This window comes from Myodes glareolus, chromosome 12 (genome assembly GCF_982192425.1).
Source record: "Myodes glareolus chromosome 12, mMyoGla1.1, whole genome shotgun sequence".
NCBI classification, from domain to species: Eukaryota; Metazoa; Chordata; class Mammalia; order Rodentia; family Cricetidae; genus Myodes; species Myodes glareolus.
Genome location: NC_142037.1, coordinates 41,164,589 through 41,413,456, shown reverse-complemented (window position 1 = coordinate 41,413,456; position 248,868 = coordinate 41,164,589). Strand labels below are relative to the sequence as shown.

The 248,868-nt window shown below is 43.1% G+C and overlaps 2 protein-coding genes, 1 long non-coding RNA gene and 1 pseudogene across 3 annotated transcripts; 1 reads left to right on the top strand and 3 right to left on the bottom strand.

The window, feature by feature from the left end:
* Nucleotides 1–42,240: 42,240 nt before the first annotated feature.
* On the bottom strand, nucleotides 42,241–64,530 carry LOC125392177 (uncharacterized). Its single transcript, XR_015734645.1, has 3 exons — nucleotides 64,477–64,530; nucleotides 64,219–64,329; nucleotides 42,241–42,429 (listed from the first exon to the last, which is right to left on the bottom strand). It is a non-coding gene; the product is annotated as an uncharacterized LOC125392177 (long non-coding RNA).
* Nucleotides 57,580–58,131, bottom strand: LOC125392175 (small ribosomal subunit protein eS25 pseudogene; annotated as a pseudogene).
* Nucleotides 64,531–84,444: 19,914 nt separating the features above from the next.
* Nucleotides 84,445–207,392, top strand: Gtf2f2 (general transcription factor IIF subunit 2). The gene is made up of 8 exons (XM_048421874.3): nucleotides 84,445–84,652; nucleotides 88,507–88,580; nucleotides 100,266–100,284; nucleotides 101,468–101,612; nucleotides 149,828–149,909; nucleotides 182,427–182,526; nucleotides 193,699–193,842; nucleotides 206,660–207,392. The coding sequence occupies exons 1-8, from the start codon at nucleotides 84,587–84,589 to the stop codon at nucleotides 206,777–206,779; spliced, it is 750 nt and encodes a 249-aa protein (XP_048277831.1). The 5' UTR covers nucleotides 84,445–84,586; the 3' UTR covers nucleotides 206,780–207,392.
* Nucleotides 136,392–145,646, bottom strand: Kctd4 (potassium channel tetramerization domain containing 4). The gene is made up of 2 exons (XM_048421873.3): nucleotides 145,464–145,646; nucleotides 136,392–138,009 (listed from the first exon to the last, which is right to left on the bottom strand). Exon 2 carries the CDS (start codon nucleotides 137,810–137,812, stop codon nucleotides 137,033–137,035), a length of 780 nt encoding a protein of 259 aa, XP_048277830.1. The 5' UTR covers nucleotides 137,813–138,009; nucleotides 145,464–145,646; the 3' UTR covers nucleotides 136,392–137,032.
* Nucleotides 207,393–248,868: the final 41,476 nt, after the last annotated feature.

Below are 248,868 nucleotides of genomic sequence, written 5' to 3'. Positions count from 1 at the left end.
ACTGCTCTTCCGGATGACCTGAGCTTAGTTCCCAGCACCCACACCAGTGGTCCACAGTCCCCGTAACCCCCCATTGTAGTGAGGAGCTGTGGGCAGGCCTGCTTTTCGTCCTGCCCAGCTCCCACACAGCTAGCTTAGCCCCAGAAATAACAACACACAAATTGTATTCATTTAACCACTGCCTGGCCCATTATCTCTAGAGAGTTAGTTACTGACTAACTCTTACATCTTGATTAACCCATTTCTAATAATCTGTGTAGCACCACGAAGTGGTGGCTTACTGGAAAAGATTCAGCATATCTGACCTGGTGGCTGGCTCCATGGCATCTGCCTCATTGCCCTCTTCCCAGCATTCTGTTCTGTTTACTCCACCTACCTAATTTTCTGTCCTATCAGAGGGCCAAGGCAGTCTCTTTATTAACCAATGAAAATAACAATAGATAGAAGACCCTTCCACATCACCCCATGGGCCTCTGCAGTCACCTGTACTCAGGTACACAAATCCACACACAGACACATACTTGTATAAAAAAACCTTAAAAGTAAAAAACAGTCCTATCTGACATTCACTGGCCTTGCCTTCTCAGTGGAAGTGGATAGGAATCTTTATAAGTGCTGGTGTCTCCTGTGACCCCAGCCTGAGGGACAGGCCACCAGATGTGCTGCCTCACGGGTACCCTGGAGCCAGGGCCCTTTTCTGTCACCCAGGTGGTGATGATCGCAACAACGTGTCAGCCATTTCCAGGGCAGTGTAGCCACATGGAGACACAAATCCCAACTTAATACTGTGTGACCGTTACAGAAAGGTGCTCCGCATGTCTTCCCCTCTCCTCCAAACTGCAGAAGGCCTGTTTGGACCCACTCTCCTGGCCGTTGGCGTTCTCTAATAAATGGACTTCTCTAATAAACACCCTACATGTTTTGGCCAAGTCTCATAGGGCCGTGGTGCCTTCTGCAATGCAAAGATGGAGAAAAGCACAGCACGAGGTGCAAGGGGGGGACACTGATGCTCACCCCTGGCGTGGCCGTCCAGCTCTCCAGCTTGTCAGCCTCAGACAGTGGCCACGTTGCTGGTGAGCAGATGGTGGCGCCGCTGGTTTGGGTAGTGGGGGAAGGAGAGTGAGGGAGAGTGGCCCAACCCAAGGTAAGACTTTGAGATGAGCCTCAGCACAGAAAACTCAGCCCTGGTTGGGGGCTGAGGGACACAGTCTATGTAGAGTTTTTAATGTTCACGTATGACAACACATTCACCGCTTTAATATTTAATCCTCCTTTGCTAATAGTGAGGTATGTGTGCAGCTGAGCCTCACTTGTTTCAGAGTTACATAAATCATTCAACGTTACCTTTTGGTTCTTGTGCAGGCCAGTAATGTTGATACTGTTCTGAGATGCATGATTGAGGGCGGGCACAGCTCCTCAGGCCCACATGCACCAGCACTGATCCACGGTATTGCAGGCATTTCCAGAAAAGCCTCTCCAATGAATTAGACCTAAGAGGGGGAATTACCATTGAGAGAAATGGCTCCCGAAACATCAACAGTATCCAGTTTTCTATCTCAGGATAGAAGTTTACTTGGCTTCTGGTACCATCCTGAGGCTACAGACTATAGTCACAGAGCCATATGCTGCTGTAGAGAGCTTTTTGTTTGTTTGGTTGTTGTTGTTTTTAACACAGCTTTAAAAACTTATTTAACAGGGCCTGGGGCTGTGGGTGAGTGTGAAGTCCTGGGCTCGATCCTCTGCACTCCCCACCACTGAAATACTGTTTATTGTGACCATGGTATGTACAAGGTTAAAAAACTGTAGCCTTTTCATTTGGAGGATTGCAATTAAAAGTTTGTTTTTAGAAAAGGAGAATTCTGAAGTGTAGTTTTATACAGCTATGAATAAAATGTTCTCTGTATCTGAGATACAGTCTCTTTTTTTCCTTGTTGCTTTAATATTCATAGCTTTCCTGAATATTACTGGCAGCAAGATCTGGTCAGCCAGTCATCGTGGGCTGTTATGAAGTGGGGGGAGGAGGAAGAACTCCAGGGGTAGATGGGTGAAGATGCTGGTGCACACACCTATAATCCTACAGAAGACTAAGGCAGGAGGATTACAAGTTCAAGGCCAGCTTGGACTGCGTTGTGAGTTCAAGTCCAGCTGAGATGGGAATGGAAATACTGCACACAGGGTGGAAATACTGCACACAAGATGGAAATACTGGAAATACTGCACACAGGGTGGAAATACTGCACACAAGATGGAAATACTGGAAATACTGCACACAGGGTGGAAATACTGCACACAAGATGGAAATACCGCACACATGCTAACCAGCTGCACAGGCAAAACCATGTGCTGTTTCTATGGCTTCCATCTTGCCTTTGATTCCCACCAGGGTTTTAATGAGAGTTCCAATATTTCTTGTGGTATTCCATCAACCCTGAGTTCACCCCCAGATTTGTAGTGTCTGTGTCCGGCTATCGTGACTCCCCTTTTCAGTGGGTCTCAGAATCTTTGTGTAGAACAGTAGCCAACGAGAAGCATGCTCTAGCTGATGGGGCTGGGGTGCTGTTGTCCAATGAGACGGACTGTTTCTAAAAAGCCTGCTCCTTCCCTCCTAATTCACTGCCCTCAAACCTCGAACATCAAGAAAGTACATTGACTGCAAATAAGGCAGATGAGAAATGAAGCTGTCCAGTTTCTCCACTGTAGTCTGCTATCCTTTGTAAAGCACAGTATAATTCAGAATGATATAGTTAGACTTTCCCTCTACAAATAAGGAAAAAGTGAAAAAAAAATAGAATTTCCAACCCAATTGAGGGCCAAAAAGCCCTTTTAACTGGCGGCTAGTCACGTCTCTCGGATAGAAGGCCAGTGGCTAAGGTGGCCCTGGTTAGAGGTTAGTCACAGTGGGAAAACAGATTGGGCCCTCACTCCTTCAATCCCACCTCAGCTAGCTGCCATCATGGGTCGGGGTGTCTGGACAGGGTGTTCTTGGGTTCCCTCAGTGCTGTGTGCATTTCTTTTTTGTTTATTTGTTTGTTTAAGATTTATTTATTATGTTTACAGTGTTCTGCCTGTATGTACACCTGCACACCAGAAGAGGGCACCAGATCTCTCTATAGATGGTTATGAACCACCTTGTAGTTACTGGGAATTGAACTCAGAACCTCTGGAAGAACAGCCCACTGTTCTGAGCCATTGCTCCAGCCCCAGCTGTGTGCATTTCTTAACTCTGAACCACAGGATCACACAGAGGAAGTTACCAAACAATGGCATACACACATACATGGCAAGCAAAATTTAGAGGAGGAGAAAGAAAACTACCATCGGCAAAAGGCCTAACATGGAGTAGTTAGATATGGCTTTTTAGCACATTTGAGTAGAGGTCATTTTTAATTAGCAGTTGTACATCCTTAGCAATTAAACGTGTTGCCATGGTGCTTCCAGCCTCTCATACAGAGCAATTAGATCATTTGTAAGTGAATGATCCCAGAGAAAAATAAGAGAGGGGGGATTTTTCTTGCACAGAAAACTGTTCCAAAGTGGGATTTGTTTATGCTCCTAGCAACCTACCAAGCTCCAATGTGGGCAGTATCCCAAGGTAATCTAAGTCTTAACGATACAAATTATGCTCGTTCTAGAATGAACTCTGAGTTCTCTGTTAGAGCGCAGGAGAAGGTTCTGGAGCCATTTCAACCAACTCAGTAATTAGCTACAGCCTAAAACCTAGCCAGATACTGAACAGAAGAGGGAAAACACATGGAGAAAGTGTCTTCTAATTAATCAGTTGAAGCCTCTACCTGGAAAACTGTTTTCTTCTCTGGACAAAAGTCCAAGAAGGAAAACTAAATCCGTTACTGTTGACATGTATTTATTGAGCCTACACAATGTGCAAAATTCTGATCTGAGAATACAAAAATAAATATGATCTTCAACGTCACCATCCGGTGGGGCAGATCATATGTAGAACCAGCCAGAGTGCTGTGTGGTAAGCACGCATCAGGGGCTTGTATGTGCACTGACTCATGCCCCCTGGGCACGAGCTGAGCAGAAAGGGCTACAATGGATCTCGGTGGCTGTGTGCTATTGGTGTCTGCACACTGACGAGTGGAAGAGACCAGCTAAAAAGGAAGGGCCACTGCAGGGGGACAGCCTGCAGAGCTGAGAGACGGCAGATAACCTGAATCAGCAATGATGCAGAAAAGGAACAGGAACGATGCCTGGAACAGGAAAATGAGGGCCAGGAAAGCTGATTCTGTAAGCAAAGTGCCCGTACATTAAGCCTTCAAATGTGAGTTTGAAATGTAGAGATACAGATCTGTAACTCAGCCCTGGGAGTAAGACGGAGACGGGCGGATCCTAGAGCTGTGGTTCTCAACCATTGGTCAGACCTCTTTGGGAGTCACATAGCAGACAGCCTGTGTATTAGGTATTTACATTATGATTCATAACAGAAAAATTACAGTTAGGAAGTAGCAACAAAGTAATCTTACGGTTGGAGGTCACCAGTAAGGAACTTTACTAAAGGAGTGCAGTGTTTGGGAGGTTGAGAATTACTGCTATGAGGTTTTCTGGGTAACCAACCAGCAAATGGTGAGCTCTAGGCTCAGCGAGAGACCCTGTCTTAAAAACATAAGACTGGTACTGGACAGATGACTTAGCAGTTAAGAGCACTTGCAGCTTTTGCAGAGGACTTGGCTTTGGCTCCCAGCACCAAAATTAGGGAGCTCACGACCACCTGTAACTTCGACTCCTGGGGTTCTGACACCCTCTTCTGGCAGCTGCACATACATGATGCGCAGACATGCACTTGGGCATTGACACATACACATGAGATAAGGTGTAGCGGTAGACACCCAGCATTAACCTCTGGCACACACAACATCTGAAATTGGAAACCGGGACAAAGATGGCGGCTAGTGTTGATAAGTCTGTCGGTATAGGGTTGCAAAGTTAAGGAGAAGCATTCCTGATATATAAGTAGAAATTTTGTAACCCGAAGTGTTGAGGAACTCTCATCAAATGCATGGATAAATTCTTCTCAGAAAGACACATTAGCCATGGCCATCGAGAAAGGTCAGTGGGTAAGGGTGCTTACCATCAAGCCAGTCTGTCCACCTGAGTTCAGTCACTAGAACCTACATAGTAGGAGAAGGCAGATACTCCTTGAATTTTATATGTCTATTTTTCATCTTTCTAATCTACCAAATCATTTGTTTGCTTGTTTTTGAAATTGTTTGTTTGTTTTTGAGACAGGGTTTCTCTGTGAAACAGCTCTGGCTGACCTGGAATTCACTTTGTAGACCAGGCTGGCCTCGAACTCACAAAGATTCTCCTCCCGAGTGCTGGGCTTAAAGACCTGTGCCTCCAGCACCCATCTGATTTGCCAAATCTTTAACCACAGACAGCACACAGGGAACTCTCGTTTTACCTAGGTAAGTGAGCTCACTTGCTGAGAGTGTAGGCTTGGCCTTCAAGGTTTGCAATAAGCACCGAAGGCCAGAGAGAGAAAATGAACAAAGACTAGCTTAAAGCTAGGCTGGGAGGCCTAAAATGGGTTAGAAACCACTAGTAACCACAATGGAGGATGGCTGTAGATATGACCATGCAAAGGCAAGGCTCTGCTGACACACACACACACACACACACACACACACACACACACACACACCCGAGGAGGGGGGTATTGGCAGAGGAAGAATGCCTGGGAGGGCTTGTGTAATGCAAATTCCAGACTAGGCTGAGGAGAGGAGGCCAAGAGGGGACTAACAACCTGGGAGAGACACTACCTATGAGAGCTAATCCTTTAAATTCTTTATCACATATTAATTATACACAGTAATGGGTTTCATTATGACATTTTCATACTTGTATATAGTACAATTTGATCACATTTACCCCATCACTGCCCCCCCCCCAGCCCTCTACTGTTGATCCATTTCCTCTCCCCAACCAGCCTCCTCTACTTTTATTTTTCTTTTTGGTGACCCAATATCTGATATCCGACGCCTCTGAAAGGTCATTCTACCTCCAAAGGGGTTGAGAACCACTGCATTAGTGGGTAACGGTATGAGATAGAAAGAAAGTAGGGCCTAGTTGGAGGAAGTAGGTCACTGGAGAGGTACCTTTGGGAGAGAGATGCTAAATCATACCCTAAGTTCTTCCTGTATTCCTCCCTCTCTGCTTCCTGTCCTTCATGAGGTGAGAAGTGTCCTTCATGAGGTGAGAAGTGCCTCTGTCGCAGGCTTTCCCCATGATGCTGAGGCCAAGGCACTTCTAAACTGGGTGTAAGAGGGTTATATGGCTGCCATAGGAGACCCAGATACATCTCCTGGGGCTTACCTACAGAGCTCCCTGACACATCAAGGAGAAGGGCCTTATGTTTTACAGGTAAACAGAAGACAAAAAAAAGTGTGTCTTTCTGGGAGCAAGGTGTGTGAGATTCTAGAAGACTCAACACGTGCCTGGATCCTTAGATGCTGGGCTCCAGCTGTACCCCTTCAGAGGGTCTATGGAACACTCTTTCCTTGAAGACAGAGCAAACAAAATATTCCCCTCCCCCACCCACAGACCACTATGTACCGAAATGAAGAGATTTCATCGCCCCAGAATATTAAGACTTAATCTCAAGGAAGTCTCAGGCTCTTCTTGGGTCAGCCGCCCACCCAAGGACACTCTCACTACCTGGAGTAGAGGAGGCATTTTAGTTCTTGTTGGTGTCTGGGTGCCAGCAGGCTGGTCTGAGGGAGGCTACCACTCATACCAGGGACTGGGTGATGCATAACAGATGTCCAGTAAAGTTATAGGAGGAAGGCTGGGAGGGATGATGGAGGAAGACCATTTTCCCTGCTGAGTCCTATCAGTTTCCAGGAGCCCTTTCCTAGATGAAGAAAAGCTGCAAGTATTAGAGTTACCACAAGGGGGCTCTTGGAGTCCATGTAAGGCAGGCTATCTGTGCCCAGAGACGCTACATCCAACTCTGAAGGTATCTGGGCTGGTCCCTTCAAACAGATGCTTGCTGGAGTGTGCCAAGGGAGGAGCGTTGAAAGGGAGATGATGGGAGAAATGAGTGCAAGCAGGTAGCCTCAATATCCAGTACAGAGATGGATGAAAGAAATTTGAAGGATATCTGATCTGAGAGTCCAGCTGCGGCCAGCATCCCAGCCCTGTCCCAGAGCCACACATCCAAACAATAATATATTGGTCCTTCACCGCAGACAGCCCTCTCCTCTAGTTCAGCAAAACGGCCAGGCTCATAACACTGAGCTATCAATCCACCTGCAGTATTGCTCCCCATTGAGTCTGCTGCTCATTCTAGGTAGATTCAGCTGTCATAAATATTATTACCGTCTCCCCCTCTCCCGCCAAGAGGTCACTAAAACTTTCATCCCAGACATTTGGACCCTAGAAATCTGTGTAGGCAGGCAAGGCAGGGGAAAAAAATACCTTTAAATTTCAAATATATATCTAACTCCTGTGAGGGACCAGAAAACGTAACCATGGAAACAGGAGCATGAGTGTAACCATGGAAACCCATTTAAACCAGCTGAGCCATTACCATCTAGAATCTCGTGGGCTCGGGAGGCTTTAAGGACAACTAGCCGTGGTTAAGATGGTCAAGTGATATCAATTGTTCATGTCAGAGCTTTGTAGGTACATATTATGAGTGCTGTCTGGATGCTGCCAATATTTTAACACGTTAGGAAGAAAACCTTTCAAGGAAATTCCTCTGCTACATTGATTTCTTCTTCTTCTTCTCTCTCTGTCTGTCTCTGTATCTCTCTCTCTGTCTCTCTCTCTCTCTCTCTCTCTCTCTCTCTCTCTCTCTCTCTGTCTTTCTTCATTCTTTCTATTTTTTGAGAGTCTCAAAACCCAGCCTGGCTTTGAACTTGCTGGGTAGCCCAGGATCTCCTACTGCCGATGCCTCCTGCAGCTGACATTGTTGGTGTGCGCCACCACACCACATCCAGTTTTCCTACACTGATTGTTTTATTTTATTGAGACAAAGGTCTCACTATGTATCCCTGACTGGACTGGAACTCACTCTATAGACCAGGCTGGCCTGGAACTCACAGATATCCTCCTGCCTCTGCCTACCAAGTACCAGGATTATATGTGGGCACCATCATTCCTGACTGAATTTTGGTTTTGTTTTAGACAGGGTCTCCTGGATCCCAGGCTGAACTGCAACTCAGTATCTCACTATGTAGCCCAGGATGACTTTTAACTTCTGATTCTTCTGCTTTTAGCTCCCGAGGGTTGGAATTACAGCCATGGGCAACCACACCCAGTTCCTATAGTGCTAGGGATCAGACTCAGGGCTTTGTAGTTGCGAGGCGAGCACTTAACCATCCCTGTACTCCAATTTCGATAAGATCCTTCAGTCGTTCTCCTCTGCCTTCTTACCATCACTTGGTCATTCACCATTCATTCGGAAAATGCAGGCTCCTCACTTTATGGTGCTAAACCCTCCACATCTGTGTCACAGACACCAAAGACAGTCTCACCAGGCTCAGTGCCGAGGCAGGTCTTTCAAGAAAGGATTCATTGAGCCAAAAGGCTTTGTTACCGAAATGACAGAACTTGGATTTGTTCTCCTAGAAAGTGAGGCAGGCTTTGAACAAGGCTTTCCCATGGTTTTGTTGATCTATACTTGATAATGTTTTATAGTGTCTGTGGGCATGTTGAACCCAGGGCTTTGCACATGGTAGGCACATGTTATGCGTCAGACATGTACCATGGAGCCACACCCCGAGCTGCTCCCCACACTCCGCCCCCCCCCCCCCCATTTTGTGGAGAAAGCTTCACAGCTGCACTTTGTTGGGTCCTCTATGCACCCCTTCTTCCCGTTTCTTTGTGTGTCACAATGCCCTTATCCCTGCTGCAGCTTCAAAGGCCTGGGGGACAGTTTGGCTTGAGAGCCGCTGCAGGGTGAGTTTTGTGCTTTAGTGGCGTTACAAAGCAGAGTACAGAGTCAAAACACTTGGGACTGCCACTTACCAGTGTGCCACTGAAGGCAGGTTATCGATGCTCTCTAAATCGTCCATTCCTTCCCTCCCTCTGCAAGGGGAACACAAACCCCATCTCTTTAGATTATCCTGTGCTAGCTTCACACAGCTGTGAAGATTCAGACCACCACAGTTTATCTCCACGCTTACCTGTACCTCAGCCACCCCCTTCCACATCCTCAGTCCTTTCTCCCCTTTCACTGAATACCTGGTCAAACCTTCAGCTATGCCGCTAGAGCCCTGCAGACCCACCAATAATGACTGAGACGGTTAATCTTGACCCAAATTGATAGTATTAGAATCACCATGGAAACAAGCCTTATCTGTGAGGGAGTTTCTAGATTGGGTTAATTGAGATGAGATCTACCTGTGGATGCTATTGCTCTATTAGGAAGGAGTCCAAACTGAACAGAAAGAAGGAAAAAACAAGCTAAGAGCAGCATTCGTCTGGCTCTGGTTCCTGACCAGATGTAATGTGGCCAGCAAAAGGAGAACTGCCTTTTGCCATGGACTGTGCTCTCAAACGTCAGACCAAACTAAACATTCCTTCTTTTAAGTTGCTCTCCTGAGGCATTTGTCTCAGCAATGAGGAAAGTCGGGGAGAGTGTGCCAACCGCACTTGTTGTATGGGGTTTGCTCTCTACCAGGCCATGGCCTAACCATCTCACAGAGTTCTCACAATCTGGTGAAGATTATTATCATCGCCACTGTATCCATGAGGAAAGCTCATCACCTGTGGGCAAACCTTCCAAGGCCATAAACTACAGAATGGAAGGAAGAGAACTTGAGCCCCGGCCATGTCTTCCGAGTCTACCACTGTGCGCTAGTTGCCTTCTTCCGAGTGACAATGCTCCTAGCTCACTGCAGATAACCACCCGACGGCATGAACTACTCCAGTGTCTCCTGCTGATCCCCTACATCCACAGGACAGGACTGGAGTCTATTGAGCTCTTGTACAGATCAGATTGGCCTGTGTAAATGACTGTGAAAGATTGCCTTGATTGCTAACTGATGCAGGAGGGACCAGCCCACTGTGGGCAGTACCATTCCCTAGGTCGCTGGTTCTGATCTGCATAAGGAAGCTAGCTGAGTGTAAGTTGGACTGTGTGGGCCAGGAAGCAGCCTTCCCCCATGATTTCTGCTCTCTAGCTGCTGCTTGGGTTCCTGCCTCAACTTCCATCAATGATGTACTATGACCTGGAAGTATAAGACTTTCATAACCTACATTGATTTTGGTGAGAGTGTTTTTTTTTTTTCACAGCAACTAAATGAAACTAGAACAGTGTCTCTGCACAGAGGCAGTGAGGTCCAACACCAATCCAGAGAGGTGAGGGAAAGGGCCAGGGAATGGCTCTGTCAAAAGAAGCACACAGACTTGAGTTCAATTCTCAGGACCCACGTGGAAAGCCGAGCAGTGTGCCTCTAGCTCTGGCATATAGTCCCAGTGTGGAGCCAGGTGGATCTATAGGGCTCTCCAGTCAACCAGCCTAACCTACTTGGCAAACTCCAGGCCAACAAAAGTCCTCGTCAGAAAAGTTAAGTGGATGACATTCCCAAGGAACAACACCCAAGCTTGTCCTCTGGCCTCCAGACACAGAAGGACGTCTCAGAAGGTCAAGGGAAGGGTGTGGGTGGCTTCTGCCTAGAGTGGGAGAGCAGAAGGGAGTGCACAGTTCAGTAAATTTCCCAGTGGCAATGTTTGGTCTGGCTTTTGAGAGGACTAATGGGCAATTCAAGAGAGTTCCACGGCGAGGCCGCAGCGTAAACAGAAGTGCACAAGGCTCGAAGCCCAGGTACCTAGGAAACGATTGATTTTCATTTCTCCCCAGGGTCACAGATATCAACAGCTGAGCCACAGCTCAGCCCTCCATCTGTGACTAAGGAATCCTGCTTCTGGCTAGTGATGAGGGGCCCTGGATGGCTAGGGCCTGAGGTGGGGGTTGGGAAGTGAAGCAGGCCGGTGGCAAATGTTAGCTAAAGTTGCTATTCAAATGAGAGAAGGAGAAAGCCAATTTAGCTTAGTCTATCACAGCCGGCCCTCTCTGCCCTGCCCACACCTCTCCCGGCAGCAGAAGTAGCTGTCAACTGCTACAGTCTCAACTGTCCACGTGGGTGATGGACGCTCCCACACCTCACTCAGGCAGCCCACCCTGCGCTCTGCTTCTCTTCCTGGGTTCATGGTGAGGATGATAATTTTGAGAAATTTCTCCCCTCCTCCCATGCAGGAGATCGAACCCAAGGCCTCAGACCTGTTAGAAAGTGGTCTATTGCTGGGCTGCATCCAAGTGAAGATGGTGATTTTTTTTATAACACCCATGATGAGTATGAAGAACTGAGACCCTTGTGAACCCGGGTTAGTTTCTTTCCCTCATCGTTAGACGCTGACCCTGCCTAGTGTCACTCTCTGGGTCCTGCATGGCTGGGGAGTTTGTGGCTCTGGATAAGCTGGTCTGAGGGCTCTTCACTGCGGAGACTCCCAGCACGGCCAGCTCTTCATCTAAGTGCTCATTTTCCTTTGTACCTCACTAGTACCGGGAAGGCTTTGAACCACTACACCTCAGAGACACCCTCTGTCAAGATGAAATCCTCAATCAAGATGAAATGACAGGAACTGGAGAGACTGAAAAGCTAGGAGGCCACAGGCACCAATTAACGCGGAGAGAAGCCGGTCCTGTGGAGCCCGGCGGGCAGCCAAGGGTGGCAGTGATGGCCCAGAGTGGCACCGAGCGCAGCCTGATCCAGTTTCCCTCACGTATTGACACACTGCCAGTTACAGCTCCCGGCTGGCTTCTTTCTTCTCTCCACAATTCTATGTTTGAGAGCACCTCCATGGCTCACTCACGGGTTCTAAACACAAAAGTGACTCTGTCGGAATTAAGGGGTAAAGAAATCCCTGAGAAGTGATGATGTGGTGGGGGACATAGTGGGGCCAGGGACCCAGCCAGTCCCTGAGGCCCTGCAGCCAGGAGTGACCCATGGCAAGCTCTTAGGAACACTACTGCTGCTATGGGTGCTGGACCCGAGATACTACTTCTGCTATGGGTACTGGACCCGGGATACTACTGTTACTATGGGTACTGGACCCGGGATACTACTGTTGCTATGGGTACTGGACTTGGGATACTACTGTTGCTATGGGTACTGGACCCATGATACTACTGTTGCTATGGGTACTGAACCTGGGATACTACTGTTGCTATTGGTACTGAACCCAGGATGCTACTGTTGCTATGGGTACTGGACCTGGGATACTACTGCTGCTATGGGTACTGGAACAGGGATACTACCGTTGCTATGGGTACTGGACTCAGGATACTGCTGTTGCTATGGGTACTGGACCCGGGATACCACTGTTGCTATGGGCATTGGACCCGAGTTCTATCATCTAGACTCTGAATGTGGCCCCAGACAATGTCACCCCAAACACCAGAATGGGCTCAGCATGGTCCTTGGTTCTTCCAATCACCTGTTTGCTTCTTACAGCCATGATGTGTATGTGAGGATCCTGTACGTCCTTGCTTTGGTTCAAAGGTGGCTGTGAGAGCAAGGATCTGGCACTTTGTGTCTCGATGATGGCAGCAGACTGTGCTCAGATAGAGAAGGTTCAAAGGTCGCGTGGTTAGTGTGATGCGCATGCTCTCCCCTGCCTGGTGCCTGGATTGTTATCTTGCTAGAGTTGTTCCTCTGTGTCAGACAGGCATTGGATCCAGGCTCCTCTGGGGTTCCCCAAATTGAGTGTTCATGTCATTTATATGAAATGGTGTGTTATTCCCCAGCAGCACGGACACTGAGAGAAACAATTAATAAATGGGACCTCCTGAAACTGAAAAGCTTCTATAAAGCAAGGGACACAGTCAACACGACAAAACGACAGCCTACAGAATGGGCAAGGCAAGGATCTTCATTAACCCCATATCAGACAGAGGTCTGATCTCCAAAATATACAAGGAACTTAAGAGATTGGTCATCAAAAGAACAAATAATCCAATAAAAAAAAAATGGAGTACAGACCTAAACAGAGAACTCTCAACAGAGGAATCTAAAATGGCTGAAAGACACTTAAAGAAATGTTCAATATCCTTAGTCATCAGAGAAATGCAAATCAAAACAACTCTGAGATTCCATCTTACACCTGTAAAAATGGCCAAGATCAAAAACACTGATGATAACTTATGCTGAAGAGGTTGTAGGTTAAAGGGAACACTCTTGCATTGCTGGTGGGAATGCAAGCTGGTACAGCCCCTTTGGATGTCAGTGTGGCGATTTCTCAGAAAATTAGGAAACAACCTTCCTCAAGACTCAGTAATACCACTTTTGGGTATATATCCAAAGGATGCTCAATCATGCCACGAAGACATGTGCTTAACTATATTCATAGCAGCTTTGTTTGTCATAGTCAGAAACTGGAAACAACGTAAATGCCCCTCAACTGAAGAATAGATAAGAAAAATGTGGTACATTTACACAATGGAGTACTACACAGAAGAAAAAAATGACATCTTGAATTTTGCAGGCAAATGGATGGAGCTAGAAAACATCATTTTGAGTGAGGCAACCAAGATACAGAAAGACAATTATCACATGTACTCACTCATAAGTGGTTTTTAAACATAAAACAAAGAAAACCAGTCCACAAATCACAATCCCAGAGAACCTAGACAACAATGAGGACCCTAAGAGAGATATACACAGATCTAATCTACATGGGAAATAGAAAAAGGCAAGATCTCCTGAGTAAATTTGGAGCATGGGGACCTTGGGAGAGGGCTGAAGGGGAGGGGAGCAGAGAAAAATGTAGAGCACAATAAAAATAATTAAAAACATACCAAAAAGAAAAAAAAATAAAAAATGGTGAGTTATATACATATAAACTACATACAGTTTCCCATATACCTGAAATGATCTTTATTTTATTTGTAATACCTAGTATCAGGTAAATACTATGTAAATAAATATATGTCATACTGTACTGTTCAGAGAAATTGACACCATAATTATCGTGTTTGGTACAGATGTGATTTTTTTCTAAGGTTTTTTGTGTATGTTTGTGTGTGTGCTTATTCATTTTTATTTGTTTTGTTTTGTCTCCTGTAGATCAGGCTGGCCTTGAACTCACTGTGTAGCAGAAGATGACCTTGAACGGATCTTTCTGCCTCCACAGGAGTTCTGGGGCCACAGGGGATCACAGTCACGCCTGGTTTATGTATTGCTGGAGATCAAACCTAGGGCTTGATGTATGCTAAGCAAGCACTCTCTACCAGTTGAGCTCCAACCCAGACTTTTTTTTTTTTATTTGGTTTTTCAAGACAGGGTTTCTCTGTAGCTTTTGGAGCCTGTCCTGAACTAGCTCTTGTAGACCAGGCTGGCCTCAAACTCACAGAGATCCGCCTGCCTCTGCCTCCCGAGCGCTGGGATTAAAGGCGTGCACCACCACTGCCTGGCTCTAAACCAGACTCTTAAGGACATTTTTCTATTCTGTACTTCGCCAGGATCCATTGTCGCAGGCCCCATTTCCAAGCGTGTTAGAGATGCTGGCATGCAAGTTCTGCATTCCTGATAGCGACTGGACACCCTGGTCCTGGGTTTGAGTGCCCTGCCCTGATGCCTATCAAGCCTTTCTCTCTGTTTTCTCCCACACCAAGTTTCCCATCCCCCACCTCTCAGGTACGTGCCTAGAGCCATTCGAGGTGAAGGTTGTGTCCTTGAAAAGCCAAGGAGAGCAGGGCATTAAAATTTAAAAACCGATTATCCAGATGTGATAGGAAAGGGGAGACTAAGCAGCGCCAAAAGAGTTGATGAATTTTTTATACCGGGCTCTCCAAATTCTAAGACCTCAGGTTTGCTATGACTCACACTTGCCAAGGGCCCTCACGGGAGGGGTGACACGCTAAAGTAATGAGACTGATTTTCATGTGTGTTGTATGGAAACGAGGCTCCGTGACTCAGAGGTTTCTGCTGCGGTCAGCTCCCACGTCCCAGGTCAGGCCCATTATCTAATTAATTGTTGGTCCTGCTCCATGCAAAACAGCGAACCGTGTGCAAAGCCACCCAAACCGTGTGCAAAGCCACCCATCTCGATGGATGATTGGCAAAAAGTGACAGGCCAGTTTCCTCGAGTCTTCTTAGGACCGCAAATGAGACAAAGGAGACACACAGTTTTGCCAAGTTCTCATTACGTGACACACACACAAAGACTTATTCACCCCAGTCTTATGTGAGGAATCATTAGGCCTTCCTAAACCAGACCCAGGTTTCTCTGGACTGCCAGAGACATCACAGTGGGATATTTCAAAGCCATAAAAAATAATTGGTGTCTTTCAGAGTTAGTGCACATGGCGGAAAGGATTTCATTAGTCAGCCCCAAGTCTTTGGGAAGATTATTGATTTATATTTCTGACTTTTAAGGAGATTCCCCAGGCATGTCTTTGTTCCTCCCTCTCGGGTACTTTCTGTGTTGCTTTCCTTCCTTGCCTTTGCTTCATCTTGTCAATTCCCTCTGCTCAAAACTGTGCCCGCTGGAAAAAGTTAACTCCGCGAACCTTGGTCTGGGCACACAACCAATCAGAGATCACATTTCTCAGCTTTCCTTGCAGCTAAATAATCCAGAGGAACCTGCACCCCTAGCCAGAAGGGAGGTCTCCTATGTTCTATGACCTTTGCTCTAACTTGAAGTAGTGAAGAGAGGCTCATGGTGTTGAAAAGCCATGGTTATGGTGGTTCAGAGCTGGGTAGTGAGGGTCCCATCTACATTCCTGAAATATTGACTTCTTTGCTCAGCACAGATTCAGCACAATGACTTAAACAAAAGTTGAATAATTTCTTTAGAAATGCTTGGTGTGGATAATGAATAAGGGCTAGTTTGGTGGTTGGATGGTGTTAGATACCCAAGTTCCCCTTTTCCCCTCAACTCTACCATCCATTCAGGAGTTTTGCCATGACGTTCACTTTCCAGGATGCTGGGGCGGGGGAAACAGAAAAGGAGAAGATACTTTCCTTTTGTGTGTGTGTGTGTGTGTGTGTGTGTGTGTGTGTGTGTGTGTGACAGAATTTATCCATGTAGCCCTGGCTTTCAGAGAAATCACTCTCTTGACTAGGCTGGCCTGAACTCACAAAGATCTGCCTGCTTCTACCTCCTGAGTGTTAGAATTAAAGGTGTGAGCTACCACTGCCAGGTTCCTTTTGGTTTAAGGATTACTCTCAGGGGTTAAATCCCATTGTCCAGATTCCAATCATATGGCATTATTTAGCTGCAAGGAAGGTTGAGGAATATGGTCTCTGATTGTCGTGCACCCAGGTTAAAATTGCACTGTTAGAAAACAAAGACAGATAGACATTGATAGACCATGACCGAGAACCTTGATTGATTTTAGAGATCAATATTGCTTAAGGCTGTTCCGAAATACTCCTGTCTTCTACCAAGAATATGTGTCTTATACCAAAACAGTATAAACAACAGAGCCTTGATCTGAAGAAGCAAGCCAGGTTTTGTTTTTTGGGGGATTATTTTCCATTTTAAAAATAATTTATTTTTATTTCAAAGTGTGTGTGTAATGTGGAATTGTGTGTGTGTGTGTGTGTGTGTGTGTGTGTGTGTGTGTGTGTGTATAAAATTCATGTGGAATGCCTGTGTTAGTAGAGACCAGAAGAGGGTATTGGATGCTCTGGAGCTAATGCTACCTGATATGAGTACAAAGAACCAAATTCTGGTCTTCTGCAAGAGCAGTATGCACCCTTAATCATGGCGTCATCTCTCCAGTCATTGTTTTTGCTTTTAACATAGCGTTTTAGCATTGTTTTGGGGGCTGAGTTATAGACCCCAGTAGACTCACGTCTTTATGCAATGGTGCAGAGGGAGCTCTGAGCTTCAGGCATGCTAGGCAAGCACTAACTAGCTGAGCAGCCTGGGATTGTGTCATTTTACCCGGGTGCATGCCTTCCACGCTTGCTGTTTGGGTGCAATGCTTCGCTTTCCCCTTTTCCTTTCTTCTTTCTCCTGCCAGCAGCAACCATCTCCCCACTGACACCCAAGGAGTGGCGCCAGCCCAGGGCTCTTTCTCTCATGTTTTTCTCCACGCTCATAAAGCTATGTAAGGGATTTGAAAGGTTATTTAGTGATTTTGGTCTTGGTTGGGTTTTTTTTTGGCCTTCACAATGGTGAAACATTGTACACATTTACATACATGTTCTCGTGTCTTGCCTTTCTCACTTAACAACACCTTATGGGATTCTCTCTAAGTCAATTGGTTTCGATTTAATCTGTTCTTTTAAATGGATGGGTAATAATTTATGGTGTTGATATATCATAAAGTATTCAGCCAGGGGCTTTGTTTCACAATGAATACTGTCTTAAAAGCATCTCTGTACATGTGCATATGCTAATTAATGGCTTTATTTCCTTGGGACAGACTCCCAAGAGTGAGCTTGCTGGGGCAAAAGCCACATGAATTTTTAATTTTAATAAATATTATCCCTGGAGTCATCCGTTTCTCTCTCTTTCCTACTACATCTTTTCCCTATTCCAGTTCCTATAATTAAAAGGCTAAAAAGTTTTAAGTAAAATTACATAAGCTTGTGTTGATCTGTAAAAGTATAATAAATGACAACATGAAGAAGTTGACGTTGTTTTCAAAGGCTCACCTGGAGGAAGCCCTTTCTGTGGCCCAAGGAAGGCAATGATTGCAGGTGTGACAGACAATCCCGACTTCCCCAGTTTCTGTATTTAATCAAGATGCATGTTCAGAAACACCCCAGCACTATGGCAACTGAATATTATCACCAGCAAATTACAGAACTCACTGCCAGTGCTTCCCAGGCAATTCATTACATGAGAACCAGCGCTCCTTGGGCATACTCTGTTCCCAAACCCCACGCCGAGGACCTTACTCATTTCACACTGTCTATAAGGCCACTGCCCTTGGTAGGTACTGGACTGGATGGTGACCAGAAGGGCAGTGAATACGATCTACAAGGTCCCTCTCACTGAGCTGACCTTCCGGATGAAGGGTAGAATATTAAAGAACCAATTACATGTGTGTTTGCATAGTTGTTTGTTTGTTGTGCTGAAAATCGAACTTGGGGTCTTGGGCACATGTTCTTCCATTATGGCACACCTCCATCCTCTATTTATATATTTTTTGTTGTGCTAAATTATGTATGACATAACAGTTGTTTTCGTTGCCATTTTGTGTACATAGCACTAATAAACCCCATGGGCACTTTGCTAAGTGAAGTAAGCTAGTTACAACAGCAAATGTAAGATTCCATTTATATGTTACCCAGAGGGTTTGGATTCAGAGATAGGAAGCAAAATGGTACTTGCCATGAGGTAACTGAGGAGGGGCATTAGAGGGCTATATTATGGGTCTAGATGTTCCCTTTTGTAGACCAGGAAAGTCTGGAGATGATTTCACATGTTGGTGGTTTCACAATGCACTGGGTAATTTTATTCAACTTGACATGAGCTAAAGTCATCAGAGAGGAAGGAACCTCAATTAAGAAAATACCTCCAAAAGACTGGGCTGTAGGCAAGCCTGTGGGGCATTTTCTTAATTCTTAACTGTTGTGAGAGGACCCAGACATTGGGGGAGGGCACCGCTAGGGTGATGGTCCTGGGTAAAACCAAGCTGAGCAATCCATGCTCACGAAGAAAGCAGGCTGAGCAAATGGAGCAATGAGAAGGAAGCCAGTAATCAGCACCCCTTTGTGGCCTCTGCATCAGCTCCTGCCTCCAGGTTCCTGCCCTGTCGGAGGTCCTGTTCCGACTTCCTTCACTGATGAGCAGTGATGTGGAAGTGCAGGCCGAATAAACCCTTTCCTCCCCAAGTTGCTTTTGGCCATGGTGTCTCATCCCAGCAATAGGAACCCTAAGACGCCCAATGATACGAATGTACCGAATGCCATTGAACTTTGCACATAAAGACGGTGAGAAGAAGTTGAGGAGATAGATCAGTGGTCAGGAGCACTTGTCGCCCTTCCAGAGGACCCGGGTTCAATTCTCAGAACCCAAGTGTCACCTCCAACCATCTGTAACTCCTGTTCCAGGATGTCTAAGGCTCTCACTGGACTCTGTGGGGGTCTCACAGATGTACGTGCATGCAAAACACCCATGCACTTAAAATAAAAATAAATAAATCTTTTTTCAGCCTTCTAAAAATATAAAGGAACAAAGCAGCATGTCTCATCTCTAGTATTTCTAGCCCCCGATAACTCCATGTCTTCCCCTCCCCAAATTTTTCTCATCATTGCTTCCCCACTTGAAACACTTGCCCATCCGATATTGTTGCAGGAAACCCAGGTTCCCAATTATTAGCATCGTTGAGATGCCCAAAGGTCCTGGCAGACATCACATTTTTCTTGGCACTTTGTCATGAGAATTCCTGGAGTGCTCTAAGAGATGATGTCTGCAGTCTATCTGCTAGCCCTCTGGACACTACACAGATGCATTGCATCGACTTAGAAGCCTTTATCTTTCTCCATGATCGTAATCAGCCCGAACCCTCCATCTTTCTCCGTGAAGATCTATCGTGTTTCAAAGAAAACAAAGGGAAAATGTTTCTCCATGGCACTGATCGCTCCAATTTAAAACACAACAAGCACTTTTCCTGCCCCCCCCCCCTTTGGACCAGCGACTCGCTTCCAGATGAGACTCCTGGGGGTTTGAGGAGCATTTGTTACCAGAATGGGCTTTGTGCTTTTACAAGAAAAATAAGTCTCAATTAAAGGCACACATTTCCACCAGTTACAACAGGCAAGAAACTTAGTGATTAATTTTTCAATTCCCACTAATGGTTTTTTTTAGTCATTGTAATTATAGTACATTTTTATTGAAGTATGAGTAAATTCTGATTTAACTATTTGGCATCTAGTTTCTGAGCCTCAGACTCATGTGTTTGAGCTCCTACTGATGTTGCCTGTAAAAAATCTTGTTATGAGTGTCTTAAAGTTGCCTAAAACTGAATTCTTGGTGCATATGTTCCTAGGAACAGAATCTCCTGGCCTTGGAAATTCTGGTATTGTTGTATGGAATACGGTCTTACTCTGTAGACCATGATAGCCTCAAACTCATGGCTCAGCCTCTGAAGTGCTGGGATTGTTGGCGTGAGGCATCTTACCAGGCTCCAAAACAGAATTCATGATCTTTCTCTTCAAACCTGCTTTACCACCTCCTATATACATAAAGATCCACCCAAACACATATGCCACACATGAAGACATATGTACACACACACACACACACACACACACAAAACTAACACAGAAAAGGAGAGGCCACCCTGACTCTCTTTCATCTTCTTTTCATTACAATTATTGTACTACCATTTGCGGATTATTGTCTCTCCTGTCATCATGGACAGAAAACGAACAATCATTCAACACTGCCAAATACTCAGTGTTCAGATTTTATCAACAGAATCTGAGTCATAAAAGTTTAGATTTTAAAATCTTTAAAAAGATCGACTCCCCATCACACTCTCCTTATTACTCAATGCTATTCATTGATTAAAAATCTGAATTATTTATCCGTTAACATTTCCCATATTATGCCTTTGCGTGATTGTATTCCTTTCTTAAAAACATGGTTTACCCTGTTGGAGCACACAACATGATCCTCAGATTCTGGTTATTTACATGGTATTTCAGGACCTTGGATCTGCAAATAACAAGAGCAAACAAACCAGCTGTCTTAGTTTGAGTTTCTATAAAAACAAATTACTATAGTCTGGGTGGTTTAAATAAGACACAACTATTCTCACAGTTTTGGAGTCTTAGAGCAGAATCACAGAGCTGGCAGATTCCCAGCTAGTGAGGACATGTCCTGGTTTGTAGAGGAGAGAAAGCCAGTCTTGCCTGGCCTCTTTTCATGAGGGGACTAATCCCAGTGCGCAACTGCACCCGATGACCCCTCCAAAGGCTCCTGCTAATACCATCACGTCTCCAAGTGCCCTCAACACATAAATCTAAGGGGCAGAAGTGTTCAGTACATAGCACCAGCCTCCCCAAGAAGATGGTCCTTTTGAAGGTGGTCTCATGGAGTGGACGCACTGTAACCTACATGATAGAGTACAGACACTCAGCGTGATCTCTCCATGCTAAGAGTGTATAAAACTGAGGCGTGTGAGGTTGTGACTGGCTGAATTATTTTGCAGCAAACATTTCATTCATTCATTTATTTATTTATTAAATATCTATCTATCTATTTATTTATTTATTTATTATGTATACAATGTTCTGTGAGGGCACCAGACCTCATTACAGATGGTTGTGAGCCACCGTGTGGATGCTGGGAATTGAACTCAGGACCTTTGGAAGAGCAGGCAATGCTCTTAACCATTGAGTCATCTCTCCAGCCCCCTGCAGCAAACATTTTAATATGTAAATAGAATTGTGAACTCTGAAATAATGACAGAGAATGTAATGGTATGATACTTAATCTTCATGGACAATGTAATAGGATTTAAAAGCATCGTGGGGACACATCTTTCTATGTGTGAATTTCCAAAAATGTTGAAGGTGAGAGTGAAGACCTACCTTGACTGTGACGAGCAACACCTGATGGAATGCATCCTGAATGAAAAGAGGAAGCAAGCTGAGCACCAGTATCCATCCTTCTCTGCTTTCTAATTATAGACAGTGAAACCTGCATCTGTCTCCCTCTCCACGCCGCAATGGAGTACTTATACCAACATCCTCACAGACATGTTCATAATATGCTTTGCCACACGATGATAGTTAGGGTGTAATTTGGCTTTTACTTTATTTTTTATTTATTTATTTATTTTTTGAGACAGGGTTCCTCTGTATAACAGTTCTGGTTGGTCTGGAACTTGCTTTGTAGACCAGGCTGGCCTTGAACTCACTGAGAGCCTCCTGCCTCTGCCTCCTGAGTGCTGGAATTAAATGTGTGTGCCACCACACCACCACAGGCTGACTGTAACTTGGTTTTAAATTCCATTATGGCAGTTAAAATGTCACTAGATTTTTCTATTCTGTTCCAGTTTTTATTTTTTGCTTTCTGAGACAGTTTCTAAGTAGCCCGGGCTTGCTTCGAATTCACTATTGTAGCCAAGGATGGCTTTGAGCTCCTGTCTTCCAACTGATAGGATTACAGTGGTGTGCCAGGACATCCAGTTTCAGTTTTATTATAATCTTATGGAGACGTGGTATAGGCAGTCCTTGTGCAGCACATATAGAAGGTTGCAAGATGAGTCAATTTCTGCATTGTGTGTTTGTGCTGTGTATGTGGGTAGTATGTGTGCTTTGTGTATGGTGTACATATGGTGTGTATGTGCTGTGTGTTTTGTGTGTGCATATGAGTGTGTTGTGTGTGGGGTATGTGCTGTTGTATGCATGGCATATGTGTTGTGTCTGTATGGTGTGCGTACTGTGTGTTGATGTGTGTATGTGTGTATGCTATGTATGTTGTGGATCTATGGTATATGTGTTGTTTGTGTATATATGTGTATATATGTGTATGTTGGGTGTGTATGGTTTGTGTTTTGTATGTGTGCTATGTGTATGGTGTACGTGTGCTGTGTCTATGTTTGTGTATAGTGTGTGCTGTATGTGTTGTGTGTGCTGTGTGTGTATGTGTGTGTATTGTGTGTGTGACTGTGTGTTGTGGAGTGGTGTGTGTGTGCGTGCTGTGTGTGCTGTGTGTGTTGTGTGCAGTAATTCAACCCAAACAAGCACACTACTGCTGAACAACTTTCCCAGCCCTATTTTTGGTTATTTTAAACATATCTCTAGAAACTGATAAAACACATAAGCAAAAAAAGTAAGATTATTTTAAAATGTATTGATTTCATGTTGTGTGTAGATCTTTCTAGACATTCAGCACATGGCAGTGAATGGAACAGTTAAGATCCCTAGTGGGAGCCAGGTGGTGGTGGCACACGCCTTTAATGTCAGCACTTAGGAGGCAGAGGCAGGCAGATCTCTGTGAGTTCAAGGTCAGCCTGGTCTACAAGAGCTAGTTCCAGAAACCCTGTCTCGAAAAACAAAAACCAACCAAACAAAAATCCCTAGTGGGAACTAAGGTTATACAGTGGCAAAATGCTCACTCTCACATATGAATTCTCAGGTTTGACTCCCAACCCTGGAAGAAGATCCCTTACTTTCCAAATGTGCAGAGACAGAAGCAGATTTGTGGTTTCATAGGAGTGGAGTATAACAGAAATTAATGGTGCAGAGGCACAGGGGAGTGTTCTAAATATGATCAAAATGGAACAATCCATCTCCTTTGCCAAAATTAAAGAACTCACATTTTAATAGGGGAAATAAGCAATTAGCATCAAGTAAAATGCATGCTATGTTTAATGGTGAAAAATGTTATAGAAGAAACAAATCAGGGAGGCGACACAGGAGAGGGTGTGGCAGGTTTTAGTGGAGCAGAAAGGAAAGCAGGGCTGAGTAGGTGTCGTTTAAAGGACATTTGGAAGCTGCAGAGTGAGCTTCATGGAGCTGTCTGGGGGAGAGCGTTCCGAGCAGAAAAATAGAAAACAAACAGGCTAAAGCCTAGCACTGGAAACAAATGAGCTTAGGAAATCACAAAACTAATAGGCCACACTCCGAGGACTAAAAGAAAGAAACCAATAAAAAATAAAGGCAGAAATTAAACAGAACACTGACAATAATTACACACTAGGGACTATCAGTGAAACCACAGCTTTTCAAAAAACTTTTCATTTTAAAGATCTGGCAAAACAAATCAAGAACACAATAGACCAAAAGGGATGAGGGGCAAGAAGCAAGGGAACTGCAGAGCAGAGGGAAAGCAAAGGGACAGCCCACAGCCGGGCTTCAAAGCATGAACTAAGCAATGGTTTGACAACCGACATAAACACATATGAATACACATGTGTGCACACATTCACACACACACACACACATACACTCACACCTGTGGGATATTTGTACACTGTGAAGATGTATTGCTGTGACTGGTTTAATAAAAGACTGAATGGCCAGTAGCTAGGCAGGAGAGGCAGACGGGACTTCCTGGCAGAGAATTCTGGGAAGGAGATGGGGTCACCAGCCAGCTGGAGAGGAAGCAGGATAGGCAGTACAGAGTAGAGGTAACTGAGTCACATGAAAGAATGTAGATGAATATGAAAACATAAGTTATAAGAACTAGTTAGGAACAAGCCTAAACTAAGGCCAAGGTCTCCATGTAGTTTTCTGTGAGCTGGCGGCCCAAAGGAAAATCTGTCTACACACACACACACACACACACACACACACACACACACACACTTCTGGGAAAGTATAAAAAACAAACAAAGTTAATACGAAAAAGAGAAGACACTTGAAACTGACGATCTTTTTTTTTTTTTTTTTTTGTAATTGATAGGATTAGCAACTCTGACACCAACAAAAATGGCTCCAAAGGATTTTGTTGTTGAGTTTTGACAAATTTCAGAGACTAACAGATAAATCCCAGAAAAAAAGGGGAAAATGGAATAGCCTCATTTTTTTTAAACCTTAATTTTCATTTTATGTTTATGTTTGCTTTGTCTGCTTGTATGTCTGTGCACTGTGTGAGTACAATGTCTGCACTGGGCAGAAGAGGGTGTTGGATCTCCTGGAACTGGAGTTAGCGATGGTCATGAACCATGTGGGTGCTGGGAATTGAACCTGGATCCTCTGGAAGAGCAGCCAATGCTCTTAACCACTGAGCCATCTCTACAACTCCTTCCCTTGTTTTTTGGAAGCTGGTACAACTTTGTTTTCAAATCCATTGTAAGGGTATGAAAAGAAAGCCATGGCCCTTTGCATTTATGAGTATTGATGCAAAAACTTAGATAAAATATCAACTGTCTGTTTGCATCTGATGATGAAATGTACCCCTCATGCTCACGTGTTGGGGACTCGGCTGCTGGCGGCTGAACTGTTGGTAAGAGAATGGATCCTAAGGATTCTGGCATAATAAACTGACTAATCCCTTGGTGGATTTATAATATGGTGGTCTTACCCAAACAGGGTGAAGGGTAGGAGCTGTTGGAGGAAGTGGGAGGCTGGGGGAGGGTCCTCAGGGGCTGTCGTTTATCATGGTTCCTCCCCATATCGTCTCTATTCTGCGTCCCCGCCACCATGAAGTAACTTATGACACACACTCCTGTCACCGTGGTGTTTTGCTTCAACGAAGGCTCAGAAACAACCAATGGAGCCACAGACCACAGACTACAGGCAGAGACCTCTAAAATCACAACAAACTGACTAACACCGTATCTGAATCCAAAAAAAAAAAAAAAAACCAAACCAAAAAAAAACCACATTGCAAATAAAGAGCATCTTGAGTAAGTAGTGTTTTCCCTAGACATCTAAGGAGCCGCCAGCATAAGACTCCACTGGTGGGCAGTGGCCTCGCTTGTTGTTAAGCGCTCAGTAAACACCGGCTGTTATTACTGATTACAAATGATGACCATAGTAAAACCACCGAAGACAGCTTTCACAAACAATATGACGCTAGCTCATTAAGTTGCACCTTGTATCATCTCCAAATCATCTGTGCTCCGAGAGGTGTGCCCTAAAATTATTTGTTTACATGTAATAACTGTAGACATAGACAAAGATGTTCTCAGCAGTTTTCCTTGAAAGATGAAAGCAAAGAAGTCCAAACATCCGTCTTCAAGAATGTGAATCTACGACTTGCGTTAGATCCATATAGTCAGATGCTTTGCAGTGGAGTGGCAGGTAAGAAAGCTGGGGCTGAAAAGCAAAGGAGAAAAATCATTAAAACCACGAGGTAATGTGTATGATCATATGAGCACGGTGTTCCGTAAACTGCAAAAAAAAAAAAAAATTAAAGTCGAAGATTTATCAGAAGGGTACGATATTTTATAGACTCCAAAGATAGAGATGTAATCAAAGAATTGAAATGGAGGCCCGGAAGCCCCATCTCTCATCTCAATTCTGCCGGGCTTTATTTGCTTATCCTCTCGCTGTGGGATTATTTCCTCTGCATCTCCTAGAGGTTCACAGCGAAAATGGATGCTTCACAGTTATTAAGTTTGTGAGCTGAAGTTCTAGCCATATAATGAGCATTACTTCGTCTTTTCCTAAGCCCCGACAGAATCCTTGCAAAGGGACCATCTCACTCAGGGATAGCCTCCAGAGTGTATGCCAGACGATAGAAGAACATCTGACAAACAGTCAATCCTGCAACCTGCGGATCTCACAGAAATTCCTCACAAAGGGCATCCCTGGAGCCGGACAGCCATCTTGGAAGCTTGGCAGGTATCAAACTGTGTGTGACCAATCCAGGCATCAGGCTAACATTCATGAAGAAGTGGCACAATTCTCTCCAAATCTGTGCTTCCAAGCACAGTCATTTTGTTACACTCCCAACAAAATAATGTGAAAAGATTCGTCAAAGATTAATGCCCTGGGCTGGGAGGATAGCTGCTCAAAAGGTTACTTGCTGCCAAAGCATGAGTGGTGTGGGAGAGCCTTCTGTGTGTGTGTCCCTTGGTTAATGAATAAAGAAGCTGCTATTGGCCAATGGCTTAACAGAACAAAGCCAGGCTGGAAGAGATATATATATAGAGAGAGAGTAGGCGGAGTTGGAAACACTATCTAGACACCACGGGGAACAGACATGCTGGAACCTTGCCACGTGGCGATACACAGGTTAATAGAAATAGGTTAAATTAAGATGTAAGAGATAGCCAATAAGAAGCTAGAGCTACTAGGCCAAGCAATGATTTAATTAATACAGCCTCAGTTTCTGTGCAGTTATTTCATGGTGTGAGCAGCTGGGAACGAATGAGCAACCCTCCTTACAATACATACAATACATGAGGACCTGAGTTCCATCTTGCAGAACATGCACACACACACACACACACACACACACACACACACACACACACACACACACCTGAGTTAAGATATATAAGAAATGACAGCTGAGGTTGCACGGCCTCCACACACATTTTTATGCACATCCATACGACTATTTGTCTACACACGTGTTCACACACAAAGACTCTGGGGTTATCCAGGTGCGTTGACAGGGCAGTCTACACAGGAACAGCGACAGGACTGGGAGAAACGATAACGAGCGTCGTAAATGAGGAGGCTGCAGCCTTGGTGTAGTCACTGCCCTGTGCAGATCCCAACCGGAGGGGCTGACAGGGTCAGAGTGGGAAAGGATTTATATGCCAGGCATCTGAACTTCGTTTTGAAAATGAGGTTTGAAAACTGAGCGTTCTGGAGCCAGGAAATGTCACAAAACCATGTATGGTTTAGACAGCTCAACCCTTCAGCAACGTGGAGAAAACTTTGGGGCTGTCAATCATGGCAAACTCCCGAACCAGCAGCCCTTGGTGATGGAAATTGTTTTTGATTTATTGTAGTCTCCGATTTCACTTGGATTTATTGACAAACAATTCTTGAAGAAATGAAAGAAGTTGTTGAGAAGTCATTGCCTCTGGCTGGTAAAGGTGCAGCTGATTCCCAGAATCCTCCACACCACCTGCAGCACAGATGGTAAACAGTACCCCTGTACCCCAGTGTATTTATAGAGCTCACAGAGAAGGCTCATTGCACCTCCCGGGTAAGTCAGCACATTGCCAGTCCAAAGGCATTGACTCACCCATTGTGAATAGATGTGAACAAGCCAAGCTCTATGTAAGAAGGTCTAAGGAAACTGTGCTTACTTGTGAATGCCAGGATTTCGTGCTGATCAGCTTATCAAAGTCTCTTGTTCGTCTTGCTGTGCTTACAGAATCTACCAACATCTGCTTTCAGGAACCAACTTCTGACCAGCCGCTACCACACACTCAGGATGACACACACTCAGGATGATAGTACTTACTAAGCTTCCCCAAGAACGCCTCTTAAGCCCTGATTCCACTCTAGCTACTGCAACAATGCACTGCAGACCGTGGTGGAAGCAGAATTTGGTAAGCAAATGGAGCACAGTGAAATGAAGCTCGCGAAGGAAAACATAGCCAGAGCAAGGAGAGCACATTCACGGTCGGTATTAAGAATTAAGTAATGCGGAAGAAAGTTCACAAGGCCTCAACCCTAGACAAAGAACTTCAGGCAACGAAGGAACACTGAGAGCAGGAAAAACAGTCTTCTCAAGGGAAGAGCACACCGATTTGGTTGTCCAACACAAAATGGTCAGACCTCAAAACATACATAGAAGTAACATTACAAAGACTGAACAGGTTGTATTTAGGAATATACATCTGGCAAAGAGATGTATTTTGAAATATATATAAATGTAATAAAACAAATATATATGCATATATATGTGTGTGTGTAAAAACAATTAATGAAAAAAGCCAGGAATTTGAAGGAAGGTACATGGGAAGGTTTGGAGGGAGAAAAGGGAAGAGGGAAATGACGTGATTACAATCTCAAAAACTAAAAACATTATTTTAAAACACAACTGGGCAGTTATCTGGCTGGGGGTGTAGCTCAGTGGTACAAAGCTTCCCAATGTGTTAGGGTTCGATCCCCAGTATCGTCCTCCTCCCTAATGAGGCAGCTAGGATCCATTGTGCTGGGCTTTGTCCCTCCTGCACGGCAGAAGACTAGAGCGCACTCTTCTGCTCTCTGCCCTCTGCTGTTCATCCTGTCATCGGAGGACAGGTCATGTCCCTTTATACAGTGATGAGGGAAGAAGACAGAACAATATAATAAGTCGCGCCTTCTCTGCTTTCCTGCCTGTTTGAAGATCCAATGAGAAGCATTCGGAATCCACTTCTAAACAGTAGAGAGAGGCTGCTTTTACCACAGCCTTGCCTAAAACCCAGTCTCCCTAGGTCTTAGGAGGAAGTCCAGACTTTATAGGAACCTTACAGATGTGTCCTGATGTGCTCCACCCTGAGATGCATCTGTCTCTCAGCCACTTCTCCTTGGGCTCCAGCAGCATCCCACATTCTGGATTACCCACAACCACCAGTTTTCGCTCACGCTTGTCCCTCCACTTGCCCCTGACTTCCCTAATTCTGTCACTCTCTTCTCACACAACATCCTCGAAGCCCCCTGGGGAACTCCCGCTTCACCTAGAACAGTATTCCTCATTAGCCGCATCGTGGACGTTCTGGAAAGGATAGTCCTGTCGTGACCAGCTGTTGTATTAGTTACATTTGCACCACTGGAGTAACTTCTGGAAAGCTGATGTCAGCTGGGAGCCTCAGAGGGAGTCCATCTTGTCAGGAAAGGCGGGCTGAGGACTAGGACCGGGGCGTGAGCAACCTTCAAAGCTTGTTCCTAGTGACCCAGTTCCTCTAACTAGACTGGTCCCACCTGCTGTAAGGGCTTCTCAGTCTTCCAAATAGTATCACAAACCCGAGGGACATTTCTAACTAAATCCATTGACAGTTGCCCTGGACATTGTATAGCTTCTACTGGCATTAGCTGCCACTGACCACTAGATACCAATAGCAGGGCTCAACTGTCTAAAGTATCTCCCATCATGGCCGGCTGTTCCCCAGGAAGCAAACCTGCTGCAGGAGTACCTTCCGCTCCTTCAGCCAATAGTCGCTGAAGTACGAGCCCACGGTGCTGCGGGAGCGCCTTCCGCTCCTTCAGCCAATAGCCGCTGAAATACCAGCCCACTGGGACGTGGTATATTTCTCTTTAAAAAAGAAAGGCAAGCCTCGGCTCGGCCTCTTGGTTCCAGCTCCTGCTCCAGCGACTAGGCTCCTTTCCTGACGGTTTATGTGTATGTAAGTTTTACCCTCCAAATAAATACCCCTTTAAAACCTAACTGGTGTGGGATTGATTCACCATTACAAACCTGTACCACCTGAGAGATGCTATTTAAGGTACCATTCCCAGTGGGGCCGGTTGTGTTCTATTGGTGGTCAGGCGCTCACAAAAGCACAGAGTAAAGTAAAGAACAGTTTGTATTTGCTAATATTGGGGCTGATCTTGCTTTCAACCCATCAATCACGTCACAAGAGAAAAGGCTTCATCTGGCCCCTTAGAAATATTCCACTCTCTGCTCTCAAGTCGTTCATTGCGTGAAATCTGAGGGATTCCCTCTAAAATTTGATGTTATGTTTGTTCCTGACTTGCACCGGCTCTCGAAAGCTGTCCCCTTTTGAGTAAAGGCAGGTTTGCTTCTGAGTGTGTACATATCCGCAAGGGCTATTCTGGTTTGCGTCTCAGGAGAAGTGGGGATGTAATAAACTGTATGTTTATAAGGTTACAGATTCAAATCTGGGCAGTGGGCCAGGAGGAGGACATATTTCTGACCATCTCAATTCTTTTGTAGTTTACTGTCAAAGTGGTGGGTATTGTCTGTGTATTGTTTTTTGATTTGATACCTTTCAAAGGGCATTTGAAATTTTCCCCAATGTTTATCCCAAGAACCCAGCAACAATAACATCCTGACAAGAGTTTTGCAAAAACTTTTCTGGCTTTTCTTTGGGGGTGAGGTTCAAGGTTCAGGGTTTCACTGTGCAGGCTTAGCCATCCTAAAACTCTCTCTAATGGCCAGGATGGCTTCGAATTTACAGAGATCTGTCTGCTTCTGCCTCCCAAGTGTTGGGATTAAAGGTGTGTGTCACTGCCACCACCCCTTTTCTGGCTTTTCAAATCACAGAAGAGGATGTCAAAAAATTTTAAAGAGTCTGAAGTTGTCCCACGCTATCCTCGCCAGCAAGAACCACGCGGAACACTAGGATCCTTCTGCAGGAATGGCTTTAATCCTCTTGGGAGCTAGAGCATAAGCCAACATGGCCGGGGGACCCAGATATGATGGAACCCATCCCTTATATAGGAAACAGACCCTGCTTCGGACGTGTCACTCTTGGATTGGTCAATTGTCCATAATCCCAGGTGAATGCCTCGGGAGTAGGCGGGGACACTAGTGGAAAAATACCAACATGTGTGAGCTTTCTAGCTCACCTGGCAGTGCAGCGCCATCTATGGTGGAGAGTGTGGTTGCGGCCTTCTACATCTCCCCCTAATTTTACTTCTTTGCAGAAAGGCAACTCCCTAGGAAGGTAAAGATAGAGGTCGCACTTCCCAAAGTGGAAACATTAAAATGGGCTTACACGGAATCTGCCCCTAGGTTCATGACACCTGGAACTTATCTGGCCTGCCCTCTGCCATTTTTCTGGGAAAGGGAATATACGGCAGGAAATCCTTATGCAGGACGACTTATCTCTCAGAGAGGGCCATTCTCTGTGCGATGCTCTTCAGCTCCACAACCTTTAGGGCTAGGTAAGCCAAGCACTCCACCCTGTGCCATGGACCATAGTCCTAGGGGTGCAGGAGCTGGTTGGCTTAAATCTTACTGCTTTAACAAGATAACCACATGTCAGTAGAGGCTCCCTGTTCTAGGGCAGCCAGCGCTGTATAATAACCACTTTGTCCCTAAGACTTTGGGATTTGAGTCAGCAGACCATCCAGAGGAGAAACACTATTCCATAGCAGGACCGTTCCAAACATTCCAACCCCCACCCAATCTTTGAAGTAGGGGATGAAGGACACAATCCAGGACTGGAATTCTTCGGCCAAGCTTATGTCCACTCGCGTGGAGTTGATTGTCATGATGGACCATCTCAAGGAGGACAGCAAGTCATCAAAATTCTCCTGCAAGATACAAAGACAATTCTCGGGACAAGTTAGCCACTTTTATAAAGTTCTCATATGGTACACTGGTCACACATAAGGCTGGAGTTTTCCATTCATAGCCCAATTGGGCAAGCTGCCATAAGATATCCACCTGTTCTTGTACTAGGTCAATTATTTGATTAAGAACCATTATTTTACCTCTAATAGATGTATCTATGGTAACCTGCTGATCCAGGGCTGTAGCCACTGTGGTAGATAACTGATTGAGGGTCTTTGTTTTTCATGATATAGGCCGTGCTGCCCCAGTGGCGCCTAGGAAAAACCCAGGCCCTGTTTGTTGATATTAGATTTAAGATTTATTGGCTCCCGTATTTCTTGCTGGTACGGTGGCCTCGGGCTCCAGAGCCTGCCCACCATCCAAGGGCTGTGTGCGGCCCTGGGCCTGCTCGCTGCGCGGATCCCCGTGTCCCAGGCCAGGAAGTGGCGGCTCCACCCCCAGGCGCCCCTGCCTTCCCTGCGGGGCCAGCCCAGTCCTCTGCGGCTGTGTTGGTGGGGGAGTGTGGCGGGAGCCGACACCCAGACTGAGGCAGCACAGGCAGCAACATCTCAAGGTCCACGCCAGAGCCGCTGCGGCTCAAGGGGCCGATGGGAGAGGCGGCGACCAGGGCCGCTTTCCTACTAGCCAACTCTCAACACCTGTGCCACAGCAAAAGCGGCTGTAAACTCTCACAGATCCAGCTAACGACCCAATCACCCCAAAATCCAAGGGCCCTTCGCATCCATCTCCCTGCGGATCCTGAAACACCAGACAAGCCAAGCGTATACACAGCAATCTTTCAGGAGGACTTGAGTTCTTAAAATGCTAAGCAGTTTTTAAAAACTTAAGTCGCACTATGTAGATGTAATACGGTACTGCCTGTTTACTGCATCTAAACCTTAATTGTGCTTTTATTATGATAATTACGACCAGCCCTGCCTGAAGTCAGCAAACTTTAGCATAGCCAAATGGAACCAGAGCCATTTAGCCTCAGAGACCCTCACAGTCCCAGGTACACTGTAAGCCCTCTGGCCCGGCCTGTGGCACCGCTCTCACTCTTGGCACCGCCGTGACACCCTCCAGGCCAGGCACCAACCGAGCCGGCCCAACGTGCCTCCCACCATAGCCACAGAGCAAAGCTCCGCTCCAGCTGCCCTCCAGCCCCAGCTGCACCCATTCCGCGCCCAAACCGGTGCACGGAGCAAAGCGGAACTCAGAGAAGCAGGCTTGCTGCTCTGCAATCACTGAAAGGACCTCATTTAATCTTTTAGGGAATTTGGGCGCCGTTAGTCTCTTTGGCTGCTTCCTGCTGTATTGGGCCGCTGTATTTTAGGGGTAAACACTATAACATTTCAGGAGGTCTCGGTGATTCAAACCACGTGGATCTCAAGCACATACTTAGGCTCCCATCCTCCGTGGAGGCGAAAACAGAACCTCTCCTCCAAAACATCATATTCTTAAGCCCATGTTTTAAATTTAAACTACCTTTTTTAGCAGTTCCTAAATTCAAATATCTTTCTCCTGTCCAGTACATAAGAGACAACACAAACAACATAACATAAAGCTTTTGACCTTGTAAATCAGCCTTCTCCCCCATTTTTACTTTCTTAGAATCACTGGGGGGTCCTTTTTAACTTATCTGGGTGTGCGCGCACAACCTCCCACTGCTGCTCAGTTTCTGATATGCTCTCTGGACTTTAGAGCGTACCTCTCTGAGCATGCATGCCTGCAGTTCTGAATCCTCCTTGTGTCCAAGGGGTCTCTGGCGGTGCAAAGTTCTTCTTCTTCCCGGGTATCGCACCAGATGCCCCACGCTATCCTCGCCAGCAAGAACCACGCGGAACACTAGGATCCTTCTGCAGGAATGGCTTTAATCCTCTTGGGAGCTAGAGCATAAGTCAACATGGCCGGGGGACCCAGATATGATGGAACCCATCCCTTATATAGGAAACAGACCCTGCTTCGGACGTGTCACTCTTGGATTGGTCAATTGTCCGTAATCCCAGGTGAGTGCCTTGGGAGTAGGCGGGGACACTAGTGGAAAAATACCAACACGTGTGAGCTTTCTAGCTCACCTGGCAGTGCAGCGCCATCTATGGTGGAGAGTGTGGTTGCGGCCTTCTACATGAAGTCAGGGAGGATTGGGGCAAAACAGTTTCTCCTCTTCTGGATGGGACAATGCACTCATGAACTGACAGCAGCTGTAGCTGCCTGCACAGACCCGCACGAGACCAACTTAGCCAGCATGGAAGGAGCACATCAGCCCTCACCCGTAGCTAAGGAGCTGTTCAGTTGGTGGCTGTTAGAGGAAAGAGCATGGATTTTCTTTAGGGATGTTTTCTGGTAGGTTGGCTGTATCCCACACCCATAAGTGTATGAATAGCACTGATTGGACTCAGGGTTTTTTTTTTTAAAAAAAAAGGACATAAAGTTGGGAAAGGGTTGGGTAGAATCCAGGAGAACTTGGAGGGGACAAGCAGGGAGTAAATGTGATCAAAATAAAACATTGTATGCATGTATAAAATGGCCGAAGAATAAATTAAAACATTGCATGCATGTATAAAATGATCAAAGAATAAATCAAGTCAAGCATTGTATGCATGTATAAAATGATCGAAGAATAATTAAAATACCCAGTCGTGCTTTGCTCAGTGATTTGATGAGAACCAGGATGAAAGTGATGCAGCTTGCGTGTCTCCACAGGGCCTCTGAGGCATAGGAGGTCTCGTTTTAATGAGCAGAGAGAGACATTCCATCTCAGAACAGAAAACAATTCGCCTTTGTTCAAAGAGATCGAGATTGTAGGGTGATGCGCCAGTTGGACTCCTCAGCCTTTTATCCAGGAAGATGCCCCTTCTTAGAACTCAGCCCACCATTCAGCCCGTAAGTACCCGGATAGTTTCTACCGCTCTGCTTCCCAGCCAGCCTACAGGCAGCTGTGAGATGGAGGAGCCCACAGCCTGTTCCCTTTCCATCCTTCCTTGGTGGGACTCCTGGGACCAGGCTTCTGAGCCCTGAACCTTGAGGGAGTGCAAGGATCAGAGTGCTTTGGCCAAGGGTTTTATATTACAGCCCACCCTAGAGCAGTTCCCTCCAAGGTGGAGAACCCAAAGTCAATGAATCATTACTTTCCTTTCTACTAAACTGGGCTTCCTGCTCTGGGTGGATTGTGTGGAAGGCAATGACAATAATTCACAAACATTAATAAAATGAAAATCCTGGGGTCTTAGTTAGGGCTTTTATTGCTGTGAAGAGACACCATGACCATGACTGCTGCTATAAAGAAAAGTTTTAATTACTGTGGTTTGATCCATTGTCATCACGACGGGGAGCATGACAGCATGCAGGCAGATACAGTGTGAGAGCTGAGAGTGCTACATCCGGCAGGCAACAGGAAGGTGACTGACAGTCACACTGAAGGAAGCTTGAACAAGAGAGACCTCAGAGCCCGCCCCACAGTGACACACTTCCAACAGAGGATATGGCCAGATTAAAGGTTTGACCATCTGGCCTCAAGGTCTTGATTAAAGGTGTGTGTCATCCAGCCTCTTCCAACAAGACCATGCTTCCTCCAGCAAGGCCATGTGTCCTGATAGTGCCACCTCCTGTGAGCTTATGGAGGCCAAATACATTCCAACTACCACCCCTGGTAATCCTTATGTGAGGTTTCAGGGTCCATTTAGACAGCAGTTTTACACATGTGAAAAAGGAATTTGGGGGAGGAAAAAAAAAAGCAACCGACTGGGCCTCTTCTGTCTGTTTTCCACCTTCTTTTCCCCAGGTCCCAGAAGTTATCCTTCATCGTCATTGTGTCTGGCACTCGATGGCTACTTTGGTCTCCCTGCCTCCTCATCTCTCCCAGTTAATCCTAATCTTTAAAAAACAACACTCCTTTCATCTGCCTTTGTGTTGGCACTTGAATATATTTTTTACATTTTTATTTTATTTTATTGGTGCTTTGCCTGTATGTATGTCTGTGTGAGACTGCTGGATCCTGGAGTTAACAGACCGTGTGAACTGCCATGTACTGGGAATCGAACCCGGGTCCTCTGGAAGAGCAGCCAGTGCTCTTAACCACTGAGCCATCACTCCAGCCCTGATGTTTCAATCCTTATCACTCCAAATTACCTATTAAAGTCCCCCTCCCTTGTAGCATAACATGCATAATGTCAGTCATATCCCCCACAACTTCACAGCAGGCCAGGCATAAATCCAAGGTGGGAGATATTTGTTTGTCTATGTTCATAATCCACTTCAGGCCTTAATTGCAGCGAAGCAATAAGAGGAAATTATGAAGTCATTCATCTTGCGGCAGGCGCCCTCGTCATCTGCGCCATGTCGACTTTCCCCATTGAAATGAAGTCATTTCTCTCATCCCCTGCTGTTCCTGTCTTCTGAGAGAATCCGAAATAAGTTATCTGGAACCTCATGAATATCCAGCCCATTCTGTCCCACTCCCATCTCCCGAACCATGAAACAACAAAATCATTGAGCTGCTTTTACACCAGAGACACAAACTTTAGGACCAACAACATGTCGTGAGTAAAGATGACATAAAATTTTCAGAGGAACCTTTGATACATCCTGCAAAGAAACATACCTGCTTCTAGCCTAAGATCAGGTAGAATAGCATAGTTCTCCAGGGTTTGTCTAAATTGCCCCCAAAGAAGCTTTTATTCACTGACTGAACATTTGGCAAAGGAACATGTGTTTTCAGTCACTAGCCCTCGCCTTGCCACCCCAACAATCCATGCATCCCATGACCCTCCCTTCCAGGACCTAACTTGATTGATACCGAAGGTGGGGAGGAGCCAGTGGAATGGATCAGTGGTTAAAGATGCTTGCAGCCAAGCCAAAAATCTGAGCTTGACTCCTGAGACCTAACTCCCACAAGCTGTCCTCTGACCTCCACGCTTGTGCTATTGTATGCATGTATCTGCTCCCCACATAAATAAATACGATAATATTGTTTAAAAATAATAAACCAAAAAGTACAACTAAAATCGTAATACCAGCCCTCACATTCAAATTTCTTTCCAGCCCCTGATTCTTTCTTACACGGTAATGTGAGGTTAAAAAAAGACTCAGGTTTGTTCCTTATGCGGGACCCAGAGCAGGACTTCGGATGCGTCTTCTTGCTCATCAATGGCAGCCCCTCCCCCTCCCTGGCTCACCCTCACCCTGTGGAAACAGCTGACTTTCTGGGAGGAAGGCCAGAACTCATCATCTCATGGACTCTCTAATAAGAGGTTAAGTTACATACACACGGGAGGCATAGCTGACACAAACAGAGTGTAATTCCACAGCCTGTAGAAAACAGCGCCTTCCCTTCCAGATCCTTTTCCTTTCCCCGCGACCTGGGTCCCCCTAGGCTCGGTGCTCCTAGAGCTTTCCTTCCGGTGTCCCCACGCCACCTGCCAACTCCTACTTTTCCCTTCTGCCGTTCTGTCCCAGGACTTACCCTGAAGTGTAAGTGCAGGGAAGTGAGAATCCTGTCTTCCTGGGCTGTTCTGGTTTGGATGATCACAAACACACTGGCTGGTCAGTGATCTCCCCAAGACTTGTGTGCTGAGGGCTTATTTCAGGTTTTGCTCTATTGGGAGGTGTTGGCCCTTTAAGGAGTGAGGACGACTTTGTGGGAAGTTATACATCAGTGGATGTCATGTCCTGGAAGGGAATAGGAGGATCCTGTCCATGTCCCCTTCTTCCCTTTGTTCCCAGCTAACCTCCTCCACCATATGGCACTCACTTCACTAAAGTCCCCAAAGCAACAGACCAAACTGACTCAGGACTGAAATTTCCCAAACTGCAATATGCCCCTAGACCTTAGCACAACTGATGCCACGATGGGGGTACCATTCAGACCCTAAAACTCAATGCATAAATAGCACCACCTGCCAAAACAAGAACAAAGACCTAATACAGCAAAGTCTGTGCTTCTGGAAAAGTCTCTAAACGTACTAACCTTGTTTTTCGGTTTTGTTCCTTTTCATGATATAGACTTTGGCTTAAAACTCAACCTGAGAAAGGTGTGGGACTACATTGGGATCCAGAAGGCTGGGTGTAGTCCCAGATCAGCTAATAAGGATTTTTTATTGGTTTAAACCCATGTCTGAGCAGTCTTTGGTGGATACTCCACAATAAAACTGTAAACCAAAAGAAACCTTTCCTGTTTTGTTTTGTTTGTAAACATATGAGTGTTCTCTCTGCACGAGATGCCTGCACACCAGAAGAGAGCATTAGATTCCATTATAGATGGTTGTGAGCCACTATGTGGTTGCTGGGAATTGAACTCCGGTCCTCTGGAAGAGCACCTAGCGCTCTTAACCACTGAGCCATCTCTCCAGGCCATGCTTTCCTGTTTTTAAGTTGCTTGACTCCAGTATTTTGTCCCAGCAACGACAGGCTAACATGTCTATCCCTTTCCAGGTGGTAATGACCCTGAGCCCAAGCTGCTCACCCATGCATTGCACTGAAAAAATAGTTCATGCCTTGATAAGCCAAGGGAAAACACTTCGTCTATCACCTGAAATAAATTAAAAATTTTATTTAAAAAGTTTAAATATATTTGTTCTTGTTTTTTGAGATAGAGTCTCTTTATCTAGCTCTGACAGGCCTGGAATTCACTCTATACAGACCAGGCTGTTTTGGATCTCACAGAGTTCTACCTACCTCTGCCTCCCAAGTGCTGAGACTAAAGGTGTGTGCTATCCTGCCCTGATATAAGCATTTTTAAAACCAGACAGAAATACTTGAGGCTGCGATGTTGCCTAACTACTGGTAAACATATGTAGCCGAATGATCTAGGAAGCAGGGTTTATGAGTTTCTGTCTGCATTTAAATAGGTTTTCTCTTAGACCTGGAAATCAGTCTAGGGAACCGGTTCCTAGAAAGATCTTTCCCAAGTGCTCGCAGATAAGCACACAAGGTGCTGCAGTGGTAAGAAAAGACCACGAGGTGACTGGCAACCAATCAGCAAAGGGTGAGCTTAAAGCACACAAGAAACAGTGCAGGCATTGCAAAGCCTGCTCAGAAAACACACTGCCTGGCTGGACAAATGCTTACGATAGACTCTTGAATCTTACCTGTATCAGAATTTTAAGTTCTCTCACCCCACAGTCAAACATATAAATAGCAGGGTACTCTACTGGATGCCAGTCGACCTGACCTGATGTACTCCCATCATTTGAGATGGCAAGGATAGACCTTTACCCCCAAACCACGATCTCAACAGAATCCAATGATCTCAATAACCATTTAAATTACTGAAGTAGAGTAAGAGAAAAGACCAACGATTAGCTACTGATTTATTGGTTTACTTAGTGATTTACTTATAGCATTGCTTGTACTGCGTGTAGCCAAGCATGACTTCACCTTACTCCCTGGAGCAGCAAGACCTGGAGAAATAGCTGAAACAGGAAGTTGTTGCCCATGGCAACCTGATAACAAAAGCTTCCACCTAACAACTGCGGTATATACCTCAAAAAACAACAGCCCCCAAGCTAACCGCCAGGTATGCTTCCGGAAAAATTTCTGCTTGCTTGTTGTTTACCCACCTAGTGGTTTTAAAGTCTAGAAGGAGAACGCAAAGTGGACGGAAATCTTTCAGGAGCTGACCTGGCTCGGGTCCATCTGGAATGTCTGTCACTGTCACTGGTGTTCGGGTAACTGGGAAGATATTCTAATCTCTCTCCAGAAAGGGTGTTGGATCCATGAGAAGGGGTGGGGTCTGGGAGACAGCTTGGTACTGGGGAAGAGGAGTTTGGCCTCCTGACGGCTGGAGAGTTTTGGAGTGTGGGGCATGCAGACCTAATCTCTGAGCCTCCGTTGTTATCAAGCCCTAACCCACCTCATACACACTGCACTCTGAATCCAGTCCAAGTGATCTTTCCAAAAGTGCAAATCTAAGCACATTTTTCCGTTTGTCTAGCAAACATCCAGAGTGCTTTGCATGTACCTCCCCCATCACATCTGTACAACTGCACCGCAGTCTGCGCTAGGTCCGTCCCCATCCCCGCTCCGCCCCGTTCCACTACCTTCCCACTTCCCTGTCACATCCTGTATAACTGTATCACAGTCAGTGCATGGTCGTCCCCCGCCACGCCCCCACTCTATCCTATCACATCCCAACACACACCTGTGTGCTCTTCCCTTTATTAATTTCTATTATCGCTTCAGATCCAGCCCCAGGGTCCCCTTGTCTTATGTTCCCGATGTTCTCAGGTCTCCCCATTGTGTACCACAATACTCTCTGCAAAGCCCTTACTCAGGGGTGGGCAAGATGGCTCAGGAGGTGAAGACTCTCAACACGAAGTCTCACAGCTTCCGTGTGATCCTCGGTACCCACATGGTTATCTGTGTTATCCTCAGATGTCATACGTGTTCCGGGGCACACACATGGGGGGCACACGATACAATCTAAAATAAACAAATGCGTGTAAAAAGGCTGGGAAGATGACTCGGTCATTGAAAGTCCTTGCCGCTATTGCAGAGAACCCAGGTTCCAGTCCCAGCACCCACAAGGCAGCTCACACTCACCTGCAGCTCCATTCCAGGGGATCCACGGCCCTCTTCTAACCTCCATGGGCTCCTACATGCATGTAATGCATAGTCATACATGCAGACACACACATATGTAAAATAAATTATATCAATTTAAATATAATAAATAATTTCAATTTTAATTATTTAAATCACTTAATTATAATTTAAATTATTTATAAATAAATATAAAATAATTTAAATATGCATTTGATAATTTATCAATAAAGCCCTTACCCAATTGTGGGTTTAAGTGTCTTTGTGACATATATAATAGGGAAATAGAGGTTTGGTAAATATTAGTTTTTTTCTCCTTTTTGGCTTACCATTTAAATCTAGATATCAGGCTAGTGCTCCCTCAGAGAATGCTTCTTATCTTGCCAGTTATTTTCCACAGTGCAGTAATAACAATAATTTAAAATTCAAGTTGATAAAGCAGTTAGAAAATGTTGGCTAAAATGAGTTAGCTCATTTTAGTCACATGAGGTAATGATGCCGTATTGGTTTCTGGGGGCTGCCAGAACAAATTGCCATGGTCAAAATAAATTATCGTATGGTCAAAATAAATTATTCTCTTCCAGTTTCAGAAGCCAGAAATCCTTAATCAGTGTGAGTGGGGCATACTCCTTCTGTCTTCCTAGCTGCCTCCGCCTCCTAACATCCGGGGACTGCTGGCAGTATTGGGTGTTCTGCTTGAAGACACAGTAATATAATCTACTTCAATATTTATGTCTAAGTTTCTTCTATTTATTTTTTTAAGACTTATTTGTTTAATAGGTATACAGTGTTCTGTCTGCATGTATTAGGCCAGAAGAGGGCACCAGATCTCATAATAGAGGGTTGTGAGCCACCATGTGGTTGCTGGGAATTGAACTCGGGACCTTTGGAACAGCAGTCAGTGCTCTTAACCTCTGAGCCATCTCTCCAGCCCAAGTTTCTTTCTTCTAAAGACACCGGTTTTGGGGGCCAGAGAGAAGGCTTAGCAATTAAAAGCATTGGCTTTCTTCCAGAGGACCCAAGTTCAATTCCCAGTACCTACATGGCAACTCACCACCATCTGTAACTCCAGTTCCAGGGGATCCAGTGCCCTCTTCTGGACTCCTCAGGTACCAGGCACATACATGTGACACACAGACATAAATGTAGGCAAAACACTCATATGCATAAAAATTTAAAAAATATTAAAAGACACCAGTCTTTGGTTGAGGGGTCTTCCTACCAGCATAATATTATTTTAGCCCAATTAATTATGTAAAGTTCTTATTTCTAAAATAAGGTAATATCCTGTCTGGTCCCACATGCTAAGGGCTCTGGCTCCCGTAATGAGAATGACCTCTGACCTATTGGAACCCCCATCAAATGTTTCTTCTGGACAGAATTCCAATGCCAGTGCTGGACTGTGAATCCGCAGACTAGTATACCATTCCTTTCCACTCATCACAGATGATTCTTTGGGATAAACAGGGTTTATGGCGCACAATGGCCAGCTGCAAATTTCAAATTCTATGTTAAACCCCGATGTGGAAAATTTAATTGTAAAAGTAAATATCTGGAACAATGGGAGAAACTGAATGTGGCCTGAGTTTGGATCTAGAATGTCCCCAGAGGCCCGTGTGTTAAAAGCTTGGTCCCTGTGGTGGCATTTCTTGGTTGTCAACTTGACTGCATCTGGAATTAACTAAAACAGTTTGAAACGGAAAGACCTAGTTTTAATCCGGATCGTTTGAGTTAGGAAGATCCATCTTTAATCTGGGTCACATCTTCTGGTGACAGACTATATGAAGGACATGGAAGAAGGAAACTCTCTCTCTGTCTCTCTCTCTCTCTGATTGCTCTCACTCTTTCTGGCAAGCCAGTTCCTTCTTGGCATTAGATACTACAGCTTTGGGATTCTGGCTTACACTGATGACCAGCTGAGACATTCAGTCCCATGGTCTAAACAACTATGGGATTCTTGGACCTTCTGTTAGTGGACAGCCATTGTTGGACTAGCTGGACCACCACCTGGAAGCCATTCTAATAAATTTCCTTACTATATCTATACATAGATTCATTCTATCGGTTCTGTTTCTCTTGAGACCCTGACTGATACAGTCCCTAAGGGTTGTCACTACCGTGAGGTGGTAAGACCTTGAGGAATGTTGCTTCCTGGGTGGTGTTCAGGTCACTGGGAACATGTCCTTGAGAGGGTTGTGAAACCCTGGTCCTCTCCACTTTTGTTTCTTGGCTCTTCAGAGAATGGCTTAGCTCCACCTTGTGCTCCCACCGCAGGCTCAAAGTCACACAGCCACCAACCACAGGCTGGAATCTCTAAAGCAATACACCCAAGTAAACATTTTCTCAGTATCAATTGACTGAGGTTATTTGTTATAATGACAGAAAACTAATGAATACAGCATCAGAAGAGAATGATTAACTTTTAGGTGATTATTTCAACCATGCAGGAAAAGGTTTAAAAGTTTAGCAGGGCAAATTAAAATAAAAACATGATTTTTGAAAAGTGTTTTGCAGTTCTAAAGATTCAAATTGTTAGTAATCTTTTCATGGTGAAGGGGGTTGTAAAACACAATATTTACCTGTTAGTATGCCAGCTTCTCTATTGGGATTCTTCACAAAAGAAGTGAAAGTCACATGCTTTAATTTAATTAAATTTTAAGTGAAAGTCACTTTAATTTAAGTGAAAGTCACATGTTTTTAATTTATCATGTTTTCATTTATATGTAAGTGTGTGCATGTATGCATGTATGTACATGTGCATACAGGTGTCAGTGGAGGCCAGAAATGGTGTCAGATCCCCAGGAGCTGGAATTACAGGTAGTTGTAAGCCTGGGCAATGGGAACTAAACCTGGGTCCTCTGCAAGAGTAGGAAGTGCTCTTAAACTCTGAGTCATCTCTCCAGCCTGAAACATGCTTCTTTTGTCCTATTTGATTTGATTATGTATCTACATATAAACATACTGTATATGTGTGTGTGTGTGTGTGTGTTTAAACTATATATATGCATGTGTGTATGTGTATTTACATAGGTGCTTGGATAGATTATTGTTAGATAATTATAGGTAGGTGGATTGATAGATACATAGAGAGAGAGAGAGAGATAATAGAGAAATAGATAAATGACAGAGAATAAAGTGTGGTAAGATGTTAGCATTTGGAAACTATGGGCAAATAGCACCTAATAGTTCCTTGTACTATTATTGTAACTTTCCATTTAAAAAGTAGTTTCCATCCTGGGTGGTGGTGGTACATGCCTTTAATTCCAGTAATTGGAGGCCAGAGACAGGTGGATCTCTGTGAGTTCTAGGCCAACTTGGTCTATAGAGTGAGTTTCAGGACAGACTTCAAAGCTACAGAGACCCTGTCTTGAAAAACAAAACAAAAAACCCAAAACAACACACACACACACACACACACACACACACACACACACACACGAAGAGCTGTGGAAAATGGCCTTTAATCTAACTCATAGTTTTATAGTAGTGAGACACAATCGCTCCTGGCATCACCGCTCTACTCCCGAGAGAACGTTGAGCACCAAAGACACTCCACATGGAGCTTGTCTTCTTCCTGGCAGAACTGGCCTTTGGGCAAAGAAAAAGCCCATACCTCAACCACTGACAGAATTACAGAATATCCGTAAATGGATAAAAGCAGGATTGTCTTATCTTGCCAAGACAGGGTGAGAGAGTCCTAAAAGGTTTCTTGCTTTTGAAAAATGGCATGTCAGTTACATCAGGCCTTAGCCAAAGTTGGTTGACTCAACATTGCATACAAGACTTTGGGTGATTGCCCAGGTATTCAGTTGTCTCTTCCATTCGTTGCACATTTCGGGAGTTTCCCGCTTGTACTTCCGGGCAGATACCCCAACAAGCAGGCCCCTCATGCTACACACACACACAAACCCCAGCAGTTTCTTCTGATCCCAGAGCTCTTCCCATCTTCTGAAGAGGTTATGAAAGTGGCTTCCTCAGTTTACTAAATGGAAATAAATAAAATGCCTGTCTCTGGGCCTTGCAGTGATTAAATCAAATAATGCAAGTAAAGGTTCACCATGTTACAAGATAAAAACTATATTGGTCAGGTTGTAAATAATTGAAAGTTGCTAGTTTAAATAGGAGGTCACCTATTAAAGACCCGTAAAGAATTTGCAGACGATCAGAGAGTGCCAAAGGCATGCAACAAAATCTAGACTCACAAACGAAACCAAACTGTGCCAGCTAAAGAAAGGGCCTGCAAAATAGCAGCTGTCTCTGCCTGGGCTGCTGTGGTCAGTCTGCTCTCCCCTCCCCTGCAGCCTCTTTGCGGAGACCTCATGTCAAATCAAAGTTCCGCATGAGTTCATCTAAGAAGGGAAGCTTAAGGCTCCTCTCACCCTAGTCAGGGGAAATAGGCTTTGGTAAGGGGAAGTCATGCCGGCGGGTGGTTGGATGGGGGCAGAGGGGCCCTACAGCTTCAGCTGTCATAGCCCAGCTTCTAAGCTGCTTCTCGGACTTAAATCCCAAACAGAAAAATCCCTTCTTGCAATAAAACAAACATCTTCTGTAGCAACAAAAACTTTCCCCCTCTCCCTAAAACGGAAAGCCCAAAGTCACAGCAATCCCTGGGTCCTTGCCCGCATCTGGTGGCTGGTCTACTCCTCTTCTAGATTAGTCATATCTTATCTTGACATCTTGAAACCTGTGGCCTAAATTAAAAATCTAACCAAAAAAGCACCACATAAAAAAAAATGTGGGGGTGGCAGTGGGAGGAAAGAGGAGGGGAGAGAGGGGAGAAATGTGTACCCAACAGATGGGCGCGACAGATGAAGACACTGGTGGAATGTTTATCGGCCAAGAGTTAAAACAACACTTTACAGGGGCAAGGTCAGAGCTAAACATTACCAGCATAGACTTTCGAGACTATAATGATGAATCAGAAGTGCTACAAAATGCTTCAATTATAATCAACTTTGGCTGTAGATTTAACAGTTACAGTTCTGAGCAGCCTTGCCCCCTGAGTTGCCCCTGTGGTCATCCGAACTGCAAGTTAATGTTACTAAATTACTCAACTGTCACCATTCCACATAAAGAAGCAACGAGGGCCAGTGCTGGGGCTGTCCCTACCGAAGCCCGGAGCTTTCCTCCCCCAGCTGCTGGGGACTGAAGGAAAGGCTTGTTTCCAGTTCCCGGTCTTGAAAGCCAGTAGATCATGATAATGCAGTTTCACCAAAGCAATCTCACTAATGGAAGCACTGTGAACTGCTTGTAAGTGTGTTCTGCATATTTCCAAGACGTCGACTCGGGGCTCCTACGGTGATTTGTGCTCCTCTGTTCCTAATGTCTTCCTAGGCACTGGCAGTTTCACATACTCAGTTCACAAAATGCTGTCCTTAAATCTGAGAAATATAAATCTTGGGGCAGTACAATCAGTCTTTTTGATTAGTAAGAGGGAAAATGTTTTTGGATATTTGTGTTTTTCCTCCCAAGTTCTGTTCCTCATATATTTCCTGTCCTTCATAACATATGGGTCATAAATGATGGCTGTGCTCCATGTGATTTGGGAGGGGGCCCCAACCTCCCCCTCTCTCTCTCATAAAGATTTGAGTATCCATGTGGGAAGCACAGTCTTCTGTGGGGTCTGCTGTGGCAGGGCAATATGACCTTGTAGCAAAGACTGGGGAGACAGAGAGAGAGAGAGAGAGAGAGAGAGAGAGAGAGAGAGAGAGAGAGCACACCTTGTGAGTTGGGGCTTCCTAGAGACTCAGGAATCTGCATAGAATGAACAGGAGCAGAAGTCAGGCCAAAGCCCCCTCCCCCCATACCATTTGCTCTTGAATTCTTCCCCCAGTTGCCTTTCATCCCGTCTCAAAATAGATCATTTTGTACAACTGCCAATGCTGTCATCATTTTCCAGCGTTCTTTCTTTTGAGTGTGTATGTCGGGGGCAGGGGTGGGGAAGGGAGGTGGGGGTGTCTCTATTTTCTGAGCCATGTTTTCCCCTTATTTGTGTGTTACTTGACAATTTTGGAGCAAATTCTCTAAAACCTTCTTGGGAAAGTGTGCGTATGCGGTTGATTATGACGATCTTATATGGTTGAAACATAATTTCATCACTAAATCTTTGTTGGTAGTTAGGGTGAGGCTAGATCTCCAGGTTGGAAGCTGTGTCTACAGAATGTCAAAAGCAATGGGCTGCTATCTCCTGCCTCCAATGGGTTGTTACAAACTAAAATAGCAGTTTTTCCCTCATCTTTTATTGATGACCTGTTCTTCGACCTTGTCCTTCCCCAGGATGTTAGCGTTTTCTCGAGGTAGATTTCTTTATTTATGGTGCTATGTAAACGGACGAGAGTAATAAAGGTACCCGGAGCTGTCTCTTGAATCCCCTCTGTTCTATTTATTTAGGTCTTTATCTCCATGCAGGAAGTTTGAGCAAACTGCACAGTGATCCTCAATTGTTCCTGTACATTACAGAGTGAGCCACTAAAAGTCTCTGTGGCTTCTTCCAATGGCATTTCAAAGATGGAACAGTGATCAGATTTTCCCGTCTACCAAAACAAACACAACCCAAAGAAACAAAACAAGGCAGTTCTGAAAGAATGCTGTGTAGACCTCCATTCAGCACGGAAGTGCTAGGCAACCATCCCTGAGCACAGGGACAAAGCAGAGATGATGAGATGATGTACTACCAATGGTCCAGCTTGCAGGGGTCAGCAGTGGCTGCAGGGTACACACTCAATGCTTTAAAAATTCTTTTATTCAGCTGTGACCAGAGTAAGACGTAAGTGTCAAAGTATAGTCAAGACTTTATATCAAAAACTGGAAAGAGAAAGACAGAAGTGAAAGGAACATTCTGTTCATTGGCTGGAAGGCTCGGTATTATCAGAAAAGCAATTTCTTAAAAATTAATGCACAGGGTCAATGTAACTCTAAAATCTAAGCAGGGTAGGTTTTTTTTTCTTGTTTGCAGAAATTAACAAGCTGCTTCTAAAAGTCATATGAACTACAAAGAAGCTAAAGTGCCCAAAACCAATTTTACAAAAGAACACAATTGAAAGACATTTTTGATCTTAAACCTTATACTAGTTATCATAAAGTGAAAAAAAATAAACATGTTTGTCCATGAGGCAGATATATATGTCATATTGGTGTTAAACAGTTCCTCTATCACTTGGTTTAAACACTCAACATTTTAAGCTTTTCCTGTAGGTGTGAAAGATATATCACTATTTTTTCTTTGTTATGTTAGGATTTTGCTCCACAGTCCAGGTTAGCTTTGAATTCCTGATCCTCCTGCTTCTGCCTCCCAAGTGCTGGGTTGAAAGGCGTGAACAACCACACCCCGGATCATAGAAAATCTTAAAGACCCTTGATAGACACACACTTAAGAGACAAAGTACAAGGTATAAGGTAAAGCTTGGGTAAAACTGACTTCACACAAATTAAAGACGCTTGGGTCTTCAGGGTTTTTTATTATATTTATTTATTTTGTATATGGAGATGCAGCTTCAGGAACTGAGTCTCACAGTGAATTCAGGAAGTCAAAGAATTCACACTCAGATTGCCAAGCATAGAAGCAAGCACCTCTACACACTGAGCCATCTCACTGAGCCAAGGCCTTTTGATTCTCAAAAAGATCCTGGTAAGAAAATGAAAAGCAAGCTACAGACAGAAATAATATTCTTAGAGCCCATATCTGATGAGGATTTATACCTAGACTATACAAGACAATCTAATGAAAAAGAAATCTGAGGCTATCCTGGGATACGTAGCAAGATCTTGTCATAACAAGTGACAGCAATAAATAAATAAAAACATTTATAGGAATACCTTAAAATGTTGAAGTCACCAGTGTTAGAAGAATTGCTTATTGTAAAACAGGGCTTGTCTTGTCTCGCTCAAAACATAAGCCTTTGGCCAAGTTCTTTCACCAAAACAAGAGTCCTTAAGACATAAAAATGACAGCGACCAACAGTGAGTCACCTGAATGTTCCCTTTCTCCCAGAAGGGAACCTTTCAGTCTCCTGTTTGAATGGTATGCATGACTACTGATGGGCTGAGGAATCCACACGGAGTACCACTGTTCCCACACGGGGTACCACTGTTCCCACACGGGGTACCACTGTTCCCACACGGAGTACCACTGTTCCCACACGGAGTACCACTGTTCCCACATGGGGTACCACTGTTCCCACACGGGGTACCACTGTTCCCACACGGGGTACCACTGTTCCCACATGGAATACCACTGCTCCATCACTGTTCTGTAAGCAAGCCCCTGCATTCCATTCTGGGTACTCGCTCCTGTCCTTTGTAGAATCTGATGTCCCTCTATAGAGGGAGACAAGGCTAAGCTGGCAGGGTGGATTAGGAGACAAGGTAGTTAGTTACGTTGTGTATTCACCAGGTGATTTGGTGACAGATGATATATATATATATATATATATATATATATATCTCCAACAGGCCTGTGGGGATGACTCTATTGGCAAATTGTTCACCTTGAAAGCATAAGAACTAGACTAGAATTCATTTTCCAGAACCCATGTTAAAAAATAAAACCAGACTTGTGTGTTTCTATTTCTAGCACTGGGAGGCAGACTCACCGACCAGTCTCTCTCCTACTTGGAAAGCTCCAAGTTCGATGAGAGACCCTGTCTCAAATAAGAAGAGGGGGCAGTGGCAGGATGGACAACACATAAGGACACACAAGGTTATCCTCTGGCCTCCATGACAATGCACACATACACCACAAACATGCAAACACGCACACTCTCTAGGCGATAACTAGTGAGCTGGGGTAGAGCTCAGTTAGTAGAGCGCTTGTCTAACACGCTGGGGATGGGTTTGCTCTCCAGCACTGCATGCATTGGACATAATAGTGCATGCTTGAAATCCCAGTACCTAAGAAGTGGAGACAGAAGGACTACAAGGTCAAGAACATGCTTGGCTAAATAGCGAGTTCATGGCTGGCTTAGAGTCCTAAGACCCTGTCTCAAAAAGGAGACAGCCATAAACTTCCATTTTACTTATTGTTTCCTCAATGCAGATGAAATGGATGGTCCACAGATCCACTTGTGACCACAAGACAGACAAAAGTCACTGCAGCAAAGGTTCTCCACCTTCCTAATGTTGTGTCCCTTTAATGTGTTTCCTCATGTCATGGTGACCCCCCCAACCATAAAATTGGTTCGTTGCTACTTCCTAACTGTAATTTTTCTACAGTTATGAATCATAATGTAAATATCCGATATATGGGATATCAGATATGGAACCCTAAAGGGGTTATGACTTCTGAGTAGAAAGGCAATCTTCTGCATATCTGAACTGATGTCAGCAATCATCCTCTACTTCAATCAAAGCAGTGCTTACTGAAGCCCCTCCTTGCTCCATTGCATTACTTACTGATGAAGACATCTCTACTTCATGCATGCCTCCTTCTGCATGCACTGAAACTGTCCCCAATCCTTTCCCCACTCTCTGCTTCCCATCCACCACGACAGCCTCTGCTGCAGACTTTTGCTACCATGGCCCAGGGTCTTGGAAGCCAGAAACTCTGGACTGAGAGTTCTGAACTGTGAAAAAAAAATCCCTCTAAGTTGGTTCTTGTTGGTTTTTCTTTCACTCCAGCCCCACATTGGAACACCAAAATGTTTGTGGTGGTTGTTTTCACTCTTCACTCTTTTAGGGGAGCCTGCCACCCAACTCCCAAATAAATCATACACAGAGAGACTTATTTTTACTTATAAATGCCCAGCCTTAGCTTGGCTTATTGCTAGCCTGCTTTTCTTAATTTAAATTATCCCATCCACCTTTTGCCTCCTGGTTTTTTCCTTTTCTTATTTCTGTACATCTTCCTTTCACTCCTACTCCATGGCTGGCCATGTGACTGGGTGGCTGGCACCTTGCATCCTCCTCTCCTTGTTCTCTCTGACTCCTTCCTCTATCTTGCCCTTTCCTCCCAGATTTCTCCTTATGTTTATACTCTGCCTGTCAGCCCGGTCTATCCTTTGTCCTGCCTCGCTATTGGCCATTCAGCTCTTTATTAGACCATCAGGTGTTTTAGGCAGGCAAAGAATCACACAGCTTCACAGAGTTAAACAAATACAACATTAAGGAAGGCAGCACACCTTTGCATCATTACAACAAATGTTCCACAGCATAAACAAATGTAACACACCTTAAAACAATATTCCAAAACAGTTATGTCAGATATCCTGTTCCAGTGATGAGAAAAGTCCAACAATATCCCAGGCAATACAGTGAGACCGGGTTTCAAAAGAAAAACAGCCACAGAGAGAAAGCAGAGGAATGGACTTGGACTCTGCAATTTTGGGTGCAATTTCAAAGGCATGACCCCTGTGACCTACTTCTTCCTGCTAAGCCTCCCTTCCTGATATTTCTACCACCTCACAAAATAGCATCAATAGGGAGCAAAGATTCAACTTAGTTGCCAAGGAGGGCATTTGTGTTCAAACCATAACACCCAGGATGGTCTCAAACTCGTGGCAAGATTATGACCCAAGACACCGGAGTTCTGAGAACTCTGGACATGTGCCCCCCTCACCACCACCACCAGGCGTCTGCTCTTTCATTACCAGATTCTAAAATGTCCCTGTGCTCTTTCTTCACGTACCACCTCCTCTGCTGTTGTCTTTGTGTTTCTCTGTATGTGTGGAATTCTTCCGGTGGGGATTTGGAAGAAGAGGAAATAAGGACGTAACAAATCTACCAGGCTTAACTGCCAATCCTTCCGTTGTCGCCCTGGGCTACACAGTCCCCTCTGAAGTGTATAAAATGCATAGCATCCTGGTGCTCCTCGCCTGAAATGTGGTTTTGCTACAAAAGGGAAACAGGGCTCTCTAGGACTTGAAAGGGATCATCTCTCCATGGAATGAATGTGATCGAGGAAGAGCCCATCATTACCTTACCCCTCACCGTTTCCCTGGGAACTCTGAGGGGCAGCGGTCAAGGCTGGTACAGCTGTACTATAGCTTTGTGCGTCTTACATGTGAAAAGAGAATTAACCATTGTTTGAGGCTGGAGAGAAGGCTCAGTAAGATCTGAGTTCAGATCCTTAGTAAAAGCTAGCCATGAAGGCATGGATCTACGACCCCAGCACTAGGCAGACGACAGAAACCCGATGGATCCCAGGAGCTTGCTGGCTGGGCAGCTTAGACCAAAAAGGGTTCAGTGAGACACTCTGTCTCAAAAAGTCAGATGAAGTTGTTGAGGAATCCATCCAGATGTCAACCTCTGGCCTCCCATGCATCTGTATGGGCACACACACACACACACACACACACACACACACACACACACACACCACAAGCAGGGAACTGTTTGTAGGGGTTTGTGCAAAGAAGTGGGAAGAGGGATGGAATAAGTCAATAATGAGTGTGTTGCATAAGATGGACAGTTTTGTTTTATTGTTTGAGCTGGCAAGGATTCTGATCAACCCTGTGATATGTTACCCACCCATTGCCTTCAACCTACCAAGCTTTCCTGAGATAAAGATCACGTCCCTTCCTAGAGCAATACACACCTATTATTGGTGGGAGTATTGTATCTTAGATCTGGGGCTGTGATAAAATACCACGAGGCCAGCTCTTTATACAACATTGATTTTCTCATCGTTCTAGAAGGTGAATTCCGAGGCCAGCATGCCAATGTGGTCAGCTTCTTTTCTTTAAAATGTTTCCTTTCAAACATTCATATCTGAGTGTTCGACCTTCACGTCTGTCTGTTTATCAATGTGTATGCAGCACCTGCGGAGGTCGGAAGAGTGATGGATCCCCTGGAACTGAATGTTGGTGTTACAGATGTTTGTGAGCCCTCGTGTGGGCGCTGGGAATAAAGCCCAGGTCCTCTGGAAGAGCAGCCGTCACTGCAGTGCACCGTCAGAGTTTCAGTGTGGTTCTCTAGGAAAAACCTAAAGGGTCCTTCCTCTCCTTGCGAGAACACTAGTATCGTCTCTCCTCATGGCCTCACCCTCATGACCTCATCATCTAAATCAACTTCCCAAAGTCTCATCTCCAAACACATTCTACTGGCATATAAGGAACCTCAACAGGTGAATTATGGACCCCAATATTCAGTTGTAACAGCTAGATAGGACTGACCCACTCAAGACAATAGAAGAGACATTCTGACTTCAGAGTTCATCAGGAGGTTGCTTGAGGTTCTTGTATCCATTCACAGATCCATCTTTCCCTCGACCACCCAGCTTCCTTCCAGGAGGGCTGATCCTTGGGGACCCTTTAACAAGTGTACCGGTTGCTATATTCTTTAAAGTCTGTCCCCTGGGGGAGCCAGATCAGAGACAATGCTGACCATCACCTTGCAGCTTAGAAGTTGCTTTTGACAGCTGTTTTCATGATTTTATTTAATCCCGTGAACAACACTGTGAGGCATGGTTAGTTTTCTGCTTTCAGGATAAGAGAACAGGATTTGAGAGAATGTTTGCCCAGGGCCACACAGCTTGTTAGATGCAGTGACATCAAGCTATAAAAGTATCTCTTGCGTTCAAAGAGACTGAAACTTTTGCTGGACCTCACAGCCAGTGTTATTAATACCTTGAGGTCACTTAAGACTTAAGACCGCTAGGGTACTGTGTACTCTGCCTATTTAATCTGCCTTTAAGAGGATAATGTAACAATGTTTCTTGCCTGGGTTTTCCCATGTAACCAACATCTATAATCTAAGCTAATGCATATTGTGAGGTATCCAACCGAGAAGCCTACTCAGACATGGGTTTAAGCCAATAGAAAGTCTTTATTAGTTGATTGGCGGTTACTTCTGATATTTGGGATCCCAATGTAACTCCGAGTTTTTCTCAGGGTGAGCTTTTATGAAGACAATATCCTGGGGTGACATATTTCAATTAGCAAGAACAGTTAGCCAAAATCAGAACTACAGAGGCCCCAGGGCAAGTTTAGTACATTTAGGGACTTTCCTAGAACTATGGACTTTGATGAATTAGGTCTTTGTTCTTGTTTTGGCAGGTGGTGTTGTCTACACGCTGACTTTTATGGCCAAAATGGTACTTCCATTATGGCATCATTTGTGCTAAGTTCTGGATCCTACTAGTTACCATGCACAGCAGTAATCTGAAGTCAAATACTTTTCTATGCCCCTGACCTATGAGCAACATATGTGTGTTTGTGTGTTGTGATAATCAATTATGGAAAACAGAACATCAGACAAAAGCAACCTTATAAAAAGAGCATCCTCTAGCTGTGTGATGGCACACCCCTTTAATCTATTCACTGGAGAGACAGAGATAGGCAGATCTCTGAGTTTGAGGCCACACTGCTGTACAGAGCAAGTTATAGGACAGCCAGGGCTACACAGAGAAATTCTGTCTCAAAAAAAATGTTGGATGCACCATATGGTTATTGCTTGATAGCATTATATTGTTTGTTATCTGGGTCAGTTGGAGTCAATGACTTCATCCCTTGTAAAGCACTATTCAAGATTCCTATAAAGTATTTCCCATTACTCCCCCCATGTGATGCTTCTGTGTTGTTCAGCGAAAGAGAGGGCAAAGCCCTTTGTTAGAGACACAGAGAGACACAGGCAGAGGGACACATTTCAGGCAGTCACAGGTTTAGAATCATACAACAGACAGGCATGGGGCAACAGAAGACAGAGGGGCAGAAGTAGAGAATTCAGATCCGGGCTCATTCTTCGTTAATGGCATTAAGGAAAAGTGCTTTTTAATTTATTTTTTTAACATGACCCCAGCACACCATTGGTGGCTCTGAAAGGGAGAAGGCTAAGGGTTGAATCTTGGTCTGGATTCTGGATGTTAGGAGGTAGGGTTCCCTGAACAAAATAAAATAAAAAGAAGCGAATAAGACAGCAGGCCTATGCCAAAAACTCCAGGTCAGAGAATCTGGTCCCCAGAGCTTGGTCCACTATGTTTTTCCTTTCTCTAACAAAGCTATGCTGTCAGTTCCAAAGGCACGCCAGCTTAGATGTCAGTACACTCTAGAGTTCCACCCCAAGGCCAGCAGCACTCGAAACATTAAAGAGACCAGCAGAATTTCAAAATGTTGGCTTCCCTAATGAGTTTTCAGGTTTTTCTCTCTGGGAGAGTAACAGGCGAAGCTGCTGCAAAGTCTTTCTAAGCAATAGGGCACACAGGACACAGAGATGCCAATAGTCTCCTTAGCAACCACCCGAAATCGAGTTGCTCTAAGATGAAATCCTGATCTCTATTCATGCAGCAGATCACATGGGGTCAGGTACTGTTTATCTCGCTGGCAGAAACCACCAGGCACTGGGATTTTAATTGCATCCTTATGATCAGAAAGGGGAGGGAAAAAAAAGGAGAGGGGAAAGGGGGAAGAGGAGACAAACAGGAGAAATGAGAGCAATTACTAATAAGCATGAGGAAACATAAAACATTTAGCTAGCTTCTTTGAAGCCTGTACTTTCGTATCATGGGCTTCAGAAGTCAACACACACACACACACACACACCCTTCACGGCTTCAGACGCTGGCTGCTCTTCATTATAATTCAAAATTTACTAACCGAGCTCATTATGTGAGCACTGGTTTGGTTCTGAAAGACTTTTAAGCCACGCAGTCATTTGACAATTATAGGTTTGCTGCCCGCAGCATTGCTCTTGGAGCGATCTTGTCTCCAAAAGACTAATACTGAGCAGTCCTGGAAGCAAACTGGAACGAAGGGCTGTAAACCAATGCTTGCCCTTTTCATTAAACAGCCTTGCCGGGAGAGCAGGTGGTGCCCGGTCATAGAACCAACTCCGGAGCCCTCAACAGATGGGGGTGGCTAGATGATGTTTTCTGAACATTATTTCATTTGTTAATTGGACAAACAGTTATTGATATGTTTGTGATATTTATTTATATCAGGCTTATTAGGGCTCAAAGGCACTGATACACAGAGGTGTATAATTCATTAATAAAATTTCTCTACCAATAAATAGTCTGACTATATTGTTGAGCCACATATATGGGCATTTACAAGATTACAGAGGTTACTGGTCGAATAGCACCCCCCCTTTTCTCATATGCACGAAGAGCAACACTTTTCTCAGTGGTCAATAAAGGAATGATTTTATAAAATTGACGAAGTTTCTTGTCTTACGAATCAATTTTTTCCTCCAGCCTTTGTAAAGAGTTGTTTTGAAAATCTGCCCTCTGAGAGAGGAAACATTTTGCCATTTTTAAGCAATAGCTTGGGCCGGGGAGATGACTTAGTGGATAAGGGTGCTTGCTCTGTAAGCATGAGGACCTGAGAGGGAATCCTCAACACCTTTGTAAAATTGGAGCCTGGTCATGTAAGTTTGTAACCCCAGCACTAGGGGGCAGAAGACAGAGGAATCTCCTGAGCTCACTAACCAGCCAGCCAGCCTGGACAAAATGGCAAACTTCTAGTTCAGTGAGAGACCCCGTCTCAAGGGAATACGGTGAAGAGCAATAGAGGAAGATGCTTGATAGCCTTTGCTGTGGTCTCCATAGAAGAAGATGCTTGATATCCTTTGCTGTGGTCTCCATAGAAGAAGATGCTTGATATCCTTTGCTGTGGTCTCCGTAGAGGAAGATGCTTGATATCCTTTGCTGTGGTCTCCGTAGAGGAAGATGCTTGATATCCTTTGCTGTGGTCTCCGTAGAGGAAGATGCTTGATATCCTTTGCTGTGGTCTCCATATTCACATATGCCCTTATTGGCCTGCACACCTGAACATTCGTAGGCGTGCATCACACATGTATAACACACACACACAATAACAAAAGCTTTAGCTTCTCCTTTCCTGCGTGCTAAATGAAGCTCTCCACCGAGACAGGCATCCAGAGGTAACGAGCCTCACCAACAAAGAACGGGGTTAGCCAGGATGGCAATGCGCTGTGTTTCGTCTTCCCTCTTGCCTTAGCCCCCTGTCATTTTCTTCTTCCCATTTTTCTCCCTTCATGCCCAAGGGCCTATTAGTGAAACTTAAAAAGATTAAAAGATTCTAGCTCCGTGGCTGGTGGCAATCGGCAGTGAATTTTGACTTCATCATCATTGCTGGACCGCTGCCATCTTCCCCAGCGTGCCCCAAGGGTTACTGTCAGAGACATAACTGGGAAGATGCACAGTCAGTTCTTGACAAGCTGTCATCAGAGCTCTCTGTTTCTAAAATGGTGTGAAATTTCCCGGTGCTTTGCGGAGTGGTTTGGAAAGAGAGCGGTGGCATCATCAGGAGGGGATGTGTGGCAGGCTGTCAGCGGCAGCAGTGGGGGCTTGAGAAATGTGGACATCCTGCTACTCCGGTTTTAAGTAAATAGACTCCTGATCAGGAGATAATGTTCCCCCCACTCTCTCTGGCATCTGTTTCTCTGTGCAAAGTTGCAGGATACCGTACTGGTGATTGTGAGAAGGTGCAGAAACTGTCCGTGGAAAACGGTTCTACCCACTCAGAAATTGGTTTAAAGAAACGTAAACCGTTAGAGTAGCGGAGAAGGTAAAACTTGGTTTGTTTGTTTCCCTGCTCTGCAACCAGGGCAGAGAATGTTGACTCAAAATGAACCGGGCAAATGAATGTGTGAACAAACTGTCCCGCTCTGTCCCCTGTTATAGATGGGAAACTGAACCCGAAGGACGAATGTCAACCTCAAGTGTCACAGAAGTTGAGTTAGGAGAGAGATTGACCTCTCCATGGGCAGAGGGTTCACCTGGAGATGGTGCTTAGGTGTCGACTCTGGTTCGGAAGCCAGGCTAGGCTCTAAATTCCACATTTCAAGCAGATCGCTGAGGTAACATTACCATGTTAGTACAACTCTGGTTTGTTTGGGGATTTATTATTTTTATCATTATTATTGTCATACTTTAATTCCTATTACTGTGACCATGACCAAGCGTAACTTGAAGGTGAAAGGGTTTCTTTGGCTTATATGTCCTAACGACAGTCCATCACTGAGAGAAATCACAGCAGGAACAGTGGCAAGACCTAATGGTGTGGGAGGTCCTTCGGTCTAGGTGTTGCTTTTATTGGTTAATAAATAAAGAAACTGCCTTGGTCTGTTGATAGGGCAGAACTTAGGTAGGTGTGGGGGAACTGGACTGAATGCTGGGAGAAAGAAGGTGGAGAGAGAGAGAGAGACGCCATGGAGCCGCCGCTGGAGACAGACGTGCTGAAACTTTGCTAGTAGGCCACAACTGCGTGGTGATGTACAGATTAATAGAAATGGGTTAAATTCAGATGTAAGAGTTAGCCAATAAGAAGCTAAAACTAATGGGCCAAGCAGTGATTTAATTAATACAGTTTCTGTGTGATTATTTCGGGGCTGAGCAGTCAGGAACTAAATAGTGCCCTCCTGCAACAACCTAAGGAAAACACTGTTTAATATCTTGCTCCTGTCAACTTTCTTAAATACAATTCAAGATCAACTGTCCAGGGTTAGTGCTGCCCCAGTTGACCGGGCCCTCCGATGTCATCAATAGAGACAAAGCCCCAAAGATACATCCAATGGCCAATCTAAGGGAGGCAATTTTTTTTTCTTTGATTTAATGAAGTTTTATTTTTCCAAATGTACAGCTGATTGAACCTGTTCATGCATCTTCACCAGCAGCTGGGGCATCACCACCCTTGTGTTTCTGGTGTAAATTACTTGGGCTTTGTGCTTTGAAACCAGCTCGATAAGCCCTTTCCTAAGGAGCTCCTGAAGGGCTGCCCTGGCCAGGGAACTGCGAATCTTCAGTCTCTCAGAGACCACAGCTGGAGTAATAAGTTTATAGTTGGGAACTTCCTTACAGAGTTTGTCGTATGTAGCCTTGTCAAACAGGACTAGGTTGTTGAGCTTGTCCCGAACTTTGCCTTTGGACCCCTTCTTCTTTTTGGCCTTGCCACCAGATTTATTTACTGGGTCTTTGCCTTTTTTTGGCCGACTTTCTGGCATCTTTCTTCTTCTTGTCATCCTTGGGCGGCATGATGAAGTTTGGAGAGTGGGAGGCAAATCTTCAATTAAGGTTCTCTCTTTCCAGGTACTTCAAGCTGACAACCAATTTTAGCCATCAAAACCAGTATTTATTCATCATACAAAGGTTTCATTATGACATCTACATGCATGTATACAGCATTCTGATTCTACTCACCCTGTCTGCCATCCCTTCTCTGATCTCCCTCTCACCTCAGCTGCTCCTCTTCTTCCCAAATAGTCTTCCTCATACTTTCCCTTCCTCCTCCTCTTCTTAAAAGCTCTTGTTTTGTTTTGTGTTTTTTTCAGGACAGGATTTCCCTGTGTAGCCCTGGCTGTCCTGAAACTCTCTCTGTAGACAAGGCTGGCCTCAAACACACAAGATTGGTCTACCTCTGCCTCCCATGTTCTGGGATTAAAGGTGCCACCATGACTGCCTGGAAATTTATTTTATTTGTGTGTGTGTGTGTGTGTGTGTGTGTGTGTGTGTGTCTGTCTGTCTGTCTGTCTGTCTGTCTGTTTCTGTGTGTGTCTGAGTGGGGTAAGTGCATCTGAGTACAATGCACACAGTGGCCAATAGAGGGCATCAGATGGTTGTGAGGATCTGCACTCTGGTCTTCATAGAGCATAGCAAATGCGTTTTCCTCTGAGTCAGCTCTCCAGCTCAGTTATGTTATGGTATGTTATGTTGTTTTGTTTTGTTTTGTTGAGACAGGGTTTCTCTGTCCTGGCTGTCCTGAAACTCACTCTGTAAACCAGGCTGGCCTCAAACTCACAGCGATCGGACTGCCTCTGCCTCCCGAGTGCTGGGATTAAAGATGTGTGCCACCCCAATTCTGTTCATTTCTAACATAGCCTCAGTGCCTGATAATGTATATAGGGACAGAAAATGTGACTTATATAGAAGATGGAGTTTTATTCAATCATAAAGACAAACAAAATTATACCTTTTTCAGGAAAATAGACGAAACTGGAGATCATCAGATAAACAAATATTTTATGTTTTCCCTCATGTGTGGGATCTTGATTCCAAAAGAAGAGGGCCAGAGGGGCAGCTAAGTGGTACGTGCTGCTCTCACAGAGAACCCAAATTCGGGAGTCAGTGCCATGTAACAAGCTGGGTGTTTTGCTCAACCCTGCAACCCCAGCCCTGAGGAGACTGGAGACAGGGGCATTATGGGGGATTATTGATTTCTATCTTAGCTGAAAAAAAAAATAAATCCTCTAGGTTCAAGGAGAGACCCTTCCATAAAGGAGGAAGTGGAGTGTGGGAGAGAACACTTGATACCCTTCTCTGGCCCCCACACAAATGTATACACTTACATACATGTGCACATGTATGTACACACACATTCACACACAAATTTTAAAATCAAATGTAACAGAATGTTCCTATGGTAATGGCATATTTCATTTTATTACAGCAGGGATTATTGCATTACAATGATTGTTTGAGGACTTTATACTAAATGATCTGACTTATTTAGCTACTAAAAGGCATTGTTAAAAGGAGTCTTAATCTGTTTTCATTTATCAATATGTCATTCTTTCCAAGCTCAGCCAAGCTTTGGCTGATTCAAGTCCCTCTGGCTAGATAATCCTAAGAGCGAGAACGTTTATTTTCTTAGATGCAGTTGTTTTGTTTTATGGGGACCCAGAATTTGAGAGGGAGGGGTAAAATTGTGGTACCAAATATTAAATATTTTTTTTTTAAAAAAAACCTTTAAAAAGAAATTTTTGCAGGCAGAGGTGACTATAGGGACTCATAGCTAGTCAAACACAGAGGAGGAGGGACTGATGAATGCCCAGCCACAAACAGGACATCTACATCACCACCTCCAAGGCTCAGGGGACATTGTGGTAAAAAGAGGAAGGAGCCAGGTGGTGGTGGCACACACCTTAATCCCAGCACTCAGGAGGCAGAGGCAGGCTGATTTCTGAGTTCTGAGCCAGCCTGGTCTGCATGAGAAGGAACGTAAGAGCCCAAGGAAGGTTCTGGGGGAGGGGGCACTGTGAAATGTTGACTTCCAGGCTGGGTGGATGTGACTGCCATTTTCTTGAACTCAAGTAGCTATAACTACCTGCACAAGAGCTCTACATGTTTGCACCTGCCAACACCTATGATAGATGTGAAAAGGGATCCTGAGGTCCTACTACTTACTCCCTTAGGATTTATTTATAGGCCATGGTTGGAAGAGGGAGATGTTTTCTTCACTGGGGTGGCCATTCGTGCCCCGTGCTTCTGTAAGTAACCTAGTGAAACACAGCGGACTCCACACTCACAAACAGACATGAGAGTAGAATGTCAAGGTGGGTAAAGGAAAGGGATCTTCAGGAGTTTCAGGGGGAACAAGAGAGGTGAAGGGGACCCTGCAGATCTCCAGGCAGGGAAGCAAACCTCAAAGAGGTGAGAATAAAAACTCAGAATGACTTTATCAACCTGGATCAGGTTTGGGGAGTCTGATGCCAGGTGGTTTCACTGTCAGTATTTTTAAAGCCCAGTACAACTTGGGGAAAAGTTACCAGGCAACCATCATTCTCAGTTCCAGGTTTCCAGGCAACAATCGTTCCAGTTCCAGGTTTCCAGGCAACAATTGGTCGGGCTCCAGGTGCCCAATAAAATCTAAAACACAGCTACTCAGAAGCTTCTCTACAAAGTACGTGTGATCACGAGGGTTCGCCGAAAGGCCTAGAATCTAGTGTGGTCTCTGAGATAGCAATAGAGAATTCAGCAAGCTATAAAGTATATGTAGCCCCCAACGATGGGTTCTGTTAAGTGGGAGCTGAAAATAACAGTCCAGGGAGGAAGAGTCTAAGATAAACAGCCTGGGGAATTGGGGTGAGGTCTGCCGTATAGATGGTAAAAAGGTCATCAGGCCGTTAGCAATATCCAGTCCCGGCCTTCTGGGAGGAAACCAGGTAATCCCTCATTTGAGGAGAGGACCCTGCCTGTTTTAACATTCCTGATTTCCTGGTGCTCTGCGGGCACAAGGACCTCTGTGCCCCCAACAGGGAAGGTTGGTGACTAGGGTAAAATACACACATAAATAAAATGGCATCATGATACCCAATTATTATCTTTGAGAAATGTAAAAAAACACTCAGGAGTAACATTCTTGATGTCATGATATTCTCGATACTCTGATATTCTGACAAGAGAAACTGTTTCTGATACGTTAAGTGAAAATGGCAAATTATAAAATGGTGCTAACCCAATTTTGGGAAAAAAAGAGAAAATGTATCTCTGTGGAAGATAGAAAAATGAAAAGCGATTCTGTGAGAGTACAAGAAGGTGTTTCTACACACAGCAGTGCAGCCGCCACACTCGCTGTGCGAGCTTACACAAGTGCAAGCAGGCTCCCAGGCGGCTAACTGGGCTAATGGTTCGAAATCGAGCCCGACAGCCCCTTGCTCAATGTCACATATATTCTTTGCACATACTAAACTTTGTGACGTCCCTATAAGCCTCGATTTGCTGCTTGGAATCTGATCACTGTGAACCATTTTCTACAGTCCCACGCCAATGTCAACCCATCAGGAATGGGCACGGTTGCATCTCACATTTGTACAGGAGACAGATGGTAGGAACATCCTCTATTACAGCTTTTAAAACTGTAGTTCATGATCCCATATGGCATCACATAACTCAATGTTCAGGTCACAAAAAAGCGGCAATAGCAAAGCTCCGAACTTGCAACCAATCACTAAACATTCAGAAACTCAAACATGCAATGGACCCAAGGCGCTTGTGCTCAGCAGTGCTGCACGGTTCAGCTTCACTGCAGCCTTGGTTCTGAGCACACAATGTACACACACTGCACTCACCGTCACACCACAGTGCTGGCAAACGCTGCTGAAACACTTCGGCTTGGGTTCAAGACTCTTGTGTGTTAAGAAGTCCAATGGTTTTTCATATTTCTTTTACCACCCATACAAGTTTCTGTTCTTAGAGAAATATAATGGTTTAATAACAAAAGCCAACCTCTTAATATTTCCCTACCATCATTCCTCAGGATGTAAATATCAAAGTAGTGTTGCTTTGGGTTGTATTTTGTTAGCATGTCTGGTTAGAAAAGTTGTTGTTTGAATTTCTGACTTGAGTTTCATTAAAAAAAAATAGAACCATTGAGTGAATTTGATCTTGGGGTTGGGACAGTTTCCATAAGCTTCAGAGATAGCCCTAAACATACTCCTGTTATTTCGCGCTATATATTTATGTGAAATTGTGTTCCTCTGGCTTGATGCTTACAAAAATCAAACATTGATCAACTCGGAAAAATTCTGAAGATATTCTACATCTTGCAGTACCAAATATTCAGCCAAGATGCAGTCCTTCATGTAAACATAAACATTTTCATTTACCTCAGTATGCAGATTCCTTTCCTCTTTGACACGTGGTAAAATCATTTGCATATCGAAGAATTGTCTCAAAATAAGCCTCTTACAATTTACTATCGGTGACCGCTTGCTCTGTGCACCTCTTATCATGTGGGGTCACAGGAAAATTTCTTAGGCTTAAAGGTGTTGAGAGGGCTGAAGAGATGGTTCAGTGATGAACACTTGCTGCTCTTTTAGGGGACCCCAGTTTGGTCCCCGTGGAAGCATTGCAGCTAGGATAGAAAAGGATCCTGGCAGTCGGGGGCCAAGGAATATCATAAAGTCACTGTAAACACAGCAGCATACACCCCTGCTTCAGGGAAAGGTCTCCCCAATGTCACACCTCTGCTGCACTAGGGGAAGGGATTCCTCAGCAAACTTGGCACAGTTCTGCTGGGCTCTGCTCTGGCTCCTCCAGTGAAAGTTGTTAATTTTCTGCCCCAACTCTGGTGAAAGAAGGTTGTTGTACAAGCCTCATCCAAGAGATTGGGAAGGAGAAATCCAGAAGGGTGACAGTCTCTATCAGAGTAGAAAAAAAACAGCACCCAACTGATTTTCAGAATGGGAATTGGTCGAATTTCAATCCCTGAGTTTGGACAAACTCAGAGATTGGCTGGATTTCATGCTCAGGGATTGGCTGGTTTTTCTGCTCAGGGATTGGTTGCTTTTTTGTACTGAGTTGATCAAGGGCAGAGTGTGTCTCTTTGGCTCTGGTTTCGGGGCCAGGATGTGTTTCTTTCACTGGTCCTTTTTAACCTTCTGACTCTGGTTTCAGGACCAGGATGTATTTTGTTGACTTTGGTTTCCAGACCAAAGTGTGTTTCTTTGGCTCTGGTTTTAGGGTCAGAGTGTGTTTCTTTCATTGGCCCTTTTATTCTACACCCTTGTGAGTTGTTCATAATGGCCCATAACTCCAGCTCTGGAGGATTTGACACTCTCTTCTGGCCTCCACAGATCCCCGAATACACAAACACACAACACACATGCCATACTTAGTAAAAATAAAAATACATTAAAACAAAAATATTGAGAATAAAAAAAGTTTAAGAAGGCACATCCTAAAGGCAGGATAGCTCACACTTGTAATTTCAGCACTGGGGGGGGGGCTGAGGTGAAAGGATTGCCATGAATTAAATGTCAACCTGGGCTACACGGTCAGTTCCAGGTTGGTCTGGGGTAAACAGTGAAACTCTGTCTCATGAAACCAAACCAAATCTCACAAAGCTTTGCTTTATCTGAGCTAGCCTTCCTCTTTGCTCCTACAAATGGCACATTTTTGCTCAGTACTGAAGGCTGTCTGCATTTCTCTGCTGCCGTACTGTACGTTTTATGGCTGTTTTTAAATAAAGGCTCCCTATGTCATACATTCTTTTCTGGTGAATTTTTGTTGACAGTTGCCGATTGCTGTTGGTTTCTGCTCTGGGCCTCATGGGAGGACACTAAGCCTGATGGTTGAAATCCGAGGGCTTGACCTGAGGTACAAGGAGCTGCTTCCAAAGCTGCTTACTCACCTAGCTGACTCCTGAGAGGTAAACAGTGGACTCCTTTCCGCTGGGTCTTTTTTTCCTTTTTGATTTTTCTAGACAGGGTTTCTCTATGTAGCCCTGGCCATTCTGGAACTTGCTCTATAAACCAGGCTGCCTTCAAACTCAGTTCTGCCTGCCTCTGCCTCCTGAGTGCTGGGATTAGAGGTGTGAGCCACAAGTGCCTGGCTGGCTTTCCATCTGGTTTCTTAAACAAGTAGAGTCCTAGTAAGGATGTGCCAGGCTGTGGGAGTGCTGGAATGAGGGTCGGCTTCTCTGATAAACAGACCTCTCTCCTTTACTCAAGCGGCTGACAGGGCAGACCTCACCAACAGAGTCCTCCAACTCCATGATTTTCATCTGGTGATTGATGAGTTACACGGTAGTACTGTCTGTCCTCCTGGAATAAGCCAACCACAGAGACAAACCTTTTATCCTCAGAGCTGACAAACACACATATAACCTCAAACCCTGAATCTTTCCATCTGCAATCTATTTATCCACCAAGAAAAGTTCCAAGATCAAATCACCGTACTGAGACACCCACCTTCAAAGCTGGGGTCTTCCTCCCACTGTAAGAGCCCAAAGAAAATGACCTGAGAGAGAATCTGGCAGAAAGCCACCCTTTTATGACCTAGTCATGGAAGTCACATTGACATCACTTTCGCTGCATTCTGTTTGACGGGAATCGCTAGGCAGAGGGAACCTGGCACCTTCATATTTTGAAGAAAGGGATTGAGACATAATTTGAAACTGCCCGATGGCCTGCAGCTGTAACTCAGTTGGCAGAGGGCTTGCTGAGCATGCACCACATGAAGCAGACTCAGGGGCATGCCCGTAATTGCAGCATCCAGGATGCAGGGACAGGGGAATCAGGGGAGTCCAAAGTCAACCTCAGTCCCACATTGAGTTGTTGGAGGTCAACCTGGGCTACTCTCTCAAAGAATAAAAGGTAAAATCAATCAATCAAGGCACCCAGCGCATCAGGAAATAACAGGAAGATCTGACTGTGGATGTCCCTTCATTCTCCCGGCACGAGTACAGTTTTGTAGTCTTCAGTTTTTCCTTGCTTGGTGGAATTAAAAATAACACCGAGAGAGGTTCATCTCATTCAAACCGTGCTACGGCAGGTGCAATCTATTCGCTCTGTCTGCCTCCTCCTCCAAAGAGAGCCTACATAAATCCGTCCGGATAGGAAAGGGAATTTTAATCTTCACAGCTGTCTCCCTAGCGCCTGCCAACCTCTGCACAGAAGTCGGGACCATCAGACCTCCTTGGAAAGGCCTCAGTGATTTACCCTGTATGTTAAAAGGTGGCAGGGATTTGTATTTTCACTTCTATGAGATTCCAGGAAGGACGCTTCAAGCCCACAGTGATAATGAATATGTTGCGCCAAGATATTCACAACACTTATTTCCTTTCAGGACATGTTAAGAGAGGAGGAAAAAAATCGATTGAAAACAAATTTGCATTAGAGTTAAATGTTTAAGAAGTTCAATTATACCTCTTGTAAGACCTGCTGTCAATTCTTCCTCTGGGCTTTCAGTGGCTCCTGGACTTGTGGTTTACAAGGAAGATGCTTGACCCCAGGGAAAGCAATTAGCATTGCTTTCACAGGTCTGTGTTGGCTGCTCAAGGTCTGGGGAGGCTGGGAAGGATTGTAAAAGACTCACTGAAACAAAATCGATTTTCAGATATAATGTATGTATGCTCTCTGGACTTAGGTAACTTCTGAGTATCTTAGAGAGGAGAACAGAAGAACAAAAGAATCTAAAAAAGTGGTAACTGCTAAGGGCTTTCGCTCCTGCCATAGTTGAATCTCAGCCTCAAAACCAGAAAAAAAATAAATTGCAGTGGAGCAGAAATATTGCTAATTGCTGTCTCTTCTTGGGAGTCCTTCCATCCTGATCACTCCAGTCCTCCCAAGTGTAATGTGCATGTCCTGGTTCTGAGAGATTGCAAGGATGCGTCCAGATGGGCAATGAACTAAAGAATAAAGACATTTTAGCCCAGCCCCATTAATGACTGGCCACCAGTAAGCTGTCTGTGTCCATGGAATTAAATGTATAGTCTGACTGCAAGAATCTGGCATTCAATGGTCTCTGTTTAACAACCCCAGAAGAAAGATGATTCCTTCCCACCAGAGACTTGCCAGGTGAACGCCACAGAAATCCATTGTCTCCCGGCATAGAGTTTGGCAATCAACCAAATGAAGTTTCTGGGGCTTTTCCTAGTGGATGATCAAGAGATATTTTAGGGGGAAATAAACTAAATAAAAGACTGACCTTGTGATGGAGAGAGAAAGAAGGTCCAGGGAGTCAGAGATTCAGACTGAACCTCTTGTGGTTCTCTCTAGCATTTAGTGTGTGTGTGTGTGTGTGTGTGTGTGTGTGTGTGTGTGTGTGGTGTGTATGATGTGTATAATGTGTATGTGGTGTGGTGTATGTATATATGTGTGTGTGTGTGTGGTGTGTGTGGTGTGGCATGCTTTAAACATGTTTTAGCATACATTAATCACTCACATTTATGGTTTTCATTATGCCATGCTCAAAGGTATTTCAATCAGTCGTTCCCATCCACATTACCCTTTCCTGACCCTTCCCACTCCCACTAATCAAGATGAATTGTAAAAATACTTGTTTGGGGCTGGAGAGATAGCAGTTAAGAGCACTGACTTTTCTTTCAGAAGACCCAGGTTCAAGTCCCAGCACCCACAGGGCGGCTCACAACTGTCTATAACTCCAGTTCTAGGGGACCCAATACCTTCACACAGACATCCATGAAGGCAAAACATTTATTTAAAAATTTTAATGTGTATAGGTGTTTTACATTGCATGTATGTATGTCTGTACACTAGAAAGGGTACTGGAACCAGCAGCCTACTTCCACCAGCTAAGCCTCACTCGCTAAAGATCCCACAGCATCCCAAACAGCGTTCAAAAGATGAGAGTGTAGAGGACATTTCTGATTTAAGCCATTACAGCTACCACATTGCAAAGGAATGAAACCCAGAGGTTATGTTCCTCGTGCTGGGGGTGCTGAAGACCATAAGGGAAGTGCATTGTCTTTGCACTCCCAGTCCATCAAAGTCAAAGCGGAACCTGAGCACACTTGGAAATCTAGCGATCATTTTCCCAAAAACACAAGAAACAGGATACCCTAGAGATAGAATTGAAAAAATCCAGAAAATAGAAAAATGTACGATACAAGTAAACCAGACAAGAGTAATGGGCATGAAGAAGATGGGGAATGGGGTAAAGGGGGTAAGGGAAGAAAGGGAAGAGGAATGGAGGTGAGGAAGATAGGAAAGGAAGAGATCCAATGCCTGGAATTTGTTTAAAACACAGTCAAAAAGACTGTAAAAATAATTGTTTTTAGGGATGGAGAGATTGCTTGGTGCTTAAGAGCATTTGCTGCGCAATCATGAAGGCTGAGTTCAGATCCCAGGATGCACACACCAGGCGTCCCATACACACCTACGTCCCCAGTCCCCAGGGCAGGAGGAGAAAGGAGGATTGCTGGAGCTTTCTGGCCTCCAGTCTAGCTCAGGAACTGTGAAGTCCAAGTTTAGGGACTTGGACTTAGATGCCGCCTCAAAGAAACAACAGAGTATGGGAAAGGGTGCTGGATGCCTCTCCTGGCTTCCCCAGGCGCATATGCATTCACATCTGTACTCACGTGAGGTGAGCGGGCACACATACACCAATACACAGATAAGGGAACATGTCTCTTAAAAATCTATTTTAAAGCCTTCACCAAGGTGACGAATGATCTCTTTCTCTTTTACCTTTCCCTGCTGGCTGGAAAATGCACACATCGGTGATCTACCATGCACCCACAAGAGTGCGTTGGGACTGGTATATCAAGAAGCTGGAAGTTCCCCAGGCCCCCAACAGCCTCTGGGGCAGTCACCGTGACAGCTCAGTTGTTTACACCAGAGAGGTGCGTATGCTATGCCTGTAGAGTGATGGCAAGGTCTCTTCCCACAAGGGCCGAGCGGACATCACTCGTTCACCTCTGCCCTTCACCTGGATGAGACACCCTCCTGCCCCGCCCCTGCACTGTTTGTGTATTCGGTAGGAAGTTGAATAGGAAGCCTGGGTTTTAAAGATGGGAAGCCCTAGTTTTTGCTCTCAGGGAAATGTGGAGATGATTCCTCATTGATATTCAGCACGCACGGCTTCCCTGGCTGGGAAAACTGAACGTCAAGGAGGCTCCATCTGTTTAATATGGTATTTTAGGACTTACTGTTATTTGTAATTTCTATCTGGGCACTTTGATCAAGTGTTTCAGTACTGTTTCCTAACTCTAATTTCATTTTACGTAGAAAGTATGATTTAAATGTTTTGATAAATTATATATAGAAATAAATCGTATTTTATTACAGCAGTGACAAATTAAATTTTCTCATGCTTTATTTAACACTGTATTCCCACAGTAATCCCTAGTGGACAATTAAATTGACTTGCTGAGAAGGAAGGCTTCTTGCAGGCCACAGTGGCCATATGTTACATCAGACACAAGGCATTTACCAGGAGTAATTCAAAGGACTCCTGTCATACATCAGGCAAAATACATGCAGGGTTTAATCTTCCAGAAGGAGTGAGTTTCAATTTCTTTTTTGTACTGAGTTATCACTTGGAAGATGGTCTTATTTTGCTACACAACTAAGAATCACAAAGACTTAATCCATTTTGCCCCTAATCTATCCCCGCTTTGTTTGGTACCCTTCTATTTCTCTTATTCTCCAATACTATTTTCTTAATCCAAGTTATTACCTTTTCCCACTTATGCCAGTACAGTAGTGTCCCTCGGGCTGGTCTGATAGCTTAGTGGGTAAAGACATTTGCTGTCATCTCTGAAGACCCGAGTTCAATCCCCAGAATCCACATGGTAGAAGGATAGAATCCACCTGCCTCTGACGTCCACATATGTTCCCTGGCACTAGTAACCATGCATGCACACACAGACACACACAGACACACAGACACACACACACACACACACACCACCACCACTCTATAGACAGATAGACAGACACACACCATGAACAGACGCACAAAACATAAACCCGGAACTAGGCATGGTGGCACATTCCCATAATATCAGTACAATGGAGGTTGAGGCAGGAAATCGTGAGTTTGAGGCCAGCTTAGGTAATACAGGAAGACCCTGTTTCAAAAACCAAAACTTAAAAAAATAATAAATCTAATTATTTTATACTCAAACTTTAAATTCTCCTGCCAGTTTACTGTTCTGTGAACAAGACCTCCCAGGGCTTGCCTGATTTGGCTGTCCCTTCCTCTCCTGCCAGTGGTCTGTTCTGACTTCACCTCCAGCTCTTCATGTCCTTCCAGTGACATCTGCTGTGTGCCACAGACACAAACACACAGGGACTTGCAGGATGCTCGTTTCCCCCAGAACACTCACCATTAAATAAATCATGTTAAACACAAACTCAACCCATCAGCTCCTAATTATTGTTCTCTATTTTACTATTATCTATGTACTGGATATCTCAAACATCTAAGTGTAAAAACACTATACTGTGTACTCCAATGTTGCAAATGTATACAGTGTATACACTCTCTGGTGCACAATGCGTCCCTCCCATCCCCACTTTCAGTAATGTCTTCAGGGAGCTTGACATCAAGTATACTAGAAGTGTTAGCGTCATGGATACTGGCAAGCACTAGAAATCAGTCTTTCTGTTTTGGAGGGGATGAGAAAGCCCTATTCTCATTGCCAAAAAAGGTATTAAATACAGAACACACACACACACGTATTAGTTTTATATCAGTAATACAGTTACCAAATAGTTTCTACGTCATACTATTAATTTTTTAAAGTTTTCTCATTTAATCATGCAATGATAATAGTCCTGGGTTGGTCTTTTTTGTTTTTGTTTTGTTTTGTTTTTGAGACAGGGTTTCTTTGTGTAGCTCTGGAACCTGTCCTGGAACTTGTTCTGTAGACCAGGCTGACCTTGAACTCATAAAGATCCACCTGTCCCTGCCTCCCAAGTGCTGGGATTAAAGGTGTGCATCGTCACCACTTGGCATCATGATGGTCCCACTTTATAAGCAAGGGAACACACGCCGAGGAGAATGCGGCAAAGCCATCACTTGAGAGTATGTTTGCTCCTAAGTTCATGCTCTGCACTCAGCAATACAGAACCGATGGAGAGAGCACATTCCTTGTTAGTGTACCACTGCAGAAAACACGAATGTGCCTTCCGGGACAGTGATCATTGTGCAAAAAGATGGTGGACTGTGAATGTGGCTTGTATTCATAAGTCACTGGGCTTCATACAGAAGAAGGGCTGGGGAAGAGAGATAAGGAGAGAAAGGAGAGAGAGAGAGAGAGAAAGAGAGAGGGAGGGAGGGAGGGAGGAAGGGAGGGAGGGAGGGAGAAAGAGAGAGAGAGAGAGAGAGAGAGAGAGAGAGAGAGAGAGAGAGAGAGAGAGAGGAAAACCTCTAGGGTTGAACAGAAGATGGGAATCATTCAGAGAACATGTTATGTGATGTGGAAGCAAAATTATCTATGACATCACTAATGTGGGGAAAATAGAATTATTATCTTTTTTTTTTTTTTAACCAGGCTGGCTTGAACTCCCTGTGTAGCTGAGGATGTCTTTCAATTTCTGATCATCCTGTCTCCACCTCCCAAGTGCTGAGATAATAGCTCTTTGCCTTATCCAGTTTTATGCAGAGCTGGGGATCAAAGCCAAGGCTTTGTGCATGCTGGGCTATCCCTTTACCACCAACCGAGCTACAGCTACATCCTCATATTCACTTATAATTTTTGTTTTGAGACACAATCTTGCTATATAGCCTTGGATGACCTGGTACTGCCTATGTAACCCAGGCTGCCCTTGAACTCCTGCCTCTGATTTATGACTGAAGAGATTATGTGTATGCACCTAAATAGCCAGTTTTAGTTGTTATTTTTGAATAGTATTTCTACCACTGGCCAACAAATAATAATTCTGCCTATTAAGAAGGATTTAGCAACACAGGCTTGCCTGGTGCTTTGTGGGTGGGCAAAAGACACCCGCGAGGCAGCCTAGGTCCTCACGGCCAAGCTTGCCTGATACACCCATGTGCTTGCCCAGCATCACAAGGTACCCGGCGGTTGGGTGTCAGTATAATGTGCAAGTACATGGTGGTAAAATCAGAGAGAAAGAGGCAGAACGGTTCAGGTGCTGTGGTCAGAGGCAGTTCTGCAGAAGCAAGGGCAGTGAGGAACGGTCCGATGTCAGTGGCCTGCTTGCCACCGAGGACCAGAGTGACATCCGGGCCTGGGATGCTGCCCACAGCCATTTCTGGGTCTGCAACAGTTGAGGTTCTGTTGACATCATTGACCCGTCTTGCCACCAAGGCCACAGGGATGTCCAGGGTGTGGGTCACCACCTGTGGCCATCGTGTTGTCCATGGGCTGTGCCGCCACTGGGGCCATGTGGTTGAGTGACCTGGGCTGCCACTCAGGGAACATGATGACATCAGGCCTGGGTTACTGCCAGGGCCACATCTAGGTCTGTGTCCCTGTAAAAAGTCCTGTAAAAAGTTGAGGCCCAAGATTTCAGTGACCACTAAGGCCTTGCTGATGACAGGGTTCAGGTCAAACACCTGAGTCCATGGTGGTCTCTGAGAGCCATACTTCCACTGGAGCTAGGTGAACCTGGATGTCCTGTGCTACTACCCAGGGTCACGATGACATCCAAGCCGTGGTCCCAGACATGGCCCTACCTACTGCAGCCAGGGTGGGTCTAAGTTGACGCCCATGGCTCCTGATACCATCGAAGGCCATGCTGAAGTCAGGGGACTGGTCTGCCACTCTGGGGCCATGTTGGTGTCCAACGACAAATCTGCTGTGGGGGCCATACTGATCTGGGTGGGCTGCACTGCCACCTGGAGCCATGGTGACATCTGAGCCTGGACTGCTGCCTGGGACCACGTCTGGGGTCCGTGATGCTATCACAGTCCAGGTCTGTGATGTCCGTGACCCGTGTTGCCACCAAAGGCCGCACAGATGCTCAGTGTCTAGACTGCAGCCTGTGGCCATGTTGTTGTGACTGCGCTGCCCCTGGGGCCATGGTGTTTTCTGGGCCAGGCACATCTGTTGCCGAGGGCCATGTCTGGGTTCATGGCCCTACTGCAGTTAAGACCTGTGTTGAAGTCTGTGGCTCCTGATAACATTGAAGGCGATGCCAATGCCAGGGATCTGGGTTGTCACCTGTGACCATCTTGGTGTCCAAGGGCTTCGCTACCACATGGGTCAGGCCAATCTGAGTGGCCTGTGTAGCTACATGGGGCTGGGCCCAGCCTGCTGTGCTGCGGGAGCTCCTTCCGCTCCTTCAGCCAATAGCCACTGATGTAACATGAGGTCCAGCTTGTTGGGGCTTCTGTCCCGCCCGGTACCCCAACAGCTGGCAAATCCCAAAGAGAAATTACACACAGGACTCCATAAGGTTATAAACTGATTGGCCCATTGGGTCAGGCTTCTTATTAGTCCTTGTAACTTATATTAATTCATTATCATTATCTATGTTAGCCATAATGGCTCAGTACCTTTTCCAGCGGGGGCAGCTTACATGTTGCTTCTTCAGTGATCTGCACAGGAGTGGCAGAGGAACCTCTCTGCTTCCCAGAATTCTCCTGTTCTCATTGCATCACCTCTACTTCCTGTCTGGTTTTCCCACCTATACTTCCTGCCTGGCCAATCAGCGTTTTATTAAAATATGATTGACAGAATACAGACAATTCTCCCGCATCACACTGAGATACCAGCCCATTGGGGCATGGTCTCTCTCTCTCTTTAAAAAAGCAGCGGGCTGTGCTCCTCTCTCTAGACTCCTTTCCTGATCGCGTAGAGGGGCTGTTGGTTGGGACGGTAATCTGTAAGTTTTTCCCCCTTTGAATAAATAACCATTCTATTAATCATAATTCCAAACTGGTGTGGAATCGTTTGTGACTTACTCCTTCAGTTGCTGCCTTAGGCCAAGTCTGGGTCCATGGTCCATCAGCAGTCAGGGAACGGGCTGATAATCACAGTTTGTGTTGCCACAGAGGGTCATAGGAACAAAGAATAGAAATCCAAGGACCATGCTGAGCCAATCCTGTACCTTACTGATTCCGGGGTAGCTGGCCACTCTAACAAGAGATTTGGCATTCCCTCCCGTACCATAGGAGAGCTGAACCCAGCACTCGGGAAAAATGGCCCCACCCTGCTCCACAGGCCTAGGAAAGTTGGCTCTGTACTCCCCTGAGGGGGTAATCCCAATAACCCAAACCCACCAGTTCAACTATCACCCAGACCCACATCCTGGACCTTGGGTTGGCTCACCATAACTGCTGCCCCATCTATGCATGACCTGCTGGAGTGTGCAAAGGAACTGGTCCTGCAGACTGATAATCACAGAATTTTCATGACTCCGATCAACAATAAGGTACCTGAGAGCAGTTTGGATGGGGGCCTGGCCCAGTGATGGTGGCGTACCAGAAACCAGAGCCCTGGAACCAGACTGATGACTAATTGCAATGAACATTTTACAAGGGGACAGATTGGACAAAAGGGGTACACTCTGTATGACACATGGCAGCTCCCGATGCCACCAGGATGAATGAAGAGATGATAGAAAGATGGAGGAACTAGGTGGGTTTTTTGAGGGGGGGTATTTAATTGGGGGGGGTGTACTGCAGGGAAGAAGAGCAGATATGGAAGTACTGGGAGGTGAACAGGATTGGGGTGCATGATGTGAAATTTCCAAAGAATCATTAAGAATTATGTTTAAAATTAGAGGGGGGGGGTTAGCAGGGCAAACCGTTAATCCCAGCCTTTAGGAGATAGAGCCAAGCAGATCTTTGTGAGTTTTAGGCCAGCCAGGGTTACATGGTAAGACTCTGTCTCAAAAAAGTCTAATTAAAAAAAAATACCTATAATGAACTTTGGAAAGGAGGGAGGGAAGGAGGAAGGGAAGGAAGGAGGCAGAGATGTGAATTTCTCTCTAAGTGATAGTCCTTCAGCTAGAGTATGCTTGAGCGAGTGTGAACAAAGAACACGTCCCTCCTGAAGAGGCATCAGGACTGTGGGTGACAGTCAAGCACATAATTTAAACTGGGCTCAGCCACCTGTTAATGGCATTCTGATTTCCTCAACTCACTCATAATGTCTTTATTCAAGGCTTTAGCGCATGCGCTGCAATGGCTACCTGCAGACCTGCACCGGTCTGAATTTACAAGGCATGGGGGATCTCCGGTTGTATGTCAGACAAGGAGAGAAAAGCTCCTGGTGGCTTTCTGTCACGCCTCAGACCTTGCACCCTGCCCCAGCTCTAATGAATCCTCGCCGTGTGGGATTAGAAGAAGCCTTCTCAGTAACACAAGCTTGCTAAAATGTCAGTTCCCAGACTCGTCCCCGGAATTTCGGGATTTGCTTGCCTCAGTTGTAGTCCAGCTGTTGGCTTGTTCAGAATGTGGTTCCTCGAGGACTCACTGCAGCAGTGTGTCCGAACACTGGATACTGAGAGCTCTCATCTAGAATGAAGCAGGTTTGGCAGTGGGTGTGGTAGTTGAGATTTTTTTTTTCCTGCTCCATCCAATCTGGAAGAACCTGGAAGACTGGAATTCCCCCTTGTAAGCAGGTAGGGTAGACTAAAGGTCTGAACCAGAATCTAAGCTCTATCAGGTATGTCCAGCACTCAGACCTTATTCACCTTATGAGCTATAAATCTGCTCCGGTACGAAATTGTAAATTTAAGTAAAACATCGTGAGGATTTGTGTGTGTGTGTGTGTGTGTGTGTGTGTGTGTGTGTGTGTGATTTTCCCCCTATAAATTGATTGTGAAGTCCTGAAGTGTGAAGTTTGTAGATGACAATGTCAGGTTGCAACGTCAAAGACTGGACATGCTCAACTGGGGTCACAGTTTAGTGGAAGTACTCTTAAGAGTTCTTGGAAGAAGTGCAGCCAGAGTGGGTCTTGGGCCTTCCCTCCTGTAATCATATTCCCATCTTAAAAGATTTGATAAGAATTTCACTGAACAATTATCTGGGGAAAGAAAGAATTTTGGAGTTACCTATTTTTGTTATTGACCTTTGTATTGGAATGCTTTTTTGGAGGGGGGCAGGTCACAACTGGGACACGCTCTCAGCTCTGAGAAGTTTAGACTTTAATGATTATGGAGTCATAGCGACGAGTAACAGCACTTACTGATGTAAATTCTCATGGGGTTTCAGCAGGACAATACACACACATCCCCAGCCTAGCATCTGGCACGGGATAGTGTAGCCTGGTGAAGGCTCTGGCTGCAATATCTGTCACTTTGTGGTCTCCAGGGAAAATCTGTAAGAAAGGGGTGCTGAATAATTTGTTCCATTTCTCCCTATATGATCATTTTCAAATATTTATTTTTTCCCTTTCTTCTGTAGCCTTTTCTTTAGCCATTTATCATCTCCTAATGTCTGTAACCTCTCTCTCTCTCTCTCTCCCTCCCTCCCTCCCCTCTCTCCAATAACTACCAATAAAAGCTAAGTTCCTAATTTTTTTTAACTTTTTTAAAAATTTTGATTTTTATTGAGTTTTACATTTTTCTCTTCTCCCCTCCCTGCCTCTCACCTCCCCTCTTTAATCCTCCCCCAAGGTCCTCATGCTCCCAAATTACTCAGGCGATCTTGTCTTTTTCTACTTCCCATGTAGATTAGATCCGTGTATGTCTCTATTAGGGTCCTCATTGTTGTCTAGGTTCTCTGGGATTGTGATTTGTAGGCTGGTTTTCCTTGTTTTACGTTTAAAAACCACTTATGAGTGAGTACATGTGATAATTGTCTTTCTGGGTCTGGGTTACCACACTCAAAATGATGTTTTCTAGTTCCATCCCTTTTCCTGCAAAATTCAAGATGTTGTTATTTTTTTCTGCTGTGTAGCACTCCATTGTGTAAATATACCACATTTTCCTCATCCATTCTTTGGTCGAGGGGCATTTAGGTTGTTTCCAGGTTCTGGCTATGACAAACAAAGCTGCTATAAACATAGTTGAGCACATGTCCTTGTGGCACAATTGAGCATCCTTTGAATATATACCCAAAAGTGGTATTGCTGGGTCTTGAGAAAAATTGTTTCCTAATTTTTCTGAGAAATTGCCACACTGTCATTCAAAGGGGTTGTACCAGCTTGCATTCCCACCAGCAATACAGAAGTGTTCCCTTTACCCCACAGCCTCTCAAGCATAAATTGTCATCAGTGTTTTTTTTTTTTATCTTGGCCATTTTTACAGGTGTAAGATGGAATCTCAGAGTTGTTTTGATTTGCATTTCTTTGATGACTAAGGATGTTGATCATTTCTTAAGTTTCTTTCTGTTGAGAGTTCTCTGTTTAGTTCTGTCCTTTATGTAGAGATCTTTGATCTATTTGGACTCGAGTTTTGTGCATGGTGATAGATATGGATCTATTTTCATTCTTCTACATGTTGATATCCAGTTATGCCAGCACCACTTGTCAAATATGCTTTATTTTTTCCATTTGATATTTTTTTGCTTCTTTATCAAAAACCAGGTGTTTGAAGGTATGTGGATTCATATCCATGTCTTCTATTCAGTTCCATTGGTCTTCCTGTCTGTTTTTATGCCAATACCAGGCTGTTTTCAGTACTGTAGCTCTGCAGTAGTTTGAAGTCAGGAATTGTGAATCCAGAAGTTCTTTTATTGTACAAGATTGTTTTGGCTATCCTGGGTTTTTTGCTTTTCCATATGAAGTTGAGTACCGTTCTTTTGAGGTCTGTGAAGAATTTTTCTGGGATTTTGATGGGCATTGCATTGAATCTGTAGATTGCTTTTGATAGATTGTCATTTTACTATGTTAATTCTATCTACTCAAGAGCATGGGAGATCTTTCTGCTTTCTTGTGTCTTCTTCAATTTCTTTCTTCAAAGATTTAATGTTCTTGTCATACAAGTCTTCCACTTGTTTGGTTAGAGTTACTCCGAGATATTTTATGCTATTTGTGGCTATTGTGAAGGGTGATGTTTCTCTGATTTCTTTTTTCTTTAATTAATTAATTAATTAATTAAAAATTTCCACCTCCTCCCTGCCTCCCTTTTCCCTCCCCCTCCCCACCTCCCTCTCCCTCTCTAGTCCTAAGAGCAGTCAGGGTTCCCTGCCCCGTGGGAAGTCCAAGGTCCTCCCCCTCCATCCAGGTCTAGGAAGGCGAGCATCCAAACAAACCAGGCTCCTACAAAGTCAGTCCATGCAGTAGAATAAAAATCCAGTGCCTTTGTCCTTGACTTCTTAGTCAGCCTTCATTGCCAGCCACATTCAGAGTGTCCAGTTTGATCACATGCTCCATCACTCCCAGTCCAGTTGGCCTTGGTGAGCTCCCATTAGATCAGTCCCACCATCTCAGTAGGTGGACGCACCCTCGTGGTCCTGACTTCCTTGCTCATGTTCTCACTCCTTCTGCTCCTCATTTGGACCTTGGGAGCTAAGTCCAGTGCTCCAATGTGGGTCTCTGTCTCTATCTCCATCCATCGCCAGATGAAGGTTCTATGGTGCTATGCAAGATATTCATCAGTGTGGCTATGGGACAAGGCCAGTTCAGGCACCCTCTCCTCTGCTGCCCAAGGAACAATCTGGGGACCTCTCCTTGGACCTGGGAACCCCTCTAGAATCAAGTCTCTTGCAAACCCTAAAATGGATCCCTTACTTAAGATATTTACTTCCCTGCTCCCATATCCACCCTTCCTCCATCCCACCCATTCCATTCCCCCAAGCTTTCCCGAATCCTCCCCTTCTCCCTTCTCTCTACCCATCTCCCCTTACATTTACCCACCACACCCCTGTGCACTCAAGTTTTGCCTTTCAATCTTGTCTATTTCCAATATCCAGGAGGATAACAATATGATTTTCTTTAGGTTCACCTTCTTATTTAGCTTCTCTACGATCACGAATTACAGGCTCAATGTCCTTTAATTATGGCTAGAATTCACTTATGAGTGAGTACACACCCTATTCCTCTTTTTGGGTCTGGGTTACCTCACTCAGTAAAGCGTTTTCTATTTCCATCCATTTGCATGCAAAATTCAAGATGTCATTGTGTTTTACCGCTGAGTAAAACTCCAATGTGTATATGTTCCACACCTTCTTTAACCATTCTTCTATTGAGGGGCACCTAGGTTGTTTCCAGGTTCTGGCTATTACAAATAATGCTGCTATGAACATAGTTGAACAAATGCTTTTGTAGTATGATAGGGCATCTCTTGGGTATATTCGAATGGCCAAAATACACTTAAGGTCATGCTCAACCTCCTTAGCGATCAGGAAAATGCAAATCAAAACAACTTTGAGATACCATCTTACACCTGTCAGAATAGCTAAAATCAAAAACATCAATGATAGCCTATGCTGGAGAGGATGTGGAATAAGGGGAACACTCATCCATTGTTGGTGGGAATGCAAACTTGTGCAGCCACTTTGGAAATCAGTGTGGCGGTTTCTCAGGAAACTGGGAGTCACCCTACCTCAGGACCCAGCAATTCCACTCTTGGGAATATACCCAAGAGATGCCCTATCATTCTCTGATTTCTTTCTCGGCCATTTATCATCTGTGTACAGGAGTACTACTGATTTTTTTTTGAGTTAATCTTGTATCCAGCTACATTACTGAAAGTGTTTTTGAGTTGTAGAAATTCCTTGGTAGTTTTTGGGGTCACTTACGTAAATTATCATATCATCAGCAAATAGTGAGAGTTCGGCTTCTTCTTTTCTGATTTGTATCCCCTTGATCTCCTTTCATTTCATCTAGCTAGGACCTCAAGAACTATATTGAATAGATATGGAAAGAGTGGACAACATTGTCTTGTTCCTGATTTCAGTGGAATCACTGGGATTTTCTCTCCATTTAGTTTGATGTTGGCTGTTGGCTTGCTGTGTATTGCATTTATTATGTTTAGGTATGTTCCTCGTATCCCTGCTCTCTTCAAGGCCTTTATCATGAAGGGATGTTACATTTTGTCAAAAGCTTTTTCAGTATCGAATGAGTGCATCATGTGTTTTTTATTTTTCAGTTTGTTTATATGATGGATTATGCTGACAGATTTTCATATGTTGAACCATCCCTGCATCTCTGGGATGAAGCCGACTTGACCATGGTGGATGATGGTTCTGCTGTGTTCTTGGATTCGATTTGCCAGTATTTTATTTAGTATTTTTGTATCAATGTTCATGAGTGAGATTGGTCTGGATTTCTGTTAGTAATTGTTGTGCCTAGAGCACGCTGCCCCCTCAGAGGGAGACCACCAGAAAGCAGAGCAAGATGAACTCTTATTGCAAGTACAAGCGAGTACAGGCAATTACTGGCTGGTCAGGAACTTCCTCTTCACTACCCCGGAACAACAAGGTAGAGAGAGAAGTTAAAAATTCCTTTGCAGGGTTAGTTTTTAAAAGGTGCAATCTACAAAGAGGCCTTTGGACGTGGCTTTTGGCACGGGTGCAAGGCCTTCTGTCCTCTCCCATCCTGCTAAGTCAGCTTTCTCCTTGTTTTGCTTGTTATCACCATGCGGCTGGCTGGCTAAGTGACCTTGTGCTTGGAATCTCCAGGGTGGGAGTGGGAAAGGAAAGCTCTGTGTTTCTAATTTTAAAACATTTTGCTAGGAAATTCTTGTCCCTTTGAAAATAAGGGGTGAGGATCTCTCAATAATGTCTTTATGTGGTTTGGGTATCAGGGTAATTGTAGCCTCACAAAAAGAGTTTGACAATGTTCTCTCTGTTTCTATTGTGTGGAACAACTTGAGGAGTATTGGTATTAGCTCTTTGAAAATCTTGTAGAATTCTGAACTGAAACCATCTGGTCCTGGGCTTTTTTTGATTGTGAGACTTTTGATGACTGTTTCTATTTCTTCAGCAGTTATAGGTCTATTTAATTTGCTGATCTGGTTTTTGTGCCCAGATTACAATCCCCAGAGAGAGACCACCAGAGAGGCCCAGACTGTAATAAGCAAGGTTTAGTCAGCATAATATGAACATGTTTGGAACCCCTGTTTCCAAATCCCATTGCAGCGAGGTAGAGAGAGGAATTGTGTCTCCTCTGTGGGGTAAGCTTTTAAAGGCATAACTAAAAGAGGCTTTTTGAAGCTGCTTTGGCATAGGTGAAAGGACTTTTGCTCCCTCCTGTCCTACTAAGTCAACTTTTTCCTTGTTCTTAGAGCAAGGCCACTGTTTCTGAGTTAGGCCATCTTTATCAGCCTGTACTAGGTGGCTGGTTGGGCTGAGCTAAGTGACCTATTGCTCAGAATCTCCTGGGTGAGATGGGAAGGCCAAAAACATTCTGCTAGGAAATTTCTTCTCGTCCCTTTGAGAATAAGGGGTGAGGGTCCTACATAGTATTGTTTTAATTTTGGTAAGAGATATTTATCCAGAATGTTGTCCATTTCCTTTAAGTTTTCTGATTTTGTGGAGTACAGGTTTTCGAAACATGACCTGATGATTTTCTGTATTTCCTCCGTGTCTGTCATTATGTCCCCTTTTCCATTTCTGATTTTGTTAATTTGGATATTCTCCAGCTGCCTTTTGGTTAGTTTGTATAAAGGTTTGTCTATTTTGTTGATTTTCTCGAAGAACCTACTCTTTGTCTCATTGATTCTTTGTATTGTTTTCTTTGTTCCTATTTTCTTGATTTCATCTCTCAATTTGATTGTTTCCTGACATCTAGTTCTCTTGGGTGAGTTTGCTTCTTTTTGTTCTAAAGATTCCAAATGTTTTGTTAATTCACGAGTATGAAATTTTTCCAGCTTCTTTATGTAGGCATTTAGTGCTATAAACTTTCTTAACACTGCTTTCATTGTGCCCCATAAATTTGGGTATGTTGTGTGGTCATTTTCATTGATTTTTAGAAAGACTTTAATTTCTCCCTTTATTTCTTCCTTGATTCATTGATGATTTAGGTGAGCATTAATTTCCATGTGTTTGTGGGCTTCCTGGAATTAGTATTGCTGTTGAATTCTAGTTTTAAATCATGGTGATATGATAAGATACATGGGGTTATTGAAATTTTTTTGTATTTGTTACCGAGTATATGATCATTTTTTGAGAAGGTTCCATGAGGTGCTGAGAAGAAGGTATATTCTTTTCTGTTTGTATGGAATATTCTATAGATGTCTGTTAAGTCTATTTGAGTCATAACATCTGTTAGTTCTCTTATTTCTCTGTTCATTTTTTGTCTGACTGACCTGTCCAGTGGTGAGAGTGGAGTGTTGAAGTCTTCCACTATTAGTGTGTGGGGTTTAATGTATGATTTAAGCTTTAGCAGTGTTTCTTTTACATATGAGGATGCCCTTGTATTTGAAGCGTAGATGCTCAGTATTGAGATTTCCTCTTGATGGATTTTTTCTGTGACTAATATGAAATGTCCTTACTTGTCTGATTTTAGTTTGAAGTCTATTTTGCTAGATATTAAGATAGCTACACCAGCTTGTTTCTTAGGTCCATTTGATTAAGATTTTTTCCCCCAACCCTTTACTCTGAGGCGATGTCTGTCTTTGAGGTTGAGATGTGTTTCTTGTAGGCAGCAGAAGGATGGATTCTGTTTTTGTAACAAGTCTGTTAGCTTGTGTCTTTTTATAGGTGAGTTGAGTCCATTTATATTAAGGGATATTAATAATTAGTGATTGCTATCTCCTGTTAATTTAGTTTTCATTGTTGATTATGTTAATTTGTGTGTTTTTCCCTCTTTGGAATTTGATGCCATGAGACCATCAATTGTCTGTGTTTTTGTTGATGTAGCCAACTTCCTTGGGTTGGAGTTTTCCTTCTAGTATTTTGTGTAGGGCTTGGTTTGTGGCTAGGTATTGGTTAAATCTCATGGAATATCTTGTTTTGTCCTTCTATGGTGATTGAAAGTTTTGCTGGGTATAATAGTCTGGGCTGGTATCTGTGGTCTCTTAATGTCTGCATAACACTTGACTACTACCTTCTGGCTTTTATTGTCTCCAATGAGAAGTCAGGTATGATTCTGACAGGTCTGCCTTTATATGTTACTTGGCCTTTTTCCTTTGCAGCTCTTAATATTCTTTCTTTATTCTATATGTTTAGTGTTTTGATTATGTGGCAAGGGGACTTTTCTTTTTGATCCAGTCTGTTTGGTGTTCTGTAATCTTCTTATATCTTCATAAACATATCTTTCTTTAGGTTGGGAAAGTTTTCTTCTAAGATTTTGCTAAATATATTTTCTGTGCTTTTGAGCTGAACTTCTTCTCCTTCTTCTATACCTATTATTCTTAGGTTTAGTCTTTTCCTGGTATCCCATATTTCCTTGATATTTTGGGTTAAGCTTTTGTTAGGTTTAATGTTTTCTTTAACTTATGAGTCTATTTCCTCTATTGTATCTTCAGCGCTTGAGATTCTCTCTTCCATCTCTTTTATTCTGCTGTTAATGTTTGTGTTTGTGACTCCTGATCATTTTCTCAAGATTTCTGTTTTTATAATCCCCTCGGCTTGTGTTTTATTTATTTTCTCTATTTCAGTTTTCAAGTCTTGAATAATATGTTTGATTGCTTTTTCTTGGTTTTCTTTAAGGGATTTGCTGATGTCTTCCAATTTTTTGTTTGTCTTTTCCTCCATTTCTTTGAGGAAATTTCTCATTTCCTCTTTAAGAGTTTCAAACATTCTCCTGAAGTTATTTTTTAGGTCATTTTCTTCTGCTTCATCTATATTTGACTTTACAGTTCTGGAAGGTTAGAATCCATAATGGTGGAAACAGCAGTTGGCAGACATTGTGACTGGAGCTGGCATTTGAGAGCTGGGGGCTCACAGCTCAAACTGCAAGCAGGAAGTTGAAAAGGTGCACTCAAAATGCTGTGAATCTTTTGAAACCGCAACATCTGTCCCAAATGACATACTTACTCCAGCAATGGCACTCTTCCCAAACCTCTCCAGACAGCCCCCAACTGGGGACCAAGCATTCAAGTGCCTGGTCTATGACTCCTTAGGCATCTCATTCAAAGCACCATATCTTGTCGTGAGCTCTGTATGTTGGGCAGTGCATCACAGGTGCTTCGTTTACCTGGTTCAGTACAAGTGCCTACACCCAATCTTTAAACTCATTCTGGGGGCATGCCAGACTCCCTTATTTTCTTTCTTTTACAGTCTCCCATTTGTATGTATTCCTTCTACTTGCACCAGGCCTAAAGCAGTTCTCATATGCTTGCCTTTTATACACTTTAGGCCTGTTCCCAAGCTGTTATAAGACAAGGCAACCTCCCTTTTCAGTGCGTGCCTGGTCTTTCCCATCACATTACTTTTGCCAGCAGATCTCAGAGAACTGACAGTTTTCCCGGACCTTATGCTGCACAGATATAGACTTTCTGCAATTTTGCGCATCACTCTGGTGTGTGATTCAATAAATCACTTGCCATTCTTCCAATACCTTACTGTTTGTTTCTCTTCAGCAAATGTTCAATCAACCAAAGCCTGCTGACATCCCACAGGATGTCAACACTGGATGTTGTGCATATAAAATGGATAAAGCACCATTTCGTATTCACCCATTATGCTTCAGTAAATCTGAGGGGAAAGCATATTTTTGTCTAGGAGCAGTTTTGTTAGCAGTCTAGAAAACAAAGGCAGGCATGTAAGCATGCATCTCATGGAACAGTGTTTAAGTATATCACACACTGCGAAATTGAGAAACAGAGCTTCCTCTGGGGGACTCTCTCAGGAAGTAACATTTCCATTAGTCTTTTTTCATAAGTAGAAGTTTGCCAGCTAAAGGACAGGGTCAGAGCAAAGTAAAGGGAAAATAGGATATCTAAGGCAACAGAATTGGTTTCAAAGGGGCTCTGAAATGGGACGGGGAAGGTCCTGGAGTCTTCAAGCAGGTAGACGGGATTGGTGTGATAGGTGTATGGAATACTGGGGGCAGAAGGATCAAAACTCAACTGGGAAAGACTCAGTTGAAGCAGACAGCAGAATTTCATTCCAAAGGCAAGCGGGAGAGGAAAACTGTGGAAACAGGGCAGTTACATAATCACATTTCTTTCTTACATGTTGGGTCTTACTGATCCACTTAGATGGTATTTTGGTTTTGGCGTCTGAAAGAGTGTATTCTGATTGCACAATCAGAAGATTTTGATCTTCAGGTCTCGACATGACATGTGTCCAGTATATTCATTTCTACTTTAGTGCCCACTTGTGCCAACGATGTTGGGCCAAGAATGTGACTTTATACCCCTGAGCCTGTCCTTAAAATCTGTTGCCTCTTCAGTTGGGTAAATACATACATCTTTTGTCTGTCTAAACCATAGTTTTTCCAATTCTGTACTTTTTCATCAGTTATTCGAGGTTCGTCGTTTAATGCCCTGGTCGGGGATTTAGCTCTTCCTTTCCCTCACTTCCATCACTGGGTTACACCCGGCCAGAAGTCACGCCCACCTAAGAAGTTGCCGAAACAGAAAATTTGTCTCTCGCGGCGCGCCGTCCTGACGTTGCCGTGCGCAGGCGCAGTTCCGGGCTCAGCGGTGTGCTCTTTTCCTCAAGTTCCTGGTTTCCCAGCCGGTGAGCCACGCCGGTTCTAGGCGGTCCTCCGGCTCCTGCAGTCGGCTCTGCTCCGTCGCTCTCCGCCCTGCAGCTCGGGGCCACCGCTCGTGCGCGCACGCCCCTGCACGCGACGAACTCATGGCGGAGCGCGGGGAACTCGATCTGACCGGTGCCAAACAGAACACCGGCGTGTGGCTGGTGAAGGTGAGCCGCGAGCCCCGCGGGGCGCATCCCCCCGCCGCTCCCCCGTGTTCGAAAGTTCTGGGTCCCCCTGCCCCGAGAAGACGGTCGCTGTCGCGTCCGTTTCCAGGTTAGAGAAGTTACTTTAGGGACGCGGGGCGTCTTTCAGCTAATCTCTTATTTCCCTTCGCCCGGCGCGGAACTCTCCTTACCGTCCTGATGCTCCCAGAGGGGGCGGTCCACTGGACCCCAGGCCGGAGGCGTCTTTTGGGTAAAGTTGACTTTAGTCACGGGTCTGTATAAATTAGTTGAGTACAGTTTCCTGGGTCACAAAGTGGAATTGGACCCTGTGTACTTTTGTTTTTTGAAACAGAATCCCACTATGTAGCCCTAGCTGGCCTGGAACTCGAGATGTAGACCCCTGCCCGTGTACACGGTTGTTGTGTTCCCTGGGCTGGTAATCCTGATGGAGCTCTTGTAAGTTCTGAGAAGCTCCAAATTTAGGAAGGAGGAGCTGTTGGACTTATTATTTTTTGTTTTTTGGTTTTTTGTTTGTTTGTTTTGGTTTTTCCAGACAGGGTTTCTCTGTGTAACAACAGCGTTGGCTGCCCTGGAACTCTATCTGTAGACTAGGCTGGCCCCGAACTCACAGAGATCCATCTGTCTCTGCCTCTGAGTGCTGGGATTAAAGGCGTGTGCCACCACTGCCCGTCAGACTTAGTATTTTTATTTTATTTTTTTGAGTCTTTTATTATTATAATTACTATTATTGACTTAGTATTTTTAAAGAGCAAGTTTAGGCCTCATGAAGTTAAACATCAGGAAATATTTGTTATGGTCACGATAGACTTTGTTTGCCCTAGTGGGCATCATTTCTTTGGGTTACCTTTGCAAACGGGGAGGGAGGTACTCTTTGGGGAATTTCATTTTAAAAAGCCGATTCTAAATAATCACGAAAGTTTCCCAAATTCAAAGGAACTTTTGGTTTGTAAATGTATCTCTATAATGAATGTCAATGTTTTAATTATATGGCTGAGTTCTCATTAAGTCAGTAGTGTTCCTTTCTGTCCACATCTCTGAAACAACTCATCATTTGCCAGCACGTCAGACTGTTAAATTCTTAAAAGCACTTAGCACAGTTTCTAGAGATTCTTTGTGCCTGTGTTCAATGTTGATTACCGCCTCCACCTCTAGAAAGTCACTTTCTTTGCACTCTGATTGGTGTTTGACTATTCCAATATGTCGTACCGAATACAAGATCTCTCATTCTTCAGCCTTCGTTTTCGCTCTGATTTGTTGTATGTTCCAGCTGTGTAGACATAACTTCAACACTTTGAGAAAATGGGCTTTTCTGTCTCCAACTGTTGGTTAAGACGAGAGACTGTCATTATGGAGATCTCCCTGGTACACAGAAGGGAAGAGCTTGCGAAGATGATGGGACTTGAGGTGATGCTTTTGTATCTGGAGTATGGCAAATACTCAGTAAATGTTTGCCTTACAGGGTTTGGGTGGGTGTGCAGTAGTGTGACAGCAGGAACAGAAATGGAGATTTGAAAATGCATGCCCTAGATCAGACGGTGGTATAAGTAAAGATTGAAGTCATAGTTTGAGATTGTCATTTCATGAAATGAAGATGTCCTGGTTTTAGTTTCAGGTAGGGTTGCAAAACTATCCAGAAAATAGTAGGTTTGACCTCCTGTAGAACAATTTGGAGGAAATGGTAACTGGAAACAAACTGGATGTTCTTGCACAATCATAGGTATGTGCTGATGGAGCCTGCAGAATTAGGGAAACCTGTTCTGTAAAAGTTGCCTGAATTTTGGTGACAGACACCTCTCTATCCCCGCCCACCACCTTCCTCTGTAAATGTGTGCCTGCTCTTTGTTAGAGGAGGTGGGAATTGTCCTCTGTGCATGGGTTGTCCTTCGTTCAGCTGCCACCAAGTGAGCCATGAGCAAGGACTTGGTCACTGATAGCCACAATATAAAAAATCAGAAAGACTTCAGAGAGACACACACTAAAATGGGTGGGTGGTAGTCTTGTCGGTTTCATTGGATTAAGAGCCTGAGAGGTTAGCAAAGCACACCTCTGGGTGTGTTTGTAGAGACAAGTAGGTCATGAGGGCTGTGATCTAATTAATGCATTAATTACTCCTTTGATGGATTCATAGTTTGACTCTTCTGTGAAGTGGTGAAACGTAGTGAAGTGGTGGCCTAGTTGGAAGAAGAAGATCCTGGCGGTCTGTCTGTTCTCTGGGCTGTTTTGTCCTGGCCCTTCCAAGATTCTCTGTATCTTGGCCATCATGGTGTGAGTGGCAGTGTTCTTCCTTGCTTTTCCCACCATGATAGCACAAAAAGTAACTTTAAAATTGTGTCTGTCAGGTATTTGGTCACAGGACCCAAAAGTCTGATTAATGCAGGTACTAGAGCACAGTCTTGTTAAGTAACAGGAGAAAAGAACCCATTCTTTTCCTTCCTCCTTTTCTCCTTCCCTCCCTCTCTTCCCTTTCTGTAGTCCATACTGACCTGGAACTCACTGTGTAGCCCAAGCTGGCCTTAAAGGCAGCTTCTTTTATATTTTTGCTATAACGCAAAGCTACCTTAATGCTGTGGTGGTGCACACCTTTAATCTGAGAGCTTGAGAGGCCAGCCTCATTTACATAATGAGTTCCAGGCTGGCCAGGAACATAGTAAGACCCAGAAAGAGGCCAGGCAAGGGCCTTGGATCCCCAGGGACTACAGTTGTAGTCGGTTGTGAGCCACCATGTAGGTGCTGGGAATAGAACCTAGGACATCTGGAAGAGCAGCCAGTGCTTTTAATGCTGAGCCATCTCTTCAGCCCCTTTCAAACTTTAAAAATTTAAAAATCCATATGGTTTTTGAGCTAACACTGTACACAGTCTCACCTACTTTTATTGTTGAGTTGTGTCTCTAGCCCTAGTGAATCATTTGGGTCAGTTTTTACGTCTGTAGACTAGGGAGAGTGCTTGTGAGTTTGCAGAGTGATTTAGAAGATGAATGGATGATAGGTGTAGAATTTCTTTCTTTTCTTTTCGGTTTTTCAAGACAGGGTTTATCTGTGGTGCTTTGAAAGATGTGCTAGAACTCTCTCTGTAGACCAGGCTGGCCTCAAACTCACAGAAATCTGCCTGCCTCTGTCACCAGAGTGCTGGGATTACAGAACTGTGCCCTCATTGCCAGCTGGCTGTAGAATTTCTAGCATGATGTCTTAGAGTTGTCTTCCTGCCTTCCTCTTTTCCAGCCTAGGCTTACTGTCTGGCGTAAGTTATTAATGTGATGACTATACGCAGAATTGAATAAGCACAGTCAGTCTTTTTGCCCCTTTGATTTTTAACTTTAACTGTAGTCAAGGTACTGTCCCCAGTAATGAAATCTTACTAGATTTTTTTCCTCCCTTTCTAGCCCTGACACCTATATCTTAGTTGTGTGTTCGTTCATGATGTTATTCCAAGATTGCTATGAGAAATAGTGATGGCAGCTGGTGCTCCTTGAGTGTTTACTCCACACAGCACATTAGCCTTTCCTTTGCTTCTCAGAACAGGAGAGCCTTAAAGGTGTGCACTGACTTCAGGCTCTAAACTGCTTTGAAGAAAAGAGTCAGATTATATAGATTATATAGTAGATAATTAATATATCATTCCACTTTTCCTTCTTAGAATTTAACCTCTGGTGACTTCTTTATCTAGTTTTAGATACAGTATTTGTATAGTTGAGAACATAGTACTTGACGTGTAGACTCTTGAAGTGGCTTGACCTTGAATCCTATCTCATCATTTCCTAAGTGTGTAACCTACGGGAAGGTATATGAGCTTTGGGTGTCCCTAATCATCATCTGTGAAATGTTTTGCTTTATTTCAGGTTCCTAAATATTTGTCCCAGCAATGGGCTAAAGCCCCTGGAAGAGGTGAAGTTGGGAAACTGAGGATTGCCAAGTAAGTTATTTATATTTATACATAGTGCATATACTGTAAAAGTTTAAAAGTCGTTGTTTTTGAAAATGTTTATAATTGCTTTTGAATATGATGACATTAGAGAATTTATTTAGAGGGTGAGAGTTACTGGGCTTGTTAAAGCAGGTCATGGAATAGTTATATCTTCTATGAGGATATAGGCTGTTTGTGTGAATATAAAGTCAAGCTTATTGGTGAAATTTGCTGGCAGTGAAGGAGCAGGTGGCGCTATCTCCCTGGCTCGTCTGTTCATGGTGTGCAGAGGTGTGCTCGTGTTAGGGATCCTTAGGAAGTACTTTGATGGGAGGACTTCACTATTGACATCGTGCCTGTGTATAGGGCTCTGGAAGGAGATAGAGAGTATCAAGTAAACTCCATCCCAGACAAGTCCCAGAAGCTGAGACTTTGTGTTCCATTTTCTCCATTCATTCATATTTGTCACCCTCTTCTGTGAGGTGGTTGAATCCAGGTCCTTCATGTTAGAAAACATTTTATCTCTGAGCTTCATCCCCAGCCTGTCCATCCACTTTATTTATCTGTCTGTCTGTCTGTCTATATCGGTTTTGGTTTTTTTGTTTTTAAAGACAGGGTTTCTCTGTGTAGCACTGGCTGTCCTGAACTCCCTCTATAGACCAAGTTGGCCCTGAACTTAAGAGATCTGCCTGTCTCTGCCTCCCGAGTGCTGGGATTAAAGGTGTGTGTGCCATAGTGCTTGACTTCATCCATTCATTAAATATATATTATTTATTAATGTGTGGGTTTTGCCTGTATGTATGTCTTTGTACTGCATTCTTGCCTGATGCTTGAAGAGGCCAGAAGAGGGCATCTGATCCCTTGGAACTTGGAGATATAGTCAGTTGTAAACCACCATGAGGATGCTGGGAGTTGAGTCCTTTTCCTCTGGAAGAGTAGACAGTGCTCTTGCTGGTTAAACCATCTCTCCAGCCGCTCTTCCATTCACTTTTAATCCAACTCCAGTGAGATCCAATGCCTACTGCTTCATCAAAACAAATTCCAGAAGAAAACTAATAAATCTAACCCCAGAGCAATGTGGCTTTCTTGAGGAAACTTTAAAATGGCCCCTGAAAAACTAAATTTTCACAAATACTGTGTATTTGGAAAATAGTTGACATAAACTCCATACTTCAGGAGAAGAAGCAGGGAGAATTTAAGCCCTAAAATGTTTATTCTTATTGACTAGCTATCAATTTGGGACTACCCGCTCTGGAGTCAGATTTGATACTTCATCTTACTTGTTTTGTCTCTTAGTTCCTTGTTTCTTGTGTGTGCTTGTGCACATGTATGTTTAAGTGTTCAGGTAAGAGTACATGTGCGTGCGTGTGTGTGTGCATGTGGTATGTGTGTAGAGGCCAGAAGTAGCAACGAAAATAATTAAATTTTATGATTTGGGGTCACCACAACAGGAACTGTATTAAAAGGTCACAGTATTAGGAAGATTGGGAACCACTGTTCTGTATGCTTCACTGACTTCTAGGGAATTCAACGATATACTAGCAATCTGAATCCTTCATTGCCTGAGGGAGTGTCTCAGTCTCTCCCTGAAACTGAAAGGCACTGAAAGGCACATAGTGCCCCAGGAGCCATGGACTCTACCTTGAAAGACCTATGATGCATGCTTCTCAGGACAGCGAGGCCATGCCAACTCCGTGATTCCCTGCACATCGGATGGAAATTTCAAGCTCCCTTTCCCCCTTATTGTAAAGCAGATGGCTTTCATAGTTGTATCTAGTAGTCGTAGGTCTATACTTACAGGCTTGCTTGGGTTTGTCCCAGTTGGTAGGTTTCCCTGAGTAGTTATTAAAGTGTCCAGTTTCATTCCCCTGAGTATCCTAGCTTTGACTATAAACTGTGGTTTCCCAAATGTTAATTATGTGCGTGTGTGTGTGGTGCATTTATAAAATGGTATCATAGACTCCTGATCACCCTAAGTCCCATAGAAATAATGTGTCTGTGTCTTTTCTTATATAAGGAATATAGTCCCTTTAAATTTTTTCTTTTTTTTTTAATCACCTTTATACAAATTAAAAAGTCATCTGTATTTCCCGTTCACTCCTTGGAGGTGATGACAGTTTGGTGTGTAAGCCTCTAGATTGTATCCTGATTATTTTGGATGTGTAACATATGGATGCAGTTTTAAAGCATCTTTGTTTATTCCACTGAATCTCAGACTCCTTTAGGCTCAGTGTTGCTAATTTCAGAACTTAGCACAGAACTCTGGTTGTGTTCTTGTCATTCACTGTTGTATGGGGCTTACGGGTTTGGTTTATATATTACTCTGTTTTCTTTTTTCTCCTTTGGGGGTGCATGGCTAGTACCCCCATTCCTTGGGCCTTTTTAGGAAGAAAATTTTTAGGAGAAGTGACTTGAAATTACTTTAATCAGTTGCAGTGAAGAAAAAGTAAACATGCCAGAATTCCCTTTAAAAGAATGTGATCTTATGGTTGGTGAGGAATAAGTAGTTTCTGTGTCAGTATACAATATAGTGAGCAGGTGTGTATGTGTGTGTGTGTGTGTGTGTGTGTGTGTGTGTGTCTACCCAAAATGACAGTCTTGCCTCTTTAATAATAGCACACCTTTAGTAATTAGTTCACTGAGACTGCAAGAGTTGCTTGAAAACAGCTTGTTCCTAGGAGGTCTTCGGCGGCATCTCCTAGTTGACTGGGTTTTTATGGCTGTGGCCGAAGTACTAAGCTCATTATTGGTAATGTAGAATGGGTGAGGAGTGGCTTAGCCGTGCCTGTGACTAAGTTATCAGAATCTGAATTGATACCTTACATAATAGAGTCATCAGATTTTTATGGCTGTAAACTGAAGTCTCCCTTAATAGATGTTAAGAATGAAATGCAATGATGGTCTCACTCCCTTTTTTTTTTTGCCAGTTAGGCACATGTTCCATTCTTAATGTTGCTCTTAGAGAGGAGTGGATGGGGACAAGGAATGGTGAGGAGAGCTTCAGTCGATGCCTTATGAGGAGCATGAAACATTTGAAGGATTTGGGACTGTTGAGAGAATTAGGGCACTACAAATAAACTACTCTTCAAATATTTTTGTGACTAGAAGATACATGATCACTGATTCTTAAGGAGAAAAGTAGCCAGTTTATAATTCGTTGTCTATGTGTATGTGTTGTAGTGGGGACTGTGGTGTTGAGTTTAAAAAAGAATAAAGAGTTTAGGAAGACAGTGTGGTACACTAATTAGATGCATGAACCCAGAAGTCACGTTGAAGCTATTACAAACTAGCTGTGTACTTGTGGTAAGTTATTTACCCTCTGTTTTCTCATCTGTTAAAAGGGCATGTATTAATGCCTCATGTTGACAATATGTGTATAAGTGCTTAGTTGATTAGTCATAGCACAAATCACATACAGCAGGCACCATGAGATGTAGGTAGACTTCCCTCCCTATACCAGATCTCCCAAGGTCAAGGAGTGTGCTGCATAGCTAGGAAGGTCTGCACAGTGTGCTGGTTCGTTTCTACATGGCGAGGGCTGTGGGCTGGAGAGACAGAGGGCAGGAAAGAACATGCAGCTGGGGAAGCAGCTCTCCTCACATTTTGGTTCCTATTTATTACCTGAGAAATGGAGAATCTGGCTGTGAGTGTGCTGAGAGTGACGCCTTATTTAGACAGTTGGAAATTTGGCCATTTATGTGACTCAGTTTATGAGATGTCCTGATCCTCTGTACTTTTTATTTTGTGCCTTTGGGCATCCAGCATGTATCCTACCTGAGTTTATACTGCTTTAACTTCTTTAATTTTATATGGCTGTTGAGTCTCAGAGCAGTTCAGTTTTCTGTTTGGTTTTTGCTGCATTTTGCCTACAATCTTGAGTACTATACTTATATGTCTTTTTCAGAGACACTTAATTTCTAGCTTTATTGCTTAATAGATTTAACATTCTAGGTCATTTGGGGTTCATCTGCAAATAAGAAATCAATGAAATAAAACTGAATGAATCCAGAACAAATTTACACTGCCAACAAGCATTTATATTAGCACAAGCTGTTTGAAAGACAGTGTATATGTGTATCTATACATTACATGCAGTATATGTGTATCTATACATTACATTATACAGTATTGCTGGCCACAACAAAATGGAGTTGAAAACCACTATTCCCTGCCAGGCACTTTGCATCTTGGGCATTGTTATTAGTTCTTGTTGCTGCCATCACAGACACAGGCACACAGAAAGAGACAGAGACAAACGCTGACTCTGCTGCGAGAGAATTGGGATGAGGAGAATGAAAGATAAATAATCCAATAGACTTGCCTTGTTCCCAATAGTCTCATTAGCTTTTAGGAATATTTACCATGGACCAACTTAGTGATGCAAAGATTGTTAAGCAAGGATAAGTTTCATTCCTTAGTAGGGATTACTTAAATATGCCAAGTGTAATTTTTAATTATTGGATGCCTTTATTTTAAAACAGTCTTAGGGTTGGGGGGTGTAGCTCAATTGTTAGAATGTTTGCCTAGCCTGTACAAATCCTTGGTTCAGTCTCCAGCACTAGATGTGGTGGTGTATGCCTGTCATCCTAGCACTCAGGAGGTAGAGGCCAGATGAGAAGTTCATGGTTGTTCTCAGCTATGTAGTGAATTCATGGCCAGCCTGGGCTACAGAAGACTGTCGTGAGTTTTCTTAAGCCACAGGATAGTTAGAAGAATTCTAAAAAGTACTTTTCCCTTGAACCATTTAAGACCACAGTGCTGAAATATGCCTGGTCACTCTGAAATACTCTTTGTGTGTGTTTCCTACAAAGATGTCCTGTACATAGTCACATAGACCTCCACATCAGGAGGTTACCGTGATGTGGGACGCCCTTCTGTATATAGTGAATGGGGGTCTTGCTTTTATTGGTTGATGAATAAAGTCGCTTTGGCCTATGGCAGGGCAGAATATACCTAGGTGGGAAAGCCAAACTGAATGCAGGGAGAAAGAAGGTGAGGTCAAGAGCTGCTGGAGGAACATCTATGATAAGCCATGGGCCTTGTGGCAATGCATAGGTTAATAGAAATGGGTTAATATATATGTAAGAGCTGTTTAGTGATAAGCCTGAGCCATCAGCCAAACAATTACAGTTAATATTAATCCTCTGAGTGATTATTTTATAAGCGACTACAGAACTGGGTGGGATGCAGAAAAGCCTCCAGGTTACAGTTCGGCACTAGGTTGGGCACCAGGTGAAGTGAGAACCCCCAAAAGTCTATTTAATAATTTCTTAAGAAGTGCAGTGGGAAAACAAACTCATGAATACAGAGCAAAGTAGCCTCCACTGCTGATCTAGCTGTCATCATCCTGCTGTTCTTCAGGACCAGCCGCAAGCTGCTTCTCTGCCGCCTGCTCTGGCTCTGATGACCCAAGGGAGAGAGCAAGAGACCTCGTCCTCAGTTTTATCTGGTCATATGTTTAGAGAAAACCACACCAATAGGGCTCATCACCCAAAATGCCATTGGCTAAGCAGGTTGAGCTCCCACAACATTACTGTCCATAGTACTGCCCGTTTTGCGTAGATTTCATTCAGGTTTTCCAGTCATGTCAGTATTATTTTATAACACAGTGATCCAGTTTAGAATCTCAGATTGCATTCTGTTGTGTATTTTTAAAACGTCCTTCATTTGCTCTAGAGCATTCTGAACTCTTCCTGGGCCTGTCTAATGTGTGCACTTTGATGTTGCTGATATTTACAAGGCAGGGGTTTTGCTGGATGCGCCTCTGGTGCTTCTTCATGATGATTAGATTTGAGTCATGGCTTTTTGGCAAGAATATAACAAATTACAGCCAGGTATTTTCTGACCCTCTAAAGGGATTTGCATGCTTGCATTTTGTCCTGTTTCATGTGGTAGTGACTTGACCATTTGATTACAGGCTATCATCTTTCTAGTTTCTTGATTCTAAAGTTACCCTTTAGTTTTTGTAGTAACATATCCTGTGGGCTGGTACTATGTAAATTATCTGTACTCATCAACATTTTAGTTGATTCATTTATTTTAGTATGAGCTTAGGGATTCTGGTTTGTGCACGGAGTCACAGCTGACTGCTCTGCCCTTATTCTGATGTGGGAATGCCTTCTCACCCTTTGTTGGCTCTGCTCACATGGATGCCATCCTCACTCTGCTAGGTTTTCTCCAGAGAGATGCTTTCTTGCACTGCTAGGAGTGTAGCAGAATGTTTCAGGTGCCTTCCTATATAGATGTCCTTACTTCTGCACACACTTCCTGCCAAGCTGTTCCTTAATGGAAAAAGCCCTTCTTTATCCAACTTCGCATTAACAACTTGTCCCAGGCTGTCGCTCAACCCTAAGCACGTCTTCGTCATTCCATTTGGACTATGACTCTAATATCCAGCCTATAGGCCCATGTGGGCTCCAACACCAGCCTACCTCATATTCTATCTTACTGGGTACTACCTAATGGCTTTTGAGCTTTAATTGTTCAGGCAGCAGAGACCCTCCAATGTAGTTAATGATTTTATATTATTTGGTTGGTTTTTCTTAGCTGGAAAAAGAAAGTTTATTGTCTATCAGTGATAATAAGAACTTGTGGTTTTTTGGTGTCAGATTCAAGAAATACTTAAAAAGTGAAGAACAGAGACTTGATTTTTATTTCTATTATAGAGAAGAGGAATGAGTGGAGCTTGAAGAAGTACTGTGGGTGTTGAGAAATGTCTCAGAGTAATGAGTGAGTGAGAAGATACATAACGTTTTGATGATCTCTGAAGGATGGGCCAGATACTTGCCTCATTGCTTTCTAGAGATATTGTTTAGAGAACTAATTGATGTTGGCCATTTTGGCTACAGATCATTAGGCAAAAGATATGTGATAATCTTAATGTGGAACAGTAAAGTCTTGTGTACTTCATACACTGATACACACCAAGGCAAAGGTAGATAGAGGGATCCGCATTTTTAAAAAGGTTACTATTTTTCAAAGACAAGCTTTTGTTTCCTATGAAGTTAACCTGTCAGAGCTCATTAATCTGCCCTCATTCCAGCTAAGTTGCTGCTGTAATTATGTAAAAAGGAAGCTATCCTCCCCTCCTGTGTTCCCTAATTGCATCTGGGTGATTTTCTAGTTATCCAGACTGGAAATGTCAATGTGATCTTTAATTCATCCTTTTTCGTTTGCTGCCCACTTGCAGCCATTTCCTCTTCTGTCGGTTCTGACAGCTCATCAGCCCACTATGAACTTCTTCCTGCATTGCACCACCACCTGGTTCAAACCTTCGTTCCTCTTCTGTGACTTGTGTTCACCTCTATTCAATCCATTAAACAGGGTGGTCTTCTGCAACTCTGCCCTTCTCTGTCTGCATCTCTGTAGCTGAACCTCACACCTCAAGAAGTAAGTTCAGAAGTGATGGAAAGGGACCATGGCCAGTTCAGTGTGGGTTGTTGTCAAGTAGAATTTTAGGCCGTTGATGCCGGATCTTCAGGTCTTGTAAAAGAAGATGGAAATTCTTGTACTTTTTGTGAAATCTAAAGTTTTTCCTGTTTTTCTGTAATATTTTCTCTATGTAAAGAGAGTAATTTTTACAGTAATATCAGTAAAATCAGTAATATTGGTAATTAGTTTTAAGGATTTAGACTACTGGGGACTGGAGAGATGGCTCAGCAGTTAAGAACACTGACTTGCTCTTCCATAGAACCCAGGTTCAATTCCCAGAACCTATATGGCAATTCACAACTGTCTGTAACTCCTGTTCCAGGTGATTCAACACCCTCTCTGGTTTCTAAGGGTTCTGCACACATGTGGTACATTTATATGCACATAAAATGTACATACACGTAAAATAAAATAATTTAAACTCCATACTTTGATCAAGTCCCTTTACTACTTAATTCTAGGCTGCTCTTCTTGTGTTAGAGGATGTGCTAGATACTTTCTCATTTTGATGTTTAATTGGGATAGTCTATTAGCCTGAAATTCTTCCATTTTTTTTTCATCTCCATCTTTTATCGATTTTCTCTTTTCCTGGCAGTCTAGTCTGCACTTCTTGACAATATATTGTATTGTGTGTGTGTGTGGGGGGTCTCTGTAAACACCAGGGCCAGCAGAGTAACAATCCACATGAGGCAAGAAGAAAATTTGGTTCAGCATAACTCGGTAGCTGGTGTTGGTTCAAACTTCTAGAGTCTGACACTGGGCAGTTTATTTTAGGCATTTTTAAGTCCAGCACAATTTTGGAAAAACAGTTTCCTGATAACAACTCAGTCCTGTGTGCATTAATAGCACTTAAAGTGTGACTGCATTGAAACCCTTTTTGCAAAGTACATGGACCTCTTTTATAACCTTGGGTTCTGTAGCTTAAGGGCCTAGGGAAGATCTGGTGTGGTCTCGGTCATACAGATAGTGCAGAGTGCACCAAGCACATGTGACATCTCCCATAAAGATGGTGTCTTTGTCAGTGTTCTATTGCTGTGAAGAGATACCGTGCATTGTAAAATGGCGGGAGAGAGATCTTGGTTGGCCAAGGGACCATGCGATGAGCAAGAGCCCATGGTAGGTGAGGTACAGGCACAGCATGCAGGCAGAGTTTATGTGGGAGTTTTATTGAGATAAAAGGAGTGGGGGAGAGAAGAGAGGAAGAGGAAGAAGAGGCAAGGACCAGCCTGTCTCTTCAGAAGAGCTGGGAGGAGCGGGGAGAAGAGCAGGAATGGGCAGAGCATGTCTCTTGAAGGGACCTTTTGCACTTGTGTACATGCATAGTGATGTAGCAGCCCTAGGCCTCTGGGCTGGCCAGGGTACTGATTGTGTTCTTCCTACCAGATGACAGGGGCCAGCATAATGCCTGAATTCTAATACTGTGACCATGGCAACTCTTAACAAAAGAAAACATTTAGTTGGAACTGTCTCACAGTTTCAGAGGTGTAGTCCATTGTCATCGTGGTGGGGAGCATGGTAGCATGATGTTGAAGAAGGAGCTGGGAGTTCTACATTTGTATCTGCAGGTATCAGGAGAGAGACTCTGGACTTAAGAATGGGTTTTTTGAAATCTCATAGTGGTGACAACTTCCTCCAAGGCCACACCTATTCATCCTTTCAAATAGTGCTACTGCTTGGTGACCCAGGTATTCAAATCTATGAACCTATGCGGGCCATGCTCATTCCAGTCCCCGCAGCTGGGTTCTAGTGACTGAGAAACAGTGCTCCGGGTAGAGGTCTAGGGAGGAACGACTGAGTCAGATGTGGTCTGGCCCTACAGATAGCACAGGACACCAGGCTGTTAATCCTTTCCCATCCTTCTGGATGGCAAACAGGTTGCACCTCTCTTCTCTTGAAGAAACATCCCTGCTTTCCCTAGTGCTTATCTGTGAGCACAGGGACCCGGTGCCTTCTGTATGTACCTCTGTTGGGTTGGTTTGACAAGACACCAATTACTTGTTGTATTTCTTTAAACTCTTCATTAGCCTGTGTCTTAAAAAAAACTTACTGAGTTTGTTCTTTGATAATTTCATATATGTATAACATGTATAACATGCATTCTGGTTATTGGCCCCTCACCTCTGCAATCACTCACTCGTAAAACCCCTCCTTTCCCACATTCATGATTTTGTTATTGTTTTGTTCTTTAAGAGCCACTGAGTTTAACCAGGATCATCTGTGTGACCATGGGTTTTAACTGTCTCCTGGAGCCTCGTAGCTCCTCAGTGAATATACAGCTCAAGAGTGCCCCTTCCCTAGAGTGCGTCAGGAGTGTTCATCAGGATGGGAGTGGCTCTGAGGGCATGACTGCATTGGTTCACCACCCTTCTCTCTGTCTTCCAGCTCTTAAATTCTTTCTACCTCCTCTTTCTCCCAGTTTCCTCAGTCTCAGAGGCAGTGATACAAATGTTCTTCTGTTCCAGGATTAGCACTCAGCCTTCACTTTTCTCAGCCTTCACTTTTCTCAGCCTCCTGCTCCCCAAGCCCCAGCCATGGTCCTCTGCCCTCACCACTGTTTACTACAAGGAGAAACTTCTTTGATTGAGGTTGGGAGTGTCTTTATGAATATAAACATATAAAAATATAAACACACCATAGCGTTTTAGCCAAATAATAGTATTAAGTTCACTACTCTGATATGGTTAATTTTTATTTTATGTGTGTGTGTGTGTGTGCGTGTGTGTGTGTACACATACATATTTGCCTGCATGTAATTTAAACAGAAGAGGGTTTGGGATCACAGGAACTAGAGACATTTGTGAGCCAGTGCTAGGATATAGACGTGAGTCCTCTGCAAGAACAAGTACTCTTTACCCCGGAGCCATCTCTCCAGCTCCCATCAGCCATGTTTTATGTTTTTGGTTTTTTAAGACAGGGTTTCTCTGTAGCTTTTGGAGCCTGTCCTGAAACTTGCTTTGTAGACCAGGCTAGCATCAAATTCAAAGAGATCTGCCTGTCTCTGCCTCCCAGGGGCTGGGATTAAAGGCGTCTACCACCACCACCCAATTTAGCCACAGGTTTTTGAGCAGGTTTACAGTATTAGGGTTGAACTCCACTCTTGTGGAGCAGGCCTCAATCCGATCAAAGAGCAGTTGCTATCCTCGAAACAGACAAGCCACTGTACACCAGTGGGCACATCTTTCCTGGCGGGTTGATGTTGTAGACTGCTCTGGGACTTTTTAGGACAAGGGCTTGTGCTTTTTCTCAATGCCTAATGGATATAGAAGACTTGTAATGAGAGAATGAATGAGGGATTTAATGATACAGGTTAAAACCAAGCTGAGTGTTGAGGAGAAACAGTGGTTTCTACTTGGTCTTTGCACCTCAATCCTCTAATACATTTATATAGTTTGTGGTACAAGTCAGGTGTTCTGGATCATCTTTGAACTTGTTTTATTTCTTTTGTTCAAATACTATCTGCAGATATTTCTCACCTAAAGAATAAAGTCTACACTTTGAGCTGTGATATTTGAGGTTTTCCACAGTTGAGCCTTAACTCTCTTTTTTATTTATTTCCTCTCTTCTTCCTTCCTACTCCCTCCCTCCATCTTTTCATTCTTCCCCTTTTTGTTTTGGAGGGGGAGGTCCTAAGATTAAACCCAGTGCTCTTACACTAGCTATACCCTAGCCTGACTCCTCCCGCTAGAGCTGATCACTCATTCGTGATGATTTTAAGATTTTCTTAGCTAGAAAGATGACTCAGCAGTCCAGAGTGCTTGACCCAGGTTTGGTTCCCAACACGCATATGGGGATTCACAATCATCTTTAACTCCATTTCCAAGGGATTTTTGACTACATGTTCTGATGTCTTTGGGCACTAGGTATATATGACAGTATACATAGTTACATGCAGGCAAGATACTCATCTACCTGAATTCAGTCTTTAAAAAACAAGACTTGGTTAGATAAATGAAATCTTTACAGACAGACAAAGGAAATAGTGAGATACCCATTCATTCTCTGCTAAAGGTTAAAAGTTCTTACTACTAATAATTAGAAGATCATTATTTAGTTAATATAGTTAGGAGAGGTTATAGTAGTGTTATAAAGTAGTGGGGTTTCTCTGACAATCTTTTCTTACAGGATTACAAATAAGAGAAAAAGATAAGCAGTTGAAATGAATTTAATGTTTTGTGCAACAAGAATGGACATGTCTTTAGATTTTTACTTATATCTGAAAGTAATATGCAATCTAAGTAATTTTAAATATTTTTTCTCTTTTAGGAATCAAGGAAGGACTGAGGTGAGATTATATGAAAATTTTATTGAAATTGTGAGCTGGACTTGGTGGTGCATTTCTGTAGTTCCAGCACTTGGGAGGAAGGGGTGGGTGGATCAGGAGTTCAGGGACATCCTTTGCTACTAAGTAAGCTCCAGGCCAGCCTGAACTACCTGGGATCTTTGTTTACAAAGAATCAGCAACAACAATAAACCACAGTGAAAATATTTAATCACCAGTAATAGTAGTTTGCATTCTGGAAAATTCTATTTGAAATGGATGTCTGCTGATCAGGAATACATAAAAGTATAAATGCTACTTGGATGAATGAATAGACTCTTCTAATTCAGTCTGAGCATTTTTCTTCTTTGATCTAACTATCCCTCTTAGCATTGTAAAACAGAATATGGTTTTACTAATACTTTAGGATTACTTCTGTGGGACAAAGACATTTGATGTGGATTTTTCAGGATGTTAGATTTGGAACTGTTGAGTCTAGTTTGTACTGTGTATATCACACCTATCATAATAGTAGCTTTATAGTTAATAATTCATGATCATCCTGTCTAGTTAAAAAATCAGTGATTTTATAAATATTTTTAGTATAAAATTTGTTCAGGAGAGATGGCATATGGTATAAATCATTTGGAAAGAATACTTACTTTTCTATACATACGACTGAATTATTCTTCAAAATAGTATATTTTAAGTATTTAAAAATAAGATAGTGCTATATATTCATGCAATTAGTTGTTAAGCCTATGAATGAAATTTATGCTGTGCATAGAGAGTTTAAGCTTTTTTGAGTAACTAGTTTGTTCTTTACCCTTTTAAGATACAGGTTTTTTTTTTCAGTATTAAAATACTCATTCAGTAAACGTTACTTTCCTTTTGTGTGCCAAGCACATGCTAGGTCTTAGGGAATGTGTCAGTTAAAAAGTAACTTCAGACTTGTTCTGAAAAGACTTCTTCAGCCACAAACCAGAGAAGACGTTGGTAGACAAACTTCATCATTCTGACACATGGGGATAAGTCTTTTGTTTATGACTTAAGAATTAAGGATTTCATGGTGACATTTAAGAAATAAATGTTTAAGAGACTCACATCTTTAAAAAGTTTTAAAAAATAATTTGCAATCAAAATGTTTGTATAGATACTTTGAATATGAATGTCTATTTTAATAAACTTTGGTTAATTTGTCCACTAGGTATCATTTACTTTGAATGAGGATCTTGCAAATATTCATGATATTGGTGGAAAACCAGCATCAGTCAGTGCTCCTAGAGAGCATCCATTTGTTTTGCAAAGTGTTGGAGGACAGACATTAACAGTGTTTACTGAGAGCTCCTCAGGTAAGGGGGAACAGAATTCTGTACAGTGATTCCAGTACATGTTGTGTGGGCTTTCTGTCTCATCCTGCACACGGTGGTTTTGTGTAAGGTCCATCACCACCTATTGTTGTGTCTACCTGTGTGTCTCATTCTGCTCTTGTATTTTTCTTGTGGTGAATGAAATTCTGGCCATTACCCAGGAAGAGTTTAATACCCATTTGGGTATGAACTTCTAGAACAAAACAGATGGAAGAGTGTGCTGTTGAGCTGCTCTCCAAGATTCTGAATCTTGCCGAGCTAAGGCAGCCCTGGCTTGCTTTGTTGAATTGATAAAGAGCAAATATAAATTATGCTTTATACAGTGCTTACAATTAGGAAATGGGTTAGTTTGCATTTCTGTGCTTGTGTGCTTTGTGTTTTGAGAAGCCTTTATATTTTATAAAGATTAACTTTTATTGTTATTAGCTTCCAGAATGAAGTATAGTTTTTAAATTGTGTGTGATAGCAATGTGACATTTAAGCATTTGTTTCAGTTTGTGAATTAAATGTGTGGGGGGGGGACTTGCTGGCTTGTTTTTTACCTTTCTCTTTCACTGAATTTAGAACATTGCTGTTAAAGCAGCGCTCGCTCTCCAGTCATTAGAATTTTATCCTAATTCAAAAAGTTACTGGTTATGTAAAAGAAGAAAATTAATTTAGTTGTATTTCAAGCATTTTAAAGCAAACTGTAAGATATGTATGTCAAGAACGTTGTTGCTTTAAAAAGCCTCATGAAGCTTTTTTGTCATAGCTTGGATTTTCGTAACTGTGAACTGATCTATTGGCTTTCTATAGCTGCATAAACTCGTCTGTTGAATTTCCAGTGGTTGTCTAAACTGATCTTGTCTTTTCTTTTTTCCTCCTTGACAGAGAATCTAAAACAATGATGAATATAACTTTAGGGATATGAAACCAGAGCTAAAGGATTGATTTTACTTTTTATTATTTTGATGCTGCATTAATTTGTTGTGTAGTGCTCAGGGAGGTAGAAGATGCACTGTTATGTTGGGGAAGGTTCAGCCAGTCAGTAGTCATTTATATGTGTTCATTGTTCAGAGCGCAGTGCATGTGCAAACAAGCAGTGTGCAGTTAGTCTTTGGAATGATAGGATTGAAGACTGTTGACCCTGTGAGACTTCTCTATTGAGCAAGACTGGCTTGGGAGAGGCTCAAACTTGCCTAGCAGAAAAAGTATCTTCTTTGTGTTTTTTAAATAACTATGTGACTAGTCTTTCCAAAGAGTGCTTCAGCTCTTACTGTGATTCAGAAAACTAGTATGTGTTATTCTCAAAAATTGTTCTTTAGTTTTCATCTTTTAAATTCTTCGGTGTACTCTTTGTGAACATTTTGTGTTCTCGTTTCTGGTAGCAAGTGTACTCCCAGTGATGTGGCTTCAGGCTTCTCTTGGCAGTTATGGGAAGGATGCAGATTGTCCTCATACTGTCGTGTCTACCCGTGTGTCTCATGTCATGCGGTCTTTCTGCTCTTGTGTTTTTCTTGTGGTGAATGAAAATTTGACCATTACCTGAGAAGAACGTAATTCCCATTTGGATATGAACTTACAGAACAAAAAGAGTGTTTGGACTAGAGTTGATACAGTGTGTTCTTGCCTTGTAGAATTGAAGGAACTTTTTGTAGCACATCAACTTACTTTGTACATGGGAATTTTTTTTTTTGCTTCCTCTTCTGATTATTTTCTTTTATAAGTCATTGCCCTTGACTTTTGTACGTTTCTGTACTTCTAGTTCTTACGTTGTGAAATCTGGATAATTATCTACATTTGCATTTTAAATTTGTTCAAAATAAATAGAATGGTGCTTGTCATCACTGGAAAGGAGAGACAGGTGGACCTTGGAGCTTGTTGGCCAGCCAGTTTAGCTGACTCTGAGCTCCAGGTTTGATGAGAGACCTGTCTCAAAAAACAAACTGTAGATGATTAAGGAAGATGCCTCACATCTACCTCTAGTCTCCACACATATGCATGCACTGTACATACAAATAAGGTGGAAAAGTAATTGTGGGAGATAACTGTGTTGACCTCTGCCTTCTAAACAACCTGCATGTATGCAAACACATGCACAGATAAAAGCTTAAAAATAAATAAATATTTAAACTGTTTTAGATAATATACCCCTCTATAAAATGTTGACATTTATAAAAGGAATTAGTGTTGTTTAAGTTCGATATGTATAGAGTTTTAGTTTTAATAACTTTACTCCTTCTTTTAATGTAATTTTGTTGGTTTTTGAGAGACTTTCTTTGAGCTCTACATATTTGAATGTCTGTGGGAGATGGAATTAGAGGGGACTAATAGTGTACTTTATAATGCTGTTCTCTAGTTAGTCAAAACTACCTTCATAGCATTAGCATTTTATCAACCAAAATAATTTGTTCCTGGTTGATTGTTTGACTTTTTTTGTGTTAGCTCCTCTACCTCTTAAATTCTTTGGGAACTTCTAGAAGGTTCATTTCCCAATTCAGTGTTTTGTGGGGATCTCTATCTTTTATCTATGCCTTTTTTTATCTCTCTCTGGAAATGCCTCGTATACTTTCCCTTTATAATTCTGTATTTTGGGTGTTCAGTTTACTAGTTTTCTATAAATTTTAAATTATGTTTATGTTTTGTATTAATGTGCGTAGGCATGCAAAAAATGCATGTACTATAGTGTGTGTGTGTGTGTGTCTGTCTGTCTGTCTGTCTAGGTCCGAGGACAGCTTGTGGGAGTTGACTTCTGTTTCTACCATGTGAGTCCCAGATTGAAGCTGGGGTGGCCATGATTGGGGCAAGTGCCCTCACCTACTGAGCCATCCTTTGCCTTTCTTTATAATTGCCAATTCTGGACCGAAAGTCTTCATTTCTCTGTTGCACAGATTTTCTAATGCCAGGTCCTGTGCTAGTACAGGACAAAATTCCTGTCCACTGGTACAGCTAATGTTTGGTAACAATTGCTACAGTTAGTCCTTGAACGGTTCAGTACCAAGAAAAGAGTGTGTACTTTGCCAGAAGGTATTGGGAAGGTCTTCAGAAGTGCAGAGATATGGACGAGACCTTGGAATATATGAGCAATTGCATGAATAGGAGAAAAAGAAACAAAGATAACATTCATTTTTTTTTTAATGTTGAATTGTTGCTGACTGGTCTTCATTTTGCCTTCATTTTACCTGTTTACAATTTTGCTCTACCTTAACAATCCAACTGAGCGTCCCAGTTAAAGTAAGCAGAAAAGCTCAGTTGTAAGATGTTTGAGTTGGGGTGCAGTGAGAATAGAAAGGGGGATTATGTTTTAGAAATAGCAGAGATCATGACAGCCTCTGGTGATGTGAAGGTTTGGAGGCTAAGAGGGTAAAGTGGTTTCCAGGTCTGGGGCGTGAACATCCGGATAGGTGAAAACTGAAGGAGATACTAAAAGTGACAGGCAGGACTTCTTTGCTCTGATTTACTTCTTCCTTCCTTCCTTCCTTCCTTCCTTCCTTCCTTCCTTCCTTCCTTCCTTCCTTTCTATCTCTTGGTAACAGTTCATTAATTCAGCAGGTTGATGTTTCTGCCTACTTTGTGCATGTCCTCTTTTAATCGTAGAAAACCTAAGTGAGCAAAGTCTCACCCTTTGTGTGCTTGCTCCTCCTGTAGAGGAGACAGCGATGAATAGTGAACAAGTGAACTATGTCTCAGACTGCAGGTTGTCTGGGGAAATGGAATGAGGTATATACACTGGTTGTTTTTTGTCAACTTGACATAAACTACAGTCCCCAGGCAAGGGGGAACTTCAAATGTGGGATTGTCTTCATCAGATTGGCCTCTGGGCGTGTCTGTGGGGGCATTTTTTCTTGATTAATGCTTAATGATGCAGGCTCAGTCTGCTGGGCGGTGCCAACCCTGGGCAGGTGTTCCTTGATTGCAGAAAGAAGCAAGCTGAGCAGAACTAGGAAGCCAGTATGGAGTATGCCTCCATGGATCCTTCCCTGACTTCTCAGTGATGAACTGGTGGTGTAGGAGGTCCTTCTTTCTATGTGTTGCTTGTATTGGTTAATGAATAAAGAAACTGCCTTGGCCTGATAGGGCAGAGTTTAGGTAGGCAGGGAAGACAGAACTGAATGCTGGAAGAAAGAAAAGCAGAGTCAGAGATACGCCATGGATCCTCCAGAGACAGACGCTGGGAATTTTACCTGGTAAGCCACTGCCACATGGCGCTACACAGATGAATAGAAATGGATTAAATTAAGATGTAAGAGTTAACCAATAAGAAGTTAGAACTTAATGGGCCAAGCAGTGATTTAATTAATACAGTTTCTGTGTGGTTATTTCAGGGCTAAGCTAGCCAGGCAGCCAGGACGAACAAGTGGCCCCTCCTTGCAACAGACTGGGATTGTGAAGTGTAAGCCAGATAAGCCCTTTCCTCCCTAACTTGCTTTCTGGTCATGGGCATAGAAACAAAGCAAACTAGAACCAGAGAGTTGGACTTTGCTGTGACGGACAAAAGCATATTTTTTTGGGGAGAATTGTGGAAGCGTTAAGAACTTTGGGCTAGAAAAGCTGTTGAGTGCTTAGACTTTAAAGCACAGTTTGGGGAGCCTTGAAGGAAGAATGTTGAGAGTAGTGCACATGATGGAGGCCTAGCTTGGGAAGTTTCAGAGGGAAGCAGTACTCTATCAGACAGACTCTTTTTGTGTGATATTTTGCAATAAGAATCTGGAATTGAAGCCTTTGCTTAACTGGGGCTGAAGAATTAGCTGTGATTAATAAGAGACTAACATCACTCATCACTGAGTAGAATCTTGTGGGATGTGTTTCCTCAGGCAGGGTCAGCATAGAGATACTGTGAGAGGGCCAAGCTGCCCATCAAACAGGCAGCAGAACTTGGTAATTAATGTGTGAGAGTTTTCCATGTGCTGGTTTTAGTGGCGTGAAAGCTGCAAGACTGAAGCAGTCATGAGAGAAGCTGAAGGCAGCTCTGCCAGTCTGCTGTTAGCCTGCCTAATGCCTCCAGGTCAGGGAAGAACATTTACCCCAAATGTCCTAGGGTGAGAGCAGTGGGAAGGAGGGTCAGAGTGGATGAGTCTAAAGGAAGAATCTGAGAGGGTTCTTCATCTGTTCAGAAGCCATTGTGAAGATTTGGGGTGTACTTGGTGGAGAGAGACGCTGTGGGATGCATCAGGTGAGCCTTGTAAAGGTTCATTCTGACTGGTGGCTTGAGAAGAGGCCCATGCAGGCAAGGCTAGAAGCAGGAGGCATGACAAGTATGGTCCAGAGGTCTAGTCTCCTACCTCATGTCCAGCCCTGTGTCAGTAAATCATGCAATCATGTAAATCACCTAAGATCCAGAAGGAATTGGATGAGTGAATGAATGAAATTTATGCCATGTGGATGCTGTGAATTGAACTCAGGACCTTTGGAAGAGCAGGCAGTGCTCTTAACTGCTGAGCCATATCTCCAGACAGGAAACAAATTCTCTTTTCCATTCCATATTCTCTATAAATTCAAGCTCTTTTTTCTCTTGGCTGTAATAGTTATTAGATTGTTTTCTCTTGTGCTTAGCCACAATCCTCACCTGGTCATTTCTTGTAGAAATCACATAGGAACGTTTGTGACAATTATTTAACTCACGCAGCCTCTGAAGACTTTGCTTTCTCTCCTCTCTGAACTAGTCCCAGTTGCTGCATCCCTTCTCTCTGTGACAGCTTTTTGCAGAGCAGTTTCTGCTTTTCACTCTTGCTCTTCTGTCAGGTCTGTAACTATAACCTTTATGCAAAGAGCTAGGTTTTTTATTTAACCTTAATGTCATGGTGTGACTGAGAATGACTCCCAGAGGCTCTTAGATTTGCATACTTGGTCTCCAGTTGATGGAATTGTTTGGGAAGAATTAGGTGTGGCTTTGTTGGACGAGTTGTGTCACTAAAGGTGGGATTTGAGGTTTCAAAAGAGTCTCAATATTTTTAGCATGCCTTTCTGCCATCTACTTGTAGATCAAGATGTGAGCTCTCAGCTTTTATGCCTCTGCTCCACCACCATGGACTCTAACCCTCTGAAATTGTAAGCCAAATTAAATTATAAATCATTTTGGTTGGGTGTTTTGTCAAAGCAATTGAAAAATAATTAAGATACTTACCTCACTTCGATTCACCTGGCAGTAAGATTTCTGTGATTTATTTTGTTTCTTAATTAAACATTTTGGTCTGAGGATAGGTCTCAGGGTTATGCCCACAATACCCAGAAGAAAAGAATTGAGCAGATTGAATGCTGTGAAATCTTTGTTACCTGCTAAGAATTACACATACTACAGAGATACTTTTCAGTACTTTAAAATGAAACAGCTTATTAGCAACTTGCATAGACAGCCTTTCTGCTCTGGAAGTTAATAGCTTGTCTGAAGATACTTGAGGTTCAGAATTGAATACAAAGTTCTCTTGTTCTATACTCTGCTTTTGCTTATTACAATTTTGGGTAGACTTTTTTCTTTGCTAATCAACCTAGTTCAGCAACATGTGCAGTGAGGCTTGGTTAGCTCTCTACACATTTTCAAAAACCTATTCCCCAGATAAAGTAGCAGCCAAGATAATTGGTTCTGGAACATTTACTTTGATACTGTACAGTCTAATATGACTTAGAATACAAGTTTGAAGAAAATATTTAGAATGAAAATTCTCCTCGAGGATGCTCGTTTGAAATTTGTACTGACCGGAATTTTGAATCTAGTGTGGCTGGTTCTGCCTTACAAGGTGGTGAGCAAAGCTTGAAGTAAGGTGTGCTTTCATTTTAAGTGGAGGTTTTGTGCTGTGAGGCAACATAACTGCTGCGTTTACCCTGTTGTGGGGAATGGAATATCTGATTGATTTTGAGAGATTTGAATTTCAGCTCTTCATGTGTGCCTATTAGCACTCAAAACACAATCTCATCAGATTGTTTTCCCACTGGTTGGGGACATGGTCTTTGCTGTTTACTGAAGTTCTAGATGTGTATTACTGACTGTCCTAGGGTCGGGCTCCTAGAGGTTTTTATTTAGCCTTGTCCTTAAAAGTTAGCAGAAGCTGGGAAACAAGTCATATTGTTGATCTAGTTTTGTTTGTGTGTGTGTTTTTGTTTTGTTTTGTATTTTGAGACAGGGTTTCTCTGTATAACAGTCCTGGCTGTCCTGGAACTCATTTTGTAGACCAGTCCCACCTCGAATTCAGAGATCCACCTGCCTGTCTCCTCCAGAGTCTTGGGATTTTGGTGTGTACCACCACTGCCCAGCTCTGGTCCGAATTTTTGACAGATAAAAATCCTTATCAAAGGCCAAGTGTGGTGGTCCATTCCTGTAATCCCAGCAGAAGGAGTAGGATCTCTGTGGGTTCGAGGCCAACCTGGTCTTCTTGGACAGCCAGCGCTACATCGAGACCCTGACTCACCTCTCTTCCCCTCACAAAACCACATCCACACATCCAGACAAACACATGCAGTGGTCTTCGTTCCTTGTGGGATGGATAGCGTATGTCCCTCAGCTGGAAACTTCATTCCTAGACTTGAACTGAACTGTTTTTTGCAGTGCTGCCTGTTTGGTTAGGTTTACGAGAATGTTTGTGTTAATTAGCAGCATTGTTGATTTTCTCAGATGAGAATTTTAGTATTGGAAACTGCTGAGCTTAAGACACTGGGCACAAGCTCTTCAGACTTAAAATTCTAGAGAAGCTGTTTGTGAAGTGTGGTTGAGGTGTCATCTTGAAAAGATGAGTGTTTCTCATTCTATTTTGAAGAAGAATACTGAATCTGAATAACCAGCTCTCTGTCAGTTGATGTTTTTTTCAAGTTAACGATTTTTCCCTGAAGAAAAGTAGGCAGACTTACTCACACCCAGTGTATCCATTTGCTTAGGCAGACATATCACCCAGTAGCAACAGCAGCGCTCTGTGTGTGTCTTTAGCCTTTACAGGATGCTCAAGTGTGTATACTTGAGGGAGGCATTCTGAAGTGAAATCAACTTTACAAAGGGCCTGTAGTATGAGGTAGTGAAGCAGCCGACGTTCAGTTTGTTGTCACGGTTTGACCTGTGGTGGCGCCACCGGTTTATCCATTGTTGCTTTAGAATCTCTTGATTGCAGAATCAAAAAGAGCAGTAAAAAGGCAATCACATATTTTAATAAAAGTAGTTTGTGCCTTGTGAATACCCAGAAGGTCTTGAGGATCCCCTAGAGGCCGTTGGTCCCAGTTCTGGGGAATGCTAGCTTAGTGTGCTTTGATAAGCAGACCTTATGAGTTACATTAACAGAGGTATTGCTCCTTCCTGCACTAGTGCAACTCATCTGCAGCAGTCTCATAGCAACAACATGCCTATTGCAGTGTGTGAGGTTGCTGCGGATGGTGGTAATACGCACCTTAATCCCAGCACTCAGGAGGCAGGGCCAGGTGGATCTCTGTAAATTTGAGGCCAGCGTGGTTTATAGAGTGAGTTCCAAGACAGCCAGGGCTACACAAAGAAACCTTGTCTCAATGAATGAATGAATGAATGAATGACAGTGCTTATGTTTAAACTGGACTTGATTCATACATAGTCTGTCTCTTTGAAGTGTTGTATTTCTTCTGACTATTGACTTGTTTTTCCATGTACTGTCGATTTAATTCTCCCTAAAACCCCTGTGGGGAGGGACCTCAGAGGACTCCACCATGCTGATGAAAAACTAAAGTTCTTAGGCATTCTTTGATTAGCCTTCTTAATTGCTTCTGTTGAAATATCATTTTTAAGTTTCCCCCACGATGAAGAGATGACTCATTTGGCAAATTGCTTTCCAATCATTAGGACCCGAGTTCAGATCCCCAGTGCTCCTGTAAAAAGTTAGTCATGGTGGCATGTCTGTAATCCCATCAATGGGTTGGCAGACCCAGGTGGATCCCTGAAGCTTGATGGCTGTCTTAGTGAGGGTTTCCTTTTTTCTTTTCTTTTCTCCTCCCCCACCCCAAGACAGGTAGGTCTCTCTGTAACCCTGACTGTTCTAGAACTTGCTCTGTAGACCAGGGTGGCCTTGAACTCACAGAGATGTACCTGCCTCCCAAGTGCTAGGATTAAAAGGCATGAGTCACCACCTGGCTTAATTTTTATTACCATGAAGAGACACCATGACCACAGCAACTCTTATAAAGGAAAACATTTAATTGGGGCTGACTTAGAATTTAGAGGTTAATCCATTATCATGGAGGGAAGCATGGCAGTGTGAGGCCATCGTGGTGCTGGAGAGGAGCTGAGAGTTGTGTCCTGATTGGCAGACAGCAGGAAGACTGGCTTGAGCTTTTGAGACCTCAGAGCTCACCCTTTAGTGACACACTTCCTCCAGTAAAGCCACACGTCCTAGTATTGCCACTGCCTATGGACCAAGTATTTACACATGAGTCTGTGGTGGTCATGCCCGTTCAAGTCATCACCGTGGCTAATCAGCTTAGCCTGTCAGGTGAGCTCCTGGTTTGGTGGAAGACCCTGACAAGTAAGATGGATCCTTTTGAAGTAGGTAATGGAAATGCTGCTCCAATGACCTATGTTCATGCTTGCTTCTAAGCTCCGTGGGCATTCTCGTTTGTCTCTTTGCTGTGTCCTTGCACAGCCCAGGGATTGACCAGCCTGGGGCAGTGAAAGAATGAAGAAAAGACAAACACAAAGTCACACAGAAAAACTGGGATTGGGTAGCCAGGCCTCTGATAGAGAGGCCTCAGCACCTAGGAAGCTCAGCATGCTTAATCTATAGTTGAACAGAGAGTCAGGGTTATTACATATAGGTGAATCAAGGATGCAGGGTTTATGGTATACAGCTGAATGAGGAGGAAGGTTTAGCTAATCTTGGTGGGATTGCACAGTCTTCATAGAGAAGTAGCCTTCGGGGGCTATGGTGGACATTTTCTACACACAGTATCATCATCTGCAATGGACCAGAGGGAGGCTTTGCCATCTCTCTGAGCCTCCTCGTGGTGAGGGTCTGTGGATCTAAGGCTTATGGTCCTTAACCTGGCTGTCCCCCCGTCAACAACACACACCACTCAGACCTTCCTCCGCCCCTACATCCCTTCTTCCTGCATGCCACTTCTCAGTCATCTCCCAGCCGTCTACCTTAGCAACTGTATTGGGCTTTCTCGTCTCCCAGGTGATGAAGTGACAAGGCTCCCACAGGAGGAGGGAAGCGCCCACTGCCTCCTTCAGCTGCTGACTCCTTCCCAGTCACAGCAGTCTCATGTGAGGAGAACAAAGTGGGATGGAAACGATGTGTTGGTGTTGTGTGCACTTCCTGAGCTGCCACCGAGGTTTGTGGTTGGCCTCACTGTCTGCTGTGGTTTTCAGCTGCCTGAACTGTCTGCTCTGGAACACTGAGCCTAATAGTAGAAACGTTCCTTTATTCAGTGGTTGGAAGAGAGTAAAAGGGTAAAAGGGGTGTCTGTGAAGTTTGTATTCAAGTTTGTGGTTGGAAATTCCAGAGCTGGGTTATGTGGTACCTGTTTACCAAGGGCAGGGTGAGAGGGATTAAAAGAAACTGGGGTATAAATAATGCTAAGAAATAATATTGGAAATGACAAATTCACTAAAATTTGATGACTCTTGTTTTTTATTTATTGAAAATAGTTTTGTCATGCAATATATTCTGTTACGGTTTCCCTCCCTCACCTCCCAGATCTTCCCACCTCCCTAGCCACCCAGCTCCATGCCTTCTTTCTTTCACTTTTTAGAAAACAAATAAGCAAAAAGAAAAAAAAAGAATAGACCAAAATAAACAAAAAACAAAACAACAGCAAAAAGCGCATACATATGCACACAGAAAACTCATAAAAACACAGATTGAAAAGCATAATATATAATACATGTCTTTACAGTTTAACAGAGAAAACCAATACAGTTTTTGGAGCTGCATTAAACAGTTCTCTATGTATCTAGCAATGATGGAAGTTCAGTGCTTAGATACTAGAGCTGTTTTAGAAGTGTAAAGTATATACTCACAAGATTAGTTTTTCTAGTTTTCTAATTGTATTTTTAGAACATAGTGTAATTTGGATAGGTGTTTGTGATATAAGTTACACCACTGAGAAACTTAACAGTCCAGTGCAGTGAAACCATGACTGCTCAGCAGAGTAGCGGGGAAGATGGCTTGCATTCTATTTAGCCAGGACACCCATGCATTTTTGTAATTTGGTAATGTAGCCTCCTCTTCATCATCTGTATTGTCATAATCATACTGACAATGTTTTCATTGTGAATCAGTTAACATTTAGAATATTGTTCCTCAGAAGGCTCCATCTATAATTTCTTGCCCATTTTTATTTTCCTAGTTAGATAAAAAGATTGCTTTTTTTATTTTTATGTGTATGGATGTTTTGCCTTCCTGTATGTCTTTGCACTGTGCATATGCCTGGTGCTGGAGGAGGACAGAGAGGGCATTGGATCCTCTGGAATTGTAGTTAGCTGGGAACTTAAACCTGGGCCTTCTGGAGAGCAGCCCGTGCGTGCTCTTAACCACTGAGCCATCTCTCCAGCCCCACTTTTCCTATTTTTTTTCACTGCTGTAAATTTGTTAATGTGCCTGAATGTCTCATTCTAATGTTGATGAATTTCGCTTATACGTGAACTAGTGTTTTCTGGATATGATTTTTATTAAATAAGTAACTTCATTATGGGTCTCTATTTTCTGTATGTCCTTGATATGTTTTTGTTAAAGTCAAATAGCATTAACACGTTTCTACCTTTTATTGTATGTCATACTTACCTATTTTTTTTAAATTTATTTTTATTATATTATGTATAGGTGGGTTCTGGTGCCCTTCAGGGGCTAGACACATTGGATTCCCCAGAGCTGGATAGTTGTGAGCCGTCCAGCAGGGTGCTAGGAACTGAACTTGGGTCCTCTGGAAGAGCAGCAAGTGCTCTTAAATGCTGAGTCATCTCTCCCACCTCACATTACCTTTTCTTGAAGTCTTTGATACCTACCTTTGACCAAACCTGGCTATTTCCAGTTTGGTAAAAGAGTTCTGAGAAACTTGAGAAGTTGCTGCACCCAGAGAGACCGGCAGGGGATACAGAGATGCTTGTCTTCTCTCCTGTCGTTTTGCTGTGGCTTCCAGTTCAAGGAGTGACTTCTCTGTTTAGACCCTGAATATTTAAGTTCTTAGGGAGAACGCAGCATCTTTACAAACCAAGTCATCATGGAAAAATTAGTTTCAAAATATAAGTTATTTCTTTGAGGTTTTGAAACTAAGTCATTGGCAGAATTTAATTTTAAAACATCTAATTTTTTTAAAACATAATTCTTTCTTGATTCTTTGAGAATTTCACACCATGCACCCCAATTCTGCTCACCTCCCAGTTCCTCCATAATCACCCCTCACCCCTACAACATGGCTCTCGAAAGAACCCCCCAAATTAATTAAAAACTCGTTTTTACAGCACCTCTTCATTCATCCTAGTTGCGTCAGGAACTGTAGTGTTTGAAACATTTAATTTTTCTTTTTTTACAGTTGTCTTTTTACTTTTTAGTTTTAATTTTACTTTATCTATATGGGTTTTGTTTTTGTTTTGGTGCATGTAAGTACAGTGTGTGTACAGTCCTGGAGGAAGCCAGGGAAGGCCTCAGATCTCCTGGGACTGGAGTACATGTGGCTGTGAGCTGCCAAATGGGTGTTGGGGATTCAATCCAGGTCCTCTGCAAAAAGCAGCCAGTGCTCTTAACCGTTGAGCCATCTCTCCAGCCCCCATTTATTTTTAAAGCCTCCCTTGGGGGTGGTATTAAAATGATTCTTCCCCAGTTCTTTGACTAGCTGTGGTCTCTTTTATTGCTTTTCTTCTACCTTTTGAGGCAGTGTCTCACTCCGTAACAGGCTGTTCTGGAACTCTCTACGTAGTTCAGGCTGGTCTCAGACTTGTGGCAATCTTCCTGCTTGAGCCCAGTTAGTGCTGCTATTACGGATATGAGCTAGTATACCTCACTTTCTGTGCCTCAGCATCTTTATTGTTTGTTGGAGAAGGGGTCTCGTGCAGTTCAGACTATTCCGGCTGTGTGGTCGAGAGTGGTCTTCATCTTCTGATGGCCTTCCTTTCCCTTCCATGAGCTGGGTTACAGGTCTGTGCTATCACCCCTACTTTCCCCATACATTCTTATATTAGAATCTAGACAGAAAAATACCACTTGCTAGCTTTCCTTGCTCTGTATTTCTATTACAGAAAGAAAAGATGATTTATTTGATTACGTTGTATTGTTGCCATTTAGAGCGGTCTTTTGATGGTGTTGGTATAGTAATTCCCTTGAAAGAGAAGTTTGACTTACATTTAGTTGAAAAATCTGCCTAAATGTGGAGAGCTTTCAAGTAGATAAAAAAAAAAAAAAAAGTAGCAGCCCTTTGTGCCCCAGCCACACTGGCCCCACGTTTGGGTGCCCAGTGCTGGTCAGAGGTGGTGTGGTTAAGAAAGTCACAGCACAGCAGGGTTGGAAAAGTTGCCCAGTGGACAGGAAGGCTGTGCTTCCCTGTACTTGACTGCAGTGGCTGTGCATTTCATCTTCTCTTAGCTGTTGGGTTTGAAAATAACAGAAGGGGTGGTGGTGTTTTATTTACTCTTTGCTCTTTTGAGGGGCCCATCACCCAGTTCCTAAATAAGTCACACACACACAGAGTCTTTACTTAAAAACACCTAATGCCTGGCCTTAACTTGGCTTGTTTCTAGCCATCTTTTCTTAAATTATTCAGTCTACCTTCTGCCTCTGGGCTTTCTCTTTTTCTTACTTCTGTATATCTCACTTTCACTCCTGCTCCATGGTGGCTGGGTGGCTGGCCCCTAGCCTCTTCCTAGTCTCCTTCTTCTCTTGCTTCTTCCCCATTTTCCAGATTTCTCCTGTTTATCCTCTCTGCCTGCCAGCCCCGCCAATCCTTTCTCCTGCCTCACTATTGGCCATTCAGCTCTTTATTAGACCATCAGGTGTTTTAGACAAAGAATCACAGCTTCACAGAGTTAAACAAATACAGCGTAAACAAAAGCAACACATCTTTACATCATTAAACAATGTTCTACAGCATAAAAGTAACATACTTTAAAATAATATTCTACAACAAAGGGGTTTTTATTGTGCCATATAATTAAGTACTTTATTTATTATTAAACAACCTTATGAATAGAAAAAAATGCATGACCTGTTAAGGCCTTATTTTGTTCACTGCAGTGGATATACATGAACTGCTTTATTTACTCTCTTCGGTAAACCTACCACCATGTAGTGTGGTAGTGTGTTATTTTATTGATGAGAGAGATGATTCTACACAGGCTATAAGTTGGTCCAAATCATGCAGTCTGTAGGCCTGAATGATGTAAGTAGATTTTAAGGTAGATGTAAAGTCAGTTTTGTGAAAAATAGGCAGCATTTTAAAAAAGAGAAATACATGGGAAGTATTTAACTTTTGTTTTAGACCCTTTTACATACATACTAAAGCAAACAGGCCAACCCTGGTATCCTTACCCAGCTCCACGATTTAATGGTAGATTTTTTTTTAATGTGGCATAGGTAATTATAAAGAAATTAATTTGGCTTGGTTTTCTTGTCTTTTTATTTTTTTCATAAATAGATTCTTACTCTATTGCCTTGCTATTCTTCTGCCTTGACTTTATTTTATTGGATTTTCTTTTTTTTATTTATATATTTTTTTATGTACTCTGCATGTACACATGCAGGCCAGAAGAGGTCATCAGATCCTAATACAGATGGTTGCAGCTACCATGTGGTTGCTGGGACTTGAACTCAGGAGCTCTGAAAGAGCAGCCAGTGCTCTTAATCTCTGAGCCATCTCTCCAGCCCTTGTTTTGGATTTTCGAGACAGGGTTTCTCTGTAGTTTTTGGTGCCTGTCCTGGAACTAGCTCTCATAGACCAGGCTGGCCTCGAATTCACAGAGAGATCCGCCTGCCTCTGCCTCCCGAGTGCTGGGATTAAAGGCGTGTGCCACCACCACCCGGCCTGCCTTGACTTTATAGGCATGTGCCACCATGTCCAGTTGAGCAAATCAATTTTGGAAAGACGTATAACTATACCTTTTATATTTTGTCATTTTCTCCTCATTTCTGGTAAATTGTACTGCCTAAGACCGTATGGGGCTGTATGTATCACTTTGATGTATAATATAGTTTCTTTTCTTACTATAAACTTCAGTACTTGTAAAAACTACCCATGTAGTTTGCAAGGAAGCAGACATGATGGATCTCACCATTGTCTGCAGATTATGAAACTTTCACTCTCTTGGTACAGATTATATTACATCAGTGCATTGGGTGACTTCTGGCAATGCCCGGAGCTGATTTTGACTGTCGCAGCTGGATGTCTACTACTGATGTCTAGAGCGCTCTCCTTGATGGCCGGGGGCTCTTAAACAACGCATACTATGTAGGACAGATCCATGATGAAGAACTATCCAGTTTAAATCATCATAGTGTTAAGGTAAAAAAAAAAATCCTTATCTAATGGAGGCACAGCAGGGTGTTTGGTGGATAAGCTATTGGTTGTAACACCTTGAGGGCATTAATAATATATATTAATAATAACATAGTGGGTAATGTGTTGAAGGAGCCAAGAGAAGTATTGAACCCATTCACTTTCTTGGCAGTTCTTTCTCCTAGTGTTTCTATTACTATGAAGAGACACCATGACTATGGCAACTTTTATAAAGGAAAAAATTTAATTATGGTGGCTTGCTTAACAGTTTGAGAGTTTTAGTCCTACATCTGGGTGGGCAGGTAGCAGGAACTGAATGTCACGCTGCATTTGAGACCTCAAAGCCTGCTCTTTAGTGATACACTTCTACCAACAGAGCCACACCCACTTCAACAAGGCCACTCCTCCTAATAGTGCCACTCTCTGTGGGCCGGTAGTGGCCATTTTCTTTCATACTCCCACAACCATGGTTTATGCTCTTGTTTCTCTATCCCAGCTCTCTGCAGGCTTTGTCTCATCTCTTTTGTTATAGAGAAGTTTTTCTGCTTTTGGAGGCTACTCTTGAGGTTTTATCCTTAAACTGATATTTTGAAGCATCTATTCTAAGTACCCTCTTTTTCAAAACTATTTTCCTGAGCTTATTCTTTTTTTTTTTTTTTTTGGTTTTTCGAGACAAGGTTTCTCTGCAGTTTTAGTGCCTGCCCTGGGATTAACGGCGTCTGCCGCCACTGCCCGGCTCTGAACTTATTCTTTTAAAACAATTTGGAGTACACATACCATGACCACAAAAGCATACTTTTGCTATAACAGCCTTCACTAAAGAAAACAATGCATAGGGTGTTTTAAATGTGACTTTTTACTGCTTTTGAAGGAAGTTCTTCCAACTGGAAAGATGTCTTCTGTGTTCTGTTTCATGTTCACCGCGCTTGGTACAGTGTGGCAGAGGGAGGCATACAAACACATTGAAATGTGGCTGTCTTCTCACTTGTGTATTTCAGAGGATTATTTTATAGGATTTTTCAAGAAAAGAAAATAACCTTGAATTTTTCCACCCTCTAACCGTCCTTTTTGAGTGCTTTGGGGAGCATCTGTCTCCTTCTCATGGAGCTTCAGGAGTGTCAGGTCCCAGTGGCCATGGTACCTGTTTAGTATACCAGGGTGTCTTCTTGGTCTCAGACTCTCAGTACCTGTGGTTCCTCTCAGCATTCTCACCCCACCCCAACCTAAACCTCTGCCTCCCTTCCCTCAGCTTCTGCTGCCTTCGTGATCCAGGCACTTCAGCCACGCGCTCTCTTGGTTCCCTCTCTCATTCTCCCCTTCCCACTCACCTCTCGTGGCCTGGTTCAGTCCGGACCCTTCCAGATGCCTCTGGCTGTTCTCACTCATAGCTACAATAAAAACTCTCTTCAACCGTACCACGCAGCGGTCATGTCCTTATTTCCATCCAAGGAGACTAGGTCTTGCTAGTATTGTGATGGTGTTAGCAAGGCCGCTACTCTTTCACCTGGCAGAATATGTTAATTGGCTTCAGCATATCATTCCCTTAAATTTCTCTGTATGGATTCCTTTTAAAAAAATACATAACCACCAGAAAGCGGTGGCACACACCTTTAATGCCATCACTTGGGAGGCAGAGCAGGTAAAGCTCTGTGAGTTTGAGGCCAACCTGGTTTACAGAGCAAGTTCCAGGACAGGCTTCAAAGCTACACAGAGAAATCCTGTCTTGAAATAAATAAATAAATAGATAGCTAGATAAAAATTTATGTGTAAATAATATAAATATATACTTAATGTATTATATGTGATGTTTATATTATAAATATTAATAATTTATATAAATATAGAAATAATATTTATGTATGAATGATATAATATAAATTATATATATATAAAACCACAAACCACTGTGATAGGTGCAAGAATACATAAATCCCAAAATGTCTTCATAAGTATAGTTAGTGGGAGCTGTTAATACTCAAATTCCAGTGGTTTCTTTAATCTAAAGAAATCTCTTTAAATACATTTCATTTTCTGTTTTTTGATACAACTTTATCTGAAGCAGCCTTGGTTCATATTGTGTCATCACTTTGGGAAGATGCAGTTCATGCTTTGGTGGCATGATCTTTTGACAGACTAAAGACTTTATGTGATGAAAACACTTAAGAGTAGAAAATTGTTTTCTAGAAAAACAGTTCCAAGGCACTGGTGTCACATTTGAGACCATGCTGAAGGGAGGTGCTGTTCACTGAACACTGGGTTATTTTACTTTGTTAGAGTAAAGTCAGCAACAGATATGTTTTGAAATGCTAAGTATTGCTAATCTACTATGACCACAATCTAAGAAGCAGAGGGCTTTCAAAGTAGAGGTTAACAACCAAATATTCTGTGAGACTTTATATAATGAGTAGAATAAAAAGTATTAATTTTCAAGTGTGTCTCAAGGAGGGACATTGTTCATAACTTATGCAAACTCCAGTTTACAATGTCAGTTTATTACTTGGGAAATGAAAGATATTGATCAAAAGAAGAGAAAGATCAGTTTTCCTAAGCTTAAATTTAAAATAAATTTCTTTGGTCATTTTATACATCATTATGCAAAATCATTCAGTAAGCAGCTTAAAGTTCTGAAAGGAAACCACAGTCTCGTGTTTCCCTACCATCTAGTAGGAGTGGAGAGCTGTGTGTGGCCTGGCTAGGGAGGAATGTTGATGGTGAGCTGTGTGTACGGAAAGACTGCTGTGTTTGAAGAGAAATGCAGCTGAGGTCTGCTCTGGTTGGTGTTTAAAAGCACATGTCTGTCAGTGCTGGGGTTGTTTCTTACAGATTTCTCATTAGCTGTTCCAAAGGTTCATGCTGGCGTGTATCCCCCCCCCCGTATCGCTCCCCCGCCCCCACCCTCACCCCTTTGTTCTGAAGAGCCTTTCTTGAGAATGTTTTACGTGTGGAAGTACAGTCGTCTCTCTTGATGGAGAAGAAAACCTTTCCTACCCAGGGTTGTTTACTGCTTCAGTATCTACATAGTAGAAGTCAATTACTGTAGTGATGTAATAGATTTTTTCCTTATTGTGTAACTTGTTACATACTGTAATTTGGACGTTTATTCAGATGAATACCTATACTGTTGAACAAAGGAAAAACGTGGTTTAAAGCAGTTCTCCTGCTTTCTCTGCTATGTCTTGGTGAACACTGAGTTTGTTGTATGTACAAATGAGACAGACTCCTGTTGTTTGGGACTGACATAAATGACGTCTGTGCCCACCCATGCATGTCCTTTGGTTCTAATATTTCTGTGTACCTAGGCCAACTGCTACAGTGTGGCATCTCTGTCTCTGTCTAAGAGCTGTTTCTTGTGCCAGCTAGAGCGCCCACAGGGAGGGACGAACAGAGTGCCAGACTAGTAACTTTTAATCCTCTGGACAGCCTGTCAGTCTAACCTGCCAAGTGCCATTCCATTAACATCTAGTTGGGATTCACTGAGTGAGGGTGTGTCCACTGCTGCCTTCCAGAGTTCTGTAGCTTGATTAAGCTACAGTTTCCCACAGTGGGTTAACTATCCCTGGTTTTCTAGACTAGTCTCTCCATTGACTTCTTTTGGTTCCTCCTCCCCAGTGTCTCCAGTGTTTCCTGACAGTCACCTTCCTCACAAGTACTATCTCACAGTTGGCTTCTGGAGGGAGGGACCAAGACTTGGAGCATGTGTGTATGCATTAGCTGGTGTATGCATTAGCTGATTCTCTCTCTCTCTCTCTCTCTCTCTCTCTCTCTCTCTCTCTCTCTCTCTCTCTCTCCCTCTCTCCCCTCCCTCTCTCCTTCCCTCTCTCCGTCTCTCCTCACTTCCCCCTTCTTCCCTTTGTGTCTGTGAAGGGGGGTGGGGTCAGAAGACAGCTCTCGAGAGAGCCATCTCTCTCCTTCTTCATGTGGGTCCTTGGGATGGAGCTTGGGTCACCACGTGGTGAGTGCCTTACTGGCTGAGCCATTTCCAGTACTATGTTGATGATATTTTGCTTATTTTTTGACACAGAGTCTTACTCTGTAGCCTTAACTGGCTTGGTACTTAATATATAGACCTGGCTGGCCTCAAGCCCACAGGGATATATCTGCTTCTGCCTTCCAACTGCTGGGATTAAAGGTGTAGGCCACCGCACCTAGCTCCTACTTTGATTTTTTAATTCATAGATCTACCATTGAATTTTCTAGACTAGTACTTTACACATATTCAGCAACTTTGTCTCCTTTCTAATATACATTACTTTTTACATTTTCAAGGATAAGTTTTACATGGATACAGGTGTTGTCTAGAATAGAAATAGTATAATACTTTAAAATAGCAAGCTTCAGAAGCACTGTGTGTTAAGGCAGACCAGAGTGTTGTGCTAGCAACGTATATTTTCCTTTTCTTGTTAAGGAAATAAAAAATGAGTTATCTCTTTGAGACACATAGACTAGTAAATTTATCATTTAATTTGAGGCTCCAATTAATGTTCCTTTCCCTAACTTATCAACTTTTAATTTCTTTCTTCTGACATGCATGATTTAGAAGCAAGTGAAAGCATTTGTGGAAAGTGAATGTCAGTTGAATCAGTGATGCAGGTAATTTATTTGAATACTTTTGAAGAGTTTTTTTTTTCTTGAAATGAAATCATTTCCACCAAATGACATTTTTCTAAACTAATGAGGTGCTTTGTACATGGAATATTTCCCCCTTGTAACTGCCTTTTTGCGTGAATTATATTCTAATAGATTCTGTAGCTTTGAAGTTGTTATTTCTGAAAGCAGGAGAAGATAGAGTCTAAGTACATGAAAGCCTGGGAGTTGGTATCCAAGAAGTCATCTAAGAGACTCATTGAGATTAGAGTGACAGCTTATGGAAGAAGAGTTAAGAGGGTGGGAATCAAAGGACGTGGCTAGCACTGAAAACTCAGTATTTTGAAGAGACATGGTTTCTGTTTTCCAGGGGGTTTGAATGTAGAAGATGGGTGGGAAAGGAAGGAGTTTTGTGGAAGCAAAAGTGAAGGGGGGGGGGGGAAACAAAAACCAAGCAGAATTATATTGGATGAGTGAGAAAAGTTTCCGTGAGCATCTAACATCTTAGTTAAGTACTGCACACCAGCAAGTAAAGCCTATGCACACTGAAGTGACATTTACAACGGGTGAGAGACAGTGAAGAACTTGGAACATGCCAGAGTGAAGGCTGGTGCATGGAGGATGAGGCCTAGGGCTAGAGATCATACAGGTCATACGCAGGAGTGAGTCCAGCTGCTCAGCTTCGTGCTCTCCCCTCTGATAAGGAAAACGGTGCTCATGAAAGTCTGTGAATTTCCTGAAAATGCATGGGAGTGTAGAATGTTGGCACTTCTCACAGATGGTGTTAGTGTCTTTAAATATGGGGAAGTGCTGCTGTAGTAAAGGTTTGCGGAAAAGAGAAATAGCATTCAGCACTTGATTCCACCATAGTTTAGGGCTACCACTTTCTTATAAAAGACCAGCCCAGTGTGATACACAGCTACAGATGCCCTCCTGTATGATATAGTTCCTTTTGTTGTTTCTTCTGAAGATCGAGGAATGTTTTTCACATTCGTGGGCATATTGTGCAAAAGTCAACCATTGTCTGGAAAGTGGATACTCTGTTTTACAAGATTATATCTTAGCTTCTATTCAGGCAATGCACAGTACCTCAGTTACGTTAGCTCTGGGATTTTATGATTCTAAAATTGCTTTAAATACTTTTGTAAGAACATTTGCATTTATGATAATTGTTCATAGTTATTCTTCAGGGGGAGTAATAGCTTTAAGTATTTATAATTTAGTTTAGGTCCTTTCAGTTATAATTGCTAGCTTTCATTTTAGTTGGTATGTTGGTATATTGTCTGACTGCTGTTTAGGGTTACTTGGCTATAGTGACATTTTGCAAGGAGTAACAGTCACGCTCAGTCAGCTTTATACATGAAGCAGATCATGTATAAGTGGTAAAACTTTCATTTTAAAGAACTCTGCTTTGTTTTGGTGTCTACTGAAATGCTGTGTAAGCTTTTTATTTGAAACTCATTGACTATATCATTTTTGTAGGAACACAGGTAGCTTTGTAAAACAAATTTCATAATACTATTAATATTTTGCAAGCTTGCTGTGAATGGCTTTATTTTTTTACATAGAAAATTTAAATATGGTATAGAGAATATTTATAAACTCCATATTCTGACTTTACTCGCTTTCACACACTAGTAATGAATGGCTCATTGTTTAACAACAGTTTACCTCTTTCATTCTGCCTTTCCTGGATTATGTGAAGAAAATCCGGATTCTGTCACCTTGTAGTAATCTCTTTAGTTTTGGGTTCTCCCTCAGGGATTCTCCTCCTCAAGCCATTCCAAATAGTGATATTTAGGGATAATAAGCTCTAGAGTGAAAGTGTCCTTGTTTTTGAATTTCTCAGTTCCTCATAATCCCAATCTTACCTATAAGTAAGTTTGACATTAGTGGATTTTTGTTGTTGTTGTTGTTGTTGTTTTTGCTTTTGTTTTTTGAGACAGTGTTTCTCTGTAGCTTTGGGAACCTGTCCTGGAGCTAGCTCTTGTAGACCAGGCTGGCCTTGAACTCACAGAGATCCGCCTGCCTCTGCCTCCTGAGTGCTGGGATTAAAGACCTGCACCACAACTGCCCAGCTGACATTAGTGGTTTTATAAAGAAAAGGTATATTTATTTTACATTACTTTTTATAGCATAGTTTTATTAGACTATAATTCACATTTTACTCTTTTACAGGGTACGATTACTAGTTTTAGTATATTTATAGTGTGATACATCTATCACAACATTTTGGACCATTTTCATTTTATTAAAAACAATCTTATTAGCAGTCACCCATTAATCCCATTCCAACCTCTACTGATGCTGTCTGTACTGTAGTTATCCATTCTGGAAGCTTCATATAGATAGAATCGAAGTGTTCGGTCTTTTGTTATTGACACTTGTCTTAGTTACTCTTCTGATTCTGTGATAGACCATGACCAAAAGCAACTTAAGGATGAGTTCATCCTTTTGGTTAAACGAGTTCTTCATCAGCTCCAGAATAGGGACAGTTCTTAACATAGAATACATTTTTTAAAAGAAGGCTTTTGGGATTTATCTTTGATACTTTGTGTGTGTGTGTGTGTGTGTGTGTGTGTGTGTGTGTGTGTGTGTGTGAGAGAGAGAGAGAGAGAGAGAGAGAGAGAGAGAGAGAGAATGTGTTTGTGTGGGTAGGTTATTCCTTTAAGTTGCTGCCCCACACATTGAGCTTCGTGTGTATTGATCGCTGTTTTTCTTCGATCATAGGACAGTTGCAGACATTCCTTCAAGTGTTGTCTCTGTTGTCTACTTTTTTCCTCCCTCTGAAATCCTGACTTTACAAGTGTTTTGAACATATGCTCAGTTGTTTCATTATGTCTTCTGCATATCTATTCTGCTTTTTTTCTTTCCCCCATGCCATGTACCTTGCAAAATTTATTTTTCCATATTCCAGTTTACTGATTTTTTTTACTTATGTCTAGTCAGATATTAAACATATCCAGTGACGTTTAAATTCTATCTATCGTATTTTTAGGGTTTCTAGATGTCCTGGATAATTATTCCTGTGTTCCTCACAGCATAGTTATTTCATCATCTATATTAGAGAATTCTGATCTCTGACATCGGAGTCCTTCCCTCCAGATAGGACCTGCCTTGTTCCACCAGGCAGTTGGGATCATTACCAGTTCTTGTCACCATTTCAGCAGTTTATTGCTGAATCAAAAACACAGCAAAATGGAGCTTAAAGTAAATGATGCTGCAGCATTCCTATGGATGTGTGGGCATCTGAGTTAGGCTGGGGAGGCCTTTTGTATAGCTAATAGCAGTGGGCTTTTCACACATCTACATTCAGCTGTGAGTTGGCTACCATGCTGCTTCTGACTTTCTCTCCTAGAGTTGGTTGCAGTGTTACAGGGGTACCTCGGTCCTCCTCCCTCCTGCCTGCAGTACTCTCTGTGTTTAGTGCGTAACTCAGCAGCAGTACCTGGCATTATAGGACAGGTAGGACTCTTCAGTTACAGCTGATTAGCCACATCTAGTCACAAGGCTAAATCAGTTCAAGAGGAAATAACCCCCCACTTCTCCCCCCCTTCTTCCTTTCTGTTTTTCCCATTTTTGTGTGTGGCTGCAGAATATTTATTGTAATCCCCTCTCATTTTTATTATTCAAAACTCAGCAATTAATTATCCTATTGTTTTAATGCCTGTGAATTTGGGGAGCGGAGCAGATCTGTTGTACTTCGAATTGGTAGGCAGCTTCTTGGAAAATTGAATCAGAAGTAGAATGTATTAAATTTAATCCACTACAATTTTGGTGCACGTAAGTGTTTATTATTCTCAGTGTTTTTCTGAAGTTTAAATTTTAAAACTAAAAGAGGGGGAAATGCTCAAGGGGATTCATTAAATTATTTTGTTTAGCAAATAATTATTTTCTAAATTCATGCCAAAATGATTTTTTTTTAATCCAGGCCCTGCAAGAAACAGACATTATTAAGCAAGATGAGATTCATTGTACAGGGAAATCCTGTGCAGTCCACTTTCTTAGGAAAGTGGATTGATCCCACTTTTTTTCTTGTCTATTTGGTGTATATGTGTGCTTGCATTCATGTGTTTGTTTGCATATAGAGGTGGAGCTGTGTATGTGTGCATGTGAAGACCAGAGGTCAGTACTGGCTGTCTTCCTTATATCTGTCCTCAGTTTTTGAAGACAAGAGCTCTCACAGAGCTACCCAGTCCACAGAATGTCTGCCTTGCCATCCCTGGCTTTACATTTGCATACTGCTGGGTGTGGCTTTGTACATGTGTCCTGCAGATTTGAACTTGGGTTCTACTGCTTGCTGTGCCCATTGAGCATCCGTCTAGCCCTGGAAGGCATTATTATTTTTGACCATAATCTTCAGAGACAGCCTACCACAGTCACCTGCACCACACACAAAGCTTAATGGTTTTTTTTGATAAGAGCCATAAAATTGAAGCTAGGTGATAATCATTCATATTACTGTGTAACTTGACATCCAGTCTGAAATATTTTAGTCTATACTTTAAGCTTGTTTCTGTTTTCTGCTGTATTAGATAAATAGTTAAACACACACACACACACACACCTTTTGCTGTGCAAGCAGAATTACGTCTGGTCACAAATGTTTATTTTTCCAAACTGTCAGTGTACTCTAGACACTTTGTTGAAGAATTGACTGACTTACTGAAAATTATACTGATCTTTTTCTTTTCTCATATTTAATGTTTTTATTTTCTTTGATTTTAAAATCCAATTTTTAATGTGTACATTTTTCTTAATTATGAGCTCTGTAATATTTGGTCTGTATTATTTAGAACATATGTAACGATTGTTTTTATTTTTTCAAGTTTTGTTTCAAATGTATTATGCTGTTAATTATCTCTACAGGGTCCTTATACTTGGTAACTGTCATATAAATTAATCTGTTGCATTAATTAATTTTTATCTGTCTTAGTACTTTCTTTAGGAGGTTATTTGAAGAAGCCATGTTTTTGTGGGGTTTTTTGCTATATACTACATTGAGAGAGAGAGAGAGAGAGAGAGAGAGAGAGAGAGAGAGAGAGAATATGAATGAATAAATGAGTGAGTAAATTAAGTTGCCAGACACCTTGTCATTGTCACACATAGCCTTCAGAGCCCAAAGTGATAGTCATAACCATGACATCAGCTGCCGTCACACACCTCCTTTCCTCCTCACTGACCGCCATAAGCGCAGGGCTTGGGTTACTTGTTTCGGCCTGTGGAGCTTGAGCTACTCAGCCTCTTCACAGTAGCTGTCTTGCTGTCTTTTCTTGTCTTTGTGACAAAATACTCTCAACAAAATTGACTTGAAGAAGAAAGGATTTGTTTTAGGTGATACACTGTGGATACTCCATCATGGTGAGGAAGTCAAGCCAGCATCAAATCTGCTATCAGGAACCAGAGAGTGATAAATGCATGCCGCTGTTCTGTTGCCTTTCTCCATTTACACAGTTCGGGATCCCAGCCAGGGAATGATGCCACCCACGGTGGGCAGTTCTTCCCACCTCAATATACTGAAAATAATGCTCTGCAAGGTTCAGCCAGGGGCCTGCCTCCCGGGTGACTTTAAATTCTGACCATCAGACAGTGAATCAGAGTGAAAAAAACTTTGTTAAGAATTTTTGACTTGGGGATTCTCTGAATGAATAATATGCTTTAAATGTGTCTACTACTCATGTGACCTCCTTTTCCTCTTAAAAACAATTATTAGGTGGACTGTTTTACTTCTGAATTATGTTACTGATAAATACTGCTTCAGAAGTGGAGTTGGGGTGGGGGTGAGAAACAACTTTCCACTTTTACAAGTGGGGGGAGAGACTGTAGGTGGGGAGAATGTATTGTAGTAGAGAGTGCACTTGAGCGCTGCTGCTGAGTCAGAGCTGCCTTACTCACGGATCTGCACTGGACCTTGAGTTTCACCATCTATAAACTAAAGGTAGAATTAGCAAGGGTTTACCAAAGTGCATGGTAGGAGTTCATGAAGAGTAGATGTCAGTGGCATTTTCTCCTGCTTTCAAAAATCCTTTTGTTTTCATATTTATCACCTTATATTCTTATGTTATTCTTCTACATATGTAATAGTAGCTCCATGGTGATGTGGGCTAGAATTTTGGACAGGCAAGAGTCTTGGGCTTTGAAAACAATTTTAAATAAGTGTCTGTTGTAACTGTTTTTAAAACATGGATCTAAAAATGAGTTTCTTTGGAATGTATTAAATGACAACAAAACATGGTAGTGATCTACTGTTATTTGTAAGGGAAGGCGGCGCTGGAGGCTTTGTGTGTGGTTAGTTGGTGCTCCCATTGTCCTAAGATTGATGAGTACTAGGCTGCTAAGCCTCTTCCTTGAGCCCTTCAGAATGACAGCATTGTTTAATTTTTATTGTGACTTGGTTATTTAAATAAACTCAAGGTGATTAGAAAATAAAGGTGTCTGGGTTCAAGGCCATACCCCAGTTTTTATTGGTCTTTGCTCACATCTTCTATTTCTTAGTTTCCCCAATTTCAAGAGACTTTCTGTTTCTAGTGGTCTCTTTTCATACATCTTTCTGTTTGGGCCTTCAGATGATTTTTTAGTTACTTGTCTTTTGGGTGGCTTTAAAATAAGATTTTTAAAATAGCAAGTTTTATATTTTATAAATAGTATATATTTAGAATTTAAAAGAGAATCTACTACCCTGTAGATGTGACTCCTTTTGTTGCATTGTGTTAAGTCCTAAACACATTCCAACCATTTTTTATACAGCCCCTCTGCTCCCACCCTCTGCCCCTTTCCCCTCACTCTCTTCCCTTTCCTCCCCAACTCCCTTTCTTTTCTTTGCCTACATTTTGAAAAACACTACCTGTTTCTTCTGTAAAATCAGAGTGCTGACTGTACTAGCCAGCATCTCAAGGCATCAGCGACTTAGATACATTCCCCACACTGATGGAGATTCTAAGATGGTAAGTGCTTTCTGTCCTGGTTCTGTCACCAGCCACCCCTTACCGTTGTTAGTGTGGAACTTCTGTCCTCATGGCTTCTAGTCTGAGCGCAGTACTTAACCATCATGTCTGCATCTTGTTAGTAAAATAAGGCGAGAGGCAAAGGACTCAGCTACCTTTCTCCTCTTTAAGGAGCATATTACAAGTCGCATATGCCTGTATGCCATTGGTTAAAAACATGAGACTGTGGCCATAACTCCCAGCCCTAGAACAGCAGGAAATACAGGTTTAAACTGTATTAGCAAAGGAGGAGAAAATGGTTCTAGGAAGTAATGAGCAGTCTCTTCCTCAGGAACTCCAGAGACTGTCATGTCAGTGCTTTGGAGAAGACAATGCTTTTGTGAAAAAATGGAAAAAGGAGTTTGGTTGTCTGGGACAGGAAGTTGCAGCATGTTTAATACACTTTAAAACCCTTTGTGCATGGTGACTCTGTTGGGAGTTTTAATTTTTGACAGTATGCATATTTTAGGAAGAATATTAACACATATTTATCAGTTTTTGTAAGTTATATGTATGTTTATGAGTGCTCTATTTGCATGACAGTAAAGGGTATCAAATTCCATAATAGGTTGTTGTGAGCCACCATGTGGGTGCTAAGAATTGAACTTTGGAAGAACTCCCCCTCCCTTCCTCCCCTATTCCTGCTTTCCCCTTACAATCCCCTCCACCCAACCCCCCCATCCACTCCTCTGAAAGCATAAGGCCTCCCTTGGGGAGTCAGCAAAGACTAAATCAACTTGAGAGAGGACCAAGCCCATCCTCCCTGTGTCAAGGCTAAGCAAGGTATCCCTCCATAGGGAATGGGCTCCAAAAAGCTATTTCATGCACTGGGGATAAATACTGGTCCCACTGCTGGTGACCCTCACTGACTACCCAAGCCACAGAATTGTCACCCACATTCAGAGGGCCTAGATTGGTCCTATACAGGTCCCACAGTTATCAGTTGAGAGTCAGTGACCTCCCACTAAGCTCTGGTAAACTGTCTCTGGGTTTTCCCACCAGGATCTTGATCCGTTGCTCGTATAATCCCTCCTTCCTCTCTTTGACTACAAGCTTGGCCCAGTACTTAGCTGTGGATCGCTGCATCTGCTTCCATCAGTTACTGGATGAAGGTTCTATGAGGACAATTAGGGTAGTCATCGGTCTGATTACAGGGGATGGCTAGTTCAAGCACCCTCTCCACTATTATTATTGTGGATTCCTGGGAGTTTCCATAGCACTAGATTTCTTCCTAATCCCACAACAGCTCCCTCTATCAAAATACCTCTTTTCCTTTCTCTCTTGCTCTCTCTCTCTGTCCCTCCCCCAACTCAATCATCCATTCCCTCTTGTTCTCTTCCTCCCTTCCCTTCCCTGCCAATTTACTCAGGAGATCTTATCTATTTCCCCCTCCCCAAGCAGCAGCCTACAGAATGGGAAAAGATCTTCACCATCCCCACATCTGACAGAGAGCTAATATCCAAAATATATAAAGAACTCAAGAAACTAGACGTCAAAATACCAAATAATCCAATGAAAAAATGGGGTACAGATCTAAACAGAGAAATCACTATGGTGATTTATTAGAAAATTGGGGAATCAATCTACACTCTTGGGCATATACCCAAAGGATGAACATTCATACCACAAGGGCATTTGCTCAACTATGTTCATAGCAGCACTATTCATAATAGCCAGAACCTGGAAACAACCTAGATGTCCCTTATGCAAAGAATGGATAAAGAAAATGGGGTAGGTTTACACAAGGGAGTATTACATAGCAGTAAAAAACAGTGACATCTTGAAATTTGTGGGCTAAAGGATGGAACTAGAAAAAAAAAAAAAACATCCCGAGTGAGGTAACCCAGACCTAGAAAGACAAACACGGTGTGTACTCACTCCTAAGTGGATGTTAGATGTAAAGAGAAGGACAACCAGGCTGCAATCCAGAACCCCTGAGAAGCTAGGTAACAAGGAGGACCCTAAGAGAGACATGCATGTCTTTTCATTCCTTCTTACTCCGTGTCTGGTTGTCTGACCCCTTCTCTTCTTTGATCTCCTGCTTTGCCACCCTCCTCCCATTTGTACTCTTTGCCTACTAGCCCCGCCTATTCTTTTTCTGCCCAGCTGTTGGCCGTTCAGTTCTTCATTAGACCAATCGGGTGTTTTAGACAGACAGAGTTATCACAGCTTCACAGAGTTAAACAAATAAAACATAAAAGAATGCAACACATTTTTGCATCATTAAAACAAATGTTCCATAGCAAAAAAAGTGTAACACATCTTAAAATAATATTCTACAACAAATACTTCTTGCTCTTCAGAGGATCCAAGTCAGAGAGTTCATAACCACCTGTGACTACAGTTCCAGAGGATTTGACACCCCTTTCTGACTTCTGTGCACACGTGTGCACGCATGTGCACACACAGACATGTAAAAATATAAACTACTTTTAAAAATAAAATGAATTAAAAGTAATTGTGCTTGAATTTTTACAGTATGGTACCAAACCATTAGTGTTGATGGTACAGTGTTGAATGTACATGTCTTCCAGAATGAACATTAGGAGTGGCTTTATTTCATATATAGATAGTCTTTGAGTTCACCAAACATCTCGTTGTCTACTGCCAAGCTGTCCACTGTTAGTGACTTTACTTCTCATATACATACTAATGCTTTTGTTCTGCAAAAGTTAGAACCTCCCTTTTCTTACTCATTAATGTACATTCTGCCAACAGTCAGGCCGTCTTATACTCGGAGACCAAGATGACGTTTTAAGTGTACCTCAGTTTTCAAAGTAACTGAATTTTATGTACTAATCTCAGCATGGTGTTTTCTGGTTGTATTATAATAGGCACATGTATGTCATAAATTCCTGTGGTTGTGTTTTTCTGATTTATAAACTAGCCCTACTGTTTTTAAACTATTTTGCAACTATGTTTACTATATTAACTGTAATTAATAATGTGCACTTTAAAATGTTTCACAGCAAACAGATTGGTGAGGTAATGCATACATTAATTAGTTCTGTTAGCCATTCCACAGTGCTCCCATACTCAAGGTGCTCAAAACACCGTGTCATATACCATGTATATTTTATCCACTAAAAATATAAGAATTTGTTTCAAAATAGTCACATGTATATGGAAAAATACACAAAAATCAAAATGTAAGATCACAGTATCTTCAGTCATACTTAATTTTTAAGAATTCATTAAATGGTATACCTAAAGTGAATGCAAAAATAATTTAGTTATTTGTAAAACTAAATTAAATGATGATTTAATTTAAAAGATTCAAATTTAAGGAAGTATTGAGATTAAAATTAGTTATTCAGCATTTCTTAAGAATTCTTAAAAAAGAGTTAATGAACATCTGTTATAAGGAAGTAAAATCAATGGGGTATAATTAAGACTAAATCAATAGGCTAGCTCAGTTTCCCATTTTCAGTTTCACACAGTGTAGAAGAATTTGTGCTTAGTGTCCTAGAGGAGATTAATCAAAATTACTTGTGTAAAGTTGAGCCTAGCATCAAAAAGGAATTTCTAAAAATCAAGTAGATCTTTGTAGATAATTATTAAAAACTGTTTTGAGATGTGACCAGATGCTGGGGTCCTGCACTTGGAAAAGCCTGTCATGGTGTTGTAAAGGAATATAGTAGAGTTGCCTCCTTCTTTGGTATCTAATAGACTTCTTTTTTTGCTTTTGTCTTAATTCAGTAATTTTTTAATGTCTTAATTCAGTATTTCACATACATAATGCCTAAGTCTGTCTGTCTGTCTGTCTGTCTGTCTGTCTCTCTCTCTCTCTCTCTCTCACACTCACACACACACACACACACACACACACACACACACACACACACACACGCACACACCTACCTTATGGCCAGTGCTAGAGGTCAAACCCAGGGCCTTGCCTATGCTAGGCTCCAGCCCTCTACCAGAGTCATCCTAAGCCAAGGATAAACATATTTAACTTTGGTAGAGGAGTTTAGTTAAATATAGATGACATAATAGTATGCAAGATACATTTAAATGACTTACTTGATAGGAACACTTTAACCAATTATGTGTTTTTGTCAAGAAAAGATGAATGTTGTTACCTCTTCACAAATTATCTCAGGTAAGGTTAGATCTTAGATATATCTGTGCCAGCAGGTGCTTATTTAATACCTCCCCTTCTGTTTGTTGACAGAGCAAATGAACTTTAATAGTAGCTTAAACAAAATATAATTAAGAAGCCAGCTATAGAAGAAGTCATGTGTTTCAGAGCTGTTCACACATTCTCTGAGTTACAAGCTGTTTTGGATGGTCCATGTTACATCTCTGCTTACGAGCAGTGATATGACTCAGACACTAATTTTAACCTCAATCAATACCTTTCCGTTGTGAGGTATTTACTCATAACTCATTAAATAGGCATAGCTTTTAGATTGCTTTATCATCTACATTGTTCCCACCGAATTTAAAGATGCTAGTAAGATACTTATATAGGGATAGAAAGTCAGTCTAAAGAAAAAAATTTTAATTCATTTTTTTTATATCCTGACCTTAGCCTCCCCGCCCCATCTTCCTCTCCCATTTCCCCCCATTACCCCTTTCCTCCAACTCCGTAGTCTTCTGTTTCCAAGAATCGTGTGTTTTTAATAATAAAATGAAGTTTCTTTTTCCTATGTTTTTGTCTTAAAATATTTCACTTCTTTGCGCAAGCAAGCATATGTTCATTGATAGTTCTGTGTTCTATTTATGTCTGAATAGAAAACCTAACTTAACGACCCTTCTCTCCGTGGCTGATATTTGTGATTAGGAAGACACTCCTGCACTGGCTAAGATTATAAATGCTTTGCCTGGAAGTCCGTGAAGTAGAGGTGTTTATACAACTCACAGTCGAAACTTCACTGTGAGGACATTAAAAGTTTGAAAGAATTAAGTGTTGACTTACTGTCCTCCAACGTTACTTTGTAGAAGTTAATACAGTATGATTCTAGAACTCAGGAGAATTTCATTTTAGCATATTTTTCTCATATATGAAAAATATTATCATAATACAGTTAATGTGGGTTCTAAAAGACTAACCTTTTCAGCAAACCTGATCTGTAAAACATTCAGATTCATAAATAGACAAATTTGGGATATTCTCTAGTCTTGTGAGATGGATGATTCACCTCACGTTCTTTAAACGACGTGAAATGACATTAAAAATGCTATTGCAAAATTCAATATTTCACTTAACATTTTTAGAATACTGGTATTGTGAACTTGTACAAGTAAGACAGACTGTATCTGATATTTTATATTCACATGGAGTTCATAAATCTGTTTTGTGCCGGGTTCTAGGTTAGGTCCTGGAAACCTGAGTGGCCTGGTTCACTTGTGCGTTCTCTGCTGCATCTGGAACCACTAACCCTGGGCTCTGGACCTCAGTTCTTGATGACTGTGTGAAGTAGGATGAGATTCTTAACCCTTCTTTTAAAATTCTTCAAGGCAACCCTGGTCACTCACACCTGTAACCCAGCTCTAACAAGCTTAATACAGGAGGGTCATCAAGAGTTTGAGGCCAGCCTAGGCTACAGGGTAAATCCCTGTCTCAAAACAAAAGACTGACAGCAAGAACTTAATGAATGTTACCTTTTTGTTAGTAGTTCTTCAAAAGCGGTGCTTAATACTACACCAGAAACGCGGGAACAGGTTTATTCGGTATTTTCATCTTTAGGCTGGGACAGTCAGTCAGCCTGTGTTTCGTTTGTTCTTCATGCTGCACAGGCACATTTTAAACACAGCAGAAAGCCGTAAGTCCAGTTTTGTTTACCATAATTTGAAGTTGGGTGCTAGAATCAATATGTGGGCTAGCTTCAAATATAGAAGAATGCTTGCTTGGGACCTGGCAATTGCAGTAAACACCCTTTACCACCTTTTTAAAAAGACATAGATGCTAATCAGTTCTGTATAGCTTTTGCTTTTGAGAGAGAAATTACACATTCACTGAAACAGAACTGTCAGAGAAGCTTTGCTCTTGGCATCAAAATTTTTAAGATACCTTGAGTGAAGATCCTTGTAAATGTTACTAGAAAACTAAAATATAAAACTAGATACTTTGTATACCCATAGTTCAACATTTAAGCACTTGGATCTGTAAATACAGTTGTTGGATTTGCAAAGGTACATTTCTAAAGAGGCGTACATCGTGTTCTCTTGTAGACTGTTGATTGATGCAATTACTGTTATGCCTTAAAGTTCGAGGAGTTGACTCCAGCTCTGTATATTCATTTAAAGAGCTACATAACTATGCACCTGATTCCTTTGGCGGTTCATAACAACAGCAGTAACGTCGTTGTGAAAGCTAAATTCTCTCGTGAAGTCATGGGAAGCCTTTGCATTTCTGAGATTTATTCAGCTGCATCTCCTATAACAGATTATGTCAGTGTCTTTATTATCTAGAGTGAGATCTTAATAGAGAAAACCTGACTCAGACATGAAATCACTACCAGTTTTTTCATTACCAATCCAAATGGCAAGGAAAAGTCAGCTCATATTCTGAGGAGGTAAAAAACAGCTGAGTAGCAACCGCTAACCAATCATACAGTTTTGGACTTTTTTTCTCCTTTACTGTTTTAATAGTCCCTTTATGTCCTGATTAAGCCATTTATAGTTCATTAAGAAAATTTGATACTTTAAGAAAAACATTTTTTCCTTAGTGTATCATCAGAGAAAATTGTGTAGTTTACATTGAGTATTTTAGTGTGAATCTTTGAAGGACTTTGTTTCCACAATATCTTTTAAAAGGTTTCTTTTATAGTCTGTAAGGCAACTTTATATTATCTTAGATCTTGTAAGTCAAAGTTAGTTATAGTTGCTAATGATAAATTAATATTGAGCTTTATTCTATACTGTATCAATAATCAAAATGTTGGGATGTATACTTAACTATTTGAGCTCAGCCAGGATAATCAGCAGTTTTTGTTGGTTTGTTATAATTAAGGCTGAATTATAGTTGTTACTTTAATGATTGCTTTCCCACCCCCTTTTTCTTTTTCTTTTTCTTTTTTTCCTTGGTCTTTTTTGAGAATCTTACCTAGTAACCCTGGCTGGCCTCAAACTTGTGGTAATTCTCCTGCCTCAGTTTCCCAACTACTGGGATTCAAGCATGAGTCATCACTCCCAACTTGTTTATTTTAAATTTAAGAGTTTATTCTTAGACACCATAGGAGTGGACCCACAGGAGTGATGAAGGTGCTCTGTAGAGTGAGTGGACAAGGCGTGCACTCACATCAGAGTTCAGCTGAAGGATTGGTCCTTAAACAGTCATTCATAAACTAAGGTTTAAAATTTCTTTAAAATTAGCATGAAATAGAAAAAATCAGCACAACTCTGTGACTTTGATTTTAGCATAGATTTTTTAATATAACAGAAATTGGGCAGTAGTTGGTGTTGACCTTGTTGGGTTTTATTTAGTATGAGTTTCTGAAGGACTTTTTACATAGTAGATTTTTAAAGGACCAGTAAAGTTGTTTTGTAAGAGTGTTGTTGTGTAATGAGCTTGAAAAATGAGCAGATAGAGTGATTGTGGAAATGGATTCCTCCATTCTAACACCGTGTACTCGGCTGGGACCAAGCTACCCATGCCGTGCTGGAGCTCAGTGTGCCAGGGAGTGCAGTTGTTAATTTCTGCTGCTTGCTGGACCTGTAAAGTGCTAGAGCCCGACAGTTGCTTGCTTTGGTGCAGAGTATCATGCACAATCATCAAGTAGCACTATTTATTTTTAAAGTGACATACGTAACTTTTATTACAATCATTAATACAAGCAAAGAGGCTAGCAGCGATTTTATTTATTTTTTATTGTTATCAAGCAGTTAGTTTCCTAGGAATTTTCAGCAAAATATCAGTTTATCCGTAATTCTGGTATGAAATACAGGAACTGTAATAAAGGTTTTGGTGCCTGCTATTTAAAGTCAAATCATTATTAGCTCGAATATGTTTTACAATCCCATTTTGATTCACTGTCACTTGGCTTAAGTAGCTTTGTACATTTATTTTGCTCTCCATGTTTATTTTACCAGTTCAGCGTCTTTGTAGATTTTTGCTATAAGTAGAAAGGATTTTTGAACCTTATGTTGTTAACATTTGCTATAGTGAATGATAGGTGCAAGTATCCAAGACATTCTCATTGAAAGACAGCTTACGGGAAAAAAAAATAAATAGCAAAAGCATTGTCTTTATTTACAGTGTAGAAGGACCACAGCTTCACCGTAGGTAGAAGTGTGATGGCAGAACACCCCAGAGAAGGACATCTTTACTGATAGATTTACATACCGTTAGCTCACAGTACTTGATTAGCAGCCGGGCTCTGGGACAAGCTAGCTGGGCACATTGTTTGGGACGCCTTTGATTCTGTGGCTTCCGAAGCTTGCTGGCTGCATGCTTGTTGCCTTTGTTCGTGAGACAGGTAATTACTTGATAAAATGAAGTGCATCACTGTGAACAATTGACCCTTTGGAGCAGTCCAGGCTGGTCAGCAGTCTAAAACCACACTTTAAAGCCATCATTATGGCCTCAAACTTAAGAGTTTCCAAGGTACAGACAAAGGTGTTGTCTTCCTTTAGTACGAGTCGAGTGCCGTTCTCAGACTTGATGAAGTATTTAAATTGGATGATGTTTGATGACACAGAAAACTCTTCCGGAAACCCATCCAGCCTGCTTTTGGACACCAGGACAATGCGAGATTTTATTTTTGATATGAAATCAGGAGCATTACAGAAGATTCTCAGTCCTTGAGAGCGATCGTGGTTGTCTGTTATTTCCAAGAAAGTAGTCTCTCGGGGTGTCAGCTGCTCTTTTTCCCACCTGGATTTCACTTCTTCTGCCAGCCCCTTGAGCTGGAAGAATTCTGCTTCTTGAGCAAGAAGTTGATTTTCTCGAAACCCTTCAGGCAATAGGAGTTCTCCATTTCGTAGGAAGTTTAGTACATGCCTGAAGAGGAGCCCGTCCCTGTCTATGAAGTAATGGCCATCAGCATCAAAAGGACAGAGGATTTTCCCGTTTACGATACCTTCAAGGAAAGTGTCTGGGTACTTGGTCAGGGTTTGCTTTTGAGTAATGTATAAATATCCACCAACGTTGAGGGTCATCAGTGTGGATTTGCAGTTCTTGCCTTGCTCCGCGTCTTCCAGGCTGTTGTGCCTCCCTTCATACTCCCTTTCTTTTTCTCTTCTGATTATTTTACGCTCCATTTTCAAGATGCTATTTCAGCTTGTTCTTCTTGGCTTGGAGATTTTTTTCTTTCCTTTTAAAAAAGAAACACTACCACACACAAGCACGCCTTTATTCCGTCCCAGCCTGGCGATGCAATGAAATGCTGGCAGCACCGCCTGCGCTGGCAGCTGGGTTTTGCAGTAGGTGGCGTGTCAGCTATGCATGCAGGAGCTTTCTGGAGTAAGAGGAAAAGAGAATTTGCATTTAACTGTATCAGGGAAGGGATTTGTTGCAAAAGGATTTTTGTGTCTGTTTTTAGAGGAAGTGAGACTTACTCAGGGTAAATTCTCTTTCCTTTGCCTGTTAAATTGCCTTTCTGCTGTAATTCCCAGGTAAATGAGATTTGCTGTCCATTTCTAAAGTTCTAAGTCATAATTTAGTCAGGAAAGCCTAATACTGAGTTATTTTCTCACCATTTGGAAAGTGCCATGTGTTGAAACCTAAGATGAAAGAAACTAGGCATATAGAATTGTCTTCTATCAAAGTCCTGTGTTGGCAGTGATGTAGACCAGACAAAAATATTTAAGCTTACTGTTGTGACATTTAGAATTTGCATTTGAATTTAGTTGAATTTGTATGTGTTTTAGATTTGGGTGTCTTTGTTGAATGAAAAGAAATTTGCATAGCTTCTTTTCACTAAAGGTTTTTTTTATTTTTTACTTCAAGGGTTAAAAAATCACATAGGCTGTCTTTGTAGTGTTTGTGCACATTTTGTTGGTTATGGTCTCCTATGGAAATCCATGAGCTTGCTTCACCCTAAGCCTGCTTCAGTGTTGGCCAGTCTTGGACTACTCCAGAAGATACTGTAGCCTTAGCATGTACATGTGCTGGGAAAAGGGGGAAGGTGGAGATTCTAAATGCCTGCTCAATAGTAGAGGTTTTGTGTGTTCTTTCACAAAGAGTGACAGGATGGTGTGAGTGCAATGCCTCCCTGTCCCGCTGCCCCTAAAATTGCCTTCCAAAGCATTTTAGGATTCTGAGCTTACACTACTAGAATTAAGGGCCTGGTGATAAGAAATCTAGATGCATTTCCCAGTGTGTATTGCATGAGCAGATTGTCTACTTAAAATTGCTCTGAGGAACTCTGTTCTTAGAGTTAAGACTTTGGCTTTTATATGAAAGTCACTTATTTTCATTGCATTGATGATTATTTTTAAATTATCTGTGTCTTGTTAAAGATATTAGAATAGGTTGTCATTTGAAAATGCTCAACTTTTACTTTCTATAAACAGGGTTAATTTTTATTAGATATGTTTGAAAATTATATATCCTTATAACAGGTAATGAATTTATTTAACACTTAATACTAAGGTTATCAAAAGCTAATTGAAATTGGACTAGAAATCTAAGGCATAATCATTTTTTGGCTGAATGTTGAAATTTAGCTTCTCTGCTTTACCAAAGATGAAATTGCTTTCCAGAGAGCTTTTAGTTTTTCCCTGGGATTTTGCATCTTGTTTTGTCGAAAGCTGTAAACTAACACGTCCTTCTTAGCTCTGCAACATTTAGAAAGAGTGCTCCTACTGTCTGACAGAGGAAGAGGGTGTGTGTGTGTGTGTGTGTGAGTGTGTGTGTGTGTGTGTGTGTTTTAGAACCAAATCTTTTCTATGGTATGACTTATTGTAAAAACTGAGTAGTTGGATGTGTACAAGTTTGGAAATCTTGGTTTTGTTATTATAAGTAAACAACGTCAGCAAGAGCGTACTAGTCTCATTAGATAGGTACAGTTCTTTTTTATGAACTAACAGAGCACCAGAATCGATACAGTATGGTCATACCTCAGGGATAGGTTTCCTGGTGTAGCTGTGTTTCCTTAGCCCGGCTATAGACGCCTTTACTGGGCAGGCTTGATGCTGTTGCTGCTAGGAAACGAGCTTCTGTGGTGTGAGCAGGTAGGAGCACAGGCAGGTCTGCTGTCTTCTGCCTGAAAGTTCACTTAATAGTTTCTGTTGCCATAATTTCAACAGCACTGATGAACACTGCTTCTTCATCTTGCCTCCTGTGTTGTGCTATTTTATTGGTTTGTTTTTTGAGATAGAATCTCACTTTAACCCACCCAGTCTTAGTAGTCCCCTTCTTCCACCTCTGCAGTGCTGGGGTTGCAAGTGTGAGGCACCGTACCTAGCTTACAGGTTTGATGTGATACCATAGTCCGAGGACTCATCCACCATGTGCCTCTTACCCTGAACACGTCCTCACTCTCAACTTCACTGTGGTGTGCTTTGCTTCTGCAAACCTGCCATGCATGATGTGTTTGCCAGCATGGCTGCCACTAGTATTGTGACTGAAGCCTTCTCCTGAGATATAAATCAACAGGACTTTGCTTTTGTGTCTTGTCTGCCATCTTGACATTTTAAAAAAAGGAAACTGATATCCAGTAGATGCCACCTCATTCATATTACCACCATTTCAGCCAGATGATTATATTCATGGAATTACAGTGTTCCTTTGATCATTACTGCCTGTGGTGGTACACTTGCCAGCTTGGCTTCTTGTAGACTCTTCTAACTGTATTATTTGTGATAGATGCTTGTAGTAGGTAGTCAGTCAGCAGTAAGACTATAAAATAGTACTTGTGTAACAGTAGCAGAGATAGCTCCTATTTATGTAGTTCTTTCTCTGCCTCACTACAGGTACAAAATAAAATTAGTCAGTCCAGCGATTCTAACACAAGAGCCTAAACTATACATCAAAGATTGGCTCCTAGGTGCCTTTGATGACCAACTTAGAGGATTTCATATAACTTTGTAGGCAGGAAGATATTGTTGTGAAGAGTAGAGGCCCGCCTGCCTTTTGTTACAACCTGAATTCTTTATAAGAGTTGGATTGGATCAATATGGTAGTACCTGCTCTTATTTATCCTTAGCACTCAGAAGTTCGAGGCTGGAAGATCCTGAGTTCAAGGCCAACCTGGGCTACATAGTAAGGTCCTACCTCAAAAGTAAAAAAGAAAGGAAGGAGGGAGGAAGGGAAGAAACAATTAGAGGTTAGAGAGATAACCTCTTAAACACTGTAATCACAAATCTTACAAAAAGAACCCTTCAGCAACTTCGAGACTGTAGATGGGTTGTTGGTTTTAGCATTTCCTATGGTTAAATAGGCCCAGTGCCTAACCAAACTCTGGCAAGACTTCTCATTTGAAGTAATACTCATCTACTGTCTATAGAAAGCAGAATTTATTCTAGGTTAATAATGGGAGGAATTCACATCTTTTCTTCTAACTTTTAATGGGAGTGATTAACACAGGACATGATTATAATATTTACATGCTTTATATGTATGTTCCTTGACAGATGCAAGGAGAGGCCAGTGTCCCCAGACTCAGCAGCTCCCTCTTCTGTGAGATCCAGACACTGCGTTTAAGGAAGCAGGATTGTCTTAGGAGCTTCTATTAATAGAAAGACACCCTGCCCCCACATTCTGCATCCCTGCCAGATCTTTTGGCTGTTTTTACACATTTGCTTGTATTCCTTATTCTTTGGAATGGTTGATTCCTGTGACCTTAGAAAGAAAAGTGAAAACAGCCGTAGCTGTCAGTTTGTACTTGATCTACTTGGTACCTCTCTGACTGTGACTCCCACTCTGTTTCCCGTTTATTGATCTGCGCTTTGACTTCACTGTGCTTTCACAAGCCGAGTTTCTCTTTCTGACATGTGCTTGTTTCTTCATAGCTTCCTGTTAAAGCATTGGCTATGAGAGGCATTCATATTGCTATTCCCTATGAATATTTTATGTTAGCCTCTCTTGTATTAAAAAATGAAATACCACTAAATCAAGGGTTATTTTTTTCATGTGAGTCTAGTTCTGTTTGCATGTCAAAGTTTAGCTGCATTTTGAAATAAAAAATTGATCTGCATTGTGTGTTTCTGGAATTCGACTCTTACTGACACAAGTACAGTGCCAACTAACTGGCCACAGCATCACACAAGCTATGCAGAAGACTAGAACCTTCCTCGAACTCGCTGGACATCACCTCTGGCCAGAAGAGCACATGAATGTGCCATGCATGTCGCTTGAACATGTGCACTTGCCTTTGCAGTGTTTCTTCTCCATGGAAGACAAGGGTGCCGTTACTTTGGCACTTTTTTTTAACTGCCTTTTAAGAGTACAGAAAACAAGTGTTTTATCAAAAGAACAAATAAAAATAGCTTACAGAAACAATCATGACAACTTTTAAATCCTATTTATTCCTACTGTGTATGCTTTGTAGATGAATAGTTTCATAAAATTTATGTTTTATAAGTAGAAGTTAAGCTTTAAAATTATTTTTAATGAAGATTTTGTTTGTTTGTTTGTTTGTTTGGTATGTGATGTGTGTGGGCATACTGGCCACAGCACTCTTACGGAGATCAGGGGACAATTGTGAAAGTTGGTTCTCTCCTTCTATCCTGCAGATCCTGGGAATTGAACTCAGCTCATCAAGCTTAGTGGCAAACACTGTTGCCGGTGAGCCAACTTAAGTGTGGCCACTTGAAATTTTGTTTTACCCAGAATAGCAAAGCATCTCTGTCAGCCATCAGGTCGGTCTAGAGTTAGAGTTGTACAAAACTCATCTTTGTGGTTCTCTGTGGCAAAGTCAAATCTCAGTGTGTCTTTGAAAAGTAGTTATTTTATGTTAATAACCACATCTACAATTTCTAAATGAATGGTGTGATTTTGAACACTTTCATAAAGTTTGTTTGTAGTGGATTAGGGATGGAGAAGTCTCACTTTTTTTCACACTTAACATTTCTAAAATTGTTCTAAAGTCATTGGCTTGCCAAAAATTAATGTCAACATTTTGTTTCCATAGTGGTATATTACATAATGATGACTGTTAAAATTTATGTCATTTTTAAGCAACTCTGAGACACTCCCTTCATATCTCAGGAAAATAAAGGAAGAGAATGTTTGGGGATGGGAATGAGAGTGAAAGAGGAGATGGATACTGGAAGATCAGGGAAGAGGCTGCTAAATACTAAACATGAACAGTGAGCTCTGTGAGAGTGTCCCCTCCTCCCACACACCACAGCCAGAGCACCCCTCCTTTCCACACACCACAGCCAGAGCGCCCCCTTCCTCCCACACACCACAGCCAGAGCGCCCCCTTCCTCCCACACACCACAACCAGAGCACCCCCTCCTTTCCATACACCACAGCCAGAGCGCCCCCTCCTTTCCACACACCACAGCCAGAGCGCCTCCTCCCTCCCACACACCACAGCCAAAGTAGTCACTTGGGAGTGAGTCCAGCAGGCTTTCAAAACTCTCCAGGGCAGAGACTGATGAGCCAGAAGAGCCAGCAGTTAAAGAATTATGCCCTGAGGACGGTCTTAAATTCAGGGGCTGCTGGGGTTAAAGGCATGTGCCACCACTCCCTGCCTAGGAAGGCTTCTAACTTAAAGGAGGTTTGCTTTTTGTTTGCATAGTTGTTTGAGAAAAGGGAGAAATCTTTTTGCTCATAGTTGCAGGGGTTTCAGGCTGTGTTTGGCTAGCTCTGCTATTTTGGGCCAATGTGAAGTGGAGAGCATGTGGTGGCATGGTGCTTACCTCATGGTAACCGAGAGCCAGGGCTCTCATGGGAGGTCTAACCCCTGTAGTTGAAAGAACTCTAAATACTATCTTGAAAAGCATAAAGAACTCAACTGCTATTGCTAATTGCACATGGTAAAGAGAACAGGAGTTATTTGGGGCTAGTGAGATGGCTCAGCAGTTAAGGGCTCTGGCTACTCTTTGAGAGGAACCAAGTTCGATTCCCAGCAACCACATGATGAGTAACAACTCCATATATAACTCCAGTCCCAGGAAATTCAGTGCCCTCTTTGGTCCTCTGAGGGCACCACATGTATGTGGTTCACAAATCTAGACACAGACTAAACACTCGTACATAAAGAAATACAATTTTTTAAAAAGAGAGGGAGCAAGAGTTTAAAAAGGTGAACTTAACAGGACATGAATCAGATTCTGCTGAGTTAATCTCTAACTTCAAATACAGTTGCTAAAGCTAGATAGCTTCCTTTAATCAGGGCCTAATACAAACCAGATGTTGAATGTTCATGAAACTTGGATCTGAAATCCAAAGTGGATTTTAAAGTTTTGCTTTATGGACTTTAAATTAGGAGCGCCAATTGGTAAAACCTGCATAAATATTTCAAGTCTGTAATAGTCCAAACTTCTGTCCCCAGGCATTTTTAGAGTAGATACTTGGCCTGTTCTATATACAGTGACTTTCCTGCCCCGTTGTTACGACAACACGGTATTCCTGTATATAAAAACAACATTTGTTTTTCTAATCTATTTTGTTCCTAGATTTTTATTTGTGTGTGTGTGTGTGTGTGTGTGTGTACACGAATGCCTGAGATTCGTGTTGGGTCTTTCTGCCTATCACTCTACTTTGTTTATTGAGGCATTGAACCTGAGCTTACCAGGTAGGCTAGGCTAGCTACTAGCTTGCCCCGAATTTCTCCTGTCTGTGCCTCTTGACTGCTGGAACTACAGGCAGGCTGCTGTGCCCATCTGGTTTGGATTCTTACTCTTGGGTGCGTGCACTTGTGTATGTGTGTAAGTGTACTTGTGCATGTGTGAGGGCTCACATACCATGAATCATGTGGAGCACAGAACCACCTCAGATGTCAGAGCCCTTGCTTTCTACCTTGTTTTAAATAGTTTTTGTTGTTGTTGGCGGCCACTGTGTACAGCAAGCCTGTGATGGGCTTCTCCTATCACTGCCTCCCGTCTCGCATGGGACCTCTAGGATCATAGACATGCACTACCTCATCTAGCTTTGCATAGGCCCTCTGGGTTCAAACTTGGCTCTTCATGCTCACATGGAGCAAGTACTTCCCCACTGAGCCATCTCTCCAGCCTGTTTTCTGTTCTTGAGAGCAGCTATGGGAGTGGAATTTGTCTCTTTGCAGCATTATGTCCACATCTGTGTTTAAGGGACTTTTGTGTTGATTTAATCATTTATTTTCTGAAGTCTAGTGGGACGATGACTTGCTTTATATTACTTAGCTGTATAGAAGAAGTGAAAATACTACAAATGTGGGAGCTTTACAACATTGGTGCACTGTTATTCTTTGACCAAAAAAAAAAGATCCGTTTAGTGTCTACAGAATGACAGGATTGTCCAAACTTCTTCACACATTTGATATCGTCTTTCATACCCTTAACCAGCCACTTTCCTTTCTGCTGCTAGACACCAGCTTGTCACCAGCAGGTGCTTTTAGGCAGGGTCCCAGCGTCTGTGTGCATGCCTGTGTCTCCTACCCCTCTTTCTTCCTGTCCGTGAAGTAAAAGAGCAGTACATAGGACTGAGGAAGTGAGTTCTTCTCTAGACCCTGAGCCTAGTTCTCAGTTACAGTTTTAGATTTTTATTTTAAATTGGGAATTCTCAAAACATGATTTGAATGGTATTATAAGAAAGCATGTATCATCTCAAATTCTGAAGGTCAAGTAAGATCAAAATACCAACTCACAAATTAATGATAATTACCTTTCACCTTTTAATAAAAAGGGAATACTGAATTCACTTAACTGATTTGTTAAGATGCCAAGTAGTCACATTCAGATATCTCCAGGGGGGAAATTGCTGGGAAACTGTACCAGATGAGGAGAAAGGAGACTACTGGGAATATTAAAAATCATTTACCTTTTGGATGAGCAGGATTGGTAGAAGTACTTCTGTTCTCTTCAAAGATGGCAGGCACAGCAGTGATTGGTGAGAGTCACTTCACAAGTCTAGAAGATCAGCTTGAAGTCTTAGTAACTCACTACTGGTCTGTGTAGCTGGAGTTGGAAGTGTTCTCAAGGATGTCCACATGCAGATGGATCCTGAGTAGTCTTGTTTGTGGAAATGAATAGCTAACTTCTGGATGCCTGAGGACTTCCTGACCTAGGTGATCTCATTGCTCACGTGCCAGTGCTAGCACAAACCCTTCCTGCTTACTTACTAATCTAACTTGCTGAAGCTCGAGGTGACTTTAACTATTATTCATTTCCTTTCCTCTCTTCAAAATGGCACTGGGAGCCTACAAATCTGTATTTAGGGTATGTTTTGTTTATTTACTGTTTATTTTTTTCTCTCTGCTCCCATTATACTTCTTAGAGGTTTTTTTTTTTTTGACTATAAAACAAGAACAAAAATGAGTAAAGCAATCTGACCAAGGATTGGGTAGGGTAGAAAAGATCTAAGTTTTGAGATATGATTTCTCTGTGTAAACCACCCTGGCTGTTCTTGAACTCACTTTGTAGACCAGGCTGGTCTTGAACTCATATCTCCACTTACTTCTGCCCCCCTGAGTTCGGGATTAAAGGTGTGCACCACCACACCAGTTAAGTGCTTTACTCCCATCAACCACAGAAAAGTTGAACAAATGCCCAGACCTAGCAAAGGGAAGGGAGGAACTGAGTGTCTAAAGACTCTCAGTAGAATGAGCTTGTGTGTCCTCTTTGCAGATTGCAGTCATAACCATATGGTCTTAGGTCTTGGTGATTGGAGTTCCTGAGCTGAAAATTCCCAGTACAAGAGAGTGTCTGGGCTGTTCCAGACACCTTCATTCAGTTCCCTTATCATCCCCACTCCTGCCTTTCCTAAATCTTCCCGGTTGTCAGGGTTTCTAGCGAAGCTCTTATTGACCCCCAGTTGGACATAACTTCTCTCTGGGTTTAACTCTGTGTGTCTGTGTGTCGGCTGGTATAGCACTTGTAGTCTTAGTACAGTAGAATCCCTTGGGTGATAGAGAAGGACCATGTTTAGTTCATTCGATGGTAGGAAATTATTTCATTAGCAAGTTTCAGGGTCTGCAAACAAACAAATGTGATACATATGTATTCCTGTGGTTCATCTTAGGACTTTAAAATGTCTAGCTGCTTATTAATAATGTAAGATAAAGCTTTGCTTTGAGTATAAGGTAGGTGTCATTTGATCATCTGCTTTCTCCTTCTTGTGGAAGCTAAACCTGTAATCAGTTTTCATTTCTTCAATCACAAAGAACTGCAGTAACATTAATCAAATCCGTGTAGATATACGCTTATCTTCTGTCTTCAGATTCACAACAAATTTTAAAGTGTGTTTTAAAAGCAATTTACATTCGCAAGTCTTTGATATAAGACTTACATAGAAATAGCCCCATGTGCCACACACCTTTTCTTAACTTAATAAGCTTATCTGATCCATAATCAAATTATATAATTACTTAAACTAGCATCAACAAGTTTGAACAGAAGTATGTGGGAGTGCTTGAGATTAACCTACTACCCACTAGTGTGTACAGCGTGCTGTAGGCATCTGTCACTGTATTTAATAGTGGGTAAATGAGCGCCTGTGTAAATCTGGAAATAAATTAAAGAGGTATGTCCAGTGCTTCCATTATATTGAATTTGCTTGTGTAACTTTTTCCCATCCTACTAGACCTGAATATGGGGAGAGTCATGTGAGTTCGGCTCTTTTCCCAAACATTGTCCAAAAATGTCTTGTTTCCAGTGCTTTAAGTCACATCAGGGCCTGGAGTGCTGGCCTGGCAGGACAGAGCACTGATGCTCTTTCAGAGGACTCAAGTTCATATCTCAGCACCATATCTAGTTCTCATTACCACCCAGAACTCCAGTTTGCAGGCATTAAATACCCTGTCCAACCTCCCTGGGCTGTCTGAGCACTTGCACACGTGTTTCATATACATATATATACACAGTTTTCTATTTAACTCTCCCAGAAGACCATCGTTCTGTTCCCACTATCAATGTCAGGAGGCTCACAACCACCTGTAGCTCCTGCCCTAGAGGATCTGAGGTCTCTGGAATCGCCAGCAATGGCGTGCATGTGAGTGCTATAAGCTAGGATTTCATGTTTCATTTCTTTCCCTTGAACTATAAGTAATGTAAGAAAAGATGCATGGTTCATTGGGGGAAAATACAAGAGCATGTTCCCATGAGACTTTGAGAAGTATGTTAGCTATAAACAAGGAGCGGGCAAATCATGCTTGAGGAGAGGGGAGGCATACCCAAAGTAAGTTGGTCATTTAAATTTAAGAGAGGGAATAAGTGAAGCAGAACACTCACTAACACCAGCCAGTTGATGGGAAAATTCATTATTATTATTAAGGCTTTTCCTTTAATTTGAGAAGCATTCGAGAACAGTTTTAGGTGTGAAAGGATGGTGTGGTAAGAAGAGAAGTACAGTCTAGGGGAGTGATTGTTACTGTTCTGCCTGAGTAACCTTGACCTAAGAATTGAAAGTATTGGTCAAGTTAAAAGCAGGGACCTTGAACTTGTTACCACCCTTTAAGAATTAAATGCAGTGTATCCTTTTGAAGTAGGTAGTGCTAAATAGGTGGGGAGCATTAACAAATGGTGGTAAAGGTAGCCTCTTTTTTTTTTAAGCATTCAGTGTTAGTAAGTACTTGATATGTGGTTGATATGTGATATATCAGGAGTCTCACCTAGGCTTACTTTGTTTAAGAAAAAGTATCTTTTACTGTGCAGTGTTGGACTTTCCGTCATATACTTAGGATACAAATACATCAGAATTTTCCAGATTTTATTACTATGAGACTGGAACACATTCTTGTTTTGAACTCTCAGTTTCATCCAAGAGATCAGCTGGGATATAAGATTTGTGTTTACTTTGAGAAAATTTAAAGTTTAATCTTACTAACTTCCCTTGCAACAGGGACTTCAGTTTTAAAATGTAAAGAATTGTGGATTGTATAGTATTCCTTTCCTTGCACACTGTAGTGTGATGTCAGTGTGGGTCTTGTCATTTTGCTTTCTAGGCGCCTCTTAGCCTCTGCTGAAGATTTTTTTGTATTGAGGTATTCTGGGAATATTTAATTCAAATGGTGTGTTTCATAATTAGTATTTAGGACTCCAGGATATAACTCCTTGAATTTTGGAGACAAAAATCTAAGAAAGTCACTAGAAGATTTTCTAGTATAAATAGTATAAATAAATTTGTATAAATGGGGTTCTATGTGAGTCTGCCCACACATACACGGCGTGTCACTCACTGTCCGTATAGCTGACGTGTGCTGCTTGAAGACAGTGCTGTGCTGTAATCACCTCTGATTCTACCTGCTGCCTTTACACGGTAGTCATTTACATTAGTGGAGTGAATGGAGTAAGTCATCCTTAAGAGACGAATCAGTGCATTTTTGCTTAGTCAGAGGATTTTCTTACTCTCTGCTCAGAGGTCAGGTGAATTCTCATGGAAATGACTGATCAGGAGCTGTTCCTAACCATAGTCTTAGATTTCCAGTCGTCATAAAGCCGCTGTCTGTGAGAGGCGCGCCTGTCAACTGCACTCAGCCACAGTGCCTGATGCCAGTGAGCTTGCAAGGCCCAGGTTTATTTGCTCTTTCTGTTCCTCTGGGTGTTAAGTCAGGGACACTATAAGAAAGAGAATCGCATTTCTGTTTAGACAAATATTCATAGTAGATTCACTGTTTACTTATAATAGTCTTGTTGTGTAGCCCAGACTGACCCTAAATGTGTATTCGTCCTTATCTTCCTCTCCAGTTTTATGACCGCAGATATGTATCTTCCTCAGTTTACAGATTCAGGTTGACGCACTCTTTATCATTTGTGATTCAGAGTACATAGTATGACCAGATAATGAGTTGCTGAATTTCACAGTGTTTTCTTAGCTCACTGTTCTCCCTACAGGGTGTTCTAGAACCTCATTCATGTTTATATATGGATCTTTGATTTAGTGCTTGAGACTTACTGTATTTTCAGAAGTTGCTTTTGTTACAGATGGAATCCACCTTTTTACTTGATTGTATGCCCTTTGGGCTGGTTTAGTCTGAGTGTGTTTTTAAAGCTGCTGTTGACAAGGGGCAGTGCAGCTCAAGAAACAAGCCAGAAAGTCTCCAGTTCTGATAAGTGATGTTGCTATCAACTTAATACTGTCCTTTTGTTTCCTTGGATTCTGTGAATCATGTTTTAGTTATGTGTCAAAATGCCATCTTGGAAATGATGAATGCTGTCTCTGAATACAGTTTTCCCTTTCCATTCAAGATAAACTGTCATTGGAAGGAATAGTGGTACAGAGAGCGGAATGCCGACCTGCTGCCAGTGAAAACTACATGAGATTAAAGAGGTTGGTGTTGTCTAACTTTAAACTGATTCTTGATATTTTTCTTGGAGCTTAAGATACTTACATTAGATTGCTTATTGTCTGCACGCAAACCATGGTTCTGTTTGTAATGTTTGCTTCTAGCTCTTCAAGTTTGAAACCAAGTAGTAAATTTGGTGTGATGGTACACACTTTTAATCCCAACAGATCTCTGTGAGTGAGGCTAGCTGGTCTACATAGTGAGTTCCAGGCCATCCAGGTCTACACAGTGAGACCCTGTCTCAAAAACAACAAAGAAGCAAGTAGTAAGAGTGTAGAGAACCGTCAGGACCTGGCTGTTGAAACTACCTTAACCTAGTGTACTAATGCATTCTGAAAGCAAACTTTTAAGATATTTTTTCCTACTTGTACTTAATTTGTAAGCTCGGGTCCATGCACTCATCCATGTGTGTGGACATTTGTTTATATGTTATATGAGTGTTATGTGGGTCAAAGGTCATCCTTGAATAGTGTTCTTGGGTACCTTCATTTGTCTATTTTTGTTGTTGTTGTTGGAGATGACTTGATTTGGATTGGTTTTACAGACCAAACCAAATCAAGGTTTTGTGACATGCTCTTACTTGCCATGGAGCTTGCTGCTTTAACCGGGTATCTGGGGGTTTATTTCCCCATTCCCACTCCCAGCACTACTTGGGTTCTAGAGAGCAAACTCAAGTCCTCATACTTGGCAGATGCTTTTCCAAGGAAGCCATCCTCCCCACCCATGAATCTTGATTCTCTAATGTGATGTTTCAAAGGTCTTTGTACTACTGTTTTATTTTCAAAGGCTTTAATTTTCCTTCAATGAATGTGTATCAGACTACTGTCTGAAGAAGCAAGTATAGCTGTCAAAGTATCATCTTGCTTTTGATCGTTTGAGAATTTTATAAGGTTGCGTATTACTAAAAGAGATTTTTGCTCCAGACCCCCCAGCTTTAATATGAATTAACATTTTGTAATTACTATTAAAGACAATGACTTTGAGTCAACAATTTTTTTCAAAACCCTTAAATGTTATATACCAGTTTCATGATTAGTATTTGATAGGTTTCAGCACTATGAGATGAGGAATGCTCATCCATCCATTCATCTGTCTACCCATTCATTCATTCTGTACTATCTACCAGGTGCATTTTAGGTCCCAGAGAAACCTTCGTACCTGGGGTAGACACTGTTGCTAAGCAACTTTCCCACGGGCTGGTTGTAACCATGCAGTGCTGCACCTTGTGAAAGTTCTGTAAAAGAAGTTGCCTCCTGGCTGTCCAGCATTCTTACCTGGGAGGCTGTAGTTGAACTTAGCATCTCTAAGTTTACATTGTATTATAATTGTAAACCCTTTTCTTGATTGCATTAGATGCTTTTTTCTGGTGCAGAAGGCTGGATGTGATTTTGTTCTTTTGTCTAATTATTCCCCTACTTCGCATACCTCCCTGGGGCAAGTAAAAGAATGTCAGTCAAAATGAAAATTACCTTTGTAAAATTGTCAGAAGATAGTTGACTCTTTTTTTGCAGCCTATAAAGTTTATACTATAATACAAGGCTTTTTGAAAGATGATCTTCAGATAACTGGAAATGTTGAAAAATACAAAATTAGGTTTGGACTACTTGTTGAGACCTCATTTCTGGCCTTATTTTTACTTAAAGGACTTAATCTATGGATGAGAGCAGACGGGCCACCTGCTGTGTTTGCAAAATGTCTGCCTTATTTTTACCAAAATGAAAATTATATAGCTTTAAAAATATGCTATATGGCCAAGTATTCATATTTCAGCCTTAAGTGACTGAAGGAAAGAAGCAGAGTGATTCAGGAAATGCTGATCATGTATGTCACAGAGTAGATGACATCAGTTTTGAAAGCTGAGATTATTTTGACTAAATAGCAAAAGATAAGGGTAGGAAGAACCTTCAGAATAGATGGCCTGACATAAAGACACAAGAATTGTATAGTCTATAAACCTAGATGTGGGACTTATGTAAAATGACAGCTACCTTTCTACCATGAACTCTGCACACACTCATATATTATCTACTATTTGTCCAATATGTCAGAAACAACTCCAGATCTTTCCCTTAGAACCTCAGAATCAGTAGGGTGCACACCTTTAATCCCAACACCCGGGAGGCAGAGGCAGGTGGATCTCTGTGAGTTCGAGACACCAGCCTGGTTTACAAGAGCTAGTTCCAGAACAGACTCCAGAGCTACAGAGAAACCTTATCTCGAAAAAACAAAAAAACAAGAAAATGAAAAGAACCTCAGAATCACCAGCGTTCCAAAAACCTTCTACCCCACAGCCAATGTCTCAGAAAGTCTTACAGATTGTATCTTCAGAATCCTTGTTTCTGTATTCCAGCCTTGCCTTCAGCAAGCTTGCCTTAAACAAACCACAAAAGCGGTCACATTTTCTCATCTCCATTGTTGCATTTGCTTGCCATCCACCAGAGTCCGGCTTTCCACCCTCGTCTCCTTGGCACAGTAGCCAGTTCTCTACAGGTTCCTTTGCTCCTGATGTCTCAACTACTTCTGTCTTACTCAGAATCAGATTCAAGTCTTTGTAATGGCCAGTAGAAGCCTCTGTGGTCACTGTACTTTACGTGCCTTCTCTCCATCCTTGTCTCTTCGCCCCCTCCCCTTCCATTTTGCATCAGTTACCCAATCTCTTTGCTCTCATCCTGGGCCCTTTGTGCAGTGCTTTTCAGCCTCCAGCAGCCTTTCTTCTTTTTAAAGTGTCCACTCACATACACCTTTCATTAAGACCCACCTTGACCACCCTACCATTATTCTCTACGCTTGTTCTCTTCGTTGCATTTCTTCTTTCATATCTCCCCTCCTCCTGAACATTTACCTAGCTTTACCCTAACTTCTCCCTACGGCTAAAGCTAAAGCTCTCATGAGAACAGGGGTTTTACTAGTTTTTTTGACTTTAGATTTGGTGCATGTCTGTTTAATTTTTTTCTCATACATTTAGAATATTTTGTGACACACAGTAAGCAGTCAGTAAATACTTGGTAAGGAAGACAAAAAAATGGGCTTGAAAGTTTTTTGCATGTGATTTCGGAAGGTACCAAAGAGTTTGTCTTTTTTTACTTGTTAGAATATGAAGAGATTTGTATCTTAACCAGGTCATTCTGTCCATAGGCTAAAGACAAGAAAGGGGGAAGGAAACTAGAGGCTGAAGAGATGCCCAGACACAGAGTCTGCTTCAGCAGGGAGGCAAGAAGCTATGTTTGGGGGCTATTCTGAGGCAGAGTCTGGGACTAAGTGCACTCAAACTTGAGTGGTTATGAGATGACCGATTTCTCTAGCTGGAGATGGCTCTTGTGGCCTGGATGTGTGTCCCACCATGACTTTGTCAGATCGGCTCCATTCCGTCATGTGGATCACACAGAAAGTAACAGGCCCATGAAAGAGGAGAGACTGGAGAGTTTTGTAATTTCCATACCCATCTTAATGTAAATCCTAGTTGACAGTTTACCAAAAAAGATTTAAAGCAAAAGTACTTAGTGACGCAAGGGCAGTACCAGTGATTAAACTATGAAAACAGCAAGAATATATAGGTTGTAAGCTGTGTTTCTTACATTTCACTTACAGTGACTTAGTGTTGGGTGCATGCTTTGATCACCAAGGTATTTTTTGGGTCCTCGGGGCGGGGGTGGGAGGGGGGTCTCCCAAAGACTGGGACAGACCACCAAAGTCTAATAAAGCAGAAGCAAGCTTTATTCCAGGAAAAAAAATTAAACAAGTAAATCCCCATGGGGCACAAAAAGCTTATCAGCTAGCAGAGAGCACAGCCAGAGATGAACTTGTAAGGTTGTAGCAAAGGACAGCTTTCGAACTCTCCCTTTTTATAGGAAGGATTAGGCAATAACAAAGGAATTTTTACAATCTTGAGGTGCCCTTCTTTGCAATTGCCATTAACAGAGTTTTCTCAGATAAACTAGTGTTCGTATTTAGCCCATTGTTTCTCTCTGATACTTGCTGATTGATGGTGTTTACAGGGCAATATAAAACCAAAAGTCAAAAAGTCATGTACATCCCATCATTTAAAAGTTAGCTTGCATCATTTGCTGGTCAGGAGTGGCCGGTGGGGGGGGGGGGGGGCTATCTAACGGCTGATCCTAAGTTTGCAGAGCCGCTTCAGCCTCGCAGATAGAGCTATAGGTTGTAAAGCAGAGTAACCCACTGTTAATAGTTATTCCTTAAGCTGCTGGGAAAGCTGTTGATAGACTACTCTCATTCTCTTAGGCTTACAACTTTATATTTCTTTATTTCTATTTTCTTATTTCTGGAATCTGCATTTCTATATTCTTATTCTTGGACTATTAAAAGCTCGGTGTGTTCTTAACTCAAAAGATGCTGTTCTTGCTCCAGAGTTTACAGTCTTTGAACCTGAAAACACACATGCACCTTACATATTCTGTAAGAATATGGTTATTGACATTGTAGCAGTGAGAAGGAAAGTGTGCTGGTGCTTTGAAGGGAGAAATGGAAAGGCAGATACAGGCGACATTGAAGCAGAAGTGTTTGGAGCTGAATTGGCAAGTGGATATCCCATAGCTCAGTATCACACAAAGGATTGGGTTTCTTCAGGCATCCTTATGAGTACTCTCTCTTTAGTGCCATTCTCGTGTTTTAATGACCTGGCTCTTGTCTCACTCCCTGGCTTCATTTTCAGCTGTTCCTCTGTATAGACATGCTTAGATAACACTTGAGATTGATATTCCAGATATGCCCAGGGTTTTCCTATCATAGGCCTTTGTCACATACATGCCACACACTCTCTACCTGCAGTGTCTTTGCCTCTGCACCTTTATAACCAGTCCATGTTTTTCACCCTTCAGCAAAATCTCTTCATAGTTCCCACTGCCGTCCACTTGGGATTTGTCATCCTTCTTTTGCACATTGCCACATACTTATTCTTTAATGGTGTGTGTAAGTGGCTATCTATGCCTTGTTTTCTGTTGTCCTCAGAAGTTTCATCTTCTGTAACATTCTGGTAATCGTGATAGCAGGGACTGCATTATCCTTTCTTTCCTTGCTCGCTCCCTATTTTCTTTTCTATTTTTGTATTTGTGGTTTGTTGAATGGTGTATTCTGAATAACAAATAGCCAAACATATATGTAGGCGTAAAGTGGATTAGAGTGGAAAAATTGTCAAAATGACATACAGAAACATGGGAATCATTGACACCCAGTTTCTCTTTCACTTCGTGCTGTTCTTAAAGTCTGGACTTTTTTAGTTTTATACATATGTATATGTGTGTGTATTAAGTATGTGCATACACACACACACCTTTGAACAGGAGCATGTGATTGCAAAAATTATATAAACACTTTAAGAATTTTATTTTAGTAATAAGTTCTTATTATAGATTTATGAAATTTGGGTTGATAAGTTTTCCAATTATGACAATTACATATCCATCAAATATAAGCTAATAAGATTGTGTTATTTATTTAGATAAAGGTAGAAGTTTGTAATGCTCAAAAATAAAAGATGGACTGAAGAGATGCCTTCGTGGGTAAGAGTGCCTACTGCTCTCCCAGAGGACTTGAGTTTGGCTCCAGCTTCCTAGGTTGGGGGGCTCACATCTGTCTGTAACTCCAACTCTGGAGGATCTGAAGCCTCTGCCCTCTGTGGGCACCTGCACTCATGTGCAAACACACCCACACATACCCATATTTTTAAATAAAATCAGGCTTTATAAATTAAAAAACAGGATTAGAGTACTTACTTACTTAGCATGTGAAGCCAGTTTTTCACTCCCTAATGCTACTGTGTACATGTATACACATGCTACTGTGTGCATGTATAGTTTACAAAAAAAAAATTAGTTTGCCATTTGTAGAAAATATACCCTGTTGGGAAATATTATTTTAAGGTGTGTTGCTTTTGTTTAGCTCTGTGAACCTGTGATTCTCTGCCTGTCTAAAACACCTGATGGTTCTAATAAAGAACTGAATGACCAATAGCAAGGCAGGAGCAAGGATAGACAGGGCTGGCAGGCAGAGAAAATAAATAGAAGGAGAAATGAGGAAGAGAAGGAACAAGAGAACAAAGAGAGGAGGATGTCAGGGGTTGGCCACCCAGCTACACAGCAAGCCACGGAGAAAGAAGTAAAAAGGGTATACAGAAATAAAAAGATAAAAGTCCAGAGGCAAAAGGTAGTTGAGATCATTTAAAGTTAAGAAAAACTGGCAAGAAACAAGCCAAGCTAAGGCCAGGCATTCATAACTTAGAATAAGCTTCCATGTATGATTTATTTGGGAGCTGGGTGGTAGGCCTCTCAAAAAAAGACAAAGAATTCAAAGATTGTAACATCGTATCACAACACCCCCACACACAGCACGCCTCAAACGCCTTTTTTTTTTTTTTTTTTTTAAAGACAGGATCTTGCTGCATAGTTCGAGCATCTCAATTCTGCCTCTACCAGTGCTTAGGATTACAGGCATGTGCCACCACCATGGCTAGCTGACTAGACCTTTCTTTTCTTGATGTAAATCAGTAATTTTAAAATCTAGGTAGTGAGTTTTTACTGTATTATATTTTAGTGAACAGCGGTTGTGCTACATGCCCTTAGTAGCTTAAGTGGCTATATTACAAAGTGTTTTATAAATAATGTATTTATAAACAGTGTTCTTTAAGTATACTCAGTTGTATTTTAGGAGAATTTGATTTTGGTAATCAGTTCTTATTATAGCTCTCTGTTATTGAATTTTACTGATAAATTGGTTAGTTATGAAAATTACATAAATTATATATTCATTAAATATAAGTTAGTAAGATCCTGTCATTTATTTAGATAAAGATAGAAGTTGAAATGGAACTAGTATTATGTAAACCTTAGGAATATTGAAAATGAAATTCAAGCCAAGAGAGATGATCCTGCTGTCGTTTCCTTTCGTCTGATTCCACCACACAGAAAACTTGTGCATGAATCTGAATGGGCACTCGACAATGTAGAAAAGAGACACCACCTGTTACTAGCTTTGTTTGCTGGTCTTAAAACCAGAGACTCTGATTTTCACATGGAGGGAAGACCTTCCATGCTTCCGTGTTTCACTGTGTCTGATGTTAATTTGAGTTGATCTCAGTGTTTCAGTAGGAAGAGACTTATTTTGAGTTGGTGAACATGTTTAACATCAGTTCATAGTGATACATTAGTTAAGGTTGATTTGATTTTGCTTCATTGAGTATAATTTATTTTCACCCATTGAATTCTTCATCTTTCATACAGTTAAAAGTATATGATAAGCATATTTATAGTTTGTAGCCAGATTTTTCTCTGGGCTGCCAGCTCATAGAAAGCAACATGGAGACTTAATAATTATGAAAGTGTGGCCTATAGCTTAGGCTTGTTTCTAACTAGCTCCTGTAACTTCGCTTAACTCATTTCTATTCATCTGCCTGCTGCCACATGGCTTGTGACTTCTACCTCATAGCTTGCTCTCTCTATATTTAACTGGCAACTCTGCCTTTCTTTTCCAGAACTCTCTGTGCCTACAAGTCCCTGCTATACCTCCTGCCTAGCTATTGGCTGTTTAGCTTTTAATTAAACAATCACAGTGACATATCTTTACACAGTGTAATCAGACACCTGCCATCCTATTCTTACAGGGAAGTCACTCCAGTAGGAGAACATATGGTACTGGGACCTTTTACATGCTTCTGTCAGCACCCCATCTAATAATATTTGCTCCCATAGTTTTTGCTTTCAGGGATTGACAAGATGTCTTAGTGGGTAAAGGTACTTGCCTGAGTTTGGTTCCCAAGAACATGGTTAAAGAAGAGAACAGATTTCTTTCAAAGTTTGTTTTTTAATTCTGTCAACATTTGTGGGTTTTCTTCAGAGAAACATAAGAAAACCCTTCCTCTGTGGGAACCTGTGAAGGATGGAGAAGGAAAAAAAAGTGAACCTCATTTTGTATTAAGACCCTAGATGGGGGCCAGGTGGTGGTGGCACACATCTTTAATCCCAGCTTTTAGGAAGCAGAGGCAAGCGGATCTCTGTGAGTTCAAGGCCAACCTGGTCTACAGAGCGAGTTCAGGACAGCCAAATCTACACAGAGAAACCCTGTTCCGGGAAACCAAAATAAAATAAAAATACCTTTGACCATCTTGCTGCAAGTAACTACAGTTCCAGGCGATCTGGTGGTGCCTCTTTAGGCCTACACAGGTGCCTACATGTTTATATAGTTTAGCATACACATATTAAAAAAATTAAATAAATCTTAAGATATTTATATACTTTTGATTTATGGTTTTATTTAGAATGATGATCATACATATATACACATACATGCAAGATGAATTTAAAATAAGTTTGCCGTATAATTTATCATTCAAAACAACATTTTTTAAAAAAAATTTAACTTTATCATGTGTGTAAAATGGTACAGTGGCATATTTTTTTGGTGTGAATATTCTATAATTGCAAGTGTTCACTATTGACCTTATGGCCCTTAACCATGCAAGAATGGCTACCTTCGCTCTGAAAGATGCTCCATCCCCAGGGGCTGCTTTTTAAATAACTACTTTTTAAAATTCTTTTATATGTATGGGTATTTTTCATGCATAAATATCTGCTCACCACATATGTGCCTGGTGCCCACAGAGACCAGAAGAGGACATCAAATTCCCCGCAACTGGAGTTGTGGAGATGGTTGTGAGCTACCTTCTGGCTGCTAGGAATTAAACCCAGGTTCTCTGGAAAACCATCCAGTGCTCTTAACCACTGAGTTATCTCTCGGCCCCAGCTTTCTAGATATTAAGTATGCTGATGTAATCAAGTTGACTTTAGCACATAGAGAATAAGTGCTAAGAGAGTGTCTTAGGGTTTCTCTTGCTGTGAAGAGACACCATGACCTTGGCGCAACTACTATAAAAGAAAAACATTTAATTGGGGCTGGTTCACAGTTTCAGAGGATTAGTCCATTATCATCAGGGTGGGACATGGCAGCATAGAGACAGACATGACGCTGGAGAAGAAACTGAGTGATCTTCCAGCAGTAGACGGAGACTGTGTGCCACACTGGGCATAGCTTGAGCATATGAGACCCCCCACAAGTGGCACACTTCCTCCAGATGAGACTGTTCTGTTTGGTGGACAAAAGGTGGTCTCCTGGGCTGCTGCCAATGAATGAGAGGAGACTGAAGAAGCCTCATGATTTGACCACAGAGTTCTGAGGATTGGATCATGTATGACCTTGCAAATTCTTTAAATTAAAAATAAATCAATTTACTTAATGCAAGAATCTGGCTATGTAGCCCAGGCTGTCCTTATACTCACGGCTCTCCTGTGCATCATACTGGCTTCTATATACAAGAGCCCAGTGCTCGGTCTGTTGGACTGCTGTCACAATTATAGATTAATTTACAAGCAAATGCTCATAAACTATAATTGTATAACTAGCTCTGTGAATTATGTAGTTGTTCCTGAGTCCGTATTGAGAAACAAAAACTATAGCTTACTTAGTATTACAGTAGGATTCTAGGGTGGGTTTAGGCATCCATCCAAATAATGTTGAGACCCTTTAATATAGTTCTTTGTGTTGTGGTGACCCCCAATACTATTTCATAAACATAATGTAAATATCTGATATGCAGGGTATCTGATATGCAATTTCTTCGACTCACAGGTTGAGAATCGCTGGTCAAGGGGAATGCTACACACATGAATATGAAACTCAGGAGACTAGTCTCAGGAGGAGAGGATACAAACATGTTGGAGTTTCCACACATGCATATAATACACACATGAATACATACATATATACATATGTATCTATATACTGATATATTTTAAATGGGTTAAAATGTAGGATGCAAAGAGTTATAGAGATAAGTAGACTCCAAAAGGAAGACTAAAGTGTCTAGAGAAATAGTTCCATGGTTAAGAGTACTGGGTCCTATTTCTAGCACCCACATGGCTAAGTCATGACTGTCTGTAACTACAGTTCCAGGGGATCTGATGCCCTCTCCTGGCCTCTAAGGGCACTGCATGCATGTGGTGCAGGCAAACACATTAAATAAAACTAAATCTTAAAAAAAGAAGATATTTTGATTAAGAGCACTTGTTGTTCTTACAGAGCACCTGGGTTCAACTCCCAGCACCCATGGTAGATTACAACCATTCCCAGTTCCAGGAGATCCAATGTTCTCTTCTGGTTTACACAGGACATGGTACACATACATACATTTTACACACACACAGGTGAAACACTCATTAAACATATATATATATTCAAAAAGACTCAAGTTAGTAATTGAACGAAGGGGGTATGCCAAGGACAAAGCCCTAGAAAGTCTAGAAAATTCCTGTGTAGTAAAGGACACCCACCAGGGACTATCATCAGATGGAGTCTAGCCTTCAGCCCAGCACTGACATATTCAACAGTCAGCTTTACTCATAGGCTGCCTTTATGTGTTCTCAGGATGGTTTACAAAGTACCACTCGTACTGCTTTGCCTGGTTGTGCCCTGCCTGGACCCCCCCACGCCCCCGACAGCTTTCCTCTCTTACTTACTGCATCAGTGGATTTATGAACTCTACTCTTTACTGCCTGTGCCAACCTCTTATACAGCATAAAACAGAACACTACATCAGTTTAATCTGTTTTCCCAAAGCAGTATTCTCTGGTTGGTTTTTAAATGTTCCATGGCTTAGTATTCTTAAATACTTAGCAAATACCTGTTGACCAATGAGTAATAAATGATGCTTGGGAGGTATGAAGTATGGGGAAGTAATAGAAGTATATAAGTCAATGCGATATGCCATAGCATAAAAAGGAATGACTCATAATGACCAAATCTCCTGGGACACCCAGAAGATTCTAATTGGTTAAGTCCAAGCCTCATGACTTTTATAACATCTTTTATTGAGCAAATCCTTTAGACCTATTAGCTGTCAGACACATTTCTAATGACTATCTTTACTAGAAATGCAACAATGAATATCTTCAAAATGACACAACTATTTCATCAAAATTACTAAAGCATTCCAGATTTGACAGATAAAAAACTGCATAGTGACTTGTTCTACCTCTCTCCTGATAATATATATAGCTCTAACTTCAGTTACGATATCAAACTTCATTTAAAGTTGCAAGATCAGAAACTGAGTAAAAATCCCAAATGGAAATAATTATATATCTTATATTACTATTTTTACTATATTTACTTAGTAATCTAACAGTCATTGTACTAATGTTATTGGTTTAGGTTCTGAGGACTTTAGAGCAAGAGCCATCTAAGAGAGGAAGGAGTGTGCACGCTTGCTTCTTTTTTTTTTTTTTTAGCATATTAGACAGTATTTTGAAACCATTAGACCTAGAAGAGGTAACCTGTCAGTCAACAGTCCTGGATCTCATCTGATACTGGTTCAAACTCAGCCTTACCATTTACAAATTGTGAGTCTAACTTCTCCGTAACTCAGTTTTCTCACTTGCGAAAGAGGAAACAGGTTTTCTAAGAGGGCAGTAAATGAAAAGAACAGATTCAGGCAACAGGAAGCCATTTATGAGTGTTCTGTCATGCAGGCTGACCTTCTTTCTGCTTAAGTCATTTCCACTAGTCATTCATTTGGGGGATAACAAAGTGCAAAGACCAAGCTCTGATCATCTCCAAGTATAAATTAAGTTCATCCCACTGGTAAGCTAAAGACTTGACTGACAACATTGGTGGTCCTGACTCTCCGTAGTGACTAGGATCCCCACTAATTAACAAAGGAGCACATGGCATCTTTTCTTAGTCTGAAAAGTTTCAGGGAATTACAGTCCAAAGGATGAAGATATTAGTGCCTACAAGGACCAGGAGAAGCACACTAGACTTTAAGTAATCCACAAAGAAAGCAGGACACATACATAGGTCTGCAGCACTGGGGAGTGTAGCTCCCTCCCAGGTTTGACCATTTTGCAGTGAGGTGCCAACACGGAAGCCATATTCACACTAACTCCTGTGACCATTTCCTGACATACAGTAGTGACGTCTTCTTTAAATACACCTGCAAATTACCACAACTCTCTAACACAAAAACAACAACCTTTCAGGGATAAGCGCCTTATTCTGATCTGTAGCAACACCAGTTGGACTGGTTACAAATGGTACGGTTCCACCTATGGGAATGTGGTCACCTATGGAGGCCACCTTCAGTTTTAAGTCTTTAGAACAGATTTTCAACAAATACATCAGGGCCAGCACTGCTCAAAAGTTCAGAGGCAGAGATGGTTGTCCTGGTGACAAATCTTCCAGCAAACTAAAACCAATTAGGTTTTTGCCTGGGGCCAAACTATATATAAATGGTGAAACTCCAGTGACTTCTCTTCCTTCCATGGAAAACTGCCCACTCAAATTCCTTGAGCAGGGATTTCAACACTCAGTAATAGGAGGTTTAAATTCAAGTGCTCAGTTTGACTGGATGCATTCAGAATTGACAGAATAAAAAGATCAGAACAAGATAAAAAGTCAATGTCTAAATATAGATATTGCTAAGAAGGAAGGTGAAAAAGGAGATGGCCAGATAGTAAAGACAATCATTCTATTGAGTGTTGCCCCAGGTTAGTCCTGTTGCCCTTTAGCTGCGAGTGAACAAAGACAGACTTACACGAAGGGATTTTCATTCCGCAAAGCTGAAACCACCACATGGCAGCAACGCTCCCAGAACTTAACACTTTCACTTGTAAACGCAGACAAAGGCCTTTAAACATACCATTCTGTGTATTTGTCAGTCAATGTACAACTAGAAACTTTTCACTTTCAAAACCTTTGCTAGTGTTCACCAGATGAATGAGAAACAGTTCCTGAACGCAAAGAGCTCCCAATCTAAGAGAGACAACAGCAACAGAAGTAAAATAAAAAGCAAAATGTGGCTAGCAGTTAATTAGGGGACATGCAGCAAGAACTGGGGAGGTGATGTTTGTCCTGTGTGGGGCAGTTGTCAAGTAACTCTGACCTCTGTGCTGCATGTGAAGGAACAGAGTCTGGTAAGCAGAAATCAACTGAAGACCCTGGAGAGCAGGTCAGGAAAGTACACGATGCACATGGGAGCAGAAAGGACTGGTCTTGATCCACTGCACTTGGCCAGAATGGCAGCAAGAAGGGGCCAGAACCCAGAGACTCTTTCTGTTCTCTGGCATTTAAAAAAACCTTTGATTCTAAAAGACTCATACTCCCACATTAAAACAACAACAACAACAACAAAATCCCAAACCAAAAACCACACATCTGGGTTCCATAAGAGAGGAAACACATTTGGTACTAGAAGAGGAACAAAACAAAACAAAACAAAACAACACCAAAAAAATACCTGAGCGTGGGAGTTTAAAAGACCAGAGATGCTCAGGGCGAAACAGTGCTCACATGCAGAAAGACATTGATGACCCAAAAGAAGATAATCACTTATGTAAAACCCCAATCTGTTGTTTAGGTCGTGAGCTCACGTTTTAATATACTTTCCTAGAAGTGTCTATACTCACTTGGAAGCTGTCATCTTATAACAGAAGCAAATCTCCCAGAGCAGTCTGCAGCAGCAAACTGGTGGGCACCGCCAGGGGCTGTTCCCCGAAGCTGAAGCAGTGGTAGGTATTGCCCTCAAGCTCTCAAATATGTCTTTGTTGCCCTCAACAGCATGCCGAGAGGGGGTCTGTTTTTTTTGGGGGGGGTGGAGTGGGTGAGAGGCTCTCTCTACATAGCTCTGGCTGTTCTGGGACTCACCATGTAGATAGGCTAGCCTTGAACCCACAGCCTCTGCCACCCACGTCCAGATTACAGGTATATAGCACCACACCTGGCTGTTTGGGTAAACAATATAATTATAATCTTAAAAAATAGAAAAACTACAATCAAAAAGAAGCTAACCGGCTTCTTGACATCATTCTTCACTTGCAAATAGACAATTAGACAGCAGTAGTTGAAGGTTAGAGAATGCAGGAACAGAAGCAACCTTATGGCAGAAAGATTTAGCTGCCAATATTTCCTGCTAGTGCTTCAAAAGAACAAAAGTTTCCAGTCTCAAAAAACCTTTAATTGGGCTGGAGAGATGGCTCAGAGGTTAAGAGCACTGGCTGTTCTTCCAGAGGTCCTTGGTTCAATTCCCAGCAACCCCATGGTGGCTCATAGCCATCTATAGTGAGAACTGGTGCCCTCTTCTGGCCTGAAGGCATACATGCAGACAGAACACTGCATACCTAAAAATGAAACTTAAAAAAAAACTTTAATCATAGAGATTTATAGCTTCACATTTTAAAGAATTATACACGTGGGCAGTTTATCACAACTTGGAGAATGACAAGACCATTTCCAAACATGACTCAGGAAAACCATTAAGATTCTTTAGACTTCTGAGAGATGCTCTAGGGCATCTATAGGCAGGAGGCAAGTTCAAAGCTCCCCCAGTTGTCTGTGATCTACCCATATGCAGCTAAGTATAACAACTTAGCTGGGTAGAGAGAGCAGGGTGACCAGATGATAGTGAGCGGTAGCTCCAGAATCAACTGGAGATGAGCCAGGCAGTTCTGTCCCCTTTGAATTTCTCTTTAGAAGAGAGGATTACTATCTTAGAAGTCCACTGCAAAATCTTCACATTTCTTCTCTATGGTGGTTTGAATAGGAACGGCCCCTACAGACTCATGTGCCTGAGGGAGTGACACTATTAGGTGTGGCCTGAACCAATAGTCGCTAAAATACGAGCCCACAGTGCAGCGGGGAGCGACTTCCGCTCCGTCAGCCAATAGCTGCTAAAATACCAGCCCACTGGGGCATGGTATATTTCTCTTTTAAAAAGAGAAACAGATCCGGATCAGGCCCTCTTGGTTCCGGCTCTTGGTTCCGGTGCTTGCTCCTGGCTCCTGCTCCCGGCTCCTGCGACTAGGCTCCCTTCCTGATGGTTTATGGTGTATGTAAGTTTTACCCCCCAAAATAAATAACCCCTTAAAACATAACTGGTGTGGGATTGATTCGCCGATACTAATGCATTGCCTCTATGCTCATCATATAACACGTGATGGTGCATAAATATACATGTTACATGAGTAAATGTTGTTTATAATCTTGTTTTTAAGTGGTGTGTGTGTGCCTTGTCTGTTTTGTGATTATGTGAATGTGTGTGCAAGTGCCTTTGGAAGTCAATTCTATCCCCTGGAGCTGGAGTTAGCCACTTGAGGTGTATGAGCCACTTGAGGTGGGTGCCAGGAACTGAACTCTGGTCCCTTAGAAGAGCAGTCCATGCTGTTAACAACTGAACCATCTCCAGCCCCTTACCTGATGTTTCTTAAGATTTTTCTTTTAGGTGGGCGGGGGTGCTCCATGTGTGCAGGCGCTGCGGTGGGTCAGACCCTCTCAGAGCAGGAGTGGCCTGCGGTGGGTCAGACCCTCTCAGAGCAGGAGTGGCGGGGGATTGTCAGCTGCCCGTTGTAGGGCCTGGGATCCTCTGAAAGCTGCAAACTGTGAAGTGCTGAGCTGCCTCTCCAGGCCCTCTTCATAATTTAAAGTTCTCTGTGTCCCAGCCTGGCCTTACACTAGAGATCCTCTTGCCTCGGTCACTCCAGTGTTCAGATTATTATAGATGTGTACTGCATGTCCAGCTTACTCTCTCTGATTGATAATCTTCTCTTATTAAATCCTAGCAGTTTTACCCTGCTGAGCCATTTCTTCACCCCTCCTCCAAAATCAATTCTTATCTTAATAAAAATGTATTTTTATAATAACGTATTTGGTGTGGCATTTTATATGATATACACATGTACTATCAGGTTGTAGTTGTAACCTTAGTGTCCTCCAAAGGCTCGTGTTTAAGGATTGGCTCCCCAATGGTGTATTGTGAGGTGGGAGAAACTTAAGTGCCTCCTTGTAAAAAGTAGGAGGTCTTTTGCCAAGATGTCCCTCAAAGGAGATATGGGGTGACAGCTGTTCTTCCTCCCCTTTTTTGCATTGCAGCCGTGAAGTGAGTGGTTCTGGGCTTTACTCACTCATGTTGGTGTGCCACCTAGTCTTGGACTAAAACCTCTAGAATCATGACTCAGACATTTTCTCTTTGTAAGTTGAATGTGTCATGTATTTCCTTACGGTGATGGAAAACTAGCATGGTTTGACAAGAAATTAAAGATGTCCATACCTGTTGAAACCAAAGTTAACACTATACAGAGCAGAATTCCCCCAACACAGAATCCATGTTTTATATTGTTAATAATCTGGAGCACAGTTTCCCCCATTAGTATTAGTATTGTATCCAATAAAATCAATGGTTTCATAGCCAAGCTTCACAAGTTCATGTAACCCTCTAAGTAAACTTTGAGCATCTCTTATGTAGCTGCAGTCAGGGATAACAGATGAAGAAGATACTTATCTTAGAGTTGCTCACTATAGATAATTGTTTTTGATATTCAGTGCACTATTTAAATTATTTATATGGTCCATCAGCATCATGGACTACACCTATATCATTAGCCTTTAACACTTCATGTCATAGTCCAGGATGTATAGAGAAAACTTACCACACACATGTGCACACACACACACACCCTTCAGAAATACTTTTGATTTGTGAGTCTGTTGTTTACCAGTACTGTCTGCTACACTCGTCAGTTTTGGAGGAGGTGGATGTGGTGATGGACGGGCAAATGCTATTCACAGAATTTTCCGTCCTTTTATATAATTACGTTAAGTGCCATCTGGCTTTTTCCTGTAGCATGTTAATTACTCGTGGTTCTTCTGTTTCTGTTATTAGTGCACTTTGGCTTTGCTGCTTTTTAAGTATAAAACTTTAGATGTTTGTTTTTTCATAAAATGTTATCCTTTGGGGTGAAATGGAAGCCAGCCTATGTAGGCTCTAAATGGTGAAAAGATGGTGGGGTGTGTGTATGTGTGTGTGTATAAAATAACTACTAGTAATATGTTAAATAATTGACTTTTTCATGAATAATTTGTTCCGTAAGTTATGTTTTTCTGTTACTATGTTTTTCTTTCCTTAGAGGAATACGTTGTTTATATTAGTTTATATTTATATTTTTTTATTTTTAACTTTGGAAGATTGAAGGTATTTGTCCATTATGATATACACTTAAATAAGCTCAAATAGCTGGCAAGAAAAACACAAATAAGGATAATTATCATTCCTTTGTGGATATTTGAGAAAGGGTCTCATATTGTAGACCCGATTGGCCTGAAACTTACTATGTAGCCAACACTGGCCTCAAAGTCGTGGCAATTCTCTCGTCACTTACTAATTATTAGTGTCTCCAGAAAAGGTTACCTGTATACTCGTAAATTAGCTAATGAAAGTAACTGTAATGAGTCTTTCTTAACAGTGTTCCTATTCCATCTGTGCACACCTCACATCAGACTTCATTGAGAACCACGTTTAGCTTTGTCTTTAGCTCACATTTTCGTATGAGCGCCTGTGCTTGAATTGTGCTCTGGGTGCTTTCAAGTACTGTCAAGAACAGGGTATGGTCTTTCCCAAGTGGGTCCCGGGCGTTAACAGCTCTCAGGTTCTTTTCCTGTCTTCTGCAGTTTATCTCTAAGAGTTGCCATTTTGTCATGTTAACGGTGTGTGTTGCAGCCCTCTCCTGTTTTGGGGGAGAGGGAGAGTTCAAGACAGGGTTTCTCTGTGTAGTCCTGGCTATCCTGGAACTCACTCTGTAGACCAAGCAGGCCTTGAACTCACAGCGATCCACCTGCCTCTGCCTTCCAAGTGCTGGGATTAAAGGCGTGTACCACCATTGTTGGCTCCTCTCCTTCTCTGACTTATTCTGTTTAATTCCCAGGAGCTAGGAATTCAGTGTGTGTTAAAGAGGATTGCATAGGCTCTGAGTTGAACGCTCAGAGCTGCCATACTTTGCCTTGTGACATCTGTTTTGGTTGTTGAAATGGTTTCTGAAATTCTTTTTAGTTCTGGTGAAGGCACATGTCATTCATCATATCTAATAAGTCACAAAATAAAAGTAGGTTATCTCCACTGAAGACCCTTCGTTAGGGTAATGTGGTCTTTGTGAGAATGATGTGCTTATGCCATCTTTCTGATACTCAGCTATATAATAAAGTATGCTAATTAAATTTCCTGACGTCTTTCCCAGTGCTTGGCTGGGAAACTGAACCGTGCAAGCAAACAAGCTCTTAATATTAAGCTGCTGATTTCCACAGCCGATTTCTCTGCTAATCATTAAAATTTCTATCATGACTAAAGTAGGCAGCTTCAAAATCTGGTTTTGTTTTGTTTTGCAAACCCTGCGCCTCCTGTATGCTACAGGCAGATGTTCCACTGTTGCATTGCTCTGATTTCCCTGTATCAGGGTATTTTATAGTTGGTCCAGTACACATTTCTTCACCATCCAGCTGCATCGCAAGCCACCTTCTCTTGTAGGCACTGTCAGTGATTGTATCTACAAAGCATAAGGAAGATAAGATTTCTCTTTAAAGGCTTGCATAGTACAGGCTTTTTCAAGCTTTTGTGTGAGTATGCAGATCAGCTCAGGTTTTCACAGAGATTGTCTTTCCCAGAACCAGCGGCAGAGGTCTGAACTGGAAGTACACACAGTGGTTCACAGGCAATCTGAAGAGTTTGTTATAGGTGGCCCTTAGAGTGTGAAGAGCTACTGACATAAAGTCTGAAATGTTAAAACCTTTTAACAGGGGGGATACTTTTAAATAATATGCAGACAAAAATAAAAGCAATGCTCTGTGTAACCCAAATTCTGTAAGCTAAACTGCAGTCATATGCTACATAATTTATTTTTTATAGCAAGGAACCATAAAATTATCATCATCCCTTAAAATTATTGCTTCATTAAATTGTAGCTCTCTTAGCTGGTGAACTACGCTGATATTCACACAATGACAAAATAAGCTGATAATACACTTCTCAGATGTGCCCCGCATCAGTAAGTGTGTCAATTGCCCTGTGTCAGTTCTGTATGGGGGTAAGATTGATACAGAGTCCAGGTTGCCATTGAACTCATCCACCTGTTTAAGCCTTCGAAATGTTTGGAGAGTAGGTGCACACCATCTTGCCCAGCCCAAAAGTTAATTTTTTAGCTACCTCACCACAGTTAATCTTTGCCCTAAGAACAGCAATGGCCTCTTAACGTGCTTCCTCCCAAAGACAGCAGTGAGTCAACAGTTAGAGCAAAGACAGAACATTCGGGGACTTTACAAGTGTAGTGTCTTTCAAGAATGTATCTTGAAAGGTACACTTCCAGAAATTGTATTATTTCTTTCGCAGAGTAATCTAGGCAGTTAGCAGAGACTTGGTTGTAATTAAGGATCTTTTTGTACTCTACAAATTCTATCCCAAGTGGCTTGTAGTATGAGGGGGCTGGCTTGTTGGGGTATCTGTTCTGCCCAGTACCCCACAGCAGGCAGGCCCCAAAGAAAATCACGCACAAGACTCCATAAGATTATAAACTGATTGGCCCATTAGGTCAGGCTTCTTGTTAACTCTTATAACTTATATTAACCCATTATTCTCATCTATGTTAGCCATAATGGCTCCGTACCTTTCTCAGTTGGGCAAGTTACATGCTGCCTCTTCAGTGGTCTGCACAGGAGTGGCTGAGGGAGCTCTGCTTCCAGAATACTCCCAGTCTCTTTGCTCCACCCCTACTTCCTGTCTGGCTTTCCCGCCTATACTGCCTGCTTGGCCAATCAGCGTTTTATTAAAATGATTGACAAAATACAGACAATTCTCCCGTATCAGTGGCTGAGCTGCCCATCCAGAACTACATGTGAGGCGATATAGCATGTGTCACTCAAAAGCAGCCATGGTCTCTGCAGCCTGTTTCCTCACACAGCATACCCCAGGGGTGGATCTTTCCTCCTTGTGGGCACTTGGCTTGAGCAGCCTTCCCTTCAGAAGCTGATGCCACTTGATGGTAGGACAAGCAAACAAAACAAATACTGAAGAGCCGACTAAGGGAAGAGTGGGGTGTGATGCAGTGAACAGACATGCAACACTACCTTCCAAAAGGCTGAGGCCCAACACTACCGAAGTATTGTCAGCCAGAACTGCAGGAGACCGCAGCAGAAGGCCTTGGCATGATACATGTCCCCCAGCTACTTACAAACAGCATAAATGACAACGATCCACCATGTTATTCAATTACACTCCACTTAATACATTCAAAGTCCAGTACCCATCAGGTAACAGACATTAACTACTGATCTGCAATCCATGTAAAGTGCATTAGCAAAACTTGCAGAGAACTCTTCTCTGCAGTGAAAGCAGACAAGGCGGGGCCCTGGAGAAGAAGCCCCCTGCACAAAATGGTGTCATCACATTTGTAGTGATGCATCACAGGCATGAAACAAACTACAGGTGCTGAAGTTTGTGGCTGGAAATATGTTCATACATGTATGAACCTGTGGGATCATGGATCTGTTTTAGAAAACTGGTTCTTACAGCTGCAGTTCTGTGGTACTTAACTGTGTTTTTCTTAGGGTAGAGAAATCAATAAGCTGAAAATTCTAAAACAAGTTCTTGTCTATATCTGATCAATAGTCAATTTGATTTTACATTTTTATTTAAAAACTCTGAGGACATATGTCAAACTTGACTGTACACTCTTATAGGTTTCATATGCCAGTGAGATTTAAAAAAATACCAAAACACATTTGTAGGTTAACAGTGATATATATACCTTAAGAAAAGGGAAACAGCTGGAAAAATTATTAAGTACCAATAGTGTAAGTATCCCAAAGTAGCTTTTCTGTAGCCTGGCTGTGCCATATTTATTACAAGAAAAGCAATTACAATAGGCACTTCTTAGCAAAAATGCTCAACTTTCTATAAATAAGTTTACACTACAGGAAGACATAAAAGAAGGCTTGGATCAGGCAGCTATATTTCTACATGGTTAAGACGAAACAGAAAAACAGTAAATTCCTCCCATTATCCTGCCTTGAAAACAAAAGTTTTTACTGAAGCTTTATCAGTTTGTCAAAAATTGTTTTTAAATCGACATGGAAGACCAAACAAGTAATAAAAAAAAAAAAACTGAGAAAAGAAAATGACTAACACTGGGAACTGTAATAGTCACTTTCCTTACCGCTTCCTGCTGGGTGTGCCCTTCATGTTAAAATGAAGGGGCTTTGCTACAACCCTTCAGTTTAAGCAACTGCCTCCCAGTAGCTTAGCTTGGCATGCGATACTTCTTCCGTCTCACTGTCCTGCCTGTTCCTTTCTCTTCTCCCACTCTCTTGTTTCTTACCTCTCTTGGATTTTCTTCAGTTTTGCACCTTTCATATGGGACAAATTATTTGGCATGGAAGTTTGTTGAACAGTAGGTAATTTAACTGCTTCAGGTCAAATCCAAAGCTAGCGTTTGTCTTTTGAAACTGTTTCTCAGGTGTTCATCTCCGCTTTTATTTTCATTGTTTAGCTTATCAAAGTTTGCTTTTGTCTAATAAGAAAAAAAATGTGCAAAAGCCCTCCTATAGCCTTCTGTGTATCCCCTCCATGAAGAGAGAGCCAGAGACCAAATGGCTGGAGGCTATGGGACTTTGCCTTTTTACAGTCCTGTTTGCCAATCTTGGAGGTTTTCCCTATGAAATATCAGTATCGGTGTCTCAGCAGCTGGTTCCAAATAGAGCTCTCTCCCTTGAAAGCTACTTCCTTCTCTAATTTTTTTTTCTCCCTGACTTGATTAGGTTTTAGTTAGCACAAAAATTTCTTTTAATTTTTTAAACAGCGTGCTAAAATTTGTTTTCTTTAAAGAAATTTTTTATGAATCTCAGCCCACATTAGTGGCTATACACTGCCAGATATTTCTCATCTATTCCAGCATGTATATTTTCATGGAGTCACTAATAAATTAGCCTCTTGCTATATTTGCTTAGTCACCATAGCAACAGTATCTTGGTTAGTATACACCTGGGTGGCGTCCTCCAGTCTGACATGATGCACAGCGGTAATTCTAATTTCTACTCATAGGCAGCTGGAATTTTGTAGATGGTACTTTTTAATTTACTGAAGAGAAGTTGTTTGATTCCACTGCTATATTGTGTTGGCACCCATCACATAGGCATAGAGCTTTGAAATTTTACTTTAGAAAAACAATTCAGACCTTTGTAGCTGCTTAGAGAAACAGTACTTCCCTCACTGTAAACCCCTTATGTGATCTCTAGCCTTAATATTTTTAGGAGTCAGAGAAATTGAGGGTTACGAATTGAGACTGGTTAGCAGTCCTAGGCATTTAACTTTAAAAACTTCAAATAAATCTGGTTATATGCCTTTGGTGTCTTTGTTGTTTGTTTGTTTGTTTGTTTTGAGACGAGGTCTCATTCTATAGCTCAGGCAGTCCTCACACTCACTGTGTGATCCAGTCTAGCTTGGAACTCTCATTCATCTGCCTCAGGTGTGTACCATCACACACAAAAACCTTTGGGTTATTTGATTTTATATGTATAAGTATGTTGCCTGCGTATATGTATGTGTGCCCATGTAGGCCGGAAGAGGGCATCAGATCCCCTAGAAATAGAGTCAGATGTTTCTGAGCCATGCTGTGGGTGCTCAGAATAGAATCCTGGGCCTCTGCAAGAGCATCAGGTGCTCTTAACCACTGAGCCATCCTCTCCAGCCCCCAAGCCTTCAGTTGTTAATATAATAAAAGATGAAAACTGAAGGTGCTTCTTATCATAGTGATGTTTTCCATCTTCCTGCTGTCACGTTTCTGTTAGATCGGCCTCTTTGAATATAATTTTTATCTCCTTTCGTATGCACTTCCTATTTTATTTAGGGTCTATACAGCCCCAGTTGGCCTGGAACCCAAAGAGATACAACTGCCTCTGTCTCTCAAGTGCTGGGATTACAGGCTTTGTGCCATCTTGCCTGGTAGCCTGTATGCTCACTGTAGCTACTGCTTAAGGCCATACTTTTCCTGAGTGTTTCCACTGTGTAAATGTGATTCCTTCAGATTACATCTCTTCAAGCCTCTGTTTCATTTTTCTTGATAGGATTTTTCTTTGGCTTAGGAAAACTGACTTAACTTAACCACCATTACACCCGTGGTAAACTGAAACTTGAAGCTGGGGTGTGCATGCTAGTCCTGCCATGATAGTGTGGTACAGTTTTGTACTCTGAAGTATTGTACATTGTGTTTAAGATAATTGTTTGTGCCAGAAATTTTCTCCCTCTCTCTCTATTATATATGATGTATACATGTGTGCAGGTACACTCATCTTTAAGTGTATGAGAAAGTGTGTCTGACTTGAACTAAGAAAGGAAATAACTGCAATGGATAAGTTGAAAATTGCCAAATTTTCTAATTAGTTGAACAAAATCTTCAGTCAGACACCCCGTAGCTTCCAGCTTCCTAAGAACTATTGTTAAAGTATATCCGATTACTCCCAAAGTGTGCCACCTTCCTCTTTGACCACTCCCTTGTTGAACATCTGTTTTTACTGCTTGCAACCAGAGTGCTGGGTACTCTGTTTAGGAGACTTCTGTCCACTGAATGTACCTTAATGCTAAAGAAGATTGAGTTATAAAAGAGGAGGAAATCATAGCCGGCCATGGTGGTGCATGCTTTTGATCCCAGCACTTGGAAGTTAGAAGCAGGCAGATTTTATGAGTTCAAGGCCAGCCTGGTTTATAGAATGAGTTCCAGGGCAGCCTGGTCTATAGAATGAGTTCCAGGACAACTTAAGGCTACCCAGAGAAACCTTGCCTTGAAAAACAATCAATCAATCAATCAATAAAAGGAGAGGAAATTATGTAAGACTGTAAAATATTGAGACAGTGGGGTAAGATATTTTTATTTTGGGGTGTTTAGTAGGAATTTCTACTGTTTAACTAATAGGTACATAGAGACTATATGGCCTACTCTTGTATGCTCTTTCTGGTTAAAGTGGAATTCGTTAAATGACTGAATATGACTGATTATGATTCAGGTAAAAACAGAAGCTAGGCAGTATTTTTTTTAAGAGACTTAGAAAGCCCAGGGTGGCCTCAAACTCGTGACCCAGAGGCAAGCTGATCTCTGTGAGTTTAAGACCTGCCTGGTCTACAAAGGCAAGTTCCAGGAAAACTAGAGCTGTTACATAGAGAAACCCTGTCTCAAAAAAAGAGAGAGAGAGAGAGACTTAAAACAGTCTTTATTACACTAAATGTCATTTATTTCACCTTACTCTACCCATACTGAAAACTGGGTGGATGTTGTTTCTAACAGAAATGTAGAGAAAGCAAAGTCCAGTGTGAGTCATCGTTTCCAGCTGATTATAGACTCCTCTCAACACCTGACCAGCTCATAGGCTAGATCCTATGGGATATGGGTATTTAAAATGAAGCTGTGAATATTTAAAATGAAGATAGTATGTTTGCCAAACTTGAGAAATCATCTCAATTTCTTTATTATATTTATAATGGATTGTCATATGGGTGATTATCTCTGCACAAGGATCCTGATTGACTTTTTGAAATGGAGTCTTATAATGTTACCCAGACTGGACTCAAACATCCTACCTTAGTCCACGCCATGCCCAGTACCTGCAACTGCAGTGTGTGCCTCTGTGCTCTGCATAGAACTGTGCCACATCCTGTGACCACTCCCTCTGTGACAGCCAAGGCTACACTGGATACAGGGGCTTGAGTTACTTTATATTTATACAGAACTCACTTCGGTTTTGTTTTGTATTTAGAAGGAATGAATTATTGAATCATATGAAAAGTTGCTGGTTTTAGAATCCAAAAATTATCACATTTCTGTGTTCTATAGAGTGCGGTTTGTTTTGTTTTGTTTTCCTTAGCCTGACTACAGCTGTAATGTGCTCCACTAAGAGCAGTCTAGGGGAGTCCTTCAGCCAGTTTCTGGATTCTCTGTGGCAGTGGGATGCGAGAATTGGGTGGAAGGAACTCCTGCTTCTTTGGAGAAGCCATTCTTGCTGCTGGGTGGTGATTCCCATTGGCTTCATAACTGCTGCTCTAGTGATGTTTGCTGCTGCTGTACAGGAAAAACAAACATCAAAAACACTTTGGGATACAAATACAAATAGATCAGAGGGCTGCTAGTTAATAGCTTGGTATAGATAGTCTATGCGGGGTTAATTCTTTGGGGGCATTATTTTCAAGGTTATGTTTTGGTTGGTTGGTTTTGGGTAAGTTGAGTGGGGGTTTTTTGGTTTGTTTTTCCAATTGAACTAGTTGGGAACATTTGGTAAGTGATGTCTTAAGGCTTTTTTTTTTTTTTTGGTACAATTAGGCCTGGCAGCACCATCACTACATTCCTTAGAGTGACAGTCAGCTGGAGTGGAGGACTGTTGGCCCCTGGGGTGAAGCACATTCTCTTTCTGGTTCACCATTTACCTCACAGAGCTTATAAAAGTACATCCAGCATTGTGGTTGTTTGAATGAGAATGACCCTCATAGGCTCATATGTTCAAATACCTTGTCCGCTCCCTGTTGAATGAACTGTTTGGGGAGGCCTAGAAGGTGTGGCCTGTTGGAAGAGGTGTGTCACTGGCCACATTTCATACTGTGCTGCCTTATGATTTGGCTTCCAAACCAATGCCTCTGACTAAATGCAGCCTAAAACTTTTCTTCTCTTTCTTCCCCTAATTTACTCAGCTCATTAATAACAGATGCCCAGCATGTGAACGGGATCCCTTAGAGACAGTTGTTGAGGTCATTTTACTGTTTACTCTCTGTGGTTCCTCTGACAGTCCTGCCAGATCAGGAGACAGTTCATTTCCTCAGATGAAGCCCTTAACTTTTTCCATGGTCCCTCAGATCTGCCTTCTAGTCGATGGACATGCACTTAACTGTTACAAGCCCCTGAAGAAGCTCACCTTGAGCTGTTCCCCTAATACTGAAGTGTCTCGGAGCTGACTGCTTCAAAACCCTTCCATTCCAACAGACATCTCAGCCTGGCCCTGGTTATTTTATTCCTTCCTCCCAGCCTTCTGTCACCGGTTCTCAAGCTGGAGTTCCTCAAGACTTCCCCCTGCGGCCTGGGATAGGTGCTGTGCTCCTGGATCAGGCAGCTCCAATGCCCTGATGCATTCTGTGCTTCTCTCTCACGCTGTGAATGCCAGCCTCCAGCTCTCCCTTTAGAAATGGCATCTGAGGTTTAAAAAAGTAGCTAGTCCTTTGTAAAGCTTGTCATTTTAAGAATAGCATGAGTTGTAATCAAATACAGCTGTAGCCCAAGCGATGAATGAAGGCTGCAATTGTGTTTACATTATGGACTGATTCCTATGTTGGCAGTTGTTGCTGCGAACACTTGTTGCTCAGTGTTGTTTGCATTTGTTCAGCTCTCGTCGATAGCCACACTGAAAAACTTGATGGTGAACAAGCCGTCTACATGGACAGTCATGCGTACAGTGGTGTTTGCTCATGTGCAGTTCTGCTGCTTCCTCTGTGATCTAATTGTCCAACTAAAGTGTTATTTTCTTTCATGCTCAACAAATGTTTATTTGGTCGCTATTATATGAAAAACACTATATTAACCAGTGAGTAACTGGGGCTTATTAGCTAAAATCTGTAGCCAACAACTTAAGATTGCCATTTTGAGTAGATTTTTTTTTAACTGAGTTGAGTAGATTTTAACATGAACTTTACATTTTTAAAGTATTTTAAAGTATTACCAATTTAATCTGGAAGTTGAATTTATATCAAATAACTCTTCATAAAAGCATAATAATAAAGACCTTTAAGTAGTTTTGGTATTGTGATCTAATGACTAGTGAGTGATACAGGCTTAATGGAAGTCATTTGGTGTGGAGGAGAATCATACAGGAGACAGTACTCCATGTTTTCATAGACTTGGATTAGTTATAGGCAGACTGATGCTGTCAAAAAGAATTGCTGGACTAGAGACGGCCCCGTTAGGTCTGCAGCCCCGCATTAACTAGCCATAGCAGTGCACACCTGTGAGCAGAATAAAGGTCAGTCTAGGCTGTGTGAGACCTATGTCATGAGAAAAAGAAATGTTTGCTAAGTTCTATGGGATTTTAAGTAGTCTATGTTCTGTTACATGGCCTTATGTGAACCATGTAGTAGCAGATGATCTAGTTTTACATACTATGAGGGAAAGTACAGCCGGGGGTGTGGGTAATGCTCTTACCAGTTTTTAGCATGGAGGAAGAACTTTACATGTCTGCCATGTTGGTTTCCCTTGTCATTCTGTCGGTGCTCTTAGGTCACATAGACCGAGCCTTTTCTTTCTGGGAAGAAATGTTTGACATAGGATCTCATTAATCTTAGGAAGACCCCTAATTTAGTGAGATGATGGTGACTGTTCCCATTAAGTAGTAGCAAGGTGAAATAATTTTATGTAGCCTAAGCTCCATGGTGATAGTAGTTGTTAGTTGTTGTCCAGAGAAATAGGTTGTTCCTGATATGAGGTGCTTGTTTCCTGTTCTGATAGTTCAAAGTTCAAAGTTTCAGTTTTTCAGTTCTCTGAACTTTCAGCTAGAGTGGTTTTTTTCAAGGTTAGAATTTAAAGATCTTAGGTTTCTAGTAAAATACAGTGACTCCTTGGGAATGTTTTACAGTAACGTGGTTGGAGTTACTCAAGCCTGAAGCCTGAGTTCCGTGATCTTAGTGGTGGTACTCTTCCCCTTATGTGCCCCCATTCAGTTATGTTCCAGTTTCTGTTAAATGTGTCTTCAAAATAAGTTTTTAAATTTGGCTGTATTCTGTGTCCTTAAGCTTTACCATAATCAATAGGGCCTAATGCAGACAATATACTTTCCTGTGCATAGTACAGGAGCCTCCCCAGTCTCCCATCACCCACCCACCCCTGTTAATGGGCCTGTGGTCTTAGGGTTCCTTTAGGAACTAAAGGTCTTGCACAGGATCCCCAGTTCAGTTCCACATGCCTAGTCCTGACTTTTGTTTCATCTTCTATAGAAATTGGAACTCTGCTACAGGCAGAACAGACAGATTTCTCTCTTCTGGCTTTGGCCAAAACTGTAACTAAATTGACTTTTTCATTTCAGTATACATGTAGGTGAATTGCTGAACCCGGAGAGCTAGGCTATGGTAACTGTCTTTGTCAGTGTCCTATTTCTAAGAAGAGACACTATGACCACGACTGCCCTTGTAAAGCAAAGCATTTAATCAGGGGCTGACTCACAGGTCAGAGGTTTAGTCCATTTTTGTCATGGCGGGAAGCATGGTGGAGCAAGCTTACATGATGCTAGATAGGGTCTGAGAGTTCTACATCGGATTCTCAGGCAGCAGGAAGGAAGAGATACATACTCCTAATAGTACTACTTCCTATGAGCCTATGGGGACCATTTTCAATCTACCACAGTAGAATGATAACATTGTTGTAAATAGCAGTCAAAGAAACAGGTTTTGTTGTTATTTGGGGTTTTGTTCTGAATTAGGTGTAAGTACCAGTATGTGGGTGTCTGTACATTAGTACAAGTTCCAGTGGCGGCCAGAGGGTTTCAGACTCACTAGAGTGGCGTCACAGGTGGTTATTAGCTGCCTATGGGCGCTGGCAACCAAAGCTGGGTTCTCGGCAAGCATAGTATGCTTAGTCTGTGCTAAGCCACCTCTCCAGCCCGCGGAGCACTGATTTAAAGCACATGTGTGTTCACTGCTTTGCTTTAAATTTCTGACTTTCCAGGCTGGAGAGATTGCTCAACATTTAACAGAACATACTACTGTTCTTAAAGACCAGAGGTCATTTCTCAGTATCCACTTGGGTCAGCCTAGACTTGCCTTTAACATCTGCTCCAGGGGATCCAACACCTTCCTGGCCTCCACCCACACAAAGACACACATATACATAATTATAAATTTAAAAATTAAAAGTTTGACTACATAAAAGTCATATCCTGTGACAAACAAGTTTGATTCGTAGCTACCATAGCATTATAAACATGTTTTCAAATGCTTTCTTTGTGATTAGAGAAATTAGTGGTTTTTCCTAACCTTTTAATGTGCAGGGTTTTCTGAATTAATTGTCCTGTAGTGGCATTAGGAATTCATACCAAGTACCTGTTAAGTGGTTTATAAAACAAAGGTGCTCAATAATACTGTATTTCTTATGCCAAGCATGATGACACACATCTTGAATCTCAGCTCTTGAGAAGCAAAATCAGGTGGATCTTTGTGAGTTTGAGGCCAGGCAGATCTTCAGAAAAGCAAAATAAAGAACATTATATTCCTGATTACAGTTTCTTGGAAATAACACTGTGGTTTTTAGTGTTCTGAAAAAGGTAAGACCTAGTCTTAGTCACATCAGGACACCGAAGCTTTTATCTTTCTCCTCATTCAGCCTAACACCTGTCTGTAGTTGGCTGTATGAAGTGAGTAGTTTCAAATTTATATTGTATTGAAAAACCCAGATAATCCTTATTTTGATGTTGAAAGTGTGGTGAAGCCAGCAGTGTTTAATTTAGAGCATTGTTAATAATAAAATAGAGTTGCAAATTGCTCTGGCACATCATGAGATAATGCTAAATGAATTATTTAGCGTTAAATAAAAAAGCCTGTTAAACTATTTTAAACTATTCATGGTTAATGAAAATATTTTAAGATTAAGTTCTTTTGAAATGTGTTGTGTTTTCAGTCCATAGATTAACCTTTTGAATTTTGAGTCATAGGATGTCCTCTTTTAATTAAAACAAAACTCTGGGAATTGACTTTTTTAGTATATAATAGAAAGGTTAAATTTTTGTGTGAGCTCTTGATTTAAAAGAAAACGACAGTGTGCTCCTTTATTTAAAATATTTGATGCTTTGAGAATAAACGTGACACAACTCTCGGATGATGAAATTGACTTTCAGAGTTGAAAGGAAAGTGTGCCTCTTGACCATGAGTCAGAGTGCAGAGGCTACAGATAAATCCAGGGTGCGACTGTTGAGTGCTCGCCTAAACTCACTGAAACTGGACTTCAGATGTGGGCTGATGGGAGCGACTGATGGGGGCAAGAGAAGCAGTTAGTGCTGCCGCCTCCTCCACGATGTCTCCAGAAGAGTCATGGAGGGAGGTACTTGAAGCAGGGAAGGTGGTCTGATGGCAGCACTGGTGTTGTGGGAGTAACTTCCGCTGCCTCAACCAATAGTCGCTGAAATATGAGCCAGTAGTGCAGCGGGGAGCGACTTCCGCTCCGTCAGCCAATAGCTGCTGAAATACCAGCCCACTGGGGCGTGGTATATTTCTCTTTTAAAAAGAGAAGCAGATCCGGATCAGGCTCTCTTGGTTCCGGTGCTTGCTCCTGGCTCCTGCTCCCGGCTCCTGCTCCAGCGACTAGGCTCCCTTCCTGACGGTTTATGGTGTATGTAAGTTTTACCCCCCAAAATAAATAACCCCTTAAAACATAACTGGTGTGGGATTGATTCGCTGATAATTGACGCCCAACGTGGGGCGCCATATGTAACATGAGGGCCGGCTTGTTGGGGTTTCTGTCCCTCCTGGTACCCCAACAGCCAGCAAGCAACAAAGAAAATCACACACAGGACTCCATAAGGTTATAAACTGATTGGCCCATTTGGTCAGGCTACTTATTAGTTCCTATGACTTATCTTAACCCATTATTCTGATCTATTTTAGCCACACGGGCTCAGTACCTTTCTCAGTGTGACAGCTTACATGTTGCCTCTTCGGTGGTCTGCACAGGAATGGCGGAGGAACCTCCTTGCTTCCCAGAATTCTCCTGTTCTCATTGCATCACCTCTACTTCCTGTCTGGTTTTCCCACCTGTACTGCCTGCCTGGCCAATCAGCGTTTTATTAAAATATGATTGACAGAATACAGACAATTCTCCCGCATCACACTGGGATTTCCACCTGTAGAGGCCTGTGAGCTGAATGCCTGGGGGTGGGGGGCTACAGTCAGAACACACGGGACTGCCACTTAATTGTGCCTGTTTTATTTTGCCAAGTAGTTAGACATGCCTAGTTCCTATACTTCGTGAACATTTCTGTTGCTTTGCTTAGAAGAGTCGCTGTATCTTTTTGCCTTCACACTGACCCTGAGCAGCAGTGTGCCAGCTCACCCTCGTAAACCTTGTAGTCGCTCTCCTCCACGTCACTGTGAGCTGACTGAAGGCTGCCTGCCTTGTCCTCAGGACTGCTGCTAACTGACCACAGACAGCATTTACTTAGTGATTGAGCCTTTGTGTTGTATCCCTAACCTCTAACCAAATGGGGTACTTGCTTTCCATTTTTCTTCTGGTTATAAAAGTCATGGGTGTTTATTGTAAAGATTTGAGAAAGCTCAACAACAACAAAAAATCTTCAAATGTACTAATTTTGATCTGTTCCCATCTTTCATGTACTTCACATTTAAAAAGTAAGTAACTTGAGACTGGACAAATGGCTCAGCAGTTACAAACATACTGCTCTTCTAGGGCACCTGAGTGCAGTTCCCAGCACCATACTGTGCTGCTCACAACCACTTCAGACTCCAGCCCATACAATCCAACACCCTCTCTCGGCTTCCTTGGGCTCCCTTTATACATGTCACACACAGGGATGGGGGAGAGGGGAGAGCATGCATACATAAAAATAAATTTTTTAAATGAAACCTACAACAGTCAGACTGTTTCCTAGCCTGGTTCTCTTTTTCTTGGTATCCATTGCATCCATTAATTCCTTAAAGGCTTCACTGCATTCCATTCTTCAGTGGCTATCTCAGTGGAATTCATAAGGGATAAGCCCAGGTGTTTTTCCAAAAATACTTTTTATTCGATGCTTATTCTTCAATTCTAAGCTAGCCAGATCCGGTCGGTGGTTTTCTGAAGTGTGTTACATTTTGTGTTCTGATGCCCTGATGACGAAAAGTCTGAAGGCCCCATGATACCTTTGTGTCTTTGAAAAGTCACTTTGTGAGCTGTGCTTTTCCCACCTTAAACCAGGTTTTTGGATTTACTGTGCTTAGAAACCAAATGAATTCATTTTTAAGAAGCAAATTTAGTATACAAATGAGGACACAATACAAATACTAAAGTTACTGCTTAAAAAGATACAGGCACCCATCGAATAGTATCTTCACGATATACATGGGATCGTATGTGTGGTTTTTTTTTTCCTGAAGGCAGTATTTCAGGTTACATTGAATTCAGATAGAGTTCTGCAGCGCTCTCGGCCAGTGCTGTCCAGTGGAGGCTTCTGTGGGAACAAAAACGTTTTGAGCCTCAGTGGCTACTGATCAGGAAGTCACTAGTGACTGGGCAGTGAGTGCCTTTTTTGGTTTGGCTTGGTGTTTGTTTGTTTGTTTGTTTGTTTGACTCACCTTTATTTCTTGTCAGGATAACGGAAGCTTTGGATTAATCACTTGATGAATTTTAAACAGTCATTTAAGACGATTTGTTTTGCTTGAAGAGTTTGGTTTACCATGCATCACAGTTTCGGAACTACATTCAGTACTGTAATGACATACATAACTTGTATGTTTAGCTTATGGTACTAGGTTTTACATTGGAGTTGTCTGTGTTACTGTGTATTGTGGGAAAGCTGCTGTGAGATTCTGACTTACTTGCTTACATGTTATTAGTAATTGACATGACTCTACAGGACCCACTCTTCTAAGCAGTGTGTTAATGGTGCCTTCTCTTTTTCAGATTGCAAATCGAAGAGTCCTCCAAACCTGTAAGGCTATCCCAACAGCTGGACAAAGTCGTAACTACCAATTACAAGCCTGTCGCTAACCATCAGTACAATGTAAGTTCTGTGTGACTTTCATCAGTGTCCTTTTTGTTCTGAGGGTCACACATTCTTAGCCAGCCGTGCAGCTTACTGTGACCATGGCTAAGCATAGAAAGGTGCTTATTCTGTATCCGGAGCTACATGGCAGAAGGGAGCCACTATCTAAATTGCTCTTGATTGGGTTTTACAGACAGATAATACTTTATTCTCAATGTTTCTAATCACAACATACTTCATAAATGTACTAATTTTGTTTTCTGTATCTATATGGTTTACCATACCAGTTTTGATATGCTGACAAATTTTCAAAGTCATCATACTTTCATCATTTTTCATGAAAAATCATGAAATTTTCACAGTTTCATACCTAACTGTGCACAACTATCTGTCATTTTTTTTAAAAATTACTTAACAATCTTAAGGATTCTGGAGCAGTGATATTTGTCATTGTTATTTATTAAGTTCGCTTTGCTTCATTTCAGGTGCCACAGGCATTTTTATGGTCCTTCACTCCTATGCAAAGTGAGGACTGCCACTGTTCTTAAACCTTTCTATTGAAGTGTATGTCTAGAACAATGTATGCTAGAGATGTAAATTGTCTTTAACCTAACCTAGCACTTTATATGTCCGTTACTTTTGTGAGTTCTTCTTTAAAAAATGGCTTGTCGTCTTCATTACTATTATCTTTTGAAGTGTAACTACTATTACATGCATGAGTGAAACTGACCACCTCAAGCAGTCTGACTTAGGAGCTGTGCTGGCTAATTTTATGTCAACTTCATACAAGCTCGGGTCTGTTGGGAAGCAGGAGCTTCATTTGAGAAAATGCCTCCCCTAGATTTGCCTATGGGCATGTCTGTGGTACATTTTCTTGATTGATAATTGATATGGGAGGGCCCGGCCCATTGTGGGCAGTGCCATCCCTATGCTGGTGGTCCTGAGTGCTATAAGAAGGCAGGCTGAGCTGGGGGGGGGGGCGCACACCAGCACCTCCCAGCACTCTGCAGACCTCTGTGAGTTCGAGGCCAACCTGGTGTACAGACTGAGTTCCAGGACAGCCAAGGCTACACTGAGAAACCCTGCCTCAAAAAAAAAAGAAGGCAAGCTGAGCAAGGCAGTGAGTACCATTCTGCCATGGCCTCCTCATCAGTTCTCACATCCAGTGCCTGCCCTGAGATCCTTGGAAGTTGTAAGAGGAAATAAACCTTCTTCTTCCCTCAAATTGCTTAGGATCATGGTGTTTTGTCACAGCTTTAGAAACCCCTACTAAGATAGGAGCCAAATGCTTTAGCTACTTTGTGTGTTCCTGTAGATTGTTAGCAGTGCTAAAGGAGCCCAAGAATGTGATGGATTCTTGAAGGTAAAAGGAAGTCTAAATAGCAGTTAATAGATTGAATCTCCTGTGCTGTTGGCTACTTTCCTTTTGGTCTAAGTTTAGGAAAAAAATAAAGCCTGTATAAAATGGGCCTTGAACACCCGGACTTGATTTGTTACTCCATGCCACAGAATGGTATCCGAGTTCCTTTGCTTATTTGTACGAGATGGCAAACGCTTTCAGGATGAAACAAACGACTTCAGTGGACAGAAAACTCAGATCCACTCACTCGTTACAGTTCACTATACTGACTGAATGAAAGGAAGCAGGCAGCAGTTCAACTGTGTAGCCCCCGGTTATACTTTGAGGGGAAGGTACAGTAAAGAAGAGGACCAGGAAGCTAAGTGGAGTCGGCAGTGTTAGGTAATCTGAGAGAGCATTTTGCTGTTGTCTGTTGATCGAGATAGTAGATGAAAGGCAGTTTCTTTGTTCTGTTTTTTTTTTCTAGTTTTTCTGTTCTTAGAATATTGTCATGTGTGGTGTTAGAGTGAACTAAATTCTAAACATATATCAGTTGGTGATTTTGTTGTGTTAGCTCCGTAGAATGTGCTTGCACAAACATGAGTATAGCTTAGAGTCCTAGGCAATACGATGTGTACTGTCTGTACATGTCTAAAACATACTCTACAGGACTCCACATGCAACTTTCCAGGGCTACATGAGAAAGGGAAGTAATGTGACAGGACTGTGTTATTTTTGCCTCTCTTCTTCGTCGATGTGTTCTTCCTGTGGGTCCAGAATCTGCCTCTGACCTCCTCTCATAGTACATTTTTATCACCAGAAAGGCAAGACAGCTTACACTCCCCCCGGGTTACAAAGAGATAGATACTTTCTAGAGGGAATTTTGTGTGTGTGTGTGTGTGTGTGTGTGTGTGTGTGTGTGTGTGTGTGTGTGTGTGTGTTGGGCCTGGCAGTCTTATGTCTAAAATTTATAATAGTAAGACAAGATGTATATACAGTAATGGTTCTGTCTGTTGCTTTAGAAAGAAAAACATTAGAAATAATGAGGATTGGTTAAATATTTTAGGTTATTAGTTTTAGAGAGTAGGATTTAATGTGAATTTACCCTGTTTTCTTCACAAATCTTTTAGGTTGTTGGGATTGTGACAGTGAGGATATGCTATCTGGAATGCTATATTGGTCAGTCAAGTTCTCCCTTTAAGTAGGAAGGGGATGAACACTAGGGAAGAGTGTCTGTAGCTAGCTAGCCCTGTCAGAGATGTCTTCCCTGGGAGCAGATGTTTGCTGTGCCTGAGAGGGAATCCCCTGGTGACCTGCCTTCCTGAGCTGCCACCTCTTCCTGTTCTCTGCTTGTGCCTTCCTTAGATCCCAAGTTGGGGCGTGGTGACCATTTCCTTTGAAGTAGGGAGCACAGCTTTTTGTAGTATCAACCACCACTTTCCCCTTAATTCCATTGCAAATACCCCCTGTGCTGCCATAGACCATTAGTCCTAAGATGAAAGGCAAGTCCCCTCTAGGAGAATTGAAGCTGGAGCTTTGGTAGGGGCAGCTCAGACCTCTGCCCAGGTCATTTTCTTAGTAACTTTAACAGTCAGCCTGGCATTAGAGTTTTATGTTAAAATACTTTGATAGTGTGCTCTCTTTACTACTAAAATTAGTACAAATCCATTGTATTCTGAAGTCTTCATTAAATATTCTCTTCACATTAGGTGACATTTCAGTCCAAGTCCCATACCTTTATTAGGATTAGTATGATATAAATGAGTGTAATAAGTTTATCTAATAATTTTGGATTGAGACTTTGTTTTTATAGAAACAAAGCATTTGAGTGTTTGTGATTGTTTTCTATAGGAATGGATCAGAGTGGGCGGAGGGGCCCGCATAGCTTTAAAAACCTTGTGATGTCAGTGTAATACGATTATAGAAATTGCTCTTATACTGTGCTTATTTATATTGTACTTATTTATTTTAAGATATTGAGAAATCAGCATGGTTTAAAATGAACAACCTTTCATTTAGTGGCGCATGCCTTTAATGCCAGACTGGCCTACAAAGCAAGTTCCAGGACAGGCTCCAAAGCTACACAGAGAAACCCTATCTACAAAAGCAAAAACAAACAAACAAAACAATTTAAAAGTCACATAATAAAATTTAAAACAATATAATAATTGAAGTACTTTCAATCTATAGTCTTTTTTTTTATTTGCCCATGGTAGGGCAAACACCATAGCTGAACACTCCAACTCTGTCGCTACTTAGATCAGAATTAAATACCTTGCATTTGCTGCTAGGAAATGTCCACTGTGCGCATCAATCCTGTCACTCCAGTGCCTTCGTGCAGATATTTTGAGCAAAAGAGCAGAAATTGTAGCCATGCAGCAGTGCATTATGGTCTCATTGTCAGCTTCTTGGGTTGGTGCTAAATTTGGACTTGAAAACCTATTAGGTAGTAAATATATGTGAATAAGAAAGTGGAAAACTGACAGTTCTTGTGCTAGAATGATTATCAGTCACTCTCAAGTAGAAGCAATGATGAAGTAATCAGATCTGACAAGAACATGGCTCTTTTCAAAATGGAAACTCTCAATACCACTGTAAGTGTGGCTTGTCCTTCTCTATCTTTGTTGATGGATCTGTCGTGTCTTTCTTGAGAATTGAAAAAACTTCAGATCCTTAAAGCAAAAAGGGATTTAATATAGAGAATTGACTGTCAGATATTTTGTGAGTACAAAATGGCCATGGAAAAGTTAGCTAGCAGAGATCCGCTGAAGGAAGGGGGAGAAGAGAAAAATCCTCCTTCCCCACCATCACTCTTCTCTTGGCAGGAGGGCAGCTGGAAACCAGCTAACAGCCAAACCCTGGAAAGGTTTTCTGTAGTGTGCTGACACTTCTGTTTTTAACAAATAAATCTTGCCTGTAGTGCAGAGCTAAGCCACTAGAGGCCAGGCAGTGATGGCATATCCCTTTAGGGAGACAGAGGAGACAGATCTATGTTAGTTCAAGGCCACCCTGAGCTACACAAAATTAAAGAGAAGCAGAGCTCACACAAAGGTGATTCCAGCACTAGGGAGGTGGAGACGGGAAACAGGAGTGGCTGGGTGGAGAGAAGAATATAAGATGGGAAAAGACAGGATCTCAGTGCAGTCTGAGGACAGGATCTCCCCTTTTGTCTGAGCATTGGTAGAGGGAGTCTAGTGGCTGGCCGCTCTGCTTCTCTAATCCTTCCGCTTTCACCCCGACAGCTGACTCCGAGTTTTTGTTATTAAGACCAATTAGAATTCATGTTACACTGTAGGCCCCTACCACTCTGGCCACCACCACAGCTTTGACTATGAAAATAACTGACCCTTAACCCTTTATGGGATTTCTACCTTATTATATTAGCTTTTGGCAGTATAGATTTTCTGAGTTTGCAGTACTATTGAAAACTAAGTGTCCTAAAAAATAGATCAGTATTTTTTTTCTTTCCAGATTACTGTATTTTGAACGTAAATAATAAGGTGGTTTGTTTGTTTTTCTGGTGGAAGGAGGTGTGTGTGTGTGTGTGTGTGTGTGTGTGTGTGTGTGTGTGTGAGAGAGAGAGAGAGAGAGAGAGAGAGAGAGAGAGAGCTCGACAATGAATGTCTTTCTTGCTCAGTTACTCTTCATCTTATCTTTTGGAGACAGAGTCTCTAGACTGAACCTGAAGTCCATTGATTCAGCTAGACTGACTGGCCAACAAACCCAGATTTCTGAACTCAGTTCCTCATTTTTTAGAATAATCCGTGATTTTATTTAATCTATTTTAATTGAGTGTGCAGTGCATAATATAAGATATTCATGTATGATTCATTCTTTAAATTTTTTTGCTTGTAGAGGTGTTAATCAAAAAGTGTAGTCAGGCCAGGTGTGATATCACATGCTTTTAATCCTAGCCTCACTCTTGAGGCAGATGAGACCCTGTCTTTAAAAACATAAAGAAGTATAACTAGGGGCTGGATATATATACCTCTTTGGCAAGGTGTTTGCCTGGCAAACAGGGAGCCCTAAATTTGAAAATGATTGTTGTATATGCTTGTAATCCCAGCATGCTTGAGGTAAAACCAAAAGGATCAGAAGTTCAAAGGTTATCCTTAGCTGTACCAAGTTTGAAGCCAGCGTAGGCTACATGAGACCCTGTCTAAAAATACACTTAAATAAAATTAGCTAATATGCAAGATTTCTACTAACTCTCCTTCTCTTGAGTCTGGTGGGTTTGTGTCATCGTCTGCCTGTGTTTCTTTCAGATGCACCCTGTGGTCTCCTAAAGAACTGTCCTCTGCTGTCTGTGTGGTGGTTCTCGGTGTGCCTTTCATGCTAGAATCACCCAGAAGGAGGCTTTCCTGAAGAGGGGAAATGCCTCCAGAAATTAACTCTGTTGATCAAATGTGGATTGTGTTTTAAGCTCCTGGGTTATTCTGGTTTGCAGCCACCAATCCAAAGACAGAAACTTTTTATAGTTGCCTACCATCTGTTGAGAGGGGAATGGGATTCTGTGATAGCACCAGGAGACAGTCTTGTAACTTAAGATGTATCTGCCTTCTCACCTCTGTTACTATCCCGACCCTTTTGTTCTGAGTTTAATAAAGGACTTTTCATCTAACTTTTGGTGCTAAAGGAACTAAGGAAAACTAATTGGAAAACACTGAAATACTAAAAGTTTATTGCATAAAACCTCAGGTGGCATCCTCCTCCCTGGAACTAGGAAGACATTTCATGTTTATGCATAGTTCTTTCCCTTCTGTGAGACAGCCAACTGCTAGTCTCCAGAACTAAGGTTGTAGAGCTTTGAGTTTTTCAGTTAGGTTCATAAAGTTTTTACTTTTGATCACTAAAATGGATGCCCATAGGACTATATCCTAAGGGCTTCTCAGCAGTATTTCCCTGACATGGTTTAATATGAGAATGCTATATGCCTTGTCCTTTTGAATGTGCACACCAAGGACTGACCTGCTCTAAAGAATTGCTTTTTTCCCAAGCGATGATGACACACTAATCAGAAATAGAAGCATTGACAGAGGGGAGAAGGAAGTAATCTTTCACAGGATTTTAAATCCAGAGCCATGAGAATCAAGGCTGTCACGATCACTTCGGAAGTTAGAATAAAAGCCTCACAGAGACTGCCTTGACAAAGCAGTCAGAGTATTTCTGCAAACAACAGTCTAGAAATTTACAGACATCTGAATTAAAATATCTTAATTGGTAGTGGGCGGCATTTATAATTTTAGTTCGTGATTAAGGTTTCAGTAATAACGATTGAGCATGTCTATACCACATCCACAGTCAATTTTCAACATGTGGTTACATTTTAATCTTGAATGATTTATTCTCTTGAGAAAATGAAATTAATTTCATCTGATAAATTTGGGGAATATAAAGCATTTATAACTGGAGACTTAAGCTTAAAATGCTTTCTGAGTTAACATTTATCTCTAACAGTTGGCTCTGTAGTGATGTGGTCAGTGGAGGCGGATAAAATATCAGCAAGTAAAATTCATATGACATAACAATTACTTCTGTTCCAGTAGCTATCTTAGTAATTTATACATTGTCCTGGCTGCTAATGAGCTGACTGGCTGGCTGCTTTGCATATGGTTCCCTGCAGTTCCAACGGGCATCAGTGAGAAACAACATGCCCAATGGGAAAAGACGCAACATGACACAGTAGTCTTCTTCTGGGTACAGTAGTTGATAGTATTAATAGTTTATTTGTATGGCCTTGTTTGTAGTGTTAATTGAGTACAATACTAAGAAGGACACTGTTTTTATGTGGTGGAACATGAAACTGAACTTCAACTCCTTAGCTTTGCTCTAAGTACAACATTCAGTATTAGTGGGGCTAAAGAGATGGCTCAGCATTTAAGAGCTCTGGCTGCTCTTTCACAGGACTTGGGTTTGATTCCCAGCACCCCTGTAGTGGGCTCACAACCCCCTAGAACTTTAGTTCCAGGGGATCCATTGCCCTCTTCTGACCTTTATGGGCAACAGGCACACACTTGATGCACAGACATACATGCATAGAGAACACCCGTACACAAAAAGAAAAACAGCAGTATTAGGCACTAATAGTTTGATGCATCTAAGTCTCTTTTAATAGACTTAATAGACTATTAATTTTAATAGGACATGAGCACTGGGCCTACTTGACTGATAACACCACAGATGAGAATTTGGGTTATGAACCTGTATTAGACACTACCAAAGCAAATTTAACCATTTATTTTTAAAGTCCTTTTTTTTTTGTGAGTTACCCATGTACATTAAGTACATGTTCTGTTATCCTTTCAGAAAGTACAGTTAAATTCCAGTGCCTAAAAGCTCTCTGATGAGGACTGATAACTCCATCTTCATCTTTGCTGTTTTAGACACCTAGGTTTTCAGGTTACACTTGGTTTGGTGGGAGGGGTTGCTTTATGAATGTAGCCCATAGCTAACCTTGATCCTCTGTAGCTGAGGGTGACCTTGATCTCCTTCTGGGCTCGAGGAATCCACCACCCTGCCCCTTCATTTAAAGAAGGAAAACACCAGAGCCTGTGCAGTCAGCTTATTTAGGGTAGAACATGCCAACCAGGAATTTTTTTAATCTAGGTACTTATTTGGTCATTCGTTTTCTTACTAATTAACACTTACTAATTAAAATTTAATTGAGTTTTAATCTTTAGTGTTAATTTGGACTTTCTGTAATTTATTCTAAAATCTTACCTTTGAATCAAGTCTTACTGGGTCTAGATTTGGGGATTGGGAAAACACACACACACATAAATATCTCACCACTACCAAGTAGAATGTGTGTCTTCAAGGGAGCCATCTTGCTTTACTGGCAAGATTATGAAATCATTTTCCTACTGAACTTCTAGCTTCTCCAGTCATTTCAAACAAAGGGGACCTTGCTAATACACCATTACGCCCCCCTTTCCTAAGCTCAGTCTCTCCTGTATTCTTCAGCGTAAATTAAAGGTGGGGGGTAGAATGTTGCAATGCTTGGGTTTGCAAGTTTGGTCCTGGTTACCTGTGTTTTCTTACTCCCCAGTATGATCATTCTCTTAGTTTTGTCTTTTGCACCCAGAGAAAGCATGTATTCTTCTAAATTTTTCATAGCCACACGTAGGTGTGCTATTTTCAAGACACCCCTCCTCCATTTTTTATGTTTTTTTTTTTCTTTTGCTACTGAGGCAAGCATCCTACCACTGATCTCTGTCCTCGGCCTTTTGTTTTATTTTCTGGTTTGAGATAGTCTTGCTAAGTTGTCTGGGGTGGCCTTGAATTTGCTCTGTCGCCCAGGCAGCCTTGAACTTTTGGTCTTTTCTCAGCCTCCGCAGTAGCTGGAATCACAGGCCTCCACTAATAGGCCTGTCTCACTGAGAGAATCTTAAAACTGGCTTGAGCTTTGTTCTTCCCCAGCAATGCATGCATTTGAGATTTTTCCCTCTGTTACGATCTTGTCCTGGGAACTTCCGTGCTGTCCGACCACTACTCTTAAAGTAGAGAACATAAGCTTAAGTCTTGGGGAATTTGCACCACAATTCCGTTGTTAGCTCTGCGTGCTTGTGCTGTTTGTTCTGAAGCTGGTCCCCACACTACAGCAGCCTCAGTGAGCAGGGTCTCCTCTCTGCTGCCCTCTTCCAGCCCACCAAAGCTTTAGTTACCCAGTGAGCTTCAAGACTGACCTTACCTCCCTCCGGCACATTACTCTGCCTTTTCATGAAGAAGAAATTAAGCTTAACCAACTGACATAAATGAGAAAAGCAATATATTTTCTGGGTGTGTGTGCATGTGCACACGCAAACACATATTTGTGAAGCCCACAGGACCATCAGCTTTTTTTCTTTGAGACGAGGTTTCTCACTGGCACAAAACTCTTCCTGAACTCAGCCTCAGGTATCTGTCTTATCTCTGCCTGCCCAGCACTGGGATTACAAGCACTTAGCACTATACCTAGCTTTTTACCTGGATTCTGGGCATGGAACTCAGGTCCTTGTGCATTTACTAACTAAGCTATCTTCCCAATGGATTAAATGCAAAGATAAGTTTCCACAAATGGTTAGTACTGGGATGATAGCAATGAGGGAGAACTACTGGCTTAACTTTATTGGCATTCATACAACTGCACAAAATACTGGATTTCATTACATTCCATACTTGTCTCCACTTTGATCATTTTCAAGCCTCTGTTGTCATATCCTGCTCCCTCTCTCACTGCTCCCATCTCTCTACCTTCAAGCTTCATGTATTATCTCTATAGTTGTCATCATCATCATTATTATTAAAATATGTTGTATTAGTTGGGTTACTGATGCTGTTATGAAACACCATGACCAAAGCAAGCTGTGGAAAAAAGGGTTTATTTGGCATACATTTTCACATTGCAGTTCATCAATGAAGGAAGTCAGGGCAGGAACTCAAACAGGGCAGGAACCTGGAGGCAGGAGCTGATACAGAGGCTATAGAGGGGTGCTGCTTCCTGGCTTGCTCCTCCTGGCTTAATCAGCCTGCTTCCTTGTAGAACCCAGGACCATCATAATGGGCTAGGACATCCCCCCTCAATAACTAATTACCTTATAGCCAGATCTTATGGATACATTTTTTTCAGTTGATGTTCCCTTTCAGATAACTCTTAATTTATGTCAAGTTGACATAAAACTAGCCTATGTGTGTGCTCATATGCATACATACTTACAAATAACCTGCTGGGTCCATCTAGTGTTGCTCATATGTATACTTTTTTTTCATATATACACTGACCACTTGTTACTGGATAAGCAGTTAGGTTGCTCATCCCTGGAAGACTTGATTCTCTTCCAACCATCATCAGTTACTTGTGGCTCTTTATGTAGGCATGGGGCTTTCTGAGATTTCACACATTCAAGTTGCGTGTCAACTGGTGCCATTATTCAGGTTTTATTTAGGTGACCATAGTGTTGCAATGTCATGGATACAGCTTATCTTTCTCATACAGAAATACTGTAACAGATATCCTGGTCCCCTGGCTTTTAATAATTTTTCACTTCCTCTTCCAGTGTGTTCCCTGGGTTGTGTTGTAGATGTATCTATTGGCAGTGGGCACCCTAGGTGCTTTTGACCATTTGTAGCTTCCATCTACAATGGTCTCCATCCACTGCAAAGAGAAGCTCTGATGAGGGGTGAGAGTTGCATCTAGTGTTGGTATCTGTAAAGATGTGCAGCAGTGTCGTGTGCACAAAGCATGGTCCTAGTGTCTTGGTTTTATTTGACTAAGAGGTATATTATACAGTAAATTTAGAGGACACTTGTAAGATAAAGATTCAGAAAAATAGTCTGCTGATGTCATTGCTGAGGGCATTTACCTTCCTTGATGTCAAGCCTACCTCAGTGTGTAGAAGTAAGGCAGCAGTGAGGGGTCAGAGGGAGCAGCCTTTTTGCCTTTTGCTTCCCTTACTTCTCAGGTGCTAGAGAATCTGCCCTGTAACAAGCCTGTGCCTGCGGACTCCGAGCTGTTGCCTACCAATTACAACTTGTATTATAAAATTTTCTTGCTGTATTGTGATTAATCAAAAACAAAGGAACTGCAAGTTAGCTTCTGGCTAGTCCAGGTTAACCAGGAAGAAAACCTTCTTGGAGGAAATGAATGTGTTACATAAAACTTCTAGAGAAACTGAAAATGGTTTATAGAGCAGTGTTATAGCTGTCCTAGAGTCTGAGGGTACTGGGAATGCTGGGGCAACAAGACCCCGCTTCTGAGTCCCTGCCAGAGGCCTCATACCTTGGAGCTTTAAATGTAGTTCTCAGATGACTAAGGCAGAAGTACCTGTTTCCAGAAGGTTAAGTTGATGCCTTTCTTCTGTTTGTGCCTGTAGATTGAATATGAAAGGAAGAAAAAAGAAGATGGAAAGCGGGCCCGGGCAGACAAACAACACGTCCTAGACATGCTGTTTTCAGCCTTTGAGAAACATCAGTACTATAATCTTAAGGATTTAGTGGACATCACAAAGCAGCCTGTGGTATGTATATGTTTATACTGATCTTAAGTGTACCCTACTTCATTAACATAGTATTAGTGAGGAGAAGCATGATTAAGTTTGCATCCACTCTGCTAATGATACTCAGAAAAGAAGTCTTAATTAATACAGCTATGTCTTTTCAACATATACTTCATTTCTTTAGATTTAAAATACATTTAAGAGCCTCTGAAATGGCTCACTCTGTAAAGTCATTCATACACATGCCTGATGATCCCAGAACCCACTTTGGGAGGAGAGAGCCCTCTGCTGAAAGTTGTCTTCTGTTACACACACCAATGCCCTCGTGTGTGCAAGCATGTGTACACACACAATAAAATATTATGGCTGGAGAGATGGCTCGGTAGTTAAGAGATTGGCTGCTCTTCTACTAAAGATGCAGGTTTGACTCCTTACACCCACATGGTGGCTTGCAGCCATCTATAACTCCAGGTCAGGAGATCTGACACTCCTCTGGGCGCTGCAGGCACCAGGCATACATATGGTGCACAGAATACATTTAGGCAGAACACCATACACATAAAATTAAGAGTAGTAATAAGATTATAGATGCATTTAATGGAAATAATTTTATATGAAGAAAAGGAATCTATATTTTTAACATTAATCTGGGCTGTGTTAGATGTTTGCCCTTCCTGTCATTTCTGTTAAAGTGTTCATGCTGCTCCGTTAGCTGCCCTGCTAGTGCTTTCCTTCCCGTCGGCGTCACAGCATGGGAAACAGCACCCAAACTAGAGTGAAATATTTTTAAAAGAATAGTTTATTAGCAAGCTGTGTTTCTTCTGGACTTAATGATGTTTATCTTAGTTTTATATATAAATATGCCTACATTAAAAAGGCCATTCCAGACACTGACAGCAAATAAGCTATTCATAAAGAATAAAACATGCATAGTTAGACATGAGGAAGTAAGCTGAGTGGAGGGGCATTCTAGTAATGCTAGGGAAAGTAAGTTCGTGGTTTAACGTGGTGTTATGGTTATTCATTCTGCATGTAAGGGAAGGATTATTAGCATGTCTGTCTGAATGGGTGTGGTGATGCCTCTTGATAATCTTAGTACTCGGAGGCTTTGGCCGGAAGATCCCAAGCTCAAGGCCAGTCTACAGTACATAATACATGTGCACCCTGTCTCCACAAACTCTTTCAGTTCAGATGTTTGTTTTGGTTTGGTTTTGCATTTACTCTTTGTGTATGGGTTTTTTGTCTCCATGTATGTCTATACCTGAGAAGACCAAAAAAGGAGATTGGGTGCTAGGAATTGAAGTCCTCTAAAAGAGCAACCAGTGCTCTTAACCACTGAGCCAGTTCCCCCACCCTGGTCAGATAACTGTTATGTGCTGGTTTTTAGTCTCTTGCACTAGATCTCTTCACTAGTGACCTGGATGGACCTCAGGAGATCCACTGGCCTAAGGCATGTATGCGAACACAGTTACCTCCCAAGAATGGATGAGTAGCTTGTGTCAGGTTCTCACGGTGGATCACTGGTGTGGGAAGGAGGTCTGCTCACAATCATTCAGAGGCTGAGCCACCTCAGCACCAGATTATTTTGGAGAGGGGCGAGTCTTGCCATGTACTTGCTGAAACTTAGCTAGTGTTGCCCAGACTAGCCTCAAGTTCCTGGTTCTTCTGCCTCAGCCTTCTGAGGGCAGGTTTGTGCCATCTCCGACTCTTAACTTTTGACCAATACCAAGTCTCCAACAATGAAGTCTGGCCTACAACAAATCTTCTGCAGTATTGGTGTAGCACGAATTCTAATTGTTCTTAAGAAAAATGTGGAGTCAGGTGTTAAGGGGTAAAAACTGAGAGATCAGAGAAACAGTGCAGCCAGCCACTAGAGACCTTCTACCTCTGCCACTGCTCAGACCAAAGGGGTGATCCTGTCCTTAGACTGCGTCCTTTGACGAACTGCTTCAGATGCAATTAGCTCCTGTTTCCTCCCACCTTATATTCCTCTCTCTGCTCAGCCACATCACGCCTATCTCCACCTCCCTTGTGCTGGGATTAAAGGTGTGGGATCCCAAGTGCTGGGAGCACCTTTGTGTGAGCTGTTTTTTAGACAAATTCAATCTCATGGAGCCCACAGTGGCCTTGAACTAACAGAGATCCTCTGCCTCTGTCTACCAAGTGCTGAGATTAAAGGTGTGTGCCACCACTCCATGACCTCTAGTGGCTTAGCTCTGTACTTTGATCTTCAAGCAAGATTTATTTGTTAAAACACAAACAAAATATCATCACATATTGGCATATCAATACTATTTGCATGCTGAACCTTTCAAATGCCATCATGGTCGCTCGCGCTCTCTCTCTCTCTCTCTCTCTCTCTCACACACACACACACACACACACACACTCACACACACACACACACACCTCCTGCCTTCCCCTCTCTCTTCTCCCTTATCTGTTTCTCATGTCCCATCCCCCACTCCCACCCCCACTTTTTCTTGTTTCCTCACTTATATAGCCTAGATTGACCTCAGACTCAAAATCCTCCTCCCTCAGCTACCATAGTTCTGGAATTAAAAGCACATGCCACCATACTTACCTCTAGTTTTTTTCTCTCTCTCTCTTATTTTTTCCTAAAAGCCTTTGTTTCTACAAGCAAACTTGCTATTGCAGAAACTACCCTAGAGTAAGGTAATCTTTATGTCGTTCACTAGTATATAACTTCTATAGGCAGCCCAAACAATAGCACCTTCTCAAAGACAAGCCAGTTTGAAAGGGCCAAGCTTTGGTACCTGACACAAAATCAGCAATATAATAGCTATTTAACAGAGCGTTTGTGATTCAGCTTTTGGCTTTTTCTTCTCTCTCCAAAATATGAAACATTGGGGGTTGGAGAGAAGCCCAGTGGTTAGAGTACAGGCTGTTCTTCCAGAGGACCAGGATTTGATTCCCAGCACCCACGTTATAATATATAACCATCCAGAATATAGGGGATCTGGTACCTTCATCTGGCTTCTGTGGGAACCAGGTATGCATATATTGCACAGACAGGCAAAACACTCACAAAGTAAAATAAAAATAACTTAAAAATAATAAAAATAAAATATGAAACATCAGAGGAAACCTGTTTACTTCTCCCCAGCTCTTGGTGATCTTTAACATTTGCAGTGTTTTGTCCAGTCTTCTCCGTGTTTTATCTATAAAACAGAAGCACATGTACCATTTCCTTTAAAAGTACAAGCCATTAAAAAGTTTAATTGAACCCTTTGAAATAGGAAACTGCCTAGAGCCCTCTGGGACCTGACACACTGTTTCCAGCATCTTCCTTTACCTATGGTCATTTGTATTAATGCAGTAGAAAGCCAGCTCTGATTATAACTGAACCTTGTCCTTTCCTTGCACTTTCTCCTCCCGGGTGTATTTATTGTGTTGTAGGTGTGGGTGTACGTGTAGAAGTCAGAGGACAGCTTGGGATAATTAGTTCTGTCCTCCATGTAGGTTCCATGGATCAAAGTCAGGTCATCAGGCTTGGCTTACAGGTACCTCTACCACTGAGCCACCTCACAAGCTCCCCATTTTAATTCAGAATGGATAGTTGAATAATTGGCATGCTTTTAATAGAGTAGGTTCGAGTCACAAGAAAAAGTGGCACAATTCTGACCACCAAAGAGTTGCTTCTTTGCAAGGTGGGTGTTCCATAAACAAAGCAGTATGGTGCTGTATTAGCATTCGGGTGGGCTTAGGCAGGACTCACATATTATTTCCAGATAGGCCTAAGTGAAGATCTAAATAAATAATAAAGATCTGGAGAGATGACTCCGCAGTTAAGAGCACTAGATGCTCTTCCAAAGGATCCAGGTTCAGTTCCGAGCACCCGGCATGCATGTGATACACATACACACATACAGGCAAGTACACACATAAAATGAAAATAAGTAAATTTGGGGCTCAAAGATGGCCCCGTGGTTAAGAATACTTATAGTCTTCCAGGAGAGACCTAGGTTTGATTCCCAAGACCCATATGGTGGCTCACAGTGTCTGTAACTCCAGTTCTAGGGTTTCTGACAGGCATATATAACAGGCCAAATGCCCATACACATAAAATTAAATAGTCTTTTTAAAAGGATTTTAATAAAAGCAGTTTAAGTGAAATTTGGAATTGAAGACTTTATGTTATTTCTCCAAGCATAAAATAGCTAGAAAATTTGAAATAGTCTATCTTTCCCACCAAACCTAGAAATTTTCAAGCATGTCCTAGGGGGTCTGTGAATTGGTGGTGCTTTTCAATTACAAGTGACAGAAGCCAACTAAAACTAGTGTCAACAAAATGAAGATGTGTTGCCTCCCATTGCTGTAAGAGACAGCTTGAGCTAACTACTAGTATTATCTAGTTAGAACTAGTCCGTCCCCTCTTTCCATCTTCCTTGTTTGTTGTCTTTATTTTAAGCAGATGCTTTCCTGTTACGTTAGCCAAAATGGCCTCCTCCCTGCTAGCAGGCACTCAGATCTGTCCTGGGTTCTATGTATTCTGTAGGAGTTGAATGTCTGATTCTGGACTACGAGGATCGGGTCAGGAAATGCTCTAGCCAGCCAAAGCCCCCTCCCTATACTATCTGATCCATATTAATTTCAGATATAATGTATTCAGAGCACAACTTAAGAGGCAGTGGGGTGAGGAGGGCTGCATATGCCGTTCATGCACATGCATGTGGAACTGGGGTCATCACTGGGTATCAGTCCTCAGTGGTTAGCCAGTGAGTCCCAGGGATCTCCTGTCTCCGCCTCCTCCGTGCTGTGATTACAAGCACACCCTTCCATGCCAGCTTTTTCACAAGGCTTCTAGAGAATCACCCCAGGACATCATGCTTGTTTAGCAATTGCTTTACCGACTCAGCCATCCCTGCAGTTCCAGAATGGAACTTGATTTCCATACCTTCCCAAGCCTTTTGTAAGTAACGCCGACACCAGGGAGAAATTCCTATTTCTTCTTCATGTTGTGGGCTACAAATCATGGTCTGTGGGCCTCCTATTTTTGGGTCCTTAAAAGGTAGCATAGAGACTTCTTTTCTTTTCTAAAGATTCTTATTTTACATGCATTGGTCTTACTGAACCCAGATTTTAACCGCGGAGCCATCTCTCCAGACCAACGATTGATTTTCTGATAGGTCTAGGGTGTGTTTGGGGCTTAGACACAGTTGTCCTGACTTCAGCTGAGGATGTCATTATTGTGTCCTCTGAGATTTAGTCTGACACGTAGATCTGTGGGCCAGCCTTTTTAATGATGCGGGAATGTGTTTTCCTCAGAGAAAGGTTCCTTTCACTTTCCATGTGGTATCATTGATCATGGTCAGAAGTGCAGAAAGTAGAAACAAGCTTGGTAATTTGCTTATCAGTTCTAATCCCAGAGTGAACGTGGGCACCTGTAATATGTGAAGCTCATCCCAGTTTGTACAGTCAGATCATTGCTGTTTGTTATACTGCTGTATTCTGAAGCTTCCCTTTTTCCCCTCGATTCCTCTGTCTCTGTTTTCAGTAGTTTTCAGTTCACATTCCTTCAGTTCTTGAATTTGGTTTCAATGATATTAAATTTTCCAAGAGAGTATATTAATTAACGACGGTCCTTTTTTGAGAATAATTACTTCAGATGCATAAAGTGGAGTCCTAATCAAGGTTTAAATAGGAAATGTTGCACTAAGATAAATAACTGCCAAGTATGAGTAGGTAAAATTGAAAGATATTTACAAAATTTTAATATTTCTATTGATTAGAGGTTTGGGTCTTATTTTTTATTTTATTCTCATCGGTATTACTGGTGGGTAGGAAGATAGACAGTTTGTTAAGGAAGAGAAGCACACCGTTCAGAACGGAAGCAGCTAGAGTGGCAGAATGGATTGGGGGTTCCAGAAGCCAACATCTCAATGTTGTTTAGGCGGGATCCCACGGCCCAGGTTGGTCAAGAACTGGATGGGGCAGAACTGACCTTGAACTCCTGATTCTGGGGGTTGGGCCCCTCAGCTCTGTCCTGGCCCTGTTTTGATTTTTTGTTTGGAGGTAGGGTCACCCGGCGGTTTCCCAGACTGGCTTTGACCTGAAGCTGTAGTTCTGCCACCCTTGACCTTGATGCCCTCTTGTCTGTTCTTCCTGAGGTCAGAGTTTACAGGTTTGTACCGGCAGGCCCAGCTTCTCATCATTTCTGATTTTCTGTGTGTTTGTTTCATTTTTTGTTTTTCTTCCCTCATTTATGAGGTCATTTTTAAGATGGACTTAGTAACGCGTCCAAATAACTTAGGCTTCTACAGGAGGTGCTGCACGGGGGCCAGGGGTCAGAGTTGTGGTTCCTGTGAATGTTAACCCAGAAAATTTGTCTTTAATATAAAAGAAATGCCTTGAGCTGGGTGAGTATATGCCTTGTGTGTGCCCGTACCCTTAGAGACCAGAAGGGGTGTCCAATTCCTTTAACCTAGAGTGACAGATGGGTTGTAAGCTGCCTAGTGTAGGTGCCGGGAACTGAACCTGTAGCGTCTGGAAAAGCAGGCAGTGTTCTTCCTGCCGAGCTGTCTCTCCAGCTTCTCCATTCAGTTTTACAGAGAGGTAAAGTGAAAATGAGAGGTTGTTAACTGCCGTCTGCTGGTGTTTGTTTCTCAACAAGCTAGAGGGGTATGTTTTCAGGCTCACCATCCATATGGAAAGTTTTCTTCAAGAAAAGATCTTGTCTATGTTGAACTCTCTCGTCAAACATTAGCAATCAAAAGAAAGAACAGCTGGAACTTACTTGTCTGGGGCTCCCATTCTCGCTGTAGCTGCCTGGACAAGTCTGTTTCTGCATTAGACAGTCCACCCTTATTTCCAGAATGGAACTCTCAGTAATCTCAATTATGAATAACATGTCAAGTTAGACGCTAATGGATTGTTACTTTAACTGTATGGCTGTTACAGTTTTCAACGTGTAGCCTAGGCCAGCCTTGAACTCAGTGGGTAGTGTAACGGGTCTCATAGAGTGCTTCCTCCTGCTTACTCAAGCCTGCTAAGTGCTGAGAGTATGGCTGTTTGCCATCACATGCAGTTTCATTTTCAAATCATTCTTCCCTATTGAAACCCTTTGTTTGCAGAATAAACTATATTGAACTGCATAGATCTGTGCATTTTAGTGTATTGAAAGTCACAAAATAATCACTACAATCAGCTTTAGAATATGCACCCCAAAGAAATCCCATATCCATTTGCAGTCACCCACCCCCAAATCCTAGACATCTACAGGTCTGACTTCTGTCTTGACAGATTATCCTGAGTAAGAATTCATACTCACTTATTTTTTTAAAATAAGTGGTGTAGCCAGGCAGTGGTGGCGCACACCTTTAATCCTAGCACTCGGGAGACAGAGGCAGGTGAACCTCTGAATTTGAGGTCAGTCAAGACTACACAGAGAGACCCTATCTCAGGGGTAGGGGGTGTTTTCTTTTTTATTAAAACTTGAATATCTGTTTTCTAGTAATTAATGATTTCAGATATGTATATATATATTGTTTTATTCCCAATTTTAAACCATTATAACCCAACCATTAGTAGCCCAGGTTTAGCAATTCCATATAGAAGTAAACTATTCCAGCATTGAAACCTGTCTTTACCAGAGTTAAAAGAGCCCAGGTGTGGTAGTGCACACCTCTACTCCCAGCATTCAGGAGGCAGGGCAGGCAGTGAGTTTTAAGGCCAGCATGAAACAGCCAGAGCTCCATACTGAGATGTTCGTTGTTTTAAAATTGAAAAGAAAGCAAGCTCTCTGAGCCCTTCAGATCCATAAGGCATTCGCACTGCCAGACGAATAAGGCGGTTTTTAGCACACAAATATTAATGCAATCGTTAGCTGGTTTTTCAAGGTTTAAATAAAATTAAAGTAAAATAAAGCTGGGTTTTATCCTTTGGCCATTTTATTACCCATCTGTAAACTGCTCAAGAGAAAAAGAGAGAAATACAACCAGTGGGAATGCAGAGAAGACACAGTGTGGCTTAGCAGCTGGTGAGGAGAAAGGAGAAAAACGCAGGCCCATGCTCCAGAGGAGCCCCGGCAGCACCTTCCTTCTCCTGCTCACAGTTTATTCTGTCTGAAGTAGCGGGAGCATCTGCTGCCTTCTTCACTGTTTACTCCTAATGTGTAGTTTGCTTCTTAATGAGCAGTTCTGTGCCTTGGAGTCACTAACAACCTCATCAGTAAGTCCTTTGTTCTGTTGACATCTCTGAAAGCATCACTTACTCACACTGAAAATTCTGTTTATGACACCCTTCCTCCTGTGGCACCCTCTTAGAAGACACACAATTCACATGTGCCACCTGCGGCACACAGATCTGCATACTGGGCACTTGATCTAAACTTGTGGGGCCAGCTTTGTGACTAGAAGTCACACAGGACCTATGATTTACTTATGGAAAGCATTAGTAGCTGTAATCTGCTCCCTGTCAGAGCTGCTCCTAATCAAGTCAGCTGATTTATTATTATGTAAATAATGCTTATCACTGAAATGTCTGATGAGATAAAATACAGATCAGGTCTCTGAGGTTGGCAGAGCTGGAGGAAAGACCTGGGTAGAGTGGGGTGGCAGGAAACAGAGAAGAAGCCATGAGTTGCTTGCACCTCGTCCTAGGTTTGAGGGAAGTCTGGAAGTCCGCTGGTCGATTCTGACTTGTCAGTCACCACAAAGAGAAAGCCCATTGTCCTGAAAGACCTTAACAGCTACATGGGCAGGGCAGCAGCAGCCCTTCCTAGCGCTCTCCCACTGTGCTTGCCTGTATTGCCGCGTCTCCACCTGACCCAGTCTGCAAGGAAGGCTAAGGTTCTGTCCCACTTCAGTGGCGGTATAAATGCTGGAATGGATAACAAAAGTCATGATTATAACAATTTTCAGTTGTGTAAAGCTTTTAACATTACCTCTCTTGGTTCACTTTCTCACTAGCAATACTGTGTGTTTTCCTGCACACAACTACAGCATGGCTTTTCATAACAAATGCCACATTCAACTTCAGGTAGTGCAGCTCACTCAGGTTTCTCTCCAGCTGGTCACCATCTAGTCCAGAAGTGAGACTCCAAAAAGTAGAAGTTAAAAAGAATTGGAGTTCATGGAGCTCATTTCTACAGACCTTCTTAGCACACCACACACACACACACACACAGATTAGTCACTCTCCTGCCTAATCGATTGCTCAAGCACCCTACTGACTTGAGTAGTGCACTGCACTGGTGTCTGTGGTGCACATGGAGGCCTGGCACATGGTTAAAGATGAGGGAAACATGTAGAGAATACAGCCCTGGAGTCGGTCTAAGCACAGAGACCCAAAACTGGGTTATTAGAGAAATTTAAAGGGGATGGCCTGTCATGGAAGGATGGGCAGTGTGGAATGCAATTCTGTGGGTTGCGGTGACTGCTGAGGAAAATTGCTCTGCAGAAGCGGCATTGAAGCCTAAATGTAACGGATGAAAGTTGAGATGAAGGACGGGGTAAGCACTCCAAGGAGCAAGTACCTAGCATGGAGAACTCAGAAGCATGTAGCCAGAGAATGGCAAGTAGGCAGGAAGGCTAGTCAGAGTGGGTACCCCTGAAGGAATCTGAGAAGAGACTTGCAGGCCAGGAGACATCTTTGAAATACCTCACCGTTGTTTGTGGTGCTGCCTAGTTCTATATCAACTTGGTAGAAGCTGGAGTCTTCTGAAAGGATGGACCCTCAATTGAGAAAGTCTCTGTAAGATCCGGCTGTAGTGCATTTTCTTAATTAGTGCTTGTTGTGTTTAGGTGGAGTTTTTTGTCATGACCTCTAGCTCCCCGATAAACACACAGAGATTTAATTCTAAATGCTCGGCCTATAGTTTAAACTTGTTCTGACTAGCTCTTACAACTTAAATTAACCCATATTTTTTGTCTTAAGTTCTACCATGTTTGTTTGGCTCATGGTTACTTACCTCATTTTCTATACATCCTACTTCCTCTGTTGGGCTCCCAACTCCTCTGACTCCACCTTTCTTCATCTCAGCATTCTCTCTGCCCCCAAAATCCTGCCTAGACATTGGCCAGTCAGCTTTTTATTAACAATGAGAGCGATATATATTTACAGTGTACAAAGATTGATCCACAGCCAATGTAGGAAGGCCCAGCCCATTGTGGGTGGTGCCATTCCTGGGCTTTGTAAGAGAGCTGCTGAGCCAGCTATGAGGAGCATGCGAGTAAGCAGCACCCCTCGATGGCCTCTGCATTGACTCCTGCCTCCAGGTTCCTGCCTCTTTCTGAATTTCTGTCCTTACTTCCTTCGGTGATGGCCTAAGATGTGAAAGGGTAAGTCACATAAACCCTTTCCTTCCTGAGTTGCTTTGGTCATGTTTCGTCACAGCAATAATAACTAGCTAGAATCTCCAGCCACATCACCCTTTGGGATTTTCCTGAACATGGTTTTCCCTGATGCTACTACTTCCTCGCCAAATGCTGTGCCTATTCCCTTGCCAAGCCCTTTCGTTTGGTTGGAGTAAAATGTCTTGTGATTTGAAACACCCTAAAGGTGAAGGAGATCTGAAAGCACCACCCTGCAGAGTTGTAGCCTGGTTCATTGTCATGGTTCTGATTCTGTTTTGTTACTGACCAGGTCGGTAGGCAGTGCTCTCATCCCCTCATTGTCACAATAAGTTCATGTACGACTGCATTACCAGGTGAAGGGGGACAACGTGAGAAACAATCGGTTTGTAGAGTGAAGACTTTGTCCTTTTGGTTGTGAGCCTCACGGCTGGGCCAGCTCTCCATCCCTGTGAAGACATTCTTACCACTCCATGCTGGACCTTTTCCTGGTTTTCCATTTTCTTGGCCTAGGTTATAAGTAGGCGCACAACCTGAAGTCAAGAGCTGCTTTCCTCTGCGCTGCTGAAACGCTCCTGGTGCTTGCTGTTTGCGTGCGGCCCCACTGTGCTGCATCTCCAACTGTGCCATTGTTTGTGCAACAGCAGCATCTTAGCAGCCTCACAATAAACCGTTCTCTGGAATCCTACAAAGAAGTCATTCTTGGCACCTAAACTGAGATCATTTGTGCCTAACCCTTCATTTCTCCATCTATGAATCCAGTTTAATTAGAAAGTAGTCTATGAACAGTGTCCCATTTTTCAAGTATAATTTGAAACAGCAGATGGCAGACGTGCACATCACCTGCATGCCCAAGCCTTTATGCTTACTCATGCACACTCAATTCCTTTAGCAAAACCAACTATAGATGGTGTGGGAGGCAGGCAAGCCGCCTGGGGAACCCAGGACTCATTTGGTTCATTGCTGCCACCTGCTGGGGCCTGTTTGCTGGGATGGGAAGGCTGTCCAGGAGACAGAGGACCTTCATGACCTCTAGTTTCCCACTGTTAAATTTCTAAGTGGCAGCCTACCCCTGACTTAATGGATTGTGCTGCATTATTCCAAATCAGCCTGGGTAGGAATTTGACTATTTGGTAACCTGCAGTGTCCCGCAGGTTCAGAGAACAAAGGCTATCAAGGGCGCAAAGATCCTGGAGTGCCAGAGCTGCAGCCTTAAAGCAGATACGGTGGAGCTTCTGAATAGTTGAACGAATCTGCTAGGGGCTGGGCCAAAGACAGACTTCTCTCGCCTGTCATGGTGGAACATGTCTCTAGAACCAGCACTCTCAGGGAAACAGGAAGGAAGATGGGAGATTTGAAGGTCAGCCTAAGCAACTTAATGAGACCTTGCCCCAAAAAACAAAGACAAGTCTGGGTGTGGTGACACTCCGGAAACTGTTTAGGGCCAGCCTGGTCTGCATTTGCAGGTATATAGTCAGACCCTGTTTGTAAGGGGAGGGGGCAGAGTGGCATATACCTTTAATCCCAGTACTCTGAAGGCAGAAATTGGTGGGTTTCTGTGAGTTTGAAGCTAGCTGGGCATACACACACACTGGAGCTTGCTAAAGATCCATACACAGTGTGGTTTGGGTAGTATTGTACACAGTGCAAATATTATCTAGGCAGGAGCCCCTCAACCATTAGAGATTGGTTTTTCTGTAGCAGAACACATCACTTGTGAGTAATTAACTTCTTTTTCTTAGGAACTACTGTAATTTGTATTGGTCAGTTTATAGTGGGTGCTTCGGTGGGCTTTGACAAACAGGCCGGGTTTTGTAGTACACTTAGCACAGTCGTAATTTCTGGGACTCCGGTAGTCATTTGGTAGGCAGTTCTCAGAGATATAAATAGTGCAAGCCGAGCATAAGGAGCCTGGGCCCTCATAGCTTCAGTATGTCTCCTCTCCCTGCTTCAGCGGGCTCAGGCAGCACACAGATAATATCTGTCCTTATTCTACAGGAAAGGGTGTTCTGGAACTCAGAGTTCTGGAACTTAGAGCCATCTTAGCTGAATGGGTGTGGCTCTTAATTTTAATTCCAGCACTCAGGAAACTTATGGAACTCTGGGAGTTGAGACCTGTCTGGCTTACATATGGGGTCTGGACCAGTCAAGACTGCATGATGAGATCCAGTCTTTAAAAGAAGAAAACCCATCTTAGAAGTAGGAATTTTAGGTGCTTGTCATCTGCTTGCTTCCTGACTATGACTTCCCATCCCTACAGTGTGGGTCATTTGTGTGTGTGCTCCTAAACTGCCGAGTGTGGTCTGGACTGAGTCCCCTAAGCCACGGAAGTCATCACCAAAAGTGTGTTTCCTCTAGCTCATTTTCTTTATTCTGTACTCCCAGGCCTTCGATACACATGGTTGTGTGCATGTGTGTACCTTACAGAGCTGTTGAATCTCTGCATAGGAAACCCCACTTGGGTTTTATTTTAAGTGTTATTTTCTGCCTTGATGATCTCCTCTGTGGCCCCTTTTGTTTTTTAGGGATACCTGAAAGAAATATTAAAAGAAATTGGCATTCAGAATGTAAAAGGGATTCACAAGAACACATGGGAGCTGAAGCCAGAATACAGGCATTACCAGGCGGAAGAGAAGAGTGAGTGAGCAGCTGGCACAGCTGAAGGCTGCCCTAGGCCAGCGGCTCACACCACGTGCTGACCGCCTGCAGCGACAACACGGAGACCACAGTCCTGCGACTCCTCTCAATAAACTGTTGAAGCTGGGAGTCCATAGCGTTTATTAAGTGTTTTTTGAAGAGAAAGATGCTATTTATAGACTAAACTTGTGTTAACTATAGTATTCAGCTGGGCATGCTAGCACATGGCATGTGTCCAACACCCAGGAGGCTGAGGCAGGAAGATGATGCTGGAATACACAGCAAGTCCTTCCCCCACAAAAGAAAAATGTTTTCATGATATGGATAGGGGTTTGGGAATTAAAACTGCTTTTGGTTTTAGGGTTAACTTTTCAAGAATAACTAGGCTATTTCCTCAGTGAAAATTATCTGTATCTCTGTGGAACTAACCTAACCTAAGATCAAAAAGGAAGGAGAAAAGATTGGGGTTGGGGGGGAGGGGGCAATCAACTACAGAAACTGTTAAAGGACCATAGAATCCAAGTTCCTTTTTCTGAAACTGAAGAGGGAATTTGTCTCCTCAGAAGTAATGTTCACCTTCAAGCATACATTAATAAAGGGACCTGTTCACTTTGTACTTAATGGCAACTTTTATCACTGGCTTGTTTTGCCCTTATGATATTGGTGAGAGAAACCGTCAAACTGGATGTTAATGTTCCTTTTGTTTGCTTTTAAGATAAGAAAATCTGGGCTGAGAGTGGTGATGGGCACACACTGATCTTGCAGAGGACGGGAGTTTGGTTCCCAGGACTCACTTAGAGTGGCTCGCAGCTGCCTTTAGCCCCAGCTCCAAAGGATCCATGATCCTCGGGCATCAACACATACATTCTCACAGACACATAAATGAATTTTTTTTTAAGGCTGGAGAGATGGCTCAGCACTGGCTCCTCTTCCAGAGGACCCAGGTTCAATTTCCAGCACCCACAGGGCAGCTCACAACTGTCTGTAACTCCAGCTCAAAGAGTTCCAGTGCACATAAAATAAAAATAATTTTTAAAAAAATTTAAATCTCTTAATAATAATTGAACATTAAATACCCTTCTGTTTCAAGATAAATTTCTCTAATCAGATAGAAGCTCCTCGGAGCCTGGCTCTGGCCTGAGAATTTTACTTCCCATTCTGCAGACAAGGGCTGACCCTTGGCTTTCATATTCCATTGCCAGCAGATGGGGCCGGAGGGTGGAGCAGCTGAGGCAGGAAGGGCTGGCACCATCTCCTACAGCAGCAAATGCCCTGCTCTCGTCATCTTTGTGGATGGAGCAATCCATCTGGACAGAATGCCATGTGTTGACGCAACTCAAAGTCACACCTGCAAACCAGCAAAGTAAACACCCGGAAAAGTCACCTAGCACATGTGTGCTTTTTATCCTTCACTCTGGATGGCTGCAGCCAAGCCGTACAAATGCTGGGACTAGAAGAATGATTAGAGCAAGAAACTAATTTATTAAAAGAAGGAACTTAGCTGGAGGTGGTGGCGCATGCCTTTAATCCCAGCACTCAGGAGGCAGAGGCAGGCGGATAAATCTCTGTGGGTTCAAAAAACAAAAGAGGAGGAGGAGGGAAGAAAAGAGAGAAGGAACATACATTATTCGCTTTTAGTGGCATATGGCCAGAATGCTGAGGTTGGTGCCGCTGTCCTAAGAAAAGCGTTGTCTTTGTCCTCTGCACTGTCAGACACAAGCCTGCTAAGGAAGGTCATCTTGCTGCCCACCCACCCTCAGCTGTCTTGCCTGCCTTGTTCTGATGCAGAAGCCAATGTGTTCTGCCCTGTCTCTACTGTTTGAAAACCTTCATGCCTGTATCCATTGGTCACATCCATGCCAACTTGCACTCCGCCCACTTCTGGTAGTCCAGAAGCCCATAGAGATGGCATGGTAACTGCAGAACTTGGTGTGCTGGGTAGGTTTTACAGTCTGTGCCTCCCACAGAAGGTGCTGGTTTTGCTCTGTGCTTCTTCCCTGAAACACGAGGCTGCCCTCCTCAGCTCGGTCTGCTTTTGCAGGTGTTGGTAGTGCCACGAGCTCATGAATAGAAGACCGAGTTGGAAATTACACTGGACAGCAGGGTCTTCCCCGTCTCATCTCTGGCTACCATTTCAGTTGTTTTGTACCAGCCACAGCCTGTTATTCAGTCAGTGGGATGTTCAGAAGCCTAACTTGACCTCCATGAGTACTCTGGGGTAGGAGAACTTTCCACAGACAGCTCAGCCCCAGAGGGAGCAGAGTCGGGAACACGACAGCTGGGAAACAGGAACAGTGCCCTTCCTTCCCGCGCTGTCGGGCAGCCCTTGTTAAGCGGCTGGGAAGAGCAAAGGTGTGTTCCAGGAGGACACACAAGACGGACCGGCAACAGACCACCATACAGGTTCTAGACCACCAGTGATGCCATCCCCAGGACACAGCTGTGACATCAGTAAGCCCTCACCCAGGTGTGGACCTACAAAGAGACAGCACTGTGGCCTGAATTTCGAAAGTCAGTACTGTCTCTTTGCACAGTGATGTTAAAGGTGGGCCCTTTCAGTTGTGTGTTTTACAGTGTTCGTCATACAAAAACATTGGCATCAAAACTACAAAAAGACCGCTCAGATTCAATAACAAACTACATAGTTTAAAATGGGCAATAGCAGTAAACATGCATTTCTTGAAGGATTGGGTCAGTAGCACATGAAAAGCTGCGCAACAAAATTAAGACACCCCCCCCCCAAAAAAAAAAAACATGCCACATGCCTGCTGGATAGGTTAAAACCTCGCTGTGGAACCCCGGGTGCTAGTGAACAAGGAGAGTAGCCAGGACTCTCAGACACTGTCCCTGGTCCTCAGGATGCGGCTCTTGAAAAGAATTTGGAAGCTTCTAACAGATGAACACGGCAACCCTGCAGTCCTGCTACTAGGAGGTGAAGATGCGTGTGTTTAGAAACCTGTAGGTTTACTTTCAGTCACCAAACCCTGGAAGCCACTCAGCTCTGCACCAGACAGTAGATCAGACTGCGGTACAGTCATGTGGTGGGTCTCTTCCCAGAGGGAAGATGAAAAACTGCAGCTGCAGAGGTCTCTGCTGCATTTGATGTGACCACCCACTGTGGGCCTCCATCTATCATCTGCAAGGGCAGAACAGGAGGAAAGAGAAGGCCAGTGTTTGTATGGAGTACCCTGGGTGCTTACTGGGAAGACAAGGAACTTTGGGCAATGAAAATGCTGATTGCCTCTGTGATTATATGATGTGTATAAAAATTTGATCTGTGTGTTTAAAAGGTGCCTTACTACAGAGAAGCCTTGTCAACTGTGATGACTTATGCCTGTAATCCCCACTGAGGGTAAACTGAGGCAAAAGGACTGCACTTCCAGCCCAAGCCACATAGCAAGACCCCACCAACAGATAGTTTTAAAGGGAAGGAGAAACATGGCTTTGACCTACCTTACTTAATGTATGTAAGAAAGAGAGAGACTAGGGAGTTAGCCCCGGCCTGTGCACACTAGTCATGCTCTCCACAGTGCACTCAGTATCCCAGACAGACCTGGAGCTTTGGATCCTCTCATCATGGCTTCCTGGCTAGCTAGGGTTGTAGGCCTGTACCACAAGGCCCTAGTCAAACTGACTGTTGACTGAGTTTTCTGTCCTGCCCAGTTCTCACAGTCATTAAGTCCCAAAGAAATCACACAGAGGTCTACAGTAGTTATAAATTGATTGGCCTAGTATCTCAGGCTTATTAACTCTTAAAACTTATATAAGCCCATTATTCTTATCTGTGTTAGCCACATGGCTCAGTACATTATTCAGCAGGGAAGTCACATCTTGCTGCTTCTACGGCTGGGACAGGATTTAAGAATCTGCTTCCTTCCCAGAATTCGCCTGTTCTCATTGACCCGCCTCTACTTCCTGTCTGGTTGTCCCATCTATACTTCCTGCCTGACCACTGGCCAATCAGCATTTATTTAAAATATAATTGACAAAATACAGACTATTGTCCCACACCAACTGACTTTTTCAAAATTAAATCAAGTGAAAACTGGAAAAAACGTCCATTAACACAGAAGGTTAAAAGTGGTTTATGTAATGGACTGTCTGTAGCAGTTTAAAGAATGTGGTATATTGTTTTGAACTGACAGAATTTCAGTTTTAAATAGAACTATGTTAAGGGCTAGAGAGATGGCTCAAAGGTTAGGAGCACTTGTTGCTCTTACAGAGGACCCAGGTTTGGTTCACAACACCTAACCATAACCCCAATTCCAGAGGACCTGATGTGATGCCTTCTGACCACCAGACATGTATAAGCAAAAAGGCAAAACACTCATACATGTAAAATAAGTAAATAGGAAAATTTAACAAATGTGAATTGTGGGTGATTGAAATTCTGCATAATGTAAACAGGATAAACTTTTAAAAAACACTTTTTGTAAGATGCTGGTTATGGTAATAAAAATAAAACTAGCTATTTTTATGTGAGCTTAGATGTTTGTGAACACATAAGAAAATGCCAAGGGAAACATACCTAATTTTTAGTACTACCTGTCGGGGAGACAGAAACAGAGAGCAAAAGAGGGTGCTTCTCTCGCTGAGTCTTGTAGGAGGATGTTTGTTTGTTTCCGGGCCACCCGGCGGCTCAAACCGAAATAATCACACAGAAACTGTATTATTTAAAACTCTGCTTGGCCCATTAGCTCTAGCTTCTTATTGGCTAACTCTTATATCTTAATTTAAACCATTTCTAGTAATCTGTTTCATCACAGTGCTGTGGCTTACCAGGTAAAGTTCTGGTGTCTGTGTCTGGCAGGGTTACATGGCTTCTCTCTGACTCTGTCTTCTTTCTCCCAGCATTCAGTTTAGTTTTCCCTGCCTAGCTCTACTCTACCCTATCAGGCCAACCCAGTTTCTTTATTAACCAATGGTATTCACAGCATATAGAGGGGAATCCCACATCAGAGTCTGTGCCTTGAAACTGTATTTATTGTGTGTATGTATGTGTGTGTCCAATCTCAAAGGGAGACTGTGACTCTAAAAGTTAGATTAAGGCTAGTCCTAGAAATGCATGGGGTTCCATTTCTCCCTACCTGGACTTACAGGATATCTCAAATCCTGCCAAAAAACAAGACCCTCCAGAGGATAGGGGAAGAGGATAGGCGTGATTCCCTGGACTTTCAGGAAGTTTCACACGTGTGTTTTGAGCTTCACACAAACGGCCCAACAAGTAGAGTCTCTACAATGTTACCGCTCTGCACTGGTTTGCCTGTTGCCCTGGTATATTTTCCTAGGGTTAATATTGATAAATTCTACCCTTTCTAAAGGGAAGACCATGCCTGGGCATAGTATTAAGTCCATTTAAAGAACAGTCACAAAAGGCCCACAGTGGAGTGAAGCATTTATGTGCTGCTTTGGTCAAACCAGGAGAACCCCAGCTCTGCCTTGATTTGCCAGGTATTTGAAAAAAATAATCCCAAGTAAACAGGAAGCAGCTGGAATAGAGAGACTGAGGACACGGACACTGGAGTAGACACAGACTGAGGACACGGACACTGGAGTAGACACAGACTGAGGACACGGACACTGGAGTAGAGTTAGAGGGAGGCTCAGAACACTGAGACAGTGGAGTGTGGGATAAGGGAAAGGGGTGTATATAAGCAACAGACAGTAAAATAATGTCTTGCCTGATGATGCATGCCTTTAACCACAGTCCTCAGGATGCAGAAACAGGTGGATCACCAATTTAGATGCCAGCTTGGTCTACATAGCATGTTTCAGGCTAGCCCAGGCTACATAATGAGATCTGTTTCTAAAGGGGTTGGGGTGGGACTGTGAAGGTCAGCAGTGTGTTGGTCATGGAGCTGGAAGACTAAGGCTCGAACTCCAGTCAAAGCTTTGACTATTGCCTGCCCACAGGATTCCCACTCCTGTTTCTGTCCTGTGGAACCTGAGATGGCAGGGCCAATACATCTCTGCTGTAAGGGGTTTGTTTTGCCAGCAAAGACTTCTCCACTGCCAGAAAATGGAATGGCTGTTGATGGACAGAAAGGCCGCAGAGCGGCTGTAAGAGGTGTATCTGTTGCGGTGTAGCCGTGGAGGAAGGGAGGGAGGAGGGAGGGAAAGAGTTATTACTCACCGGGCTTTCTATGCTGTTCGAAAGGAAAGCTTCAGCACTCTCAGACAGCGTTGGCAGGTGGAACCTTAACAGCGTCAAACAGCCAGCTCTGCGATCACATTCTGTTAAAACACCTACACAGATCCGTCGGAAAGTCGAGCAAGCCTTAGCTCGCAAGCTTAATAAGTTGAAATGAAACACTCCTACGTGTGAGTTCAAGTTGCACATGCTTGTGTTGCCGTTGGGCGCCAGGGAGTCGACCGGGCGGGGATAGCAAAGCAAACCGTGATAGTTTTGTTTGCTCTTTGAGACTGTCTTGCTGTAGTGCCCAGGTAGCCCTGAACTCCCGCGCCCATGTCAAACTCCTGCCTCAACCTTCAGAACTATGGGTGGGAGTTTGTGGAATTGAACCGTGGACTTCGCACACGCCAAGCGTGCACTCTACCACTGGTCTGCATTCCCGTCCTCAGGGTCGCATGAAATAAGAGTTCAAATGGCTCCTTTCAGTCAGCTTTGGCTGGATCCTCCTGAGGGAATGCACATATGTTGATCAAGGTTAGGGTATCGTGTACACCAGAAACGAAGCCAGGACATCACAGCCAGTGTTTCACGGGCTCCAAGCAAACAGATGGATATCTGTACCCAATGTTTCGTGTGTCACCGTTGCCAGTCACAGAAGATGGAGAGGCTCCAGCCTGAGGGAAGCAGTTAGGTGGAGGCTGATCAAAGGTTACCTTCGTTCTCTGGAGAGTGTCTTAGTTACTGTCCTGCTGCTCTGAAGAGACACCATGACCAAGACAGCGAAAGCATTTAGGTGGGGACTGGCTTACAGTTTGAGAGGTTTAATTGGTTATCACTGCAGAAGCATGGCAAAGCCCATTGTGCCATGAGCTACATTCCGGTACGTCTGCCAGCTGAGAGAGAACTGGGCCTAGCATGGGCTTTTGAGATCTCAAAGCCCACCCCGAGTGGCACACTTCCTCCAGCAAGGCCACATCTTCCAACCATTTTCATAGTTAGTTCCACTCCCTGGCGACCAAGCATTCAAATACATGCACCTGTGGGGTCATTCTTAGTCACCTCAGGGACATTAATGAAGTTAGTTTCTAATGTCCTCTTCATTTTATAACTGGTTCAAACCTGACCTGCAGAAGGCTTTGCTGTGTGCTCTCGACCAAAGACTGCACATGGTCAAGGCCCGGCTCTAACACACAGGGAGAGTTTCACATATCTGCATCCCGCTGAGATCAGAAAGCCGGAACCGGACAGGCACGTGAGTTCTAGGGAATGGCCGCTCCCCACGCGGCTCTGCAGCATCGCTTGCCCCTCCTGCTTCTGCATCATTTCACGTGTGCCCCCACTTGTTTGTCTCCATCACACAGTGGCTTCTTGGTCCCATCCGACTCAAGGATCCTCCAAGTTTTGTTTGTTGAACAGTGGGCTTACAGGTATTCATCTCAGAAGCTGGATGTGGTGGTGCACGATTTAACCCCAGCACTCAGAGCGACATCGTGAGACCCTGTCCTGGGGACCAGCCACCCCCTCGGGCCACGTGGCCTTTGCTGTTGCCTACTTCTGCAGGTATTCTGCTCCCCCTGCCCCCCTCCACTGCTCTCTGAAGGTAGGTTTCCCTGAGGACACAAGACTTGTCGACTGCAGAACTCTGAAATCCCAGGGCCCCAATTTTTTCTTGTAGTATTTTATTTTGTATGTGGGGATTTTGCCAGCATATATGTATGTGTGCCACTTATACGCAGTCAGCACCCATAGGTGCCGGAAGATGGTGTCGGAGCACCTGGAACCGGAGTTAACAGCCGGTGTGAGTGATGGGAATGAACTCGGGTCCTCTGGAAGAGCAGCAAGTGCTCCTAACCGCCCTACCATCTCTCCAGCTCCTACTTGTTTTTTCTGTTTTTTTTTTCTTTATGCTTAAATCAGGCCTTCACATATTCCAATCACATTCCAGCTTCCATGACTTTCAGCCTAGCCAGCTGCCCCTTGTTCTGAGTTCCCCCCTCCAGATCGTCCAGCTCAGTGGTTCCGAGGCCTGAGCTGTGCAGTGGAAGAGAATGCTGAGGAAGAGTCACTAGCGAGAACGGTGGACTTAGGAAGAAACGGCCGTTCCGGTGCCGGAATTCCCGTGGTGCCTTCGTGAGGAGAAGAGGACACACAGCCTGGAAGGACTTGACGGCTTGATGTGGAATGAGGAAAGGAGCCAAGCCTGATGGTGTAGGCCTGTAGTCCCAGCCCTCAGGAGGGTGAAGGCAAGAGAATTGCATGACTGAGGCCAGTCTGGGCTACGTGGGCTATGTCCCAACAGCCAAAAATAGTAAATTGCACCAGGCAGTGGTTTTGCATGCCGTTAAGCAAATCTCTGAGTTTGAGGTCAGCCTCATCTGCAGAGCAAGTTCTAGGATAGCTAGGGCTACACGGAAACCCTGTCTCAAGACAAAAAGAAAAAAAGAAAAAAAAGGACCTAAATTTCCATTGGAACAGCAGTTACCCACCAGTAACACAGCTGTTAGATACAATTAAGAAGTTCCTGACCCTGGCAGGTGACCCTTGTACTCACACACTGGTAGTGTGTGCTAATAAAGCATTGTCGGCATGTCAGAGATGTGACAGCCCTTTCTGTCTCATTCTGCACACACAGGATCGGGAAAAGACAGGGCACATGTCTTTTTAGTGGTGTACAGGCCTCATATTCCTGGTTCCAACGGACCCTGTCAGTCCCAGGATTCTCTGATACAACCAGGTCACTGGAATACTGATGGGAGATGAGGACAAATGCAGGCTCCTACTCCCTACTGAGACCTACCCCTCGGGAGGAGCCCCCACCTCCACATTCTCACAAGGTCCCGCAGTTACTGCTGATCTCCATCAAGACTCAACATAGCTGAGTTTGTTGTCCATCGTCAACTAGACTGCTAAGTGTCGGTTGGTGGAGGCTTTTATGGTTGTGGACAGCTCAAGGCTTTCGTGGAGAAGCTCAGTGGCATTTCCACGACCCCACGTCCCTAGGAACTCAAGCAGGAACCCACGCTGACAGTGCGAACCTTGGCAGCTTAGCGAGTCTCCCTTGACTGATGAAAGAAAGGACACCACACCTTTGGTCCAGCGTTAGGGAGGCAGAAGCAGATGGGTCTCTGAGTTCGAGGCCAGCCTTGTCTACAGAGTGAGTTCCAGGACAGCCAAGACTATACAGAGAAACCCTGTCTCGAAAAACCAAACCAAAGCCAACAAGAAAAGAAAGAAAGGAGACAAGTGTTCCAGGGTTTCACCAAGAAGTTGCATCCTGATAAGCTTGTCACAGTTTGGAAAGAGCTTTAATTCAGCCCGGCCTAGCAACAGTGTTGACTAAAGCGTGGCGTTTCCCTCCTGCTGGGGTGGCTGCCTGGATGCTGCCATTCCATACCAAATGGCGCGTCCCTGGCCAGGGAACAGATCCAAAGCCAAAACTCAGTACAGTTTCTGCAGAGTGTGAAGCATTTTCACACCCCCCTAACATCAAAACATTGAGTCGAGCCTGTTCGCAACAGCGCCAGAAGGGGAGAGGAGGATGTGAGAGGCTTGACTTGGTGCCTGCCACGGAGTGTACAGCCAGGAAACGTCCGGTGTGGAAGCTGCTTCCCGAGCTAGGTAACCTGCCGTTCGTGTTCACGTTCGGTCATTTCACGGGAAATGGCTGAAAATCCACTCACAGATGACAAAGCAAGACCAAGGAAACCCGGTACTGGCATAAAATACTCAAAAGATTTAAAGCCCCAGCTCCCTATTTGAGAGCCCTGTGAGTTCAGGTACCTCTGTGATTGGGTCCCCCTGCCCTACACCCAATGCCACCAGCGCCACCAGCGCCACCAAACACATCCTATCAGTTTCTTCTAGCCAGCCCTGCAGTTCCCACCTCTTGACTGTTACTTTCCCAGATTGTAGCTGTCCTGGAGGTAATTTCCCTCCCGTGGAAGAAAAAATGGAGTGTTTCCCCCATGTATGTCTCTTCAGTCAGTCAGGTTACGGATCTCACGGTCCCTTCTCTGACTGCATCTACTCCAATCTGCTCAACCTCCAAGGTCTGTTATCGATCTCTGAGGAGTCGAGAGCACTGGGAGAGGTGATGCGGCCTCGTCTCACTCCCGAGAGGGCAAGGCCAGACCCGTGCACACACGAATCCATCCGTTAAAAGGTAGAGGACGGGGCCAGTCAGATGGCTCAGTGGGTAAAGGTGCTTGCCTGATGACCTGAGTGTGAACCTCAGGACCCACACGGCGGAGAGAAAGAACCAGCTCCACAGGTTGTTCTGTGGCCTTCACTTATGTGCCATGGCTCGGGTATGAACATACGCACACATAAAATGTCATTTTAAAAAAATAGAAGGGTGTTTGATGCCAGGTCCTTGCCAAGTATGCACCTTAGTGTCCATAGCAAACAAGGGGAGACCTACAAGGAACTGGGGACATTCTGTTTTACTGCAACAACTGGTATCCTGGTCCACTCAGCATTCATTTATTTATTTAGTTATTTAGTTATTTTTGATTTTTCGAGACAAGGTTTCTCTGTAGCTTTGGAGCCTGTCCTGGAGCTAGCTCTTGTAGACCAGGCTGGCCTCGAACTCACAAAGATCCGCTTGCCTCTGCCTCCGAGTGCTGGGATTAAAGGCTTTTGCCACCACTGCCCGGCAGCATTTATTTAAAAAAAAAAAAAAAAAAAAAGCACCATAAAATGAGTGCCTATTAAGCAACAGAAATCTGGTCTTGTGGCATGGCTTGTCAGGTAAAGGCATTTACCACCAAGCCTGCAAACTTGAATTCCATCTCAGGGTCCCATATGCTGGAAGGAGAGGGCCAACTCCCGAAAGTTTGTCATCTGACCTGCACACACGCGCCATGGCATGCATGCACACGTGCACACACACATAAATATATAAGTAAATGGATGTCATTTCCAATGGAGGCCTGAAGTCCATGGCCAGAGCGCTGGTGGCGGTCTTCCGATCTGCAGCCTGAGCGCTTGCTAGCATTCCTGGGTGGAAGGAAGGCCAGAAAGCTGGAGTCAGTCACGAGGGGCGCTAATCCTGATCCTGAGGCTGCAACCCCACCTTCATTTTCCAAAGCCCCTCCTAGCACCATCGCCTTTGGGGAGAGAACTCCAGCATTGATTTCCTGGGCTCCCTAGACATTGGCTCCATCGGTCAGTTGTCCATACACCTGCGCGACTCCGTCACCTGTTCTTTTTGAAGATGAAGAAAGTTTACTTTGGAAACAGCTCTTGGTTGTCTTCCGTCCTCAGCTAAAATGACTGCACAGCTCTGCTTTTTGTTTTTTGGTTCTTTTTCTCTTTTTTTTTTAAGTAGAGGCTACACCTACACAGGATCTACTTTTGGGCTTGGATGAGGGTGGTTAATGCCACAGCTCATGAAGACTGACTTGCCAATTTAAATTGGGTTGAATAGCTACCCTAGCTTGAGCGCTAAACCATGTACACTGACCTCGATCTTGGATGGTACAACAATAGTGTCATGCAGCCGAGCAAAACTGGGTAGCTGGGTAGCTTGGGGCTGCCTTCCTAAGGACACTGGAAGTTGTGTCCGCCTGGCCCACAGCAGCTTCGTGTGGGTCTCTGGCACCTGACACTGCTTCTCACTTGACTTCAGGGAGACTTGCTGGGTCAAGAGAGCATCCTAGATTACAAAGGGGAGGGAAAGAGGGTATACTAGACCAGCCAAAACCAGCTCAAAATAGGTCAGGCCCCATTTAAAGCAAATAAGAAGAACCCAAAGAAATTGGGTCAGAAATAACCAGTTTCATGATTATTGTAAACCTAACTCCTAATCTCACTACTTCAGTTCATCATATATAAATAATGCAAGCCATAACGAGTCTCAAAAATTAAGATTATAAGGCCGGAGAGATGGCTCATCAGTTGAGAGCATCGGTTGAGAGCTTCCAGAGGAGCACAGCTGGGTTCCCACCACCCGCTCACATCTGCCTGAACTCTGCCTCTAGGAGTTCTAACACTGTCTTCTGGCCTCCGAGAGCACCCGCGCGCACACACACATACACACACACACACACACACACACTAAGAAATAAAAATGCAGAGAGACATACATGGATCTAATCTACATGAGAATTAGAAAGACGAGATTTCCTGAGTAAATTGGGAGCATGGGGATCATGGGTGAGGGTAGAAGGGGGAGGAAGAAAAAGGGGTAGAGAAAAATATACAGCTCAATAAAAACAATTTAAAAATTAAACTACAATTTGTTTTTTAGAAAATAGACAGCGCTGGGGCTGGAAAAATGGCTCAGTGGTTAAGAGCACTGGTTGTTCTTGTAGAGAACCTGGGTTCAGTTCCCAGGGAACACATGGCAGTTCATAACCATCTGTAACTCCAGTTGCAGGGAATCTCATGCTCCAGGGCACCAGGCATGTCTGTTGTGCACATACATACATATAGGAAGACACTCATACACAAAAATAAGTTTTAAAAACTTTTTTCTTTGGGTTTTTTTTTTTTTTTGAGACAGGGTTTCTCTGTGAGTTCGAGGCCAGCCTGGTCTACAGAGCAAATTCCAGGACAGCCAGGACTTGTAGAGAGACTATGTAGAAAGACTTTGAGACTTTGTCTCAAAGGGGAAAAAGAACACATATCTTGAAAGTGGAAGCGGTGGTTTTGGGTGGAGGAACTACTGAGAGGAGAGAGTTAGGGGTGAGGGAGGACAGCAATGGGCAAATAAAGCAATATACAATGATTCATGCATTAAAATGCCATAGAAAACGGTTTGAAATTGTAAGCCTTTAATGTCAGCATCTCAGAAAGCTGAATCAGAAGATATATGAATTTAAGGCCAGCCTGGGCTAAATAGCAAGACTGGGATGTTGGTAGAGTGCTTGCCTAACGTAAGAATTCCTGTATTTGATCTTGAGTGCTACTTAAAATGTGATGGTCCATGCCTGCAATCATAGCACTTGGGAGGAGGAGAGTCAGTCCAGTCATCCGCTGTAAAGAGGGATCAAGGTCAGGCCAGGTTACGGGGGACCCTGTCTCAAAGGAAGAAGGAGCGGATGTGAATCTATTTTAATCCTTTTTTTTAATTTCTGTAACAAAGTACCTAATGCCCAGTAATTTGTGAATAACAGAAATGTGCATCTCAGTATTGGAAGCTTGATGTGCAAGATCAAGCTACCAGCAGAGTGGATGCCTGGCAAGGACTTCAGTCTCCTCAAGATGGCACCTTGCTAGTGCCCTCACCTGGCACCAGACTAGGAGGTCAGAAGCAGTCTAAACTGGTTCCTTTCAGCCCTCTGTCCTTCTAACCATCACTTCCCAAGGGCCCCACTCCTTCCAGGCACTAGCCTGGGAGTCAAGTTGGAATATGAATGGGAGAACATATCCAAACCGTAGTGACGCTCATTGTAAGAAACCAGGAGATGTATAGTAAAGGCAGCAAAAATCATCCACTACATCTTGTCATACGGATTAACCTTGGTGGGGCAGGAGACAAGGCTCAGTGGTTAAGAGCACTGGTTGCTCTTCCAGAAAACCTAGGTTCAGTTCCCAGCACCTAAGTGGTAGCTAATGGCTGTCTTTGATGTGTAACTCCAAACCCAGAGTTCTTGACACCCCCCTCTGTAATGTTTTAGATAAAATGGTGCCGTTCCCTGAGGGGCAGCAGTGGGCCACTAGGGGCAGCCAGGTCCCACCACCTGAGGCCTCTGTGGGTCCCAGGTAGGTGGGAGGCAGTGGGTGAGAGATCTCGGTGGGTCGGCAGGGTGGTAGGGCAGCTGGTCCCACGAGGAGAGAGAGAGAAAGAAATGGGGGGGGGGAAGAGAAGCTACCTCTTCAGGAGAGAGACAGAGAGACAGAAAGAAAGGAGTTCAGGCTGGAAGTGGAAGGAAGATCCACTTGCCTGGTCGGGCTGGGGAGGGAGTGAGCAGGGCTTGTGTCTTAAAGGGACAGGATAGACTGTTACATCCTCTAGCCTGTGTAGGCTCCTGAACTCACTTTGTGCACACATTATCCCATACACACAAACTGTAGTAAAAATAAACATTTTTTTTAAAAAAAAATAGAAATGCAGGACAGGCAGTGGTGGTTAACATCTTTAACCCCAGAACTCAGGAGGCAAAGGCAGGTGGATCTCTAAGTTCAAGCCCACACTGGTCTGCAGAACGTGTTCCAGGACAGCCAGGACTACACAGAGAAACCCTGTCCCTGAAAACAAGAAAGAAAGAAAGAAAGAAAGAAAGAAAGAAAGAAAGAAAGAAAGAAAGAAAGAAAGAAAGAAAGAAAGAAAAGGAAGGAAGGAAGGAAGGAAGGAAGGAAGGAAGGAAGGAAGGAAGGAAGAAAGAAAGAGAGGGGGGAGAGGGAGAGAGGGGGGAGAGGGAGGGAGGGAGGGAGGGAAGGAAGGAAGAAAGGAAGGAAGGAAGGAAGGAAGGAAGGAAGGAAGGAAGGAAGGAAGGAAGGAAGGAAGCCAGTTTCTCCCAGAATTTCACAGCAGCTTGTGAACTGTTAATGATCTAGCTCCTGAAAAACCTAGTAGAATCAAGATACCATTTCACTCTACATGCCCAGATTCATGTCCCCTAAAAACCAACAAGGAGACTAAGTCCCATATGTAAAAACAAAGAGCCTTTATTTTATACAAGTTTGCAAACTCGGTCTCTCTGTGTGTCCAATGTACTGGAATAACCAGAGAGCCCCGAGCTCAATTAGAGTTGGGTTTTATAGTAGAAAAAAATGGGGGTGAGGGATTTCTAAGGTTCAGGACCCCTAATTAGCTAATGTTTGTCTAGGGGTGTCCTGATGAGTGTGTGCTGGCAGGTGATCCTATCTACAATAGTTGGAACATTAGGAATTTCCTTTGGATGGTCTGTTCCTGGGTGGTGCCTGGGTAGTCTCAGTTTGTGGTTCCTCCTGCAACCAGGTATGACTTCAGAGTGAACTACTGAGACTCAGGCCTTCGTTAAACAAATCCATGACTGAGTCCTACACTGGCAGGTGGTGATGTGGTTGGTCGGGTGGTCTGATGCTATTTAGCTTATCCCGGCTGAGTCTTACACTATCTACTCTTCACAGCCATCCCAGCTGAGTCTTACACTATCTACTCTTCACAGCCAGTGTGCTCTTCTAAAAGGGGCACAAGCAACAGCACAGGAAAATCCCTGCGGGACTGGTCACTGCAGCTTTGTAGAAGGCGAAGCAGAACACGACCAACACAGAGCCTGGAAACACTCCAGTGTTGGTCTGCAGGAGAACGCTGAGAGAAGTCACAGCACATCCGCACCCTCGCTCTGTAATGGCAGATAAAAAGGGGGCGGAGCAATGGCTCGCTGCATAAAGCCCTGGGCCTCACGCTCGCCCACCCCATCCCTGGGACACTTCGGAGCTACCATTGGTCAGGACTGGCTTCATCAATCCCTTTCCATTTTCTCCTTTGCCTTTTAAAAATTTATGTCCTAAGAGTTTTTTTCCTCCTTAGTTTTAATCCTTTTCCCTAAAAATTTTTAATTAAAGGTTTTCATTTCCAAGCACTCTTGTTCTTTTGTTTTCCTTGTTTCGAGATGCCCTGCCTCTGTGGAGCTCTCTGACAATGCTCATTAGAAGCCCTTGTTCCCTTCTGTCCCCTGAATAATGTCGATTTTCTATTTGTTCGTCTCGGTCCTCGCCTTCGTGCTAAAGGCTTTGTTGATGATTCTTGCCGATTTGTTCACAATTTTTTTAACCAACGAAATGAGATGTTTAATGAGGAGTTCTGTCTGGAGGGAAGGATTTGTCATCAACAGACTTTGCCTTGGGGTCAACAGTGGGAAACCGGCCATGGTTCAGGGGATCCTGAAAAGCCAGCATGTGGAGGACCTGAATTTGGGGCACCATTCTTTCTCATTGCCCCTATTTTCCCCCAGAGAGTTTACCCAATTTCTTTAAACAGAAAACTATGCTGGGAGGGTGGTGGTGCACACCGTTAATCCCAGCACTCGGGAGGCAGAGGCAGGAGGATCTCTGTGAGTTTGAGGCCAGCCTGGTCTACACGAGCTAGTTCCAGGCCAGGCTCCAAAGCTACAGAGAAACCCTGTCTCAGGGAGAAAAAAAAACCCGGAAAACTATTACTGTTATGTTTTATATATATGTATGTATACATATATATATATATTTTTTTTGGCCTGAAGATAAACACCTGGGTGAAGCCACCTCTGCATGTCAGTGCTATGCCATATCCATTGGGCCACCTAAATGGGGTCAGGCACCCACTTGGGACTAGTGGCCACCATGCATACATTGTCTCAGCTCTACAGTTAGCAGATAGATTGACCGCCTCACAATTAGCTCTACGAGTACTGCTCACGCTATATTCCAAAGCATTAGAGACAGTCATGCAGCCAAAGGGAAGAGGACGGAACTTTGAGGCTCGGGTATCTCCAGATAAAACCGTAAGCTCTTAGCCACAGTGATCAGCTGCCCTGCCTGGCCCTGTGCTGATGCAGGTAGACAGCGTGGAGCAGCTTCGCTCACCTTCAGTGCCTTCCCTGCCTTCGGTGCTCACAGGAGGGGCGTGGGTGCTAGTCTTCCACGGGGAGGGGAGCCGTGTTTATACGACAAGGTTTGCATGTGCCTGTGAGTATGTATGTACAGATGGAGACCAACTCTGCATGTCATTGCACAGGCTCCGTCCCCCTTGCTTTTCTTCTTCTTTTTTTAGCCCAAGTCTCACTATGTGGGCCCGCTCGGCCTGGCCTGGAACTCACTATGAAGCTCAGGCTGATCCTAAGCTCAGAGGTCTACCTGCCTCTGCACCCTGAAGCCCGGGATTCAAGTTGTGCGCTGCCACGCCCACGCTCTTGCTTTTCGAGATGGAATCTCCCACCCAGGGTTTCCCCGAGTAGACCAGGCTGACTGGCAAAGGCCCAGGGGTCTTCCTGTGTCTGCCTCCCCAGCATGAGGATTGCCAGCATGCACCACCACACCCTGCTCTTTAACATGGCTCTGGAGAGGGAATTCAGGTCCCCATGCCTGCATGGAAAGGACTTTACCACCTAACCCATCTCCCCAGCCCCGTTACAGGTCACACACAAAAGCCATAGCATCTTGGTGTTAGAGGGGGTCGCTTTGATATTAGCTGCTACTGAGTTAGTCCGATTCTTCATCCTCGAAAACAACCAGATTCCTCCACGATGTTAAGTTTGACAGACACTTTTATCTATGAAGTAATTATGAATTTGTACGTCACGCTTGTGCAGGGCCCCTGCTAATCTCTGTGAGGCTCCCCGTTTAGTACATCCTGCCGGAGCAAGCACAAACTTGACTTTCTGGAAGCTTGACACAGAACGTTCAGCTGGCAGACACTTTCTACTGAAGGTCATTGTGTTCCTGAAGCCAGCCTCCTCCCTCTCTCTCTCTCTCTCTCTCTCTCTCTGTGCTGGAATCAATGAGCGCAACCACAGCTGCTGACCGAAGTCAAGGCTCTCCCCTGAGCGACGGTCAGAAACCTTCTCTTTGCTTTTTAATATCATCCAAGGTCACTCAGGTTAGAACTCTGAGTTCATAGCCGTTCCCAGCTCTGGGGTGGCTTAAACCCTTTGCCTTGATCCCCTGGGGGGAATGTAATCTAAGAATTACCCCAGCTACCCTTCAGACTTGGCCAGCATCAGGTCACGCAAGGAAAGTCTTGGGTTGTTCATTACACAGCGAGGTGACTCAGAAGCTGACTTCTGGTTTTTATTGTGCAACATAACTCACTGTGGGCTAGGAGAGGACAGCGTGCAGAAAGAAACGGGAAATGTTCCCACCCAGAGGGAGGTGACTGGTTCTCCCTATCACACTGCTGTCATGATTCTGAAGGATAGATGACCTTAATAACGTGTGTTCTGCCAAAGTCAGGACGGAATGGGACTTTAAAGAGCATTTGCTGTTCTTGCAGAGGACCCGGGTTTAGTTCCCAGCACCCACATGGTGACTCACAACTATCTAGGGGATCCGATGCCTCCTTCTGACCTCCAAGGGTACCAGGCATGCATGTGGTGCACATGCAGACAAAACACACATAAGATAAAATAAAATTTAATGTTTTAAAAAAAGATGGGACATGCCCTCGACACACATCTCAAGAGGTTGCTTGCTAGTCCTGTGAGTAACTGTACTCGTAGAAACTAAATCGCTGGCATGCTTTCTTCTCTTTCTAGTGTTTTGTTTTGTTTTTAGAATGCACCATGTAGCCCAGGCTGACCTCAAACTCAGCAATCCTGCTTCAACTTCCCAAGAGCTTCTCCTGGAAGCGGCTGCGGCAGCCCAGACGGCCAGATGTTTACAGATGCAGCTGCTCGTCCCTGAGACTTCCTGAAAGAGAAACCTGAGCTGACACCACTGGCTGACACGGCCACTGGCCGGCACCACCCCAGATCGGGACCCACAAAACTTCAAGATGATGTTTGTTGTTTTAAAACAAGGGTTATTTTGTAACACTAGCATATAATTAATACAATGAGTCACGGTAAACAAGATGCAAGCAATTAGCATATATTTCAAAATAAAAGCTACTTACTTTGAATTCTTCTTACTTTATTGCTCTTATAGATGTGTGTGTGTGTTTGTGTGTGTGTGTTTGTGTGTGTGTGTTTGTGTGTGTGTGTTTGTGTGTGTGTGTGCTGTGTGTTGTCTGTGTATCAGTGTGTGTTTATTGGGGTGCAGTTGTCACAGTGTGTGTGTGTGTGTGTGTGTGTGCTGTGTGTTGTCTGTGTATCAGTGTGTGTTTATTGGGGTGCAGTTGTCACAGTGTGTGTGTGTGTGTGTGTGTGTTTAGGTCAGAGGCATCTTTCAACTGAAAGTTCTCTCCCTGTGGGTTCAGAATGTCAAACTCAAGTTGTCAGGCTTGGTAGCAAGCACTTTTGCCTGAAGAGTGATCTCACCCAGCCCCAGAATTTACATATATGTGTGCGTATATATACATATATGTATACACAGTGCGCGTGTGCAGGCGCACAGGTGTGGAGGTTAGAGGCCACTCTCTCATGGATCCAGGAACGGAGCTCAGGTAGGCAGGCCTGTATGCTAGCCTATATCCACTGTCCTCTCTTGGCCTCTGTGCACATGATTAATAGGGGCTGATTTCACTCACCACCCTCCTCGTGGGTGTACACCTCCACACACTTCATTCATGGTCCCATGGGTTGTAACTGGCCATTGCTTAAGAACCCCAGGGAGCAGGACAAATTGAGAGGCAACAGCAAACTACACCTTTAAAAAGTCAAGAATTTGGAATTCCACCCTGAGCACTGGGCCTGCCATCCTCCAGTTCCGACTAGTGAACCTCAGGTTCTCAGTATCTTAGTGTCGTCGTGCCCCGTCCGTCCGTTTGTCCGTCCGTCCGTCCGTCAGTGTGTGTGTGTGTGTGTGTGTGTGTGTGTGCGCGCGCGCGCTCGCGCGTGCGTCCGTGTGTGTGTGTGTGTGTGTGTGTGTGTGTGTGTGTGTGAGATGTGTGTCCTTTCCAGCCTCCAGGCCCCCAAGAAATCTTCCTGTCCAAGCCCTTTTGTGTTTGGCTTCTTCAGGCAGCAAGCTTGAGCTCCCTCTGCTGGCCTTCTGGTGAAGTACATTACCCAAACCGACAGGCCCGCCCTTTTAAAGAGGGGAGGCATGCACAGAGTTAATGTCATGAAATGGTTTTTCCTTACACACGCGGTACATGCGGAAGCTGGAAGTATGGTGTCCAAAAATGAAGAAAAAGACACCTGTGCGCTCATTTCCTTACCGCATTTATCTGGAAATTAATAGAGAGCAAACCATAGGTTATTATTGGCTGTTCAAATTTTAATAAGATTGCAGTCTCATTGCCCAGTTTAATTCCCCTGGGAAGGCAAAGCTTGTTAAATTTTGCTTGAGAGCTAGAATACCAGAATTGACGCATCTCTTCTCACGTTTTTCTGTTTGCTCTTGTCAGAACCTCTGGGACGTGATTGCAGGTTTAAGTCTCAATTTGTTCACCCTCTCTCATCTAGAAACCCCGTCGTTCCACCATGGCTGACTTTCCCCTTCCTTTGGGGTAGGAAAGAGCAGCAACAATAGAAACAGTGAAACAGCCACGGGAGACAATTTAGACACACTGCAGACGTGTGGACGGGGAGTTTCAGCTAAAGAAAATTCTGGGGTGGCGCCTCTATGACTCATACCGTGACTTCTTAAGTCTCTGCAGAGACTTAATGCATGGGAAACCCACCCTAACTGCTTTGGCTATCTTGAATAAATTAATAACAGACTTGGACCAAGCATAAAGGTCCCAACAGAGCCACTTCCTCTCACAAAGGAATATTCGGTTCTTTTCTGCTTTTAGCAGCGAGACTACCTTCCCCTCCACTTAAGCATTTCAACGATGATATGCAGGCAGAATTCATTTACTTTGTACCGCCTGCCTTTGATGGCAGATTTTCACCTGGGTGGATTTTAGCAACATCAAGTTACATTGCTAAGCAACGGGCCAGACCTGGGCTCCTCCAGCAGGAGTGGGTCGGGCTCCTGTTTCACAAGGAAACGTCACTGGACCAAGAAGAGGCTCTTTCGGCTTCCCTTCGCCTCTTCTTTCCCTGAGCCACTCCCAGTGTGGACCCACTGACACCTTCATCCGTCTCAGGGCCACTCGCCGCAACAGGCGCCCCCTCCAGGCGACTCTCCATCACTGAACACCAGGAGAGGCCAAAAGAAGGTCATTAAGCTGAGAACCACACATCGCCTTTTGGAGTCCTTTTCTCTCTCTCCACCAGACCAAAGTCAGCTTGTTTATGAAACGGCTGCTACTGCAGTGGCCCACACTCTGTCATCAGGCAGTATCACTTCTTGTCGTTCCCGGAAGGACGGTGGTGGAGGAGGAGGAGACGGATAATGTCACTTCGATGAGTTGCCTCCCCGCCCACCCCGGGCCCATGTGCGCGCCTCATTAGGGAAAGGGAGCTAAAAGGATGGAGGGGGCTCCGGAGCGGCGTTCGCCTTGCGTTTTTGAAAGCCGCATGCATGCAACTCTGTCTCCAGCACCAGGCAGGGCACCAGAGCCACCTCCCGGTGTGTCCCCGCTGAGGGTCTGCCCCTCTGCTCTACACAGCTGAGCAGAGTTCCTGAAGACCAGACACTTGGAGCCAGGGGCACCGGGGCCTCCACACAATAACCTCCCTTCTTCCCCTAGCCAGAGAGGCTCAGTGGTGATCTGAGATTTCTCTAGATTGGCCAAACCCCCAGTCACCTCCTAGCCCGTGGGAGCTCCGCGTGTTTCCAAGCAGGTGTGACACAGGACCAAAAAGCAGACTGGGGACATCTTTCGAGTTAGAACTCTGGTTCGTTCCAATTATTTTTAACAATAGCTGTGATAAACACCATACCAAAAGCTGCTCGTGGGGAAAGGGTTCATTTCGTCCTGCAACTCTCAGCAAAGGTAGGGCAGGACTTGATACAGAGGCTGTGGAAGCATGTTGTTTACTGGCTTGCTCAGCCTGAATTTATTTATTTATTTGTTTGTTTGTTTTTCGAGACAGGGTTTCTCTGTAGTTTTGGAGCCTGTCCTGGAACTAGCTCTTGTAGACCAGGCTGGCCTCAAACTCACAAAGATCTGCCTGCCTCTGCCTCCCGAGTGCTGGGATTAAAGGCGTGCGCCACCACCACCCAGCCAGAATTTTTTATTTTTTCACAGCACTCAGGACCACAGACTCAGCACCCACAGTGGAATGACCCTCCCACATCCATCACTGATCAAGAAAATGCACCATAGATGTGCTTACAAGCCAATCTGATGGAGGCATTCTTCTCAGCTGAGGTTCTCTCTTCCCAGATGACCCTGGTTTGTGTCACATTGACAATAAACTAGCCAGCATGGGAGGTGAGTGGTGGACCCTTTAGGGGACTGGTTTAATTGGAGAATTAAGTCCTGGGTGGGTGTCCTCAAAGGGGATATTGGTATCCTAGCTCCTCTTCCTCTTTGCTTCCCAGCCACCATGAAGTGGCCACATGCCTCGCCTTAACAGGTTGCCTTGCTACAGTCCCCCATACAGTAGGCCAGGCATGAACAAACCCCCCGAAGCTGTGGCCCACAATAACCCTCTCCTCTTTGTGAAGTGGTTCTCTCAGGTGTTCTGCACAGTGATGGGAACCTGAGCAACACACCCGAGGCTTTCTCTCCATCATTTTCAGTTCACCGACTCCTATTCTTTAGCAACACATGGCCAGCTCTGCTTCTTGTATCTGGAGTTGGCACCATCCCTGCTCCCAATGCAGCACCCTGCTGTACCAATCCCCTTGTGGCAATGACTTGCTGGCTCAAGTCTGCTTTACTGTTTCAAGAAAGAGACATGGGTAAGCTTCTCTTTGGCACCTCTCCCACACACTTCCTCTGTCACTGTTGGTGTCAGATGCTCAGATCACCCCCACACCTCTGGTGGTGTGGGAGGTCCTTCTGTCTATGTGTTGCTTTTATTGGTTAATGAATAAATAACTGCTTTGAGCCTATGGCAAGGGCAAAACAGAACTAGGCGGGAAAAACTAAGCTTGAATGCTGGGAGGAAGAAAGGCGGAGTCAGGGAGAAGCCATGGAGCCTCTGGAGACAGACACTGGGAACTTTAGCCAACACAGCTCATGGCAATACACAGATTACTAGAAATAGGTTAAACTAAGATATAAGAGTTAAACAGTAAGAAGCTAGAGCTAATGGGCCAAGCAGTGATTTCAATAACACAATTTCTGTGTGATTATTTCTGGTCTAAGCTTGTCGGGCAGCCGGGAACCAACAAGCAGCCCTTCCTACTACAGATTGACACCAACGTGGCAAACTAAAGTGCACTTAAAAACCTGAGAGAGCTTAATTCTAGACACAAAAATACAGAATTTAACACAGCTTCTTGCTGTTTGCTGGCAGTGTGCTGCAGACCCTTTAAGAGAGGTTTTCCTGATTCAGCCATAGCAGGAAAAAAAGCCGCTCCATTTTGAAATGTTGGCTTTCTGGGCTGTGCTGCCATCGTGAACTCTGACTCTTCCAGGAGACCGAATATTTGGATAGGGTTTGTGAGCAGCATACTGCAGCTTGCTTGATGGCAACTTGGACAGGCTGTGTGCCTGGAAGTGGGGCAGTGTGCATGGTGGCTCTCAGAGGTAGCGATTGGCTCCACCATGCTGGACTGGGCTGGGCAAGCAGGCAGTGCCATATTTCTCCTAGCAAAGGCACAGTTAAAGTTTTTAAAACATGCTTAGCATTCTAAGAAGCGCTTCTGGACAGTAAATAATTTCAGATATGCAGTAAAGACAAATCAAGATTTAAAAAACAAAAGACCTATAAATGGATCACACTGTTGGATAAATGTATGTAGGTTTGGGAGAGAGAAGAAAAGGAATATAGAGAATTATAAAAAGAAATATATGGTTTTTTAAAAAGGGTAAAGTCTTTAAAGAGACAGAGTACAGACAGTCATAGATTAAAAGAAGTAAATAAAAATAAGTCATGTAAAAAATGGAAAATTCACAGAGTCTGGATTATGTATACTATTGTGTTATCTTTGAATTTTTTTAACTGTGAATGAGCTAAGTACAGAGAGACATTTTATTGTATGAGATGCTAAGCTAAACCAGCATGTATATTATAAAGGTATCATGACTTTCAAATTTGGGTCTAAGGATATGTTGCTTTGGAAAAGAGGTTCTTCTCTTGTTTCCACAGTGGACAAGATATTGTAGATTGCTTCCAGATTAGTGTGGTTTGAGGAACAAGACACCCTGAAGGTCACTGTGAATACACCCCCCAAAATACTTTGCCCAATAAACAGCAGAAAGAAGTTTGGACAGAACTGTGCCCATATTCTCAAATATTGTCTGTAAATGTTTGTTTACATTTAAAGGGGGATATGCTATAGAGATGGATACTTTGCATTGGTATGGATCTTGGTTTATTGATACAAATTTAAGGCCAATTTTGTTATACTGTGTGTATACATTTCTCCTCTTGATTAAGGTATTGTGTGTGATTGTGCAGCTCATTTAAAAATGTAATGTGTAATTAAGAATTATAAGTAAATAAAGAGTCATCTATAATAGTCAAGCTTGTAGTCATGTTAGTTAGATTTTCTAGATGTACAGAGAAGTATTTCAGTTGCATAGGTATTCTCTTCAAATCTTTCAGAGACCTTCAGAATATGGCATTTAAAATGTTTAAGAACTTAAGACTTTTCATAACAGTGAGACATGTCTGCTCCTGGCAGTACTAGTTACTTCAAGAGGAAGATGGGCATCGAAGAGACTCCTTATGGAGTTGACTAGCCATTTGGGCAAAAAACTGCTCTTGCCTGGACTGCTGAACTGGACTTGCAGGACCCACAGAAAAATGACTGCTGAACTTGACTAAAGATGAGATGTTCCTTCAGGGTTCCTGCTTCATAAAAGAGTCTGTAAGACATTCTGCAGGACACAGAAGAAAGTGACTGACAAAGTGCCAATATAGGCAGACCTGTCTTTGAAATTTCCTTCTTCATGGAAAAGTCTGCTGGATACTACGGGCCTGTAGTCTGAAGATGGATTCCCCAACATTGCAGAAGAACTTTGGGTGACTGTCCAGGAAACAAGATGTTTCTGTCAATACTAGAGTTTTGGAAGTTGCTTACAATGTACTTCCTGTTTACTTAGGTAATATTATATTCTTCTAGTGTCTTTGATGGAGTTGAAGAATTTATAGTTATAGTTTTCCTTAGTTATGATAAAGTATATATAAATATTGCAACTATCATTCTTGCTCGATACCTGTTTTGTTATGTATAATTTTTACTATGTTAAAGTTAAAGCCTTCCTTTTTGTTTAAACAGAAAAGGGGTAATGGTGTGGGAGGTCCTTCTGTCTGTGTGTTGCTTTTATTGGTTAATGAATAAAGAACTGCTTTGAACCTATGGCAAGTCCAGAACAGAACTAGACAGGAAAAACTAAGCTGAATGCCAGGAGGAAGAAGGATGGAGTCAGGGAGAAGCCATGGAGCCTCTGGAGACAGACACTGGGAACTTTAGCCCGTAAACCACAGTCTCGTGGTGTACACAGATTACTAGAAATGGGTTAAACTAAGATGTAAGAGTTAGTCAATAAGAAGCTAGAGCTAATGGGCCAAGCAGTGATTTAAATAATACAGTTTCTGTGTGATTATTTTGGGTCTAAGCTAGCTGGGTGGCCGGGAACCAACAAGCAGCCCCTCCCCCTCCCCTCTGGTGACCTCTCCCGAGTCTCTTCTTCGTGAACTTACACTTGTGCCACTCCTGAGCACTCGTCCATGTGGCTACCTTCTCCGTTCCTCCTCAGTTCTGTGTGGAAATGAACACAGAGTCCTTCACTCCTGTGCCACATCCCCTGTCTCTTTCCCAACCAACCCCCAAACACTGCAACTCCCTTTCTCTGTCTACCACACCAGGCCCTCCTGAAAGCATATGTGTGAGGCTGCTATTGTAATCCACAACCTCTGTGCACATATTCACAATGCATAAATTCCATAGGTTGGAGGTGTAGCTTTGTGTTGGAGTGCTTGCCTAGCATGTATGAGGCCCTAGGTTTGATCTCCAGCTCTGAAAACCAAAACCAAGACCAATAAAACACAGGTAAGTTTGTGCCTGCTTTGGCATTGGCAACCTAGAACACAGTTGAAGGCTTTGGCTTGTAGGTACTCTGTAAGAAGCTGCTAAACCGAGAGAAGGCCAGTGGGGCTAAGTGAAGGGCTGCTGTGGTGTCTCGTGACTGACACGCCGGGTGGCTAAATTTGTATTTGTAGAAAGATACCAAGCATGGCGACATACACGCCGCACACAGTAGTGACGGCAGTGCCCGCCATTTTGTCACTAATGGGTGTTCTGTTGTCTGGATATCTCTGGATGTAGGTAACAGTTTTCATCCCTTTAATGACTTCGTGGTTATCGGGCCCTGCCGTGTGTCTTCTTATTTAACATCACACATTTGTATCTCTACTATTATAATTCTATTTTAACATAATTGATATATTTTTAAAATTCTATTAACTTGTTTTACATTTCTCTGTTTGGATATTTATTTGTTTGTTTGAGACAGGTCTCTCTATGTAGTTCTGGCTGTCCTGGAACTTGTTATGTAGACCAGGCTAGCCTCAAACTCATAGAGATCTGCTGCCACGGCCTCCTGACTGGTGAGATTAAAGGTGTGCCCTACCATGCCCAACTATTTTATAAATCTTATCGAATATTTTTGGCACAGAAGAGACGGTTCAGTAGTTAAGAATGCCATTTGCAGAGTTCACTCCCCAACGCTCATCAAATGGGCAGCTCCTAACCCCCTGTAGCTCCAGCTCCAGGGAACCTTGCATCTTCTTCTATCCTTGGAGGGCACCCACGCTCATATGTTTCATAGAAGTAAAAAATAAAACAGGAGCCCGTCATGAATCACGGAGGGAAAATTGAAGCCATTTGCTTTGTCTCACACCTGTAATCCCAGCATTTGGGAGCTTGAGGCAGGAGGCCCACCACAAACTCAAGCCCAGCCAGTATTTCAATTTGAGATTCCGTCTTAGGAGACTAAACCTGTAAAAACCGCAGGCAGTGAGCAGAGCCAGCCTGCGAATAAGCCATCTGGGCTGAAGCTGGCAACATCCGCCCCAGAGACTAGATATGGAGACAGGATTGCTGTTGGCCTTGCGGACACTGGTCTTGTTCTCATCCCATTTGTGCTGGTTAGTTCTTTCTGTCAGCGTGAGGCAAACGAGGGTCCTCTGGGGAGAGAACCTTAACGGAGAGACTGTCTCAACCAGGCTGCCTGTAGGCATGTCTGTGGGCCATTTTCTTGACTGATGGTTGATGGAGGAGGACCCAGACCACTGTAGGTGGTGCCACCCCTGGGCAGATGGTCTTGGGTTGTGTAACAAAAAGCAAGGTAAGAAATTCAGGAGGTGCGAGCCAACAGCCTTCTTCTTCCATAGTCTCTGTTTCAGGGCCTGCCCCCAGGTTCCTGCCAAGTGCCTGCCCTGACTTCCTCTGATGATGGACTGTTAAATGGAAGCAGCAGCCAAGTCAGGTCCCTGCCTTCCCAAGTTGCTTCTGATCGTGCGCACTAGCATAGCAATAGAAACCCAACAAAGACACTGATGTATTCCAAAAAAATCATAAACTTTTTATAAATTATCTGCCATTATCTCAACATTTTCTCTAATAATTAACAAATATAACAAACTATAATAATAACATAATAATAATAGATATAATAATAATTATATAATAACAAACTATTGGCCACCTCTTCATACTCCGGATATTTACAAAAGCATATAAGCATATAAGCTTCTCTCAAAGTTGAAAAGGCCGGTTGTGGTGGCGCACGCGGGTAGGATTTGCTGAAGGAGGCAGAGGCAGGAAGATCACGAGTTTGAGGCCAACCTGGGCTACCCATTAAAAAAAAAAAGTTGAAAAGATCTGCCAATCCTGAGCTTCTGTCCTAATATCCCAATGCAGCAGCTTTGTAGCACCATTTCTGGTGCAGCTTCGCTCCTGTGAAGCCCTGGATTTTTCTGCACACTGGCTTCTGGCCACCCGTACTTTGTAACTTGTTTCATACCATTATTTGTGTACTTCCTTTACTTGGCACCGGAAATTGACCTTGTAAATCATAAATCACAGCTCTAGATGAATTGGCCCCATGAGCCGGAGAGTTTCTGGGAGTCTGTCAGTCAATCATGTAGATGACTGAACACGGTGGAACCAGGTTCCATTAAACACAGAGACTGGAGACCTGGCTCAGCAGTTAAGAGCTCTTGTAGTTCTTCAGAGCTCAGAGTTGGGTTTCCACCACCCCTGTGGGTGTGGCTTGTGGCTCCAGGGTGTCTGGTGCCCTCTTCTGGCCTTCATGGGCAGCTGTGCACCTGCGTAGTGATATTTTGTTTGTGATCTAATAAATAGCTGGCGTGGAAATCAGAGTGCAGAGCTAAGCCAATAGTTAGCCATAGAGGCCAGGTGGAGGTGGCACATGCTTTAATCCCAGCACTCGGGAGACAGAGGCAAACACATTTCTGTGAGTTCAAGGCCAACCTGGGCTACATGAGATTGAATCTGTCTAAAGGAGAAATAGAGCTCACACAAAGGTGCTCTCAGCATTTGGGATCACATGCCTTTAATCCCAGCACTAAGGAGGCAGAGACAGGGGCGATATGGCCGGGCAGTGAGAGGACTATAAGGCGGGAGGAGACAGGAGCTCAGATGCAGTCTGAGGATTCAGTCTGAGCAGGCAGTCTGGGGTTTCGTACAGACAACATTCAGTCTGAGGATTCATAGAGAGAGGAGAGCCCCTTCGGTCTGAGCATTGGTAGAGGTAAGAACTCTCTAGGGGTTCGTTGCTCTGCTTCTCTGATCCTTCAGCCTTCACCCCGATAGCTGACTCCGGGTTTTTTTATTATTAAGAGCAATTAGAATTCGTGCTACACATGTGCACATATACACACAGAGATACATGAATAAAAAGTTAAACACAAACAAAATGTACCCCAACTCAACTACCCTTTATTTGATTCTAGGAATACCTGTACCTGTGTTGCCCACTCCCGGAAGGAAAGTGACACTGTAAGATTTTAGACAATTCTGAAGCCATTTCTGACAATTTCAAACCCTCTCAGCCTCTGTGCCTCAATGCTTCCCCTCCTCCCCTGGGAACCAAGGACCTAACAGGTACACATGCACGTACTCAGTTCCTGAACAATTACCCATACACATATGTTTTGACTCAGTCCCCTGGGAAACGGGATCAAAATGACCTCTTACCTCATCTGATATGATAATAGTTCTCCAGTCAATTATTGGTATTAGTCCTTTTCGAATAAGCCAATCATAATGGTCAAGGAACAACCCCTCTTGTTTCTATGGGGCCTTCTCCTTTAAAAGCTGACTGTACCAGCTAGTCGGGGTCTCTTAGCTTCCCAAATGCTGAGGGACCCTGTCATGACAGAATTAATAAAATCCTCATGCTTTTGCATCGACTGTGGTGTATGAGGTGGTCTCTGGGGGCAACTCCTTCTCGGGTTGGACACTAGAGTCCAACAACACTATCAGAGAGGAAGTCAAAAGTAAAAAGATGAGGGCTGGAGAGATGGCTCAGCGGTTAAGAGCATTGCCTGCTCTTCCAAAGGTCCTGAGTTCGATTCCCAGCAATCACATGGTGACTCACAACCATCTGTAATGAGGTCTGGTGCCCTCTTCTGGCCTTCAGGCATACACACAGACAGAATATTGTATACATAATAAATTTTTAAAAAAAAGAGCAAAAAGATGAAGCAATCACCAACAACAGATATAACGGTTTTCCTTTTGTAGAATGAACACAAACATTTGACCCAGGAAGAACCCAGGCAAGATTCTTGGCTTTTCTTGAAAAACCAGAGGAGCTGATGGTGTTGGGATTCACTGCCCCCCAGAACACAGTTGCCTGGAGCTGGTTCGGCATACCCTTCTGCCAGGGCACTGGTCCTCCGCTGTACCCATAGCAGCTGGGTTTGAAGCCCTGAGGCCAATCCAGACTGCAGGTGGCCAATGTCTCTGGCCAAAGGACAGATTTTACCCGTGCTTTCGAGCGACAGCTGCCCATCTCTTGTGGAGATTACAACGGAGAGAACTGTGTCGACGCAATTAGTTCATCCACCAAAATAGTCTTCTTAATTGAAGCTAGAGAAGCCCCCAGACCTCTCTTTAAAATCCAGCACGGCAAAGTGGAAGACCGGCTCAGCAAAGCTGAGGGGAGGTGGGTGTTGTTGGCTGAGGAGGATGAGGGGGCCCTCTAGTGGAAGCTGCTGTTTCTCCTCCCCTTTCAAGTAAGGTGGTTTGGAGAAGGACGGGCTGCCTCTCAAGGGTAAAACACCTGCTTGTAACTCAGGCAAAATGGCCTGGGGAGCAAGGAAAACATTCGGGAAAGGGGTGTGTGTGCTGGTGGCTGCGTGGGGTCAGTGGGGGCTCTGTTGGTGAGCTGAGGTGGGGAGAGGTGGGGTTCCCAGAAGGGAGACCCTTCTCTCAGGCACTGGAAAACAGTGGAAGTATTAATGATTAATTAGGTACGGTAAGTCACTGGCGATGCTAACAATTCTTTTAAGAAAGCGTCTTGAAACCTAGAAGTAGGTCCAAAGCAGTCATTTTTACTTTATAATTACGGAAAAATTCAATACATAACATCCTCCCCCGCCCCCCCCGCCCCCCTGCCCCCCCCACTCATGTTCCAGCTGTTAACAGTTATCGGCACAAAGCCTGTCTGTCATCCGCCTTCCCCCTCTCCCTTTCCTTACTGTTGGAAAATGAGTCCCCTGAGAAAATATCCTTTGAAAGATGGAGACCCCCCAACTCTTCTGATACCGTCGGCACCACCAGTTTATTTTGTATCATTTATTTCAATCAACAAATGTGTGTGCCTTGCACTTTGTCTGCATGTCTCTTTGCACACCGACCCTTCGCACACCAGAAGAGGCCATTGGATCCCATTATAGACGGTTGTGAGCTGCCGTGTAGGTGCTGGGAATTGAACTCAGAACCCCTAGAAGAGACAGTGCCCTTAACCACTGCACCATCTCTCCAGGCCCTGTCTCTTAAGTTTCTTAAGATGTAGTTTTCCTCTACTTTTATTTTTCTTTTATTCCCCCCCCCCATCCAAATCATTTAGTCCTTTCGAATTCTCTAGTTCCTTAGTGATTATATGGAGGTCAAACAAAGTAACCTCCCTCATGAGTAGGTGGAATTAGGTATGTGGATGTTGCTTGGGTTCGGGTTCCAGTTTTTTTCTAGGCAAAGTTAGACGTACTGCTGCAGTCTTCCTGGTGTTTGAAGTCGTCATTTAAATGGGAAGTGTTTCTTGCCTCTTTAAAAAGCCACATCCAAGCTGGACAGTGGTGGCGCACGCCTTTAATTCCAGCGCTTGGGAGGCAGAGGCAGATAGATGTCTGTGAGTTCGAGGTCACCCTGGGCTACAAAGCAAGTTCCAGGACAGGCTCCAAAGCCACACAGAGAAACCCTGCCTCTAAAAACAAAAATAAAAATCCAGTATTTTGTGTGAAAGTAAGTATCAATAAGCATTTATAACTTAATGCTAATTGTTTGTGACTTGTGTTACCTTGTAAACCTTCAAATCCAGTTACTCCATGTGTTATTCCTTTGGGTCTGGTCCCTTTAAGAGCTAACCACACCCACTCCCAGCCACTTCTGACCTCCCTCGCCGCCATCTTAACTCTTTCTCTTTCTGTCCCCCGTCTCTTGGCGTGTGCACACATGTCTCTGTTTCTCTCTATGTTTCTCTCCATGTCTCTCTGTCTCCCTCTTCTTTAAGTAATAAATATTTAGCTTTATGTTTATTCTTACATCTATTTATTATGTCCTATACGCCTTTTATCCACCAACTCCACCCGCCAGCTCTGCCATTCGCCGCGTGGAACCTGCACCCGTTGTGGCGGCAGCCTCGCAGGCTGCTCGGGGCACCCCAACATATTATCTTTTAAAGAACAATACCATGGATTTTCTTTTCTTTTTTTTTCTGAGATGGGGTTTCTCACTCTGTGGCACCAGCCAGCCTGAAACTCACTGCGTAGACCAGACTTGGCCTGAACTCACAAAGATCCACCTGCCTCTGTGCTGGAATTAAAGGTGTAGCCACCAAGTGGCTTCAATGCTCCTTCTCAGTCGTCAGATCTGGGGCAGCATCTCCCTGGTTGGCAGAAAATGCTGTGGTGAGACAACCTTTAGACTCAGTTGTCACAGGGATTGAGGGAGCAATTGATGTTTTTGGTTCCTGGTGTTTTTAAACCCTCTGGCCGCTGTGCACTTGCCCTGGGGCCCGGGAGCTAAAACGAGGCCCGGTGCCCAGTCCTAATCTCCAGCCAGCTCAGTGCACAGCGCAGCTGCCTCGCCTCCCAAACTAATCTTTAAAAGGCAAATGGGGCATAATGATCTTAAAAGGCAAGCAAACATTCTGCAAATTTTTGAAAAGGGAGGTGAAATGTTTGGGTCCAAGAGTCAAAAGTCAAAACAGGGTTAAGTTCAGGCCAGGCCAGAGTTGGCCAAAGCGAGTTTACGAGTGAAGTCCACAATTCCAGGGCAGAGATGTGGGCAGTGCTGAAAGCTTTGAAAAATCATTTCACAGAACGGTTCAGTGGTCACTGAACATAAAAAAAAAAACCTGAAGTATCAAATACTAGATATTTTGAACATATCTTGTATGTTTTAGTTTGCAAATAACATTTCCAAAACTGTCTCAAGAACAAAAAAAAGGAGGGGGAGCAAATAGCATTTCCAGGGGCTTGGGGTGTACATCAGCTGATAGGGTGTTTGCCTGGCCAGCGCAAAACTCTTTGGTTAGATCCCCTTCAGGTTATAAACCTTGATGGTGGTACATGCCTGTAATTCCAAACCCTCATGAGAGGTGAGGGCAGCAGAATCAAAAGCTCCATGTCATTCTTGACTACAGTTTGAGGTAAACCTGGAATACATGAGATCCAGCCTCAAAAACAGGCTAAATAGAAACAGCTCATCTAATAATGCATTGTGTTATATATTATACATTTTATACTATGTATTCTATATTTTATTATATAATATAGTACATATTTTATCATATCAGCTCAGTGGCTAAGAGAACGGCTGTGCAAGGCATGAGGACCTGAGTTCGAATTCTGAGCACCCAGGTAAAAGGTGGATGTGGCTACAGCCAAGCCTATAACTGCGGCGTTGTAAGGGACAGAGTCGCCAGGGCTTGCTGGCTGCCAGCCTCACTCCAGATTCAGTCAGAGACCCTGTCTCAAGGGACTAGGTGAAAGGTAAAGGACCACACCTGATGTCCTCTGCTTCTGCGCATTGGTGGCCTTGGCATGAGGGACTAGGAGTTAGAGAGATGCCCTGATAGGCAGACAGTTACTGAGAGAGGGGCCCTGAGTAGGATAAAGGTGGTCAGTTGCCAAGATGGTCAGCTTCCTTCCTCACCTCCTGACCTGAGACACATGCCTGGCGCAGTATACTGATGAAAAGTTAGCAGTTAAGAACCTAGAGTATTGCCCACGGAGTGGGAATATGGAGGGAGTGCCCACAGCCAGAGTCAGTGGCTTCAAACGACCCTGGAATGACAGCATGGTTGGATTCAGATTCCTGCAGGGCTCCCAGAAGTTTGAACTACTTTAGGCTGCCCTTAGACAATGACAAACAAGCAATGAAGGGGAAATAAAGCTCTCTTCTCTCTGTGGATCCTGAAGAGAATTCCTTGCAGATCTTTTAACAGGAGTTATTTACCCAAAAAAGGAAAGGCTTTAAAGGGATGTAAAAAGCAAGTCAAATGTCACAAACCAATTTGGGGAAATGTCACCGTGTGAGAACGAGGTGGGCGACAGGTGCTGGGTGTGGTGCCCAATGATGCTTCAGGTTGGTTATGTAACAGCGCAAACTCATCCTGCACCCCCACAACACCACACAGCGATGCGGCTCATAGGATGGTACGGGACACACTGAGAAAAAGGGACGCAGGCAAATTCTCCAGACAGAAAGACAGGCAGAAAGAAAACAGCCTGTTAGCACAGGGGCAGAGTCTCCCTGATTGCCTAGCCCAGTCTCCCTGCCCTGGGATGCAATCAAGGACACTGTGTAGAGATTTTGACAGATATGAGATAAATGAAGACAAATCATGTTGCAAGCTTAGGAGACAGGGCACAAACATGATGAAGCTTTTTTAAAAAATATTTATCTTTTTATTATGTATACAATGTTCTTTCTGCATGTATGCCTGAAGGCCAGAAGAGGGCACCAGACTTCATTACAGATGGTTGTGAACCACCATGTGGTTGCTGGGAATTGAACTCAGGACCTTTGGAAGAGCAGGCAATGCTCTTAACCGCTGAGCCATCTCTCCAGCCCCCATGATGAAGCTTTTCTGGGTTTCCTTCATCCCAGAAGATTTTCAGGGGTGTAAAGGGTCAGCGGGGCTTCATAGTTATTTTGAGATTTTTTTTTTAAATTATGTATCTGTGTACCTGCAGGAATATAAGTGAATCATTTGCATTCAGGGGCCTTTGGGAGCCATAATGGGCATGTGAGTCCCTAGAGCTGCCGATACAGGCTACTATAAATCACCGTGCAGGTCCTGGATGGCACTCGGGTCTCCTGCGGGAGCACCGGGGAGTGCTCTTGGCTGGTGAGCCATCTCTCTAGCCTGCAGGGTTCAGACTTTACTCAGCCTTCCCACTGCACCGTTTGTCTTCCTCGTGTCTTCTCCCACAACCTGAAATTATAATCTTTGTTTTTGTTTTTGTTGGTGTTTAGCGAGACAGGGTTTCTCTGCGCAGCCCTGGTTGTCCTAGAGTTCACTCGGTAAATCAGGCTGGCCTTGACCTCAGAGAGCCGCCTACCTCTGTCTCCAGAGTGTTGCATTAAAGGTGTGTGCCACCACCAACGCTGAGCTGAAATCATGACTTATAAAAAAACAAACAAACAAAAACAACAAAAGGGGTTTATAAAACTCTTGGGCCAGTGAGATGGATCAGTAAGCAATGGTTTGCCTGAACTCTAATGCCCTCAGCTCAGTTCCTGGTACCCATCTGGGGGAGGAAAAACATTGCCCCCCACAAGATATCCTCTGCCCTCCACACAGGTGCCTCCCCACATGCACCCTCAAATAAATAAATAAACAAATGTTTAAATGGGGATGGGTCAGAGGTTAAGTGTGCTTTCTCTTGCAGAGAACCAGAATTTAGTTCCCAGCACCTATGTCCTGTGACTCACTACAGCCTATAACTCTGGTTTTGGGGTTTTGGGTGATCCACCCTCTTCTGGCTTCTGGGACATGTCATGCATGCAACACACACAGGTACACACATGCACACATTAAAAAATTCTGCTAAAATCACACAAGAAGATAATCTCTTTATTTTAGTTGTTCTAAAATAGAATTTCAAGGAAAAAAATGGGTGAATTAAACAGGGAAATGTCTGTAGCACAGAGCTGATGCCGAAACAGCTGGTGTGCAAAGTGAGGAGGAGGCGTCACAGTGTGAGTTCCTGAGTGAGCCCCAAATCCAGCAGCTCCAGCGTGTGGACAGGGTGTACCACACCTACCCTGCAGTGCCAGAGCTGGTGGGAGAGCAGGGTGACTTGATAGAAAACAAATATATACTCAGGCTGCCTGATAGTATTGTTTTAGGCCCACATGTGTGGCAGGTGCTTGTATCCCAAACTGAGGCTGAGGCAAAAAGATTCAGGGCCAGCCTGGGCTAGAAAGGGAATTTGGGGCTAGCCTGGACCTCATAACAAGACCTTCTCTCAAAACACCAAAAAAAAAATGAAAATAGAAAATGAATATTGCTTTAACAGAGCATGTGTAAAATGCAGCCAAGTCTCACCTAGAGAGGCTACCGATAGGCGCTCAAGGCTCCTTGGTCAGGAGGATGGGAGTGGAGGGCCACGCTCGCTCAGTCGGTCTTGTTACATTATTATCTCTCTAAGGTTCACACTGTTTCCAACGGGAGGGAGGAAGGAGGAGGCTAGGATGTTGGCTGCCTTCCAGACAGCTATTTGCCAATTCATTTCCTTCCCTGCCTCCTGCTAGGACAGTGATTTCTTTAGTCCTCACTATGCACCAGTCCTCAGAGGAGCTTTCAGAACGCCAGGCATTTTGACCCAGGTGTGAGGATCGACATGGGTGGTCCCAGTTGCCCCAAGGCTGAGGCAGGAGGAGCTTGGAGCTCCGGCGGTTAGGGCCAGCTTGGCCAACATTATCATACTTGGTCTCTTTAAAAGGTACTGGCTATTCTGGTGTGCTTGTTAATGTTTTGTGTTGTTATTTCTGTGATTAAAATACATGATAAAAAATGACTTTTTTTTGAGACAGGGTCTGTCTGTCTGTCCTGGAACTCGCTCAGTAGACCAGGCCAGCCTTGATCTCACAGAGATCCACTTGCCTCTGCCTCCACAGTACCAGGACTAAAGGTGTGCACCACCGTGCTCAGCAACAGAAACCACTTAAGGGAGAGTTTCCTTTGGGTTCAGCGTTTCAGAGGATTTCAGCTTGCTGTGGCAGACAGGGCTCTCCGTGCTGGAGGGGATGAAATCCTCCTGGGTTAGTGAGACCCAGGTGGCGGTTGACATTGTCTACTCGACAGGCCCTAAAATCACATGGGGCATGGATACCAGGCTTGCCGGTGGAGGGAGGATCTTGATCACAGTAACTGAGATTGGAAGATCCACGCCCTGTAGAGGCTACAAGCAGGTTCAGTCGATACCCCTCAGAGGTCAGTCTGCCCCCATTGACCCCCCGCCACCAGCCTGGACCCTTGCACAATCTCCCAAAACTATGCCATCACTTTTATGTTTCCAAAGTGGGAAACATCTAAAATTCAAACCGTAATTGTAGGTGTTTCTATGTTAATCATTGTGGAGAAACACATGAGATGATTGACTTACAAAGAGGAACGATTTGCCTTGGCTCGTGACTCTGAAGAATGCAGGTCGTGATCGAGTCCTCACGGCCTTGGCCTCTGAAGAAGCCAGGCATGGAGGTGAGAGTGCACGAGAGAATAGAGCCATTCATTCGCCTTGTGAGAAGAAGCAAAGAGGGAAAAGAGAGAGCAGGTCCCAGACCCCCCCCCCCTCCAGGCGTTTCAAGACAGGGTTTCACTGTGTAGCCCCAGCAACCCCAGAACTTACTTTGTAGACCAGGCTGATCTCAAACTCAGAGATCCACCTGCCTCTGCTGGGACTTCAAGATCCCCTTTCAAGGACATGCCCCCAGTTAGGGAAAGACCTCCTGCTAGGACCCAGCACATAAAAGTTCCATCATCTCCTAACAGCGCCACCTTCAGGATCAGGCTTCTAACACGGGGTCTTTGGGGAATACTTTACCAACACTGTAGAGGATATGGTGAGATTCAGTATTTTGTTTCACTTGCTTGTTTTTAGTTATTTTATTATTTGTATGTATAAGTGTTTTGCCTGCATATAAGTCTGTTCACCATATGTGTGCCTGGTACTTTTGGAGGCCACCATGTCGGTGCTGGTAATAAAACGCTGTAGCGCAACGCCTGCTCTAAGCGCTATGGTTCAGTTCGTGAGTCAGGCAGGGGCCTAGAGATTGAAACACACAGAGACATGGGTAATGCCAAGAGTGCCCCCTTTATTGTGGTCCAGGGCAGCTTAGATAGCCTTGACTAATGGCCACGCCCTGATGCTCAGCTGCAAGCCCACCAGAAACCACTCCCCTGCCATTAGGAACTCCTGAAGGTCTCATGCTCAGAGCAGCTGCAAAACAAGTTGTTTGCTCAGAGCAGCTGCAAGCATAGGGAAACAAAGTGTTTACTCCAGCAGGCAGGGGGTCACAGGAAATTCAGGGTCTGGGGGTCCACAGTCCCCAACAAAACCCAAGTCCTCTGGAAGAGCAACCAGTGCTCTCAACCACTAAGATACCCCTTCTCCCCCAATCCCAGGACTCAGTATTTTTTAAATGGTGTTTATTTAACAAATAGCTAGCCAGGCAGGAGGCAGAGGCAAGCAGATCTCTGTGAGTTTGAGGCCAGCCTGGTCTATAAGAGCTAGTTCCAGGACAGGCTCTAAAGCTACAGAGAAACCATGTCTCGGGGAAGGAAAGAGAAAAAAAAAAAAAAACCACTAAAAAAAAAAAAAAAACCAGCAAGCAAGTAGCTAATATAGCTAATGTACTCATGTGATTAAAACATTCTAAAAGGTGCAGACGAGGACCATCAAGCTAGCTCAATGGGTAAATGCATGTGGAAAACAAGCTTGACATCTGTTCTTCTTTTGGTCTGGTCCCTTTAAGGGGCAAGCCACGCCCACTCCCAGCAACTTCTGACCTCTGGTCGCCATCTTAACTCCTTCCTTCTGTTTCCTCTCTGGGCGTGTGCACACGTGTTTTCCTTTTCCTCTTCCTTTTTCTATTTCTGCCTTTCTTTCTCTCCCTCTTCTTTAAGTAATAAATGTTTATCTTTATGTTTAGCCTTATGTCTACTTACTATGTCCTGTACGCCTTTTATCCGCCTACTCCACACGCCAGCTCTGCCTGGACTAGTGGCTGTGGTTACCCCAGAATTATATAATTTTTTTTAAGAACAAAATTGGTGCCGTGGACTCGACAGATTCACCCGCCCCGAGGGCCGGGTCCCGGCTTCAGGTTCCATCATCCGGGACTCTGAGCTTCAACTTCCGGGACTGAATCAGGAACGAGGACCTTCTCAATAATGACCGACATGTTCTATCTGCCTGGCCATGGCTCCTACAAACAACACCGGCTTCTAATCGTGAGTTTCCTCATTTTGACCAGCTTAACCGGCCCTTTTGACACGGGAATTGATGGCTGAGCTCACGGCAACTCCGCTGTTTCTAGGGCCAGGGGACTTCTCCGTCCCTTCGCTGGCATTCAGTTATGGCTTGCATCCTCTGTTAAGCCCATGCCTGGGATGACTTGGCTAACGGCCAGCTCCCAGTGTTCCCGCACCTGGGGGCCCAGGGTCTCCAGTTCTTTCTCTTTCTCTTTTTTTTCATTCCTTTTCTTCCTTCCCACCATTCTCATGGTCGGCTGATATGGTTCAACCCTCGGCCTCTACTTTCTGAGCAATTTGCCCAGAATCAGTTAGGCCCATAGCATCCCACATGTGGACCTTGGACGCCTGGCCACATCGTCTGGATGTTTGATCCATCTGCATCTCGCCTAAACGGGGAGCCGTGGCTTGAGGTACCACGGTTTTTGCGGGTTTTTTCACGCTCTTGACCTGGGAAAGCAAGTTGTCCCAGCCTAAATATGCCTTACTTAAAATCCTCCACACTTATCCGTCTTTCTTCAAAAAATGGCCTCAATATAACTTAGGGGAAAATTGTCTGTTTGCGTGGGTTTTCACAATTCAGGCTCTGGATAGCAACCGCCCATGGCAGGCGGCCCCCAGCTTTTAAAATTCCTGCTGGCTTTTCCATTCCAGCCGTGGCATGGTGCAGTTTTTCCGGTTCCAGCCTTTTGCTCCCCTCTGTGGCTTGTGGTCCAGCATAGCAGCTCAACAACAGGGCAGATCACGCCTTCAGGGCCCTCTCATTAAGCATAAAATCCTTACAGCTCAAAAATCGTAACTTTTTCCCCACAACACGTGGCCGCCGCCATGTTCACTGGGGTAGGGTGACTTTATCGCTAGATTGACTGAGAGCTAGGTCACGTGACCAGGCTCTCCCATTCTTATGTATGCCTTGCCTTTCTTCCTCTCCCAGTGTTCACTGAAATCCTCTCGTTAACTCTGATTACAGGTGTTTTGCATAGTGACTTGCTTTTGATAGGGCCCATCAAAAGCATGCACATTGCCCAATTCCTGTTCAATCTTTCTATATATAATAATTGTTCATTACATCTCATTTCAGACTACAAATCATAAATCTCATATTTTAAACTGGTATGTACTTTTAACTCTCTTACAAAAATGCCTTCTCTATCATTGTCAGTTCTGCCACTAATCTTAACGTTACAAACAGTTTTTTTTCTTTCTGTCTGTCTTTTTATGACTGTGGATCTTACCTGTTAAAAGCCAGTACAGTCAAGCTCAGACCCAACCTTCCAGACAGATTCTATACTGCAACTATACCTAATAAACAGCCTCAACTGCTCAAAGATCTGGGGAATGTGATATTTAAGTATTTAATTATTTAAAAAAACTTTTCATAACAAAAAGAGACAGGTTGGCTCCTAGCAAGCACTCCGTTTCCTCCAAGAAGACAGAAGACAAACCGTCACTGACCACCGTCCATCTGCAGTTTGCTTCGACAGCCAAACGCTGACCATTGGGCGAAAACTGCCTTTCACCTAAACTGAAGACCTCCAGATACGGACAGAATTACTGGAATCGACAGCCTAGCTGCCCTGGTTAAGGTAGGCCTGTCTTCCTACAGATTTCTTAGCCCACAGGGTCTTCTGGAGCCTGATAGGCCCTGCGTTAAACAGCAAAGGTCAACTGCAACCTTCAGCGACCATGGAGGACCCAAAAGAGTAGCTCTGGGTGCCAACCAAGTAAGTTCTCTGTCATTTTTAAATCAGTAACTCAAGTAAAATCTTATCCTTCTCAAAGATCTCTGACAGTCTGATAGCTGAGAGGTTTTGCCAGGTTGCCTCACCAAATAAAAAATACCTTTCATTGTACACAAATATGCCATAGTCATTATACAATGCATATGTCTAAAACTTCTGTTTTTACAAACCCAAGGAGTTCTTGTGAGTTCCAGGGAGCCGAATTAAAAGAACAAAAACCTCTGATCCCCAGGCCCCACATGGTGGAAGGAAAGAACCAGTTCCTGCAAGTTGTCCTTTGACTTCCACACACATGCAGTGGCATGCATGGACACATTATACAGTACATCAAAGAATACATATTGGACTGGAGAGATGGCTTAGAGGCCAAGAGCACTGGCTGCTCTCCCCGAGGTCCTGAGTTCAATTCTGAGCAACCACATGGTGGCTCCCAACCATCTCTACTGGGATCTGATGCCCTCTTCTGGCATAAAGGCATACATGCAGAATGAGCACTCATATACATAAAATAAATAAATCTTAAAATCAATTCATCCACAGTGACCCCTGGAGAATAAATCACTGGGAATGACAGGTGGTCAAAGGCTGTTTGGGCTTGTGTTAGTTCTGCCTTCTGCAAGGGCCCCTCTCACAGTCTCGAGCCTCACATCTGGGGAGCACGTTCTCGGCAGCATCTGCAGAAGGGGATTTTTTAATTTTATTTTTATTTTATTTATTTGTTTATTTATTTATTTATTTATGTAGCTTAGTTTGGCCTCAAATCAGTGTTTCTCCTTCCTGCCTGGATTCTCCACAGAGGTGACAGGCATGCCATACTGTGATAGCTGGTTTTAATGATCAAATTGACCCAGTCTAGGATCAACTGGGAAGTGGAGTTTTAATGAGGAGTTATTTAGACCAGGTTGTTCCATGGGCATTTCTGTTCGGGAGTATCTTGATTGCTTTAGGGTAGAAAGACTTGTCTCCCGCAGGTAGTACCATTCCCTGTGCCGGGATCCTGAACTGGGCAAGAACGGAGCAAGCAGACTCAATGTCTCCACGCATGCATTCAGTGCTCTTCGCTTCTTGAGTATGGATGCAGTGTCATCTGATGTTATGAGTTCCCACCTCTGTGATGGCCCCAACATGATGGGCTATAATCTGGAACTGTGAGCTAATACTTGAATTTGGTTCCCAGCACCCACAGTGAGTCACCTACCTGCTAAAATTGGATTGCTAGCTCTGCAATTTTACTTTATTTTTTTTCCAAACAGGGTGTCTTAGAGTTTCTATTGCTGTAAAGAGACACCATAACCATAGCAACTCATCCAAAGGAATTTAATTGAGGTGGCAGCTTACAGTTTCAGAAGTTCAGTCTATTTTCGTGGTGGGGATCATGGCAGCACACAGGCAAACATGGTGCTGGAGAAGGAGCTGCTACATGTTGATATGCAGACAGCAGGAAATAGACTGTCACACTGGGCATAGAAAACCTCAAAGCCCGCTCCCACAGTGACACACTTTGTAGTGAGGAGATGCGGGCAGGCCTGCTTTGCATCTCGCCTGGCTCCTGCACGGCTAGCTTAGCCCCGGAAATAATAACACACAAACTGTATTCATTTAAACACTGCCTGGCCCATTCTCTAGAGAGTTAGTTACTGACTAACTCTCACATCTTGATTAACCCATTTCTAATAATTTGTGTAACACCACAAGGTGGTGGCTTACTGGAAAAGATTCAACATGTCTGACCTGGTGGCTGGCTCCATGGCGTCTGCCTCATTGCCCTCTTCCCAGCATTCTGTTCTGTTTACTCCGCCTACCTAATTTTCTGTCCTATCAAAGGGCCAAGGCAGTCTCTTTATTAACCAATGAAAATAACACAAGGACAGAAAGCCCACTTACATCATTTCCCCTTTTTCTATTTAAACAAAAAAGAAAGGCTTTCACTTTAACATAGTAAAATTACATATAACAAAACAGTTATGAGTA

Bases quoted from the DNA above. Each gene is read 5' to 3' on its own strand.
- Gtf2f2 (XM_048421874.3), top strand. From the start codon at position 84,587: ATGGCGGAGCGCGGGGAACTCGATCTGACCGGTGCCAAACAGAACACC. The intron at 84,653-88,506 runs GTGAGCCGCGAG...GCTTTATTTCAG, and splicing joins CCGGCGTGTGGCTGGTGAAG to GTTCCTAAATATTTGTCCCA. The intron at 101,613-149,827 runs GTAAGGGGGAAC...TTTCCATTCAAG, and splicing joins GTTTACTGAGAGCTCCTCAG to ATAAACTGTCATTGGAAGGA.
- Kctd4 (XM_048421873.3), bottom strand. From the start codon at position 137,812: ATGGAGCGTAAAATAATCAGAAGAGAAAAAGAAAGGGAGTATGAAGGG.